Source organism: Bombina bombina, chromosome 10, assembly GCF_027579735.1.
Source record: "Bombina bombina isolate aBomBom1 chromosome 10, aBomBom1.pri, whole genome shotgun sequence".
NCBI lineage: Eukaryota > Metazoa > Chordata > Amphibia > Anura > Bombinatoridae > Bombina > Bombina bombina.
Window position 1 is genome coordinate 59,519,599 of NC_069508.1, and position 288,358 is coordinate 59,807,956.

General features: G+C 38.2%; 3 protein-coding genes across 4 annotated transcripts in view; all 3 read right to left on the minus strand.

Annotated features, from left to right (window-relative positions):
• Positions 1 to 24,461: 24,461 nt before the first annotated feature.
• LOC128640707 (DNA-dependent metalloprotease SPRTN-like) lies at positions 24,462 to 28,658 on the minus strand. The gene is made up of 4 exons (XM_053693134.1): positions 28,495 to 28,658; positions 26,139 to 26,238; positions 25,906 to 26,031; positions 24,462 to 24,680 (listed from the first exon to the last, which is right to left on the minus strand). The coding sequence occupies exons 1-4, from the start codon at positions 28,656 to 28,658 to the stop codon at positions 24,462 to 24,464; spliced, it is 609 nt and encodes a 202-aa protein (XP_053549109.1).
• A 78,233-nt stretch (positions 28,659 to 106,891) lies between these two features.
• LOC128641451 (P-selectin) lies at positions 106,892 to 226,578 on the minus strand. 2 transcript variants are annotated; one of them, XM_053694091.1, is made up of 13 exons: positions 226,499 to 226,578; positions 225,191 to 225,376; positions 223,892 to 224,077; positions 223,007 to 223,192; positions 222,582 to 222,767; positions 221,329 to 221,514; positions 208,826 to 209,011; positions 147,449 to 147,634; positions 139,232 to 139,417; positions 137,270 to 137,383; positions 127,574 to 127,601; positions 120,241 to 120,287; positions 106,892 to 107,172 (listed from the first exon to the last, which is right to left on the minus strand). In XM_053694091.1, the coding sequence occupies exons 1-12, from the start codon at positions 226,545 to 226,547 to the stop codon at positions 120,242 to 120,244; spliced, it is 1,725 nt and encodes a 574-aa protein (XP_053550066.1). In that variant the 5' UTR covers positions 226,548 to 226,578; the 3' UTR covers positions 106,892 to 107,172; position 120,241. The 2 variants fall into 2 exon arrangements, with proteins under 2 accessions (XP_053550066.1, XP_053550067.1); XM_053694092.1 differs by lacking the exon at positions 106,892 to 107,172 and adding an exon at positions 113,439 to 114,607.
• Positions 226,579 to 239,609: 13,031 nt separating this feature from the next.
• Positions 239,610 to 288,358, minus strand: part of LOC128640708 (P-selectin-like) — a 171,895-nt gene continuing 123,146 nt past the window's right edge. The window contains exons 4-10 of the mRNA XM_053693136.1: positions 261,676 to 261,783; positions 260,611 to 260,799; positions 243,072 to 243,257; positions 241,658 to 241,843; positions 240,845 to 241,030; positions 240,426 to 240,611; positions 239,610 to 239,812 (exon numbers count right to left, since the gene is read on the minus strand). Of these exons, the coding sequence (XP_053549111.1) occupies positions 239,610 to 239,812; positions 240,426 to 240,611; positions 240,845 to 241,030; positions 241,658 to 241,843; positions 243,072 to 243,257; positions 260,611 to 260,799; positions 261,676 to 261,783 (1,244 nt within the window). The remainder of the gene's footprint in view (positions 239,813 to 240,425; positions 240,612 to 240,844; positions 241,031 to 241,657; positions 241,844 to 243,071; positions 243,258 to 260,610; positions 260,800 to 261,675; positions 261,784 to 288,358) is intronic.

Below are 288,358 nucleotides of genomic sequence, written 5' to 3' on the forward strand. Positions count from 1 at the left end.
ACCAGAGTAATGGTGCAAGTAAAAAATAAACAAATTTTATTACAATCTTAATCGTGCACAGAAATACTTTTAAAACCAAATTTAAATAACACTCTGATCAGGCGTTTGACAATGTAGTATCAATAAAATCCCTAAAAACCTCAAAATAAAATTGCATAAATAAAATAACAATAAAACAACAATAAGACAATCACTATCACAAATGGTTAATTCGAGATAGAGAACAAAGATCCCATTGGAAACCAAGGAAGATCCACGTCAGCTGGAAGTTAGTGATATTTTAACCGGAGCTGTAACGAGATGAGATCCAAATGAACAGACAGGAAGAGAGCCAAAATTTAAGGTGTTCACTTATTACTTACACCGAAAATGCTCTATGAAGTCCCGGCTGTCTCTCTATAGCGGTCCTGGATTAGATCACTGCTGGATGGATCCCCGAAATGAAGGAAACCTCTTGTCTTTTACAATCCGTATCAGCACTCACGCCAGATAGACCAAACTGTGCTCTGGGTCTCTGTGCGGTCTCGGCGCTGGTAATTAGTTCCAGTCACCTGTGTGTTAGAAAAGTGGGCGGAGCAACGCGTTTCAGCCCGGTCTGGGCCTTTGTCAAGCTCCTGATAGATGGGAGGTCAGGTCTTTTATACCGTCACCCCTGCATATGATTGGTTAGGCATTAATTCAAAACAAACGGAATTGCGATACAGATACAAAATGATACATTTTTTCTATTGTTACTTTCTGCTCTTATTCATAATACATTTAAAGATGCACAATTTGCCCTTCAAATTTCAGCTTATTTGATGATCAATTTTAAATTCTTTTAAGATTAACAATCATTTTTATTTATAATGGATTCGTAGAGACATACAGAAAGGGGAAATTTATTTTTCACTTGCACCCCCTATATTATCCCGTCCAAAGCACATCCCGCAGGGAAAAAACAGGTTTTTTAAAAGTTATTTTAAAAAACAACTCTCTATGTCAATTATATTGTCCCAGTATCAATTTATATTGCTTAAGTAAAACCTAATAGAGAACCATACAGTAATCTAAACGGATATATTCAACAAATATAATTTTAAGTCCACAATATAAATAAAAAAGTTAAGATAGTTTACAAAACAAGCAAAACTAAAGGGAAAGGAACAAATAGGATTTATTCTCTAAGGAAACACCCTATATCGAAATCTAAGTTTAGGCCGTTCGGTTTAAGCGATTTTAGATCAAAAATCCATTTGGTCTCTTTTTTAAGTAATTCTGACTGTGCATTTCCCCCTCTCCAGTTCTTTTTCAACTTGTCTATACCCATATATGAAAAACACTTCATATCTCCCCCATTGCAGGTAATGAAGTGTTTTGGTATAGGGAGATCTTTGTTCCTATCTAAATCGTGATTTTCAATCGACCAGATATGTTCACGAATTCGGTCTCGTAGGGGTCTTTCTGATTCCCCTATATATTGCTTGCCACATTTACACTGTATTAGATAGATAACCGATTTGTCTGAGCACCTTATGGTGTTTCTAATTTTATAGGATTTTCCTGTGACAGTTGATTTGAATTCCTTTTCCTTTTTGGAGTGTTTACACGCCTTACAGTTTAGGCATGGAAAAAAACCTTCTAAGGTGTTACCTTTTAAATCCATTTGTTTTTCTTTATTCATAATCTTATGTCTATTTTTATTTTTATTTTCGGTTGGTGCTAGAATGGACTTTAGGTTTCGAGCCTTCTTATAAATAATTTGTGTTTTTTTAGGGAGTAGAGAGCCTATGAGCTCATCGTTCTTTAGTATTCCCCAATGTTTTTTTAGTATTTTTTCTATCAGAAATTTATTATTACTATAATTTGTGATAAATGGAATAAATAAGTTATCCTCTGCAGCTTGTTGAGTTCTTTTAGGGTTTTTTTTATTTTTAAATCCATTTTTATTTACCAAATCACATCTATTTACTTGTCTTATTTCTTGTCTTATTTCCTCTATCTTTTTATCATTATAGCCCCTATCTACAAATTTCTGTTTTAATTTTTCAGACTGACTGTCAAAATCGGTTATATTTGTACAATTTTTCTTTATACGTAGGAACTGTCCTTTAGGAATATTGTCAATCCATCTTGGATGGTGACAGCTCGTGTGGTGGATATAGCTATTTGCATCCACATTTTTAAAATGTGTTTTTGAATGTATTTGATTGTTCACAGGGAATAGTTCTAGATCTAAGAAATTCACACTTTTTTTGCTTTTTTCACAAGTAAAACGGAGATTCATCTCATTATTATTCATACTTTCAATAAACTCATTTAACCTAACTTCATCACCCCTCCAAATAATAAGGATGTCATCTATATAACGCTTGTAGGACACCAGGTTTGCTCCAAAGTTGGTATTGCTGAGAAAAAAATGTTCCCAAAAACCCATAACTTTTTTATTTATATTGTGGACTTAAAATTATATTTGTTGAATATATCCGTTTAGATTACTGTATGGTTCTCTATTAGGTTTTACTTAAGCAATATAAATTGATACTGGGACAATATAATTGACATAGAGAGTTGTTTTTTAAAATAACTTTTAAAAAACCTGTTTTTTCCCTGCGGGATGTGCTTTGGACGGGATAATATAGGGGGTGCAAGTGAAAAATAAATTTCCCCTTTCTGTATGTCTCTACGAATCCATTATAAATAAAAATGATTGTTAATCTTAAAAGAATTTAAAATTGATCATCAAATAAGCTGAAATTTGAAGGGCAAATTGTGCATCTTTAAATGTATTATGAATAAGAGCAGAAAGTAACAATAGAAAAAATGTATCATTTTGTATCTGTATCGCAATTCCGTTTGTTTTGAATTAATGCCTAACCAATCATATGCAGGGGTGACGGTATAAAAGACCTGACCTCCCATCTATCAGGAGCTTGACAAAGGCCCAGACCGGGCTGAAACGCGTTGCTCCGCCCACTTTTCTAACACACAGGTGACTGGAACTAATTACCAGCGCCGAGACCGCACAGAGACCCAGAGCACAGTTTGGTCTATCTGGCGTGAGTGCTGATACGGATTGTAAAAGACAAGAGGTTTCCTTCATTTCGGGGATCCATCCAGCAGTGATCTAATCCAGGACCGCTATAGAGAGACAGCCGGGACTTCATAGAGCATTTTCGGTGTAAGTAATAAGTGAACACCTTAAATTTTGGCTCTCTTCCTGTCTGTTCATTTGGATCTCATCTCGTTACAGCTCCGGTTAAAATATCACTAACTTCCAGCTGACGTGGATCTTCCTTGGTTTCCAATGGGATCTTTGTTCTCTATCTCGAATTAACCATTTGTGATAGTGATTGTCTTATTGTTGTTTTATTGTTATTTTATTTATGCAATTTTATTTTGAGGTTTTTAGGGATTTTATTGATACTACATTGTCAAACGCCTGATCAGAGTGTTATTTAAATTTGGTTTTAAAAGTATTTCTGTGCACGATTAAGATTGTAATAAAATTTGTTTATTTTTTACTTGCACCATTACTCTGGTTCATCCTTAAGCACATCCCTTAATCAATTACCCAGTTTTCACATATTTGTAAGGAATTATCATTTCCATCGTACTAAGGTAATTTATTGTTTATAGTATACAATAATTAGAACCTTTGCATTACCAATTTTAGCTACACGTTAGCGCCAGGGGTTATTATAGTAATATCCATATTACTATTGTATGATTGTATCCTGCTATGGACACCATGCCCGTCCAATGTGTTCAGTATAGTATACTCAGTCATGAATAGAGATGTTAACCAGTTTCAATGATTTCTTCAAGTTTTTAGCTGCCGCTCTAGGGTTCTTTTTAACCTCATTGAAACTGTGCAGTGTCCCCATTTGAGTCATCTTAGGTGGACGGCCACTTCTAGGGAGAGTAGCCACATTACTAAATTGTCTCAATTTATAGACAGCTTTATACAATGCAACAATTCTTGATTGCAGGTCTTTTGAGAGCTTTTTTTTGCATGGTTCACATCAAGAGATACATTTTGTGAAAACAATTTTATGCTATAAACTACTGGTAACATTTCTCCCAAATTCCAAATAAAAATAATGTCATTTAGAGCATTTATTTGCAGAAAATGGCAACTGGTCAAAATAACATGCAGTGTTTTCAGAACTCAAATAATGCAAAGAAAACAAGTTCATAATCATTTTTATACAATACAATACTACTATTTTAACTTAGCAAGTGTTCACAAATAAATATTTGGTGGAATAACCCTGATTTTCAACCACAGCTTTAATGCATCTTGGCATGCTCTCCATTGCTGTTGGGTGACTTTATGCCCCTCCTGGTGCAAAAATTGAAGCAGCTCACCTTTGTTTGATGACTTGTGACCATTTATCTTCCTCTTGATCACATTCCAGAGGTTTTTAATGGGGTTCAGTTCTGAAGATAGAGTGGTTGTTGTAAAAAAAAAAAAAGAAAACAATCTGTCTTCTAAAAAACTAAAGAAAAAAAAAAACAACAGTCTGACAAAACCCTGACCTCACCCACCTCCACTCCACTCCACCACCAAAATTCCACTCAGAGAAGCAGTGGACATGTCACTTTGCATGATAGAAAGTCATATGAGTTCTGCTATGTAAATAGCTATGCAAAATTAAAACATACATTAAAATATACTTATAGAGTGGTTGTTTTAAAAAATAAATAAATCACAAACTGTGACTAATCCCTGCCCTCAGTTAATAGGGTGTGCCCCAAAGACCAACAGCTGCTCTTACAACCGGAGCTCAAAATAACAGCAAGTGATCAAACACAGTCTGTTAAGATCATATTAAGGTCTCCCGGTACAACACAAATCAGTTCAGTGAGCCTCCACTAGCCCTATGCCCCCTTACCAAACTTCCGACACAGACAGTGATTCCTGTCTTCTTGCTGTGTCCGTGGTATCTCCGTGAGGCTGGCGTCACTGTGGAGCTGAAGCTGACTCCTCCTTGCGTCGGAGGTGTGTGTCCGATTTTCTTCCAATCACGGGTCAGCGTGGAAGATGTGCCTACGATCCTGCTCCAATCCCAACTGCAGGTTTTGATGGGTCTGGCAAATGCGCTGATATCAAGCAGGTTAATCAAACAAAAGTTTCACCAGACTCCGAAAGTAGAAATTAAAACATAGTCTTTATTGAATCATTTAAAATACAGTCCAATGGAGTACTGCAACAGTATAAGAGAAATCACACAAGCACACTGGCGTAGCACAGGTGGCTTACGCGTTTCGGCTTACAAAGCCATAGTCATAGCCTAATGTGCTAACATACACTCGAGTATAAAACAACCTAAAAGGATTGCGATTGGATAATAGTAAAAAACGCCCATCTGTGTGATTGCTTCTTATAGGTCAAATCCTAATTACATTAATTATATACACTATTTCGTAAGACAGCCGTCAAGAGATACAAACCAGGAATAGGGGAATGCATATATGTTATGGGGAAAGGGAAAGAGGTCCATAATATTATACGCTTCAATAGCAAATATAAGCTCATATCAAATATCATAATATTCTACATGCTGTATGTATACTAATACACTACAAATTGTCTTCAGAAATACCCTACTGGATGATAAATGAATAGTATAATAGGTGCATAAACAAATACAAGAACACCTAAACCTGGATTATTATAATATAGATATTCTCTTAGATTATGTGATTATTTACATTTTAGATGCATCATAACACAAATATATGGTGAAAGGAGAGAATTCATTGACTAGGGGTGGGAGAATATTTTGACTCCTTGCAAGCTCTAAGCGCCTATTTTTCCTATGATCTTAACTCATAGCATAAGACCTAAATTATCTTGGGACACTAGACTATGTTATGTCAGTGAACTAGATTAGATTAGAATGAAAGCTCCAAGCACCTATTTTACCTACGAACTTAACTATTGGCATAAGTCCCAAATTTTGATGGGACACTGGACTATATATGTCTGTAGACTAGATTAGTTTAGAATGGAGATGGCATACTGGAAATACATCCCGGATATGAAAACAGTGTTATACTAAATACATTACTCCCAATGGTTCATAATATCGTATCTAGAATTTAGACCTTTGGGTAGCCTGGTATCCAGAGTGAAAATCCAGTATGCCTCTCTTTTAGCAAGAAGGCGATCAATGTCTCCTCCTCTTTTGGGCCTCTGAACCTTTTCAATAGCGCACCATGAGAAAGTCTTAAGGCTACCTTGATGTTGAATACCAAAGTGTTGAACAATGGGTGTTGATGACCGTGTGGTTTTAAATGATGAGAAGTGTTCCCTTATCCTTGTATTAACGTTGCAAGAAGTGAGTCCTACATATTGTAGGCAACATTCAGTACATTCGATTAGATATATAACATATCTTGATGTGCAGTTCATACATGAGTGCATCTCAAAAGTCCTGTTGGTTACATTGCTTTTAAATAACTTAGTAATTTTGACATATTCACATGACTTACATCTCTGATGGCCACATTTAAACATCCCTAGATGTTTGAGCCAGGAACTACTCTCATTAGCTTTACTGGGTAGGAGAGTGGGAGATAATAGAGTACCTAAAGTGGGACTCCTTCTGTAGGTGCACCTGATGCCCTGTTTTACTGTATCAGTAAGCTTATCATCAGCATTAAGTACAGGAAAATGCTTGCGTATGATGTCACAGATATATGGATATTGGCTACTGTGACTTGTCACGAAAGTGACTCCCTCAAATTTCTTATGTTTATGGTCTGTTTGTTCCAATAGAGAGTTTCTTGATTTGTTTGTTACCGCTAATTTTGCTTTGTGTATGTCTTTGTGGGGATATTTCCTCTCATATAATCTCCTGTCTAGATCTTTTGATAATATTTTAAAATCTTCTGGATCTGAACAATTTCTTTTAAGTCTTGTATATTCTCCTTTCGCAATGGCTAGAGGGACATGCATAGGATGGCAGCTCCTGCCATGTAACACAGTGTTACCTGAAATGGGCTTACGGTACACAACAGTTTTGACATCCCCATTGGGTTGTCCTATAAGTGTAAGATCTAGATAATTAATCTGTACTGAATTGAATTCAAAAGTGAATTCTAATCCTACTTGATTGTTATTGAGAAAATCAACAAACTGAGAGATCTCTTCCTCTGTCCCGTTCCAAATGAACAGCAGATCGTCTATGTATCTTTTATACATTGTATCCCTGCCCTCACATACCTTTGTTTGATGACTTGTGACCATCAATCTTCCTCTTGAACAACTTTTTCATGTCTGAAGAGAGAGTGGTTGTTGTAAAAAGAAAATAAAAAAGTACAATCTGTCTTCTGAAAAATGAAAGAAAAAAAACCAGTGTGACAAAATCCACCTCCACTCCACTCTGCCACCAAAATTCCACTGTAAAGTAAAGAGTGATTTAAAATAAAAATAAAAGTAAAATACACTTTTACATAACAGGGTGGTTGTTTTTTTTTTAAAAAAGTCTACCTTCTAAACAACTAAACGCCTAGATTACGAGTTTTGCGTTAGGGTCAAAAAGCAGCGTTGGCCGGTCCTAACGCTGGTTTTTAACGCCCGCTGGTATTACGAGTTTCCATAATACCACAAAAATATCCATCTCCGCTGAAATCATTAACGTCAACCCAGACCCAGTAGTTAACATATACCGCGAACAAAAACATCCACGAATCACTAAAAAAACATTACACAAACTACACTTACACTCATACAAACACTACACTATATTTATTTTGAAGATTTCATATTTTATGGTCAAAATAGAACGGATCAAAGTTACGAGATCTCGGGTGTTTGAAAAAAAAGCCAGAGAAAACCATTTTCCATTGACTGACATAGACAGACGGGAACAGACACTCATATAGCTACATTTAACTACTAATATTATAACATACATACACTAATAGATACATACAAACAATATACAGCACATTACATACACAAATAAGATTTTTATTAGGAATTTAACACGATTTAGCTACTTTTTCACACAAGAACATGACGTCACTCACTTTACGCTCAAAACAAGTCTTGGATTTTATTTCTACACACATTTTTCTCCTCCATTGACTTCTATGGGGAAACGTGCTCGTGCACGCGACAGGCAGATTTACCTAACGCACGGAAAAAGCGTAGACAAAAAAACTCGTAATACCAGTGTTAAAATTGTGAAACTAACTCATTCTTTCTTGCGTTAGTCCCGCTATGACAAATAGATCAAGAATTTACTATTTTACTATGGAGTTATGGCTTTTACTTCTGTGAAATTCACTACAACATCAAATTGTTATAGAAATTTACATTACATCAACTACAAATCACCAGTACAATATCGGTTAGAAAAATTACGTAAGATTTAAACGGACTGAAAAATAATTTTATCATTTCATTATTCACAAACAGTAGACAATTGGAAACACGTCTCATTTACCTCTATTATAGCTTTTCATTTATTCAACTCATATGCTTGCATGAACAGCATATCTACATAGGCTTAACACATGATCATTAATGGATGCACATACATGACTTTTCTCATTCACTCATACATGTGCATTGATATTATGGCCAAAAAAACACATTCGATTCTCTCTATGAATCATGAAACATAAAATATGGATTTTACTGTCCCTTTAACATCACGATTCACTCAGAATATAACATTAGGAATTACGTACAATAAGAACATCATTAGAACAGATTACAGCTGTCACTTTTTGGGAAGTAACAACAACGCTATACTGCTTTATATAAGTCAGCATATGTGGGAGAGAATCACAATATATACGTAGATGTACATAACATGCATCACGCAACCACAAAGCACACATTTATATTTTAATCATCACACAATAACAATGTAGTAAAATACAACAACAGAATGAGGATTTGATAACTAGACAGGCAGGTTGCTAATATGATGACGTCATTAGAAGCTTCAACCATACACATTACAGCTTTAGGACTGTACCACCCCTTTCAGAAGTTTAGCACTCAATACTACAATACTACATATACGTAAACGAGAATTTGGAACATCATTATTATTGCGATTTTAATGGGACTCGTACAATATTGACATCTCGCAAATCACTTATATATACAATACTACAGATGTCAGCCGGAAGATCTTCATTATTATTGCGATTTTAATGGGACGCGTACAATATTGACATCTCGCCAATCACTTATATATACAATATTACAGATGTCAGCCGGAAGATCTTCATTATTATTGCGATTTTAATGGGACGCGTACAATATTGACATCTCGCAAATCACTTATATATACAATATTATAGATGTCAGCTGTTACTTTATCGTTTACAAACAATATTGCAGCAACATTGATTGATCTGATTCTATGCCATGTCTATGCACATTATACACAAGTATGCACTTTCATTCATGTTAGCGTGGACCTGTGCTTTTTACTATAAGATCGCGTTTATTAAGTATTTATTACGCATATGAACAAACATCACGAAGATGCACTGTATGTGTTTTATTTTACACTTTCACATTGCGATTCATTGGGGGAAAATAAAATTTCAGCAAACACCTAAAAAAACGCCCACTTTGAAAGCATTCGCGCCGCTCACATACAAACAAGTGTATACAATCAGCAATCATTACGAACTCACTACCATTGGACATATTGCACTATAAATCCCCCAAACAACATGGCCAAAGCGTGTGATCGACATTGTATCAAATCGCTTTTGTGTTTTTGCATACCTTGTTACTCCTTGTGTGTTTGCTCTGCTGTTTGGGTTTGTGCCTCTTAGCTTGGCAAATATGGATAATGCTCAGTTAGATGCTGCTGGTGCTGTTGCACGAGTAGTGGTCAATAGAATCAGGCGGCATCTCGGCATCTCCAAGAGAGACAAAGGGCTCGTTTGGTTAGAGGTCCTCGTGTTGAAAGGGTGAGGCCCACCTTGGATAACATGAGCGACTTCGAGGTTTTTGACAAGTATAGGCTCAATCGTGAACAGCTCATTGGCCTTTACGATGTTCTTAAACCTCATATGGAGCCACGTAGACGCATGTACTGCAATCCCTGGTATGACAAAGATGCTAAGTTGCATACACGTCCTGACCTCTGGGAGTTTTCAATCTGGAGAGGGGTACCTTCATGGGCTTGCTCAGGGTACCTTCTCTGTGGTTTTTTACAACTTTCTGGATGCCATGGTACGAGTCAGTAAGCATTACATAGGATTCCCTCAAAATGATGGTGATTGGAGGTGCCTGAAGAGGGAATTCTTTGCAATAGCTCGAATGCCCAATGTCTTGGGAGCAATAGATTGCACCCACATTGCCCTGCATGCTCCACAACATGACTTGCCCTTCCGAAATCACAAACATTTCCATAGTCTCAATGTGCAGTATGTTTGTGATGCACGGATGCGGATTATGCACGTGTGTGCAAATTTCGGCGGGGCTTGTCATGATGCCCGCATCCTCAGACAGTCGTCCCTGTGGCGGCAGTTTGAGGGTAGAGAGTTTCCCCCTGGGTGGCTTGTTGGTCAGTATTTGTGCACAACATAGTTAATTAGTTAGACAATTGCCCCTGTAGTCTTAAAAAACTGTTGTGTTTGTGTAATGTGCAAAATGTGCAGCTATAGGATGCGCTTTAACCATTTAATTGTCTTTCAGCAAATGTCTAGTTTTATGTCCAAACAGATATGTAGCATGTCTTAGCTTAAATGGTCAGATAGAGAATGCAATTTAACCGTCATTGTCTCTTTCCGCAAATGTCTCGTTTTATGTCCAAACAGATATGTAGCATGTCTTAGCTTAAATGGGCAGCTCTAGGATGCAATTTAACCATTTCTTTCTCTTTTATCAAAAGTCTGCTTTATGCGAAATACGCATATGTAGCATGTCTTAGCTTAAATGGTCAGATAGAGAATGCAATTTAACCATGTCATTGTCTCTTTCCGCAAATGTCTAGTTTTAGCTCCAAACAGATATGTAGCATGTCTTAGCTTAAATGGTCAGATAGAGAATGCAATTTAACCGTCATTGTCTCTTTCCGCAAATGTCTAGTTTTATGTCCAAACAGATATGTAGCATGTCTTAGCTTAAATGGGCAGCTCTAGGATGCAATTTAACCATTTCTTTCACTGTGAGCAAAAGTCTGCTTTATGCGAAATACGCATATGTAGCATGTCTTAGCTTTTATTGTGTGATTTATAGATGTTAAAATCATTAAATGTTTATGACGAGGATATGTAGTCAAAATTATACAGTTATAATTATACAATTACGTAAGATTTAAACGGACTGAAAAATAATTTTATCATTTCATTATTCACAAACAGTAGACAATTGGAAACACGTCTCATTTACCTCTATTATAGCTTTTCATTTATTCAACTCATATGCTTGCATGAACAGCATATCTACATAGGCTTAACACATGATCATTAATGGATGCACATACATGACCTTTCTCATTCACTCATACATGTGCATTGATATTATGGCCAAAAAAACACATTCGATTCTCTCTATGAATCATGAAACATAAAATATGGATTTTACTGTCCCTTTAACATCACGATTCACTCAGAATATAACATTAGGAATTACGTACAATAAGAACATCATTAGAACAGATTACAGCTGTCACTTTTTGGGAAGTAACAACAACGCTATACTGCTTTATATAAGTCAGCATATGTGGGAGAGAATCACAATATATACGTAGATGTACATAACATGCATCACGCAACCACAAAGCACACATTTATATTTTAATCATCACACAATAACAATGTAGTAAAATACAACAACAGAATGAGGATTTTATAACTAGACAGGCAGGTTGCTAATATGATGACGTCATTAGAAGCTTCAACCATACACATTACAGCTTTAGGACTGTACCACCCCTTTCAGAAGTTTAGCACTCAATACTACAATACTACATATACGTAAACGAGAATTTGGAACATCATTATTATTGCGATTTTAATGGGACTCGTACAATATTGACATCTCGCAAATCACTTATATATACAATACTACAGATGTCAGCCGGAAGATCTTCATTATTATTGCGATTTTAATGGGACGCGTACAATATTGACATCTCGCCAATCACTTATATATACAATATTACAGATGTCAGCCGGAAGATCTTCATTATTATTGCGATTTTAATGGGACGCGTACAATATTGACATCTCGCAAATCACTTATATATACAATATTATAGATGTCAGCTGTTACTTTATCGTTTACAAACAATATTGCAGCAACATTGATTGATCTGATTCTATGCCATGTCTATGCACATTATACACAAGTATGCACTTTCATTCATGTTAGCGTGGACCTGTGCTTTTTACTATAAGATCGCGTTTATTAAGTATTTATTACGCATATGAACAAACATCACGAAGATGCACTGTATGTGTTTTATTTTACACTTTCACATTGCGATTCATTGGGGGAAAATAAAATTTCAGCAAACACCTAAAAAAACGCCCACTTTGAAAGCATTCGCGCCGCTCACATACAAACAAGTGTATACAATCAGCAATGATTACGAACTCACTACCATTGGACATATTGCACTATAAATCCCCCAAACAACATGGCCAAAGCGTGTGATCGACATTGTATCAAATCGCTTTTGTGTTTTTGCATACCTTGTTACTCCTTGTGTGTTTGCTCTGCTGTTTGGGTTTGTGCCTCTTAGCTTGGCAAATATGGATAATGCTCAGTTAGATGCTGCTGGTGCTGTTGCACGAGTAGTGGTCAATAGAATCAGGCGGCATCTCGGCATCTCCAAGAGAGACAAAGGGCTCGTTTGGTTAGAGGTCCTCGTGTTGAAAGGGTGAGGCCCACCTTGGATAACATGAGCGACTTCGAGGTTTTTGACAAGTATAGGCTCAATCGTGAACAGCTCATTGGCCTTTACGATGTTCTTAAACCTCATATGGAGCCACGTAGACACATGTACTGCAATCCCTGGTATGACAAAGATGCTAAGTTGCATACACGTCCTGACCTCTGGGAGTTTTCAATCTGGAGAGGGGTACCTTCATGGGCTTGCTCAGGGTACCTTCTCTGTGGTTTTTTACAACTTTCTGGATGCCATGGTACGAGTCAGTAAGCATTACATAGGATTCCCTCAAAATGATGGTGATTGGAGGCGCCTGAAGAGGGAATTCTTTGCAATAGCTCGAATGCCCAATGTCTTGGGAGCAATAGATTGCACCCACATTGCCCTGCATGCTCCACAACATGACTTGCCCTTCCGAAATCACAAACATTTCCATAGTCTCAATGTGCAGTATGTTTGTGATGCACGGATGCGGATTATGCACGTGTGTGCAAATTTCGGCGGGGCTTGTCATGATGCCCGCATCCTCAGACAGTCGTCCCTGTGGCGGCAGTTTGAGGGTAGAGAGTTTCCCCCTGGGTGGCTTGTTGGTCAGTATTTGTGCACAACATAGTTAATTAGTTAGACAATTGCCACTGTAGTCTTAAAAAACTGTTGTGTTTGTGTAATGTGCAAAATGTGCAGCTATAGGATGCGCTTTAACCATTTAATTGTCTTTCAGCAAATGTCTAGTTTTATGTCCAAACAGATATGTAGCATGTCTTAGCTTAAATGGTCAGATAGAGAATGCAATTTAACCGTCATTGTCTCTTTCCGCAAATGTCTCGTTTTATGTCCAAACAGATATGTAGCATGTCTTAGCTTAAATGGGCAGCTCTAGGATGCAATTTAACCATTTCTTTCTCTTTTATCAAAAGTCTGCTTTATGCGAAATATGCATATGTAGCATGTCTTAGCTTAAATGGTCAGATAGAGAATGCAATTTAACCATGTCATTGTCTCTTTCCGCAAATGTCTAGTTTTAGCTCCAAACAGATATGTAGCATGTCTTAGCTTAAATGGTCAGATAGAGAATGCAATTTAACCGTCATTGTCTCTTTCCGCAAATGTCTAGTTTTATGTCCAAACAGATATGTAGCATGTCTTAGCTTAAATGGGCAGCTCTAGGATGCAATTTAACCATTTCTTTCACTTTGAGCAAAAGTCTGCTTTATGCGAAATATGCATATGTAGCATGTCTTAGCTTAAATGGTCAGATAGAGAATGCAATTTAACCATGTCATTGTCTCTTTCCGCAAATTTCTAGTTTTAGCGCCAAACAGATATGTAGCATGTCTTAGCTTAAATGGTCAGATAGAGAATGCAATTTAACCATGTCATTGTCTCTTTCCGCAAATGTCTAGTTTTAGCTACAAACAGATATGTAGCATGTCTTAGCTTAAATGTGCAGATAGAGAATGCGATTTAAACATATAATTCATTTTGTATTAAAATGTCTATTTTAGTGGATTTTCGTGTACACAAATGAATTGTATTTTAATATAATAATTAGAACGATATTTTTAATATTTGTCATTTTGTTATGTTCATTATTTATAGGTGATTCTGGTTACATGAGCCGGCCTTGGCTCATTACACTGTTACGTAACCCCACCGACAAGGCCCAGGAGCGCTATAATAGGGCGCACAAGCGGACTAGGGCTGTAGTGGAGAGGATGTTTGGGCTCCTCAAAATGAGACTAAGATGCCTGGGCAGGTATGGAGGAGCCCTCCAATACAGCCCTAGTAAGGTGGTGAAGATCTTTATAGCCTGCAGCGTCCTGCATAACATTGCACAGCGGGAATGGGATGCTGCAGGCCGTCCAGGTGCCCCAACACCTCCTCCAAGATGAGGAGGACGATCCTGTTCTAGAGGGGCCATTCCAGGACGAGGGGCTCAATGTCAGAGCAAACATCATCAACCGCCACTTCAGACGGTAAATACTAGAAGTTAGATAGGAGCATTGCGAATATGTGTGAATTCTAGGGAAATGAGAAGGAGAGAATTGTGCAAACATGTTAGGATTGTTCATAAAATGCTTATAACAAATTTTTTTATTATTAAAGGTGATGCTTCTGGTATTGGGTCCTGTAACGACTTCGCTACCTGGTTTTTAAAGACAACATCAGCTGGTAAGTATAAATAATGTATGGACTGTGGCTGGCGGGAATTTTGCACAAAATATGGCATACATTTTAAAAAGTAGTATTTAGTTTACACATTACTAGATATTTGGATACTCAGAAAGGGATCCTCTAGCAAGACTATATGCTTCAAAGTCATATTCAAAGTCACACATCAGAGGTTAGGTCTGCACAATGTATGACTCATCTTCACACTTGATTGATAGAACATAACACAAGATGCTACACATGCTTAGTAAGCTAGTGATATAAATAGTTTCAGAAATGGGGTGGGGGTGCAGAACTAATTCACACAATTCTATTAATTTGTTTTATTTTCACTTTTTTGGCCATTAGGGAGATGACTTCATCTAAAGACTGAAAGTGAAGAATTCAAGACTGAAAGTGAAGTATCCCAGAATGAAAGTTAAGAATCCCAGATTGAAAGTGATGAATACCAATGTGATCATGTCTGGCATTGTCTTTCAAATGTGCTGACCTTGAAAACCATACAAAGACACGTTCACATGGTAAGTGGCAACAATTTTATGGACTAAGGCTGTGGATGCATCCTATTGGAGACACTTATATTTTTTTTTTATAGATGGTATTTCACAATCCTCTATTTTGAAAATGATGAATAAGACACCTAATGAAGATAAACTGTTATTGAAGATAATGAATTGATAATGAATTGCCTTTCAAAGACCATACATCCAGGCACAATGCATGCTATTTAAGAAACACAGGAGGAAGAATGTTAAAAGAATTAGGAATATCTACATGTCCTATATTAGAATATGTTTATTTTAGATACATTACCCCTACTTTGTGCTAGAGAGGACTCAGATTCTGACCAATCAGACAAAGGGATACATTTTATAGTTGATATAGAGGTATATTATTTGAAGGGACATGAAATATTGCATTCAATTCTGTTCCTCATACAATATAAATATATTTTTACAATGCGATGAGCATTATTTTGTCTAATTTTAAAAGCTAATGTTTAATTCTAAGATTGATTAGACAATATAATGGTATTAATTTAAATTATGGATAGATATAGATTTCATGTATGAACCTGTTTTTAATATCAATAAAAAAAATACATGTTAGAGCATAGACACAAGATAGTTTAACAATTATTAGATTTAATGAATATTTTAAGACGTGTTCAGGAAATGACTAATGTGTTTAATATTTTTCTTCTTTATTTTTCAGTTTCATCTGTGACGAATTACCTTTTTTATTTTTTTCTCATACTATATATTTTTCTTTATTTTTAAAAAAAAAACATATTCTTAGAGACATATCTCTATCACAGTAAGATAAGAAGAAATATATGCATCTAATATTCTGACAAGTAAACAAACTATTACTACCATCTATTTGACAAGCACCTGCCTGATATCAAATATAATAATTTGGGTTAATTTATTGAATGAAAAATAGCAACACAGCTTATTCTGATAATGTTAAACTCAAGTATCTTCAAAATTTTAATTTGTAGTTAAATACATCTATCTATGCTTTTATTGTGTGATTTATAGATGTTAAAATCATTAAATGTTTATGACGAGGATATGTAGTCAAAATTATACAGTTATAATTATACAGTTACAGTTATAATTATACAATTTTGTTCATTTCACTTTTAAGAAATAAAATTGTTTAACTTACATTAAAGTGACAGTGTAGTTAAATGTTAGATTTACATTCTAATATCTGTAATCTTCCTTATGTATCCAAAAACATTATTACACTAAATATAGGTTATTCAGCTTTAATTATTTTTTAGGTAATATGTTTTAAATTATCTGTAAATGAAAAGTAAGTTAATTTCATATTTATACCAAGCTAGTTATTGTATGCCATATTGATTACTTTTCAGTTCTAGTGGAGTAATTTGAAGGGTCAGTTAACTATAGATATGATGTCCTGTATGGAAGCCTGCTCCAAATAAACAATTTATACTCACCGAAAGACCCAGCATTTCCTTTTCCTCATTAACTATAGATATATCAAAAGATAACTTCTAGCAATTATACTCCTTACCTGTTGGATAGATATCACATATCTATATGTATTTTCATTCCCCTTTAGTTTATTTCTACAATGTTAAATCCACATATTCCTAATGGTTTTGTCCTTAAAGGGACATTCAAAAAATATTTCATTTAGTGAATCAGAGATATTACAAATCTTTTGTAAAAAAAAAATTAAATCTACTTTTTTATCTAATTATATTCAGTCTTTAGATATCCTTTGTTAAAGAAATAACAATGCACATGGGTTAGACAATGACATAAGGCATCTATGTGCAACCAACAATCAGCAGCAACAGAGCCTATCTAGATATGTTTTTCAGGCAACAATATCAATTGGAAAAAACTAATGAGATAATCAAAATAAATATGACGTTGTTTTAACATTGTATTATCCATGTAAATCAGTAAAGAACATATAGCTTAATGTCCCTTAAAGGTAAAGCTGGATAAATACAGCCATAAGAAGATATTTAATTCACAGTGGGTCAAACAATACAGAAGGTAATACAAATATGCTTGATTCTCATGTTATACTAAGTTTCAGAAAGGGAGGTGCATCGGTTTATGATCAGCAACAGCAAAGCATTACTGGGAAATATCTACTTAATTGTGGGTGGCCAACAATGCATATTTACAATGTTTAGACAGATGTATTTAGATCAAGTTAAAGATTGCATATTAGCTCATGAAAGGGACGGTAATTAAAAAGCGTTTCTTTCTGGATTCATAAACAAAATATAATTTTAAACATTAACATTTAATTCTATCATCGATTTAAATTCATTCTTTTGATATTATTTCATTTACAACCATATCTAGATATGCTCAGTAGCTGAAGATTGGTGGATGCCCAGAGATGTCTTGTGTGATTGGCTCAACCATGTGCATTTCAAATTCTTCTGTTAAGGATATTTAAAGAATAATCTAAATTGATAGTTACATTTTAAAGTATAAAAATGTATTCTCTCTCCTGATCATTTTAAGAAAATATTTGTGTGTAATGTCCCTTTAAAAATAAAGACGCCATTGCCCCAATAACAGATGTGAGCAGTTCAGACAAATACAAGCTCAAGGTTTATTTACTAATAATAAACAAATGTGTAGTTTAACATTTATAAACAGATTATCCAAGTTCTGGACATTATAACCAGATATTAAGCATTTCAGAAATATCGCGTGGGAAACGTATCTTGCAACACGAGATTCGCTTCTTTCAAAATTAGATTCTAATGTCACACAATAGCACACAATCAATGTGCATTATAAATACATTTAATAGAGCAATGTCAATACTTCACAATAAATCACAAAATGTATTTAATAAACAATAAATACATACAATGTTAAATTTGTATTAATAGAACATATTTGTATTCAAGAACCTGATCGATATTAAACCTCGAAATGTGTAAAACATTTACTTATGTGACTGGATTATATTTAAAAAAAAATAAAAAAAATAATATTTAATGGATCATGTATATTACATCTGCGTCACACATATCCGCATAACTATCCCATGAGTTACAAATAAGTCTACATTAAAAATGTAGTAACAGCACCCCCAGGAGGTAGTTGTATGGAAGTTACTAAGATATGAAACATTAAGGAACAATCAATCAGAGTTCATCACACAAACATAACTTGAGTCATTATGGTCTCACAGACATGAAAACAAAATGTCTAAATTTTATCCAATCAGATGTACAGATACCATGTCCCAGGGTGCATGTCATGTTTACTTCACCATATAAAAGTCCATTACACGTTGCCATTTTTGTCAGTTCTCTAATGCCTGCTGGCTTATATATATATCTATATATTATATATATATTCTTTGCGTGACTAGCAGGCATGACGTCTCCCAGGTTCACCAAGGTGGATAGTGCTGCACTGGTCAACGCCGTTGAGGACGTCTATCCTCAGCTGTTTGGGAACAAGAAGAGGTCGACGAAGCAGAGCATTAAGAAGGCCCTCTGGGCGTCTATCACCAATGAGGTTAATTTGGTGTTGGGAGTCCAGAGGAGCCAGGATCAAATCATGCGGAGGTTCGGGGATATGAGGTTGTGTCTGCACAAAAAAGTCGATCTCATAAGGGAGTGAGTACAAGCCTGTCAGAGGGATGGCAAGAAAACTAAGCCCCAACGGAAACTCTACCTACTCCCTTATGAGGTGACTTTATGCGAGCTCCTCAATCTCTGGGTCCCCCACAGATTTCGATCATCTCGCTCCTCGGCTTCTTCTTCTTCCCTCCCAGCTGCTGGATCAGAAAGTCCTGACCCGGAGGCCAGTGCAACTGCTTCTCGGTCCGGTTGCCTGGGAGAAGAGGAGAGAGAATCTGAACCAGGTAAATATCCGACTTCATATAATATATTAATATTTTATTTTATTTTTAAGAAATGTGTATATAGTCATATATTCAACCTATATAGATCTCACAACACACGCTACATAGGATGTTTAGATATCTGAATTTAGATTTGTCACACTTGAAATAGGAATGATGTTTCTTGCGCTCTACAGAATATGCGTCACAGAGCGAAAATGGAATTGCGCATCCGTGAAATCCTTATCATCCGCCATTTCATACATTGACTATCGAATCATAACACAGTTCTAAATATTATTTGTTATTGTTCAATATTAACAAATATCCAATTGTAATCTCGTAATACACCCAATTGCAAATAGATATGAAGTCTTTAGAAATGATACTCATCACACTACTATATCCAAATCAATTCTGAATCACGGATGCGTAATTCCGCTTGGAATCATTGCGCAATGATCACGAAAGATAGAATTGTGCACACATGTGAACATGTGTTTTCTGTAACTGGCATCGCTTTAGACATGTTGGTCAAATCACGGATGTGTAATTCCGCTTGGAATCATTGCGCAATGATAACGAAAGATAGAATTGCGCACACACGTGAACATGTGTTTGCTGTAACTGGCATCGCTTTAGACATGTAAGTCAAATCACGGATGTGCAATTCCGCTTGGAATCATTGCGCAATGATCACAAAAGATAGAATTGCGCACACACATGAACATGTGTTTGCTGTAACTGGCATCGCTTTAGACATGTTGGTCAAATCATGGATGCGCAATTCCGCTTGGAATCATTGTGCAATGATCACTAAAGATAGAATTGCGCACACACATGAACATGTGTTTGCTGTAACTGGCATCGCTTTAGACATGTTGGTCAAATGTATACGTTAATTAGTATATATGGGAAGAATACAGTATCCTTATTTACAATCTTCTACATTATAAAAGCTATACTAGCAAGATCAAAAGAAACAATGAACTATCTCTATCAATTGTTGAGAATGCAAGAAGACACAAAATGAATTAAAGCTACAGTCAACAACATAAAAGATTGAAAATAAGAATACAGGATCTCTTTATTTAGACATTAATTGAGGAAACAATGAACTCTTGTGAATACAAATAGATTTGTACTTTGTCAATTAGAATTGAAAAATCAGATTGTTTGTGTCCATGACCTGATTTGTTAATATAGTTAATATAGCTGGCGGCGGTGTAGGGGAATTAGATTAGGGGTTAATGTGTTTAATATAGGCGGCGGCGGTGTAGGGGGATTAGATTAGGGGTTAATACATTTATTATAGGTGGCAGCTGTGTAGGGGGATTTAGATTAGAGGCAAAAGAGCTGATTACTTTGTGACAAAGCCCCGCCAAAAGCCCTTTTAAAGGCTGGTAAAAGAGTAGTTTTCTTTGGGGCATGCCCCGCAAAAAGCCCTTTTAAGGGCTGGCAAAAGAGCAGTTTACTTTGGGGTAATGCCACACAAAAAGCCCTTTTCAGGGCTATTTGTAGGGTTAGGCTTAGGTTTAGTGGTAGGGATAGTTTAGTATTTTAGGGGTTAAATAATTTAATATAGCTGGCGGCGGGGTAGGGGGATTAGATTAGGGGTTAATTAATTTAATATAGGTGGCGGCGGGGTAGGGGCATTAAATTAGGGGTTAATTAATTTAATATAAGTGGCGGCGGGGTAGGGGCATTAGATTAGGGGTTAATTAATTTAATATAGGTGGCGGCGGGGTAGGGGCATTAAATTAGGGGTTAATTAATTTAATATAGGTGGCGGCAGGGTAGGGGGATTACATTAGGGGTTAATAATTTTAAAATAGATGTCGGCGGGGTAGGAGCTCACTTTAGGGGGTAGGTAAGGTAGATGGCGGCGGTGTAAGGGGCTCACTTTAGGGGGTAGGTAAGGTAGATGGCGGCGGTGTAAGGGGCTCACTTTAGGGGGTAGTTTAATATAGTTGGCGACGGTGTAGGGGGATCACATTAGGGGGTAGTTAATGTAGGTGGCGGCGGGGTCCGGGAGCGGCGGTTTAGGGGTTAAATATTTAATTAGGGATTGCGGCGGGGGATCGCGGTTGACAGGTAGATAGACATTGCGCATGCGTTAGGTGTTAGGTTTTATTTAGAAGATCGCGGTTGACAGGTAGATAGACATTGCGCATGCGTTAGGTGTTAGGTTTATTTGGCAAGTAGTTTAGGGAGTTACGGGGCTCCAATAGACAGCGTAAGGCTTACTATGGCTGCTTTTTGTGGCGAGGTGAAAATGGAGTAAGATTTCTCAATTTTCACCACGTAAGTCCTTACGCTGTATATTGGATACCAAACTGCGCGGGTTTGGTATACCTGTCTATGGCCCAAAAAACTACGGGCGACGGCAGAAATATACGGGCGTAACTTCTAGGTTATGCCGTATATAGGATACCAAACCAGCGCAAAATTCAGCGTCGCCGGCATTTGCGGGCGACGCTGCATATCGGATCGGGCCCCAGATGCGTATAGGGGTTTTACCTAATAGAACGAAGTAGAGTACTATGCAGTAATTTAAGCGGAACGGAAACAAATTGGCTTATTATGGTTCCGCTTTTAGTGTTCCTAGTGTATCGCGCATGCGCTAATGGCCGTGAACGCGCTTTGCATTGAAGTAGGAGAGATGGGATATCACTGGCAGCTAGTTTGAAGAAGAAGCTCTATACGTCACGGTGGGGGGAGTTAAACAGCCATATTAGGACACCAATTTTGAAGTTATCGTAGACAATTCAACAGTGAAGGCAGGAAGTAAGAGAAAGGGGGCACGTTGCAGCTTGATCTTTATTTATAGTTTTTCAACATAGATTAATGTTGTGGGCAGTGTTGAATGTCCCTTTAAAATTCTATCTACAGGCTACTAAGGATTTTCGCCAGTCTTCTGCCCTGTTTGTTTGTTTCTCAGGTAAGCGTAAAGGTCAGAAGGCCACATCTACTTTTCTTTCCCTCTGGTTGAGAAGTATGATTCGTTTTGCATATGAGACTGCTGGACAGCAGCCTCCTCAGAGAATTACGGCTCATTCCACTAGGGCTCCTCTTCGTGGGCTTTCAAAAATGAAGCTTCTGTGGAACAGATTTGCAAAGCAGCAACGTGGTCCTCTCTGCATACTTTTTCCAAATTTTATACTTTTGCCTCGGCTGAGGCCTCTTTTGGGAGAAAGGTTTTTCAAGCGGTGGTGCCTTCTGTTTAGGTCTGCCTGTCTTGTTCTCCCTCCCTGTTCATTCCGTGTCTTCTAGCTTGGGTATTGGTTCTCACTAGTAATTGGAATGTTGTTGTGGACTCTCCATGTCTTAGGAAATAAAATAAAATTTATGCTTAACTGATAAATTTCTTTCTTTCCAGACATGGGGAGTCCACGACCCTACCCTTTTGATTAGACAGTATTTTTTGCTAAACACCAGGCACCTCTACACCTTGGTTTCCATTTCCCTTCGGCTGAATGACTGAGGGTTATAAGTTAGGGAAGTGACACTTAATTCAGCTCTGCTGGGGGGCTCTTTGCCACCTCCTGCTAGCCAGGAGTGAATATTCCACTAGTAATTGGAATGACGTTGTGGATTCTCCATGTCCGGAAAGAATAAAGTTTATCAGGTAAGCATACATTTTATTATTTATGTATATATACACATATTAACACATAAATATATATGTATATATTCATATACTATAAAAGGAAATAAGAAAACAAGGCGCCACTCCCCTAAGCGTAGTAAGTAAAATCACAAAGGGTATTTATTACAAATAACAATTAAAAACTCACAGATTACAACCTCAAACATTTGTGGGGTATGATTCAGGCACTGTTCAACTGTTTTATCTGTATTTTGGCCTGTGGTAGCCGTGGATTATCGTAAGGACATGATCCCCTTCAGTGAGCACAGGAAGTACTTTTTACATATCTTATGTACGACTGTGAACGAAGCAAACATTCCTGGAACTCTGCCACTGTTGTCCTTGGATATCGTTGAGAGACCTATACGGTTTCCCAGTGCCTGAATCATACCTCACAATTGTTTGAGGTTGTAATCTGTGAGTTTTTAATTGTTATTTGTAATAAATACCCTTTGTTATTTTAATTACTATGCTAAGAGGAGTGGTGCCTTGTTTTCTTATTTCCTTTTATAGTTATTACCCGGTCTCCAGTTCCATGACTTACAAGAGGCAGCAACTCCAATCACCTGCAGTTTGCTGTGCACAGAATTCAGCATATCCTTTTAGTGATTTAGTGAAAATATATAACTTAGACTTCAAACTAAATTTGCATAAACATTTTAATGAAATGAGTGACATAGGTTGTTGCTGCTGGATGTCTTGTATTTGGAGCAAAGGATAGAATGGATCGCCGTCAAGATGAAGATGACAAATTCCTGCTGATGTTTCTATCCACAGAGTTACCTATAAGAAGAAGCTGAATGTCATTATGTTTGTAGTTTTCTCAGTATTTATTCACACTCCTTTAGTTAAGTATTTCAGTGATGCTGTATCAAGGTAAAGTCAACTTGTTACTCTCATCGTACCTGTGTGTGTCCAAAATGACCTGAAGCTGTGCCCTGCAACCCCATGGTCTGTTAGGCAACTAGGGATTGTTGTTGGATCAGAGGATAGAAGGGATTGGTGTCATGATGATGATGACATCCCTTTAGATGTTGCTCACTTCTGATTGTCTGTAAAAGAAAGTTCAGTATAATTAAATTTTTTCCAAGTACTTTTATTCTCACTCATTTGGTTAGGTATTTCAATAATGAGGAGAAAAGGTAAAGTCAACCTGTTTCACTTGTACTGTTGTGCATGCAAAATGATCTTAAGCTGTATCCTGCAACAGCACTGTTTTATGGTATTTGTTACTTCATTATTTAACACTACAGGGTACAGCTACCATCATTTTTATCAGAGCGCCCATTGTTATAAAATAATACTAAAAAGATGCATTAAATGACAATGCATAACATATAAATAAACCTCTAGATAACAAATCCATCATTTAGAGATGGGACTACTCTACCTTTTTATGGCACAGATTATGGTTTAGATTTTCCTAGAAGGTCATCAAGGTCTGGCCTCTGCACCTTCTTAAACTTCCCTCCACAGTTGGTCTTGTGCTGGTCCCACCATGATGGTTTTGCACGAGAGTATGGGACACAGAAACCATAATAGGGCTTCTTGGTGTTGCAGGGTCCATCACACCGGTACCACTTGTTGTCATAAAACTCAACTTCCTTATGGAAGGTATGATAGGTCTGTAAACACATATAGACAACAAATTACATACAGTATGTATAATTTTATCTGCAAAAAGGAAGCAGAAGCATATAAATGTCTCACCAAATAATAATAATAATAATAATAATCTCAATCTATTACTATGGAACAGTGCATAATGTCACATACATAAGGGTCACAGATTCAAATGGATTGTAACAAAGGCCACAGTAATAGTACAAAGCTAAAATGATATTGCTAAAGCCTACCCTAGTGTATATTCCTGCTAAATATATTAGCTCCTTACTGACCAATTTGCAATACATCTCTAAGCAAAGATCCAAACCTGCCAACATTTCCTGGCTAGTGTCTGAGACAGTGAGTCTGGGGGCAGAGACAGAGCTATCCCTTGGACACCGTGTCAGTGGCTATGAATGGAGTCAGGGTATTAGGTGTATAGGTTGGGGCATGGTATAGGAGCTAAACTAGGCATAGCTGGGTGGATAAGGCCAACAGTGTTTTTCAACTCCAGTCCTCAAGTACCCATAACAGGACAGATTTTCATTATACCTTAAAGGGACACTAAACCCCAAAAAAATTATTTAATTATTTAGATAGAGAATACAATTTTAAAAAAAACTTTTTAGTTTACTTCTATTATCTAATCTGCTTAATTTTTTAGATATCATTTATTGAAGAAAGAACAATGCACATGGGTGAGCCAATCAGATGAGGCATCTATGTGCATCAGCCAATCAACAGCTACTGAGCCTATCTAGATATGCTTTTTGGCAAAGAATATCAAGAGAATGAAGCAATTAGATAATAGAAGTAAATTATAACATTTTTTAAAACTGCTTGCTCTTTCTAAATCATGAATTTAAAAAAATGGGTATCATGTCCCTTTAACTAGAGCACAGGTGACATAATCAGCTGATGGGTGAGAGAGCAGATTAGTAACCATGGCTACTGATCAGCTGATTATTTCACCTGTGCTCTAGATAAGGTATCATGAGAATCTGGCCTGTCAGCGGTACTTGAGGATTTGAGTTGAGAAGCACTGGATTAGGGCACAACAAAAAACTGATGTGATAACATTTCTGCAAAAATAAGAATATTGCAAAAAAAACTTGTAATTTAATTTTAAAAGCACAATTGTGTATTTTAAATGCACTTTTATTTACTTTTATTGTTAGATTTCTGTTCTATGCTTTATAAATATAACTTTCCTGAAAAACGAAATAAAAAAGCACATTCACTTACGGTAATGTGGAATCTGCAGGCGGTATTTATTCTCTGCATGTGGCTGCAGAACACTGGCCCATGCATGTCACTTTCCTTTATGTTATTTATACATAAATACGCATGAATCATTTCATGCAAAAGCGACTGTAAAATAGAAAATGGTGAATTATTAAACTTCATTTATATGAAGAAAAAAAACAGCATCAGCTGACAATAAATGATTTCACTTTTTTAATTAAATCATTTTTTACCTCAATAAGATCTTTCCTGCTCCTCCGTTTAAGCAAAGGTTTGCTTAAATTGATGGTGCATTTGCCAGATTTCCGTTGATAGCTACACAAACCAGCACACCTGAAATAAAAGATGATGGCATATAAAAATGTTAGAATTATTTTATAAGCTAAATTAGCAGAACTAAAAAAATAATTAGCCCCATCCCACAATTCAGGATATTAAAGAAAAGTATGAAAGTATCTATATACAGCAGATAATGAGGTCTACTATATGATATATCATATGATATACCAGGTGTGTTCTATTAGAGTATATAGAGATATGTGTTATAATTGGTCACCTATATACTGTACCATACAAACAAGTGAAGCCTATAGTTCTCTCCTTACTGTTGACGGCATATTTGTTTACCCCCCATAAAAGCCAAGTATAATTTCTGTACAATTTGCCTTGCATGGCTTTTGAGGAGGTTTTACATTTGAAGACTTTCCATTGGAAAACTCTGTGATAACAAATTATCATACTTATTCAAAGCATTATTATCAGTAGAACAGCCAATCAAAAGCCATAGGGGCATATGTATCATGCTCCGTATGGAGCTTGATGCCCCGTGTTTCTGGCGGTTATGAAGCAGCGGTCACAAAGACCGCTGCTCCATAACCTGTCCACCTGCTCTGAGCAGGCGGACAGACATCACCGGAAATCAACCCGATCGAGTACGATCGGGTTGATTGACACCCCCTGCTGGCGGCCTATTGGCCGTGAGTCTGCAGGGGGCGGCATTGCACCAGCAGCTCTTGTGAGCTGCTGGTGCAATGCTGAATACGGCGAGCGTATTGCTCGCCGTATTCAGCGAGGTCTGGGGGACCTGATCCGCACTGTTGGATCAGGTCCGCCAGACCTTCATAACTAGAGGCCATAGCATCTGCTCCACAAACAGAAGTAAAAACCTCTAAACCAGGCAGCTAGAGCGCAGTCGCCTTTCTGTCTATGGGGCAGGCGATGCGATATTAAATATTATGTTCTGGATGCTAATGCTGCCTTGGAAAACAAAAAGGCTTAAAGGCATTTAAAGGGACACTGAACCCAATTTTTTTCTTTCATGATTCAGATAGAGCATGCAATTTTAAGCAATGTTCTAATTTACTCCTATTATCAAATTTTCTTCATTCTCTTGGTATCTTTATTTGAAAAGCAAGAATGTAGATATAGATGCCGGCCCATTTTTGGTGAACAACCTGGGTTGTTCTTGCTGATTGGTGAATTAATTTAACCGACCAATAAACAAGCTCTGTCCAGACTTCTGAACCAAATAATAGCTTAGATGCCTTCTATTTCAAATAAAGATAGCAAGAGAACGAAAAAAATTGATAATAGGAGTAAATTAGAAAATTGCTTAAAATTGCATGCTCTATCTGAATTACAGAAGAAAAAATTTGGGTTCAGTGTCCCTTTAATCCTTATATTAAAGATTACATTCTACTGCTATTTTAGTTATGATAATAGTGCAAAATTCACAATATAAAGTATAGTGTAGTATTAATTGGGTATTTGTTACCTCTAGGAACTTAAACTTTTACCTTAACATATTTTTGGTGTGTGTGTAGATATATATATATATATATATATATATATATATATATATATATATATATATATAAAATACCGTCCTTTAATCACAGGATATACCCTCCCAAGGTCGTTTGCCTGGGTGCAGTGATGTTTTGAATATCTCCAGTACAAATAACAGCACTCTCAGGTCTTTCGTTAAATTGAGAGTGCTGTTATTTGTACTGGATATATACATATATACACACACACACACTATATACTTATATACGCACACACACACACACATATATATATATATAAACACACATACATAAATATATACTTATATACGCACACACACCAGACAATAAGCTCTATCTGCATGCCAAAATATAAAGTTTGCTGCAGCTGTTTTGCTTTAACTTAGGCTATTCGTTTCATTATATTAAAAAGTACATTTTCTTCTACACTAAAAAACTGCAAACTGATATAATAAGTGCTGTTATGTGGCTACCATATTTTTTGGCTGCAATTTAATGTTGACACTATTCCTTAAGATTATGGCTCAGATCTTGGCCATATTCTACCATCAATGATCCTTTAGATTAACATGATCACATTTGAAAATGTAGTTCCTCATGACAACAATCAGTATTATTTATTTATTGTATTATTTAACACAAAATGTGGTTGACATGAACTGATTAGTCTGTTTTCTAATAAGCCTAAAAGTATAAATCATGTATTACTTCCCCTTTGTAAGACCTTATTGTAAATCTATAATAAATACAAAGCCCTTCTCCCTCCATGTTCTCAACTTACATCACCATAAGAGGTTTGCTACTCCACTTGACTTTGACTCCACTCAACTGTCCCCAAAAGTACCACTGGTTCAGCAGATCAAACAATTTTAAGATGTCTGGGGATGGATCTGCTACTTCTTCATCAGAGATCTTCTTGCTGCCAGTTGAACTGGTGGCAGCCATGCCTGGATAGGCTCTCAAACTACTCACTCCACTCAGCAATAGAAATTGTCTTCTCAACACCTGAGAACACACGCCTCACTACTAACCCTCACCATTTGGCAGTTGGTGGCAAGAATTTATAGCCAGCATGGAATTGTGATGGCATTGCTTAGAACACTCCATTGTTATGGTTCATAGAGCAGCACTACATTGTCATGACAACAATATCAACACTCCATTTTCATTACTTAGACTTTAAATACATTTTTTGTAAATACTATCTCTGTTATAATGCTGTACACTTGTTTAAGAAATAAAATAAATTATTTAACACATCATCTAGCCATTAACAACTAGTCCTGAAATAGGTGCAGTAAATGCAGCAAGTATCCAATATTTTTATATCTAGGCCTGTTTCCACTGAGCTGCTGCCGGAAGCCATTACACTTATCACTGCTTTCAGAAGCCATTACGCTTTTCACCGCTGTCAGAAGCCATTACGCTTATTTACAGTTTCCGATGGCATATTTTCCATCATTCCGGCAGCCGGGGAAAACAAATATGCATCCTATAGTAAATAATAGAATTCAAAAAGTACAAATTTAAAACCGGTTTCCTTTGAACGCACAAAAAGGTAAAACACTGTCAGAAGCTGCAGATAAGGTCTCAAACATTATGGCATGCTCAACTAGGTGTAAAGGTGGGAAAATAAGCTTTCTGAGGCCAAGTTCCCATGGAGATATTAAAGTTTGCAAATAACGCAAGTGTTTAACATTATAAATGTATTGTTATATGTTACATTTATTGCTGGCCCGGGTATAGGACTAGTTGGAGTTATGTTCCTATTAGTGATGTCGTGAACCTAAAATTTTCAGTTCACAAACGGCAAACGCGAACTTCCTCAAATGTTCGCGAACGGGCGAACCGGGTGAACCGCCATAGACTTCAATAGGCAGGCGAATTTTAAAACCCACAGGGACTCTTTCTGGCCACAATAGTGATGGAAAAGTTGTTTCAAGGGGACTAACACCTGGACTGTGGCATGCCGGAGGGGGATCCATGGCAAAACTCCCATGGAAAATTACATAGTTGATGCAGAGTCTGGTTTTAATCCATAAAGGGCATAAATCACCTAACATTCCTAAATTGTTTGGAATAACGTGCTTTAAAACATCAGGTATGATGTTGTATCGATCAGGTAGTGTAAGGGTTACGCCCGCTTCACAGTGACAGACCAAACTCCCGGTGTAACGCACCGCAAACAACCACAAACAGTCCATTTGCACAACCGCAAACTCCCCATTTGCACAAGATTGGATACCAAGCTAGCCATGTCCCGTTCCTTGTCCTCACTGATGTCATTGAAGGTCTCTTCCTCCACCCAGCCACGTACAACACCAAGGGTCCCCGAAAGGTGACAACAAGCCCCCTGGGACGCCTGCTGTGTTTGGTCTTCCACCTCCTCAAAGCCACCTTCCTCCTCTGACTCCTCTTCTTCAGACTCCTCTCTCTGCGTTGCCTCTTTCTGCGTTATTATAAGGTGTGTTAAGTAGTACTATTCCTCAGTTTAATCCCTGTTATGTGCTTTTTTTTGGTTTGGTTTTTGAAGCCACAGTGCAGCACCAGAGGCCAGAAAAATTAGGCATGTACACATGCCTGAAAAATTAGGTATTGTTGCAGCCGCAAAATTGATGTTTGTTTCCCAGGCAGAAAGTGCCCTAAAACATTGCGGCTTGAACCCTAGTTGGTGGCGGATAAGTCACGCAAGTCATCCGACATTCAGAGATAAAATACAGCAGCATGTGGACCATTTTTAGCCCAAGACAGCTCATCTCATCAGGCCTTTTTTAGTCAAATGTATCGCCCACTGTCAGTCCCTTCGGGATCCATCCCTCATTCATCTTAATAAAGGTGAGGTAATCTAGACTTTTTTGACCTAGGCGACTTCTCTTCTCAGTGACAATACCTCCTGCTGCACTCAAGGTCCTTTCTGACAGGACACTTGAAGCGGGGCAAGCCAGAAGTTCTATCACAAATTGGGATAGCTCAGGCCACAGGTCAAGCCTGCACACCCAGTAGTCAAGGGGTTCATCGCTTCTCAGAGTGTCGATATCTGCAGTTAAGGCGAGGTAGTCTGCTACCTGTCGGTCGAGTCGTTCTCTGAGGGTGGACCCCGAAGGGCTGTGGCGATGCGTAGGGCTTAAAAAGCTCTGCATGTCCTCCATCAACAACACGTCTGTAAAGCGTCCTGTCCTTGCCGGCGTGGTCGTGGGAGGAGGAGGATTACTTTCATCTCTTCCCCTGTTAGATTCCCGTTGTGCTGTGAAATCATCCTTATACGCTGTGTAAAGCATACTTTTTAATTTATTTTGGAACTGCTGCATCCTTTCCGACTTGCGGGAATTCGGTAACATTTCAGGCACTTTATGCTTATACCGGGGGTCTAGTAGCGTGGACACCTAGTACAGGTCGTTCTCCTTCAGCCTTTTTATACGAGGGTCCCTCAACAGGCATAACAGCATGAAAGACCCCATTTGCACAAGGTTGGATGCCGAGCTACTCATGTCCCGTTCCTCGTCCTCAGTGATCTCACTGCAGGTATGTTCTTCCCCCCAGCCACGTACAACACCACGGGTACCAGATAGGTGACAACGTGCACCCTGGGATGCCTGTTGTGGTTGGTCTTCCCCCTCCTCCTCAAAGCCACATTCCTCCTCTGACTCCTCTTCCTCACAATTCTCTTCCAGCGTTGCTGATAAGGCTGTTTCTGGTGGTGATGGTGACCACAACTCTTCCTCTTCCTCTTCACGCTCATCTATGGCCTGATCCAGTACTCTTCGCAGGGCACGTTACAGGAAGAAAACAAGTGGTATGATGTTGCTGATGGTGCCTTCGGTGCGACTGACTAGGTTTGTCACCTCCTCAAAAGGAAGCATGAGCCTACAGGCATTGCGCATGAGCATCCAGTAATGTGGCAAAAAAATTCCCAGCTTCGCAGAGGCTGTCCTAGCACCCCGGTCATACAAATAGTCGTTAACGGATTTTTCTTGTTGGAGCAGGCGGTCGAACATTAGGAGTGTTGAATTCCAATGTGTCGGGCTGTCGCAAATCAAGCGCCTCACTGGCATGTTGTTTCGCCGCTGGATATGTGAAAAGTGTGCCATGGCCGTGTAGGAATGCCTGAAATGGCCACACACCTTCCTGGCCTGCTTCAGGACGTCCTGTAAGCTTGGGTACTTATGCACAAAGCATTGTACGATTAGATTACACACATGTGCCATGCACGGCACATGTGTCAACTTGCCCAAATTCAATGCCGCCACCCAATTTCTTCCGTTGTCACAAACCACTTTGCCGATCTCCAGTTGGTGCGGAGTCAGCCACTGATCCACCTGTGCATTCAGGGCGGACAGGAGTGCTGGTCCGGTGTGACTCTCTGCTTTCAGGCAAGTCAACCCCAAGACGGCGTGACACTGCCGTATCCGGGATGTGGAATAGTACCTGGGGAGCTGGGGGGGTGCCGTTGATGTGGAGCAAGACGCAGCAGCAGAAGAGGACTCAGCCGAGGAGGTTATGGAAGAGGATGGAGTAGGAGGAGTAGAGGAGGTGGCAGCAGGCCTGCCTGCAAGTCGTGGCTGTGTCACCAACTCCTTTGTAGAGCCATGCATTCCATGCTTGGCAGCCATCAGCAGGTTTACCCAATGCGCAGTGTAGGTGATATACCTGCCCTGACCATGCTTTGCAGACCAGGTATCAGTGGTCAGATGGACCCTTGCCCCAATACTGTGTGCCAGACATGCCATTACTTCCTTTTGCACAATCGAGTACAGGTTGGGGATTGCCTTTTGTGCCAAGAAATTTCAGCCGGGTACCTTCCACTGCGGTGTCCCAATAGCTACAAATTTTTGGAACACCTCAGACTCGACCAGCTTGTATGGTAAAAGCTGGCGGGCTAAGAGTTCAGACAAGCCAGCTGTCAGATGCCGGACAAGGGGGTGAATTTGTGACATTGGCTTCTTACGCTCAAACATGTCCTTGACAGACACCTGACTGTGGGCAGATGAGCAGGAACTGCTCAAGGTGAGAGACGGAGTGGCGGATGGTTGAGAGGGGGCAAGGGGGACAGCAGTGGTTGACGTGGCTGAAGATGCTGTACCAGGAGGAGGATGGCGGCTTTGAGTTTGTGTGCTGCTTGTACTCATGTGTTGATCCCATAGGCGTTTGTGATGTGCGATCATGTGCCTTCGCAAAGCAGTTGTACCTAGGTGGGTGTTGGACTTCCCACAACTCAGTTTCTTATGGCACAGGTTGCAAATGGCATCGCTGTTGTCAGAGGCAGACACACAAAAAAACGCCACACTGCTGAGCTCTGCAATGACGTCATTCTGGTGGTGGCAACAGCATGCGTTGATTGGCTTGCTGTCTGGCTGACCCCGGGTGCCGATGCATGCTGCCACTAGCTCCTTGCGACAACCTCCCCCTGCTTCCAACTCGTCTCCTCCTCCTCTCTGTCTCCCCATCTGAACTTTCCCCCTCTTCTTCTTCTCTTCTAGCGGGCACCCACGTGACATCCACGGACGCATCATCATCATCAACCGCTTCACTTGTATCTGACAACTCAGCAAAGGAAGCAGCAGTGGGTACAACATCATCATCACACCATACGTCCATGTGTGTAATGCTGCCTGACTGAGACATATCACTGTTATCTACATCCTCTGGCAATAATGGTTGTACATCACTATCACTCATTTCTTCCAACTGATGTGTAAATAACTCCTCTGACAGATCAAGTGAAGCGGCTGAGGTGCTAGTGTTGGTGGTGGCGGCAGGAGGGCGAGTGGTAACTTGAGAGGTGCCCGAAGCTAAGCTGGAGGTGGATGGTGCGTCAAGGTTCCGAGCGGAAGCTGTAGAAGATTGGGTGTCCTGTGTTAGCCAGTCAACTATGTCCTCAGAACTGTTCGAGTTCAGGGTACGTGGCCTCTGAACACTGGGCATTATTCTAGGGCCAAATGGAATCACAGCACCATGACCACGACGGCCCCTGCGGGGTGGCCTGCCTCTGCCTATCATTTTTTTTTGATTAGTGGTACTATGCGTGCAAGCTACTGTGACAATAGATATGAGTGGCACTGTGCACTGGCAGAAGTTGGCAGAGTAGACGCTGTAGGCCTGACACACACGCTTGCAGACAACTAACTGCTATTCAATCTATTACAGTCAAAATTGTATTTTTGTTTAAATATACACTACTGTTACACCAGATATGAGTTGCACTGGTGTCACACTGTGCCCTGGCAGGCCCTGAAACGCACACGCATGAAGGAAACTGACTGCTATTATTTCACAGTCAAAAAAGTGTTTTTTTTTTTAAATGTACACTACTGTTACACCAGATATGAGTTGCACTGGGGTGACACTGTGCCCTGGAAGGCACTGAAACGCACACGTGTGAAGGAAACTGACTGCTATTATTTCACAGTCAAAAAAGTGTTGTTTTTTTTTAAATGTACACTACTGTTACACCAGATATGAGTGGTGGCACTGGGGTGACACTGTGCCCTGGCAGGCACTGAAACGCACACGTGTGAAGGAAACTGACTGTTATTATTTCACAGTCAAAAACGTGTTGTTTTTTTAAATGTACACTACTGTTACACCAGATATGAGTGGTGGCACTGGGCAAGTGGGCACAGTATATGCTGTAAGCCTGACACACACGCTGGCAGGCAGGCAACTGCAATTAGATTACACAGGAAAAAAAAAAGCAGACTGATGTTTTAGCCCTAAAAAGGGCTTTTTGGGGTGCTGTCCTTACAGCAGAGATCAGATGAGTCCTTCAGGACTGTAGTGGACACTGAATACACTAGCCTAGCTATCGATTTCCCTATTAAATCAGCAGCAGCTACACTGTCCCTCCTCTCACTAAGAATGCAGCTTCCAAATGAATCTAAAATGGATGCTGTCCAGGAGGTGGGAGGGAGGGTCTGCTGCTGATTGGCTGGAATGTGTCTGCTGACTGTGAGGTACAGGGTCAAAGTTTACTCAATGATGACGAATAGGGGGCGGATCAAACATCGCATATGTTCGCCCGCCGCGGCGAACGCGAACATGCTATGTTCGCCGGGAACTACTCGCCGGCGAACTATTCGCGACATCACTAGTTCCTATTTAAATATCAATATGTATTTACATTTAAAAATATAATCAAGCACATATCTCCATAATTCCAACTAGACCTATGACTAAGACAGCAATCAATGTTACATATTTCAATAACTTTAAAAAAAGTAATACAGCAAAAAAAGTTTTCTTTCATGTAAGTGGCAAGGGTCCATGAGCTAGTGACGTATGGGATATACATTCCTACCAGGAGGGGAGCAAAGTTTGGAGACAACAAAGAAAGCGTGGTTGCGCCTGTGTCTATTAACCTTTAAATGAGATAATAGAAAAGTCTAAAAGTGGATTCTACAGTTCTAAAATATATTCGAACCTTAATATATAGTAGTATGAATAAATGTATTTTAAAACTTCATGAATGACTATGCAAAGATATGGTTAAATCAATATAATATTTATTCGATAAAATGTCCCTCAATTATATTAAAATATAAATACATGCATAAATAAATGAATCATATAAAGACTGGCCAGTCTAACAAAAACTCAATAATATAAATCTATCTAATTATTTTAAAAAATTAAAAATAAATTTTTATTTTTAAATATATCTTATTTTTAAAAAAAAGAGTCAGTATATTGCATCAGCAACCAACAGGGAACCATTCGAGCAATATCCAACACTGATTCAAAAATAAATATATTTATAAATTCATAAATACTGGATAAATAATATTCTCAAACTGATAACAATAAAAAATAATACACTATAGAAATATATAAAAACAATCCTTGAAAGGGTAGGCTATCTTTCGTAATTACTACTTTTTACAGATATGGGTATCTAGAACACTTTTGGTGCAATTAAATTAGTGATAAATGAATGGATCCATATGACTTTGAAATAAGGGAAGGCAAAGAGTTTTTCCAATCATTAAATTTCTTCAATGTGTTAAGTCTCACAAATATTCTTCAGCAGATACCGGTAAGTGCTATTTTTAAAGTCTATTTCTCTTGTTAAGTGTATCCAGTCCACGGATCATCCATTACTTATGGGATATTAACTCCTCCCCAACAGGAAGTGCAAGAGGATTCACCCAGCAGAGCTGCTATATAGCTCCTCCCCTAACTGCCATTACCAGTCATTCTCTTGCACCCAACGACTAGATAGGATGTGTGAGAGGACTATGGTGATTATATTTAGTTTTATACCTTCAATCAAAAGTTTGTTATTTTATAATAGCACCGGAGTGTGTTATTCCTTCTCTGGTAGAATTTGAAGAAGAATCTACCTGAGTTTTTACTATGATTTTAGCCGGCGTAGTTAAGATCATATTGCTGTTTCTCGGCCATCTGAGGAGAGGTAAACTTCAGATCAGGGGACAGCGGGCAGATTAATCTGCAAAGAGGTATGTAGCAGCTTATTATTTTCTGACAATGGAATTGATGAGAAAATTCTGCCATACCGATATAATGTAAACTCAGCCTTAAATGCAGTAGCAGCAGCTGGTATCAGGCTGTCATGTATGTATATTTTACACTTCAGTATTCTGGGGAATGGCACTTCACTGGAATTATACTGTGTGCATAAGACTTTAGCCTAATTTGCAGGGACTGGCAACAGGCTCTTTAATAACACTTAATTTATGTTAAACATTTTTTGCTGGCATGTAAAATCGTTTCATTTTCTGAGGTACTGGGTGAATAAAATGTTTTGGGCATTATTTTTTCCACTTGGCAGTTGTTTTATTTAATTTATGACAGTTTACTGATCTCTCTCACTGTTGTGTGTGAGGGGGAGGTCAAAAAATTCAGTCAGAAGCTCATTGTATTTCCTGCATGATCCGGTTCATCTCTACAGAACTCAGGGGTCTTCAAAACTTGTTTTGAGGGAGGTAATCATTCACAGCAGAGCTGTGAGATTGTAGTTGACTGTGATAAAAAACGTTTATTTCTGTAACTTTTTTTTTTTTTTTCTGCTATCAGGGTTAGTTATCCTTCGCTAATGGGAACAAGCCTTTGCTAAAATTGTGTTTTTTACAAAGATTTGATGCTATAACCTTTCAGTTTATTAACTTTCAACTGTCATAACTCTTTCTGTGCTTCTTATAGGCAGAGTACGTTTTCATATTATAGTAAATTACTTGAAAAGTATTTCCAAGTTGCTAGTTTATTTGCTAGTGTGTTAAACATGTCTGATTCAGAGGAAGACATCTGTGCTATATGTGCTAATGCCAAAGTGGAGCCCAATAGAAATTTATGTACTAACTGTATTGATGCTACTTTAAATAAAAGTCAATCTGTACAAATTGAACACATTTCACCAAACAACGAGGGGAGAGTTATGCCGACTAACTCGCCTCACGTGTCAGTACCTGCATCTCCCGCTCGGGGGGTGCGTGATATTGTGGCGCCGAGTACATCTGGGCGGCCATTACAAATCACATTACAGGATATGGCTACTGTTATGACTGAAGTTTTGGCTAAATTACCAGAACTAAGAGGTAAGCGTGATCACTCTGGGGTAAGCGTTTAGAACTCTGCTTTTCCAATTCAATTTGACGACGGAGCCTGGGGAAACCATCTGTCCTGGTATTAGAGTCACTGTTGTGACAGGTGACTGAATATTGTGAAAGACCAACCTGATTGCAGCTTGAGCTCATTTCTGACAGGCATGAAAAATACGCTTGAACAGACAAAGACACAGAGGACACATTGGAGCCTATGTGAATCCAGGATTATTTGTTTTTCTCCCATAAACAAAAGACAACAAGTAAGACTCCGTTAAAACAAAAAAACAACAAACTACATTGACTCTATTTTGATAAAATAGACTTTAAAAATAGCACTTACCGGTATCTGCTGAAGAATATTTGTGAGACTTAACACATTGAAGAAATTTAATGATTGGAAAAACTCTTTGCCTTCCCTTATTTCAAAGTCATATGGATCCATTCATTTATCACTAATTTAATTGCACCAAAAGTGTTCTAGATACCCATATCTGTAAAAAGTAGTAATTACGAAAGATAGCCTGCCCTTTCAAGGATTGTTTTTATATATTTCTATAGTGTATTATTTTTTATTGTTATCAGTTTGAGAATATTATTTATCCAGTATTTATGAATTTATAAATATATTTATTTTTGAATCAGTGTTGGATATTGCTCGAATGGTTCCCTGTTGGTTACTGATGCAATATACTGACTCTTTTTAAAAAAAATAAGATATATTTAAAAATAAAAATGTATTTTTAATTTTTTAAAATAATTAGATAGATTTATATTATTGAGTTTTTGTTAACCATATCTTTGCACAGTCATTCATGAAGTTTTAAAATACATTTATTCATACTACTATATATTAAGGTTCGAATATATTTTAGAACTGTAGAATCCACTTTTAGACTTTTCTATTATCTCATTTAAAGGTTAATAGACACAGGCGCAACCACGCTTTCTTTGTTGTCTCCATAATTTATCTATAACCATTTTCTCTAGGTTTTTTGGTTCAAGTTTGGTTGTATAGTGGAGTAACAGAGACACTATTAATAATATCTTCCATTTATCTCTGGGGAGCAAAGTTTCCCAAACCTCAAAATGCCTATAAATACATCTCCCACCATACTCATACCTTAGGTTTACAAACATTCACCTAGATTTAGAGTTTTGCGGCCAAAGGGGTGCGTTAGCTACGCGTCTTTTTTTTCTAGCACTGCTTCTAAACAACGCTGGTATTGAGAGTTCTCTGAAGGGCTGCGTTAGGCTCCAAAAAGTGAGCGTTGAGCCGAATTTACCGCCACTTCAACCCTCAATACCAGCGTTGCTTACGGTAGCTTACGGTAGCGGCTAGCTGGAAAAACGTGCTCGTGCATGATTCCCCCATAGGAAACAATGGGGCAGTTTGGGATGAAAAAAAAACCTAACACCTGCAAAAAAGCAGCGTTCAGCTCCTAACCCAGCCCCATTGTTTCCTATGGGGAAACAGTTTCTAAGTCTGCACCTAACACCCTAACATGAACCCCGAGTCTAAACACCCCTAACCTTACACTTATTAACCCCTAATCTGCCGCCCCCGCTATTGCTGACCCCTGCATTACACAATTAACCTCTAATCTGCCGCTCCGTACACCGCCGCAACCTACATTATACCTATGAACCCCTAATCTGCTGCCCCCAACATCGCCGACACCTACATAATATTTATTAACCCCTAATCTGCCCCCCCAACATCTGCCGACCGGACCTCGCCACCACTATAATAAATGTATTAACCCCTAAACCGCCACACTCCCGCCTCGCAAACCATATAATAAATAGTATTAACCCCTAATATGCTCTCCCTAACATCGCCGCCACCTAACCCCTAATTTGCTGACCGGACCTCGCCGCTACTATAATAAATGTATTAACCCCTAAAGCTAAGTCTAACCCTAACACCCCCCTAAATTAAATATAATTTTCATCTAATGAAATAAATTAACTCTTATTAACTAAAGTATTCCTATTTAAAGCTAAATACTTACCTGTAAAATAAACCCTAATATAGCTACAATATAACGAATAATTATATTGTAGCTATTTTAGGGTTTATTTTTATTTTACAGGCAACTTTGTATTTATTTTAACTAGGTACAATAGCTATTAAATAGTTATTAACTATTTAATATCTACCTAGTTAAAATAATTACCAAATTACCTGTAAAATAAATCCTAACCTAAGTTACAATTAAACCTAACACTACACTATCAATAAATAAATTAAATAAATTAACTACAAGTACCTACAATTACCTACAAATAAATAAACTAAACTAAATTACAAAATAAAACAAACACTAAATTACAAAAAATAAAAAAAGATTACAAGAATTTTAAGCTAATTACACCTACTCTAAGCCCCCTAATAAAATAACAAAGCCCCCAAAATAAAAAAAAAATTCCCTACCCTAATCTAAATTAAAAAGTTAACAGCTCTATTACCAGCCCTTAAAAGGGCTTTTTGCGGGGCATGCCCCAAAGTAATCAGCTCTTTTGCCTGTAAAAAAACACACAATACCACCCCCAACATTACAACCCACCACCCACATACCCCTACTCTAACCCAAACCCCCCTTAAATAAACCTAATACTACCCCCCTGAAGATCTCCCTACCTTGAGCAGTGTTCACCCAGCCAGGCACCGATGGACCAAAAGAGGACATCCGGAGCGGCAGAAGTCTTCATCCTATCCAGGCAGAAGAGGACATCCGGACCGGCAGATATCTTCATCCAAGCGGCATCTTCTATCTTCATCCATCCAGAGCGGAGCTGAGCCATCTTCTTCCAGCCGACGCGGATCCATCCTTCTTCCCCGACGCCTACTCAGATTCAGCCAATCAGATTGATCTCGCATTCTATTGGCTGATCGGAACAGCCAATAGAATGCAAGCTCAATCTGATTGGCTGATTGGATCAGCCAATCGGATTGAACTTGAATCTGATTGGCTGATTCAATCAGCCAATCAGATTTTTCCTACCTTAATTCTGATTGGCTGATAGAATCCTATCAGCCAATCGGAATTCGAGGGACGCCATCTTGGATGACGTCACTTAAAGGAACCTTCATTCGTCGGTAGTCGTCGGAAGGGTTTGGGTTAGAGTAGGGGTGGTGGTCGGTTGTAATGTTGGGGGGTGGTATTGTGTTTTTTTCTGGCCACAATAGTGATGGAAAAGTTGTTTCAAGGGTACTAACACCTGGACTGTGGCATGCTGGAGGGGGATCCATGGCAAAACTCCCATGGAAAATTACATAGTTGATGCAGAGTCTGCTTTTAACCCATAAAGGGCCTAAATCACCTAACATTAATAAATAGTTTTCAATAACGTGCTTTAAAACATCAGTTATGATGTAGTATCGATCAGGTAGTGTAAAGGTTACGCCCGCTTCACAGTGACAGACCAAACTCCCTGTGTAACGCACCCCAAACAACTGCAAACAGTCCATTTGCACAACCACGAGTTAGATAGATTTGATAGTTAGATACATACATTACATAGATCAATAGATGCAATATACATATGATAGATACAAATTACATAGATCAATAGATGCAATATACATTTGATGATAGATACGAATTACATCGATCAATATATGCAATTTATATTTGATAGATACGATTGATAGTTAGATAGATTTGATAGATAAAAAGATAGATTTGATAGATATATGATTTCCCTGACAGAGTATAACAATAAGACATATGGTCTGGGACTGGGACCCGTGGTGTGTTAAGTAGTATTATTCTTAGCAGTTTACTACCTGTTACTCCCCCTATTGGGGGAGGTCTATATGGGCTGCATTTTTAGAACAGGGAGATGGAAGAAGATGATTGGTCTGTCCTCCTACTTCAAATTTGGCATAAACACAAGTGGCTGTCTCAAATCAGTCCGGCCATGAGATAGATAGATTTGATAGATAGATATACATAGATTGATAGTTAGGTAGAATCGATAGAAGATAAATAGATCGATTTGATAGATATATAATTACCCTGATAAAGTATAATAATAAAACATGCGGTCTGGGAGCCATGGTAACTAGGTTGTGTTAAGTAGTACTATTCTTAGCACTTTAATCCCTGTAACTCCCCCTATCGGGGGAGGTCTATATGGCCTGCATGATCACCCTGACAAATTATAACAAAAAGACATGCGGTCTGGGACCCATGGTAACTAGGTTGTGTTAAGTAGTACTATTCTTAGCACTTTAATACCTGTTACTCCCCCTATCTGTGTAGGTCTATATGGCCTGCATGATTACCCTGAGAAAGTATAACAACAAGACATGCGGTCTGGGACCCATGGTAATTAGGTTGTGTTTAGTAGTACTATTCTTAGCACTTTAATCCCTGTAACTCCCCCTATTGGGGGAGGTCTATACGGCCTGCCTGATTACCCTGACCAAATATAACAACAAGACATGCGGTCTGGGACCCATGGTAACTAGGTTGTGTTAAGTAGTACTAGTCTTAGCACTTTAATCCCTTTTACTCCCCCTATCGGGGGAGGTCTATATGGTCTGCCTGATTACCCTGACCAAATATAACAAGACATGCGGTCTGGGACCCATGGTAACTAGGTTGTGTTAAGTTGTACTATTCTTAGCACTTTAATCCCTGTAACTCCCCCTATCGGGGAGGTCTATACGGCCTGCCTGATTACCCTGACCAAATATAACAACAAGACATGCGGTCTGGGACCCATGGTAACTAGGTTGTGTTAAGTAGTACTATTCTTAGCACTTTAATCCCTGTTACTCCCCCTATCGGGGGAGGTCTATATGGCCTGCATGATTACCCTGACAAAATATAATAATAAGACATGCTTTCTGTGACCCATGGTAACTAGGTTGTGTTTTAAGTAGTACTATTCTTAGCACTTTAATCCCTGTTACTCCCGCTATCGGGGGAGGTCTATATGGCCTGCCTGATTACCCTCACCAAATATAACAACAAGACATGCGGTCTGGGAACCATGGTAACTAGGTTGTGTTAAGTAGTACTAGTCTTAGCACTTTAATCCCTTTTACTCCCCCTATCGGGGGAGGTCTATATGGTCTGCCTGATTACCCTGACCAAATATAACAAGACATGCGGTCTGGGACCCATGGTAACTAGGTTGTGTTAAGTTGTACTATTCTTAGCACTTTAATCCCTGTAACTCCCCCTATCGGGGAGGTCTATACGGCCTGCCTGATTACCCTGACCAAATATAACAACAAGACATGCGGTCTGGGACCCATGGTAACTAGGTTGTGTTAAGTAGTACTATTCTTAGCACTTTAATCCCTGTTACTCCCCCTATCGGGGGAGGTCTATATGGCCTGCATGATTACCCTGACAAAATATAATAATAAGACATGCTTTCTGTGACCCATGGTAACTAGGTTGTGTTTTAAGTAGTACTATTCTTAGCACTTTAATCCCTGTTACTCCCGCTATCGGGGGAGGTCTATATGGCCTGCCTGATTACCCTCACCAAATATAACAACAAGACATGCGGTCTGGGAACCATGGTAACTAGGTTGTGTTTTAAGTAGTACTATTCTTAGCACTTTAATTCCTGTTACTCCCCCTATCGGGGGAGGTCTATATGGCCTGCCTGATTACCCTCACCAAATATAACAACAAGACATGCGGTCTGGGACCCATGGTAACTAGGTTGTGTTTATATTAGTACTATTCTTAGCACTTTAATCCCTTTTACTCCCCCTATCGGGGGAGGTCTTTATGGCCTGCCTGATTACCCTCACCAAAAATAACAACAAGACATGCGTTCTGAGACCCATGGTAAGGTTACTTCCTTTTGCACAATAGAGTACAGGTATGGCATCGATTTTAGGAACCCGGAGATAATTTTTAGGAACCAGGAGATGGAAAAAGATGCTTGGACACCCAGTACAGGTCGTTCTCCTTCAGCCTTTTTAGAAGAGGTTCCAGGACCCTCAACAGAAACAACAGCATGAAACACCACATATGCCATCCTTTTGCACAATAGAGTACAGGTATGGCATCCATTTTAGGAACCCAGAGATAATTTTTAGGAACCGGGAGATGGAAAAAGATGCTTGGACAACCAGTACACTTCATTCTCATTCAGCCTTTTTATAAAAGGGTCCCGGACCCTCAACAGAAACAACAGCAGGAAACACCACATATGCCATCCTTTTGAACAATAGAGTACAGGTATGGCATCCATTTTAGGAACCCGGAGATAATTTTTAGGAACTGGGAGATGGAAAAAGATGCTTGGACAACCAGTACACTTCATTCTCCTTCAGCCTTTTTATAAGAGGGTCCCGGACCCTCAACAGAAACAACAGCACGAAACACCACATATGCCATCCTTTTGAACAATCCAGTAAAGGTATGGCATCGATTTTAGGAACCCAGAGATAATTTTTAGGAACCGGGAGATGGAAAAAGATGCTTGGACACCCAGTACAGCTCGTTCTCCTTCAGCCTTTTTAGACGAGGGTCCAGGACCCTCAACAGAAACAACAGCAGGGAACACCATATATGCCATCCTTTTGAACAATAGAGTACAGGTATGGCATCGATTTTAGGAACCCGGAGATCATTTTTAGGAACCGGGAGACGGAAAAAGATGCTTGGACAACCAGTACACTTCGTTCTCCTTCAGCCTTTTTATAAGAGGGTCCCGGACCCTCAACACAAACAACAACAGGAAACACCACATATGCCATCCTTTTGACCAATCCAGTACAGGTATTGCATCGATTTTAGGAACCCGGAGATAATTTTTAGGAACCGGGAGATGGAAAAAAATGCTTGGACACCCAGTACAGGTCGTTCTCCTTCAGCCTTTTTATAAGAGGTTCCAGGACCCTCAACAGAAACAACAGCATGAAACACCACATATGCCATCCTTTTGCACAATAGAGTACAGGTATGGCATCCATTTTAGGAACCCGGAGATAATTTTTAGGAACCGGGAGATGGAAAAAGATGCTTGGACAACCAGTACACTTCGTTCTCCTTCAGCCTTTTTATAAAACGGTCCCGGACCCTCAACAGAAACAACAGCAGTAAACACCACATATGCCATCCTTTTGAACAATAGAGTACAGGTATGGCATCCATTTTAGGAACCCAGAGATAATTTTTAGGAACTGGGAGATGGAAAAAGATGCTTGGACAACCAGTACACTTCATTCTCCTTCAGCCTTTTTATAAGAGGGTCCCGGACCCTCAACAGAAACAACAGCAGGAAACACCACATATGCCATCCTTTTGAACAATCCAGTACAGGTATGGCATCGATTTTAGGAACCCAGAGATAATTTTTAGGAACCGGGAGATGGAAAAAGATGCTTGGACACCCAGTACACTTCGTTCTCCTTCAGCCTTTTAAGACGAGGGTCCAGGACTCTCAACAGAAACAACAGCAGGAAACACCACATATGCCATCCTTTTGAACAATAGAGTACAGGTATGGCATCAATTTTAGGAACCCGGAGATCATTTTTAGGAACTGGGAGATGGAAAAAGATGCTTGGACAACCAGTACACTTCGTTCTCCTTCAGCCTTTTTATAAGAGGGTCCCGGACCCTCAACACAAACAACAGCAGGAAACACCACATATGCCATCCTTTTGAACAATCCAGTACAGGTATCGCATCGATTTTAGGAACCCGGAGATAATTTTTAGGAACCGGGAGATGGAAAAAGATGCTTGGACACCCAGTACAGCTCGTTCTCCTTCAGCCTTTTTAGACAAGGGTCCAGGACCCTCAACAGAAACAACAGCAGGAAACACCACATATGCCATCCTTTTGAACAATCCAGTACAGGTATGGCATCGATTTTAGGAACCCAGAGATCATTTTTAGGAACCAGGAGATGGAAAAAGATGCTTGGACACCCAGTACAGCTCGTTCTCCTTCAGCCTTTTTAGACGAGGGTCCCGGACCCTCAACAGAAACAACAGCACGAAACACCACATATGCCATCCTTTTGAACAATCCAGTACAGGTATGGCATCGATTTTAGGAACCCGGAGATAATTTTTAGGAACCGGGAGATGGAAAAAGATGCTTGGACACCCAGTACAGCTCGTTCTCCTTCAGCCGTTTTAGACGAGGGTCCAGGACCCTCAATAGAAACAACAGCAGGAAACACCACATATGCCATCCTTTTGAAAAATCCAGTACAGGTATGGTATCGATTTTAGGAACCCGGAGATAATTTTTAGGAACCGGGAGATGGAAAAAGATGCTTGGACACCCAGTACAGCTCGTTCTCCTTCAGCCTTTTTAGACGAGGGTCCAGGACCCTCAACAGAAACAACAGCATGAAACACCACATATGCCATCCTTTTGAACAATAGAGTACAGGTATGGCATCCATTTTAGGAACCCGGAGATCACTTTTAGGAACTGGGAGATGGAAAAAGATGCTTGGACACCCAGTACAGCTCGTTCTCCTTCAGCCTTTTTAGACGAGGGTCCAGGACCCTCAACAGAAACAACAGCAGGAAACACCACATATGCCATCCTTTTGAACAATCCAGTACAGGTATGGCATCGATTTTAGGAACCCAGAGATAATTTTTAGGAACCGGGAGATGGAAAAAGATGCTTGGACACCCAGTACAGCTCGTTCTCCTTCAGCCTTTTTAGACGAGGGTCCAGGACCCTCAACAGAAACAACAGCATGAAACACCACATATGCCATCCTTTTGCACAATAGATTACAGATATGGCATTGATTTTAGGAACCCATAGATAATTTTTCGGAACCGTGAGATGGAAAAAGATGCTTGGTCGGTCCTCCTACTCCAAATTTGGGGCACTGCGCATGCAATCTACTGTGCCACCAGATATGAGTGGTGTGTTAATGACTGAGTATTATTCTTAACAGTTTCATCACTGTTATGTGACATTTTTTGGTTTGGGTTTTGTAGCCACAGTGCAGCACCAGAGGCCAGAAAAATTAGGCATGTACACATGCCTGAAAAATTAGGTATTGTTGCAGCCGCCAGAAAAATTGATGTTTGTAAAACAGTTAGAAAGTGCCCTAAAACCTTGCAGCTTGAACACTAGTTGTTGGTGGATAAGTCACGCAAGTCATCCTGCATTCTAAGAAAAGAAAAAAATTAGGTATTGTTGCAGCTGCTGCTGTAGCAGCGGCCAGAAAAATTGATGTTTGTTTCCCAGGCAGAAAGTGCCCTAAAACATTGCGGCTTGGACCCTAGTTGGTGGCGGATAAGTCACGCAAGTCATCCGACATTCAGAGATAAATTACAGCAGCATGTGGACCATTTTTAGCCCAAGACAGCTCATCTCATCAGGCCTTTTTTAGTCAAATGTATCGCCCACTGTCAGTCCCTTCGGGATCCATCCCTCATTCATCTTAATAAAGGTGAGGTAATCTAGACTTTTTTGACCTAGGCGACTTCTCTTCTCAGTGACAATACCTCCTGCTGCTCTCAAGGTCCTTTCTGACAGGACACTTGAAGCGGGGCAGGCCAGAAGTTCGATTGCAAATTGGGATAGCTCAGGCCACAGGTCAAGCCTGCACACCCAGTAGTCAAGGGGTCCATCGCTCCTCAGAGTGTCGAGATCTGCAGTTAATGCTAGGTAGTCTGCTACCTGTCGGTTGAGTCTTTCTCTGAGGCTGGATCCCGAAAGGCTCTGGCGATGCATAGGAGTTAAAAAGGTCTGCATGCCCTCCATCAACAACATGTCAGGAAAGCATCCTGTCCTTGCCGCCGTGGTCGTGGGAGGAGGAGGAGGATTACTTTCATCTCTTCCCCTGTTAGATTCCCCTTGTGCTGTGACATCACCCTTATACGCTGTGTAAAGCATAGTTTTTAATTTATTTTTTAACTGCTCCATCCTTTCCGACTTGTGGGAATTTGGTAACATTTCAGTCACTTTATGCTTATACCGGGGGTCTAGTAGCGTGGACACCCAGTACAGGTCGTTCTCCTTCAGCTTTTTTATACGAAGGTCCCTCAACAGGCACGACAGCATGAAAGACCCCATTTGCACAAGGTTGGATACCAAACTAATCATGTCCTGTTCCTCGTCCTCACTGATGTCACTGAAGGTATCTTTTTCCCCCCAGCCACGTACAACACCATGGGTACCAGATAGGTGACAACAAAGAGCACCCTGGGATGCCTGTTGTGCTTGGTCTTCCTCCTCCTCAAAGCCACATTCCTCCTCTGACTCCTCTTCCTCACAATCCTCTTCCTGCATTGCTTCAGGTCCAGCAAGCGATGCTGATAAGGCTGTTTCTGGTGGTGATGGACACCACAACTCTTCCTCTTCCTCTTCACGCTCATCTACGGCCTGATCCAGCACTCTTCGCAGAGCACGCTCCAGGAAGAAAACAAATGGTATGATGTCGCTGATGGTGCCTTCGGTGCGACTGACAAGGTTTGTCACCTCCTCAAAAGGATGCATGAGCCTACAGGCATCGCACATGAGCGTCCAGTAATTTGGCAAAAAAATCCCCAGCTCCCCAGAGGCTGTCCTAGCACCACGGTCATACAAATACTCATTAACAACTTTTTCTTGTTGGAGCAGGCGGTCGAACATTAGGAGTGTTGAATTCCAATGTGTCGGGCTGTCGCAAATCAAGCGCCTCACTGGCAGGTTGTTTAAATGCTGGATATCGGACAAGTGCGCCATGGCCGTGTAGGAATGCCTGAAATGGCCACACACCTTCCTGGCCTGCTTCAGGATGTCCTGTAAGCCTGGGTACTTATGCACAAAGCGTTGTACAATCAGATTACACACATGTGCCATGCACGGCACATGTGTCAACTTGCCCAATTTCAATGCTGCCACCAAATTACTTCCATTGTCAGAAACAACCTTGCCAATCTCCAGTTGGTGCGGAGTCAGCCACTGATCCACCTGTGCATTCAGGGCGGACAGGAGTGCTGGTGCGGTGTGACTCTTGGCTTTCAGGCAAGTCAACCCCAAGACGGCGTGACACTGCCGTATCCGGGATGTTGAATAGTACCTGGGGAGCTGGGGGGTTGCCGTTGATGTGGAGCAAGATGCAGCAGCAGAAGAGGACTCAGCCGAGGAAGAGGTTATGGAAGAGGATGGAGTAGGAGGAGTAGAGGAGGTAGCAGCAGGCCTGCCTGCAAGTCGTGGCTGTGTCACCAACTCCTCTGCAGAGCCACGCATTCCATGCTTGGCAGACATCAGCAGGTTTACCCAATGCGCAGTGTAAGTGATATACCTGCCCTGACCATGTTTTGCAGACCAGCTATCAGTGGTCATATGGACCCTTGCCCCAACGCTGTGTGCCAGACATGCCATTACTTCCTTTCGCACAATCGAGTACAGGTTTGGGATTGCCTTTTGTGAAAAGAAATTTCGGCCAGGTACCTTCCACTGCAGTGTCCCAATAGATACAAATTTTTTGAAAGCCTTAGACTCCACCAGCTTGTATGGTAAAAGCTGGCGGGCTAAGAGTTCAGACAAGCCAGCTGTCAGACGCTGGGCAAGGGGGTGACTTTGGGAAATTGGCTTCACACGCTCAAACATGTCCTTGACAGGCACCTGAATGTGGGCAGATGACCAGGAATTGCTCCGAAAGAGCATATTTGTAGGGTCTAAAGGAATCACAGCACCACGACCATGACGGCACCTGCGGGGTGGCCTGCCTCTGCATGTCATTTTTTTTTTTAAATGTGCACTTACAATACTATTAAACAAATTATGAGTGGTGGCACTGGGCAAGTGGGCACAGTATACGCTGTGAGCCTGACACAAAAAAACAGACTGATGTTTCAAAGTCAAAAATGTTTATTTTTTAAATATTAAAAGTACTGTGACTGGCACACACGCGGGGAGGAAGGCAACTGCAATTAGATTACACTAGCTGACTGATGCTTCACAGTAAAAAAAGTTTTTTTAAAAATATTTAAAATACTGTTATAACAAATATGATTGGTGGCACTCGTTGTCAGGTGGGCCTGGCACACACGCTGGCAGGCAGGCAACTGCAATTCAATTGCACTAGCAGACTGATGATTCACAGTCAAAAAAGTTTTTTTTTTTTAAATATTTAAAATACTGTTATAACAAATATGATTGGTCGCACTAGTTGGCAAGTGGGCCTGGCACACACGCTGGCAGGCAGGCAACTGCAATTCAATGGCACTAGCAGACTGATGATTCACAGTCAAAAGAGTTTTTATTGTAAATATTTACAATACTGTTACAACAAATATGATTGGTGACACTAGTTGGCAAGTGAGCCTGGCACACACACGGGGAGGAAGGCAACTGCAATTAGATTACACTAGCTGACTGATGCTTCACAGTAAAAAAAAGTTTTTTAAAAAATATTTAAAATACTGTTATAACAAATATGATTGGTGGCACTCGTTGGCAGGTGGGCCTGGCACACACGCTGGCAGGCAGGAAACTGCAATTCAATTGCACTAGCAGACTGATGATTCACAGTCAAAAAAGTTTTAATTTTAAATATTAACACTACTGTAAAAACAAATATGATTGGTGGCACTAGTTGGCAAGTGGGCCTGGCACACACGCTGGCAGGCAGGCAACTGCAATTCAATTGCACTAGCAGACTGATGATTCACAGTCAAAAAAGTTTTTATTGTAAATATTTACACTACTGTTATAACAAATATGATTGGTGGCACTAGTTGGCAAGTGGGCCTGGCACACACGCTGGGAGGAAGGCAACTGCAATTAGATTACACTAGCTGACTGATGCTTCACAGTCAAAAAAGTTTTTTTTTAAAATATTTAAAATACTGTTATAACAAATATGATTGGTGGCACTAGTTGGCAAGTGGGCCTGGCACACATGCTGGCAGGCAGGCAACTGCAATTCAATTGCACTAGCAGACTGATGATTCACAGTCAAAAAAGTTTTGATTTTAAATATTTTCAAAACTGTTATAACAAATATGATTGGTGGCACTAGTTGGCAAGGGGGCCTGGCACACACGCTGGGAGGAAGGCAACTGCAATTAGATTACACTAGATGACTAATGTTTCACAGTCAAAAAAGTTTTTATTTTAAATATTTACAATACTGTTATAACAAATATGATTGGTGGCAGTAGTTGGCAAGTGGGCCTGGCACACACGCTGGCAGGCAGGCAACTGCAATTCAATGGCACTAGCAGACTGATGATTCACAGTCAAAAAAGTTTTTATTGTAAATATTTACAATACTGTTACAACAAATATGATTGGTGGCACTAGTTGGCTAGTGGGCCTGGCACACACGCTGGCAGGCAGGCAACAGCAATTCAATTGCACTAGCAGACTGATGATTCACAGTCAAAAAAGTTTTGATTTTAAATATTTTCAAAACTGTTATAACAAATATGATTGGTGGCAATAGTTGGCAGCAAGTGGGCCTGGCACACACGCTGGCAGGCAGGCAACTTCAATTAGATTACACTAGCAGACTGATCTTTCACAGTCCAAATTTTTTTTTTTTTTAAATATTTACACTACTGTTATAACAAATATGATTGGTGGCACTAGTTGGCAAGTTGGCCTGGCACACACGCTGGGAGGAAGGCAACTGCAATTAGATTACACTAGATGACTGATGTTTCTCAGTCAAAAAAGTTTTTATTTTAAATATTTACAATACTGTTATAACAAATATGATTGGTGGCACTAGTTGGCAAGTGGGCCTGGCACACACGCTGGCAGGCAGGCAACTGCAATTCAATTGCACTAGCAGACTAATGATTCACAGTCAAAAAAGGTTTTATTTAAAATATTTACACTACTGTTATAACAAATATGATTCGTGGCACTAGTTGGAAAGTGGGCCTGGCTACAACGCTGGCAGACAGACAACTGCAATTAAATAACAATAGCAGACTGATGTAAAAGTTTTTTTTAAAAAAAGTTACACTAATGTTACAACAGATAGGAGTGATGGCACTCAGGATAGAAGTAGGCACAGTATGTGCTGGCAGCCTGACACACAGGCTGGCACTAGTGGCAGGCTGGCCTGGCAACTAAAATTAAATAACACTAGAAGACTGATGTAAAAGTTTTTTTTTACAAAATTCAAACTAATGTTACACCAGATAGGAGTGGTGGACTGGCACTGAGGATGAAAGTAGGCACAGTATATGCTGGCAGCCTGACACACAGGCTGGCACTAATGGCAGCCAAGCTGGCCTGGCAACTAAAATTAAATAACACTAGAAGAGGACTGATGTAAAAAATTTTTTTTTTTAAATTTACACTAATGTTACACCAGATATAAGTGGTGGAGAAAAGAGCTATTAATCACACTATATGATGTGGGCCTGACACACAGGCCTGATGGAAAATGAAATTAGATTACACTAGCAAAATGATTTAAAAGTTTTTTTTTTAAATTTACAATAATGTTAAGCAGATATGAGTAGTGGCTGGCACAGCAATTAACCACAGTATATGCTGTGTGAGACACAGGCCTGATAGAAAATGAAATTAGATTACACTAGCAAAATTATTTTAAAGTTTTTTTAAAAAAATTTACACTAATGATTGTTAAGCAGATATCAGTGGTGGCACAGAGCAATTAACCACAGTATATGCTGTGTGAACCTGAGACACAGGCCTGATAGAAAATGAAATTAGATTACACTAGCAAAATTATTTAAAAGTTTTTTTTTAAATTTACAATAATGTTAAGCAGATATGAGTGGTGGCTGGCACAGCAATTAACCACAGTATATGCTGTGTAAGCCTGACACACAGGCCTGATAGAAAATGAAATTAGATTACACTAGCAAAATGATTTAAAAGTTTTGTTGTTTAAATTTACACTAATGTTAAGCAGATATGAGTGGTGGCTAGCACAGAGCAATTAACCACAGTGTATGCTGTGTGAGCCTGAGACACAGGCCTGATAGAAAATGAAATTAGATTACACTAGCAAAATGATTTAAAAGGTTTTTTTAAAAAAATTACAATAATGTTAAGCAGATATGAGTGGTGGCTGCTGGCACAGCAATTAACCACAGTATATGCTGTGTAAGCCTGACACACAGGCCTGATAGAAAATGAAATTAGATTACACTAGCAAAATTATTTAAAAGTTTTGTTGTTTAAATTTACACTAATGTTAAGCAGATATCAGTGGTGGCACTAATCACAGTATATGCAGTGAGCCTCACACACAGGCTGAAAGCCAGGCAAATGCAAATAAAATTACAAATAAATAAAAAAAAAAAAAGACTGAAGTTCTAGCCCTAAAAAGGGCTTTTTGGGGTGCTGTCCTTACAGCAGAGATTAGATGAGTCCTTCAGGACTGTAGTGGACACTAAATACACTAGCCTAGCTATCTATTTCCCTATAATGTCAGCAGCAGCAACACTAAAGCTCCTCTCACTAAGAAAGCAAGATTGTAATGAATCTAAAATGGCTGCTGCCCAGGAGCTGGGAGGGTCTGTGAGGGAGTGTCTGCTGCTGATTGGCTCAAATGTGTACCTCGTCTCCCTAGTCAGCTTGGTTTTCCCCTGTGATGATGTCCTCTGTTTCCCAGACTGTGAAGCTCTACGCTGGCCACCACTGGGTCCAGTCACTTGTTCATCTTGAACAAAGTGGCGGGGTCCACCCACCGCTTCCTCCCGCCCTTCCTCCCGCCCTTCCTGTCCTGTTCCTCTCCCTCTCCCCCTCCCTCTCCTGACTAAGCTCCTGCCTGACCTCCTCTATAACCTCTTGTCTGAACTCATTCCTGAGGAACTCTAATAGTTCCGGGCTAATCTGACCCCTATCCCACCCCTCCCGACATACTCCAACAAAAAGTGAATGTGCCCAAATGAAAGGGGGACAAAATATATAACAAAAATAAAAAAGTGCTCAAAGTGTGAAAGGGATATAAATAAAAGAGGGTAAGGAGCATTTAACAAACAAAAATGTATAAGAAGACTAAAATGAGGATATGTAAACAAAATCTATGGGATGGGTATGGGTTTACAGGGAATGGGGTATGGGCTTAAAGGGAATGGGGTATGGGATTACAGGGAATGGGATTACAGGGAATGGGGTATGGAGTGTAGTATGAGAGGGGATGGGGTATGGAGTGTATGTATGTATTGAATGTGTTTGCGTGTAAATGTATTAAGTATTCAGAAAAACTACTCACACACTCACCCAAACCAACTCTCGCTCACTACCGCTCTCTCACTATCTCACACTACCACTAACTCACTATCTCACACTACCACTAACTAACTAACTCTCTGACACTACCACTAACTAACTCACTATCTCACATTACCACTAGCTCTCACACTAACACTAACTCACACTACCACTAACTAACTCACACTAACACACAACCCCACTAACTCTCACACTAACACTAACTCACACTACCACTAACTAACTCACACTAACACACACTACCACTAACTAACTCTCACAATAAAACTAACTCACTCTCTCACAATAACAGTAACTCACACTAACTCTCACAATAACGCACTAAATCTCTCTCCTCTCTAATCTCCAAAAACCCTCCAGCAACACAGTCAAAGAAGCCATGCTTGTGGTGTATGTAAATGTTTAATGATGTACCGGTTTGCCTTGTAAATTATGTTCAGGTGTGCTTTGTTGGTAATTAGTATGTGTGCAATGTGTATTAGTTGTGTGAATTTGCGCATGCTCATATTGAGTTAGTATTTGTGGAATGTGTATAATGCGATGATGTCATAGTGATCGTTTTGCATAACATTGTCCAAAAGTATTATGTGTAAATATAAATGTTAATTTGTGATTGTGTTGTATTTGTGAAGTGTTGTAAATGTTTGTTTGTACTGATATTCCGTAATGTTGAATGCGAATGTTTTGTTTGTGTATGAGTGTGCAATTGTTTTTTTCGTGTTGTTTTGTTCCTTGTTGCAGGATCGTAAGGTATATCTGTATTCCTCGTTTAGTGTAATTATTTTTTTTAATTATTTATTTCCGATTGTGAATGTGTAATGCGTCTGTGCTATGTTGTGTGATTGTTGTTAGTACATTTGCTGCGTTTTTTTGTTGTGCATTATGTGGTATACGTAATATGACAGAGCAGTGCGTATTTCTCGCGAGATCGAGTGTTAGTTGAAAAATGCGTGTTTCTTTGATTTCTCATTGATCTCTATGGAAGAATGTTTAATGCGGCCGTGATTACGCGTATAAAATAAACGCGGTAGTCGTGTTACCGCGACGCGTTAGGATGTTGTTTTTAGACTCGTAATACCTACGTTAAAAAAAGTGCGCTAAGGAAATAAAAGACGCGTAACTAACGCACCCCTTCTAATGCAAAACTCGTAATCTAGGCAAAATAAAATAAAAAAATAGTGTGACAAATCACTGCCCTCACCCGCCTCCACTCCACTCTGCCACCAAAAAAATACCACTCAGAGGAACAGTTGATATGTCACTTTGCATGAAAGAAAATCATATAAGTTCTGTAAAGTTAATAGCTATGTAAAATTAAAACAACCATTAAAATACACAACCATTAAAATACACTTTTCTTTCCAATGCCATGGAGAGTCCACAAATCCATTCAATTACTAGTGAGAATTCAACTCCTGGCTACCAGGTGGAGGCAAAGAACACCCCAGCAAAGCTTTAAGTATCCTCCCGCTACCCACAATCCCCAGTCATTCTTTGCCTGTGTAACATTGTAGGTGATGTGCGAAGAAGATGTCTGAAGAAATCACGTTGTTAATCCTTTAATGGGTACTTTTCCCTGCAAGCAAGGGTTGGGGTTATTCTGTGTCCATGTAATTCTCTTTGGTAAGAGTAATGGTGGCTTTTAGCAGTTGGATGATGGTGAGGTGGTCTTTACTTACCTTCCAAAATTTTTGCTACCTCTATTTAGAAAACCAGGGTTGGTTACTCTGTTTTTTCTTTATCTACAGGTCTATGTCAGTGAGGATTCTGTCACACCAGTTTGCTGTACCTGCCCTACAGCAGATCCATAGGTAAGTGCTTTTACCTTCTAGGTGAGAAGGATGCAGCACTTAGGAGTTCCTTATTTTAAAAAAAGGATACTTAGAGAACAAGCAACACAACCACTTAGATGGAAAGGATTGCAAACTGCACTGTAGATGGATAGTTAAAACGACAATTTATTAGTTACAGTTTAAAAATGAAAGCACACATCATAGTAATTACACCCAAGCACACAGGAGAGGCTGCTCTCCGACGCGTTTCCTGCTACAAAAAGCACTTCATCAGCGATAGCAGCTGATTCCCTGTACTGCCCTTTATACCGGTATATTTAATTTAACCCCTTCGGCACCTGAACACATTTCAATTTTCACAACAGTATGTGATGTGTTGTTGGCAGATAAATATCAATTTATTTTAAGTGTCAGAGGGGCCACATCACTACCGGACTAAAGGGCATATTTACATACTCTATTAAGAACAAAGGTAATAGAAATGAAAAAATAAAAACATTAATATACTATTCTAGATGTCTGATAAGGAGAAATATTTACATGATTCGATTAATGGGGTAAACTTAGTATATATATATTATTTGTGAGAAAGGATATATGTATATGTAGCGTTACCTAAGTACAATCTGATACAAGCTAATTTTTACTATTCATATGTATGGAACAGAGTGACAGAGTTTTTATATTTCTTATGATACATATGCAATATTATTTGTACAAATTTTTTGCATATATTAGATATTAGATATTATATGCCTTAATAATTTCATTTCAGGATTCATAATACTACATTTGGAGATAAGGGTAAAACATTTTGGGGACTTTCAACATAATTCAGATTAGATCTATATACAATTTAAGATCCCAAATTTTATTCATTCCCTTAGGACTACCAGTTTCTAATTTAAAGATCCAGAAAGCTTCCTTTTTGTTTAGTTTAGCTAATCTATCTCCCCCTGTATTGAGTTTGGGAATCCTATCTATTACTTGAAATTGAAAAAATGACAGAATCTGTTCTAACATGGTTTTAGTGTATGATTGGCCTACTCGATGTTTCGCAAAATGCTTGGCCACCAGCGTTTTTGGCTCCAAAGCTTCCAAAGACAAAAGATGTTCTCGTATACGATCCTTTATGGGTCTTATAGTTCTTCCTGTATACTGACAGCCACACATTTTGCAAGAAATCAAGTAGACCACATAGTCAGACTGACAAGTAAAATGTCTATAAATTCGAAATTCACTTTTAGTAATGTGAGACACAAAGAATTCACCTGGTTTCACATATTGACAAGACTTACAAGGTCTGACTCCACATATTAAAGTCCCATTCTTAGATCTAAGCCAGCTTTCTGTCCTAGGCATAGATAGTGTATCTGATTCTGAAAAATTCCTATTTACATATTGACTCAACGTCTTAGCCCTTCTAGAGACGAATTTAACACCATTGGTCGAAATATTAGTTAGTGTAGGTTCTTTCTCCAAAATCTGAAGATATCTTTTGACTATATTACATATCTTGTTATATTGTTGGCTATATTGTGTAGAGAATACAATAGTCTCCTCAGAGTTCTTAATTCTAGGTTTATATTTGTCCTGAAGTAGTTCATTCCTATCCATTAACCTTACATTCTCTTGTGTAGTTAGTAAAAGGTTCTTATTATAGCCTCTCTTTGCTAGACGTGCATTTAGGAGATTTGCATGTTTATCATAGTCCTTAATATCACTGCAGTTCCTGCGTAGCCTCATAAATTGGCCTTTGGGAATGGCCATTTTTAAGTGTTTGGGATGGTTAGACTCCGCTCTTAAAATGGTATTGCCAGCTATTTTCTTTCTGAATGCCTCCATTGCTACTGTTTTACCCTCTTCCTCTACTTGTATCGTTAGATCAAGAAAACTAATGCTTTCTTTACTCCAACTATAGGTAAATTTGAGATTCATGCTGTTATTATTCAATGATCTCACAAATTCATCAATTTGTGACACATTCCCCTGCCAGATTATCAACACGTCATCGATAAATCTATTGTAGAATTTAATGTTGTCCATAAAGTGATTAAGGTCACCAAATATTTTAAACAGTTCAAAGTAGCTAAGGTATATGTTAGCATATGAGGGGGCGAATTTCGCCCCCATAGCTGTGCCCCTATGCTGTAAATACATTTTGCCTTCAAAAACAATTAAGTAATTATGGGTTAGTAAATAGCCAACAACATCAACCAGGTAACTAATGAAGACCTTTTTCTTGATTCTGTTTTTTATTTCTGAATCTTTGTCTTCTTCCCTTCTTTTGTTCAGAAGAACCCTTGTTACTCGTATTCCAACTATAAACTATGTTTAGTTCATAGTCCTTGCAGTCACGTTGATACTTGCCAATCTTTCTATCCATGATTTCTTTATCCAATTTCTCCAATGTTTCATTGAATTGTTTGTCGAATGCTTCAAATCTTGTGTCTTGTTTGGTTAGTTCTATTTTCTCCTGTAGATTAGTTAGTTCCATAAGCACTGTTTCTCTTTCTCCTTTCTTTTTATTAAGTAGTTTACCCATAAGTATCAGTGAACATTTGGTGAGAGTCTCATTCCAATCTTCCATGAATGTTATATCCTCTCTCTCATTGGCTGGATACTTTTTCATTCTTAGTCCTCTTGGAACTTTGTTCTCATTGATATATAGTTGCAAAAATTCTATTTCCCACCAAAGTCGCAACTCTTTGATACTTAGTTTCTCCTTACTAGCAAATAGGTGTATAATATCATCCTGTGTGCTTTCTTGGGTGGCTGTGCTTTTAATCAGATTCTCCATCTTAGTGCGTCTCAGTGCAATATTGCCGTATGCCATTTTTATTTCTATTACCACCAATGTGTTGAAGTTACGTATTAGACAAAGTCTCTGGTGTTTATATTGAAATGTGAGGGAAATTAAATCCAATAGATCAGCATCAACATTCATACAAAGATTCCAAAATACACCATTGTCGGCAAAACGGTATTAGTCGCTAGATTCACTCTGAGTGATGTTAATGTGCAAGCGTATAGTGATTCTGTAAAATATGTATATGCTGTGTGCATAGAAGATAGGTGACTTTATATACTCACTTCCAACTCTTGATGCGTATCACAACCTGGTATACTCAATATAAGTGACGTCTCAGTTACAGAGCCTCAAGGTATAAGTGAAGATGTAGAGCATATGAACCAGCAGGTATTAATTCGCTATTACACCAAATCACAGGTACAGTCTATAGCAAAAAATTCCTTATCTTTTCATCACAAGGAACAAACAAGTTCTTCACAAAGTTTAGGCAGTTTACCCCCACACCGGACAATACCTTGTAACTTCAGACTATTCGTCCTGTCGGTCCTACTCACTGCAGGGAGGGGAAGCGTGATGCTAGCAAACTCTGTTACTCTCCTTGTGTTTGGAACGCTGTACGCACCTGATGTTCAGCTCAATTGATTGCACGTTACCAGCAGCACTTACACTTGCACTATCACCTCAGAGCCTAGGCTGAATGCACAATCCTTTCAGTACAGCGATTTCCCAACGCTGAAATAACGAGCAACACAACCACTTAGATGGAAAGGATTGCAAACTGCACTGTAGATGGATAGTTAAAACGACAATTTATTAGTTACAGTTTAAAAATGAAAGCACACATAATAGTAATTACACCCAAGCACACAGGAGAGGCTGCTCTCCGACGCGTTTCCTGCTACAAAAAGCACTTCATCAGGGATAAACACAGGTATATAGATCTAATCTGAATTATGTAGAATTATACTCTGTTGAAAGTCCCCAAAATTTTTTACCCTTATCTCCAAATTTAGTATTATGAAGCCTGAAATGAAATTATTAAGGCATATAATATCTAATATCTAATATATGCAAAAAATTAGTACAAATAATATTGCATATGTATCATAAGAAATATAAAAACTCTGTCACTCTGTTCCATACGCGCTGAATAGTAAAAAGTAGCTTGTATCAGATTGTACTTAGGTAACGCTACATATACATATATCCTTTCTCACAAATAATATATATATACTAAGTTTACCCCATTAATCGAATCATGTAAATATTTCTCCTTATCAGACATCTAGAATAGTATATTAATGTTTTTATTTTTTCATTTCTATTACCTTTGTTCTTAATAGAGTATGTAAATATGCCCTTTAGTCCGGTAGTGATGTGGCCCCTCTGACACTTAAAATAAATTGATATTTATCTGCCAACAACACATCACATACTGTTGTGAAAATTGAAATGTGTTCAGGTGCCGAAGGGGTTAAAGTAAATATACCGGTATAAAGGGCAGTACAGGGAATCAGCTGCTATCCCTGATGAAGTGCTTTTTGTAGCAGGAAACGCGTCGGAGAGCAGCCTCTCCTGTGTGCTTGGGTGTAATTACTATGATGTGTGCTTTCATTTTTAAACTGTAACTAATAAATTGTCATTTTAACTATCCATCTACAGTGCAGTTTGCAATCCTTTCCATCTAAGTGGTTGTATTGCTCGTTATTTCAGCGTTGGGAAATCGCTGTACTGAAAGGATTGTGCATTCAGCCTAGGCTCTGAGGTGATAGTGCAAGTGTAAGTGCTGCTGGTAACGTGCAATCAATTGAGCTGAACATCAGGTGCGTACAGCGTTCCAAACACAAGGAGAGTAACAGAGTTTGCTAGCATCACGCTTCCCCTCCCTGCAGTGAGTAGGACCGACAGGACGAATATGCTCTACATGCTCACTTATACCTTGAGGCTCTGTAACTGAGACGTCACTTATATTGAGTATACAAGGTTGTGATACGCATCAAGAGTTGGAAGTGAGTATATAAAGTCACCTATCTTCTATGCACACAGCATATACATATTTTACAGAATCACTATACGCTTGCACATTAACATCACTCAGAGTGAATCTAGCGACTAATACCGTTTTGCCGACAATGGTGTATTTTGGAATCTTTGTATGAATGTTGATGCTGATCTATTGGATTTAATTTCCCTCACATTTCAATATAAACACCAGAGACTTTTGTCTAATACGTAACTTCAACACATTGGTGGTAATAGAAATAAAAATGGCATACAGCAATATTGCACTGAGACGCACTAAGATGGAGAATCTGATTAAAAGCACAGCCACCCAAGAAAGCACACAGGATGATATTATACACCTATTTGCTAGTAAGGAGAAACTAAGTATCAAAGAGTTGCGACTTTGGTGGGAAATAGAATTTTTGCAACTATATATCAATGAGAACAAAGTTCCAAGAGGACTAAGAATGAAAAAGTATCCAGCCAATGAGAGAGAGGATATAACATTCATGGAAGATTGGAATGAGACTCTCACCAAATGTTCACTGATACTTATGGGTAAACTACTTAATAAAAAGAAAGGAGAAAGAGAAACAGTGCTTATGGAACTAACTAATCTACAGGAGAAAATAGAACTAACCAAACAAGACACAAGATTTGAAGCATTCGACAAACAATTCAATGAAACATTGGAGAAATTGGATAAAGAAATCATGGATAGAAAGATTGGCAAGTATCAACGTGACTGCAAGGACTATGAACTAAACATAGTTTATAGTTGGAATATGAGTAACAAGGGTTCTTCTGAACAAAAGAAGGGAAGAAGACAAAGATTCAGAAATAAAAAACAGAATCAAGAAAAAGGTAGAGTCACTTTCAGTGAAAGCAGCGTAAGCACAGAATGCTCCCTAAGTATGACTGGAGACCAATCATCTGCTTCAGAGTCGGAACAGGGAACAATCCCGGATGGATTAAACACAATGGATAATGATGAAATAACAACTACCATTCAACATCAAAGTAAGGGACTGGGAGCAAAACCAAAGGAGAACACAAAGCGAAAATCTTTTTCTGATTTGGTAAAACAGGACTCTACTACATTGGTGGGTAAAAATACAGGAGTTGATCCAAGTACATCTACACCAAGATACCCGAGCAGAGCCAACAGAGGGTCAAAAAACGGGAAGAATCAGAGGGGAAGAATGTGATAAATCTTTCAAGTATACCTCTGACAAATGAACAACAAAGAGTCTTAGCTAAAGGACTTGGGTTTGCACCCACCAATGACTTTGATCTGTTTGATGTGCTCCTGGATTTAAATAAATTCATGAGAAAAGTGACATTAAAAAAACATTTCTCTGAAATAAATATCAGTGAACAGACTCCCCTGTTAGATAATGATGTAGAAAGTTTGCATAGTAGTAACATCTTATCTAGTGATATTGAACATATGAATTTTGGAGAATTATGTGATCTAACTAGTTTAGCAACATTGCATAGAGAAAGTACCAGATGTGGAGAAATACAACATATTATCCCCAAAAGTAATATCAAATACACTAACAAACATTTCTACCCTTCACAGTCTAGAGGTGACAACATAGAATTATTCCATACTATTGTTGAACAGGAATTGACTAAACTCTATGACTGTGAAAGAGAGAAACATCAGAAAACAAGAAGATCTAATAACTTATCTGGAACAGAGTGGAGGGCATTACAAGACTTAAAACTAAATAAAAATCTGGTTATTACCAATTCAGATAAGGGTGGGTCCATAGTGGTCCAAGATAGGATCTCCTATGAGATGGAGGCACTTAACGAATTAAATGACAATGACACCTATAGACCACTTACGTTTAATCCCACTATAAAATTTGTTAAAGAATTACAGAGTATTCTAGAGGAGGGGATAAAATTGGGTATCCTAAATGAAAAAACTGCAGATGCATTGCTAGTAAAATTCCCTGTTATCTCCACCTTTAAACACTTACCAAAAATTCATAAGAATCCCTCTAAGCCACCAGGCAGACCTATCATTTCCACAATTGGTACGCTAGGTGAAAAATTAGGAGCATGGGCAGATGAATTTTTGCAGCCCATTGTAACCAACATGCCAGGCTATTTACGTGATACAAAACACTTACTCAGAAAACTAGAGGGCCTAAAATTAGACGATACATGTCTCTTTCTCACCATAGACGTAGTTTCATTATACTCCTGCATTCCACACAGCCAAGGCTTATTAGCCTTGGAAGAGACACTAAAGTTTTATACGAACTTTGATATCATCTTCATTAGTTACCTGGTTGATGTTGTTGGCTATTTACTAACCCATAATTACTTTGTTTTTGAAGGCAAAATGTATTTACAGCATAGGGGTACAGCTATGGGGGCGAAATTCACCCCCTCATATGCTAACATATACCTTAGCTACTTTGAACTGTTTAAAATATTTGGTGACCTTAATCACTTTAAGGACAACATTAAATTCTACACTAGATTTATCGATGACGTGTTGATAATCTGGCAGGGGAATGTGTCACAAATTGATGAATTTGTGAAATCATTGAATAATAACAGCATGAATCTCAAATTTACCTATAGTTGGAGTAAAGAAAGCATTAGTTTTCTTGATCTAACGATAAAAGTAGAGGAAGAGGGTAAAACAGTAGCAATGGAGGCATTCAGAAAGAAAATAGCTGGCAATACCATTTTAAGAGCGGAGTCTAACCATCCCAAACACTTAAAAATGGCCATTCCCAAAGGCCAATTTATGAGGCTACGCAGGAACTGCAGTGATATTAAGGACTATGATAAACATGCAAATCTCCTAAATGCACGTCTAGCAAAGAGAGGCTATAATAAGAACCTTTTACTAACTACACAAGAGAATGTAAGGTTAATGGATAGGAATGAACTACTTCAGGACAAATATAAACCTAGAATTAAGAACTCTGAGGAGACTATTGTATTCTCTACACAATATAGCCAACAATATAACAAGATATGTAATATAGTCAAAAGATATCTTCCGATTTTGGAGAAAGAACCTACACTAACTAATATTTCGACCAATGGTGTTAAATTCGTCTCTAGAAGGGCTAAAACGTTGAGTAAATATGTAAATAGGAATTTTTCAGAATCAGATACACTATCTATGCCTAGGACAGAAAGCTGGCTTAGATCTAAGAATGGGACTTTTAAATGTGGAGTCAGACCTTGTAAGTCTTGTCAATATGTGAAACCAGGTGAATTCTTTGTGTCTCACATTACTAAAAGTGAATTTTGAATTTATAGACATTTTACTTGTCAGTCTGACTATGTGGTCTACTTGATTTCTTGCAAAATGTGTGGCTGTCAGTATACAGGAAGAACTATAAGACCCATAAAGGATCGTATACGAGAACATCTTTTGTCTTTGGAAGCTTTGGAGCCAAAAACGCCGGTGGCCAAGCATTTTGCGAAACATCGAGTAGGCCAATCATACACTAAAACCATGTTAGAACAGATTCTGTCATTTTTTCAATTTCAAGTAATAGATAGGATTCCCAAACTCAATACAGGGGGAGATAGATTAGCTAAACTAAACAAAAAGGAAGCTTTCTGGATCTTTAAATTAGAAACTGGTAGTCCTAAGGGAATGAATAAAATTTGGGATCTTAAATTGTACACAGGTATATAGATCTAATCTGAATTATGTAGAATTATACTCTGTTGAAAGTCCCCAAAATTTTTTACCCTTATCTCCAAATTTAGTATTATGAAGCCTGAAATGAAATTATTAAGGCATATAATATCTAATATCTAATATATGCAAAAAATTAGTACAAATAATATTGCATATGTATCATAAGAAATATAAAAACTCTGTCACTCTGTTCCATACGCGCTGAATAGTAAAAAGTAGCTTGTATCAGATTGTACTTAGGTAACGCTACATATACATATATCCTTTCTCACAAATAATATATATATACTAAGTTTACCCCATTAATCGAATCATGTAAATATTTCTCCTTATCAGACATCTAGAATAGTATATTAATGTTTTTATTTTTTCATTTCTATTACCTTTGTTCTTAATAGAGTATGTAAATATGCCCTTTAGTCCGGTAGTGATGTGGCCCCTCTGACACTTAAAATAAATTGATATTTATCTGCCAACAACACATCACATACTGTTGTGAAAATTGAAATGTGTTCAGGTGCCGAAGGGGTTAAATTAAATATACCGGTATAAAGGGCAGTACAGGGAATCAGCTGCTATCCCTGATGAAGTGCTTTTTGTAGCAGGAAACGCGTCGGAGAGCAGCCTCTCCTGTGTGCTTGGGTGTAATTACTATGATGTGTGCTTTCATTTTTAAACTGTAACTAATAAATTGTCATTTTAACTATCCATCTACAGTGCAGTTTGCAATCCTTTCCATCTAAGTGGTTGTGTTGCTCGTTATTTCAGCGTTGGGAAATCGCTGTACTGAAAGGATTGTGCATTCAGCCTAGGCTCTGAGGTGATAGTGCAAGTGTAAGTGCTGCTGGTAATGTGCAATCAATTGAGCTGAACATCAGGTGCGTACAGCGTTCCAAACACAAGGAGAGTAACAGAGTTTGCTAGCATCACGCTTCCCCTCCCTGCAGTGAGTAGGACCGACAGGACGAATAGTCTGAAGTTACAAGGTATTGTCCGGTGTGGGGGTAAACTGCCTAAACTTTGTGAAGAACTTGTTTGTTCCTTGTGTTGAAAAGATAAGGAATTTTTTGCTATTGACTGTACCTGTGATTTGGTGTAATAGCGAATTAATACCTGCTGGTTCATATGCTCTACATGTTCACTTATCCCTTGAGGCTCTGTAACTGAGACGTCACTTATATTGAGTATACCAGGTTGTGATACGCATCAAGAGTTGGAAGTGAGTATATAAAGTCACCTATCTTCTATGCACACAGCATATACATATTTTACAGAATCACTATACGCTTGCACATTAACATCACTCAGAGTGAATCTAGCGACTAATACCGTTTTGCCGACAATGGTGTATTTTGGAATCTTTGTATGAATGTTGTTACTTAGAGAACAAGGTGGATCCTTATGGGACTGAATATCGGTTGGGGATTTATTGGGCAGCAGTTCAGGGCACTGTTCTGTCATATGTATGCAGCTTTCTAGGATCTTCAGTTTGAACCGGATTTATCTGCTGGTGTGGATTGGATTCCTGGTTACCGGTTGGGTGAGTCTCTCCAGCATGGCTGGGGTGTAGAGGTGCCGGTTATAATAATAGTTTATCTATGCTTAGAATTTTATTCTAATTTGTTATATTGTAATTAGAGTATAAGGGAAGTAAAGGACTATTTTATTAACTATGGAAGCTGATCCCAAGATTTCTCTGTTATTTGATAAATGGTTTTATTGTGCAGATGCCCAGGTTATACCTCATGTGCAATTTTGTTCCCCTTGCCTTAATAAGGTTTTATTATCTAACGATTCCTTACCTGAGCCTTCTTTTTCTCAGGATAATGCTGTTCAGGGGTTGTCTCAGCCTTCTGTCCCAGTCTTTGACAGATTCACATGCAGTGCCCTGCGGTTCCTCTCAGTCAGTCTCTGGGAGTGTTTGTTTGCCTAAAGATTTTGCTGCGCAGTTGACTTTTGCAGTTTATGCAGCCCTAAGTGCTTTACCTAGTTATGGTAAAAGGAAGAGAAAATCTATGAACATTTCTATGGGTTCTGATTCCCGCTAAGACTGCTTTGGTTAGTCTTTCTCAGTTATCTAGCGAAGATCATTCCTCTGCAGCTTCTGAGGGCAAGATCTCTTATTCAGAATCTCAAGTTCCTAGTACAATAGATTCTGAGGAGGCTAATTTTAGATTTAAACTGGAGCTTCGCCGCTTATTTTTTGAGGTTTTAGCTACTTTGGATGACTCTGAAACTGTTGCAGAGGCTCCTAAAAAGGCTAATAAACTGAATAGAGTTTTTGATGGAAAACCTAAATCTCTGGAGGTTTGTGCTGGTGCAGCCTCTTATTGCTGTGACTCTTTGTCTGATCTAATTTCAGAGGAGACTACTATAGAGGACATCTAGGATAGGATTAAGGCTCTAAAGATGGCTAATACTCTGTGATGCCAGTATGCAAGTTGTTAGGTTGGGAGCCAAGATTTCTAGTTTTGCAATACTTGCCCATAGAGCCCTTTGGTTAAAGTCTTAGTCTACGGATGTGACTTCTAAATCCAAGCTTCAGTCTCTACCTTTCAAGGGTAAGACTTTATTTGGTTCTGGTCTGGCAGAGATCATTTCCACGGTTACTGGTGAAAACTGAGTTTTTTTTACCACAGGATAAGAAGAATAGACCCAAGGGTCGTCAGACTTCTAATTTTCATTCCTTTCGTAACTTCAAGGGACAGCGATCTTCCTCGTCTTCTAAATCTGAGCAAGCCAAGACTTCTTAGAGAGCTAGCCAGCCCTGGAACAAGGGTAAGCAACCTAGAAAGCCTTCCGCTGAGGCTAAGTCAGCATGAAGGGGCTTCCCCCGATCCAGTTCTGGATCAGGTAGGGGGCAGGCTTTCCTTTTTTCAGCAGGCTTGGATTTGCAATGTGGATGTAGTCTCCCAAGGTTACAGCATAGGATTCAAGACTAGTCCCCCCAGTTGTCCCCAATTCCTATTATCAAGATTATCTGTAAACCAGGTAAAGAGAGAGGCCTTCTTAAAGTGCGTAAGGGATATGTCCTCTCTGGGAGTGATTATCCCAATTCCTCTAGCAGAACAGGGTCAGGGATTTTATTCAAATCTTTTTGTAGTTACCAAAAAGGAGGGAATTTTTGACCTATTCTAGACTTAAAGTGCCATAAAACAGGTTGAGATCTGTGCATATCCTAAACGGGCTAATTAATTTAAAATACTTTGCATAAAAACATTGCTTAAAAATTGCTGGCAAGTATTTTAAAATAATTTTCAAAAATAAGCAAAATGAATTACATAGCTAAACTGCCTGGAGCAGCTAACTCCACCCCTCTTATTAGTGTTTAGACACAGGCATTGTATTTCAGCTGAGTTCACAGCTTCTGCATGCTCCAGCAGATAATTCCTATTCACTTTTGCATTTTACGAAAAGAACAATAAACATAGATACAGCCATAATAGGAATTGTGTGGGGGGAGTTAGAGCTTTACAATTCAGAAACTTAAAAAAAGGGTTAATGGTGAGGCACTGCAGTATACATTTGCAGGTAAAGTAATTAAAGTACATATTATATTATTTTGTCTCTATCCCAACTTGGTTTATGTTTATGTTCAGTTTATGACCACCATAGACCTAAAGGATACATATCTTCATGTGCCTATCTACAGGGAACATTTCAAGCACCTGAGGTTCGCTATTTTGTATTAACATTTTCAATTTGTAGCCCTGCCTTTTGGCCTCGCCACTGCTCCTCGAATTGCTCCTTACTTGGACAATATCTTGGTCCAGGCGCCATCTTTTCAGTTAGCTAGATCCCATACAGATTCTCTGTTAGCTATTCTCCGCTCTCACGGTGAAAGGTGAATTTAGGGAAAAGTTCCTTGGTGCCAAGTACCAGGGTATGTTTTCTGGAGACAATCATAGACTCAGTATCTATGAAGATTTTTTTGACGGAGGTTAAAAAATTCAAGCTTCTGGAGGCCTGTTGTTCTCTTCAGTCCTCTGTTCATCCATCAGTGGCTGTATGCATGGAAGTACTTGGTCTCATGGTGGCATCCATGGACATTATTCAGTTTGCTCGCTTCCATCTGAGACCTCTACTGTTATCTATTCTCAATCAATGGAATGGAGACCACTTGGATATCTCTCAGAGGACAGTTTTAGACTCCCAGACAAGGATGTCTCTGTCTTGGTGGATCTCCCAGGACCATTTGTCTCAGGGCACTTGTTTCCTGAGACCTTCTTGGGGGATTGTGACCACGGATGCCAGCCTGTTAGACTGGGGAGCAGTTTGGGGACCCCTAAGAGCTCAGGGACTTTGAACTCAGGAGGCGTCTGTCCTCCCTATAAATGTCCTAGAATTTAGCGCAATTCTAAATGCTCAACTTGGCCTCAACTGAGTTTAGTCCAGTTTATCAGATTTCAATCGGACATCAACCACCAAGGAGGAACTCGGAGCTTGTTAGCTATGAAGGAGGTGACTCACATTCTTAATTGGGCAGAGTCTCACAATTGTCATCTCTCTGCCATTTATTTCCCAGGGGTGAACAACTGGGAAGTGGATTATCTGAGCAGGCAGACGTTTCATCCAGGGGAAGGGACTCTCCATCCGGAAGTTTTATCGATGTTAACCCTTAAGTGGGGAGTTCCGGAACTGGATCTGTTGGCATCTCGTCTAAACGCCAAGCTTCCAAGATACGGAGCAAGATCAAAAGATCCTCAAGCAGTTCTGGTAGATGCCCTGGCAGTGGGATTTCGGTCTAATTTATCTGTTTCCTCCGGTTGCCTACCTTCTTCGGGTGAGAGACTGTTACTCGCAAGATTTATTATAAGGTATGGCGTAAATATCTTCATTGGTGCAGATCTAGGGGTTTTCCTTGGAGTCAGGTGAAAATTCCCCATATGCTGTCCTTTCTTTCGGAGGGCCTGGAGAAGGGTTTACCAGTCAGTACCCTAAAGCATCAGATTTAAGCTCTGTCGATTCTTCTGTAGAAGTGTCTGGCAATTTTGCCAGGTGTTCAATCTTTTGTCCAGGCTTTAGTTAGAATCAGGCCTGTGTTTAGGTCAATTGCTCCTCCTTGGAGTCTTAATCTGGTTCTTAAAGTTCTGCAGCAGGCTCCATTTGAGCATATGCATTCTGTTGATATCAAGTTATTGTCCTGGAAGGTTTTTTTTCTGCTGGCAATTTCCTCTACCCGTAGAGTTTCAGAGCTTTTGACTCTACAGTCTGATTCTCCTTATCTTATTCTTCATGCGGATAAGGCGGTTCTCCGTACTAAATTAGGATTTCTAGCTAAGGTGGTTTCAGAACGCAATATTAACCAAGAAATTGTTCTTCCTTCATTTTGTCCTAATCCTTCCTCTAAGAAGAAGCGTTTATTGCACAATCTGGATGTTATGCATGCTTTAAGGTTCTATTTACAGGCTACAAAAGATTTTCGTCAATCTTCTGCTCTTTTTGTTGTCTTTTCAGGTAAATGGAGGGGTCAGAAGGCCACTTCTTCTACTCTCTCCTTCTGGTTGAGAAGTGTTATTCGATTGGCTTATGAGTCTCCAGAGAAATTTATGTCTCACTCCTGTTAGTATATGGCCGGGTTATAATACAATATATTTAAAAATTATTCTTTAAAATAAAACCCCAATAAAATGCATATACAAAACCATAAAATTAATATAAATTCCTAAGTTCTTTGTATTAGTTAGTTAGACACATCAAACTATACACGTTTAAACTATTATAATATGCTATGCAAAGATCATAAAATTTACCTTATTCACAATTGAATTTCATTAAAATACCACAATGAGGTACCAAGATATGAGCCACTAACATTCAGACAGTACAATCAGCTATATAGCCCAAAATAATTTTATACAACTCTAATTAAACACCAGAAGTTATATAGATTCTTACTGTAAACAGTCAGTTTAAGTGCCAATTTATCTAGGATGAATTAAATTCTTAATTATCTACAATTAAGACAAATTAAAAAATATATTTATGTGGCTGCAACTATAAATTATTTGGCAAATAAAAGACTAGTTTTAAACTACACAGGACTGTGAATATGAGTCTAAAATATAAAGTACCTTTTTTAAATCTGCTGAACTGCAATTTGTTATGGTTACCAAATACTTTTTATTTAAATATCAAAAAATAGAACAATCATACATCACCAGTTTGAGCCAATTTGTAGTTCAATCTTTTCCAAATATTTTCAGATCACCTCATTTGAAGAAAAGCTATTGCATAGATCAAGAGTTAGTCTCAGCTTTTTGTTTAAAGTTCATTGTTTCCCAAGTATGGCAGCCAGTTATCAACCAGACCAGTGTAAACAGACCAAAGCCTCAAGACTGTCTTCTCTTGCATTCAGCTTTTTCTGTATATAATCATCAGTAATCTGTTTTTGGTCATGCTCTACGGATGCTTGTCCCTCTCATTGGTCATCTGGGAAAGGTCTCCCTGTTTGGCTCTGTATGGATCCTAATAGTTAATATATTTGGCTGTCATACCATTCTAATCCCCTAAGGGGCAGCAGACAACCAGCAAATACAGTCTCACTATCAATCACTGCTACATTCCAAATATCTCCTTATATTGTTATTATTCAATACATTATAATTCCTAGCATTAACAAGTTACATGTTCAAATACACATGGGTCACACAGTATAATTTTTTCTGATCATTTTAAGACCACGTGAATATATTCCACTTATAATATACAATGTGCGTTTAAAACCATATTTTCTATGAAACAATTAAAAAAGGACTACAATATCTTCATCCTGGATTCAATTTCTTTCTTTAGCCATCCCCTCAACATCACATACATACTGTCAAGGTATTTGAAATATTATTAAATAACATATAGAAATATATTTAACTTTATTTAATAAATCTGTGGATGTGCACATGGTCTTGAGAACAAAGGATTATCTCTGGGAGATCTCACACACTCAATATGTTAAATTATGCAATTGTATAATTTAGCAAGGAACTAAAATTAACACAGTTTCAGGAACCTCTGTATGATTGCCTGGGAACCAATGTTAAATGACAGCACTTTGATACAATGAAACATTTGGTCTATCCAATTTCAGACCATCACTTAAAAGGATAAAATCTAAAATAGTTGGATAAGCATAGTACTTACAGGAAATGTGCTGTATTAAGACTTTTACAACTACTCGTGGATTGACCCCATGTGGAGCAATAAAGGCCTTGGGAAACAAAGACAAATGCTAAGGTGTGAACATACAGCACACAGTGAAGACACGTGGCTTACATTATGATTTCAAAGCAACTGTAGTTAGATTTCAAATAAAATATACTAGGGAAATAAATACAAGACATACAAATTTTGAAAGCATGAATAGCTTAGCCTCTGTGTGTTTAAGAACATGAATAGATGTTTATGGACCTGAAGAGAAGTGATCATTAACATTTATTTTTATTTCAGATCTACATAAACAGGATTTATGTATTCAGGAAGAAATACACAGAAATGTTACATACTACATCTGGGTGAATGCAGTATATCAGGAGTTTTAAATACTACCAATCTGGAGATATAAAAATAAGCTGTTATTTGCAAAGAAATGCCAGAATACTGATAAAATTATAATACATTTTAAGCTAATAATTAACAGTGTTAAATTATTTTAATATAATGCTAGATGATATTGATGTTTCATATCAAAACGATCAGGAAATTAATCTGATGCCGCTTCACCTATAATTGATATTGGTGCAAGACATTATGGCAGTTATTATACATTTTAAAGAAAGATGTTTTAATGTATAACTGTATTTCTTTGTCATGCTGCATTTATTTGTACTGTCTAATTATAATGCTGCCACCCGGTGTTGCCACGAGAGAACTACAGCCAGAAAGATTTTTGGCTGTTGGAAATGGGATATCCAGTTATCCAATAGAGGGACAAGGTTTCGAAGGGCCACCCATATTTCACACCTATGATTAGACTAATAAGTTGTATAAAGAAGGAAGGAGAGACACTGGTCTAAAAAGTTTTTGAACTGACTGAAACTGTTTTGCGTGGGACACAGTCAAACTATAAAAACAAAGTGGGCCATACCTCTCCTATTCCATTGCAATTACACTTATTTTATATGAGGTGTGAAAAATCTTGAAGTTGGATCTCATTTTGGTAACGTATATATATATAGAGTATAAGAAAAGGGCTGCTAATTACATGTGATATTTTAAAGTCACTGCAGTTGAAAGATACAGTTTTCTGGGTTTTGTAAGATAAGTCATATGCATAGCCTTTACAGTTAATAGATTTAAAGAGCAGATTATACTTTTAAATCTGTATCTGATTTGCTAGGTAAATCATCTGTGCAAGTTCTGATGTTGTAAGTTAATTCTGTATTAGGATAAATTGCAGTTAAATAGCAGAATATATATATTATCCTATTGTTTTATAAACACTGTTTAGAATTGTATTGCTTGGATGTTAAAAGTTTTTAGTCCCATTGTGTTAAATAAATAAAAGGCTGAATTGTGAAGGTATATCTTTCTGGGTTTTGTAAGAAGAATAGCATATCTTAAGAGTTGGTTTTAACGCATATAAATTTTGTTTCATTTCCTTTTATTGCGAATATACTTCAATATGTTTATGGATATTAACTAAATAAAAGAATTCAGATATTTATATTAATTGTATGGTCTAGTAGATGCATGGTTGATTAGGGTTTCAATTTTTAAGGAAAATTATTTTAAGATTGTGTTTATAACCCTGCCATAAACTTATATATTATTTGGATAGCACTACTAAGATTTTCATAAATATACTGACATAATAATTGGAGGCACTTTGCATGAGATTTAATAATATCCATCATAATTGATATAATATATTTGTAAGTAAATAGAAATTATTATAAAAGAGAAAAAAAAAATAAAAAAAAATCATATTTCGATATTAATATTTTGAAGATATAACTTTTTTGAAGGGTTGAAATATTAATTTTCATATTTCGAGATTGACATTAATATCTTGAAATATTATTAAAGATTAATTTTGAAAAATTAATAAAAATATTAATTTTTCATATTTCAAAATTAATCAAAAATATTGATTTTTCATATTTTCAAAGTTAATCAAAAATATTAATTTTTCATATTTCGGAATATTAATTTTTCATATTTCAAAATTAATAATATTTTTTTGAAATATAACATTTTTCCTTCTCTCTTTTTATTGGCAAAAATTGTATTAGCGTTTTAGTTTAACTAAGTACTAAACCAATATAATAATGTCTGTAGCCAGAAGTGACTCATTTAATTCTATACATAGCAATGAAATTGGTCCCATTACAATACCCATTACTAAAGGTCAGGTCCTTAAGAAAGATATCTTAAGTTACATTAAAGGGAAGTTAAATATTGCTGGTGAATTAAATGATTTTGTGGATATGCTTAAAACTAGGGCTAAAAATATTACCGTTAATAATAATATGTGGAATGAGGAGAATGAATTCTTCCAGGAATTATTAATGATTAATCAATGCAAAGATCCCAAAAAGCGAGAAGAACTAATACTAAAATCTTGGCCCCTTTTAATATGCATAATTGATGAAATGTCGTTTTGTGTCACAGACAAACGATTGCAAATACAGGAGCTAGAAAATAGTATTCGTTCCTCGCGCAGACGCGAAGAGGGTTTAAAAACAGCCAAAAATAAAATGGATGAATTTGCCCAAAACCTAGCCACCTTAGATAAGCACAATATGGACTTAATCGCGCAGATACAAGATTTAAATAAACAGCTTGCGCAAAGCCAGAGAGAATTAAGCGATTTAAAAAGGTCATATCGCCATAATGAAAACCCCTATATTAGCAGTGAGAATAATGCAGATAATGCTAACTCCTTTAGCGAACGCGTCAGGGACGAGGTACAAAAATATATAGAACAACATAGACAAATGACCCCTAACGGGTCAGAAGTAGATTTCCCAAATAGGCAGTCACCTCATGATGCAAATCCAGAGGATTGCTGTAGCGCAGCTGACGCGGGGGAGGGAAACTCTAACAGAGAAACCCAGAGTAAGTCTGATAAAGTCTATGATTCCCATAAAATAATCACCTTCGTACAACGCGCAGTACCTATATTCTCCAATAAGGGAACAACATCTGTAATTGATCATTTACAGGCTTTTGAAAATGCGTTAGCTATAATGAATGTTACAAGTGAGAAATTGAAAACTGAATTTCTGCCTTGGGTATTTGACAGTAAGCATCACAAATTCTTTGTTTCACTAAAGGATATGAATATTCATTCCTGGAATGGGGTAAAACAACAATGCAGAAAAGAATTCGGGCAATATCGCACTAAAACTGCAGCGAAAATAGCGGTATATGGTTTAAAGTGTCGTGCAAATCAGAGTCCAGTCGAATTCCTTTCTGTATTGAAAAATGCGTACAGTATGGCTGAAGATAATCCCAGATTTGATGGCTCAGAATTTGTAAATTTATTTTTTGAAGCATTGCCTACACCTATCAAAATCAACTTAGCTAGAGATTTTGATGAGGTCTGCTCATTGGAATGGCTGATCAAAGAGAGTACAAAGTTATACTCTATTCAGCAATCCAGTGAACAGGGGGTGAAAAAGGAGTCAAAACCCAAAATTGTAGCAGAAACTAGGGTGTCACCTAGCCCCCTCAATTTGGAATCTAAAAAGAGAACTTATGCAGAGGTGACCAGTCAAAACAGGCCATCTCCACAGAGGTTTAATTCTGCCCCTCCCCCTACGCAGGTTGAGGCGCAGGGAGACTATAACCAAAGTGGGGGACATAATCAGGTGAATAATTACTCACAAAGAGAATACCCACCAAATAATTGGTATCCGCGCAAGGGTAGATACAATAGACGGCGAAGATATTCTCAGGGTAACCAGACACCCCAGGTATATAATGCTCCCCAAAATACTAATGCTGAACAAGCTGAACCCCAGGGGCAACCACGCCAGAATAGAAATAACGGCCCTGATTCTGAGGGAACCCAATGGTCCAGGAATCAGTACAATGGGGCACCAGGAGATAGGCCCAGGGGTAGAGGTAACTTGTACAATCAGGTAGATATGCTGTTTACCCAGTTAAATCGGTTGAGCGAACAAATCGCTAATATGAGTCAAAAATCTACGGCTCAGCAACCGAACAATACTTTTTTAGGGGTACAGCCAGTGGTCAGCAGTGGACCACAGGCACAGTCATAAATACTGCAGTATCACCTGAAGGAGAGGGGAGAGATATACAAAATATAGTAATAAATATCAATGATACTAATCATGTTCTCTCCCCACAGACCGGAAACGGACGATTTAGCCGTGATGACAAACAACCTCATCCGGGAAAAACTAATAAACCTCTTCCCTTGCAGCTCTCTCCTAACCTTATCTCCACAGATGCAGTACAAAAGAATCCAGACGACCCTGTCATAGAGGAAACAGGTAGGTATGAAGGTTCCTCTGCATCGAATGACATGGCAAACTCAGGTAACACGTGGCGAAGCCCACAAATGTATGATAATGCCAATTTTATGTGTGAAATGGTAGAAACTGCAGGAAGATATTATGTATTAGTTGAGCTGCAAGATTCAGTCTCCAACCCTATCAGGGGATTAATTGACACTGAGTCACAGGCAACTATCTTATCCCACAGGTACTACACACAGCTAAATGAGCTAACACCCCACAAACCTAAAATAAGAGAATTTGACGGTTCTCTAATAGGTGTTGGGGGTGACTCCCTAAAAGTCTACGGTACTGCATGGTTAAAATTTAAATTGGGGAACAGGGTCATAAGACACCCTGTCATTATAGTGGATCTGCCAACTGATCGTTTAATTATTGGTAGTGATCTCCTGAAACGATTAAGCACCATAATTGATTGCATAAATAATGTAATTTGGTCACAAGTTAAACGGCCTATCAATTATGAAAAATCTGGTATATCTCGCACCCGACATAGCTGTCACGTGGTGGAAGAGAAACCAGATGCTGTGGAGATTCATTTCAGGAATAACTCTGTACCTGAAATCACTATTCTACAAATAGATGATCAGACTCCTTTTAGTGGCTCTGATGGTAATACTTTTAAAATTTCGCCCGGAAAGATAGCGAATATCTCCCTAGATGGCGATATATTAACCATATCACTCCACAAGGGGGATCCTAAAATCCCTAAAGGGGGAGACCATGCTCAATACCTCACAGGAATTGAGAGAGTTAAAGAGGATCTATTTATCCCTATACAAGTGCATGACCTTGGTAAAACCAAGTATGCTAAAATAAACTTAAAACAGGAAGCTAGCTATATAAGCGAAGGTTTATTAGCGCAAATAGCTGAACCTAAAGTGATTAAATATCTTTCTCCCCAAGACCACTGCGTCAACGGCCTGGATGACAGGTCTGAAAGCTATAACATCACAGCTAAGTGCTTATTATCTATCTCTATTGGTAATAAGTCAGTGAAGCACCTGTTTTTAATTTTAAATACTCCCAATAATCAAATATACATTGGCAATGATATCTTACATAGATATGCCATACAAATAGATTTGATTAATTCTTGCCTCTGGAGCAGGTTAAAGGGGGACCCTGAAGTATTTCAGGGTGAAAATGCAGCCCTGAAATCAAACCAGCAATTGCCATATGCTGTGAATATGCAGGTATCTAGCGATGTTATAATTCCTGCTGGGGCTGATAAATTTCTTTTACCCTTACAGGTAAAGAGAGGTCAGAAATTAAAAACTTCTGAAACACTGATTTGCCTCTCCCATAGAATACAAAATCTAGGTGTCACAGTGACTTACACTCCTATGGTGAATATTGGAACTGTTCCAATACATATTATTGTGCATAACATGACCCCACAGGATATAACATTATCCAAGGGAACTACCATAGGATATGCACTGGAATCAAGTTATTACACTTTTGGATTCCAGAATAATGTAATTGGGCTAATACCTGAAGGATACCTAACTGAAGAACAATTAATAGAACAATCCTTTGCATCTATGCCAGAGGGTCTATTTAATGTTCAGTCTATTTATCCCTTCAGCTCAGAGGAAGGCATCTGTAAAATTGAAGAAGCCTCTCTAGTGTTTGATCAGCCAATCAAACTGCAAGATTACCCCAATACCCAGAATCATGGGAGCAATGTAAATTATAATCAAGGGGATCTCACCTCTAGACTGGAAGAAGCCTATGAAATAGGACAGCCTGAAATATTTCCAGGATTTCAGCAAATAGTCGAAGAGCAAATATCCTTAGCTAATGGCTGTTCCAGCGATGACGAACGCCAACAGCTGCGAGAACTCCTAATGGAATACAAGGATATTTTCGCTAAGGATTCTTATGACTGTGGTACTACAGACTTGCACATTGCAAGAATACAAACAGATCCTAATGCGCCACCTGTATTTGTCAAACAATACAGACTTCCCTTAGCCTCATATGATTCTCTTGCAGAGATCATAAGGAATTTGGAAGAAAGAGGTATTATCAGACAGGTGCACAGCTCTTATAATAATCCTATTCTAGGTGTCCTTAAGCCCAATGGACAATGGCGTTTGTGTGCTGACTTAAGACAGCTAAACAAACGAGTATACATGTCTGGCTGGCCTGTACCATACATTGACCAGTGCCTAGCACAAATGCAAGGATCCAAAATATTCACTGCCATTGATTGTGCACAGGGATATTGGACCATAAAGGTACATGAAGAGGACCAATATAAGCTGGCATTCTCTTTTCAAAAGGTCCAATATGCATTCCAGAGACTTCCATTTGGATACATAAATTCTGGACATGAATTTGCTGTATTCATGCATAAGGCTATGCCTGACGCACTGGAAAGGGGGACCTTATCTTATGTTGATGATGTTTTAATCAAAAGCACAGACTTTGAAAAACACATCACAGAACTTAAACACGTCCTCAGCCAACTTAAAAGGGCAGGTGTCAAATTATCCCTGCAAAAAGCTCAATGGTGCCGCACTCGTGTAAACTTCTTGGGACATGAAGTTACCTCTGACGGATTAAATCCCCAGAAGAAAAAGGTGGAAGCTATAGTGAATTCTAAAAACCCAACTAACTTAAAGGAATTGAGATCATTCCTGGGTATGACAAATTATTCTCGCAAATTCATTGATAATTATGCGGAATTAGCTAAACCACTACTACTTCTTCTAAAGAAGGATGTGAAATGGCACTGGAGTGAGTCTCAAGAGACAGCCATCAGAGAGCTGAAGAGAAAACTCACTCAAGCACCTTGCTTAGCGTACCCTGAAGGTGGTAAACCTTTCTTCTTAGAGACGGGTTACACAGATGTAAGCATGAGTGCTGTGTTATACCAAAAGCATGATAATTTGAACAAAGCCATTGCTTATGCGAGCAAAAATCTATCCCCAGTAGAAATAAAATTTAGCGATTGCGAAAAAGCCCTCTTATCTACTGTATGGGCTCTACAAAATTTCTGCAGCTATATACAGGGCGAGAAAATTATTGTAGAAACGGCCCACCAGCCTTTGCTATATTTACAAAGTGAGAGAATAAGAGATGGGAATCTGTCTAATAGCCGCATAACAGCGTGGACTCTTTCCTTACAAGGCTGGCCCTTAGAAATTCGCTACAAACAGAATAAAAAGAATCCAGTCGCACAAGGGCTTGCTGAGCTCCACGACTGTACTGCTAGAGATCCTGGGGAAGAATTATCAGAAGATGATTTTCTGGAGGAACAATTGCTTTCCCCATATAAAATATACAATGAGGACCATTGTCAAACATTACCTTGGGTGTATGTTGATGGTTGTTCTTACCACGCCACTATTGATAGTGAGCGCAGATTAGTCGCTGGCATTGGTATAACTTGGACAAATGGAGTCTCAAATATATCTGTAGGTTTCAACATTGGACCAAGATCCAGTCAAGTTGCAGAACTAACTGCTGTTTTCAAAACCATTGAAATGGCTATTGAACATGGTATTCATGAATTTGTGATCATAACTGACTCAAATTATGTACGTGACAGTTTTGTTGAATACCTGCCAACTTGGAAAAGAAATGGCATGCAGAAAAGCAATAACAAACCAGTCAAGCATGGCAAGTTGTTCTGCGAGATTGATAATCTGGTGGTATCCAATGATTTAACCATACACTGGAAAAAGACCAAGGGTCATTCCAGAGTTCTAGGTCCTGATAAGGAAGGCAATGACCTTGCGGATTCATTAGCCAAACAAGGAGCCATAACTGGAGAACTCCTTAATATTGACCACTTAATGGGTGCAATTCAAGTAGAAGCCATTACCAGAAACCAGGCAAAACAACAGAGTGAGCCTAATTTGGTACAATGGAGTCAGGATTCTCCTAGTGAGGACCTGATCACTAGTCAAAAAGAAGACCCCATTGTAGGCATCTTCTATAAACACATAGAAGATCCTGAAAGCAACCCCATCTCAAAAGATGATTGCACTGGCAAAGAAGATCTTAGAATCTTAATAAAATCTAAATCACAATTCAAGTTACAGGATGGTTTGTTAATTAGAACCTCCAAAACTGCTTAAGATCAGCAAATATATGTGGTTTTCACACAATTATGTCTACGGACTACTTTCCCATACAGATTAATATTTCACATCTGTATATTTCTTCTTGACTGTATTTAAAATACCAATTATATGTGTACTTACTAGGTGCCTGAAATGAAAGAAATAATGTTGTTAAAAATGTTCATTTGAGTATTTCCTTATATTCATATAAAAACACAGCAGATTACACATTGTTATATAGTATTTAAATTATGGAGGCTGTATTTAAAAATGAACCCAAAAGTTACAATGCAACATGTGTTTTTGATGGTCAGCACAAATGTTGATTCAATACACAGCAGGGACAATTTAAACATAGGTGACACTTTAGTCATTTCTTTAGCTAACACTCTTCATTACTAATCTCATTAGACCTGAAAAGAAATACAGTTATTTCTCAGACATTGTGTCTGTATATCACTGCATGGGGTCATACATCTGATAATCTTTGTTTTTAGATGTCCTGTTAATCAGGAAAGAGAATCTCACCCAGTCAAAGCCATTTGGCAGAGAGGACTGCAATCTACATGGATAGATTACGAGTTGTGCATTAAGGTAAAAAAGCAGCGTTAACAGGTCCTAATGCTGCTTTTTCACTACCGCTGGTATTACGAGTCTTGCAGGTTTAGGGGAACCGCACACTTCTTTGGCCTTACCGCAAAACGACTTCGTAAACCCTTTTTTCTATGGGACTTCCATAGCGCCGGTATTACGAGTCTGTCCTGGGAGGCCAAAAAGTGAGCGGTACACCCTCTACCTCCAAGATTCCTAACGCATTCTAAAGTCAGTAGTTATGAGCTTTACACTACAACGCCGTAGCATAAAACTCATAACTAAAGTGCTAAAAAGTACACTAACACCCATAAACTACCTATTAACCCCTAAACCAAGGCCCTCCCGCATCGCAAACACTATAATAAAATTTTTAACCCCTAATCTGCCGCTCCGTACATCGCCACCACTATAATAAACATATTAATCCCTAGACCGCCGCACTCCTGCCTCGCACTAGTTAAATATTATTAACCCCTAATCTGCTGCCCCTAACATAGCCACCATCTAAATTATACTTATTAACCCCTAATCTGCCGTCCCCAACGTCGCCGCCACTATATTAAATTTATTAACTCCTAAACCTAAGTCTAACCCTAGCCCTAACCCTAACACCCCCTAATTTAAATATAATTAAAATACATCTAAATAAAATTACTATCATTAACTAAATTATTCCTATTTAAAACTAAATACTTACCTATAAAATAAACCCTAAGCTAGCTACAAAATAACTAATAATTACATTGTAGCTTAAGGTTTATTTTTATTTTACAGGCAAGTTTGTATTTTTTTTAACTAGGTAGAATAGTTACTAAATAGTTATTAACTATTTAATAACTACCTAGCTAAAATAAATACAAATTGACCTGTAAAATTAAACCTAACCTAAGTTACACTAACACCTAACACTACACTACAATTAAACTAAATTAAATACAATTAAATAAATTAAATTAGCCAAATCACAAAAAAACAAATTACAGATATTTAAACTAATTACACCTAATCTAAGAGACCTATCAAAATAAAAAAGCCCCCCCCCCCAAAATAAAAAAAAAAATAGCCTAAACTTAAAAGGGCCTTTTGCTGGGCATTGCCCCAAAATAATCAGCTCTTTTACCTGTAAAAATAAATACAAACACCCCCCCAACAGTAAAACCCACCACCCACACAACCAACCCCCCAAATAAAATACTAACTATAAAAACCTAAGCTCCCCATTGCCCTGAAAAGGGCATTTGGATGGGCATTGCCCTTAAAAGGGCATTTAGCTCTTTTGCAGGCCCAAAGCCCTAACCTAAAAAATAAACCCACCCAATAGACCCTTAAAAAAATCCTAACACTAACTCCCGAAGATTCACTTACTGGGAGAAGTCTTCATCCAAGCGGCAAGATGTTCTCAACAAAGCCGGCAGAAGTGGTCCTCCAGATGGGCAGAAGTATTCATCCAGACGGCATCTTCTATCTTCATCCTTCCGACACGGAGCAGCTCAATCTTCAAGACATCCGGCGTGGAGCATCCTCTTCAAACAATGTCTTCTTCTGAATAAATATCTCTTTAAGTGACGTCATCTAAGATGGTGTCCCTTAGATTCCGATTGGCTGATAGAATTCTATCAGCCAATCGGAATTAAGGTAGAAAAAATCCTATTGGCTGATTGGATCAGCCAATAGGATTGAGCTTGCATTCCATTGGCTGATTGGAACAGCCAATAGAATGCGAGCTCAATCCTATTGGCTGATTTGATTAGCCAATAGGATTGAAGTTCAATCCTATTGGCTGATCCAATCAGCCAATAGGATTTTTTCTACCTTAATTCCGAATGGCTGATAGAATTCTATCAACCAATCGGAATCTAAGGGATGCCATCTTGGATGACGTCACTTAAAGAGATATTCATTACGAAGAAGCCGTCGGAAGAAGAGGATGCTCCGCGTCGGATGTCTTGAAGATGGACCCGCTCCATGCCGGAAGGATGAAGATAGAAGATGCCGTCTGGATGAAGACTTCTGCCCATCTGGAGGACTACTTCTGCCCATCTGGAGGACCACTTCTGCCCATTTGGAGGACCACTTCTGCCGGCTTCGTTGAGGACATCTTGCCGCTTGGATGAAGACTTCTCCCGGTAAGTGAATCTTAAGGGGTTAGTGTTAGGATTTATTTAAGGGTGTATTGGGTGGGTTTATTTTTTAGGTTAGGGACTTTGGTCCACAATAGAGCTAAATGCCCTTTTAAGGGCAATGCAAATCCAAATGCCCTTTTCAGGGCAACGGGGAGCTTAGGTTATTTTAGTTAGCTTTTTATTTGGGGGGTTGTTTGTGTTAGTGGTGGGTTTTACTGTTGGGGAAGGTGTTTGTATTTTTTTTTACAGGTAAAAGAGCTGATTTCTTTAGGGCAATGTCCCTTTTAAGGGCTATTGATAGTTTAGTTTAGGCTAGGGTTTTTTTTTTTATTTTGTGTGGGCTTTTTTTATTTTGATAGGGCTCTTAGGTTAGGTGTAATTAGTTGAAATATCTGTAATTTGTTTTTTATTTTCTGTAATTTAGAGTTTTTTTTGTGTGTGATTTAGCTAATTTAATTTAATTTATTTAATTGTATTTAATGTAGGTAATTTATTTAATTGTAGTGTAATGATAGGTGTTAGTGTAACTTAGGTTAGGTGTTATTTTACAGGTAAATTTGTATTTATTTTAGCTATGCAGTTATTAAATAGTTAATGACTATTTAGTAACTATTCTACCTAGTTAAAATAAATACAAACTTGCCTGTAAAATAAAAATAAACCCTAAGCTAGATACAATGTAACTATTAGTTATATTGTAGCTATCCTAGGGTTTATTTTACAGGTAAGTATTCAGTTTTAAATAGGAAAAATGTAGTTAATGATAGTAATAATTATTTAGATTTATTTAAATTATATTTAAGTTAGGGGGTATCAGAGTTAGGGTTAGACTTAGGTTTAGGGGTTAATAAATTTAATATAGTGGCGGTGATGTTGGGGGTGGCAGATTAGGGGTTAATAAGTGTAAGTAGGTTGCGGCGACATTGGGGCGGCAGATTAGGGGTTAATAAATACAATGTAGGTGTCGGCGATGTTGGGGGCAGCAGATTAGGGGTAAATAAGCATAATGTAGGTGGCGGCGGTGTCCGGAGCGGCAGATTAGGGGTTAATAAGTGTAAGATTAGGGGTGTTTAGACTCGGGGTTTATGTTAGGGTGTTATGTGTAAACGTAAAATGTGTTTCCCCATAGGAATAAATGGGGCTGCATTACTGAGTTTTACGCTGCTTTTTGGCAGGTGTTAGACTTTTTCTCAGCCGGCTCTCCCCATTGATGTCTATGGGGAAATCGTGCACGAGCACGTACGACCAGCTCACCGCTGACTTAAGCAGCGCTGGTATTGGAGTGTGGTAAGAAGCACAATTTTGCTCAACGCTCATTTCTTGTCTTTTAACGCTGGGTTTGTAAAAACCCGTAATACCAGTGCTACAGGGAAATGAGCGGAAAAACTGCTTGTTAGCACCGCACAGCTTCTAACGCAAAACTCGTAATCTGGCTGACAGTAAATAGAAGTGATGCAAAAAGTCTCATATATAATTAATCCTGTGGTCCCATCATAAATCTATGTGTAGATAAATATACATACAAATATACAGTATATATATATATTATTTAATAATACTCAGATACCCCGACACTCCACTAGGGCTGTCACTTCCTTTTGGGCCTTTAAAAATGATGCTTCTATGAAACAGATTTGCAAGGCGGCCACTTGGCCATCATTGCATACTTTTCCAAAATGTTATGTTTTTGGCCTAAGCTGAGGCTTCTTTTGGGAAGAAAGTTTTTCAAGTGGTGGTGCCTTCTGTTTAGGGTTGCCTGTCTTGTGTATCCCTCCCTTCCATTCTGTGGACTCTAGCTTTGGTATTGGTTCCCACTAGTAATTGAATGGATTTGTGGACTCTCCAGGCTATTGGAAAGAAAACATACGGCCAAATTACAAGTTTTGCATTAGGTGCTGTGCGGTGCTAACGAGCAGTTTTTTCTCACCGCTCACTTACCTGCAGCGCTGGTATTACGGGTTTTTACAAACCCGGCGTTAAAAGGCAAGAAGTGAGCGTAGAGCAAAATTGTGCTCCTTACCGCACTCCAATACCAGCGCTGCTTAAGTCAGCGGCGAGCTGGTCCTACATGCTCGTGCACGATTTCCCCATAGACATCAATGGGGAGAGCCGACTGAGAAAAAGTCTAACACCTGCAAAAAAGCAGTGTAAAACTCAGTAACGCAGCCCCATTGATTCCTATGGGGAAACACATTTTATGTTTACACCTAACACCCTAACATGAACCCTGAGTCTAAACACCCCTAATCTTATTACACTTATTAACCCCTAATTTGCCGTCCCCGACATCGCCGACACCTGCATTATACTTATTAACCCCTAATCTGCTGCCCCCATCGCCGATACCTACATTATATTTATTAACCCCTAATCTGCCGCACCCAATGTCGCCGCAACCTACCTACACTTATTAACCTCTAATCTGCCGTCCCCAACATCGCTGCCACTATATTAAATTTATTAACCCCTAAACCTAAGTCTAACCCTAACCCTGACACCCTCTAACTTAAATATAATTTAAATAAATCTAAATAAATATTACTATCATTAACTAAATTATCCCTATTTAAAACTAAATACTTACCTATAAAATAAACCCTAAGTTAGCTGCAATATAACTAATAGGTACATTGTATCTAGATTAGGGTTTATTTTTATTTTACAGGCAAGTTTGTATTTATTTTAACTAGGTAGAATAGTTACTAAATAGTTATTAACTATTTAATAACAACCTAGCTAAAATAAATACAAATTTACCTGTAAAATAATACCTAACCTATGTTACAATAACACCTAACACTACACTATAATTAAATAAATTCCGTACATTAAATACAATTAAATAAATTAAATTAAATTCACTAAATCACAAAACCCCCCCACTAAATTAAAGAAAATAAAAAACAAATTACCGATCTTTAAAATAATTACACCTAATCTAATAGTCCTATCAAAATAAAAAAAGGGCCTTTTGCGGGGCATTGCCCCAAAGAAATCACCTCTTTTTACTGTAAAAAAAAATACAAACACCCCCCCAACAGTAAAACCCACCACCCACACAACCAACCCCCCAAATAAAATACTAACTAAAAAAAAAACCTAAGCTCCCCATTGCCCTTTTAAGGGCATTTGGATGGGCATTGCCCTTAAAAGGGCATTTAGCTCTATTACGGCCCAAAGTCCCTAACCTAAAAAATAAACCCACCCAATACACCCTTAAATAAATCCTAACACTAACCCCAGAAGATTCACTTACCGGGAGAAGTCTTCATCCAAGCGGCAAGATGTCCTCAGCGAAGCCGGGAGAAGTGGTCCTCCAGATGGGCAGAAGTGGTCCTCCAGACGGGCAGAAGTCTTCATCCAGATGGCATCTTCTATCTTCATCCTTCCGGCATGGAGCGGGTTCATCTTCAAGACATCCGACACGGAGCATCCTCTTCAAACGACGGCTTCTTTGTAATTAATATCTCTTTAAGTGACGTCATCTAAGATGGCGTCCCTTAGATTCCAATTGGCTGATAGAATTCTATCAGCCAATCGGAATTAAGGTCGAAAAAATCCTATTGGCTGATTGGATCAGCCAATAGGATTGAACTTCAATCCTATTGGCTGATCAAATCAGCCAGTAGGATTGAGCTCGCATTCTATTGGCTGTTCCAATCAGCCAATGGAATGTGAGCTCAATCCTATTGGCTGATCCAATCAGCCAATAGGATTTTTTCTACCTTAATTTCGATTGGCTGATAGAATTCTATCAGCCAATCGGAATCTAAGGGACGCCATCTTGGATGACGTCACTTAAAGAGATATTGATTACGAAGAAGCCACCGTTTGAAGAGTATGCTCCGCGTCGGATGTCTTGAAGATGGACCCGCTTTGCGCCGGAAGGATGAAGATAGAAGATGCCCTCTGGATGAAGACTTCTGCCCATCTGGAGGACCACTTCTGCCGGCTTCGTTGAGGACATCTTGACGCTTGGATGAAGACTTCTCCCGGTAAGTGAATCTTCAGGGTTAGTGTTAGAATTTATTTAAGGGTGTAGTGGGTGGGTTTATTTTTTAGGTTAGGGACTTTGGGCTGCAATAGAGCTAAATGCCCTTTTAAGGACAATGCCCATCCAAATGCCCTTTACAGTGCAATGGGGAGCTTAAGTTTTTTAGTTAGTATTTTATTTGGGGGGTTAGTTGTGTGGGTAGTGGGTTTTACTGTTGAGGGGGTGTTTGTATTTTTTTTTTTACAGGAAAAAGAGCTGATTTCTTTGGGGCAATGCCCCTCAAAAGGCCCTTTGAAGGGCTATTGATAGTTTAGTTTAGGCTAAGGTTTTTTTTTATTTGGGTGGGCTTTTTTTATTTTGATAGGGCTATTAGATTAGGTGTAATTAGTTTAAAGATCTGTAATTTGTTTTTTATTTTCTTTAATTTAGTGGGGGGTTTTCTTTTTTGATTTAGCTAATTTAATTTAATGTATTTAATTGTATTTAATGTAGGTAATTTATTTAATTGTAGTGTAGTGTTAGGTGTTATTGTAACATAGGTTAGATTTTATTTTACAGGTAAATTTGTATTTATTTTAGCTAGGTAGTTATTAAATAGTTAACAACTATTTAGTAACTATTCTACCTAGTTAAAATAAATACAAAATTGCCTGTAAAATAAAAATAAACCCTAAGCTAGCTACAATGTAACTATTAGTTATATTGTAGCTAGCTTAGGGTTTATTTTATAGGTAAGTATTTAGTTTTAAATAGGAATAATTTAGTTAATGATAGTAATTTTTATTTAGATTTATTTAAATTAAATTTAAGTTAGGGGTGTTAGGGTTAGACTTAGGTTTAGGGGTTAATAACTTTAATATAATGGCGGCGACGTTGGGGGTGGCAGATTAGGGGTTAAGAAGTGTAGGTAGGTTGCAGCGACATTCGGGGTGGCAGATTAGGGGTTAATAAATATAATGTTTGTGTCAGTGATGTTGGGGGCAGCAGATTAGGGGTTCATAAGTATAATGTAGGTGGCGGCGGTATCCGGAGCGGCAGATTAGGGGTTAATAATATAATGTAGGTGTCGGCAATGTCGGGGGCGGCAGATTAGGGGTTAATAAGTGTAAGATTAGGGGTGTTTAGACTCAGGGTTCATGTTAGGGTGTTAGTTGTAGACATACATGTATTTTCCCCATAGGAATCAATGGGGCTGTGTTAGGAGCTGGACGCTGCTTTTTTGCAGGTGTTAGGATTTTTTTCAGCCGGCTCTCCCCCATTGATTCCTATGGGAAAATCGTGCACAAGCACGTTCAGCCAGCTCACCACTAACGTAAGCAGCGCTGGTATTGAGGTGAGATGTGGAGCAAAATTTTGCTCTACGATCACTTTTTTGCGGTTAACGCCGGGTTTGGAAAAACCCGTAATACCAGCGCTGTCTGTAAGTGAGCGGTGAGCATAAACTGCTCGTTAGCACCGCACAGCTTCTAACGCCAAACTCGTAATCTAGCCGTTAGGGTTTATTTTATAGGTATTTAGTTTTAAATAATTTAGTTAATGATAGTAATTTTATTTATATTTATTTAAATTATATTTAAGTTAGGGGGTGTTAGGGTTAGGGTTAGAGTTAGGTTTAGGGGTTTATAAATTCAATTTAGTGGCAGCGATGTTGGGGGCAGCAGATTAGGGGTTAATAAGTATAATGTAGGTGGCGGCGATGTTAGGGGCGGCAGATTAGGGGTTAATAATATTTCATTAGTGTTTGCGAGGCGGGAGTGCGGCGGTTTAGGGGTAATATGTTTATTCTAATGGTGGCGATGTCCGGAGCGGCAGATTAGTGGTTAAAAATTGTATTATAGTGTTTGCAATGTGGGAGGGCCTCGGTTTAGGGGTTAATAGGTAGTTTATGGGTGCTAGTGCACTTTTTAGCACTTTAGTTATGAGTTTTATGCTACAGCGCTGTAGTGTAAAACTCATAACTACTGACTTTAGAATGCGTTACGGATCTTGTCGGTAGAAGCTCTGCCGCTAACTTTTTGGCCTCCCAACTTTTTGGCCCTCCCATCAGCACTATGGAGGTCCCATAGAAAAAGGGTTTACAAAGTTTACGTAAGTCGTTTTGCGGTTAGGCCAAAAAAGTTTGCAGTGCCCCTAAACCTGCAAGACTCGTAATAGCAGCGGTAGTGAAAAAGCAGTGTTAGGACCTGTTCCAGCAAGGTGTTGAATTCCCACTAGTAATTGAATGGATTTGTGGACTCTCCATGCCAGGAAAGAAAAGAATTTATCAGGTAAGTTTAAATTATGTTTTACATATGTTTTAACCACTTTGGATCATGCTTATGTGTTGCGTGTGCAGTTTGCTGTTGGATACTTTCTTTTCTATAACAACAGAGTGTTTTTTTCTTAAAAAAATCAGAAACTACAGTCTAACCTCTTTTTTGTGATTTCTCAAATTTAAAGAAATGAGGCCCTCACCTTTTTGTTCTCCTATCCTATAATTGTCAGCCACCTGGCCTTGTGGGTAATTGCCACTTCATCCCTGCCTCAGTACTTCTATTGGCCTTTGTGTGTGTGACGGCAGGGATACCACTTCTCCTGGCACCGCTTTCTATGGTCCATTGAGTCTAATGCATGGCCTCTGGTCTATGTATGGCCTCTGGTCTATTAGCTTTGCTTGCCCCTGGACCTCTGGCCCCCAATGCTCCCAGCGTCCTACATCTAGTCTTCAGAAGTACGGGCCCCAGCACAGGCGTCACTTTGCACAGGAAGTGATTACAGCTTAAAAGCTAACAGTGAGAATCAGAAACACTGTAATAAAGTGTATAGCTTCAGAATCCCACTGTGAGCTTATCGAGATGTATCTTAGCTTCTTCCAGGGGTGAAACTACAGGGGGTGCAGAGGTCGCAATTGCAACTGGGCCGACATGGGCTTTATTTTTTTTTTACAATAAAAAACGTTGACCTGCCACTGCCTGCACTGATATCATGTGAGTGTGACATGATGCTTCACTAGTGTCTCTGACTACAGGGGTTAGTGTTTTTGCTTTACCCATTGGTGTTTATGTGTGTGAGTGTGCATGTGTACGTATGTATGTGACTGTGTGTGTATTTATGCATGTATGTGTGTGTGTATGTTTGTGTAACCAGCAAATTACAGACCTTGTTACTACAGCATGGGGGGGGGGTGAGGGGTAAACAGTGTCAGTCTATACAGTACCACTATATACAGTACGGGGGGGCTGGACCATGTCACAGACTACTGTGGTCACTTTATAAAGTACTGGGGTGGGTAGGGTCAGGCCAGCCATCTCAAAGGCAGATTACAGACTGTGTCACTAACTCACTATATACAGTACTGGTGGGTTAAACAGTGTCATTATATACAGTAATAGGGGGTCAGACCATCTCACAGACTGTGGGCACAGGGTACCTTCTTTTGCAGACGTAATCTGATTCACATTTTTTTTCTGTGTTAAATGTAAAAAAAAAAAAAAGATATGTATCAAATTCACTTTTTTGGGGTGGGTGCCTTCTTAGATTCTTGCACGTGGGTCCTGTGGCACTGGTTTCTAGTTACCCCTCTGGCTTTTTCCACAGGTTGAGTTTTAGGCCAAGGATTGGCCTTTGCTTATAATTTGTTCTTTAATATTTTTTTCTTCTTATAAAACCAAGGTCCAAGAAAAGCCTTGTGTACTGTGAAAGGGCTCTTTTGCACCAATGCACTTGAGCTGATATTTTTTTTGCAATTTATATATAGCTCTAATCATCATTGAAATAATATTTAAGTATGTATTGGTGAAGTGCTGGGTATTAGAGAATAAAAGCTATACCTAATACAGCACCTTCATTATATCTAAATTATTCAGCTTGTTTATTGTTGTCATGGTAACTAGTTTATTGTTTAAGGGTTTTGTAAGGGAAAAGGAAATGGAGAGTTTGGCTATAGCTTCCTGTCTTTTTACCTCAGAGACGGGAAATAAAGCAACTTCTTTTCTATTGGCTGTTCAGCTAAATGAGATTCACGTTATCTGGCTGAATAAAGTTATTGTTTCTACTGGTAAGCTTGTATCATAAGTTATTTGCTGGTAGCTGACTTTGTCAGAACCATGGATGAAAGGGCCCCATAATATTGCTTGTTTCAGTGCTTTCTAGATAGAGTTGGTAGAGGCAGATTGTCTTGTTACACCAGATGCCATGTTGTAAAACCTACATTTAGAACTAAAGAAGAGAAAATTTAAATTTTCAGTGTAAGAGGAACAGTAATGTGGTTTTTGAGAGTTAATATTTCAGGGCTGACACGTCACCTGTTTATTTTGATGAACAAACAAACAGCCATATTAAGGCAACTTATTCCTTGGACCCAATTTTACAGCTTGCAGAAAGAGTTGAATTTAAGAAGATGTGAGTATATTCAATTGATATTAAATGCATACCTTACAGATCAATTCAAATGCAGAAGTATTAACAAATAATAAAGAATTCCCCCTGTCTAGCCTGTTCCCACTTACTACTGTTGTACCTAAGGTTAATGTCAAACGACCACTGTAACTGGTGATAGAGGGGAGTGAGAGAACTACCCAGCTATAGAAAATCCAGAAAAGTATAACAAAAAGTGATTTGGAACCTACTGCCCACCACATCTCTGCTATATGGAACAGTGGTCTATAACAGGCAGTAATGAGTTTAAGGTTTTTTTTTGGAAGGGGGGTCCAGGCTAGGAAGCATAGAGTGAAATCATCATACCATCCCTTGCAGGGACAAATCTCACTCAATTTTCTAAACAAAGGTGCTTAACCTGGCAGTCCTGTGAGTTCTGACTCCCATAGTATGTAACAAAGTTCTCTGTAATAAAGAATCTCACAGGGGAGAGTGAACTTAACAGGAAACACCTGTAAATTATCACAATTTTTATTCTGAAGCAAATATGAATCAAGTTACAGACCTGTCTGTCTATCAGTGTAATACGTGCATTGCATATTTTGAAAGCAAGCATGCCATTTTTTTATTTGGCAAGAAAGCCAAAATGCTTAGAATGTTTTATGAGACCTGTAAGAGAACATTGGACATGACTAAGGTACCCTCCTGTTCAACCAACTTGACAAGGCTACAGAACATTTATTTGTATTAGAAAAATAAAGTACTCATTGATTTTTATATTGTCTGGTAACATCTCATTTGTACATTGAATTTAATTGTTTACTTTAATTACAATTGTATTTCTTTGTACTATGAATACAATTAGACTGCATATTTTACATAATGAAATGTAAGGAACATTAATTTTGTTAGATACATAGCTCTCAGAGTAAAAATGTTGCTTTCCAGATTCCTTTTAAGGACCTCATGGCACTGATGGATCTTTCTAGATGCCAAATGTCTGCAAATCCTCAACTGTACACATGTACGCAAATGACACGTTAATCTATGTAAGCAAATCAGATCTATCGCAGCTTGAGGCGGTGCTCCAAGACCAGTTCACAGAGGTAGAAAAGTGGATCTCAAAAAACAAACTCTTCCTAAACACTGACAAAACTGTCACAATGATCTTTGGAATGGGACCTAAATTACACAAACTACAAAATTCCCATCTACGCATCAAAATAATATCAAATTGCACACTGACTCAAATACTTGGGTATGTTGTTAGACCCAATCTATCTTTTGGCCTCCACATAGAAAAACTTGCATCTAAACTCTATCCAAAACTAGGTGCCCTGTACAGAAACAAATCCTGCCTCAGCCCTACAGTAAAGGAAAAGATTGTACAGCAAATGCTGATGCCAATCATTGATTATGGGGGTGTAGTATATGCACCTGCACTGCAATCTCACCTTAATAAACGTAATACATTGTATAACTCGTTCTGCCGCTTTGTGGTACAATGTAACTACAGGACCCACCATTGTGACATGCTAAAAGAACTAAACTGGCTGTTGCTGGAATCCAGATGCACCCACCATCTTTCCAGCCTTGTGTTAAAGAGCTTTTCTGGGAAGCTCCCACCCTACCTGAGCAGAATGCTCTCCCCGGCTGTTCCCACCTCCTATAACCTCTGATCCAGTACGAGCACATTATTTAGTTTGCCTCAATACAAAAAGAAAGCAGCTTGATCCTCCTTTTCCTACAGAGCGCCACAATTATGGAATAACCCCTGCACACTTTCAAACCTTCCCCAAGCCTAAAATCCTTTAAGAGATCCCTCTCATATCTCAAAACAGAATGCACCTGTCATTGTTGATTATATATTTCATGCCTGTTCTATGTTAAATTTTGCATATATTATGTATTAATATTCGGCCAGATGACGAGTTTTGCGTTAGGAGCTGTGCGGTGCTAACGTGCAGTTTTTTATCACCGCTCAATTTTCTACAGCGCTGGTATTACGGGTTTTTACAAACCTGGCGTTAAAAGGCAAGAAGTGAGCATAGAGCAAAATTTTGCTCCAATACCAGTGCTGCTTAAGTGAGCGGTGAGCTGGTTGTACGTGCTCGTGCACGATTTCCCCATAGACATCAATGGGGAGAGCCGGCTGAGAAAAAGTCTAACACCTGCAAAAAAGCAGCGTTAAACTCAGTAACACAGCCCCATTGATTCCCATGGGGAAACTAAAGTTATGTTTACACCTAACACCCTAACATGAACCCCGAGTCTAAACACCCCTAATTGTACACTTATTAACCCCTAATCTGCTGCCCCCGACATTGCTGCCACCTACATTATATTTATTAACCCCTACTCTGCCGCTCCGGACATCGCCGCCACCTACATTATATTTATTAACCCCTAATCTGCTGCCCCCAACATTGCCGACACCTACATTATATTTATTAACCCCTATTCTGCCGCCCCCAATGTCGCTGCAACCTACCTACACTTATTAACCCCTAATCTGCCGCCCCTAATGTCGCAGCCACTATATTAAATGTATTAACCCCTAAACCTAAGTCTAACCCTAACCCTAACACCCCCTAATTGAAATATAATTAAAATAAATCTAAATAAAATTTCTATCATTAACTAAATTATTCCTATTTAAAACTAAATACTTACCTATAAAATAAACCCTAAGCTGGCTACAATATAACTAATAGTTACATTGTAGCTAGTTTAGGATTTATTTTTATTTTACAGGCAAGTTTGTATTTATTGTAGCTAGGTAGAATAGTTACTAAATAGTTATTAACTATTTAATAACTACCTAGCTAAAATAAATACAAATTGACCTGTAAAATAAAACCTAAGTTACACTAACACCTAACACTACACTACAATTAAATAAATTAACTAAATTAAATACCATTAAATAAATTAACTAAATTAAATACAATTAAATAAATTAAATTAGCTAAATCACAAAAAAAACTAAACACTAAATTACAGAAAATAAAAATCAAATTACAAGATCTTTAATCTAATTACACCTAATCTAATAGCCCTATCAAAATAAAAAAGCCCCCACAAAATAAAAATAACCCCTAGCCTAAACTAAACTACCAATAGCCCTGAAAAGGGCCTTTTGCGGGGCATTGCCCCAAAGTAATCAGCTCTTTTACCTGAAAAAAAATACAAACAACCCCCCAACAGTAAAACTGACCACCCACACAACCGACCCCCCAAATAAAATACTAACTAAAAAAACCTAAGCTCCCCAATGTCCTGAAAAGGGCATTTGGATGGGCATTGCTCTTAAAAGGGCATTTAGCTCTTTTGCAGGACCAAACCCTAATCTAAAAATAAACCTACTCAATACACCCTTAAAAAATCCTAACACTAACCTCCGAAGATTCACTTACCGGGAGAAGTCTTCATCCAAGCGGCAAGATGTCCTCAACGAAGCCGGCAGAAGTGGTACTCCAGACGGGCAGAAGTGGTCCTCCAGATGTGCAGAAGTCTTTATCCAGACAGCATCTTCTATCTTCATCCTTCCGACGCGGAGCGGCTCCATCTTCAAGACATCCGGCACGGAGCATCCTCTTCAAATGACGTCTTCTTCCGAATGAATATCTCTTTAAGTGACGTCATCTAAGATGGCATCCCTTAGGTTCCGATTGGCTGATAGAATTCTATCAGCCAATCGGAATTAAGGTAGAAAAAATCCTATTGGCTAATTGGATCAGCCAATAGGATTGAACTTCAATCCTATTGGCTGATCCAATCAGTCAATAGGATTGAGCTTGCATTCTATTGGCTGATTGGAACAGCCAATAGAATGCCAGCTCAATCCTATTGGCTGATTGCCTCAGCCAATAGGATTTTTTCTACCTTAATTCCGATTGACTGATAGAATTCTCTCAGCCAATCAGAATCTAAGGGACGCCAACTTGGATGACGTCACTTAAAGAGATATTCATAAGGAAGAAGACGTCGTTTGAAGAGGATGCTCGGCGCCGGTTGTCTTGAAGATGGAGCCGCTCTGCGTCGGAAGGATGAAGATTGAAGATGCCGTCTGGATGAAACTTCTGCCCGTCTGGAGGACCACTTCTGCCCGTCTGGAGGACCACTTCTGCCGGCTTAGTTGAGGACATCTTGCCGCTTGGACGAAGACTTCTCCCGGTAAGTGAATCTTCGGGGGTTAGTGTTAGGATTTTTTTAAGGGTGTATTAGGTGGGTTTATTTTTAGATTAGGGTTTGGGCCTGCAAAAGGGCTAAATGCCCAGGTAAAAGAGCTGATTACTTTGGGGCAATGCCCCGCAAAAGGCCATTTTAAGGGCTATTGATAGTTTAGTTTAGGCTAGGGTTTTTTTTTTGGGGGGGGGGGCTTTTTTTATTTTGATAGGGCTATTAGATTAGGTGTAATTAGTTTAAAGATCTGTAATTTGTTTTTTATTTTGTGTAATTTAGTGTTTTTTTGTGATTTAGCTAATTTAATTTAATTTATTTAATTGTATTTAATTTAGTTAATTTATTTTATTGTAGTGTAGTGTTAGGTGTTAATGTAACTTAGGTTAGGTTTTATTTTACAGGTCAATTTGTATTTATTTTAGCTATGTAGTTATTAAATAGTTAATAACTATTTAATAACTATTCTACCTAGTTAAAATAAATACAAACTTGCATGTAAAATAAAAATAAACCCTAAGCTAGCTACAAAGTAGTTAGCTTAGGGTTTATTTTATAGGTAAGTATTTAGTTTTAAATAGGAATAATTTAGTTAATTATAGTAATTTTCTTTAGATTTATTTAAATTATATTTAAATTAGGGGATGTTAGGGTTAGGTTTAGACTAAGATTTAGGGGTTAATACATTTAATATAGTGGCAGCGACGTTGGGGACGGCAGATTAGGGGTTAATAAGTATAATGTAGGTGGTGGCAATGTTAGAGACGGCAGAATAGGGGTTAATAATATTTAACTAGTGTTTGTGAGGCAGGAGTGCGGCGGTTTAGGGGTTAAAAATTTTATTATAGTGTTTGCGATGCGGGAGGGCCTCGGTTTAGGGGTTAATAGATAGTTTATGGGTGTTAGTGTACTTTTTAGCACTTTAGTTATGAGTTTTTTGCTACGGCGTTGTAGTGTAAAACTCATAACTACTGACTTTAGAATGCGTTACGGATCTTGTCGGTAGAGGCTGTTCAGCTCACTTTTTGGCCTCCCAGGACAGATTCGTAATAACAGCACTATGGAAGTCCCATAGAAAAAAGGGTTTACGAAGTTTACGTAAGTCGTTTTGCGGTAAGGCCAAAGAAGTGTGCGGTGCCCCTAAACCTGCAAGACTTGTAATAGCAGTGGTAGTGAAAAAGCAGCGTTAGGACCTGTTAACGCTTCTTTTTCAATTTAACGCAAAACTCGTAATCTAGCCGATTGTTTTTGTATTTTATTGCACCCTATTGTATCAATACAATGTTTTATGGACCCAGGACATACTTGAAAACTAGAGAAATCTCAATGTATCCTTCCTGGTATAATATTTTATAAATAAATAAAATCTCACCTGAGTGAGACCTCTAGAGAATTGGGTCACTTTGTACTTATGTGATTTGTGTATAATATAATTTGATGAATGCCTACATTCCGTTCACAAAAATATATATGCTTTGTGTGTAGATGTTCCTCTGTTAGTAGAGTTAAAAAAAGAGCCCTTTGGGATTACTAAGATTTCTGCATTGACAATCTTAAAATGTGATCTGATCTATATCTAAGTCATCAATTACAAACAAACAGAATCTGAACTAATACACATGAACATTTTTACTTTCAAATTTGTATTGAATACACTGTGTAAGAATTCACAGTGCAAGCTACAAATATTAAAGGGACAGTCAAGTCAAAAAATAACTTTCATGATTCAAAGAGCGCATGTAATTTTAAACAACTTTCCAATTTACTTTACTCACCAAATTTGCTTTGTTCTCTTGGTATTATTAGTTGAAAGTTAAACCTAGGAGATTCATATGCTAATTTCATAGATCTTGATCTTGACCACTACAGGGCGTTTGTTCATGTGTTTCATATATATAACATTGAGGTCATGCATGTGAATTTACCAAGGAGTGAGCACTGATTGGCTAAAATGCAAGCCTGTCAAAAGAACTGAAATAAGAGGGCAATCTGCAGATGCTTAGATACAAGGTAATTACAGAGATAAAACTTGTATTATTAGAACTGTGTTGGTTATGCAAAACTGTGGAATGGGTAATTAAGGGATTATCTATTTTTGATAACAACAAAAAGTCTGGTGTTGACTGTCCCTTTAAGTGAACCTCTGTGTTAAAGCTATTTGGAGAGCAAAAAAGATGAATCCAGAACGGCTCACTCAAAAAAACATACTTTATTAGTAAAATATGTACCAGTGTGGGCTATTCAACATACAATGCAGTAAAGTTAAAATCACAGAGCAAAACGAGTAGCACACATCCCGGCTAGGACGCATTTCGGGTTTCCCCGTACTCACAGTTACCTGGGCCTGTGCTGATTGGTTCTATTTCAGTGCACTAGTTTTCAGATTCAATTGGGATGTATCAAGGTTTTCCTTACCTGTGATTCAAATGCTGAGCTGAGGTCTTTGTTTCTAAGGAGGTTGTGTATGAACTTTCACTGCTTGTGCCGTAGCTCATTTGTTGTTTGTAAAAGCTATTTGGAGTCAGGTATTTCAATTTATGTGATGAGATAGGAAGTGTGGTTTGCACAGTTCGCCTGCCCTTTAAATGTATGCACACAAAGCCTAGTTACTGACAAATCTGCTTTGATTTTAACAACTTTCACTGGACTTTAGAAGATACATTATAGAGATGCACAAAGCTAAAAAAAGTTACAAAGCATTGCTAAAGACCTAGGTGTTCATCAGTCCACAGTAAAACAAATTGTCTACAAATTGAGAAAATCCAGGACTGTTGCTACTCTCCCTAAGAGTTGGCATCTTGTTAAGATCATTCTAAGAGCACAACAGTCAATCTTGAAAGAGATGAGAAAGAACTTAAGTGTTACAGCAAAAGACCTTCAGAAAACTCTACAAGCTGTGAAACTCTTTAGTCATGTGTCCACTAACAGAAAAACACTGAAGCGCAGTCCCAAAAAAACAAAACAAAAAGGCAGCACATCTCAAGTTTGCCCAGGAACACATGAATGTTCTACACTTCTGGTAAAATGTGCTGTGGACAGATGAGATAAAAGTTCAACTTTTTGGCAAAAATGTACAATGCTATGTGAGGAGGGAAAAGGGCACTGTACACCAAACCCAAAATCTCATTCGATGGGGCCCATTTATCAAGCTCCGAATGGAGCTTGTGGGCCAGTGTTTCTGGCGAGTCTTCAGACCGCTGCTCCATAACCCTGTCCGCCTGCTCTGATGAGGCGGACAGGAATCACCGGAAATCAACCCGATTGAGTACGATCGGGTTGATTCACACCTCCCTGCTGGCGGCCGATTGGCCACGAGTCAGCAGGGGGCGGCATTGCAAAAGCAGCTCTTGTGAGCTGGTGGTGCAATGTTAAATGCGGAGAGCGTATTGCTCTCCGCATTCAGCAAGGTCTTGCGGACCTGATCCACACTGTTGGATCAGGTCCGCAAGACCTTTAATAAATAGGCCCCCAACTGTGAAGTATGGTAAAGAGAGCATCCTAGTTTTGGGCTGCTTGGTTGCCTCAGGGCCTGGGCACCTTTTAGTCATTGAGGAAACAAGTGTATCAAGACATTTTACAGGATAATGTCAGGGCAGCAGTCCATGACCTTAAGCGTCAGAGAGTTTGGGTGATGCTACAAGACAATGAACCAAAGCATACAAGTAAATCAACTAAAGAATGGCTGAAAAAGAAGAAGATTTGTGTGTTTAGAATGGCCAAGTCAGATTCCGGAACTAAACCCAATTGTGATACTGTGGCATGACCTAAAATGGGCTGTGCAATCAAGGCAGCAACCCATATATACTGATAAACTGAAAAAGATTTGTATGGAAAAAATAACCAAAAGTCATCCTCAGCATTGTGCAAGTCTTAAAAGCAGGTTCAGGAATAGTTTGGTGGAAGTTGTTGCTGCCAAGGAGGATCTATAAGTGCTGAAATTCAACGGTTCACTTACTTTTACCAGCCTGCACTGTGATTGATCAATGAGTGTCTTCAATTAAAATGAAAAAGTACAACTGTTTGTGTGTTACTATTTTATAATAATTATTTCATAATGCGTGTGTCTATAATTGTGACTAATATGAAGATCAGACCAATAATATGAGCAAAAATGCACCACCTTTTGCATTTTCTTTTGTATTTCATTTGATTTTGATTAAAAAAGGTACAAATGTCAATACTAATGGTCCTTTGTAAAGGAGGTTAACAAATCTGTTATCAAAAGTCAGACACAATGTTTTATATATATATATATATATATATATTTTTTTTTTTTTTTTGTAAAGAGCAATATTTTTGTTTGTTATTTGGGGGAAAAAAACTTTTATATGCCTTTTATTTGGTGTGCAACAATACTAAAATAGATTTAATACGTGATACATAAGAATGATATTAGGGGGCCGATTTATCTAAGTGTCAACTGATAATGCGCTTAAATTCCGCGTCATATTCGACGCAAATCTGATCCGCCGTAGTTAACAAAGTGTCAACATCGTCAAATGTTGCAATGTTTGACGTAATATACGCTTCCGCGAGATCAATCCGATGCAGATTGATGCTTGCATCATTCCAGATGTTTTGAATTCACATTCGACTCTATTTGATCCTCTTCCAAATTAATTAAACATTCAACAGGTACGCTCGCTTCTATTCCGCCACAGCATACCTATAGTTTAAACTGCCACCCTTGAGGCTGCGAATGCCATAGAAATCAATGGGAGTCGGAAAACACAGAAAGGTTATGCTCAATGCTACAAGAGAATGATGCATATTACATAATAAAAATACTTATGGATTATGGATTATGTTACATCTTTGTCTCTCATTACAAAGCAAGGGGACAATATTGCTTCAAATTTGGTGCACTAGTAGATATAGGGATAAAAATGAAATAAATACATAACATAATATAGTTAACTTCCTTTGGTTAAATCTATTTGCACTATGTTTCACGCATGTCCCACTCTCCACTTTGCATCACATTTGATGCAACACTTTTCACACCAAATTTGATGCAAACTCATAAACAACCCACAAACTAGTGAAGTTTTCCACCACTTTTGATTGGGATATGCATAATCACATGATTTATTTACATCAGTAAATCTGATTGAAATATACTTTTTATACTACCACTAACAAATCAAATTGCTTGATACTTGTGTCATTGATCACTCATCAGAACTTGTAAGTGCCATTTGTTACATTGTGTATTATACTTTGAAAATATGTATATGTTAAATTAGTATTAAAGTTAAACATTGATGGTGACATTAGGACACACAGTGTAATATTTTAAAAATCGAATGATGTTTGATTCCATATAATCTTTAACTGATAGCTCAAAGGGATAGTCTACCTAACATTAAACTGTCATGAATCTGATACAGCAGAAATTAAAATCACCTCTTTACTGTCATGCTATTTTCAGTGTTCTTCTTCCTTCTCTTGAATTTCATTTTCATTAAGAAAAGGCATGTAATATGCCAGCCCATTGTATAACACCTGTGTAGGGGTGGTATTTAAAACTAGACTGCAATCAGGAGGGGTTACACAGGTGCAGAGAGAAAACTGGCCCAGCTCTTAAAATATCCATTGATTGCACATAAATACATATGACACCCAGATTACGTTATGTTCGCAATTATTCTTGCTCAGAATAATAATATATTTACACTATATACATATAGTGGTATAAATAAACACAGAGATATGAAAGACAACAATGTTTAGAACAAGAAAAGGAATTTAGGGATATGTAAATATGTTTGCAAAAGATTTCTGACATAACACACACATATATATATATATATATATATATATATATATATATATATATATATATATGTATGTGCAAAGCTATATGTACAAATTCTAGCATTAATAATCATTTTAAAAAAGAAAAAAACATGAGATAGGCATTTCATGATTTTTAGAAATACAAATACACATTAATTTATGTGAAAATATCATATATTAGTTTTTTTATAACAAATACATAGAAAATAACTTTCATCGTTCTGTACTTGACGCGCTTGTTTTTGACAGAGTTTTTATTAAATAAGGGAGTCATATGTAGATTCACGGCAGCGATGTCTGGTGAGCGTATTGATGCAAGAGAATGCACAGAGATTGAGGCTTTGATAAATCGGCCCCTAAAACACTTTAAGTCTCAAATAAAATATTACAGATTTATTATTCAATTACAAAATTTATGCTAAAAGCAATAAAATTATATTACAATGTATCTAAAATGTTGCGGCCATATTTTAGGTTAAAGGGACAGTCAACACCAGAATTGTTGTTGTTTAAAAATAAAGATAATACATTTTTTAACCCATTCCCCAGTTTTGCATAACCAATACTGTAATATTAATACACTTTTTACTTCTGTGATTACCTTGTATCTAAGCCTCTGCAAACTGCCCCCTTATTTCAGTTCTTTTGACAGACTAGCATTTTAGCCAATCAATGCTCAATCCTAGGTAACTTCACGTGCATGAGCTCAATGTTATCTATATGAAACGCATGAACTAATGCCCTCTAGTGGTCAAAATGCATTCAGATTTGATTCAGATTAGAGGCAGTCTTTAAGGTCTAAGAAATTAGCATATGAACCTCCTAGGTTAAGCTTTCAACTAAGAATACCAAGAGAACAAAGCAAAACTGGTGATAAAAGTAAATTGGAAAGTTGTTTATAATTACATGCCCTATCTGAATCATAAAAGTTTTTTTTGGATTTGATTGTCCCTTTAATGGAAGAAATTTAAATCATAACATATCTTGGGTTATGATTTAAGTTCTTCAATTAATGGTATCAAGTTATCACAGATATAAATTACATATTTGATACAGAAGACATTGGCCATATCACAGTACCCTAGTAAGAACATTATTATTGGTTACTTATAGTCATGTGGCCAAAAAAATGGCAGACATTTTTTGATACATAATATTAATAAAAGAGAGCGGGCGCTCTTGTAATAGAATTTTAGTTGTTTTAGCATAAATTATTTTCTAATCAAATAATAAATCTGTAATATTTTATTTGAGATAATAGTGTTTAAGCTAGTTTTTAGTGCTCACTTTTAGCATTTTATATTTATCAGGGAACAGGATAAAGGTATTTTGGCATTTAACCTATTTAGAGCAAATATTATTTCTTTTTATTAAATGTTTAACAAAGATAGAAATAACTTAAATTGTCATAAGTAAGACATTCCAACTTGACATAAACACACATAAAAATCACTCCACTACTACTTCTTAACTCAGCGACCACCTCTGAGGTGGTGGACAGCAATCAGCCCGATCAGATACAATAGGGATTATTGACACCCCCTGGATTGGCCGCAAATGTGCAGTGGGCGGCTTTGCACAAGCATTTCACTAGAAATACTTGTGCAATGATAAATACTGACATTTATCGATGTGGGGCGGACATGATGCGCTACAGCAGATTATGTCCTCCCACACTGTCATGAATCGGCCCAAATCTATTTAAAAAAAATGAAAGCATGAGACTGGGTCTCTTCAGCTTTTTTTATTTTTCTGTTTTAGGAATCAAGCTTATACCAATTAACAATCCATTTCTGTCCCATAATTTCCCCCTGTTTTTTTCTAGATTGGCAATTTTAATGAAAAATCATTATACCTCTAAAAAATGTTGGCATCTTAATGATATCATTTATTTAGATTTTGATTGTGCACAGTGGGTTTCATAATATATTTGTTTGTTTTGTTACACATCCCTCAAATATGCATGTGCACTGTATGGCTGAGTACTACTGTATACTGTGTGCATGTGCACTGTATGACTGAGTACTACTGTATGCTGTCTGCATGTGCACTATATGGCTGAGTACTACTGTATGCTGTCTGCATGTGCACTGTATGGCAGAGTACTACTGTGTGCTGTCTACATGTGCACTGTATGCAGAGTACTACTGTGTGCTGTCTACATGTGCACTGTATGGCAGAGTACTACTGTATGCTGTCTGCATGTGCACTGTATGGCTTAGTACTACTTTATACTGTGTGCATGTGCACTGTATGGCTGAGTAATACTGTATGCTGTCTGCATGTGCACTGTATGGACGAGTACTACTGTATACTGTGTGCATGTGCACTGTATGACTGATTACTACTGTTTGCTGTCTGCATGTACACTGTATGGATGATTACTACTATTAAATTATGCTAGCTAACTAACACCTAGATTACAAGTTTTGCGCTATAGAGGGTGCGAAACGAACGCAACAAAAGTTGCATTATTTCACCCTCCAAAGCGCTGCCATTACGAGTTTCTAAAAATCTGCCTTGTGCGTGCGATATGGTAGCGATGAGCTCCATACCGCACAAAATCCAAGGGCTGCTTTGACGTGCTTGTGCACACTTTCCCCATAGACATCAATGGGGAGGTGTTAGAGAAAAAAAACTAACACCTGAAGCGCGGAATGGCGATCCCCATTGATGTCTATGGGGAAAAAAAAGTTACGTTTAAACCTACCACCCTAACATAAACCCCAAGTCTAAACACCCCTAATCTGCTGCCCCCGACATCGCCACACCTAAATAAAGTTATTAACCCCTAATCTGCCGCTCCCGACATTGTTACCACTAACAAAAGCTATTAACTCCTATTCCGCCGCTCCCCGACATCGCCGCCACTATAATAAAGTTATTAACCCCTATTCCCCCGCACCCCAACATCGTCAACACTATAATAAAGCTATTAACCCCTATTCCGACGCTCCCCAACACCACCGCCACTAAATAAAGTTATTAACCCATAAACCTCTGGCCTCCCACATCACCGCCACTAAATAAACCTATTAATCACTAAACCACCTGCCCCCCACATCTAAACTAAATTAAACTATTAACCCCTAAACCAATCACCCCCAAACTTTATATTAAAATTACAATATCCCTGTCTTAAAATAAATAAATAAAAACCTGTGAAATTTAAAAAAAACTAAGTTTAAACTAACAATTAACCTAACATAACTATTATACTAAAATTAAAATAACTACAACTTAAATAAACTAAATTACACATTAAAAAACCTAACACTACTAAAAAATGTAAATTTAAAATTACCAAAAATACTAAATTACAAAAAATAAAAAGACACTAAATTACCAAAAATAACACACACTAAATTACAAAAAATAACAAACAAAATTATCCAAAATAAAAACAATTACACCTAATCTAATAGCCTTTTTAAAATTAAAAATCCTAGCCTACAATGAAACTACCAATAGCCCTTAAAAGAGCCTTTTGAAGGCATTGCCCTAAAGAAATCAGCTCTTTTACCTGAAAAAAAAATACAAAGACCCCACAACAGTAAAACCCACCACCCAACAAACCCCCCAAAATAAGAAACCTAACTCTAACAAAAACCTAAGCTACCCATTGCACTGAAAAGGGCATTTGTATGGGGATTGCTCTTAAAAGGGCATTTAGCTCTTTTGCATTGCCCTTAAAAAGGCATTTAGCTCTTTTAAAAAGCCCAAACCCTAATCTATAAAAAAAAAACACCCCAAAAAAGTTAAAATAAACCTAACACTAACCCCCGACAATCCACTTACAGTTTCTGAAGTCCAGACATCCAGGGGGCGAGAAGTCTTCATCCAGGTGGCGAGGTCTTCTATCTTCATCCCGGCGGCGTCTTCTATCTTCATTCCGGCGGCGCAGAGCGGGTCCATCCTTCAAGACATCCAGCGCGGAGCGTCCTATTCATAAGATCACCGCTGTACACTGAATCTTTAATGCAAGGGAGCCTTTTCAAAATGGCGTCCTTTCATTCCTATTGGCTGATTTGATTTTTGAAATTCAAATCAGCCAATAGAATGTCAGTAGCTCTTATCCTATTGGCTGATTTGAACAGCCAATAGGATTTCAGTAGCTCTCATCCTATTGGCTGATTTGAATTTCAAAAATCAAATCAGCCAATAGGAATGCAAGGGACGCCATTTTTAAAAGGCTCCCTTGCATTGAAGTTTCAGTGTACGGCGGCAAACGTATGAAGAGGACGCTCCGCGCCGGATGTCTTGAAGGATGGACCCGCTCTGCGCCGCCGGGATGAAAATAGAAGACGCCGCCGGGATGAAGATAGAAGATGCTGCTTGGATGAAGATAGAAAACACCGCCTGGATAAATGAAGACCTCGCCGGCTGGATGAAGACTTCTCGCCACCTGGACCACCTAGATGTCCAGACCTCAGAAACTGTAAGTGGATCGTCGGGGTTAGTGTTAGTTTTTTTTTTAGTTTTTTTGGGTGTTTTTTTTTTTTAGATTAGGGTTTTGGCTCTTTTTTAAAAGAGCTAAATGCCCTTTTAAGGGCAATGCGAAAGAGCTAAATGCCCATTTAAGGGCAATGCCCATACAAATGCCCTTTTCAGGGCAATGGGTAGCTTAGGTTTTTGTTAGAGTTAGGTTTTTTATTTTGGGGGGTTGGTTGGGTGGTGGGTTTTACTGTTGTGGGGTCTTTGTATTTTTTTCAGGTAAAAGAGCTGATTTATTTAGGGCAATGCCCTACAAAAGGCCATTTTAAGGGCTATTGATAGTTTATTGTAGGCTAGGGTTTTTTTTATTTTGGGAGGCTTTTTTATTTTTATAGGGCTATTAGAATAGGTGTAATTGTTTTTATTTTGGATAATTTTGTTTGTTATTTTTTGTAATATAGTGTTTGTTATTTTTTGTAATTTAGTATTTTTTATTTTTTTGTAATTTTAGATTTAAATTTTTTAGTAGTGTTAGTATTTTTTAATGTGTAATTTAGTTTATTTAATTGGTAGTTTTTTTAATTTTAGTATAATAGTTGTTAGGTTAATTGTTAGTTTAAACAGGTTTTTTTAACTTCACAGGTAGGTTTTTATTTATTTTAAGATAGGGATATTGTAATTTTAATTTAAAGTTAGGGGGTTGTTAGGTTTAGGGGTTAATAGTTTAATTACTTTTTTTGCGATGTGGGGGGGCTAGCGGTTTAGGGGTTATTAGGTTTATTTAGTGGCTGTGATGTGGGAGGCCAGAGGTTTAGGGGTTAATAACTTTATTTAGTGGTGGCGATGTCAGGAGCGGCAGATTGGGGGTTAATAACTTTAATATAGTGTTTGCGATGCGGGAGGGCCTCGGTTTAGGGGTTAATAGGTAGTTTATGGTTGTTAGTATTCTTTGTAACATTTTAGTTATAAATTTGGTGTAACAGTTTTGTTGCGCAAAACTCATAACTACTTGTCTCAGATAGCGGAACGGATCGTGTCGGTATAGGCTGAAATGCAAGCATTTTAGCCTCACCGCACAACCTGTAATACCGGGTTTATGGAAATCCAAAGCAAAAACGTTATTTTTTGGAGTGCGGGATTGAAGTTGCGTTAGAGGCTAAAATGCTTGCAGTACAGCTATGTCAACAAAACTCGTAATGGCTGCATTACATTTTTTACGCTGAAATGGCCATTTTTTTCAGCGTTAAAATTGTAATGCAAAACTCGTAATCTAGGTGAGAATTAATTAATTAATAAAACCTAAATAAAAGTTATGTTAATAAAAAAAAATACACATTGTCATTTTATTTAATTGAATATTTATTTTATTATATAATATTTAAGCGCTGCCCAGGTGCAGATCGTGTAAAAAAATTTTTTGCTCACAACAGTAGCTGGTCCGCACAGCTGTAAAAAAATTAGAGGGAACATTGGTCACAACATTATGATTCAACATCTGAAAGTATCATGGTTTTGAATTTAAAGTGTCAGTAAACTTTAAAAATAATGTTATATAATTCTGCACATAGTGCAGAATTATATAAGATTATATTAGCCAAACATTTATAAAACGTAATTTCCCCTATTAATTTAAAAAAAAAACGCTGTTTCACAGACCAGCTCTCTGCTCTCTGTTGAGCGGGTCTGTTATATTTACTCAGCGCATCGGGACAGGAGCGAGCTGCACTTAGTCTTATGGCGCGGTCAGGCCGGGCTGTGACTATACAGCTGGCCCGATGCGCTGAGTAAATATAACAGACCCGCTCAGCAGAGAGCAGAGAGCGGGTCTGTGAAACAGCGTTTTTTTTTAAAAAAAATTAATAGGGGAAATTATTTTTTATAAATGTTTGGCTAATATAATGTTATATAATTCTGCACTATGTGCAGAATTATATAACATTATTTTTAAGGTTTACTGTCCCTTTAAGCTTATTGACTGAAAATTGTTTTTGGACGAATGATCCAAAAAAAATTTTTTTTTATTATTCTGAGTTTTTTGTTGTCAGTGGAAAAACAAATGGGACTCTCAATGATTAGTTAAATTGCCACTTGTTGTTCATTTGCAAAGGAAAACTAAGAATAATGAAAAAATATTAATTTTGATCATTCATCTAAACATTAAGAAACATTTTACCGAATAGCACCATACAGATATAGACCAGTATCTAGAAAATAATTCATTTTCAAAATATGTAAAGTGTTATAGCATTTGGTTAAAAAGCTCTAATAGAGTTAGAGACATCTAATCATTCTGTAATTATTTTTCTTCTGTACTCAGGAACTGCATATATATACTTCTAGTTGCTACAGCCAGCTGAATAAATCATTTCAAATTATTTTCCTGAAAAAGAATTAAAAAAAACATTAGGAAATATGCAGCTAAAGAAAATGTCTATACTATAGTAAATGTAAATATTTATACATTATCATGAATTTCTTTATAACTTAATTGTTATCTTTATAATGTATTAGTAAATTGCTGCCATATCCCTTATCAATGAATTTATAATTTAAGGGATACTAAACTCAAATTTTTTCTTTCATGATTCGATAGAGAATGCAATTTTAAGCAAGTATTTTACTCCTATTATCAATTTCTCTTAGTTCTCTTGGTATCTTTGTTTTAAAAGCAGTAATGAAAGGTTAGGAGCCGCCCCATTTTAGGTTCAGCACCTGGGTACAGTTTGCTGATTGGTGGCTAAATGTAGCGACCAATCAGCAAGCGCTATCCAGTGTACTGAACCAAAAATAAGCTGGCTCCTAAGCTTTCATTCCTTCTTTTTCAAATAAAGATACCAAGAGAATGAAGAAAAAATGATAATAGGAGTAAATTAGAAAGTTGCTTAAAATTGCATGCTCTATCTGAATCATAAGAGAAAAAATGTGGGTATATAATACAGTTCACTTATTTATAGTATTACTGAATCCAGACCTAGATGTAAGATTGTACTATTTAGACTTATACACCATACCATCTAGAACTTTAAGGTTGAATAAGAAAAAAGTTTTAGGGGTTATATTATCTGAGATTGGAGAAAGATTGGTGGATAGAACAAGTTAGAAGAAACAGCTATAAAGTTTATTATAGTGGGATATTATAGTGATGAGGAACATTTAGGAGGGTAGGTTGAGACCTTCTCGGTATAGGTGAGTTTTCAAAGACAGCATAAAATTGGGTGGGCAAAATTCTGAATGAGGTTAGAAAGGGAGCTGGTAATAAGGGGGGTGAAACGGCTTGGGATGATGAGAATGGAAATATATTTGGGAATGAATCTGTTGGAAGCTTTGTAAGCTAATGTATAATGAATTTAATTTGGCATCTCATGGGGATATATTTTATGGAATGACAAAGGTCTAGATTACAAGTGGCGTGCTATAAGCAATATCACTGGACAGCTCTAACATTAGTGCACAACTTGATATTATAAGTCCAAAGTAAATCACATTTACAAGAGAAGGGTTAGCACGACAGATATTTCACTGAACATTGTGACTGCTCTAAATAGTGCTCATATTACAAGCTGAAAGTTGTAGGTTGCGCTAGAGAGAAAGCCAAAACTGCACTAGAATATTTAGCTCAACTTGAGATCTGAAGTAAAGTGTAAGGGTTGAAAATGTTTTTTTTTCACAAAACACATTAAAAAAATATTAAAATAAAGTATTGTACTCATATATACACTTTTTTTAATTGAGCCCTTCCCTGTCAAATATATTGAAATATGATTTTTTTAAACATAACCTGTTCCTGCACCCTGGTTGCTGTTGTGAAGTTTGTGAGAGTGCGGATCCCAGTATATTTATATAGCTTTATAGTTCAAAGTAGGCATGCACTCTCTGGATGGTTTTACAAATGTGCTTTATTGTGCACTAGAAAAACATGCAGTGATGTTTCGGGGATCTCACCCCTTCATCAGACAAGTAACAGTGAGCAATCAAACATTAAATAAGGTGTAAAAGTCTCTCTTTTACAAAGCACTTTTGTAAATCTATCCAGAGAGTGCATGCCTGCTTTGTACTATTATATTTTTGCCTGCACCCTGGTGGCTGACTTGAAGGTGAGAGTGCGCATTCCAGGACTTTACATATAGCTTTATAGGTATATACAGTATATTTAAAAAAAATAATAATAATTTATTTATATAAAAAAATATATTCTAAAAGAAAAATAATATTTTCTTCTAGTTGAAAACATAGGAATTTAAAGTATTTTTAATCCCCCTTCGGCTTTAGCGCAGTTGATCTAGCGCAGAGTTAGCATGCAAGCAATAATTCATACATTTATGGGGAGAGGGAGTTTGCACAGCTGCTGTTTTGTCCTGGTGCTGGGGAAGCACAAACTAGGTCTCACGATAGTACTGAAAAAGGTAAACTGACGCACGTAAATACAGTAGAATAATTACATTGTTTATTATGAACCCAAACTAAGCAGTTATTACAGTACAGTAGAAGAAAGCAGTGATTAAACTATAAACGCATTACTGATCTTTGGGTTTTGGATAGGGCATTAATAGCATGCAACGGCACTGAGAGTCATCATTCAGTGGAACACAGGCCCGACAGCAGATTCCACAGATACTGTATGAAACTTCTCTCTAACTTGTTACCCAGAAAGTCTCCCACCATCCTTAGCAATTCAAATAATTAAACAGTTGGAGTAGGAGGTGTGTATAACGTTATGTTAATAATATTATTTCACTTTGAAAGCATTTTAGCAAAATAACGGCTAGATTTGGAGTTTGGCGGTAGCCATGAAAACCAGCGTTAGAGGCTCCTAACGCTGGTTTTAGGCTACCGCCGGTATTTGGAGTCAGTCAAAAAAGGGTCTAACGCTCACTTTTCAGCCGCGACTTTTCCATACCGCAGATCCCCTTACGTCAATTGCGTATCCTATCTTTTCAATGGGATCTTCCTAACTCCGGTATTTAGAGTCGTGTCTGAAGTGAGCGTTAGAAATCTAACGACCAAACTCCAGACGCAGAAAAAAACCAGTAGTAAAGAGCTTTCTGGGCTAACGCCGTTTCATAAAGCTCTTAACTACTGTGCTCTAAAGTACACTAACACCCATAAACTACCTATGTACCCCTAAACCGAGGTCCCCCCACATCGCCGCCACTCGATTAAATTTTTTTAACCCCTAATCTGCCGACCGCCACCTACGTTATCCTTATGTACCCCTAATCTTCTGCCCCTAACACCGCCGACCCCTGTATTATATTTATTAACCCCTAACCTGCCCCCCTCAACGTCGCCTCCACCTGCCTACACTTATTAACCCCTAATCTGCCGACCGCAAAGAGCCGCCACCTACATTATAGCTATGTACCCCTAATCTGCTGCTCCTAACACCGCCGACCCCTGTATTATATTTATTAACCCCTAACCTGCCCCCCTCAACGTCGCCTCCACCTGCCTACACTTATTAACCCCTAATCTGCCGACCGCAAAGAGCCGCCACCTACATTATAGCTATGTACCCCTAATCTGCTGCTCCTAACACCGCCGACCCCTGTATTATATTTATTAACCCCTAACCTGCCCCCCTCAACGTTGCCTCCACCTGCCTACACTTATTAACCCCTAATCTGCTGACCGCAAAGAGCCGCCACCTACATTATAGCTATGTACCCCTAATCTGCTGCCCCTAACACCGCCGACCCCTATATTATATTTATTAACCCCTAATCTGCCCCCCTCAACGTTGCCTCCACCTACCTACACTTATTAACCCCTAATCTGCCGACCGAATCTCGCCGCTATTCTAATAAATGGATTAACCCCTAAAGCTAAGTCTAACCCTAACACTAACACCCCCCTAAATTAAATATAATTTAAATCTAACGAAATTAATTAACTCTTATTAAATAAATTATTCCTATTTAAAGCTAAATACTTACCTGTAAAATAAATCCTAATATAGCTACAATATAAATTATAATTATATTGTAGCTAGTTTAGGATTAATATTTATTTTACAGGCAACTTTGTATTTATTTTAACCAGGTACAATAGCTATTAAATAGTTAAGAACTATTTAATAGCTAAAATAGTTAAAATAATTACAAATTTACCTGTAAAATAAATCCTAACCTAAGTTACAATTAAACCTAACACTACACTATCAATAAATGAATTAAATACAATATCTACAAATAAATACAATGAAATAAACTAACTAAAGTACAAAAAATAAAAAAGAACTAAGTTACAAAACATAAAAAAATATTTACAAACATCAGAAAAATATTACAACAATTTTAAACTAATTACACCTACTCTAAGCCCCCTAATAAAATAACAAAGACCCCCAAAATAAAAAAAATGCCCTACCCTATTCTAAATTACTAAAGTTCAAAGCTCTTTTACCTTACCAGCCCTGAACAGGGCCCTTTGCGGGGCATGCCCCAAAGAATTCAGCTCTTTTGCCTGTAAAAAAAACACATACAATACCCCCCCCAACATTACAACCCACCACCCACATACCCCTAATCTAACCCAAACCCCCCTTAAATAAACCTAACACTAAGCCCCTGAAGATCTTCCTACCTTGTCTTCACCTCACCGGGTATCACCGATCCGTCCTGGCTCCGATATCTTCATCCAACCCAAGAGGGGGCTAGACATCCATCATCCGACGGCTGAAGAAGTCCAGAAGAGGCTCCAAAGTCTTCATCCTATCCGGGAAGAAGAGTAGATCCGGACCGGCAACCATCTTCTTCCAAGCGGCAACTTCTATCTTCATCCGATGAGGACCGGCTCCATCTTGAAGACCTCCACTGCGGACCCATCTTCTTCCGACGATGACTTCCCGACGAATGACGGTTCCTTTAAGGGACGTAATCCAAGATGGCGTCCCTCGAATTCCGATTGGCTGATAGGATTCTATCAGCCAATCGGAATTAAGGTAGGAAAATTCTGATTGGCTGATGGAATCAGCCAATCAGAATCAAGTTCAATCCGATTGGCCGATCCGATCAGCCAATCAGATTGAGCTCGCATTCTATTGGCTGATCGGAACAGCCAATAGAATGCGAGCTCAATCTGATTGGCTGATCGGATCAGCCAATCGGATTGAACTTGATTCTGATTGGCTGATTCCATCAGCCAATCAGAATTTTCCTACCTTAATTCTGATTGGCTGATAGAATCCTATCAGCCAATCGGAATTCGAGGGACGCCATCTTGGATGACGTCCCTTAAAGGAACCGTCATTCATCGGGAAGTCGTCGTCGGAAGAAGATGGGTCCGCGGTGGAGGTCTTCAAGATGGAGCCGGTCCTCATCGGATGAAGATAGAAGATGCCGCTTGGAAGAAGATGGTTGCCGGTCCGGATCTACTCTTCTTCCCGGATAGGATGAAGACTTTGGAGCCTCTTCTGGACTTCTTCAGCCGTCGGATGATGGATGTCTAGCCCCCTCTTGGGTTGGATGAAGATATCGGAGCCAGGACGGATCGGTGATACCCGGTGAGGTGAAGACAAGGTAGGAAGATCTTCAGGGGCTTAGTGTTAGGTTTATTTAAGGGGGGTTTGGGTTAGATTAGGGGTATGTGGGTGGTGAGTTGTAATGTTGGGGGGGGGGTATTGTATGTGTTTTTTTACAGGCAAAAGAGCTGAATTTCTTGGGGCATGCCCCTCAAAGGGCCCTGTTCAGGGCTGGTAAGGTAAAAGAGCTTTGAACTTTAGTAATTTAGAATAGGGTAGGGCATTTTTTTATTTTGGGGGTCTTTGTTATTTTATTAGGGGGCTTAGAGTAGGTGTAATTAGTTTAAAATTGTTGTAATTTTTTCTAATGTTTGTAAATATTTTTTTATTTTTTGTAACTTAGTTCTTTTTTATTTTTTGTACTTTAGTTAGTTTATTTCATTGTAGTTATTTGTAGGAATTGTATTTAATTTATTTATTGATAGTGTAGTGTTAGGTTTAATTGTAGATAATTGTAGGTATTTTATTTAATTAATTTAATGATAGTATAGTGTTAGGTTTAATTGTAAGTTAGGTTAGGATTTATTTTACAGGTAATTTTGTTATTATTTTAACTAGGTAACTATTAAATAGTTCTTAACTATTTAATAGCTATTGTACCTGGTTAAAATAATTACAAAGTTGCCTGTAAAATAAATATTAATCCTAAAATAGCTACAATGTAATTATTCGTTATATTGTAGCTATATTAGGGTTTATTTTACAGGTAAGTATTTAGCTTTAAATAGGAATAAGTTATTTAATAAGAGTTAATTAATTTTGTTAGATTTAAATTATATTTAACTTAGGGGGGTGTTAGTGTTAGGGTTAGACTTAGCTTTAGGGGTTAATACATTTATTAGAATAGCGGTGAGCTCCGGTCGGCAGATTAGGGGTTAATGTTTGAAGTTAGGTGTCGGCGATGTTAGTGAGGGCAGATTAGGGGTTAATACTATTTATTATAGGGTTAGTGAGGCGGATTAGGGGTTAATAACTTTATTATGATAGCGATGCGGTCCGCTCAGCAGATTAGGGGTTAATAAGTGTAGGTAGCTGGCGGCGACGTTGTTGGGGGCAGATTAGGGGTTAATAAATATAATATAGGGGTCGGCGATGTTAGGGCAGCAGATTAGGGGTACATAGGGATAATGTAAGTAGCGGCGGTTTACGGAGCGGCAGATTAGGGGTTAATAATAATATGCAGGGGTCAGCGATAGCGGGGGCGGCAGATTAGGGGTTAATAAGTGTAAGGTTAGGGGTGTTTAGACTCGGGGTACATGTTAGGGTGTTAGGTGCAGACGTAGGAAGTGTTTCCCCATAGACAACAATGGGGCTGCGTTAGGAGCTGAACGCAGCTTTTTTGCAGGTGTTAGGTTTTTTTTCAGCTCAAACAGCCCCATTGTTTTCTATGGGGGAATCGTGCACGAGCACGTTTTTGAGGCTGGCCGCGTCCGTAAGCAACTCTGGTATCGAGAGTTGCAGTGGCGTTAAATATGCCTGTACGCTCCCTTTTTGGAGCCTAACGCAGCCATTCTGTGGACTCTCAATACCAGAGTTATTTTAAAGGTGCGGCCAGAAAAAAGCCAGCTTTAGCTATGCGGGTCGTTACCGACAAAACTCTAAATCTAGCCGTTAGTTTCTCATAACAAGCAAAAATTCTCATGTTAGCCTAGCACTATCTGACTCTTGGAATGTTACACCCCCTCTTCGCAGATAACAGCATCTGCTATGAAAAAAGAAGGCAGAGTGAAATACAAGTGTAAATTATTTCTTAAAGGCATTTATGTATTCTAAAAGCAAAGTTTTAAAAACAACTGCTAATACATTAACTGATTAATTATTTGTGCATGTAATCATGAAAGTTTTCAATCCCTTACACTCCACCTGTTGATCACAGATCATTACTTTCACTTAGATGTAACATTGGCCCTTCCACCTGTAAGCCCAATATCCACATACCAATATACCCCACGAGGGAGTAAGCAATACTTCATTTTTACTAGATGTGTCAGATTCACATAGAAGAATTAGCTCCAGTCCCTTTAAAAGTTCAGTTTGATGAGTGTGTTCAATGAGTCTGTGTGGTTCTGCATCAGCAGCACATGTAATGTTCATCAGTGAATTAGAGCAATCAGAGTCCCCAATTGGTACATTTCTTACAGTTCTGTTACATTGGACATAAAACAGTCCCTCTCTGGGCCAAAAAAAGTCTAGTAGGCCCTGCAGCAGTAGCTGTGACATTCAGGTCCAGGGTAGCTTTCAAATCTGGACAACATTTGAGCATACATGTTGGTATTGGTCCATGCATCTTGCTGCACTGAAAATTAAGAAACAGCAATTATTCAGTTTTGTAATATTGGTTTGGGTACACATTCTGCTGAAAACAACATTTGAGGAGTTCTATCAACATTTCTGCACTTAGAGTCATTTATTTTCTGGGACCACCTGTAGGCTCTACAGCACACACACACCTTCTCATGACTTGTCTCTAAACCCTTATAGTCCACTGCCATTGGTCCATTCTTGTTTGTCAGTCTGTCAGTTAGTGTTTTATAGGGAGAACTCCCTCCCCCCCCCCACATGTTAGAGGCTTAGAATTAAACAATAGTAATGCCTGAGTGAGAACCTTATACTACCCCTCACAGTATGACTAGGGGTCAGTTTGTGGATCTGATTTTTCAGCAGCCCATTGCACCTTTCAACCAATACAATAGCATGGGTGTAATGTGGTATATGTAACGTCCAAATCACTTTGCATAAATGTACACTTCTTCTCATTGAGTCACTTCCAGAACTAAAACGATGGCTTTCAGTTAAGCATATTGACTGGAAACTCCTTTACCCATCTCCTGGGCTACAAGGTCTTTACTTGAATTGTAGGCTGCAGCTGTCCTATATCTGCCATTATGTAACACAACAGCTGATCTATCTGTAAACCAGGTCCTTTTTCTGCTGTTCTTTATTCAGGTCCTCAAATTTAGGGCCTTTTTTTTTTTACTGAAGAGGGCTCAAGAGTCACTGCAGATATTGTTGGGCTTTCTTGTACTATACGTTCAAAGGTGACTTGTCCAGCCATCTGTTGAGATGCTTGCTTTAGATATCCAGCTGTCACTCCTCTCTCCTGCAAATACCATTTCCACTTCAGAAGGGTTGATTGTTGGGCCATTGCTTTGTGGGTTATCAGTCCATTGTCTCTTACCCAGCCTCCAATAGGTAATTCAGTTTCAGAGTGACTTTACTTGTGCCAGTTAATCAAGCAGTACATGCAGCTAATAGGTGCTTCTCCAGTGGTGTGTAACTTGCTGAAATCCGGTTAACTGCTTGGACCAAAATTCAATCCACATCATCCTTTCCCAGCAGGATGCCTTTGCTCTTAGTACAGGCCTCATGATATCAAATTGTAGGTTCAGGTAACCTCCAACAGCAAAGGATGGTCTTTCTGTAGGGGCACTAGTTATCTATTCTGTTTAATAGCTTTATATGCTGCTTGAAAAGTCCCAGATGTGAAATAAAATATCTTCAAAAGCCCATTGCTCCCACAAAGGATGTGGCTTCTGTAGCATTATTAGGAGTAGGGATTGCAGTTACAGTCTCTGATTTTCTCTTGGAAGAGTTTGTGAGTAGGCCCAAGAACCATCTGGTTTCTTTACGGGCTAGACAGGCATATTAAATGAGAAAACAAAAGTAACCGGCGAATCTCCATGCATTTAAAAGGATTTATTTGGATAAAATCAAGACAAATAAAATCAGTAGACGACTCCAGCGTAATGTTGTCTTACACATTTTCGCCTTACACTCGCCTTAGTCATAGACATGTTGAGTATGCAGCTGCCAGCACTTTAATAGCCCGTACAGCTGCACCTCAATCACAAACACGATGTGAGTCTTAAAGTAACAATGCCCTATACAAATAGACTGAGAGAATATGAACATTGAATACAACCTAACGTACTGTTACATAGTGTGCTTCATAATATTGTATCAATACCTTGGTACCACTAAAGATAAAAAGACCATTTTGTTAATTTCACACACAGGTTGCGCAATATGCACTATTTTTATGTGTCAGAGATCGGGTAGAAAACCTTACACGTTAATCCTTACATGATTGGAAAAAGGGGACAAAGTCTGAATATTTAACTTAGTTTCAAAAATAGACATTTTTGGAATTTTAAGCTTAGGCTTAGGGGAAAGAAGAGCTCATGTGACCATTCCTAATGTATTTAGTGTCCAGTTTGTGATTCAAGAGTGATTCTAGATAATATTGGTATTAATAGATATCTACTTATTATATCTACTTATTATGCAGAGAAATGATCAACCTTAATCAACATCCCACACCAATAATTATTTATAGTGGGACCAAAAGTTTAAATGGGTGGACACTGGTTGTTTATCCTGAACCTATTCAATTGGTTTCACTGCTCTTTTTGCAGCTTTCACTGTCTGCCCTCCCAGCCCTTCAACATTAACAAGTGATTCACCCTTGTGTATTTGTGGGTCTCCTGGAAGAATTATCACTTCAACTCCTGTGTCCACAAGTGCTAGCATTTCTTGGAGTCTGCTCTGATTACCCTACTATTTAATCATAATCATATGTATATCATTGGTGGGGGTTCTAGGGACTGGCCAGCATGTAAATCTAATGGAGGGGAAACGACCCACCCTCCTGCATCAGTCTGCTCCTGCCCTTGGACACTTTTTCAAGCTCATCCCAGGGATAGAGTGAGGGTGGGGCTGTGGGCACTAGTGTAGACGATTCTTCAGTTTCTTCTCTCTGATCCTCACTGTCTGCTTTGTGTGCCTTTTGTGTGTCTGCATCTCCCTCTGTGAATTTCTTGTGCGGCTTAAGAGCTTTCCATTTTTTTTTTAAAAACTCAGCTGTCATTTTTTATCTATTTCCTCCCTAACAACCCCAACTTTGATCAGATCTGTCTCTGTGTCCATGTGCATGATTAATTTCTATCACGTTGATGTTTTCTTTGTCTTTGACTCACTGGTCATGCTTGCCACTCATCAATGTCATCGTAAGTAAACTCAACAAAATCATCAGCAAGTTTAGCTGCATGCATGAAAGGTCTCATCTTATATTTATGTTTTTTACTCTTTATTTGTTTCTTAGATTCCACAGCCCTAAAGCTAAAGGTCTTAGGGATCGGAGCTTCCCCCACTCCCCCTGCCCCTGCATATGGCATGATTTTTGTGTCTTAGTTAACGCACTTTGCATGCACGTCAACAGCTAACTGTTTTTCTTTGCATGCAATTTACAGACACACAGTCTGTAAAAACAACCAGAAACAACCAACCAACCTCTGTGTATGTATTTTTTTAGAATCATACACTGTGAAATCCAAATGATTCACCATTTCTCCTAACGACTGCCCTACGTCTGGATCCATTGGTGCTCTTCCAATGCTATGCCAGACCCAGGGACTAACAAGTAGCCAACTAGGAAGGGCAGGCTCTCTCTTGCACTAACTGCTTTTTTCCAACCACTCTAGACTAGGCATATTGCAAACAACAGCAATCCACCAAACAACCAATTAGTTTTGAAAGGCTTCCAGTTTTTCAGTACTAACCCCACTTCTGGTACCAAATGTTTTGCCCTGGCGATGGAGAAGTGCACACTAGGTCTCACGATAGTACTGAAAAAGGGAAATTGATGTTCGAGAATGCAGTAGAATAAAAACAGTGTTTATTATTAACTAATTGTAATAACATACTAAGCAGTGATTACAGTACAGTAGAACAAATCAGTGATTAAACAAGTGTAACTTATTTCTTAAAGGAAATACTCTTAAAAGCCGATATGTGTTCTAAAATAAAAGTTTTAATATAAACTGCTAATATATTAACTGTTTGATTAATTATTTATGCATGGAATCATGAAAAATGTCCAATCCCTTACAGTTGTGATATCCAAAGTTCTGAAGTTTGCACACCTGAATCTTTCGATAGCAAACCAACTTTTTACTTTCAACTTTTAACACTCACGCTAATCCAGCCACGCTAATTTTTTTACTTGAGAGAAGCGGGAAAAATAATAGTGCTCCACTTGTAATCTGGGCCAAATGTTGAGTTTGTCTGGTGTATGGGAAGGCCATTAAAATTTCTGCTGCATCAGTCAAAGGGAGTCAAGATAAATTAGTGAATTAATGTTTTGGTGGGGAAAGAGTGAAGTCAGGAGATGCTACGTAAATGAGTAAAAGGTTTTGGATGTAAATATGGGTGGTGAAACAAAAATACAGAATCAAATGTGACTACAAGGACCTGGGTAGAAGTAATGATTACATCTTCCCTACAAGTGAAATTTCAAGTGTGGAATATGCAGTGCGATATGACATTCATAAATGTGATGTTCAGGAAGAAACTACTGTCCGACAGTTGAAGCCCTGGTTGACTGAGGAGGATGTGCAATTTGGTTTCTTAAAGAGTTTATATTCTCACTTAGGGTCCATCACTATCCTTTACAAAAGCTTACTAAATTATTTATCAACAAAATACCCATAGATTTTAATGGTATTTTATTGTTGAAAAATTATTAGATTGACTTTTCTAAAGGAAATATCAGTTGTCCCCTAATGTCAATTTGAAACCTATAAGGGAAAAGAAAGTAGAAATATAAACTTTGTGATTTAGATTGAGCAAACCATTTTTATAAATGTTCCAGTTCTATAAATAAATGTATTTCTTTCCCTTTGCATCCTTTGTTGATGTTTAGCTACTTTGGCTGGCTCATGAGAATGCACATGACGTGAGAACTATGTGAATACAAATAATGCTACAATTACTGACGCCAACATATGTATACACTCTTAGGGGTCAATTTATTATTGTGCGGACGGACATGATACGATGTAGCGTATCATGTCCGCCGCACATCGATAAATGCCGACAGCATACGTTGTCGGCATTTATCATTGCACCAGCAGTTCAGATTTGCCGCTAGCAGGGGGTCTCAATCAACCTGATCTTATTTGATTGGGGTGATCTCTGTCTGCCACCTCAGAGCAGGCAGACAGGTTATAAAGCAGCGGCCTGAAGGCTCGCCAGAAACACGGGGCATCAAGCTCCGTACGGAGCTTGATAAATTGACCCCTTGAGCTTCACTAGGTATGTTTACATGGGGCACAATGGTAGAATACCTAATCAAGAGATCTACTTGTTTAAATAGACCCCAAGTTGAGACCACATTATATTTGATTGCTTTTACTGTCGTTGTAGTTCACTGGCTCATCCTTGTACCGTAAGTTATTATGGGTTTTGTTTTGACAAAGACGAAATTCCCTATGCTCAAGCAGTTTTAGAGCATCATGTCCTTTTATCTTGTGGTGTAGTACCTTGTTATACAATATATATATATATATAAAAATAATAAATTGATTGTGAGACTGCATTGTGTGGCTGTTTAGGGACCCAGGTTTTTTTGGAAGAAACCTTGACGAGGTACCTGGGCTTTTCCCATTTGGCCAGATGCGGTAACTAATTCTTCCATTGCTGCTTTTTATCTTAGTTGAGAGCTTGTGAGTGAGTGCTGGACTTTTTCTGTGTGTTATATTAATGTATTTTTCTGTAATTTTCCCTGTTTGGGCCTTGCACCCAGGCCTGTCTGGGGTTAACTGCCTGCGACTCTGGTGACAGTGCAGCTTCCTGAGAGTGCTGGTTTGCACCCAGGGCTGTGCATGTTGCAGGGTCATAGGATGTGTACCCGGTCCGGCCTGAGAGTGCTGACCCCACCCGTGTTTTGTATATAAAAAAATATATATATATATTAAAAATACATTGCCATCTGCACTGTGCGATTTTATTACCAAAAAGCCAATATATTTCCCAAAGTAAATACAATTATATATTCATATATCTAAAATGTTTTAACAAATTGAAAAACTCCACGTCAGTCTTCTCTACCTTCAGTATCAGTTTTTTGAACATCATTTAGTAGATACAAACCTTAGAAGTTTTCAAAGGCTGGGTTTTCAAACGTGTTAACAGGGTTTCTAAAGGGAAACAAAATAAGCTATTAGATGTCTGTTGATGTAATTCTCTAGAACAATTAGTAATATCTATACTATAAAGGCGTTTGTAACGTGTCCGTCGCCGTCATCAGTTGTGTGCGCAGCAGACATTCTTTTGGCTGCGTGCGCAACTGAAGACAGCTCCAGCACTCTCAGCTGTTACAGCCGAGAGCCGAAGCTCCAGGTATCTGCCGCATATGGAGCCGGAGCTCGATCTGTGCTCCACCTCCATATGAGGGCAGATGCATGATCGTTACAGACGGTGACACTGTGTGTGTCACCGTCTGTAACGATCTTCTGCTGGTGCCGGCGGGAGGTGTGGGTGGGAGGCGGGTGGGAGGCTCAGCAGCAGAGGGGGGAGGGAGTGGGAGGGCCCTACGCTACAGACGTTAAAGGAACAGGGAGGGATGGGGCAGCTACACTACAGAAAAGGGGGTGTGGGAACAAAAACAAATGAAAACAAAAAAGAATAAAAAAACACAATTTATGCTTACCTGATAAATTTATTTCTCTTGTGGTGTATCCAGTCCACGGCTCATCCATTACTTGTGGGATATTCTCATTCCCAACAGGAAGTTGCAAGAGGACACCCACAGCAGAGCTGTAATATAGCTCCTCCCCTAACTGTCATAGCCAGTCATTCGACCGAAAACAAGCCGAGAAAAGAGGAACCATAGGGTGCAGTGGTTACTGTAGTTTAAATTTAAAAATTACCTGCCTTAAAATGACAGGGCGGGCCGTGGACTGGATACACCACAAGAGAAATAAATTTATCAGGTAAGCATAAATTGTGTTTTCTCTTGTAAGGTGTATCCAGTCCACGGATCATCCATTACTTGTGGGATACCAATACCAAAGCTAAAGTACACGGATGATGGGAGGGACAAGGCAGGTACTTAAATGGAAGGAACCACTGCCTGTAAAACCTTTCTCCCAAATACAGCCTCCGAAGAAGCAAAAGTATCAAATTTGTAAAATTTTGAAAAAGTATGAAGCGAAGACCAAGTCGCAGCCTTGCAAATCTGTTCAACAGAAGCCTTGTTTTTAAAGGCCCAGGTGGAAGCCACAGCTCTAGTGGAATGAGCTGTAATCCTTTCAGGAGGCTGCTGTCCAGCAGTCTCATAGGCTAAGAAGATTATGCTTCTTAGCCAAAAAGAAAGAGAGGTTGCCGAAGCCTTTTGACCTCTCCTCCGTCCAGAGTAGACAACAAACAAAGCAGATGTTTGACGAAAATCTTTAGTAGCTTGTAAGTAAAACTTTAAAGCACGGACCACGTCCAGATTGTGTAATAGACGTTCCTTCTTCGAAGAAGGATTAGGACACAAGGATGGAACAACAATCTCTTGATTGATATTCTTGTTAGATACCACCTTAGGTAAGAACCCAGGTTTGGTACGCAGGACTACCTTATCCGTATGAAAAATCAGATAAGGAGAATCACATTATAAGGCAGTTAGCTCAGAAACTCTACGAGCCGAGGAAATAGCTACCAAAAAAAAAAAGAACTTTCCAAGATAAAAGTTTGATATCTATGGAATGAAGAGGTTCAAACGGAACTCCTTGAAGAACCTTAAGAACCAAATTTAAGCTCCATGGTGGAGCAACAGGTTTAAACACAGGCTTGATTCTAACTAAAGCCTGACAAAATGCCTGAACGTCTGGAACATCTGCCAGACGCTTGTGCAAAAGAATAGACAGAGCAGAAATCTGTCCCTTTAAGGAACTAGCTGACAATCCTTTTTCCAAACCTTCTTGGAGAAAAGATAATATCCTGGGAATCCCGACCTTACTCCATGAGTAAGCCTTGGATTCACACCAATAAAGATATTTACGCCATATCTTATGTTAAATTTTCCTGGTGACAGGCTTTCGTGCCTGTATTAAGGTATCAATAACTGACTCAGAGAAGCCACGCTTTGATAAAATCAAGCGTTCAATCTCCAGGCAGTCAGCCTCAGAGCAATTAGATTTGGATGGTTGAAAGGACCCTGAAGTAGAAGGTCCTGTCTCAGAGGCAGAGACCATGGTGGAAAGGATGACATGTCCACTAGATCTGCATACCAGGTCCTGCGTGGCCACGCAGGTGCTATCAGAATCACAGATGCTCTCTCCTGCTTGATCTTGGCAATCAGTCGAGGGAGCAGAGGAAACGGTGGAAACACATAAGCCAGGTTGAAAGACCAGGGCGCTGCTAGAGCATCTATAAGTGTCGCCTTGGGATCCCTGGACCTGGATCCGTAACATGGAAGCTTGGCGTTCTGGCGAGACGCCATGAGATCCAGTTCTGGTTTGCCCCAACGATGAATCAGTTGTGCAAAAACCTCCGGATGGAGTTCCCACTCTCCCGGATAAAAAGTCTGACGACTTAGAAAATCCGCCTCCCAGTTCTCTATACCTGGGATATGGATAGCTGATAGGTGGCAAGAGTGAATCTCTGCCCAGCGAATTATTTTTGAAACTTCTAACATCGCTAGGGAACTTCTTGTTCCCCCTTGATGGTTGATGTGAGCTACAGTCGTGATGTTGTCCGACTGAAATCTGATGTACCTCAGAGTTGCTAACTGAGGCCAAGCCTGAAGAGCATTGAATATCGCTCTTAGTTCCAGAATATTTATTGGAAGGAGAGACTCCTCCTGAGTCCACGATCCCTGAGCCTTCAGGGAATTCCAGATTGCAGCCCAACCTAGAAGGCTGGCATCTGTTGTTACAATTGTCCAATCTGGCCTGCGAAAGGTCATACCTTTGGACAGATGGACCCGAGATAGCCACCAGAGAAGAGAATCCCTGGTCTCTTGGTCCAGATTCAGTTGAGGGGACAAATCTGTGTAATCCCCGTTCCACTGACTGAGCATGCATAGTTGCAGCGGTCTGAGATGTAAGCGTGCAAACGGCACTATGTCCATTGCCGCTACCATTAAGCCGATTACTTCCATACACTGAGCCACCGAAGGGCGTGGAATGGAATGAAGAACCCGGCAGGAATTTAGAAGCTTTGATAACCTGGACTCCGTCAGGTAAATTTTAATTTCTACAGAATCTATCAGAGTCCCTAGAAAGGAAACTCTTGTGAGTGGGGATAGAGAACTCTTTTCCTCGTTCACTTTCCACCCATGCGACCTCAGAAATGCCAGTACTACGTCCTATGAGACATGGCAATTTGGAAGTTTGAAGCCTGTATCAGGATGTCGTCTAAATAAGGGGCTACTGCTATGCCCCGCGGCCTTAAGACCGCCAGAAGCGACCCTAGAACCTTTGTAAAGATTCTTGGGGCTGTAGCTAATCCAAAGGGAAGAGCTACAAACTGGTAATGCCTGTCTAGAAAGGCAAACCTGAGAAACCGATGATGATCTTTGTGTATCGGAATGTGAAGATAAGCATCCTTTAGATCCACTGTAGTCATATATTGACCCTCCTGGATCATTAGTAGGATGGTACGAATAGTTTCCATCTTGAATGATGGAACTTTGAGGAATTTGTTTAAGATCTTTAGATCCAAAATTGGTCTGAAGGTTCCCTCTTTTTTGGGAACCACAAACAGATTTGAGTAAAAACCCTGTCCCTGTTCCTCCTTTGGAACTGGATGGATCACTCCCATAACTAGGAGGTCTCGTACACAGTGTAAGAATGCCTCTCTCTTTATCTGGTTTGCAGATAATTGTGAAAGGTGAAATCTCCCTTTTTGGGGGGGAAGCTTTTAAGTCCAGGAGATATCCCTGGGATATAATTTCCAACGCCCAGGGATCCTGAACATCTCTTGCCCATGCCTGGGGGAAGAGTGAAAGTCTGCCCCCTACTAGATCCGTTACCGGATAGGGGGCCATTCCTTCATGCTGTCTTAGAGGCAGCAGCAGGCTTTTTGGCCTGCTTACCTTTTTTCCAGGTCTGGATTGGTCTCCAGACCGTCTTGGATTGAGCAAAAGTTCCCTCTTGTTTAGCATTAGAGGACGTTGATGCCGCACCTGCCTTGAAGTTTCGAAAAGCACGAAAATTAGACTGTTTGGCCCTAGATTTGGACCTGTCCTGAGGAAGGGCATGACCTTTTCCTCCAGTGATATCAGCAATAATCTCCTTCAAACCAGGCCCGAATATGGTCTGCCCCTTGAAGGGAATGTTAAGTAGGTTAGATTTTGAAGTCACGTCAGCTGACCATGATCTAAGCCATAGCGCTCTGCGCGCCTGTATAGCAAAACCAGAATTCTTAGCCGTTAGTTTAGTCAAATGAACAATGGCATCAGAATAAAAGAATTGGCTAGCTTAAGTGCTCTAAGTTTGCCAAGTATGTCATCCAATGGAGTCGCTACCTGTAAAGCCTCTTCCAGAGACTCAAACCAGTACGCCGCAGCAGCAGTGACAGGGGCAATGCATGCAAGGGGCTGTAGGATAAAACCTTGTTGAATAAATATTTTCTTAAGGTAACCTCTAATTTTTTATCCATTGGATCTAAAAAAAAAAAAAAAAAGCACAACTGTCCTGGACAGGGATAGTAGAACGCTTTACTAGAGTAGAAACTGCTCCCTCCACCTTAGGGACTGTCTGCCATAAGTCCCGTGTGGTGGTGTCTATTGGAAACATTTTTCTAAAAATAGGAGGGGAAGAGAACGGCACACCTGGTCCATCCCATTCTTTATTAATAATTTCTGTAAACCTTTTAGGTATTTGGAAAAACATCAGTACACACCGGCACTGCATAGTATTTATCCAGTCTACACAATTTCTCTGGCACTGCAATGGTATCACAGTCATTCAGAGCAGCTAAAACCTCCCTAAGCAACACGCGGAGGTGTTCAAGCTTAAATTTAAATGCAGAAATATTAGAATCAGGTATCTTTCCTGAGTCATTAACATCACCCACTGACTGAAGCTCTCTTTCCTCAGCTTCTGCATATTGTGAGGCAGTATCAGACATGGTTCTTAAAGCGTCAGTATGCTCTGCATTTTGTCTCACCCCAGAGCTATCTCGCTTACCTCTAAGTTCAAGTAGTCTGGCTAATACCGCTGACAGTGTATTATCCATGACTGCCGCCATGTCTTGTAAAGTAAACGCTATGGGCGCCCTAGATGTACTTGGCGCCATTTGAGCGTGAGTCCCTTAAGTGGGAGTCAAAGGGTCTGACACGTGGGGAAAGTTAGACGGCATAACTTCCCCCTCGTCAGATTCCTCTGGTGATAATTTTTTTAAAGACAGAAAATGATCTTTATTGTATAAAATGAAATCAGTACATTTGGTACACATTCTAAGAGGGGGTTCCACCATGGCTTTTAAACATAATAAACAAGGAGTTTCTTCTATGTCAGACATGTTTATACAGACTAGCAATGAGACTAGCAAGCTTGGAAAACACTTTAAATCAAGTTAACAAGCAAATATAAAAAACGGTACTGTGCCTTTAAGAGAAACAAATTTTGTCAGAATTTGAAAAACAGTGAAAAATGCAGTAAATCAAACGAAATTTTTACAGTGTGTATAAAAGGCTAACAGAGCATTGCACCCACTTGCAAATGGATGATTAACCCCTTAGTTCAAAAAACGGATCAAAAAAACGAAATAGACGTTTTTTAACAGTCACAACCAACTGCCACAGCAAGCTGTGGCCCTACCTTCCCCAATAAACGACTTTGGAAAGCCTTTGGGCCCTTTAGAGATGTCCTATAGCATTCAGAGGGCCTTTGAGGGAAGCTGGATGTCACAGTTTGTAATTTTAAGTGCACCAACTGTAACTTTTATACTACAACAGTGGAAAGCCTCAGGTTTCTAGTCAAAATTTAAGCCAGCCATGTGGAAAAAACTAGGCCCCAATAAAGTTTTATCACCAAAGCATATATAAAAATGATTAAACATGCCAGCAAACGTTTTATATTGCAATATCATAAGGGTATTACCTTTGGGAGTAAGCATGATACCAGTCGTTATTAAATCACTGTATTCAGGCTTAACTTACATTAATCCGGTATCAGCAGCATTTTCTAATGTTTTCCATCTCTAGAAAAAATTATAACTGCACATACCTGATAGCAGAATAAACTGCACGCCATTCTCTCGCTGAAGTTACCTCATCTGTGTAATCCCCTCAGACATATGTGAGAATAGCAATGGATCTTAGTTACAACCTGCTAAGATCATAGAAACCTCAGGCAGATTCTTCTTCTATTTACTGCCTGAGATAAAATAGCACAACTCCGGTACTATTTAAAAATAACAAACTTTTGATTGAAGAAAATAAACTAGCTATATTTAACCACTCTCTCCTACAACGTCCTAGCTTGTTGAGAGTTGCAAGAGAATGACTGGCTATGACAGTTAGGGGAGGAGCTATATTACAGCTCTGCTGTGGGTGTCCTCTTGCAACTTCCTGTTGGGAATGAGAATATCCCACAAGTAATGGATGATCCGTGGACTGGATACACCTTACAAGAGAAAAGGGGGTTATAGGTACTGGCAGACAGCTGCCAGTACTTAAGATGGTGGCAATAGTTAGAGGGTGGGTTAGAGAGCTGTTTGATGGGGGATCAGGGACACAGGGATAGGGACAGAGGGATAGGGACAGAGGGATAGGGACAGAAGTATAGGGAGAGGGACAAAGGGTTAGGGACAGAAGTATAGGGATAGGGACAGAGGGACAGGAACAGAAGGATAGGGACAGGGATAGAGGAACAGGTATAATGTGATAGGGAAAGAGAGATAGAGACAGGGACAGAGGAATAGGACAGAAGGACAGGGACATAGGGACAGAGGGATAGGGACAGGGATAGAGATACAGGGATAGGGACAGAGGGATAAGGATAGAGGAACAGTGGGATAGGGGGATAGGGACAGAAGGATAGGGACAGGGATAGAGGGACAGAGATAGAGGGATAGGGACAGAGGGATAGGGACAGAGGGATAGGGACAGAGGGACAGGAACAGAGGGACAGGAACAGAGGGACAGGAACAGAAGGACAGGAACAAAGGGACAGGAACAGAGGGACAGGAACAGAGGGACAGGAACAAAGTGACAGGAGCAGAGGGACAGGAACAGAAGGACAGGAACAAAGGGACAGGAACAGAGGGATAGGAACAGAGTGATAGGGATAAAGGGATAGATGGATATGTATATTTCTTTCATTAAACATTTTGGCCGTGTACGCGGGCTTTATCACTAGTAAGCAAATAAAGAAAAAGCCATACTCAACCAAGAAGAGTTGTACAATTATTTTTTATCAAGCAACTAGGCTTTTCGGTTACTAGAAGCACTCATTTTAATTTTATAGTAACAAAAACGTGTCCTTACTTGGAAGAGCTCAAGAGGCCAGTATCTCCTATTGACAAAGAAGAAAGAGTTTAAGTTAAAACATCATGAAATAGGCAAAGAGGCAGGCTCATGTTACATATTACAAGTATTGATTAAATGATTAAAGGGACAGTAAATGTCTTGTAATTACAAGATTTGTCTGCAGTCAGGCAATTATCACAACTGGTGGCCTGACTGTAGAATTTAAATTTTATTGATTATTTCACCTGTGCTCTAGTTAAGATATAAAGAATACCTGGCCTGTTAAGGGTCCTAAGGAATGGAGTTGAGAAATACTGGTCAAGACTAGTGTTGGCAAACCTTGGGACCCCAGATGTTTTGAAACTACACTTCCCATGATGCTTAGGCACTCTGCAGTTTAGTTGAGCATTATTTGAAATGTAGTTCCGAAACATCAGGGGTGGTGCCAAGGTAACCATCATCTAGACTGTTTGATAAACAGTTTAAAACACTAATCAAGCAGCTGTATGTACTGTTAAAGGATGATATAAATCCTCCATTAATAATTTTTGGATGGAATAGAGGTTATATTGCAGCTCACTTTTTAGCATCTGATGTTTTATAATGGACCATCATTCTCTGATAAGCTCTGAAAATGGAGCTTAACATAATGGTTGTAATGGAGAACAACTTAAAGGGACATTAAAGTCATAATTAGACATTCATGATTAAGACATAGCATTAAGTTTTAAACAACTTTCAAATTTACTACTATTATTTAATTTGCTTCCTTTTCTTGTTATCCTTTGCTGAAAGGTTTATCTAGGTAAGCTCAGGAGCAGCAAAGAACCTAGGTTCTAGCTGCTTATTGGTGTCTGCATATATATACCGATTGTCATTGGCTCATCCATGTGTTCTGTTAGAAACCAGTAGTGCATTGCTGCTCCTTCAACAAATGATACCAAGAGAATGAAACAAATTAGATTATAGAAGTAAACCGGAAAGTTGTTTAAAATTGTATGTTCTACGTAAATCATGAAAGAACATTTTTGGGTTTCATGTCCCTTTAAATAACTTATCAGCCATAAATGTCTATAGTTTAAAGACAGACGCACAAACAAACATTAATTAAACAAACCACACATCTAATAAACACTACACACACACACCTTATAAGCACTACGCATTTCACAAACACTATACACACTAGGGATGGGCGAATGTTTCTAAAAATTAGAAATTTAAAACGAATTTTGATACATTCGTTCGTTCGAATCGAATTTCGAATGTTTATATAACATTCTAACATTCTATTTTCAAATTTTCATTTTCGAATTTTTATTCATTTGAATAATAGAATGTTTAGCTATGTATTCATTCAATTTCAAAATGTAATATTGGAATTCGAATGTGACATTCGAATTCGAATGTGACATTCAAATTTGAAATAGTATTTCTAGTCTACAACTGTGTTTTTTTTTTTGTTTTTTTTTTTGTTTTTTGTTTTTTGTTTTTTGAATTGTTTATTGAAAAAGATAAATTAAACCAACAATGTAGGAGACGCAGCTCCAATACAGTACAAATCAAATACATCTCTATTTCCTTTGTTACATGACAGAGATTAACTTAGCGATAAACAATTGGCAATTGAATTTAAATTCCATTTCATCCAATTTAAACAGAAAGACAAGAAGAACGTAAAGTTACAAAAAAATAATAAACAAGGGAAAGCATCCTTCCTTGGTTACATACTTCTTGAAGATAGGTCCTCTTCTCCTGAATCTAAATTAAGACTCAACTAAATGCATACATAATTCTGCTCGGGCTGACCGAAATAGTCCCTAAACCGCTAAATACTGCTATATTCTAAATGTTAATCGTTAATTTTGCTAGTAAGGATTCTACTAGGAACATTCCGGGAGCCAACTACAAGCTCCTGGTACCTATAACAGGAAATTAAATCTACTATTAACTTCTTATCTACCACTTCCTCCTGGATTTAAGCCATTACGGAGTTCCTATAGTTCCTTCTTTGATAAATCAAACAACCCTACTAGAGATCAGGCGCACAGCAAGGCAAGGCAGAAGGGGGGAGGGCCGAGCGAGAAAGGGAGAGAAGGGGAAGGAAAAAAAAAAAAAAAAAAGAGGGGGGGGGGGAGCTTTCCTATCTTTTTCTTTCCTTCCTCTCCTTTTGATAAAATTTAACCAGGACACACCTCCCCAACATCCCCGTCTTTCCTCTAGTGTTTACCCAACCATAATCTAGGGAGCAAGCCACGTTCTATTTGGCTTTGTAGCCAGGGTGAGGCTTTATACTGCAACACCGCCTGTTCCTGCAACTCCTCAGGAAGTGAAATAATGTATGATTTCCATTTACTAAAAAATCTAGAAACTTGTTTGGGATTGGTAGATCTTGAGTTGTATTGCTCCAGAACCATTTGGTACTGGACTTCTTTCAAAAAATCGGTAAATTTAAGTGATTTATGATTCCTCCAGTTTCTTAGAATTAAATTTCGTGCTGTCAAGATACATACATTAATAAATCTGTTATTTGGGAGAGCTGTCGTATATTTACATAAGAACACTATCTGTTGTAGCGTAACTTTAACACTTGTCCCCATAATCTTAGAGACCCAGAAATTGATCTTCTGCCAGAATTGGGATATTTTGGGGCAGGACCAAAAACAGTGAACATAATCTGTGCGTTCCTTACTACACTTAGGACAGTTCCCTTTTTCAGGACTCCATTTAACAAGTCTAGCTGGAGTGAGATATGCCCTATTAACTAGTTTCATATGAGATTCTTTCCAAGCATGCATATGTGTTGCCCTAGCTACCAGTGACATACTCTGTGTTATAGTCTCGTTCTCTAATCTCAGATTTTCTTTTGCCCATTTTGTGGATATATCTACAAGATTGTTTTGGCCCCATGCTCTCATAATAGCAGTATATGGCTGAGAGATAGTGCTCACCCCCTCGCGATAATAAGTAATTATATGTTTCAGATCTTTATTATCTATCCCCACCCCTGTCTCTAATCTCAGTTTCTCCACCCAGTGCCTAATTTGCAAATAGGCGAAAAAACTGGACCTCGGAAGATGGAACTGGTTAACAATATTCTCGAACGAGTGGAGTCTCAACTGGTTACCATCACATAACTGAATTACATAGTTCACCCCACATTTGGCCCATAGCTCAAATACCGAGGGCTTACATGCTATTGGGAAATTCGGATTACCAATTAAAGGTAGAAATTCTGATTTCCTAAAATCCACTCGAAGTTCCTTACATATTTTCTGCCAAGCTTGTACAACACACTTAAAAGTGACCAACTGGCCTACTTGATCTGGTAATTTACTTGCCGTGTGGTGGAGGATTGCCTTCAAACTAAACGGTTTTATCAGAATAGACTCGATCTCATAAAACGAGATTTGATTCTTCTCGGTGATCCAATCCAAAGCAAATTTTGCTACTGCAACATAGTTATAAAATTTAAAATTGGGGCAGGCCATGCCTCCAAAAGCTTTAGGAAGAGTTAGCTTGAATAGTGAAATCCGTGGTTTCTTACCTTGCCAGATAAACTGGTTGAACGCCCTATTAAAGGTATCTAAGTCTTTTTTATACAGCAGAAGCGGGAGGTTCTGCAGAAAATATAACAGTTTGGGAAAGAGCACTACCTTGATTAACATAATACGAGCAGTTAGGGACAGAGGAAAATGCCCCCAATTCTGCAATTTCAGAATCAGGCCCTTGATACAGGGTTTAAAATTGAGTTCATACCATCTGTTAGGGTCCTTACTTAATGTAATTCCTAGATAAGTGATCTGGGTGGATTCTATAAATGGGTGGGTACAGGGGCCTATAGGTTTACGTATCCACATAATCTCTGATTTTCCGTAGTTAATTTTGTAACCTGAAAACGAGCTGAACAGGTTGCATAGTTCCAATAACCGAGGGATAGATGTCCTTGCATTACTCAGAAAAAGCAGGAGATCGTCTGCAAACAGAGAAAGAACCAACTTATGACCTCCCAGCTGGATACCTTGCATTTCTTTCCTCAAAAGAATTGCAAGTGGTTCGAGGGATAAGTTGAAAAGGAATGGGGATAGTGGACACCCCTGACGGGTACCCCGCCCCAGGATAATATTCTCAGTTAATTCTCCATTCACAATGATTGAAGAAATTGGCTTCTTGTATAATTGTGAAATAAAGCATTGAAAGGAGCCAGTTATACCAAATTTCCCTAGCGCTGTTAACAGGTGGTCCCAGACGATAGAATCGAACGCCTTTTCGGCGTCGATTGTAAGTATCGCGAGGTCCGGTTTAGGGCCAACCCTTTGTCTTTCTACCTTGTTCCAAAAAAAATCAAGAACCAATTGTATTTTCCTAAGATTTTTAACGGGGTTCCTGCCCATCATAAAACCCGTCTGGTCTGGATGTATGAGCTCTCCTAAGGGAGTTTTCAATCTACTCGCCAAGATATATGTAAGGATCTTATAGTCCTGGTTCAAGAGTGAAATAGGCCTGTATGACGAGGTTAGCTCTGGGTCTTTACCCTTTTTGGGGATCAAGACTATATTAGAAGCCGCGAATAAGGGGGATTGGGGTTTATTCCTGATAAAATAGTCGTTAAATAAGTTAACTAACACCGACGGAGTCTGATCAGAGAGGAGTTTATAAAACTCTGCTGGTAGAGCGTCTGGCCCAGGAGCTTTCCCTAGCTTGAGCTTCTGAATGGCTTTCACGATTTCTTCAACAGAAAAGGGCTTATTCAACTCTTGAAGGTCCTCTTTATTAATTTGTGGGAGGGTTAAACCTTGCCAGAACTGTTGTTTCAAGAGGGGATTAATCTGCTTCTCTGCATATAGTTCTTGGTATGACTGGAAAAAGGCTGCTCTAATTGCTGAGGGATCAGTTACTCTGGTATTTCTAGATTTAATTGCTGAGATATAATTTTTTTGCTGTCTTATTTTAACAATCCTAGCTAGGTATTTAGCTGAGACACCATGCACCCCAGCATACAGGGCCTTAAGCTTTAAATCCTCTGATACAGAATGCTGTTTCAAAAAGAGATCATACACAGCTTTACTGTCTTTATATTTAAGCCATTGCTCAGGTGAAGGAGCGGTAAGATATCTCCTATAGTTGTTACTTAGGGTGTTAGCTAATTGCTCCTCTCTTTTCCTCCATATTGCCCTTATTCTTACTACATACGCCTTAATCTCCCCTCTAAAGACGGCTTTCGCAGTTTCCCAAAGAATCTCTGGCCTATCTAAATAGTCTTGATTCTCAACCATATATTGGTACCATCTTTTCTGAATCCATTTTTTAAAATGTGGGTTATTATAGAGATATTGAGGAAAAAAGAACTTATTTATTGAGATTGGTTTCTCACTTAGTCCTAGCTCTAATGAAATGATAGCGTGGTCAGAGATCAAGATATCCTGGATATCAGCCCGCATTTTTATTTTAACCATATGTTTAATGGTTAAAAAGAAATCAATCCTTGAGAAAGAAGCATGTGCCCTAGAGGCGCATGTATACTCCCGCCGATCCGGGTTCTGTAGCCGCCAGATATCTTGTAATACCAGACTCTTAGTAAATCTTTGAAGGACATCTACTCCCCTCGTTTTCCTTGATAGATTTGCTGTCTTTGATCTATCTAGAACCTGAGAGAAAACCAGATTGAAATCACCGACAACTATCAAATTTTTCCCTGTGTGCAGGAACAGTTTCAACCTTAGATCTTCCCAGAAACTTTTATCCATCCTATTAGGACCATACACATTACAAAAAACAAAAGTGGAACCATTAACTTCCATCTCGATAATTTGGTACCTCCCATTTGTATCATTTTCTACAGTTATGATTTTGTAATCAAGTTGCTTACGTATTAGAATTGCTAGACCTCTCTTAGATTTATCATATGGGGTGAACACTACCTCCCCCACCCACTTGCATTTTAGTTTGATAGCCTCCTTAGGTCTGAGATGGGTCTCCTGGATAAACACTATATCAGGTTTTTGATAACCGAGGTGTCTAATAGCTAACTTCCTTTTACGTGGAGATGAAATCCCTCCAATATTCCAGGATAATAGTTTCAACTTAACCATTTAGACTACTGGGGGTGGGAGAGGAAAAAAAAAAAAAAAAAAAAAAAAAAAAAAAAAAAGGGGGGAACTCTCCTCCCCTATCACACTCGACCCCCACTCCCCCCCCCTGAATTCTCCGAAGACAAAATCCTGCTCAGGTAGTAAACTAACTTACGCATAATTACCTCTGTCACCTGGAGAACCGCCATTTAATACCCTTTTGGGGTTCATTCTCTAATCAAAAAGTACCTGAATTACAGGCCTATACTCTTACAATATGTCTTAATCTCTTCCAGCTTTGTAAAACTGCGAGATTCTCCATCTTTCTCTAAAATCACTTTAGCAGGGTACACTAATCTTGCCTTTAAATTGGCCTTAATCAGTTGGGAGCAAAATGGAGCCATTTCTCTACGCTTATTCTGAGTCTCCACCGAAAAATCCTGAAATAGTAAGATTTTGTTGGGTCCTATCATAATATTATTATTCTTGCGGTACAATCTGAGGATATGGAATTTGTCTTGATAATTTAAAAATTTAATAATAACTACTCTGGGTCTTGGCTGTCCCTCTAGATTCCTTCTGGGTTGTCCTAGTCTATGAGCTCTCTCAATTGGTAACCTTACATTATCTATGTTACTGCCTACAAGTTTTGGGAGCTGTGTGGCTGCAAAATTTATCAAATCATGGTACTCCGCAGTTTCCGGGAGCCCCACCACCCTCAGATTATTGCGCCTTGCTCTGTCCTCTAATTCCTCGATTTTAGCTTGTAATACAGGAAGTTTAATATCATGTGTTTTAACCAACTGATCTTGTGTTGCTAATCTATCTTCTGCGTCTGATACTCTGGATTCTACTTCATTAATACGAATTGCAAACTGTTTAATTTCATTCGTAGCCATAACTATTTCTGACTTTAAGGCTTCAAACTGTGGCATAACTAGTTCTGAGATCTGTTGGATTAGTAGAGAGTTATCAGGACCACTTGCCCCTGCATCATTCTGATTGAATATCTCAGAGCTACTCTCATTTGGTTTAGCTTTTTTATCTTTTGATTTAGGTGGCATGCTAGGTGAGGTAGTTTTAGTATGTGAAATGAATCTTTCCATGAATTAAGTGAATAAGTGAACAAAATTAAACCGGGCCCCAGTGCTAAGAATAAGTTACTTCGGGGTGTTTTCAAACTTTAGGTCCCTTTAAGTAAGATATAGGCCTAAATCCAATAGGATAGACACTGAAACAAGTGAGTGAGTGCTACACAACCTGAAACAAAATTATCAGGCTAATCTTATTAAGGTCAGTCTTGAACTATATGCTAAATCAAGGGGTCCTATTCCTTCCCTTGTTCTATCTCCCTTCTCTCCTTTCCTATTCTAAGTGAGATTAAACGAGATTGTGGGTACCAAACAAGCAAAACAAATACAGTGATATAAACACTAGTCTATAATTACAAGTAGTGTAATAAAAAAAAGACAAACAGTGACTCAAATTTCAACACCTTCTGGGAGCGCAGCAATAAGGCCCCTTAGAGGGTGTGAATAAAGAAAAACAGGTGAAAATAAGCATACCACCTCACAAAATAATGTTGATCTCAGTTTCCTAATTCCACGCAAAAGTAGCAGACTTGGTTATTCTGCCTAGAAATTCTTAGTCTCTGTATGGTAAAAAACAATATGCAGTGTAATACAGTAGAACATTTAACTCAAAGCAGATTATATCAACCTTTTAACCAGACTTTTTTTTTTTTTTTTCAACACTTTTTCATAATTGGGTTTTGTTATATTGCCCAGGTCTGATTTTTCCAGATTGTACAGACCCTAAGGCCAACTTCTAGGGAACTTGTCTCTCAGATATATAATACCTTACAAAAACATTAGACCCACAAACTCAGTTATATGATCAGGCCAACCCAATTGAGGGTGGGAGATAGTCTCTTGTTATGTTAAGCAGTCCCTTGTTCGAAAGGAAGCCTTTTTGTTCTGACCAAGTTTTTTTAAATCAAGGGAACTTTTCTCCAATATGTCCAGGTGGTGTGTAATTCCCCAGGGCCAATTATAGAACAGTCCCAGTTGTTCAAAAGAATAGGGGGATATTATTTCCACTCACACCTAAACCTTTATATTTAGGAGAAGGAAAGTTTATTGTTAAGGTGTGAGGAGTTTTTTTTTTTTTTTTTTTTTTTGTCCTTAGCTTTTTGCCTGGGATAGGGCCTCTTTTACCTCGCTATATCCAGCTTAAACACAGTTTTTGAGGGAGGTATTTTAGGAAGTCTGGTGTATGTTGCACAGTAATACACAACGTATCCAAGCTCACATAAATGTACATGTATTAGAGGATCTTACCAGACCTTAGCGGCAGCTATCTTCCCCATAATACCGGCTCTGCTTGAGGCATTTACCTCTCTTCCACTACTGCCAGTGAGTCCCAGCCTTCCTGGTTCAAGCGGTGGTTACAGTGCTACACGGCTCCTTAATGCGGGACTTCCTACAGCAGAGTGCCGTCTTACCGACTGAGCTCCAGCGTCCTCTCTCTGCCAAGCCCGCCCGTGATCCTCAGCTGCTTCCGACTCACGCTCTGGCCAAAACACGCCTCCAGAAGACGTCACCGTCTGGGGTAACTTGCCGTCCTACCGGACCAAGACCTTTCTGGAGGGGTAGATATACAGCTGAAGTAGGTAGGGAGGCCGCCGATCTCAAACACCTCCAAGATCTCCGCCTCGAGTACAGCAACACTATCTCCCCTCCTTTTCCTGGCGGTAGACCTGAGCAGTTTCCACGGGATTCTTAAAATGTTATCTGTCCCATAGCAGGGTAGAGCTGTATAGGAACGCCACCTGGCGTCACGACTCAGCACCTGAGTCAGTCTGCTGTTAGGGACCGGCTTCTGTAGAAAGTATCCAGACCAGGTAGCTTCTCTCTGGCCAAGGATAAGCACAGGTGGGGGGTGATCGATAATGCCCTTCACGGTAGAGCAAGATGCTAGCGTGCAGGTAGCTGCTAACTCCTCCCCTTCCGGTCTCCTCTCTACAACTGTGTTTAATAAATGTAATATTCAAATTCGAATGCTACCTTCGAATTCGAATGTCACATTCGATTTTGAAATAGTATTTCTAGTCTAATACTGTGTTTTAAATGTGATATTCGATTTGAATGTGATATTCGATTCGAATTTGACATTCAAATTCGAAATAGTATTTCCAGTCTAATACTGTGTTTTATAAATGTAATATTCGAATTCGAATGTGACATTCGAAATAGTGTTTCTAGTCTACAATTGTGTTTTATAAATGTAATATTCAAATTCAAATGTGACATTTGAATGTAACATTCTAATTCGAATGTGACATTCGAATCCAAATGTGTCATTCGAATTTGAATGTGACATTCGAAAACTGTAAACAACATTCGAAAATCGAATTTTTAAGAATATTCGTTCTTATCAACATTCTATTATATAAATCGAATTTCTACAATAACATTCGTTCTAACATTCGAATTCGGATATAAACACATTTGCCCATCCCTAATACACACACCACATATATACAGGTTTGCAAACATCTCTTTATAATAGACATTGGGTGGTTAAAAATATTACTTTAAATAACAGATATTAAAAAAACTAAATATTCCATAGTTTTTCTTACTTTTCCTATTAAAGTGCTTGACTAGAAATGTAATGATGGTTCCAGCTAGAAGGATTGTAGCAAGTGACCCTCCAGTGTACCACAGCAGTTGTTTACCGAATGAGAATGCAAGAGCTGCAGGAAATAAAATAATAATAATAATAATAATAATAATAATAATAATAATAAAATAGATAAATAGTCAGTGCTCAGAATATTTTAGAATATGGTCATTAAAGGGATAGTAAAGTCCAAATTAAACTTTCATGATTCAGATAGGGCTTGCAATTTTAAACGGTTATATTAATATACTTTTTACCTCTATAATTTACTTTTATCATCAAATTTGCTTTGTTCACTTGGTATTATTTGTTGAAAGTTAAACCTAGGTAGGCTCATATGCTAATTTCTAAGCCCTTGAAGGCCTCCTCTTATCTGAATGCATTTGGCAGTTTTTCACAGCTACAGGGCGTTAGTTCATGTGTTCCATATACATAATGTGCTCATAGTTATTTAAGAGTCAGCACTAATTTCCTGAAATGCAAGTCTGTCAATAGATCTGAGATAAGGAGGCAGTCAGCAGAAGCTTAGATACAAGGTAATTACAGAGGTAAAAAGTATATTTCTATAACAGTGTTGGATGTGCAACACTAGGGAATGGATAATAAAGGGATTATCTTTCTTTTTAAATAACATTTTTGGTGTTTACTGTCCCTTTAACGAAACAAAAGTGACTCCATTAACAGAACTGAAGCATTTATTGCTTAATACAATTCTGATTTCTAAATTAATATAGTAACTGCCCTTAAAACATTCAAATTGAATCTTGCACTGCTGGTTTAGTAGCAGTGGTGGTTTTAGATCTTAAAGGGACATGAAACACAAAATTTTTCTTTCATGATTTAATTCAGCAAATCTACTACTGGGAACTAACTGAAAGTACCAGGTAAGCCAATGAAAAGAGCCATAGATGTGCAGCAACCAATCAGCAGATAGCTCCCAGCAGTGCTTTGTTGCTCCTCTGTCTACCTAGGTATGCTTTTTAACAATGGATACCAAGAGAACGATGACAATTAGATAACAGTGGTAAATTGGAAAGTTGTTACAAATTGCATGTTTTACCTGAATCATGAAAGGAAAAAAAAGGGTTTATGTCCCTTTAACTGTTCAAAGCACAGCTCATACATATCTTATACTTTGTATACTTTGCATGTTGCCTTTTGAAAGAGATGACACCCATCTTTTATATAAGGGGTCAGATGCCATGGTGGTATCAGGTGATCACTATAGAAACCATGATCAGCTGAAACAACTTTATGCATAAGGGACAAAATCATGGAGGGATACCCACCTGCCCCCCCCCCCCCCTCCACACACACACACACACACACACATATAAAACCCTTTATTTGAACAAGGCAATCCACCTTTTTAAAAAGAGTACTCCTGTATATTTACATCCATCAGGTGATTAAAACAGAAATGTTAAATACCTCCTAGCACTAGTCCTAATCTGGGAGTCTGACCATTGTACAGAAGTCCATATTATGCCCCCACCACAGAAACATATCATAATACTGCTCAATTGTAATAGGATGTCCTACCATTCATAGCTGCCATCTGATTGATACAACCATAAGCACCCACTTGAGTCAGCCTTGATGAGCCATTGTTTTTAAAAATGTACAGCATGAAACTCTCTCCTGTTGCACATGGTGCCACTGATATCATTTTTTTCTGGACATATTTAGCATTTTGCATAACTACCACACATAAATATGTCTATGGACGCTCGTTATTGTTACTGAACTGGGGATTTCTTGCAGCAAAGAAAAACCATCCACATCATCTTCAAACTATGACAATTCTTAAGATTAGAAGGAATCCTATTTCCTTGATGCGTATTTTAGCAAGGTTGGAATTTGGAGAATTGGTAACTGAAATAACTCAGTGTATGGTGAACATCTGGATAAGATCACTTACCTTTACACTCAGGAGCTTTGTCAGACCAGAGACCCGAAGACAAGCAGTACACATGTCTTGTTCCATTTAATGTGAAACCTTCTGCGCACTGATACTCACACTCAGACCCATAGCTGTAATTCCCATTTGGATGAGAACAGTTCATAAGTCTTGGATGAGAACTTGGAAGGGAACTGCATGTGATCACTGAAAAAAATAATTAAAAAAATCTTTCTATAATAATTCTTAAAGTTTGTATCAAGTTTGACTTGTCCCAGATTTTAGAAATGCTTAAAACTCAGCTATAGATGGTTTTGGCACTCTTGTCTATGGTATTCCAACCTATAAAAAGTGAGTGCATTTGTAATCGTTAAGCTACCTGAATAAGAATGACATTATATTTGAAACATGATTTTCTTAGAAAGGACTTGGCAAAGACACAGAAACTATTAAAAAACAGGTATTTCTAAGATTTTTGTGTTTGTGGGTGTATGTGCACATATATACCTTTATACAGTATGTTTGTATACCTATGTGCCTTAGTGAACAATAAATAGCAGCTTGCTCCGAGTGTCAGTGCAGGTTAAGACATCCCCAATATCAAAATTTGAAGAAGGTAATGTCCACAGCACTGAATTGTGATTTTCTCTTTATTAATTATACAGACACCAAGCAACATTTCGTGGTATTTCACCCTTATTCATGCTTGCAAATATATGTAACAGTCATCTTTTTAAACCCTCAAATTCATGCCAATCGCAAATACATGTTACTCTATTGCCATCTAGTGGTCAAATTACTTCATTACACTTAATACAAAATGATTAACTGACGTATCATTTTGCTTATTTATTTTCATTATTCATGTTGCAATATAAATAACAATGTTTAGAGTCACAGGACAACATCAGAAAGTCTTAATATTTCTCTACAGTACATATGCTCCTAGTTATCTCATAAATCTACAACATTGAAAATTACTAAATAAATAAATTACTAAAAAAATACTGACCAATAATACTCCCTATTAAGGCCCTTAGATATCATCGAGTCTAGCTCATGGATCCAATACATTTCTTTTTGTTTCAATAATCGCTGCCTATCAGCCCCATTACTCTGGGGTTGGACACTATCTATCACTTGCCATCTTAGGGCTAGTTTCCATTGAGGTAGTAAAGTTTGGAAACTGGTGGTAAAGTAAAGTCTATGGAGAATTGTTATGTTAAAACCAGTTTCCAAACTTTACCAACTCAATTGAAACTAGCCCTTATTTGGCTAATCTGATGTCCACATTTCAAGAAATTGTTAGAGACTGGTGCTTCCTGGTTTTAGAACAATGTTGACTCATCTTGTCCCTTACCATGTGGGTGGTCTCGCCTACATAGATAAGAGAACAGGAACATTTGATTAAGTACACAACATATGATGATTCACATGTGTATAATTTATTGATTCTATACTTTTTACCACTCCGAGGATGAAAGAAAAAGTTCCCTTTAATCATTGAGCTGCAACTCATGCAATCTAGGAATGGGTAGCAACCCAAATGTTTCTGAGTTAGATATGTTTGTTTCTCTTTATTTCTTGTTCCAACATCTGTAATTGTTAATTGATCTCACAAATTTTTACTCTCTTGTAAGCCATTAGGGGGGGATTTTGAAATATTTCAGTATTTCTATTACACTCCTGTAGTATATGCCAGTGCTTACTTCATTTGTGCCACTTTTTCAAACCAGGAAGCACCAGTCTCTAACAATTTCTTGAAATGTGGACATCAGTTTAGCAAACTAAGATGGCAAGTGATAGATAATGTCCAACCCCAGAGGAATGGGGCTAATAGGCAGGGGCTATTGAAACAAAAATAAATGTATTGGATCCATGAGCTAGACTCCATGATATCTAAGGGCTTTAATAGGGAGTATTATTGGTCTGTATTTTTTTTTGTTGGTGTGTGAGAGTGTATGCATGTGTGTGTGTGTGCACATGTATATACACCTTTATGCAGTATGTGTGCATACCTATGTATGAGAATGTATGTATGTGCTTGTCTGTATGTATGTATGTGTATGCATGTATGTATGTATGTGTTTGAATATACTATATATACTGTCCTTAATACAGTATGTGTGCCTACCTATGTGTCTAAGTGTATGCATGTGTGTGTATAGGTGTGTGTGTGTGTATATATATATATATATATATATATATATATAGATAGATAGATAGATAGATAGATAGATAGATAGATAGATGATAGATAGATACAAATAGTACCCGCTCTAAAAAGGATATTAAGGTAATTAGTAATGGAACACCTGACTTACAAAATATTGGCAGATGAACCAGTGCACGGAACCCATAAGGCCATAAAAAGAGGGTTATGTGTATACCTTTATAAACCCTATTGGTAGATGTGTACTTATATATGCTCTATAGGTTGACCGTAGATGATGATGTTTCTATAATGTGTAAATATATAAGGGTAATATGATTTTCCTTATAAATTGATTTTCTATTACAATTTTAATTTTAGTTAATATTGAACATTTTGTTTCAAATTCAAATTCCCACTCTCCAATTAATTGTTTATATACATATGGACATAGGAATATAACATTTAACTCTTAATTTTTATGTTTGTGAATATGCACTATGAATATGTGTGAGAGTAATCCTTTGCAGTATATTTCACCGGAATCAAATTATGAGAAGACTATTTAAGTTGCCTATATGCAACCAATAGTATGACGCTTGAAAAAGCCCAATACTAATTACCAAGGGTGAAACGCGCGTTGCGTGAAGGTCACGCCTCTATGAAGCTAGAGGCGTGGGACGCAAACCTGGGATGATATCGGCCTGTTTGTTTGTGCAGGTGAATTACAGTGGAGTATACAGTTTATCGGAGAAGGAGACGGAGGGGCAGCTCTGACTACTTTAACCGCATCACCGTTAAGAGGAATACTAACCTGGTCTGGTGAGCTGTAGGCTATAAGCCTTGAAAAACCCGGTCTCTTATGCATTTGTGTATGGACGCTGTGCTGACTTCTCTCTGTCCGCTTTTGCACTTAGGATTTCCAGTGCTTTTTCGCCTGTGCCTTTCACTTTTTGTATATACTACATCAAGTTGCTTAAAAGTCTGTGTGCTTAACATTCATCTTTGCTACAACAAGTCGCTTTGATACTTTGCTGATACTTTGCTTATAAGTGACTGTGTGCTTAAATATTCCATCTTTGCTACGAGTCGCTTTGATATTTTGCGGATACTTTGCTTATAAGTGACTGTGTGCTTAAGCATTTCATCCGTGCTTTGCTATGGGACTTTTTTGCATATGTTAAATGCATGAGCATATTGAGGATCTCACATATGCTTTCAAAATGATTATGCTTTACGTTAATATAAGCGTGTGATCATATTTATTGTGATAAGATTTTTATTATTATTATCACTGTTCTGTTTGAATTCCTGTGTATTTTGATTATAGTATAGACTTAGTGATATTGATTGTACTATTAGTATATACCAGTATATTTCGTTATATATGGCCATATTTTCCCTAGTTTTTAGGATTATTCACAACTATTGCTTAGTTTGGTTATTTATCCTATACATGTGTGATATTTATAGAGGAGGTTATTATCCAATAAATGCCCTTCTCTGATCTGATCTGGTGGCTTCCTGTGTTTATTTATACACCCATTTAATGTAGTGATTTGGGTTTTCTATTTAGTTTGTGCTGGATTAACCCATCTTTTTGTTTTCTTACTTGTACTATATATATATATATATATATATATATATATATATATATATATATATATATATATATACAGTATGTGTGTGTGTGTATATATATATATATATATATATATATATATATATATATGTCTGTCTGTGTGTGCATGTGTATATATGTGTGTGTATATATGTATGTATTGGTGTGTGTGTATGCATTTATGTGTGAGCATATATGCATGTGTGTGTGTGTATGAAAGAACTAAACTGGCTGAAAAGAACTAAACTAGCTGTCGCTGGAATCCAGACGCTCCCTCCATCTTTCCTGCCTTGTGTTTAAGAGCCTTTCTGGGAAGCTCCCACCCTACCTGAGCAGAATGCTCTCCCCAGCTATTCCCACCTCCTATAACCTCCGATCCCGTACCAGCACATTATTTAGCTTGCCTCAATACAAAAAGAAAGCAGCTCGATCCTCCTTTTCCTACAGAGCACCACAATTATGGAATGACCTCCCTCACACTTTAAAAACTTCCCCAAGCCTAATATCCTTTAAGAGATCCCTCTCTACATATCTCAAAACAGAATGTGCCTGTCATGGTTGATTAAATATATCCTACCAGTTCTATGTTAAATGTTTGCATATATTGTGTATTATTATTGTTTTTGTATTTTATTGTACACTATTGTATTCAATGCAATGTTTTGTGGTCCCAGGATATACTTGAAAACGAGAGAAATCTCAGTGTATCCTTCCTGGTAAAATATTTTATAAATAAATAAATAAATATGTGAGAATATGCATGTTTGTATATATATATATATATATATATATATATATAAATATATATATAAATATATATATAAATATATATATATATACTATATATATATATATATATATATATATATATATATATATATATATATATATATATATATATATATATATATATATATATATATATATGTGTGTGTGTGTGTCTGTATGTATGTGTGAGCATATATACACCTTTACACAGTATGTGTGTGTGTGTCTGTATGTATGTGTGAGCATATATACACCTTTACACAGTATGTGTGTGTGTGTCTGTATGTATGTGTGAGCATATATACACCTTTACACAGTATGTGTGCGTGAGTGTGTTGGAGGAGGGTTGTGGGGGATTCCTCAGACCTACATGTGAACAAAAGTAAATTAACTAACTACTGAGGATAGAAACGTAATGTGTCTCAATGCATTTTTTTATCTTTTAAACAGTAATATCAATTGTGAGCAATTAAAAATGGCATATAATTTTGTGCAATTTCATAATTAATATTTTGTAAAAGTCAAATTCATTCCAAACATACATGAAAATTCTGAAAACCATATTTCATTTGTGTACAAATTTCACAGGTGTGCTATAAGCTCCATTTTGTTCAACATTTTTATTAAACCAGGTAGTGATTGTGCTTATTGACTTGCGCACAAAAATATTTTAATAAAGTGCACAAAAGCCACAATGGGTTTCTAAGAAATCAAGTCTAATAAAATAGAAAGTGCACAGGCTCAGCCCATGCTGCGTGCATCAGCACCTGAATGGACTGTAAAAGACAAAAGAGCAAAGAAACTAAAGACTCTACAGAACCAGGAGGCTTTTCGGCCTCGTTCTCCACCACTGTGAACTCACTCTATACAAAGCCTAATTTGAACTTTATCTTTGGGTGCAAGTTTATATTTCTGCCAAAAGAGTGATACCTAAGTGCACCACAGATAAGAAAGGATACCATATTAGTTTTCAGCTATGTTGGCAAAGTTGTATGTTTATAATGTGTTAATGATATTACGGAGAGGGACTGGCATTTCCAGCTCTCTGTTTTGCTCCCTGTTGCTCTTCTCCCCTCCCTAAGTTAGCCCACACCAGGGTTCCACAGAGGTGGACTATTTCCACCACATACCTTCACCACTAACCCACCCGTCCACTACCACTGACCCACCCATTTCCTCTTTCCCGTCCTCACTCCTTCCCTGTATTCACCTAATTACCCAGAAGATTTACTCATATTAGATTTCTTATAACTCTCCATGGTTGCGCTTAGATTCCTGACACACAATGTGAGAGGCCTAAACTCTCCTTTTTAAGCGAAGCCTACTAACTTGCTCTCTAAATTTCCACAATCCTGACATGGTGTTCCTACAAGAAACCCACTGACAGGTAGATGATCCACATAGACTTTACTCTAAAAACTACACAACATTTGAGTATGCTTCCTTCACCAAGAAAGCAAAAGGAACCGCTATCCTAATACATAAAAGACTAGTTTTTGAACAAATCTCTCTCTCTCCCCCCTCTCTTTTGCTCTCCCCTCTCTTTTGCTCTCTCTTCTCTCTCGTTTGCTCTTTACCCCCTCTTTTGCTCTCTCTTCCCTCTCTTTTGCTCTTCACCCTCTCTTTTGTTCTCTCTCCCCTCTCTTTTGCTCTCCCTCCTTTCTTTTGATCTGTCTCTCTCGCACATGTGTGACCACGACCCGTCACACCCGGCCACGCCGGTCACGCCCACCGTTGTCACAAAGCGGACAGCAGATCAGGTAGAATCTAAGGCCATCAATGTTTGGCCTTTTATATTATAGGATGTTTAAATGGTGTGCATTTTCTTGTATAATGCATATTAATTTAAGTATTGTATAGATTTTAAACATCTTTTTTGCATGTTCTTTTTATTATTTTAAACATTAATATATCATTTAAAATATATTATTATGTTGTTAAAAATGTATAGTTTTGCATAACTGCATATGTTTAACTTTGCACAGTTAAATAAATGCCATTATGTAAAAATTAAAATTGACTTTGATAACATAATAATATATTTTAAATGATATATTAATGCTTAAAATAATAAAAGAACATGCAAAAAAGATGTTTAAAATATATACAATATTTAAAATAATATGCATTATACAGGAAAATGCATATTATATAAACATTGTACATAAACGTAATTCTATTAACCCTTTACACGCTTTCAACCCCACGCAACCTGACCCCACTACACTACTAAACCCTAATCTTCCATAACCTATTAACCTAACCATACCCTAACCTATTAACCCCTAAACTGCCACAATCTCCACTACAAGAAACCTTCTAACGTATTAACCTCTAAACCACCAATACACCCCATCGCAAACTACCCCTACACTACTTAACTCCCTAACAGCCAATCCCCCAGACCCCTAACCTAACACTCCCTAAAGCGATTACAGCTCTTTTTTTATTACAAAAATAAAATCTCTATCCTAAAAATAAATCCCACCCTAAACAATCCTTACACTAAATCCCAAAGTTTCTACTCACCCAAGTTGAATATGGCTCATACGTGATGAGTTCCGGCGCCCCTGTTCCTCTTCATCCATGGCGGCAGTCTTCAACTATCTTCATCCATAGCAGCACCCCGATTGGACTGTCCCCTTCCAGCTGGTCTTCATCAATCTTGCATCAGATGCTTATTTGATTCTTCTGCTCTTCTGTCCAATGTCCTGTTCATGCGGTCACCAGTGTGTGGCTGTGACCACTTGAAGAGGACATCGTACAGAAGATCAGAAGAAGTGAAGAACCATGAAATGAAAGATGGATGAAGACCAGGTGGAAGAGGACAGCCCCAGCTGAGTGCCACCATGGATGAAGACCGCGGCCATGAATAAAGAGGAGCACCACCGGATGCCTTAATTGTAGAAGCCAGATTCAAGTTGGGTGAGTAGAAACTTTGGGATATTGTGTTTGGACTTTTTGGGTGGTCTTTATTTTTAGGATAGGGATTTTAGTTTTGTAATCAAAAAAGAGCTGTAACCTCTGTGTTAGGTTAGGGGTCTGGGGGATCGGCTGTTAGGGAGCCAGATTCAAGTTGAGTGAGTATATTTTTGAGTGGGCTTTTTTTTAGGATAGGGGTTTTTTTCTTTTCTTTTTTTTAACATACGCTTTTTTATAGAATTGCTAAATGCCAACATACAATGTCAACATTTAACTTTGCACAAACATTTCTGGCAAAATGCTTGTGCAATGCCTTCCTGTGCTCCCTGGCGGCCAATCGGCCTCTAGCAGGGGCCATCAATCATCCCGAACATATCGGATCGGAATGATTTCAGTCTTATGACCGCTGCTTCTTAACTTCCGTTTCAGACGGACCTGAACCAATGGGGCGCCGAAAAAACAGCATCCACTGTTTAATAAATGGAGCCCATATAATCAAATCTAAATATCTTTCACCATTCTAACCCTACTGTCTAATTACACCCTAAACCATTTAACCTGCATATACAATATTTTATTATTTCATATAAGTTTTATAAGATGGCCAAAGTGTAGATAAGTGAATCCAGCACAAAACATGAGCTGAAACTCTCCTGCTTTATGACTTTTGCAATCAATCACTTAACACCTTCTGCAGGTTTACAACTTCTGCCTTCTATTTGCAGGTGACTTTATTAATGAGCCATTAAAGCTGATCTCCCTATGCTAATATTACCTTCACAGTTAGGTTTTGGAGCTGTCCAGGTTCCGGAGTCCATACACATAATTTGACTTGTCCCAACCAATCTAAATCCTTCTTCACAGTAATAGTTGCAAGTTGAGTTGAAGCTGAAATAACCAATTGGGTGTATGCAGGAGATGTATCCTTGACTGAGATCATATAAAGCTTCGCACTGGACAGCTAAAATCACATAGACAAAACCAAAACATATTAACGCAAAAATGTAATTAACATACAATTTATACAGTATATGGAACAAAGACATCTCAGAATATTAAAAGATGATGGTCTAAAATACAAATTATTTAGGGTACAACTCTGTTTGTAGCAATGTTACAATATATTATGCCAGATTAACTGTGATGTGCTAAATATTATTTTTCCTCATGTGCAAATTCTGCAAAAGTAAACTTTTAAAGCAGGCAGGTTAGCTCTTATATTACAAGTTGAAAGTAAATTTCGCAAGAGTGAACCTCGATGCGAGCTAACATTTGGACCGTGTTAAATTCTTTTCCTCCTAGACTTCAATGGAGCACGGTTTAAAATAAATAAATATCTGCATATTATTTATCTTTTTTTATTCTCTGCCACTATCGCTAATCCTGAAGGTACATTGATGACTACACATATTAATGGGAGACAAAAGAATGCAACAAAGGAAATATGAGACAACACTGGAATTTTATGTAGCTACGGTAATTCTCACTCGCTAACCCAACACCACAGTAGACCTACACCGCTAAACCCAATGGTATTTATAAATATTTTACAATCCAATGTTCTTCACATAGAAGGAATGTTCTTTTATTATTTTTTAAATATATTTATTTATATATATATATATATATATATATATATATATATATATATATATATATATATATATGTATGCATATAAAAATATACTGTATATGATTCATTTTTTGTTAGATACATTTTTGTGTACATTTAGCCTTGCAAGAACTATTAAAATATCTACTTTTGAGTTAATTTTTTCCTTCACTAGATGGTAGCAGCGTCCCCAGAGCTACTCTCTTTACCAAAATCTTATGATTGTATCTGACAAGGTTTGCCAATGTCCAGATGAATTACAATCAATGATGGATGGAATAGCAAATGATTTTAGCATTATATATTTTTAAAGAGTGCGTGGTATTAGGTATACTATGTCCATGATTAAGGCCATGGGAGTCAAATCTTGTAAGACAGACTAATTCTACCTGTCATGGAAGTGTTTTTTTAATATGTTTATATTGTATTCTATTGTTCATAAAGGTGCTGGTGCTGTTTGTGTCTAGCATGTACAAGGTGCTGATCTTTTCAAGCTATAGGGGCATATTTAACAAATGCCGGGTGGACATGATTCGCTGCAGCATAACTTTGAAAAAACAACAAAGACAGGACTCTATCAAGCATATTAAAACTGTACAGTTAGATCTACAAACATTTCAGACAGATAAAGAGTTTCCCTCATATGACAAAAAATTTGAGGATAATATGACCAAATTTACAAAAGAATTATGGGAGTTTAAAAAACAAAAAATGTCAAGGGATAAAAGGGATTACAAATTTAATAAAGTGTATCGGTGGCAAAGTGCAGGGAGGAATCCACATCATGTAAATCAGTTTAACAAAAATAAGGCAGATACACAGCCAAAGCAAAATGCAAAAAAAGTACATTTAGCTGAAACTGATTATGACGTGGACACCTCAGACCATGATTCTAATGAGGATCTTATAGAGACTACAGGGATGTCAGCATTAGATGTACCCCTGCAGGTAGAAGATACTGTGTCAAAAAACGAATGGCGCACAGGCGCAAAGGCGAAAAGAAAAAAAACAAGAAGGGGCAGTAGGGGGAGAGGAAAAAACAAAGGCAGGAAAACACGCACACAGACAAGGAAATATGTATAAGAAATGTAGTTAATATTTCAAAATATGACTTAACAGAAATTGAAAATGAAGTCCTTAGCCTGGGGCTTGGTTTTGCCCCCACTGCTCATTTCGATCTGTTCGGCACCATCCATGATGTTAACAAATTTGTTAGAAAATTGACCCTCAAACAACACTTCTCTGGGTCCATGGATGGTGCTGAACAGATTGAGAGCACTGAGTTACCAAAAAAGAATTTGGAAAAAGATGTATTAACATTCAATGAACAGTGCCTGGTTTTGGACATGACAATGATGATTGACGCTAACTCAGACATAGAGACCGAAGATACAGTATTAACTTTTAGACCTAGTATGCAGAAAAGTATCTTTTATCCCATAAACAGTAGAAGTAAAAGTATAGATATATTTCAACGCACAGTGGAACAAAAATTAATAAATTTGTCTGAAAGTTTGACCACTAAAAAAATGTCTAAAAGCAAATATTTTCATAATCTTACATCTCTACAAAAAGGGGCTCTGAATAATTTAAAATGTAATCATGACATAGTGATTAAAGAATCAGATAAGGGCGGTAATGTAGTGGTCATGGATCGTGGGTACTACATCTCAGAGGCCCTAAGACAATTAAATGACCTAGAGGTCTACACCAAACTCACTTTCAATCCTACACAAAAATTTAGAGCAAAATTGGAGGATATCTTACAACTAGGTAAACAGGCAGGTGCCGTCAAAGAAACATATTTTGATATTTTACTTCCATCCACCCCCCTCACGCCTATTTTCTATTTCGTACCTAAACTATATAAAGACAGCATAAATCCCCCCGGCAGACCCATCATATCGGGGGTGGGTTCCCTTCTGGAACCATTATCTGAACTAGTGGATTGCTACCTGCAGCCATTGGTAGGGACACTAATGAGTTACATCAGGGATTCTACCCAGGTCTTAAATAAGGCCAATCAATTTGAGTGGCAGGAATCATATAGTTTTCTTACTATTGATGTTATATCATTGTATACCTCCATTCCACACCACCTGGGTCTAGCAGCGGTATCTTATTTTTTGAATATTTTTTCTAATTACAGTAAAGATATTATTTATTTTTTACTTACAGCAATAGAATTTTTACTTCAACACAATTTTTTTTTATCTTTGAGGGGGATTGCTATCTCCAGAGACGTGGCACGGCTATGGGGGCAAAATTTGTCCCCTCCTATGCCAACCTGTTCATGGGTTGGTGGGAGGCCTGCCATGTCTATGGAGATGGCAATCCCTTCAAACAACATTTTGTTTATTATGGAAGATACATTGATGACCTGTTGGTGGTGTGGAATGGAGATGAAACAACTATAGAAAAATTCTTAACAAACATAAACTGTAATGACATGAATTTAAAATTCACAGCAGAATATAACAAAACCTCCATAAAATTTTTGGACTTGGAACTAGTGGTGGATCCAAGTTCAAATAAAATAAACACTACTGTATATAGAAAACCAACAGGAGGAAACACGATTCTAAATTATAGATCGTGTCACCCTGGGCATGTTAAGAAGGCGATCCCAAAAGCTCAGTTCCTGAGAACTAGACAAATATGCTCAAATGAGATAAACTATGAAACTCAATGTAAAATCTTGGAAAACAGGTTATTAGATAGGGGGTATCCAGAATCCTTATTAAAAAACACAAAGGAAGAAGTGGATAAGATACCTAGGGATAATCTGTTAAAATATAAAAACAAATATGGAGGTAAACACAAAGAGAGAGCAAAGAATAAGGTAGTCTTCAGTACCCCTTATAGCCCTGAGTTCAATAAAATCTGAAATATCATAAAGGAAAGCTTACCCATTCTAGCTGTGGACTCAGGCCTAGAAGACATTTCAAGGGAGGGCTGTAAATTTGTGTCAAGAAAAGGTCTAACTATTGGAAATATGGTAGCCCCGTCTGATTTACCCTTTGTACATAAAAAAACTTGGTTGCCAAATAGATTGGGGGTTTTTAAATGCAAAGCACAAAGGTGCAAAACATGTAATTATGTAAAAGAAGGCACAAAGTTTAAGTCCACAGTAACAGGTCGAGAATATGACATCAAGTTTCAATTAAACTGTAAATCCACATATGTAATTTACCTTTTAACCTGTAGGGGGTGCCAGATTCAATATGTTGGTAGAACCCAACGCTGTGTCAAAGACAGGGCTTTGGAGCATATAAGAGACATTGAGGACGCAGATAGGGATACCCCTGTCTCAAGACATTTTAAAACCATGCACCAGGGTGATGCCTCTCTGCTCCATATACAGGCAATTGATTTTGTACCGAAAAACAAAAGAGGGGGAGACAGAGAATATAAACTCAATTTCAAAGAAGCAAAATGGATCTTTGAATTAAAAACTAGCCATCCTAAAGGCATTAATAAGGAGAGTGATGTAAACTTATTCATTTAATTAAGTGATAAAACAACTAAAAATAATACCTGTAGGAAATAAGTCTCTGCAAAAAAGTTTTTCAAAAAAAGTTTTTCATTTATGACAACATTGTATTTGACATGCTTATGTATAGAGTATATAGGATTTTATACTGCTAAGTTATGCAATGGAAATGGATTCTGTAACTGACATTGCCTTTCTACCATTCTGTGTATTGTTTATTGTTTATTAATTTAGATAGGTAAGGGTTAACTTATGTGTTGTTTTTAATGGACTACGGCCCCTTTAAATAGAGGCTGAAAGTGCAGCTTTCAGACAGCAGTGAACAAGCGTGTAGGCACACGCGAAACATGTCTGCAGTCTGTCAAGCTGTAGCCTTTACCTTGCTATAATGGAGCCTTGTCTCTAACCTGTTTTTATTAGTACCCAATAAAGATCCTGCTTTTTTACATATTGACCGGTTCTTACTTTCTTCCAACTTTGAATGTGGATCTAGAGGATTTGCCCATTCCTGAAGAGCTTGTCCCTGTTAGCCCAGATCTACTTTTCTTTACACTTGGTCTCAGGATACGCCGGAAGCGGAGGCGTTAGGATCAAGGGCTCCAGGAAGCACTACCGGACCGAGGACATGTGCCTACGCTGAAGCGAATGCAGCCTGAAAGCACGGATCCCTAGAGGTGGTAAGCGCCAACCTTCTTTACTTTTTCTTTCGCTGCAGCATACCCTGTCAGTATTTAACATTGCACAAGTATTGTTTGTGCAATGCCACCCCCTGAAAATTCTCGGCCAATCCGCCGCTAGTAGGGGGTGTCAATCATCCCGATCGTATCTGATCGGGATGATTGCAGTCCGCCACAGGAGCAGCAGTCTTATGAGCCGGAAACTTTGTGGGTAGAAAGCAGCATCCACTGCTTATATCTACCCTATTGACTCTATGCACCATGCATAGGCCCCAACATAGGGTGCAATATTACAAATGGAGCGCTTTTTATCACTCTTGCTCGCTCGTTAACTGAGCTAGAAGTAAGATTTCTGCGCATGTCAGGTAGCGCGTGTATTACAAGTTGAACGCGCCAAAAGCCTAACTTTGAATATAGTGATCAAATTAACGTATTCCCCCGTTAACTTCAATGGAGAGCGAAAAGTGCAAAAAATAAATAAATCACCCAACAAGTTGCGCAAACAAACATAGAATATATTATATGTATTCTTAAATTCATATACATATATATATATATATATATATATATATACACACACACACACACACATATATACATATTTAGACATGTGTATGTATCTCTATGTTAAAGCCCTTTGCATGCATTACTTTTTTTCTGAGACGTCATATCTTTGAGCCCTTATAACTTTTTATTGATTTATTAGATAGTGTTATTATGATTGTAGTTTTATTTTTAAATATAATTTTGATGTGTTTTGTGCAACTTTTTCATTTTGTAACAGTTAAATTCAATTGCGCTCATGCGAACACGTTTACTTTCAATCTGTAATATGTGTGCTACTTCCAACGTGCGCAAAGACTCGAGATAAACCCCTTTTTGCTTGAGCACAACAGCTCTCCACTCATAATCTAGACCATAGTCTGTAACGCTTTAACCCCTTCATTATTAGCGGATTGAAGTTTTTTTTTCTCCTTTTTCTAAACTTTTTTTATAATTGTTATTTCTCAATTAAGATTTGAAACAAAAAAATATTATAAATGGTAAAAGTCTGTTTTGTTCCATATCATACAAAACAATTTGAAAAAAAAGTAATCTCACTGAATTCTCACTGTTTCTTTGAATATTCCAGTTCTAATCATATCTAGGTATTGATCATTTTAGAAGCAATACTGACAGAAAGAGCACAGCTTAAGCAATACAAAATATAGAATACGAGTTCATTCATCACAATCAGATTTAAAACTTAGAATTCATTCTTTCCTCAAAGATAAATTAAAAATGTTTATTCTTGGCATATTATTAAATACATAGTAGTAAGTAGAAAGAAAAAAAAGTAACAATTAAAGGTACAGTAAAGTCAAAATTAAACTTCCATGGTTTAGATAGAGCATTCAATTATAAGCAACTCTCCAATTGACTTATTTTATCTATTTAGCTTTGTTCTCCTGGTATCCTTCCTTGAAAAGCATACCTAGATCGGCTCAGTAACAGTGTATTACTGGGACCTAGCTGCTGATTGGTGGCTGCACATATATGCTTTTTCTACTTGACTCTGCATATGTGTGCAGCTAGCTCCCAGTAGTGCTTTGCTGCTCCAACGACAAAGGATACCAAGGCCCATATTTATCAAGCTTCGTACGGAGCTTGAAGGGCCGTGTTTCTGGCGAGTCTTCAGACTCGCCAGAAACAGAAGTTATGAAGCAGCGGTCTAAAGACCGCTGCTCCATAACCCTGTCTAACTGCTCTGAGCAGGCGGACAGGAATCGCCAGAAATCAACCCGATCGAATACGATCGGGTTGATTGACACCTCCCTGTTGACGGCCGATTGGCCGTGAGTCAGCAGGGGGCGGCGTTGCACCAGCAGCTCTTGTGAGCTGCTGGTGCAATGTTAAATGCGGAGAGCGTATTGCTCTCCGCATTTAGCGAGGTCTTGCGGACCTGATCCGCAGTGTCGGATCAGGCCCGCAAGCCCTTTGATAAATTGGGGCCCAAGACACTGAAGTAAATGTGATAAACTAAAAAAAAAAACATCCTTTAGTCATTAGAGGTCAACTATGCCATAGATTCAATTTAAGAGATCACGTTCTCCTTATTCCAGGTTACTGGTTAATTTGTTTCTGCGTGTAGCGGTAGGTATAAAGTAAAAACATAGGTAAATATGATCCTATAGAACACAATCATGTACAGGGCCATCACAGCCCACAAACATGCAAGATGTCACAGGCCTGAGCAAACAAGGGGGTAGATTTAACAAGCAGCAGATGTTGCTATCTACCCCCGTAGTTTCCGGCTCACTGGAAACAGAAGTTAAGAAGTAACGGTCGTAAGACCGCTGCTCCTTAACTTCTCAGCCACCTTTTAGGTGACGGACTGCAATCATGATTGACCCCCCTGCTAGTGACTAATTGGCCACGAATGTGCAGGGGGCAGCATTGTACAACAAGGTAGAAACGGCCACTCCAAACTCTCCGTCGGACACTCCTCTCTGGCTCAGAATAGTGACGTCAGACGCCACAAGCAAGGGCAAAAGGGAACACGCATATGGGCAGAGGTGCAATGCTGGGTGTAAAGAAGAAACCAACTGCTAATCTATGATCATCATAGTTTATGATGAAGCGCCACTAGAGGGCGCGAAACATGTCAGACGATTTTTCCATTTTTTGTATGCCTGCCTGGATTGAGGAATAAAAGTATTTTGCTTTCAATATTACTGCTGTGCTGCTGGATTATTTACTTTTTGTATGGGCAGCATTGTACGGAAATCAACCCGATCGAGTATGATCGGGTTGATTGACATCCCCCTGCTGGCGGCCCATTGGCCGTTAGTCTGCAGGGGGCAGCATTGCACCAGCAGCTTTTGTGAGCTACTGGTGCAATGCTGAATACGGCAAGCATATTGCTCGCCGTATTCAGCGAGGTCTGCCGGACCTGATCCGCACTGTCGGATCAGGTCCGCCAGACTTTCTTAAATAGGGGTCCATGTCTACTAAACACAGACGTACCAAACATGTTTAATTTTTTTCTTAATCCCATTGTCTACCACAACCTACAAGCATTAATATTATTATTGCTATTGGTTATTTGTAGAGCGCCAGCAGATTCCGAAGTGCTATAAACAAAGGCGGAGTACAACAAAACAATTATAGCGATCAAATGGGTAGAGGGCCCTGCCAAGAGTCGCACTGTTGTAGTCAGCTCTTAAGAAGGTGATCTACAAACAGCTGGGCTCTTAGGCCTACATGCTAAAGGGGTTCAGGGGATAGCAATGGACAAGAGGAACTGGTATAAAGTAAGGTTAGTGTAGGTTGTATGCATCCCTGAACAGTAGAGTCTTTAGGGAGTGCTTAAAGCTTTCAAAACTAGGGGAGAGTCTTGTGGAGCGAGGCAAAGAGTTCCACAAGATGGGAGCCAGTCTGGAGAAGTCCTGTAAATGGGACTGTGATGAGGTAACAAGAGAGGAGGAGAGTAGGAGGTCATGAGCAGAGCGAAGGGGACGGGAGGTAGAGTATCTGGAAACAAGGTCTGAGATATAGGGAGGAGCAGTGCAGTTGAGGGCTTTGTATGTCAGAGTGAGAATTTTGTGTTTGATCCTAGAGGAAAGAGGAAGCCAGTGAAGGGATTGGCAGAGAGGTGCAGCAGATGAAGAGTGACGTGTAAGGAAGATGAGTCTGGCAGAGGCATTCATTATGGATTGTAAAGTAGCTAGGGGGCAGCTGGGGAGACCAGAGAGGAAGTTGCAGTAATCGAGGCGGGAAAGGATGAGAGATTTTTTGTATAAAATAACTAAAGAGGGCTGTTCTTTAGCAAGCTTAAACTAACCCACATATGCATTTAAATCCCACAACAGGTATTGACTCATGACTACAAGGGATGGGTGATTATTTTGCAACATTCGGAAAATGAAAAGAATTTTAACACATTTGTTAGTTTGTTTTGAATTTTGAATGTTTGTACAAACTTTTTAACATTCATTTCATGTAATAGTATTTCTAATGCTATCTTTAATAATTTGATTCAAATTATGCACTATTCAAATTTTAAAAATTGTAATCAATATATTTGTAATAGTATTTCTAATGCTTTAATTTGGAATAGAAACATTCAAATTGATATTTGCATCTATTGCGTATCAATTTACTAAATATGCTCCCACATGAACTATTGAACTTCTGAATAGTATTTGTTAAATCAAATGTTACATTCAAAATTTTGAATGTGGATATCCAATCTAATTATGAACATTTGAAAAGAAAGTAACATTCAAAATCCAGAATTAACATTTGATTACTGAATTTTAATGGATTTTCATTCTTATCAACATTCGATTGTCTAAAATGAATGTCCACAAGACTATTCGTTCTACCAAACGAATTACACTTTCAGCTCATTCGCCCATCCCTAATGGCTACCTCAACCCACTCGTTCGCATTATGACATAGGCCTGCAAAAGAATGGCGTTTTATAAAAGTACTAAACGTCATCCTTTAGTAATCAGGGCTAAACTGTCACACAGACCCAATTTAACTCAATAAAAGTACACATTTTCTAAACACACACACCTTAAATAACAAAGCAATCTACAAAAGATGTAAATAAAATTGAGAATTTTCATAATGGCAGGAGAGCACCTGGGGTGTCTACAAGATTGGGAGAGCACCTTGGAGTAGTGTGTTAAGGTGGTAATAACCCTTGGGTTGTTCACAAGTGTTGAAGAGTACCTGGCACTATGTGTAACATTTGGAAAGTACTTTGTGAGTGTGCATAAGAGTTGGAAAGTGTCTGAATTTGTGTGCAAGAGTGGAAGTAGCTGCTGTATTTGTGTGCACAATGGTTGGTGCCTTGTAGTGTGCATAACAGTGGGTGAGAGCATTTGGGGTTATGAATGGATGGGAGAGCATTCTTGAGTGCAAGGGTGTGCAAAAGTGAGAAGAATGCTCATGTAAGAGTGGGAAGAGCACTTGGGCATGTGTGCATAAGAATGAGTAGTTTATTGTGCAGCTGTTGGTGTGTTTTTTATGGGTTGCTTAGTTATAGTTTTGAGTCATTTTTGGTGCAATAATCACAGTTGTGTATTTTTTGCATGGTGTTTCTTTGCATTATAATTTTTGCAGTGATTGTGTCTATGGAGTGTTTTTTTTCCTGCCATCAGTGTTATTTATTGAGAAGATCTGCAGCCATCCTGATTATTGGATACTGCTCCATAGGTGTGCTTCATTGTGCTCTGCTGCTGAATCAGGATCCTTGACCTCTGCTTAGTTTTGACCTTCCTTCTGCCCAACATAATTCTTTTTTCCAAATTATTATGGACCCAGCTGAAAGAGCAAGAGCAGTATCCCAGCAAGGTCAAACATTGGATGTACATGGTATTCACCTCCAGGACCTAGATGCAAAAATAGTCCATCTTAATGACATGTTGTGGCATTTATGCAAGTTGTCTGCCAAGAACTCCTAGAACTCCTGTGTTTATTGAATATTTATCTCTCCCTACACCATCTCAGTCTGGTTCTGATTCTTCTCCCAAGTTGCCACGAGTGGAGAAGTTTAACAGAAATTAAAAAAATTGCTACAGCTTCCCGAACCAATACAAGCTAAATTTCAGAAATGAGCCATCACATTTTCTATGTCCACAAATCTGACTAAATCCCAGACTACAGTTTAGACCCATCCTGAAGTGTAAAGTTATGGGTATAACACTCCAAACTGTATTTGAGAAATGTGGGAGGTCTGCTGTTGCTGATGCATCTCTTCTAAATTTACATCAAGGTTCCAGATAATGTGTATGCTATCGACTTCTGCAATCTAATGGCTGAACAGATTGGAACAAAGGTGCTTTTAAAGCAGCATTCAATTAAAGTCTGAAAAAAAAAGCTGAAAGATTATTTAATATATATTAATATCCCTGATTCACTTGATTACTTCATAAAACTCTGTGTTCTTCTGGGTACTTGACATCAGGAATCACAACTTGAATAAGATAGAAGTTGGAAACCAGTAAAGCCTGGTTCCACTCTGGTACATAATCAGACCCCTAAAACAACTCATTTGTCCAAAGAGCCTTTGGTGGTTGGCTCCCTACGACTTTCTCCAGCTGAATGTATTTTCTTTTTTTTTCTTTTTTATTACAAAAATAATATAACTTAATACAAAAGGTAAGTATATGTTTACATACACACAAAATTATAACAAGGTACATGTTACAATATAGAGTTATTATTCAATTGAATTAGCTCAATATAAAATCTTCTGAAACAAAAAAAAGAGCAAACAAAAACAACCTTAAAGAGTAGTATTCCCTTTAAATAATTTTGAAGTATCTAATAAGTTATTTAGAGCTCTAATAAGCCAGATAATATGACAGTGAAAAAAAATGAAGAAAAGAAAGAAAAACCATGAAGAGAGAAAAAAAGGGGGGGAGGGGGAAGGAAAACACCTCCTCTCGTTCTCTTACCTCCACCTCAGCCTCATCATTTGAAAGACTTGTTCTCTTTTAGATTTTAAATATGAATATTCTTCAAGTTCTAGTAATTCAATGATTCTGGAAAATATTGTTTCTTTGTCGGGAGCATATGTTTTCTTTCAGTTACTCGCTAATGTGGGTTTAATACCATTTAATATATATGTTGTAAGTTTAGCCCTGATTTTACAAATGCCCTTAATGTAGGGTGACCTTATTGCCGCTTTAAAAAGGTACACATATGAAAAATACATATGTCAGGGTTCTTATACAAAACATTTCTTTAAACAGCCCTGAAAACAGCCCTGACATGTATTTTTCATATTTGTCCCTTTTTAAAGCGGCAATATGGTCACCCTACCTTAATGGGTTAATTTAACAGAGCAGTGTATATATCTAATTGGAAATCATCTTTTCCAATAATCTGTTTGATACATCAGGAAATTATTCCCCATGAATCTTTAATAATGGGACATTCACACCAAATATGTTTCAATGTCCCTATCATGCCACACTTTCTCCAATATTGATTGGATGTGTTTGGATATATATGGTGTAGCTTGGCCGGTGTGAGGTACCACCTGCACCTGGTAAGAACTTTATAGTTAAGTTATTAAATATTAGATGAAGTAGATGAGCCAGCTATGTTGGTAAATATATGGAGCCAGTCTGTATCTAATAAGTTTTCCTCAATCTCATTTTCCTATTTGTGTATGTATGTATGTAAAGTTTTAAAAGTCCTCTCTGGTGTAGTGGGAATTCTATAACTAAAGGAAATAGTGACTTTCATGTGGGTCTCTGAATGACATATTTTTTCAAAGGGAGTAAAATGTCTAGTTAAGTCTACCCTTTTGGGGTGTTGCTCTAAAAAATTGTGTAATTGTAAATATTTTAACATTTAGAATAGGTTCCCTGCGCCAGGTCTTTAAGGTTCTTTTGTGGTTTGAGCTTTCCCTGGTCTATGAAGTCAACCAAGGGATAAGACCCCCCTGAAATTCAGCATTAATAGGGATCAGAAGTAATGGGGAAGGGGTAGTTGAAATATTAGGGTATGCTGAAACGATCCTATCCCATTGTTTAAATGTATGGGAAATCATAGGGATTTTTTTTTATATTTAAGGGTCTACCTTCCACTGGTATCCAGATGAGTTTATTTATTGGTTGTTGGGCTATTAAGTTAGTTTCTAAGGATATCCAAGCTTTATTATTACAATTAATATGCCAGTCTAGAATTATTTGTAATGTTACTGCCCAATAATAATTCTCCTAAGCCTCCCTTTTTTTAGGGATGTGTACAGTAGAAGCCTTAATCCTGGGTTTAACCTGATTCCAGTTAAAATAATTAATTATTTTCTGAAGATTAAGATAGAAGGTATTTAGAATATTATTGGGTACTGTTAGAAATATTTATAAAATACGTGGAAGAATATTCATCTTTATAGCGTGTATATGACCCAGCTATTATAATGGTTTTGGTTTCCATAAATTAAGATGTTGTTGAAGATTGGAAAATAGTTTAGAATAATTTTCAGTAAATAGTTGTGTATTGTCTGCTGACAGATAGACCCCCAGATATTTTAAGAAAGATTCCTTCCATGTATATGGGCTACATATTTTACATTCCTGGTATTCCTGTGGGGAGATTGAAATACCAATAGCTTCAGATTTACTATTATTAATGTGAAAATTTGAATATTTCCCAAAATCTTGGAAAATCATCTCTAGGTTGTTAATTGACCTGGCTGGGTCCGTCAAAGTTAATAAAACATTGTCTGCGTATAATGATATCTTGAATTCTTGTTTCCCTATTGTTAATCCTTTAATATTTATGTTGGAACTTATTCTTGCTGCTAAGAACTCCATTGAAATAACAAAAAGTAAAGGGGACAGGGGGCAGCCTTGCTGCGTGCCATTGGTAATGTTAAATGGATCTGAGATCATCCCGTTAACTTTTACTTTTGCGGATGGATATGTGTAAAAATAAGATATATGTTGGATAATTCTGTTCCCCAAACCAAATTTTTTAAGCGTTAATTGTAAAAATAACCTGTTAAGCCGTTCAAATGCCTTCTCTGCATCTATTAAAAGCATTACTAGGAGGGATCTTTTCAATTTTAACATATTTTATTATATGTAGGACATTGCTAGTATTATCTCTCACTTCTCGACTTGGAACAAATCATACTTGATCGGTGTTAATAATATTAGGTAGGACTTTATTTATTCTATTAGAAATTAGTTTAGCATATATTTTTATATCGTTATTTAAGAGCAAGATAGGCCTAAAATGTGCTGGTTTATTAAGATCTTTACCTGGTTTGGGTAAAACTATAATCCTAGCTTCTAGCATCTCTTTTATAAAGGAAGATTCTGAGTTAAGAGAATTAAATAGAATAAGAAGTTTAAGGGCAATAATATCTGAAAATGTCTTATAATAGTTTGAGCTGAACCCATCCGGGCCTGGGCTTTTACCTAAAGATAGGTTTTTGATAGTCTGTGTAATCTTTTGTAAAGAAAACGGATCATCTAATTTTTTGAGATTCAGAAATAGTAGGTGCCACTGTATCATTAATATATGTAGTTTTCTCTTTGGAGACTTATTTTGTAGGTTTAGATTATATAACTGTTGATAATAATGTTTTTAATTCATTAGCGATATCCTGGCTCCCTACTATATGATTGCCTTGTTCAACTATTAATTTTGGAATATATGTTTGTAATGATCTTTTTTTTAATGCTCTTGCTAATAATTTATCTGATTTATTGCCACTATTAAAGAATAAATTTTTAAGAAGCAATGCTCGGCGTTGGGCTCCTTTGTTTAAAAGTTGTTAAGATTTTCCAGAGCCTCCCTGAGAGAGTAATTTTTTTGTTTATTATAAGGGTCTCTCTTATGAGCAGCTTCTGCATTTTGGAGGGACTTCATATGGTCTGCGTAAAGTTCTCTCGTTCTTTTGTTAATTCTCGCCTTATGTTTAATAAAGTCTCCTCGTATAACCTGTTTGTGGGCTTCCCATCATATACTGGGTGATGTATCTTAACAGAGATTGATTGTAAAATATGTTTCCAGTGAGTTGTGAATAGATTGTTTAACTTGTATATCATTTAAAAGGCTATTGTCTAATTGCCATTGATAAGGTATTATTGGTATATTGGGCCATTTCATACACATGGATATTAATAAGTAGTCTGACCATGATATGTTGTGAATTTTAGTATCTTGAACTAAGGAATAGCTATTTTGATCTAAAAAGAAATAATCAATACACGAGTATGATTGTTAAGGTGCTAAGTAAAAAGTAAAATCTTTCATAGACGGGTTTAAGGACCTCCAGAAATCTATCAAAGATAGGGAAAGGAGATTAGTTCTCACTGATTTAATTATGTGTTAAGAAATGTTACTTTTTGATTTGGAGCAGTCCATCATTGGTTCTAGGGGGAGATTAAAATCTCCACCTATTATTAATATTCCTTTAAGTAGATATAATATTTGATTGGTAATTTTCTTGAAAAATTGCTTTTGTCCGGTATTAGGGGCATATACATTCACTAAAGTGACAGGTCTATTATGTAGTACCCCGAACAAACAGATAAATCTACCTTCTGTATCCTTTTCTATTGAATAAGTTAGAAAGGTATGTCCCTATGTATTAGTATACAAACTCCATTACGCTTTAATGCATTAGTGCTCTGATAAATAGAGAGATAAGATCCATTTGTAAATTTGTCTTGGACAAAAACTATATCTTCTCCACACGGGGATGAGGAAAAAGATGAGGAAAACTATATCTTCCCCACACGGGGACGAGGACGCAACACAAACAGCAATCCAAGGAATTGGAGACATCAACCCCGAGCCCCAAGTCCCTTCTCCCAACTGCGGAGCAATCATTAAGAGTTATTAACCTGTCTAAATTAAAGTTATTTAAAGAACACATTGCGGTACTATCAAAAGGTCTCTCTTTCTGCCCTTCTACAGATATAGATAAATATGAAACTGTTAAAGACATACAACTTTTCATTAGAAAACTATATCTCAAGAAACAATTTGCAGAACCTACAATAGAGTGGGGTTGGAACGAAGAAGAACTTGAATCTATCAAAGATTCGGATAGTTTATTAGGTGACTCAGATCGTATAGAACATGGCAAATGGAGGGATCTAGTGCATATTAAATCCACATATGTTCCAAAGAAAATACACTGTCCTCAAATAGAAGTATTTAATCAGATGGTCTGTAAAGAAATTTCAGCTTTACATTCTCTACCAACAACCTCCAACCTAACGTATAAAGAACGACAAGCACTAAAAGAGATGAACACATGGGATGAGGTGGTGATCAGAAACGCAGATAAGGGTGGTAATATTGTAATTTGTCCTCTGGAAATGTACTTGAAGGAAGCTAATAAACAACTTACAGGCAAGAATTGCTATTTGAGACTTCCAAATAATCCTACTGCAGGATATCTTAAAATTTACAATCACATGATAAATGAAGCCAATAAAAACCACATCCTTACTGCAAAAGAAATGAAATTTCTACAAAGAGATCATCCAATTACGCCAACATTCTACCTCATCCCGAAAGTGCAAAAAAACGAACAAACACCCCGGGTAGACCAATAGTCTCAGGAATCGGATGCCTAACTGAACAGGCTAGCAAATATCTAGACTTTAGACTGAGAAGATTTGTTCAAGAACTCCCATCTTATGTACAAGATACAATGGAAGTTCTCCAGAGACTTAATGATGTGCACACTAATACAGACACCTGGTTAGTAACAACTGATGTGGAGTCTTTATATACCTCAATCAATCATTCGGATGGAATAAATGCTGTACAATATTTCCTTGATCAAAAATCGGAAGAAGATAAACAACATGATGATTTCATAATCAAACTCCTTAAATTCATCCTCCAATACAATTACTTTATCTTTGATAACAAATACTACCTCCAAACCTGGGGGACAGCCATGGGGACAGGATGTGCGCCCACGTATGCTAACCCCTTTCTTGGCTGGTGGGAGGCTGAACAAGTATTCACAGAAAACAATACAAATTATACAGTGAAAATCCCTATGTGCCCTATGTGACTCCGGTACATAGACGATATCTTCTTTATCTGGGAAGGCTCCTATGAAGAACTACAGGAATTCATCACATTATTAAATAATAATGAGGTTAATATTAAATTAACCCATGAAGCAGACCAACGCCAAATTAACTTCTTAGATCTAACAATATCAAGAGATATCGAAGGAAATATCAAGACATATCTCTTCAGAAAGGTAACAGCAACCAATAGCGTACTCCACAATAGCAGTGCACATGCATCAAATACCATAAAAAGTCTATCAACCGGGGAATTCTTGAGAATTAGAAGAAACTGCTCGGACTTGAAAACCTTTCAAATCATAGCTCAAGAATTGGAAAACAGATTGTTGGAAAGAGGGTATAGCAAAAGAACCATCAGGAAAGCTAAATATAGAGCACAAGAAACCAACAGACAAGAACTACTAAAGAAAAAATTCAGACCAACCAGTTATGTTACAAGACTAATAACTACATACAATTCTCAAAGTAAAATTGTAAATGAAATTCTTAGTAAACATTGGCACATTTTGATGTCTGATCCAACCTTGAAAGACATTATTGGAACAAGACCCTCCATCTTATACAAACGAACCCGTAACATCAAAGATATGATCACAAATAGTCACCTACAGAGACATAAGACAAAAACAGCATTAGCTCCAGGATCACATAAATGTGGCAACTGCAGCACTTGTAAATATATTACAAAATCTGACCACATAATAGATCGATTTAAAACCAGACACACCATTAAAAATTACATCAGCTGCCAAACGGAGGGCGTCATATACGCACTAAAATGTAAATGTGAGAAACTCTATGTGGGAATGACGAAACAAAAACTACGGGTAAGAGTGATGGAACACTTACGTAACATAAGAAATGCTGAGAAAGATAAAGAAGAGGAAAAAACCCTAACAAGTATTGCCCATCATGTCTTACAGTACCACAAAGCAAATGCTGAAGAATTATGTTGCCAAGGAGTAGAGAAAGTAAATGTAGGCATCAGAGGAGGAAATCTGGAAACAATACTATTAAAAAGGGAAACTACTTGTTGAATTCTGCTCAACCATTCGGAATGAATGAAAACAACAACTTCTATGTACATTTATAAATCTGATTTTCATGTTAAAATTAGCCAAGAACAATTGTCGAAAGTAGTAGTTAATACAGAACATATAAACAAGATAGTAATAGCAGTTACACATCTTGAAGGATCAAATTAGAAGAACACCACTATCTCCCCAACTCACATGTGGAGTATATAACACTCACTAATAATGTAATGTCTAGTAGCAACACCTAAATTTGGTTTCAACACTAGGTGTTCAGAGTTCTTTCTCCCCTTAGTGGAGTCTCACATTCACACAACAACTCATGTACATAACCATAAAAATAAAAATAAGTATAAAAATAAAATAAAAAAACAAACAAAATATAAAAAAACAAACAAATAATTTTTATCACTCAAATTTCCTTCTTTACCCCATCACACAATCACTTATAAGAAATGTTTATTCTTTAATTATTCAAATGTGACACAACTTACCTTCACTATCTATATGATGTCATGAGGATGACATAAATTATCTATTTTATTTATTTACTATACATTTTCACCATCACTAATGTTTTCAATGAAATCTACTAACGAGATTTCCTTTCTGAATATATGGACCACATCTAGAAACAATTCTCTCTTTTCACAACTACTCATATCTCAACACAATACAAGTCCAAATCCACCTTTCACCACAACCTAGAGTTGTAATAACTACCCCAATTCACTCAAATTTCCCTCACTTGTCAATTAGAGCATCTATAATACATTGACCGCTCTTTTCTTATATCACAACACAACAGATACTAATCTATACATATACATTGGGATAATATAACCATATCCAAAACACAACATATGTACCAAATACCCAATAACTTTAACTTAACAATACACACAATAAATTTTATTACAACATTGGGGCCAAAATACATTAAAGAATAATAATGAAGATTGTCAAAATCATTATTATATATAAAAAACAACTGCAAAGATTTTACACAATAGGACATCTTGATAACATAGGTTACATGTTGTCGTATAATTCATAATAAAAAATTAGGGTGTTATCAAGAATTAATATTATATATCTTAAGTCATATTTCAGGCAATAATTGACATTGAAACAGTTAACAATATCAGTAGAAAATCCAAATTATGTATAACGTGGAATGAATTCCATATAACCATCATGAATACATTCTATTACAGCAGAATTCACATCTGACCAAAATAGCACATGAGATGCATATTAACTACACTGATACTTTTCCTCCGCCTTCAACTATCTCACTCAGCACTTAATAACTATCCGAGAATCTGTATAGAATACTCGAAAAACCTTATACATTGGATAATTTCCTTACTGTTAATGATGTCAAACAGTACGTATTGATATTCAGCGATTGGCGCACCTATCTATGATTGACAAACAAGCTATCCAATCAAAATTGAGATATTATTGGGACTGGGCTCTTCATCTGTACTTATTCCCAAACAACCGGCGGCTCGCCGCCTTTGAGAAAGCCCTATACGGGCGAAACGCGTCAGGGGGTTGTAGAGCTAAGGGGAGCTCTATTTATTTTAAATTTTACTTTAGAACTATAGACTTACACAAGTGGCGAGATATTTATCTGTTTATAAATATAGAAATCTAATCTGTGTCAGCATGTTTACGTAATAACTTATCGCAGCAATCCTTTACTGAGCAAGCAGTAATAATCATATGCAGCCTGCTACTAGAATACAAAGTGTGAATGTGGACCGTATTAAGTGGCAATAATAGTATAATTTTTGGAAATATTAACAGTGACGGTCATCGTACCATAAGTAACAATTACATGAAAGTTGTTTTGCCTTTTTATTTAAATACAGTGTGAATGTGGATCGCATTTGGCGATAACAATAGTATTAGTATCAGCGTACATATACAAATAGCTGATCTAGCTACTCAATTGGCGCATGACATACATGAAATATACCTAGTGTAAGTTTACGGTTACTATCACGACTGTATATCATAGTTTCAAAACCGCAGCTAATAGCAGTTATTGCTACACAAATAGTAATGATTACAAGCAGTTTTGTTACCTTATTATACTGTGTGAATGTGAATCTTACCAAGTGTCAGCCTATAATTACAAACAGCCGATCTAGTTACCAAACTGATGCGAGATATATCAAGTAAAACCCAAACAGCTTTACTGTTACTACTCTAACTAAATCTAAAGAATTATAGCATATAATAATCAGTGCTGTGCAAAGAGCAAAAAGTACAAGCAATAATAGAGAGCGTTAATGTGGACCGCACCAAGCAGCAATACTAAAGTAAATCACGGACCATCAGAAAAATATCACCAATAATTATCGCTGTACAAGCAAATACATTTACAAGCAATTTTGTTAAACAAACACACAGTGTGAATGTGGACCTCAACCAGCGGCAACAATAATCTTAAATATCAGCACATGAACTCAAATAGCTGATCTAGCTATCTAACTGACACATGAGAGATATTAAGTGAACTTGAAGAACCTTTACCACTACTGACATTGTTACATATGGTACTGATATAGATTTTGTAGCAATGTTAAAAGATTGAGTTATTATTTTACAAGATCCAGCTATCGCAATACCAATTAAAAACAAAATTATAGTGGTCTGAAAACACATGATTTCCGTAATATGATCATAAAATACTTGGTCATTTAAACTCAAATCTTTATTTACATTCTGTAGGTTCACATATACGCTCAGTCTATGAGAGCGTGTATGCCAATAACGAATAAACCATTTGCTGAGTACAATATTAAATCCAGCTATAACAAGTGTATTTCCTTCTAGCATCCGATACTTTACGTTCACACTAGTGTACCTAACAATCTCCAATATATAGGGGGACATAAGCATTGTTGAAGTGTAAACATATTAATATCCTAAATAAGTTTTATGTTTATACTAATTACAACATAGCAATCCTGCTACAATATTCACATGAGCATTGTCAAAGTGTAAACACATTAATATCCTATATAAGTATTATGTTTATACAAAAAAACAACATAGCAATCCAGCTATAATATTTACACCAGCAATTTAGAAGATAGTGGGTAGCAGACTACCACTGAAACCTTTAACATATACTAGAAGTGGATAATCGGTTATTCACAGCTTGTAATAATTACGTGAACACACGACTTTATTTATCCTAGTGCAGAAAACATAGTTTTCACATTTAAGTAAGGATATTGATCTTATATTTCTACTAATTTAAATATAGAAAAGCTTGCCGCTGTGGTGCCACTGTATTTGTGTATTTGTGTTTTGGTTATATCTTCTTTCTCCTTGGCAAAACTATGTAAAGCTATGTTACGTTTCTGTGGCATTCAGTCCTTTTACATTTCAGATACGAAATGTATCGTTCTTATTTCTATCTTAATCCTTTTACTGGGAATAAAAGCCTACTGGTTGGGCTCGAAAGTAACACAATAATGAATATAAAATAAATAAGAGGAGCCCTTGTACATTGGTATAACAAAAGGTAAAGGGAAGAGAGAATGAGAAGGAGGAGGGGGGGGGAATGGGGGGGGGGGTAAGAACATAAAGAACGGAATGTTGATTACACATCCGAGAATAAAGAGTAAGAAAATAAGAATTAGGTAGTCAGGGAAATTAAACCGAAATTACTACTCTCCTCCTACGGCAACTGTATATAGATAATAAGTAGATACATTAATAAATGAGATAAACCTGCAAATGCAATCTATGTCCAATTTATATATAATTAACAATATTAGAAAGGTTTGTTATGTATTCTCCTCTTATGATGGCACTAACTATAATACTCCTGTATATCTGTAGGATAGCCATTAAACCTCCGTAAATTATCTTTATTCATCTTATAAATACATTAACAAATAAAGAAGTATTGTGAAAATATCCCGATTAGCTTAAATCTTATTTGAAATCATATTCTAATACATAGTATATCTTTTTTTTTTTTTTTAAATAATTTTTTTATTGAAGTTAAAGCATATATCATCACAACAAGAACTCGCCCTAAGGCCAAAGTTACAACAAAGAAAATACATTGTTTATATAGAAGGTATTATTAAGTAAGCAATATGCATATATATTTCAAATCTGGATATGAAAATAGACAATATCCTAGGTGAGATGAAATAGAACTTCATTTTATATTATCAGCGTATGAGCTCCACAATCTAATAATATTTTACCTAAGACCAACATATCAGCTTGTGGAGATTTAACATGAGTATCAGCCACTTTTGGGCCGAGCTATATAGGGGGGAGGGGGATATTCAGCGGGTAAGCACCGCTATGCGTATAGGGAATGGAGGTGGGGGTGGGGGGGGGGAGCCATGTATAAATGTGAGTAGCTTAGGGTGTCTGGAGTGAACTTAGAAGTGCCTGATCGTAAAGAACTTATGTTATTGGAGTTTAAGTATTGTCAATGTACCTTATAATATATATGAAACTAAGTGGGGAGGCTACTAAAGTCTCCTGTAGTTGCATATAGGTTACAGCGTAGACGGTTTGCAGAAGGGTTGTTGTAAGTTGCAGAATTCATGTGTCTATATGAGATGGAGCAGATGCTTTATTGTCTGGGCTAGTAGCTATTGTCTTGGGTATAAATATCTAGTTATTGGCATATGTCAAGACTTATGTGGTGTCGTATAGCAAACAATCCATCTAACTTAGTACATTTGAGAACTATTTTAAGCATATCTAAGACTTAGAAAACATGGGGAAACCATGAAAAAACAGACAGTATATAGCATAAGAATTGTATATCAATTAGTCAACATGAACAGATACTTGTAGGTCTAAGAATAGAATTAAGTCTATATAACACCATACAAAGAATAGAGCATACTTAAACATAAAGCTAGGTTTAGAAGCAAGTGTAATATCAGAGACAGGTCCTATAGCAAGTTAACAATTGTAGCATCATCATAATCATGGTATATAGAGCAGCAAACATGCATCTCTCTGAGACTTACACTATAGGCGGTTACCCTGTGCTTGAACATTAAAAACATAAGAGTATGTGACAGTTAAGGGATTACATGACACATGACTCATATACTATATCATATCGGTAAATAACAGAGAACATTGATACGAATCATATGGATGGGATTGCCATTGATGTAAAACAGCGGTATAACCACCAGAAACTGTTGATGAGTAACATTAGCTAGAGGAATAGTTTGAACATCAAGTCTAATACAAAAGTAAGGTGCCCTGATTAGGGAGACATAGGCCTCAGGACAATAGCTGGATAGTAAATAAACATAATTAATGCAATAGCAGGTAGACATTTAGCTAAAGAATGAGCCCGTGAGATCAAACAGAGAATTTAACATCATTAGACATATTGGGTACTGGATGTTCAATTATTAATATATAAGGCAAATAACGGGGATTTACCCTGTAGCATCTCTGAAAGTTGTATACCTAATTAAAACATACAATATGAGCAAACCTGCAGGGGACATCTCTTGTTGAGTGGATTTATAGGGAAATGTTTCATGCAAGTAATTTTAGTTTTAGCAAATAAAACCTCTGCCTATAAGTATATACCAGTTTAGATAATATAGTGGGGCTACAGCCTATGATAAACTAAATAAATATTAACTATATCATATAGTTCTTCAGTGGGGTATAAACCCTAGCCATTAACTTTCATAACCTATATATATATAGCAGGGGCCAGCATTAATAGATAAATAACCCAGGTATAAGTAGATGGTGAGAGTCTTTATGTTCAGAGGCCCTGACGGGAGATAGTGTCTTAAGTGGCAAGTAAACAGTGAAGCATAACGTGTAGGAGTTGTCTGGGGGAGCATGTTTGATAGATCAACATAATACAAAAATAATGCAGCTATACAGGTATTAATCTGTATCCAGCTCCGTATATATAATCAGCAAACCTGAATATTACCTACATAGGCTCACAGAAAATCTACACTACTCTGTACCTTTACTTAAAAAAAGGAGCAAACAGCAATATCCGAAAAAAACTTTGGTTATGTCTAAAAGGACTATTAACCTTTTCTATTCTGAGATAGCTAGTCACAGGAAGCATAGCACAATGAGGAGTAGGTATACGTGTGATCATGCTATTTAAATAGTTAAAGGTAGTATCCGACAGTGGTGCTATCAGTATATATTATATATTACAAAACTTTAATATTCAGTAACACCCTGATGCAGTTTGTGCTCTAATACCAGCTAACTAGAACTGTAGCTGGGTGTCCTTGTGGGGTAATACAGAGAGCTAGAGTGCTAGAGTATCAGTGGGTAGTAGCTCAAGACCCTCTAAACATCAGGCTCAGAGCCGTCATTAGAGTCATTTGTAGTAACTGCTGGGCTACCCAATCCCACGTCTATAACAGGCTGTGGATATCCGCACAAGCCTAGCAAATGGCACAAATTGAGCTAGATGGCTGTGGGTGAATCTGCAAAGCGTCCGGATGGAAGGCCTTTTGTGAGCACTGAACCCATAGGCTGCGGTGTGTCATCCGACTCCTGCTCTCTTTGTGGTGTGGGGTTAGCGGCAATTTCACCCATTGCATCTACAATCACGGCTCCGGTGCTGCTATCATAGGGAATTGTGACAGGGCTCGTGCTAGAGGAGGATGCCGTACCGGTATGTAGAGCATCTATCAGATCCGCCTGGTATTCGTCCAGCCGATCAAATAGCGCTCTCAGGAGATAGATCTCCAACTCCATGGTTTGAGGGTTCACTTGTAGCTGGCACTGATTGCACAGTATAGGTGTCGCCACTGTTGTAGAATTCGATGTGGGTGCCAGAAGTAATATACAGCACAGACTCAAGCCAAGATGGCGATTCGCGCCATATGAGTGCAATCTTAAAGCGGTGTTAATGACCCCCTTAGCTGTCTACTGTGCTGCTGCATTAAATCTTTTTAAAGCGATCAAAATCATCACAATGCTATGCATACACAGCGATGGAAGTGTCATAAAAACTCACATAAAGAGTGGTTGGGTCTGTTGGGTGCTTTCTAGATGTTATAGTCCGGGGTGTAATAGATGTTTGCAGCGTGTACTCCAATTTAGATGCTTATCTTTATCTTAAGCTGCGTTTGCTGTGAGTCTGTACTTCTGTTTTTAGGCAGTTTAGAGTAACTTTGATCAGAATAGTACCTAATTAAATTATTTAGTAGAGGAGCTCCTGTAATGTGCGTCTTCTCCCTTCTGCAGTTGGCTCCGCCCCCCCCTACATAGTATATCTTTAATACTCTAAAGAATGGTAATATTTGACATTTAATAACGTATAATGGTCCTAGACTTCTTTATATTATTTATTTCTCCTTTCTGGTCTTCCACTCCTATCACTCCATTCTCTTTTCTCGTTATTCATTTAAACTTCATGATTAGATTTTTATACTTTTACTAAAATTTAATTCCCAGTTAAAGTTGTGAAAATATGTAGTCTATTTGCCCTATACAATTATTTAATCATTTCTAAAACTGTCAAAATATACTTATGGAGGCCAATTTAACAAATGTCTATCGGACCTGATCCGACAGTGCGGGTCAGGTCCGACAGACATCGCTGAATACGGAGAGCAATACGCTCTCTGTATTCAGCATTGCACCAACAGCTCACAAGAGTTGCTGGTGCAACAACGCCCCCTGCAGACTCGCGGCCAATCGGCCGCCAGCAGGGGGGTGTCAATCAACCCGATCGTACTCGATCGGGTTGAATTGTGGCGATTCCTGTCTGCCTCATCAGAGCAGGCGGACAGGTTATGGAGCAGCGAACTTTAGACCGCTGCTTTATAACTGCTGTTTCTGGCGAGTCTGAAAACCAAGTATATTAACTTAGATTTAGTAGTAAAAAAAACAAAAACCTCGCAACATCACGTGATAATAATGACCAAACTTAATATACATACAAATATATCGTAAAAGTGCATTGTTATTCTAAAATGATGATTTTTAACATTCATGTGCATCACGTACTAAATATAATAAAACGTCACCTCACATGTGTTCTTTCCTTTTAAAATATCAATCTACTTATTTTAGGCAACCAAATATTAACTTAGATTTATTTGCAAAAAAAAACAACACATCATATACTAAAAATGACCAAACTTCATATACATACAATTATATCCTAAAAGTGCATTGTTGTTCTAAAGGAAACAAAAATTCTCTTTTTTCCCCTTTTTTAACATTCATATACATCATATAATAAAAAATAATTAAACGTGATCTTAAATGTGCTCTTTCCTTTTTAAATATCAATCTATTTATTTTAGGCAACCAAATATTAACTTAGATTTAGTTGCAAAAAAACCCCCCAAAAAAACCCTCGCAACATCATGTGGTAATAATGACCAAACTTCATATAGTACATACAAATTGATCGTAAAAGTGCATTGTTATTCTAAAATGATGATTTTTAACATTCATGTGCTAAATATAATAAAACGTGACCTCAAATGTGTTGTTTCCTTTTAAAATATCAATCTACTTATTTTAGGCAACCAAATATTAACTTAGATTTAGTTGCGAAAAACAACAAAAAACAACCACAACATCAAGTGATAATAATGACCAAACTTCATATACATACAAATATCCTAAAGATGCATTGTTCTATATTTAAGATGTTTAACATTCTTGTGCATAGGGAGGGAAGAGGTAAGGGAACCTCAGTAAGGCTGGTGGTTAAAGTAAGCACTCATTCCTGTAAAGCGTGAGTAGAATGTAAGTTAAAAAGCAAAACTTTAATAAGTAAATTAAAAATACCGGCCTAAATACCACAGTGTACCAAAATTATTTAAAACTAAGTCTCAATTGTCCCCCTGTTTCCTGGCCGATAGCAGCTCCCTCGGCTTCAGGTGACAGGGACAAATGGACTAGAAAGTTAAAAAACAACAACCACAAATGTGCAGCTAAGTGCAAAATAATAAGCAGCAAACTAGTTTCGGCTGTGCTATCAGCCTTTCTCAATGCTATGGACCATTGTATGGTACACTGTGGTATATAGGCCGGTATTTTTAATTTACTTATTAAAGTTTCGCTTTTTAACTTACATTCTACTCACGCTTAACAGGAATGAGTGCTTACTTTAACCACCAGCCTTACTGAGGTTCCCTTACCTCTTCCCTCCCTATATATATATTTTGGTGGCAAGCACCGGAACAGTCACCAGTTCCTTATATTCCTGTATTTACTTAACTAGTGCCAGTACTCTTACTCCTCTTCTATTATATGTAACATTCTTGTGCATCATATACTAAAAGTAATAAAACGTGACCTCAAATGTGCTCTTTCCTTTTAAAATGTCAATCTGCTTATTTTAGACAACCAAATATTAACTTAGATTTAGTTGCAAAAAAAAAAAAAGGGGAAAACCAAAAAAAGGGGAATCTCATTAACGTTATACAACTTTTATGCATTCTACAGGTACTATCTTTTAGCTGCATGTTTTATTTTGGTTTTAATAACCCTTTTGCCATAGTTTGTGCAACGAGCCTGATCAGATATTTAAGGTAACAGCTGCTTCCTTATGTATTAAAACATTATCATGTTGCTTTTGTCTTTTGTAAGGAACTTTAGACCATTGTTGGCTTTGCGACCCGCATAGGATCATTTTCTGTTGGACAGGGTCTGCAACAGCTTTTTCTTGGTGATTCAGTGATGGCAATGAGGGGGGGGGGGGTGATCTCTAAAGGTGCACAAAAAGTGTCAATGTCTTCCAGAGTGCGTAGAGCGGCAGACTTCCCATTTGATGTAGCTTTAAGATCAAAGGGAAAACCCCATCTGTAGGGGATATTCATTTGGCGAAGGTGTAGAATAAGAAATCTAAGTTCTTTTGTTTTTGCAAAGTCCTTGGGCATAAGTCTGTGAAAATCTGTAAAGCCTGGTCGGTCTTCAAATATGATATTTTGTTGTTTTCTTGCCACTTGTAATATGAGTTCTTTATCTTTATAATGTACAAATTTGATAATTACATCCCTAGGGGGGTCTCCATTTTGTGTCTGGGTCTTATCGCTCTATGACAGCACTCCAAGGTCTTTGAAGAATAAGTTTCAACATGGCAAAGAATTGAAGGAGATAATGAGCATATTTTCTATGTCTGTGTCTATATTGTGAAAACAAGGGTCAAGTAATTAAAGAGTGTCCTTTTAAACAAGCAAATTGCACAACCATTACAATGGTGCCAAATATTTACATTAAACAGTAACTAAACAACTCAATGAAAAGCATCAGCCCCAATTCCTGGCTGCTAGTCGGAGAGGTCCCCTAGCTTTTTGCAGTCGGTAGTGGAACTACAGTTGAGCGATAAGGACAAAATATGGTTTGTCAGCAACAATAAGGCACAAATTCAGGATCCAGGAGAATAGTCAAAGACAGGAAGAGGTTTAAGCACAATCTGGCACAAAGTACAGAATTAATAGACAGGAGAGTAGTCAGGAATCAGGCAAAAAGTCACAATGAAGAGAAAAAGGGGGTGTACTAAGGCACTACTATTGTGGTGATACAGGAATTTAATTAACTCTTAATAAACCAGCGTAGTATTGTCGCTGGGTTATATAGTAATGAGAAAAGTGGGGTGCTATGTACTTTAATTTAGAACTAGAACAAATCAGTATTCTACTGACAAAAATTGTACATCTGATCAGCACTCACATTCCTGTAATAGGATTTGGATGGATATTGACTTGGATGAGACTCCTCGGTGGAGTTCAGAGATAGATTATTAAAATTTAACTTTTATTTGAAGTTATTAAAATATATTACACACATACAAAGACAAAAACTTTTAAAATTATCGTCTGCTGTTTTAGATCATTTCCTTTATTAAGTAAATCCTCAATAGGACTAGATGGGTAACAAGTGATTTGTGGACTCTAGTGATAGACTTCTCTATGGCTTAGTAATTCTTGAATCAAATATTTAATGCTTTTCTAAGGTGTAAGTAAATTGTATAGTAGTGTAGTTCTTCTGTTACTCAGATTATGATAGTCTAATATAATGCTAGCGTTAGAGCAAGGTCAGTGTTGCTACCATTAACCCTTTATTCTAACCAGGATGCAGGGAACGTCAGAGAAAATACTGACAATACTGGTATAAATGTATTAGCGGATTTACTGTTAGCCTCAATATCCACTTAGGAATCTTGTGAGTCTATAGAATATAATTAATTTATATTGTAACTCGATAATATTTGGCTTTCAATAAAAGGCAGACACTGGGAGAATAATATGAAACTTTGTTTCGGCTGTCACTGATCATATAGATGAAACAAAATGTTGCATTGGGAGTTATAGTGTGGCTGTGTTTGTTTACATGGTATCACATCTCATTTATAAGTTCTTCAGAATCAGTGTGTCTCAATTTACTTTGCGGTTTAAAGCTAAACACTAGTGCTTATATAATTATCCTTGGCTTCCTCCTAAATTTAATGACTATAGCGTTTTTATTATTGCAAGTATATCTGTGTGCACGGGTTTTAGCTGTGCATTAACTCATTGTGTACCATACGATCGCTAAATGTTTTAATCCTTTATTATTCCAGTTAAGGCAAATATTTCCAGTTATAGGTTATCAATTTTTACCTTCATATTCCATTTGATAGTTATATTATCAGTCTACACCTTAAGTCTGTCAGTTGTAAATAGATATTCTCTACAGTGATTTACCGGCCTATACCTCGTTTCTATTTGTGGTCATTAGATAGTCTCTATACTGTTTTACCGGCCTATACCTTTGAGGACTGACCTGTTTCTCTCACAGGTTTATGTATTGATAGAAGTAATACTAGGTTTATATGGTGGTTTACCGGCCTATACCTTGGGTAATTCTGATAAAAATAATAATAATAACAGGGCTGGTTTAGCCTTTATGAGGGTATCACATCTAATTTCGAGCACACAAGTTACCGGCCTATACCTAGATTTGGAGATCGAAATTTTATACTGTGCATAGACAGGTTGTGCAGACTATTTTTCTAAGGTTCTTACCGGCCTATACCAAGTGAGCAATAATAATATAGCAATATTCCTAATTTAGCAGGTTACCAATTAATACCGATGAAAAGTTGCCGCTAAATACCACAACTTGTTTACCTATTAGTAAAGTGCATATGAATACGGAGAGTGTGGGGATGGCAGTACGCCATAATGATTTTAAATTGTTAGACAACCCCTACACCTCCATTATTTTCAAACAGCAGACGGGCTAAAATTTACAAAACAACACCTTCCCCTAACATGTTTCACCAGTAACCTGGCTTTGTCAAAGAAACAAGGTATAGGCCGGTAAATCACTGTAGAGAATATCTATTTACAACTGACAGACTTAAGGTGTAGACCAATAATATAACTATCAAATGGAATATGAAGGTAAAAATTGATAACCTATAACTGGAAATATTTGCCTTAACTGGAATAATAAAGGATTAAAACATTTAGCGATCGTATGGTACACAATGAGTTAATGCACAGCTAAAACCTGTGCACACAGATATACTTGCAATAATAAAAACGCTATAGTCATTAAATTTAGGAGGAAGCCAAGGATAATTATATAAGCACCAAGGGAATAACCCAATAGGGGGCGCTATTGAGAATGATATACGTTATATATGTGAACCCATGTGACCATATATAAATGTTTCAATACATCAATCAGCAGATTAATAATATAGCAAAAAAAAACAAACAATATTAATGTGTATATACACTGCTAGATACCGGAATCCTAGATCAAAGATGGAGGACAAATACAAAAAGTCCAAAATAGTCCAATATGATTCAGGTATCTGTCTTCTATGGAACTAAAGGCAGCACTCAATCTTCACCCTCCAAAGGTTAACTAATCTAGAATCTAACACAAGGAAAGAGGCGCCGTATGTGTGAATCTGAAACAGCTGACATCAGATATAGAACAAGTGCAGGGTACTCCCAATATGGAAAGGCACTCCAATGTGCCTATAGGAGCAGGCTGGTATTCACAGCAAACCAGCTAGCTGAACCGGCAATCCAGGATATCCTAAGGTAGGAGTCTCTATGTCTTAGCAGACTGTATTTACTGGGTCCAGCAATATGGGAGCAGGAGCTAGGTGCAAACAAAGGCACACCACTGTGTGAATCTGTGAGGGTACAATAGTAAATTTGCAATCTGTGCAGGGTACTCACATTCTGTGGTGGCACTCAATTGTACCAATAGAAACAGGCTGGCTTTCTCAGCAGACCAGCTGGCTGTATGGGATGTGAAGCAGGAAACTCCGCAACATTTAGGATCAACAGGTAGCTCAGAAGATGAAATGATCAGTAGCAATGAGGATATATGGTTAAAAATGGATTTAATAATATTAAAAGCAATTAAAAATACATATATCACTCATGCACTATAAGTAAGTGACATGCAACGCGTTTCTCGGTTTCAACCGTTTCATCAGGCATGTGTTCTTGATCTAAACAAACATCTTATAAAGACCTGAGCTACCTGTACTACCCCACCCTTCATACCAAAAAGACCAATCACAAAAGCCCTTTGTTTAATTGCCCATTAGTTGATGCACCTGCACACTTCTCATCCCCTACCCTAATAGGCTTAATAAACTTGTATCAGTATTATACTCCAATGGGAGGGAAGAGATAACTAAATGTTTTTTGATATGTACCCCAATTCAAGACAATAATACAATCTATATATATTTATTATTATTATAGATACACACCAAGTATAGTGTGCATGGCCATAGATCAATACCTCATTTTAATCTAATGATAGCCTCATTCTATTAGAAAATAAAATGTTCATACCTGTCTGCTTGTGTTTAATGTAATGCACAGCTGAAAAGTTTATAATAAGATGTGCTCAATACCTAATTTCTCTATTCAGTCTTCTATGTTTCACTGTGGATCCTCTTAACATTTTTCCACAATATTCGCCTAATTCACACAATGTAGCATTAAACAGAAAACCGCCACATGGATCATGTAAGGTAAACAATCCTCCATGATTATCCGGCGTCTGACGTATACGCCGATGGTAGGCTGATTAGCATCAAAAATGCTAGCCGCTGCACACCCCTACTCGAGTGTGTAAACAAATCTTCAGACTCGCGACAGTGGGCAAAGGCACTCTGATGATGCCCCCGAAACCCACAGCATGCTGCAACAATTGTCAGCACCACCTCTAGTACCGATCAGTGTCATCAGCTAGAAACTGCTCCCGCATAGAGACCGAAAAAGGGGAAACTTCTCCCGTCTCAGGTCTGTCAATGACAGGACCCGCCTCCTCACTACGTCACGGAGCTGTCAACCCAAACTTCCATAGACACTCCCGTGAATGGATACAATCATGGAACATCGTTCCTATGGCTAGAAATCTCTAATACCGGCAGCTAGTCCTGCTAATCAAATTATATGACAATAGTACTACCAGGTATCTAGTGGGTAGCGGTTACTAGTGTGGCAAAAATCGCCAGTAAGGGAACAGCCACTATATAAACCTACCAGTGAATATCTGCCTAATAAGCCTAATCTGGGGCATACCACTTAACGCTTCCCTCAACTCATACCCCAGTGCGTGGGCCCAGATCCATATACGGGACAACATGACCCTCTACATGACCAGAACCACCAAAACTGTGCCGCCACAGAATGTGAGTACCCTGCACAGATTGCAAATTTACTATTGTACCCTCACAGATTCACACAGTGGTGTGCCTTTGTTTGCACCTAGCTCCTGCTCCCATATTGCTGGACCCAGTAAATACAGTCTGCTAAGACATAGAGACTCCTACCTTAGGATATCCTGGATTGCCGGTTCAGCTAGCTGGTTTGCTGTGAATACCAGCCTGCTCCTATAGGCACATTGGAGTGCCTTTCCATATTTGGAGTACCCTGCACTTGTTCTATATCTGATGTCAGCTGTTTCAGATTCACACATACGGCGCCTCTTTCCTTGTGTTTAATTATATAAGCACTAGTGTTTAGCTTTAAACCGCAAAGTAAATTGAGACACACTGATTCTGAAGAACTTGAACTTATAAATGATATGTGATACCATGTAAACAAACACAGCCACACTATAACTCCCAATGCAACATTTTGTTTCATCTATATGATCAGTGACAGCCGAAACAAAGTTTCATATTATTCTCCCAGTGTCTGCCTTTTATTGAAAGCCAAATATTATCGAGTTACAATATAAATTAATTATATTCTAAAGACTCACAAGATTCCTAAGTGGATATTGAGGCTAACAGTAAATCCGCTAATACATTTATACCAGTATTGTCAGTATTTTCTCTGACGTTCCCTGCATCCTGGTTAACTTGACTACCCGAACTATACACAGAATGTCATTTTCTAACGAAAGGGTGAATGTACATTACAATACTGACCTCTAGTGGGGAATAATAAAATAAGTCCTATTGATTGAGAAAATTAATAAAACTGTCTGTAACATTAGACTAATAAGGTATACCTTCTTACGATAAAAGACACAAGAGCCAAAAATCCATTATTAGCGGCCCACTGGCAAATTGTACTTACCATGGTAAACTAAGGATCAGTATGTCATATTATGAATAGTGACATCTTCTCAGATAAATTGTCTAACCCTATGAGAATAAAGGGTTAATGGTAGCAACACTGACCTTGCTCTAACGCTAGCATTATATTAGACTATCATAATCTGAGTAACAGAAGAACCACACTACTATACAATTTACTTACACCTTAGAAAAGCATTAAATATTTGATTCAAGAATTACTAAGCCATAGAGAAGTCTATCACTAGAGTCCACAAATCACTTGTTACCCATCTAGTCCTATTGAGGATTTACTTAATAAAGGAAATTATCTAAAACAGCAGACGATCATTTTAAAAGTTTTGTATTTGTATGTGTGTAATATATTTTAATAACTTCAAATAAAAGTTACATTTTAATAATCTATCTCTGAACTCCGCCGAGGAGTCTCATCCAAGTCAATATCCATCCAAATCCTATTACAGGAATGTGAGTGCTGATCAGATGTACAATTTTTGTCAGTAGAATACTGATTTGTTCTAGTTCAAAAAGTCACAATGAAAATCCAACAGTAAACACAGGAACATTACACCCAGGGAATTAATCCAAATAAACAGGCTCAGATTACAGGACGTTCAGTGTATTTATGGACTGGAGTTAATTGCATATTTGCTGCAATTAACAAGCAGGTGGAGCCAGATAGATCCCAAAAAGAAAAAGTACTGATATGAGAAATAATTGAAGTAATAGCTGAACCCTACCTGTGGCTGAATCACAAGAACCCAGGAACATTCATTAACTGGATTGCCCCTACAGTGGACAAGGTATTTTATAACTCAACCCTGCCTATTAGAATCAAGGATTTTAGACTCATGCTGTCCATCAATGAGAAGAGGAGATGATGGTCAATGTGCCCTGGAATAATAATTGAATAAGACCTTCATGGGCAGAGAGATATGAAAGACCGGATGTATCTGAAGAGAGGAGGGCAGTTTCAACCAATAAGGTCCTATTTGAGAAAGTACATCTGTAAGGACCAATGAATCGAGGTCCCAACTTGTCTCAGTCTAATCTTCCTAGTAGACAACCATACTCTGTCTCCTACAGCACACAGAGGTATATAGCATCGATGTCTATTAGCAAAAGTATTTTTTTTGCCTTCATTCTTCCTTAAAAGGAATCTTCCTCCAATGTAGCAGTAAGTCTTTCACACATGTATCTGCTACTGGTACTCCAGATGAAGGTTGCGGTAAGGGCAAATAATGTGGATGGTAGCCTAGAACTGCATAGAATAGGGTAGTATGAAGGGTACTATGCCTGGCATATGATGGCAAATTTTGCCAAAGGTCAAATATTTGACCAATTAGAATGTAACAAGTTGGCATAGTGAAGAAGATAGATCTCAAGGATCTGGTTCGAACACGCTGTTTGCCAGTTAGTCTGTGGGTGATGTGAAGTAGAGAGAGAGACACACAGTGATCCCCAGCTTCTTGCAAAAGGCTCTCCAAAATTAGGATATGAACTGGGAACCATGGTCTGACACAATACTGGTAGGTATCCAATGATGTCCTACAATATAAGATAGGAAGAGAGAAGACAGTGCTTTAGTCCTGGAAATGGTATGAAGTGAGACATTTTAGAAAAACAATCCACTAATGCCCATATTACACTCATACCATCAGATTTAGGTAGGTAGGTAAAATCCATAGTAAGATGCGTCCAAGGCTGACAGGGCATATAAAGAGGTTGGAGCAATCATGGAGGTAATGTGCATGGTACTTTATTAGCAGCACAAATTGGGCATGCAGCTACATAACCTGCAACATTTTTTTTCATACCAGGTAACCAAACATGACATTCCAAGGTCTTTTGAGTGACAGTGTCTATCATCTGCCCAAAGAAGTACTGCTTTCTTTAGTCTAGGGGCTACGAACAGACAGCCTGTAATAGAGCAGTGGAGATCTGTGCCACAATTTTGTGTGGTGTCATTTTTTTAATGATCAGTAGGGTGATCAAGGTCAGAGGATATAAACTGATGGGAGAGAGCATCATATTTTTTTCTTATGTCCTGGAACAAATGACAGAATGAAATTGAAATGGGAAAAGAAAAGGCTCACCGGGCCAGAAGTGAATTCAGACATCTGGCAGTCTGAAGATATAAGTTTTTGTGGTATTATAAAAGGCTTAAAGATGCCTCCATTCAGACAGTGCCAGTTGTATTGCCAGTAGTTCTGGGCTACCTAAGTCATAGTTGATTTCGGTAGGAGAAAACGTCTTAGAAAAAAATGCCAATGGGTGAATTTTGCCTAATTTAGGTTGCCTTTGAGATAGCACAGCACCAGCCCCCATTTCAGAGGCATCAACTTCAACAATATAGTGAAAGTCTGGGTTAGGATGCTGATGAATAGGGGCCATGCTAAACATTTATCTCAGTTGCTGGAAAATTGATAAAGTTTTGGAGGATCATACTTTACAGTTTACCCCCTTCTTGGTCATAGCCGTCAGGGGCACAGCAATAGTGGCAAACTCTTGAATGAACTGCCTTTAATAATTGGAAAAGCCCAGAAAAACACAATTTATGCTTACCTGATAAATTTATTTCTCTTGTGGTGTATCCAGTCCACGGATCATCCATTACTTGTGGGATATTCTCATTCCCAACAGGAAGTTGCAAGAGGACACCCACAGCAGAGCTGTAATATAGCTCCTCCCCTAACTGTCATAGCCAGTCATTCGACCGAAAACAAGCCGAGAAAGGAGGAACCATAGGGTGCAGTGGTTACTGTAGTTTAAATTTAAAAATTACCTGCCTTAAAATGACAGGGTGGGCCGTGGACTGGATACACCACAAGAGAAATAAATTTATCAGGTAAGCATAAATTGTGTTTTCTCTTGTAAGGTGTATCCAGTCCACGGATCATCCATTACTTGTGGGATACAATACCAAAGCTAAAGTACACGGATGAAGGGAGGGACAAGGCAGGAACTTAAATGGAAGGAACCACTGCCCGTAAAACCTTTCTCCTAAATATAGCCTCCGAAGAAGCAAAAGTATCAAATTTGTAAAATTTTGAAAAAATATGAAGCGAAGACCAAGTCATCGCCTTGCAAATCTGATCAAAAGAAGCCTCATTTTTAAAGGCCCAAGTGGAAGCCACAGCTCTAGTGGAATGAGCTGTAATCCTTTCAGGAGGTTGCTGTCCAGCAGTCTCATAGGCTAAGCGGATTAAGCTTCTTAGTCAAAAAGAAAAAGAGGTTGCCGAAGCCTTTTGACCTCTCCTCTGTCCAGAGTAGACAACAAACAAAGCAGAAGTTTGACGAAAATCTTTAGTAGCTTGTAAGTAAAACTTTAAAGCACGGACCACGTCCAAATTGTGTAACTCAAGGATGGAACAACAATCTCTTGATTGATATAATTGTTAGATACCACCTTAGGTAAGAACCCAGGTTTGGTACGCAGGTCTACCTTATCCGTATGAAAAATCAGATAAGGAGAATCACATTGTAAGGCAGATAGGTCAGAGACTCTACGAGCCGAGGAAATAGCTACCAAAAAAAAGAACTTTCCAAGATAAAAGCTTGATATCTATGGAATGAAGAGGTTCAAACGGAACTCCTTGAAGAACCTTAAGAACCAAGTTTAAGCTCCATGGTGGAGCAACAGGTTTAAACACAGGCTTGATTCTAACTAAAGCCTGACAAAATGCCTGAACGTCTGGAACATCTGCCAGACGCTTAACTAGCTGACAATCCTTTTTCCAAACCTTCTTGGAGAAAAGATAATATCCTAGCAATCCTGACCATACTCCATGAATAACCCTTGGATTCACACCAATAAAGATATCTACGCTATACCTTATGGTAAATTTTCCTGGTGACAGGCTTTCGTGCCTGTCTTAAGGTATGAATAACTGACTCGGAGAAGCCACGCTTTGATAAAATCAAGCGTTCAATCTCTAGGCAGTCAGCCTCAGAGAAATTAGATTTGGATGGTTGAAAGGACCCTGAAGTAGAAGGTCCTGTTTCAGAGGCAGAGACCATGGTGGAAAGGATGACATGTCCACTAGATCTGCATACCAGGTCCTGCGTGGCCACGCAGGTGCTATCAGAATCACTGATGCTCTCTCCTGCTTGATCTTGGCAATCAGTCGAGGGAGCAGAGGAAACGGTGGAAACACATAAGCCAGGTTGAAAGACCAGGGCGCTGCTAGAGCATCTATCAGTGTCGCCTTGGGATCCCTGGACCTGGATCCGTAACACGGAAGCTTGGCGTTCTGGCGAGATGCCATGAGATCCAATTCTGGTTTGCCCCAACGATGAATCAGTTGTGCAAATGCCTCCGGATGGAGTTCCCAGTCTCCCGGATGAAAAGTCTGACGACTTAGAAAATCCGCCTCCCAGTGCTCTACACCTGGGATATGGATAGCTGATAGGTGACAAGAGTGAATCTCTGCCCAGCGAATTATTTTTGAAACTTCTAACATCTCTAGGGAACTTCTCGTTCCCCCTTGATGGTTGATGTAAGCTACAGTCGTGATGTTGTCCGACTGAAATCTGATGAACCTCAGAGTTGCTAACTGAGGCCAAGCCTGAAGAGCCTTGAATATCGCTCTTAGTTCCAGAATATTTAATGGAAGCAGAGACTCCTCCTGAGTCCACGATCCCTGAGCCTTCAGGGAGTTCCAGACTGCACCCCAACCTAGAAGGCTGGCATCTGTCGTAACAATTGTCCAATCTGGCCTGCGAAAGGTCATACCTTTGGACAGATGGACCCGAGATAGCCACCAGAGAAGAGAATCCCTGGTCTCTTGGTCCAGATTCAGTTGAGGGGACAAATCTGTGTAATCCCCGCTCCACTGACTGAGCATGCATAGTTGCAGCGGTCTGAGATGTAAGCGTGCAAACGGCACTATGTCCATTGCTGCTACCATTAAGCCGATTACTTCCATACACTGAACCACCGAAGGGCGCGGAATGGAATGAAGAACCCGGCAGGAATTTAGAAGCTTTGATAACCTGGACTCTGTCAGGTGAATTTTCATTTCTACAGAATCTATCAGAGTCCCTAGAAAGGAAACTCTTGTGAGTGGGGATAGAGAACTCTTTTCCTCGTTCACTTTCCACCCATGCGACCACAGAAATGCCAGTACTACGTCCTTATGAGACTTGGCAATTTGGAAGTTTGACGCCTGTATCAGGATGTTGTCTAAATAAGGGGCTACTGCTATGCCCCGCGGCCTTAGGACCGCCATAAGTGACCCTAGAACCTTTGTAAAGATTCTTGGGGCTGTAGCTAATCGCAAAAAAGAGCTACAACTGGTAATGCCTGTCTTAATAGGCAAACCTGAGAAACCGATGAAGATCTTTGTGTATCGGAATGTGAAGATAAGCATCCTTTAGATCCACTGTAGTCATATATTGACCCTCCTGGATCAGTGGTAGGATGGTACGAATAGTTTCCATCTTTAACGACGGAACTTTGAGGAATTTGTTTAAGATCTTTAGATCCAAAATTGGTCTGAAGGTTCCCTCTTTTTTGGGAACCACAAACAGATTTGAGTAAAAACCCTGTCCCTGTTCCTCCTTTGGAACTGGATGGATAACTCCCATAACTAGGAGGACTCGTACACAGTGTAAGAATGCCTCTCTCTTTATCTGGTGTGCAGATAATTGTGATAGGTGAAATCTCCCTTTTTGGGGGGGAAGCTTTGAAGTCCAGAAGATATCCCTGGGATATAATTTCCAACGCCCAGGGATCCTGAACATCTCTTGCCCACGCCTGGGCAAAGAGTGAAAGTCTGCCCCCTACTAGATCCGTTCCCGGATAGGGGGCCATTCCTTCATGCTGTCTTAGAGACAGCAGCAGGCTTTTTTACCTGCTTACCTTTTTTCCATGTCTGGTTTGGTCTCCAGACCGTCTTGGATTGAGCAAAAGTTCCCTCTTGTTTATTATTAGAGGAAGTTGATGCCGCACCTGCCTTGAAGTTTTGAAAGGCACGAAAATTAGACTGTTTGGCCCTAGATTTGGACCTGTCCTGAGGAAGGGCATGACCTTTTCCTCCAGTGATATCAGCAATAATCTCCTTCAACCAGGCCCGAATAGGGTCTGCCCCTTGAAGGGAATGTTAAGTAGCTTAGATTTTGAAGTCACGTCAGCTGACCATGATCTAAGCCATAGCGCTCTGCGCGCCTGTATAGCAAAGCCAGAATTCTTAGCCGTTAGTTTAGTCAAATGAACAATGGCATCAGAATAAAAGAATTGGCTAGCTTAAGTGCTCTAAGTTTGCCAAGTATGTCATCCAATGGAGTCGCTACCTGTAAAGCCTCTTCCAGAGACTCAAACCAGTACGCCGCAGCAGCAGTGACAGGGGCAATGCATGCAAGGGGCTGTAGGATAAAACCTTGTTGAATAAATATTTTCTTAAGGTAACCTCTAATTTTTTATCCATTGGATCTAAAAAAAAAAAAACACAACTGTCCTCGACAGGGATAGTAGTCCGCTTTACTAGAGTAGAAACTGCTCCCTGTCTGCCATAAGTCCCATGTGGTGGCGTCTATTGGAAAACATTTTTCTAAAAATAGGAGGGGAAGAGAACGGCACACCTGGTCTATCCCATTCCTTATTAATAATTTCTGTAAACCTTTTAGGTATTTGGAAAAACATCAGTACACACCGGCACTGCAAAGTATTTATCCAGTCTACACAATTTCTCTGGCACTGCAATGGTATCACAGTCATTCAGAGCAGCTAAAACCTCCCTAAGCAACACGCGGAGGTGTTCAAGCTTAAATTTAAATGTAGAAATATTAGAATCAGGTATCTTTCCTGAGTCATTAACATCACCCACTGACTGAAGCTCTCTTTCCTCAGCTTCTGCATATTGTGAGGCAGTATCAGACATGGTTCTTAAAGCGTCAGTATGCTTTGCATTTTGTCTCACCCCAGAGCTATCTCGCTTACCTCTAAGTTCAGGTAGTCTGGCTAATACCGCTGACAGTGTATTATCCATGACTGTCGCCATGTCTTGTAAAGTAAACGCTATGGGTGCCCTAGATGTACTTAGCGCCATTTGAGCGTGAGTCCCTTAAGCGGGAGTCAAAGGGTCTGACACGTGGGGAAAGTTAGTCGGCATAACTTCCCCCTCGTCAGATTCCTCTGGTGATACATTTTTTAAAGACAGAAAATGATCTTTATTGCATAAAATGAAATCAGTACATTTGGTACACATTCTAAGAGGGGGTTCCACCATGGCTTTTAAACATAATTAACAAGGAGTTTCTTCTATGTCAGACATATTTATACAGACTAGCAATGAGACTAGCAAGCTTGGAAAACACTTTAAATCAAGTTAACAAGCAAATATAAAAAACGGTACTGTGCCTTTAAGAGAAACAAAGTTTGTCAGAATTTGAAAAACAGTGAAAAAATGCAGTAAATCAAACGAAATTTTTACAGTGTGTATAATAGGCTAACAGACCATTGCACCCACTTGCAAATGGATGATTAACCCCTTAGTTCAAAAAACGGATCAAAAAAACGAAATAGACGTTTTTTAACAGTCACAACCAACTGCCACAGCAAGCTGTGGCCCTACCTTCCCCAATAAACGACTTTGGAAAGCCTTTGGGCCCTTTAGAGATGTCCTATAGCATTCAGAAGGCCTTTGAGGGAAGCTGGATGTCACAGTTTGTAATTTTAACTGCACCAACTGTAACTTTTATACTGCAACAGTGGAAATTGTTTCTAGTCAAAATTTAAGCCAGCCATGTGGAAAAAACTAGGCCCCAATAAAGTTTTATCACCAAAGCATATATAAAAATGATTAAACATGCCAGCAAACGTTTTATATTGTAAATATCATAAGGGTATTACCCCTGGGAGTAAGCATGATACCAGTCGTTATTAAATCACTGTATTCAGGCTTAACTTACATTAATCCGGTATCAGCAGCATTTTCTAGTGTTTTCCATCTCTAGAAAAAATTATAACTGCACATACCTGATAGCAGAATAAACTGCACGCCATTCTCTCGCTGAAGTTACCTCATCTGTGTAATCCCCTCAGACATATGTGAGAATAGCAATGGATCTTAGTTACAACCTGCTAAAATCATAGAAACCTCAGGCAGATTCTTCTTCTATTTACTGCCTGAGATAAAATAGCACAACTCCGGTACTATTTAAAAATAACAAAATTTTGATTGAAGAAAATAAACTAGCTATATTTAACCACTCTCTCCTACAATGTCCTAGCTTGTTGAGAGTTGCAAGAGAATGACTGGCTATGACAGTTAGGGGAGGAGCTATATTACAGCTCTGCTGTGGGTGTCCTCTTGCAACTTCCTGTTGGGAATGAGAATATCCCACAAGTAATGGATGATCCGTGGACTGGATACACCTTACAAGAGAAACCCCAGTTATTGCAACCAGGGATACCCAAGTATGACTGCCTTGAATTAAGTATCGATAAGGGCTAGAACAATATATTCCACATGGAGTGCACCAATTTGAAGAGTGACTGGTGAGTCACAAATTCCACAATGCCTTTTTTTCCAAAGTCTTATCACACAGGTCTTGGCTTGGAGATGAAAGGAATGTTGTGCTTCTTGTATTTGATTGGGATTGTATTGTATTCGATTGTATTTGATTGGGTTGATTTCAGTCTGCGGCCTCTGAGCAGGCGGACAGGTTATGGAGCAGTGGTCTTTAGACCGCTGCTTCATATCTTCTGTTTCAGGAGCTTGATAAATCAGCCCCCATTTAACTATAGAGAATGGATCCAGCAGTGGCAGATGCACATAAGAGATAAACTTCCTATTACGTCTTATGTACCCTAGAATGAATAAATTAATAAACACACAACAACGGGTTTTGGGTTAAAGACCGGTCACGGTCATGTTTATTATGTGAAATAAACCTCTTAATTTGCGGCTATATAAATATGCCAATCTAGGCAACTCAATGATAATAACAAAGAACTGTATACAGTTCTTAAAAACTGGTGGTGGCAATGAACTAGCTAGTTTAACCCCTATTGACAGATGGCCAGGGCCCTACACGTTGTCTGTAGCCAGGTACGTATTGCGCACGCCCAATTGGCAGAGAAAGAAAGCTGTAATTGGTAGAGCTATTTGGTCTACGATTCATAGAGGGGAGTAACCCCTAGGTCGGCACCTAGCGGGCATTGCCTCCCCCATCCTAGGGCATCACTCTTCTCTCTCCCTGCCCGCTCTCTGGGCCCTGACCGACCGCCAGCTAGTGCATAACAACCAGCCTATTAAGGCGACCTCCTCAAACGAGTCATAAAAAAACGCCTGAAACAGGTGGAAGGCTAAAATTAAAACATGGGATTAGAGGGGTAGTTCACATAAACCTACCCATGCCAGGGTGAACCCTAACCATTACCACTACGAGCCGCCACCTCTTCTTCCAGGGACGGGCGGGCGGGGAAAGCTCCCTTGAAGTCTGGAACTAGGAACAAAGAAGGCCAGATCCACTGCAGCCAGGACCTATAAATGTAAGCAGAAACACCCACCCCCACACTTGCAACAATGTAACTGACCTAGTACCCTCCAGACTTCAACTCAGTTATCCCTTAATTTTGTTACAGGCCCACTAGAGTGCCCTCTACTTCCAGCACAGTTGATCTCCAGAAGTGATTGCTAAGAACCTGCAGTTGTATTTTTCCCTTTTGCACTACAATGCAATTATAAATGGTCCAGTTAGAATGTTTAGCATAAAGAACATAGTAGATGAGGTTGAAAAAAGACCGAAGTCCATCAAGTTCAACCTACACAAATCTAAAATATATACAAAAGCTTAAATAATCCCACTAAAAGGTGACCCATTTAATACTAGCAATCATATCCATGAATTTTGTTTATAGACAGAAATGTACCCAAATAATTTTTAAATGTATCTAGGGTATTGGCATTCACTACCTCCTTCGGTAATGAGTTCCACAATTTTATTGCTCTTCTAGTGAAAAAACGTTTCCGTTGCAGGAGATTAAATCTCCTTTCCTCCAACCTTAAATTGTGACCTCTGGTCACAAACAATTTTCTTGGAATAAACAGCGCTTCTGCCATCTCTGTATATGGGCCTTGAATATATTTATATAAAGTAATCATGTCACCTCTTAAGCGCCTTTTTTCTAAAGAAAACAGACCCAGTTTGGCTAGCCTCTCCTCATAGGTTAAATTCTCCAATCTCCTTATTAGCTTTGTGGCCCTTCTCTGAACTTTTTCTAGTTCTGCAATATCTTTTTCTCTTGCAAGATGTATCGAGTCCACGGATTCATCCAATACTTGTGGGATATTCTCCTTCCCAACAGGAAGTGGCAAAGAGAGCACCCACAGCAGAGCTGTCTATATAGCTCCTCCCCTAACTCCACCCCCCATTCATTCTCTTTGCCGGCTCTAAGCAACAAGGAAGGGTAAAGTAATTGTGGTGACAAAATATTAGTTTTATTTTCTTCAAGCAAGAGTTTGTTATTTTAAATGGTACCGGTGTGTACTATTTACTCTCAAGCAGAAAAGAGATGAAGATTTCTGCCTAGAGGATGATGATCTTAGCATTTGTAACTAAGATCCATTGCTGTTCCCACAGAGGCTGAGGACTACAGGAAACTTCAGTTGAGGAACGGTTTTGCAGGCTATGCTGCACTGAGGTATGTTCAGTCATTATTTTCTAGAAAGACTGTGATATTTCCAGAAAAGGGCTGACATTATCCCCATGAGGGGAAGGGTAAGCTGTAATCAAACATTTTGGTAGTATTTCAAGCTTACATAAGGGCTAAGTTACTCTGCTGGTTGACACATATATATAGAGCAAACGTTTTTTGGAGAAATTGGATTAAACGTTTTGGGACTTTTTATTGAGAGGGTTCATTTGGCTTATTTTTGGGATTTACATCCCACATGGCTGTTTTTATCACTTGAGGTGTCATTTTAAGGCCCAACAGACATCGTGTAAGAGGTGGGTGGGGCCTAATTTTGCGCCTTAGATGCACAGTTTTTATTCATTCTGGACAGCAAGCTGCAACACTGGAGGGTCCTGATGTGGTTTTGGGGCCAAAACAAAGCTTTATTACCTCAAATTCAACCCATAAGGGCAGGTAGGCGTCACAGCAGAGCTGTGGCAAGGTACTGACTGTATTTATTCCGTTTTTTTTTACTCTTGTCAATCCGGTTTTGATATTAAGGGGTTAATTTCATTTCTTACTGGTGGTGCAACCTTACTAAGGCTTACTACATATACTGTAAAAAATTTGTTGGATTTGGTGCATTTTTAAGCAGTTTTGCAGAACGTGTACATGTTTTTCTCTTAAAGGCACAGTACCGTTTTTTTTTAAATTGTTGTTTTACATTGAATAAAGTGTTTTCCAAGCTTGCTTGTCTCATTACTAGCCTGTTAAACATGTCTGACATCAAGGAAACTCCTTGTTCAATATGTTTAGAAGCCATTATGGAACCCCCTCTTAGAATGTGTCCCACTTGTACTGATATGTCTATAAATTTTAAAGAGCATATTGTAGCACTTAAAAATGTAGCATTAGAGGATTCTCAGACTGAAAGAAATGAGGTTATGCCATCTAGTTCTCCCCAAGTGTCACAAACAGTTACGCCCACACAAGCGACGCCAAGTACTTCTAGTGCATCTAATTCATTTACCTTACAAGACATGGCAGCAGTTATGAATTCTACCCTCACAGAGGTTTTATCTAAACTGCCTGGGTTGCAAGGGAAGCTTGATAGCTCTGGGTTAAGAACAAATGCTGAGCTTTCTGACGCTTTAGTAGCCGTATCCGATATACCCTCACAATGTTCTGAAGTAGGGGTACGGGATTTGCTATCTGAGGGAGAGATTTCTGATTCAGGAAAGACGCTCCCTCAGACAGACTCTGATATGACGGCCTTTAAATTCAAGCTAGAACACCTCCGCTTGTTGCTCAGGGAGGTATTGGCGACTCTGGACGATTGTGACCCTATTGTGGTTCCAGAGAAGTTGTGTAAAATGGACAAATACCTAGAGGTTCCTGTTTACACTGATGTTTTTCCAGTCCCTAAGAGGATTGCGGATATTGTTTCTAAGGAGTGGGATAGACCAGGTATACCGTTCGCTCCCCCTCCTACTTTTAAGAAAATGTTTCCCATATCTGACACCATGCGGGACTCGTGGCAGACGGTCCCTAAGGTAGAGGGAGCTATTTCTACACTAGCTAAGCGTACAACTATACCTATTGAAGACAGTTGTGCTTTCAAAGATCCTATGGATAAAAAATTAGAGGGTCTCCTAAAGAAAATTTTTGTTCATCAAGGTTTTCTTCTCCAACCTATTGCATGCATTGTTCCTGTAACTACTGCAGCTGCTTTTTGGTTTGAGGCTCTAGAGGAGGCTCTCCAGGGGGAGACCCCATTAAATGATATTCTGGATAGAATTAAGGCTCTCAAGCTGGCTAATTCTTTCATTACTGATGCCGCTTTTCAATTGGCTAAATTAGCAGCAAAAAAATCAGGTTTTGCCATTTTAGCGCATAGAGCGTTATGGCTTAAGTCCTGGTCAGCTGATGTGTCATCAAAATCAAAGCTTTTGACCATCCCTTTCAAAGGTAAGACCCTCTTCGGGCCTGAACTGAGGGAAATTATTTCAGACATCACTGGAGGGAAGGGCCATACCCTCCCTCAGGATAAAACAAATAAAATCAAGACCAAACAAAATAATTTTCGTTCCTTTCGGAACTTCAAGAGTGGTCCCGCTTCAGCTTCCCCTGCTGCAAAGCAAGAGGGGAATTTTGCTCAATCCAAGTCAGCCTGGAGACCAAACCAGGCTGGGAACAAGGGTAAACAGGCCAAGAAGCCTGCAGCTGCCTCCAAGACAGCATGAAGGGGTAGCCCCCAATCCGGGACCGGATCTAGTAGGGGGCAGACTCTCTCTCTTCGCTCAGGCTTGGGCAAGATATGTTCACGATTCCTGGGCTTTCGAAATTGTTTCCCAGGGATATCTTCTGGACTTCAAAGATTCCCCCCCCAAGGGGGAGATTTCACATTTCTCAATTGTTTGCAAACAAGACAGAAAGAGAGGAGTTCTTACACTGTGTAGACGACCTACATACCATGGGAGTGATTCAGCCGGTTCCAAGAGCGGAACAGGGGCAAGGGTTTTACTCCAACCTGTTTGTGGTTTCCAAAAAAGAAGGAACTTTCAGACCAATTTGGATCTCAAGATCCTAAACAAATTCCTCAGAGTCCCGTCTTTCAAGATGTAGATTATTCAGACTATTCTGCCACTGATCCAGGAGGGTCAATATATGACCACTGTGGACTTAAAGGATGCGTATCTGCTCATCCCTATCCACAGAGATCATCACCGATTCCTCAGGTTCGCCTTTTTGGACAGACATTACCAGTTCGTGGACCTTCCCTTTGGGTTGGCCACGGCAGTAGCGCCTTATCTAGACGACATCTTAATCCAAGCGTCAACTTTCCAACTAGCCAAGTCTCACACGGACATCGTGTTGGCTTTTCTAAGGTTTCATGGGTGGAAGGTGAACATAAAAAAGAGTTCTCTCTTCCCTCTCACAAAGGTTTCCTTCCTAGGAACTCTGATAGACTCGGTAGAAATGAAAATATTTCTAACGGAGGTCAGGAAATTAAAACTCGTAAACACCTGCCGAGCTCTTCATTCGATTCTGCGGCCGTCAGTGGCTCAGTGTATGGAGGTAATCGGACTTATGGTAGCGGCAATGGACATAGTTGCATTTGCTCGCTTACACCTCAGACCACTGCAACTATGCATGCTCAAACAGTGGAATGGGGATTATGCAGATTTATCTCCTCAGATAGATCTGGATCAGGAGACCAGAGATTCTCTTCTCTGGTGGTTATCACAGGTTCACCTGTCTCTAGGAATGTGTTTCCGTAGACCAGAGTGGATCATAGTTATGACAGATGCCAGCCTGCTGGGCTGGGGTGCAGTCTGGAACTCCCTGAAAGCTCAGGGATAATGGTCTCAGGAGGAGACTCTCCTCCCGATAAACATTCTGGAACTGAGAGCGATATTCATTGCGCTTCAGGCGTGGCCTCAATTGGCTGCGGCCAAATTCATCAGATTTCAGTCGGACAACATCACGACTGTAGCTTATATCAATCATCAAGGGGGAACAAGGAAATCTCTTGCGATGATAGAGGTTTCCAAAATAATTTGATGGGCAGAGACTCACTCTTGCCATCTGTCAGCAATCCATATCCCAGGAGTATAGAACTGGGAGGCGGATTTCCTAAGTCGACAGACTTTTCATCCGGGGGAGTGGGAACTCCATCCGGAGGTGTTTGCCCAACTGATTCGGCTATGGGCACACCAGAATTAGATCTGATGGCGTCTCGTCAGAACGCCAAACTTCCTTGTTACGGGTCCAGGTCAAGGGATCCCCAGGCAGTGCTGATAGATGCTCTAGCAATGCCCTGGTCCTTCAACCTGGCCTATGTGTTTCCACCATTCCCTCTCCTTCCTCGTCTGATTGTCAGAATCAAGCAGGAGAGAGCTTCGGTGATTCTGATAGCACCTGCGTGGCCACGCAGGACTTGGTATGCAGACCTGTTGGACATGTCATCCGTCCCACCATGGACTCTGCCGCTGAGGCAGGACCTTCTGAAGCAAGGTCCATTTAAGCATCCAAACCTACGTTCTCTGCGTCTGACTGCTTGGAGATTGAACGCTTGATTTTAGCAAAGCGTGGTTTCTCTGTATCGGTCATTGATACCTTGATTCAGGCTCGAAAGCCTGTCACCAGAAAAATCTATCATAAGATATGGCGTAAATATCTTTACTGGTGTGATTCCAAGGGTTACTCATGGAGTAAGATCAGGATTCCTAGGCTATTAGCTTTTCTCCAAGAAGGATTGGAGAAAGGATTATCAGCTAGTTCCTTAAAGGGACAAATATCTGCTTTGTCTATCCTTTTACACAAGCGTCTGGCAGATGTTCCAGACGTTTAGGTGTTTTGTCAGGCTTTAGTTAGAATCAAGCCTGTGTTTAAACCTGTTGCTCTGCCATGTAGTTTAAATTTGGTTCTTAAAGTTCTTCAAGGGGTTCCGTTTGAACCTATGCATTCCATAGATATTAAGCTTTTATCTTGGAAAGTTCTGTTTTTGGTAGCTATCTCTACGGCTCAAAGAGTTTCTGAGTTATCTGCTTTACAGTGTGACTCCCCTTATCTTGTTTTCCATGCGGATAAGGTGGTTTTGCGTACCAAACCTGGGTTTCTTCCTAAGGTTGCTTCTAACAGGAATATCAATCAGGAAATTGTTGTTCCTTCTCTGTGTCCTAATCCTTCTTCCAAGAAGGAACGTCTGTTGCACAACCTAGATGTGGTTCATGCTTTAAAGTTCTACTTACAAGCAACTAAAGATTTCCGTCAAACATCTTCATTGCTTGTTGTCTATTCTGGAAAGCGGAGAGGTCAAAAGGCTACGGCAACCTCTCTTTCTTTTTTGCTGAAAAGCATCATCTGTTTAGCTTACAAGACTGCTGGCCAGCAGCCTCCTGAAAGAATTATTGCTCACTCTACTAGAGTGGTGGCTTCCACATGGGCTTTTAAAAATGAGGCTTCTGAGAAAATGAGATTTGTAAGGCGGCGACTTGGTCTTCGCTTCATACTTTTTCCAAATTTTCCAAATTTGATACTTTTGCTTCTTCGGAGGCTATTTTTGGGAGAAAGGTTCTACAAGCAGTGGTGCCTTCTGTTTAGGTACCTGTCTTGTCCCTCCCTTCCTCCGTGTCTTAAAGCTTTGGTATTGGTATCCACAAGTATTGGATGAATCCGTGGACTCGATACATCTTGCAAGAGAAAACAGAATTTATGCTTACCTTATAAATTTCTGTCTCTTGCGATGTATCGAGTCCACGGCCTGCCCTGTCTATTTAAGACAGGTAGTATATTTTATAAAAAACTTCAGTCACCTCTGCACCCTATAGTTTCTCCTTTTTGAATGACTGGGGGTGGAGTTAGGCGAGGAGCTATATAGACAGCTCTGCTGTGGGTGCTCTCTTTGCCACTTCCTGTTGGGAAGCAGAATATCCTACAAGTATTGGATGAATCCATGGACTCAATACATTGCAAGAGAAAGAAATTTATCAGGTAAGCATAAATTTTGTTTTTTGCGATCGGTCCCCAGAACTGCACTCCATACTCAAGGTGAGATCTTACCAGGGCTTTATATAGTGACAGAATTATGCTTTCCTCCCTTGAGTCAATTCCTCTTTTAATACATGCTAGTATCTTATTAGCCTTTGAAGCTGCTGCCTTGCATTGTGCACCCATCTTTAGCTTGTTATCTATTACTACCCCCAAATCCATTTCCTCCTGTGTTTGGCTAAGTCTTGTCCCATTTAAATAATACGTTGCCTGCTTATTTTTACTTCCAAAATGTAGAACCTTGCATTTTCCCGTATTAAATCTCATTTTCCATTTACCTGCCCATACTTCTAATTTTTGCAGGTCCCTTTGTAACAAAAGTTCATCCTGCTCTGACCTAATGACCTTACTTAACTTAGTATCATCTGCAAAAATAGAGATGTCGCTATTTAATCCGAGCTCCAAGTCATTTATAAAAATATTAAAACGAATAGGGCCCAGCACTGATCCCTGGGGTACTCCACTGATTACCTTTGTCCAATCTGAGTATGATCCATTTACTACTACTCGTTGCTCCCTATTTTTTATCCAGTTATTTATCCATAAACTAACATTTTCAGCTATTCCCAGTCCCTTAATTTTGTGCATTAATCTCTCATGTGGCACCGTATATAACGGCTTTGCAAAATCTAAGTATATCACATCAACTGATTCCCCTTTATCTATATTTTTACTTACTTCCTCATAGAATCTAATTAGATTAGTTTGACATGATCTATTTCTCATAAAACCATGCTGATTAGAACTCATAATCTTGTTTACACGAATATGCTCATCAATATAATCCCTTATAATGCCTTCAAATATCTTCCCCACTATTTATGTCAGACTAACTGGTCTATAGCTTTCTGGATCATCCCTACTTCCCTTTTTGAAGAGTGGCCCCACATCATCTTTACGCCAATCCCTGGGTACCATGCCTGAGGATAATGAGTCTTGAAAAATTAAGAGTAGAGGTTTGTCTATAACAGTGCTAAGTTCCCTTAACACCCTTGGGTCTATTCCATCTGGGTCTGGAGTTTTATTTATCTTAATATTATCCAATTTGTTCCTGATATCCTCTATACATAACCCAATTAATGGTATGGGCTGGCATGTTCTATTTTGTTCCAAAGTATCATCCAATGGTTCCTCTCTTGTGTATACTGAAGAAAAAAACTGGTTTAGTATCTCAGCCTTCTCCCTGTCACTGTTAATCATGCTACCCTCCCCGCATTTTAATGTGTTAGGAAAGAACACAATGGAAAGAGGCGCCAATGGTGCAGATCAATGGTGAATCTTATATGCTGCTGATGCAGGATGAACACAGGGTACTCACTTGTATAAAAGGCAATCAATTATGCCCATAGAGACGGGCTGGATTTCTACAGCAGTCCAGCTAGCTGATACAGAGGCAGCTCTCTAACGACATCCAATGTAAGGCAATCTGTTAGAAAAAGACAATAGATAGAGGCGCCAATGGTGCAGATCAATGGTGGATCTTAAAAACTTCTGACAAGAGATGAACACAGGGTACTCATATGTATAAAAGGCAATCAATTATGCCTATAGAGACAAGCTGGATTTCTACAGCAGTCCAGCTAGCTGATCCAAGGTAGCTCCAAAATACAGGGGGTCATCAAACCCAAACTGTATATCAACAGGGTATAAGGGCAGGATACTGGGGTTAGGGATTCTCACCCTAAAAGTAGCGTAGCAATAGACCATACACAGCACATAGAGTAGGTAAAGTTAAAAACAAATTTATTAAAAAAGTTATAAAAATATACCACTCATATTAGTGCCAATAAAAGTTATGGCTAGTGGAGAAACAGTGCAACGCGTTTCTCAGTTAGACTGTTTCCTCAGGCATGTTTCTCATCTGTTATTTACATCCTTATATAGGGCTATGCTACTTGCATTTTAATGTACCTATATTGTCTTTCTTAGATTTTTTTGTAAATTAACTGAATTTTTTTATTACCAGTGACACAGCAAAACTATATGTTTAACCCATGCAAAGGTATTAAACATATAGGGCCAGATTATAAGTGGTGCACTCATTTTTTTTAGCTTGTGCACAAACTTCGCTAGAAGTAAGCATTTAACGCCGGCAGGCTAGCGAGCGTATAACAAGTTGAAAGTAAAAAGTTTGCACGCGAGCAAAACCTGATGCATGCTAACATCTGGTCTTGGAATATTGCAACCATATTAACATTTTCTCACCATAGACTTCAATGGAGTGCGCTGTTTAAAAGAAAACTAGCGCTTGAAACTTTCAAAACTAGGGGAGAGTCTTGTGGAGCAAGACAGAGAGTTCCACAAAATAGGTGCCAATCTGGAGAAGTCCTGAAGATGGGAATATGAGGAGGTAACAAGAGAGGAGGAGAGCAGGAGGTCGTGAGCAGAGTGAAGGGGAGGGGGGGAGCAGTGCAATGGTATATCAGTGCCACAATTTTGTGTATAATTTTGTGGCCAGAGGAAGCCAGTAAAGGGATTGGCAGAGAGATGCAGAAGATGTAGAGCAACGTGTATGGATTGTAAAGGAGCTAGACAGCAGCTAGGGAGTCTAGAGAGGATTGAGTTTCAGTAGACAAGGCGGGAAGGATAAGAGAGTGGATTAAAATCTTATTTGTGTCTTGTGTAAGGAAATGTCGAATTTTAGAGATAATTTTAAGGTGGAAGTGACAGTAATTGCCAAAGACTAAGCGCTATATTTATGAAGCAGCAGATGCTGCTTATTCCGCCGAAAATATAAGTTAAGAAGCAGCGGTCTTAAGACCGCTACTCCTTAAATTGTCTGCCACCTCTGAGGTAGGATCGGGGTGATTGACACCACCTGCTAGTGACCGATTGGCCGCAAATGTGAAGGGGGCAGCATTGCACATGCATTTCACTAGAAATTCAGGCAATTTCTGTGAAGAAAATCACAAAACAAGGACGCCTCCTTGTGTAACACTGGTATGACACAGTAATGTAACACACGTATTAACTCATACTCACAAGTGTGGCAGCACTCAATTGTGCTTAGTGTAGCAGACTGGGAACTCTGTATCCCAGCTCACTGATCCTTGCTCAAGCTTGTTCAAGCTCTCAGTGAAGTATAACAACATAGGTTTTAATAAAATACAAATAAAAACAAAGGGTATAACATTAACCCAATGTGTATAAAAAAACAGATAACAACGCGTTTCTCAGCTCTCCTAGCTGTTTCCTCTGGCTTCCTTGAGCTTGAGCTTTTATTACCCCAGAAGTGACTGGGAGGACAATACCTGCACAAAGGATCAGTGAGCTGGGATACAGAGTTCCCAGTCTTCTACAATAAGCACAATTGGATGCTGTCACACTTGTGAGTATGAGTCAATAAGTGTGTTACATTACTGTGTCACACCAGTGTTACACAAGGCGGAGTCCTTGTTTCATGATTTTCTTCACAGAAATTGCCTGAAGTTCGAAGTTTTGTATTACTACAAGGAGCAGCCTGATTCGGAGGAGTTCTTTCTACAGGACAAACACTTATTTTGATTGAACTCTTGGATGATCCATACGGACTGTTACATTTTACAAATAAGATACATTTTTGTTTTGTCTCCTATAGGTCATACTAATTGGATTTAACAGTATTATCAGATAATTCATCTTTTATTGGTAACATCTTTTTAAACACATTAGGTGAATTTCTATTATATATATTTTTACCACTAAAGGTTAACTTTGCGCCCCCTAAGGATGAGACAAGTCATTGTTTTCAACAGAATAGGAACATTTCACTAGAAGTGCTTGTGCAATGATAAATGCCGACAGTGTATGCTGTCTGCATTTAGTGATGTTGGGAGGACATGTCTGCTACAGCGGATCATGTCCGTCCAACATTTGTTGAATCGGCTCCTTAATGTGGGGAGTGAAAGAAAGATCTGAGAAAAATCTGACCCCAAGAAATCGGCATGTTGGGCTGGGGTAATAATGGAGTTATCAACAGTTATAGAAAAATGGGGGGTGGAGACTTTGGAAGAAGGGAAAAATAAGGAGCTCCGTTTTGGAGAGATTTAGCTTAAGGTAGTGAAAGAAAATCCAGGATGAGATATGAGAAAGACAGTTAGTAGTAACTAAGATCAATTTAGTGATAGAAATCCTGTTTAAGAAGTTGAAATTACTGTAACTTACAATCAGGCCAGACTGAAGATTCAGACTGGCCCTGGAAATTTTTGAAGTCAGTACCCAAACCCCGGCCCAGCCTTCACCCCCCTACCTTGCATGACAATGTGGTCCTTTATTCTAAGGGGCCACTTATCTGCCCTACTCCCTTGGCAGGTGTGGAGCAGCCTTGAATAAATGCACTATGCATGCACACAAGGCTCTGTGACCTCCCTGCCCAAAGGATATGGTCCTCGATGTGGTCCTCTGGCCAGTATCCCGGTTGGCCAATCCGACATTTCTTACAATCACAAAAATGTGAATAATAAATAACAAGAAACATTGTAAGAAAGTATTGCTAGATGTAATTTTTAGATGTTATGTGTTTTTTGTTTTTGTTTTGTTTCCTACAAATCTTGTTAGCTGTACGAAATATCACATACTGTATATGTCTGTTAATACAAATACATATGTTAATTTAAAACCCAACCACTACTGACAGACTATACTATATTGTTGGAAATAGGTTTAATTAAAAAGACATGAAACCTTCATTTTTTCCTTCATTATTCAGATAGACCATAACACTTTTCTATTTCTTTATATGATCACATTTGCTTTATATTCTTGATATCCTTTGTTTAAGGAGCAGCAATGCACTACTGGGAGCTAGCTGACCACATTAGGTATAACAATGACAAGAGGCTTATATGTGCAGCCACCAATCAGCATTTACAGTATCTCTCAGTAGTGCAGTGCTGCTCCATACCCTATCTAGGTATGATTTTCAACAAAGAATACCAAGAGAATGAAGCAAATTAGATAATAGTAGACACTTTAAATTTGATTTTACTTTTCCTTTAATGACCATTTATTCATACATCTAAAATATGTCTATTTCAGAATGTATTGCATATCCAATATTTTTTTAATATGAAAATGTCATATTGGGAGCCAAAAAATATACAGCTAGATTTGGAGTTTGGCGGCCAAGGGGGTGCGTTAGCTACGCGGGCTTTTTTCTGGCCGCACCATAAAAATAACTCTGGTATCGAGAGTCCAAAAAAATGCTGCGTTAGGCTCCAAAATAGGAGCGTAGAGCATTTTTACCGCAAATGCAACTCTCGATACCAGAGTTGCTTACGGACGCGGCCAGCCTCAAAAACGTGCTCGTGCACGATTCCCCCATAGGAAACAATGGGGCAGTTTGAGCTGAATAAAAACCTAACACCTGCAAAAAAGCAGCGTTCAGCTCCTAACGCAGCCCCATTGTTTGCTATGGGGAAACACATCCTACGTCTGCACCTAACACCCTAACATGTACCCCGAGTCTAAACACCCCTAACCTTACAGTTATTAACCCCTAATCTGCCGCCCCAGCTATCTCTGACCCCTGCATTATATTATTAACCCCTAATCTGCCGCTCCGTAAACCGCCGCTACTTACATTATCCCTATGTACCCCTAATCTGCTGCCCCTAACACCGCCGACCCCTATATTATATTTATTAACCCCTAATCTGCCCCCCTCAACGTCGCCTCCACCTGCCTACACTGATTAACCCCTAATCTGCCGAGCGGACCGCACCGCTACTATAATAAATGTATTAACCCCTAATCCGCCTCACTAACCCTATAATAAATAGTATTAACCCCTAATCTGCCCTCCCTAACATCGCCAACACCTAACTTCAATTATTAACCCCTAATCTGCCGACCGGAGCTCACCGCTACTATAATAAATGGATTAACCCCTAAAGCTAAGTCTAACCCTAACACTAACACCCCCCTAAATTAAATATAATTTAAATCTAACGAAATTAATTAACTCTTATTAAATAAATTATTCCTATTTAAAGCTAAATACTTACCTGTAAAATAAATCCTAATATAGCTACAATATAAATTATAATTACATTGTAGCTATTTTAGGATTAATATTTATTTTACAGGCAACTTTGTAATTATTTTAACCAGGTACAATAGCTATTAAATAGTTAAGAACTATTTAATAGTTACCTAGTTAAAATAATAACAAAATTACCTGTAAAATAAATCCTAACCTAAGTTACAATTAAACCTAACACTACAGTATCAATAAATTAATTAAATAAAATACCTACAATTACCTACAATAGAACCTAACACTACACTATCAATAAATAAATTAAATACAATTCCTACAAATAACTACAATGAAATAAACTAACTAAAGTACAAAAAATAAAAAAGAACTAAGTTACAAAAAATAAAAAAATATTTACAAACATAAGAAATATATTACAACAATTTTAAACTAATTACACCTACTCTAAGCCCCCTAATAAAATAACAAAGACCCCCAAAATAAAAAAAATGCCCTACCCTATTCTAAATTAATAAAGTTAAAAGCTCTTTTACCTTACCAGCCCTGAACAGGGCCCTTTGCGGGGCATGCCCCAAGAAATTCAGCTCTTTTGCCTGTAAAAAAAAACATACAATACCCCCCCCCAACATTACAACCCACCACCCACATACCCCTAATCTAACCCAAACCCCCCTTAAATAAACCTAACACTAAGCCCCTGAAGATCTTCCTACCTTGTCTTCACCTCACCAGGTATCACCGATCCGTCCTGGCTCCAAAATCTTCATCCAACCCAAGCGGGGGTTGGCGATCCATCATCCGGTGCTGAAGAGGTCCAGAAGAGGCTCCAAAGTCTTCCTCCTATCCGGCAAGAAGAGGACATCCGGACCGGCAAACATCTTCATCCAAGCGGCATCTTCTATCTTCTTCCATCCGGTGCGGAGCGGGTCCATCTTGAAGCAGCCGACGCGGATCCATCCTCTTCTTCCGGCGTCTCCCGACGAATGACGGTTCCTTTAAGGGACGTCATCCAAGATGGCGTCCCTCGAATTCTGATTGGCTGATAGGATTCTATCAGCCAATCGGAATTAAGGTAGGAATATTCTGATTGGCTGATGGAATCAGCCAATCAGAATCAAGTTCAATCCGATTGGCTGATCCAATCAGCCAATCAGATTGAGCTCGCATTCTATTGGCTGATCGGAACAGCCAATAGAATGCGAGCTCAATCTGATTGGCTGATTGGATCAGCCAATCGGATTGCACTTGATTCTGATTGGCTGATTCCATCAGCCAATCAGAATATTCCTACCTTAATTCCGATTGGCTGATAGAATCCTATCAGCCAATCGGAATTCGAGGGACGCCATCTTGGATGACGTCCCTTAAAGGAACCGTCATTCGTCGGGAGACGCCGGAAGAAGAGGATGGATCCGCGTCGGCTGCTTCAAGATGGACCCGCTCCGCACCGGATGGAAGAAGATAGAAGATGCCGCTTGGATGAAGATGTTTGCCGGTCTGGATGTCCTCTTCTTGCCGGATAGGAGGAAGACTTTGGAGCCTCTTCTGGACCTCTTCAGCACCGGATGCCAGGACGGATCGGTGATACCTGGTGAGGTGAAGACAAGGTAGGAAGATCTTCAGGGGCTTAGTGTTAGGTTTATTTAAGGGGGGTTTGGGTTAGATTAGGGGTATGTGGGTGGTGGGTTGTAATGTTGGGGGGGAGTATTGTATGTTTTTTTTTACAGGCAAAAGAGCTGAATTTCTTGGGGCATGCCCCGCAAAGGGCCCTGTTCAGGGCTGGTAAGGTAAAAGAGCTTTGAAATGTAGTAATTTAGAATAGGGTAGGGCATTTTTTATTTTGGGGGTCTTTGTTATTTTATTAGGGGGCTTAGAGTAGGTGTAATTAGTTTAAAATTGTTGTAATATTTTTCGGATGTTTGTAAATATTTTTTTATTTTTTGTAACTTAGTTCTTTTTTATTTTTTGTACTTTAGTTAGTTTATTTCATTGTAGTTATTTGTAGGAATTGTATTTAATTTATTTATTGATAGTGTAGTGTTAGGTTTTATTGTAGGTAATTGTAGGTATTTTATTTAATTAATTTATTGATAGTGTAGTGTTAGGTTTAATTAGAACTTAGGTTAGGATTTATTTTACAGGTAATTTTGTTATTATTTTAACTAGGTAACTATTAAATATTCTTAACTATTTAATAGCTATTGTACCTGGTTTAAATAAATACAAAGTTGCCTGTAAAATAAATATTAATCCTAAAATAGCTATAATATAATTATAATTTATATTGTAGCTATATTAGGATTTCTTTTACAGGTAAGTATTTAGCTTTAAATAGGAATAATTTATTTAATAAGAGTTAATTAATTTCGTTAGATTTAAATTATATTTAATTTAGGGGGGAGTTAGTGTTAGGGTTAGACTTAGCTTTAGGGGTTAATCCATTTATTATAGTAGCGGTGAGCTCCGGTCGGCAGATTAGGGGTTAATAATTGAAGTTAGGTGTCGGCGATGTTAGGGAGGGCAGATTAGGGGTTAATACTATTTATGATAGGGTTAGTGAGGCGGATTAGGGGTTAATACATTTATTATAGTAGCAGTGCGGTCCGCTCGGCAGGTTAGGGGTTAATCAGTGTAGGCAGGTGGAGGCGACGTTGTGGGGGGCAGGTTAGGGGTTAATAAATATAATACAGGGGTCGGCGGGGTTAGGGGCAGCAGATTAGGGGTACATAGGGATAATTTAGCTGGCGGCGCTTTGCGGTCGGCAGATTAGGGGTTAAAAAAAAATTTGAGTGGCGGCGATGTGGGGGGACCTCAGTTTAGGGGTACATAGGTAGTTTATGGGTGTTAGTGTACTTTAGGGTACAGTAGTTAAGAGCTTTATGAACCGGCGTTAGCCCAGAAAGCTCTTAACTCCTGCTTTTTTTCTGCGGCTGGAGTTTTGTCGTTAGAGCTCTAACGCTCACTTCAGAAACGACTCTAAATACCGGAGTTAGGAAGATCCCATTGAAAAGATAGGATACGCAATTGACGTAAGGGGATCTGCGGTATGGAAAAGTTGCGGCTGAAAAGTGAGCGTTAGACCCTATTTTCAGTGACTCCAAATACCGGCGGTAGCCTAAAACCAGCGTTAGGAGCCTCTAACGCTGGTTTTCACGGCTACCGCCAAACTCTAAATCTAGGCCATAGTTTATTCAGCACATGAATATCCATGTTTCATTTTTAAATACTATCTTTTAAATTGAATAAATACATTTTTTTGTGTATAAATGTACCTTTAAAAAAAGAAAGCTCCAATTATTTATGTCTGAATGAGAATTTAAGCCCTTAAAAAAAAAGTTTAATTTAATAGAATAAACAAAACAGAGGCTATATATATATATATAAAATAAGTAGCTCCTTCAGATGCGGTTATGAGTAAATGAAATTGCGCTATTATTCTAAAGAAGTACAAAAACACTGAGATGCCTCATATAGGGAAGTGGTTGTTACCACAATGACACCAGTATTGAAGTAGGGTTTGTCACCTATACATCGAGGAACTGTATTTGTATTAACTCGCCTCTGACTTGTTTTTATACAAGTGCAACAAATATTGAATAATGTGCTCTTTTTTATTACCTTTGTATGAAAATGAATACACATCTATTTAATACATAGAGGTAGATTTATTAAATGTCGGACGGAAATGATCCGCTGTAGCGGATTAGGGGTAAATAGGTTTATTTATTAGTTGCGATGTGGGGGGCTGGCGGTTTAGGGGTTAATAGGTTTATTTAGTGTCAGCGATGTCGGGAGCGGCAGATTAGGGGTTTAAATTTATTTAGTATCAGCGATGTCGTGGGCTGTGGATTAGGGTGTTTAGACTAGAGGTTTCTGTTAGGGTGCTAGGTTTTAATGTAGTTTTCTTTTTCCCATAGATATCAATGGGGTTGCATTACGGTGATTTGCAATTCCGCAATCGCAGGTGTTAGTTTTTTTTAAACTTTTTCTCCCCATTGATGTCTATGGGGGAAAGCGCGCACAAGCACATAAACTCAGCCCTTGGCTTTTGTGCGGTATGGAGCTTATCGCACCATAATGCACAGCACAAGGAGGTTTTCTAGTAACTTGTAAAGGCAGCGCTATGGAAAGTGCGATACCGCTCATTTTATTGCGTTCTTTATACACCTGGTATTAGTGCAAGACTCGTAGTCTTGCTGTAAGTGAGTGCTGCCAGTTAGATCTGCTGAATCACTTAGAGAGCTATGAAACCCCTTTTTTTTAATGATTCAGGTAGAGCATACACTTTTACATTCTAATTTATTTCTATTATCTAATTTGTTACATTCTCTTTGTATCCTTTGTTGAAAAGTATACATAGGTAGGCTCAGAAGCTGCTAATTGGTGGCTACACATATTTGCCTCTTGTCATTGGCTTACAGCTAGCTCCAAGTAATGCATTACTGCTCCTTCAACAAAGGATACCAAGAAAATGGAGGAAATTCGTTTACATTGGAAAGTTGTTTAAAATTGAATTTTGAAAGAAAAATGTTGAATTTCATGTCCCTTTAAGTGTTTCAGCACTTAAGGGACTTGCACTGTGCTATGTCACAACTCTTTGCTTTCTGGGTCCCTTCGGTGCCAGACTGCCTGCGCACCTGGTACTGGGGAGAGGTGCTGACACCAGGTAGCATCACTTGTTCACTAAAGTTACTAGCAATCAAAATACCTGTGCAGTTGTAAAGGTTATATCCATGTGATCAGTTTTATAATAGAGCAATGTGACAGACCACTGATACTGTTGTTTATTAGCCAACTGAAATTCTTATAACACTTGTTAAATAGAATCCCTTCAGAATAATTTGCTAATGTGATTCTTTACATTATAAAACCCTATTATGCTTTAAATTAATTTAATATTATATTGCTATTTATTTTGTATTATTCTTTATTAACTGGCATGTGTATCTATTCAATCTCTGTTTATTATGTTGCAATATCCAGAGGCTATTTTTTTGTGATAATTTGGTGATTGAGACATGGGCCCCTATTTATCAAAGGTCTTGCAGACCTGATCCGACAGTGTGGATCAGGTCCGCAAGACCTCGCTAAATGTGGAGAGCAATACGCTCTCCGCATTTAACATTGCAACAGCAGCTCACAAGAGCTGCTGGTGCAACGCCGCCCCCTGCTGACTCGCAGCCAATCGGCCTCCAGCAGGGAGGTGTCAATCAACCCGATCGTACTCGATCGGGTTGATTTCCGGCGATTCCTGTCCGCCTGCTCAGAGCTGGCGGACTGGGTTATGGAGCAGCGGTCTTTAGACCGCTGCTTCATAACTTGCGTTTCTGTCGAGTCTTCAGACTCGCCAGAAACACGGGCCCACAAGCTCCGTACGGAGATTGTAAAATTGGCCCCATGATATCTAAGGGACACAGGAGTCTAAATTAAACTTTCGTGGTTCAGAGAGAACATGTTATTTTGAGAGACTTTGCAGATTGCTTATGTTATCAAATTTACTTTGTTCTTGTGATATCCTTTGTTAAATAAAACAATCCTACAGTATGTAGGCTCTGGAAGAGCACTGTACTATTGGGAGCTAGCTGATGATTAGTGGCAAAACATTCTTGCCTTTTGTCATTGTCACTAGATTTATTCAGTTAGGTCCCAGTTGTTCATTGCTCCTCTGCACTTTACCTAACCGGGATTAAACCCATAGGGGCCTATTTATCAAGCTCCGTATGGAGCTTGATGCCCCTGTTTACGTGCAAGCCTACAGGCTCGCCGGAAACAGACGTTATGAAGCAGCAGTCTAAAGGTTGTTGATTGACACCCTCTGCTAGTGTCCGATTGGCCGCGAATCTGCAGGAGGCGGCATTGCACCAGCAGTTCACAAGAATTGCTAGTGCAATGATAAATTTATCGATGTGCGGCGGACATGATACGCTACTTTGTATCATGTCCGATCGCACTATGAATAATCTACCCCATAGGGGTCAATTAAATTAAACCATTTTCTTTTTACAAGAGTAATAAAGTGTTACCTGCACATTTAGGGACTCGATCAGTCCACTCTTCTGATGCCTGGCACAGCAATGAGTCAGATCCATTTAATACAAATCCATCTGCACAAGTGAAGCTGCAATTGGAGCTATACCGGAATTCTCCAAACACATGAGAACAATTCATCCACCCATTAGAGGGGTCTTGAAATGCTCCACAGGTGACAGCTTTAATCAGAGGAAAGAGCAAAAAGCATTTAAAACAGAAGATACTAAAATAAATATCAATATATTGTATATGTGAATATAATGTATTCTTTATCTTTTTATCAATTGCGTAGAATAATTAAATGGCAAAAAATAATGTGGCAATGCCAGAGTTAGGTTCTCCCTACAAAGTAAAAACACAAGGAAATTCTATGTTTAAAGTGAATTTAAAATTAAAATCTGCCTTCCTACTCCAAATGCTACATGCAAAGAACAACTAATACAAATGCATTTTCTTGCTAAATACAGTAAGTACCTAATTATGTACTGCTGTAAGCTATTTTCATTACAGCAATGACCCTACTGTCTTTTCTATACCTTTATAATTGATTCTTTACATTTCAAAATGGTTGTTTGTTTATTTCAACCTCCTATACTGTGTGTGTGTGTGGGGGGGGGGGGGATTAAGTTCCCTAGCCATCCATCCAATTAAACCTTTCTTTAAATTATGTCATCAAAGAGCACAGCCAATCAGAAGCCTACCATCCATCTTAGGCCTAGATTACAAGTTATGTGTCTGCTTTCCAGGTCTGTCCCCCACAGCATCTCTAGAACATACGCTCTGAATTTCTCCTATATTAGTCAAGAGCATCTATCTTTCCATTACCAGGACCCTGGGATCAAAGTTTAGGGTATCCTTATTTTATTCTCAATATAGCAAATTAGATGACCTTGATGCATTGGATCAAGTATATTGGATACGTGTGCCCTTGTTATCCTAGTAAAAATATGTTCATCGGGACATAAACCCCACATGTTTTCTTTCGGGATTCAGATAGAGCATACCATTTTAATAAAGTTTCCTATTCATTTCTGTTATCAAATTTAGTTTGGTCATGGTATTCTTTGTTAAACAGATACCTAAGTAGCGTTCACATGTCTGGAGCAGGAAATACTGCTGCCATCTAGTGCTCTTGCCAGTGTATAACATTCTTACAAAACTGCTCCCATATAGTGCTGCAGACACGTGCATGATCCTGAGCTTACTTTGCTTTTTAACAAATTATATGAAGAGAACAAAGAAAATTTGATAATAAAGTACGTTAGAGAGTTGTTTAACATGTAATTCTCTATCTGAATAATCCTGTCCCTATAAGGTTACCTTCTGTATAAACAGTTCATTAAAAATACACTTTTGTTTTGAAAGACAGAATTATGTTGATCCATAATGAGTATGACTATAGCCCCCTTTATTGTAAAGCAGCTTCAGGGGCAATCTGGTGAGAAAAGCAAAGAGTCCCCCAGACAAACAACCAATACTTCTTACCATGTCTTGTTTGTCTAGGTTTACTGACAAGCCCTGCTCTCATGCAATTGGTTTTATTTATTGTACCATATTGGCAACTTCATTTCCATAGCTGCTTGCGTGAAGCTGAATAAATTTAGCATATCATTATCATAAATTAGTTTAGTCATTTGCATTCTTGTAGGGTCTTTCGAACATTTATGATTCTTTAAAGGGACATTTCAGACAGAATTAAAGGGACACTGAACCCAATTTTTTTCTATTGTGATTCAGATAGAGCATGCAATTTTAAGCAACTATCTAATTTACTCCTATTATCAAATTCTTTTCATTCTCTTGGTATCTTTATTTGAAATGCAAGAATGTAAGTTTAGATGCTGTCCATTTTTGGTGAACACACTGTGTTGTTCTTGCTGATTGGTGGGTAAATTCCATGGTTCTGAACCAAAAAAATAGCTTAGATGCCTTCTTTTTCAAATAAAGAAAGCAAGAGAACAAAGAAAAAATGATAATAGGAGTAAATTAGAAAGTTGTTTAAAATTGCATGCTCTATCTGAATAACGATAGAAAAAATTTGGGTTCAGTGTCCCTTTAAGTTGTGCATTGGAGCCTTTCAAAGATCAGTACAAGCATTTTTTGCAATACACTTATCAAAAATGCTTCATGTAAAAACCTATAACTGTTTCAATAAAAGCTGTTCCAATGCACCTCATCTGGACGCTATCCAGATATGTTCTGTGCACCAGTTTTTTTTGTTTAAAAAAACCAACAATGGCTAGTATCGCATCTGCAATTACTTCATTTATATGACACAAGCCAACTTCAGCAACCAGAGTAAACATGATTTTTAAAATGCTAGTGCACGGAACATATGTAGATATGCTTCAAGTGCCTGTTCATAACAAAAGCTCTCAGTATTGGTGTTTATTAGAAAAAAAATTTATAATACAGGTATCCTGCAAAAGCTTCTATACAAATCTGAAATGCACTAAAGCACATTTAAATGTTGTCTGTAAAGTCCTTTTATGGGGTAATTTGCAGTTGGTCATTAAAAGGAATCCCTTATCATATATCTGAAGAAACAAAATATATGGATGTGATTACTATTACTATTTGTTAGGAATTATTGTTAGCGTGACCAGCGCCATCTTGTTCTTGGCTGCCATTTTGTCTTTGGCATCCATCTTGTCTCAATAACTTTTATTATAGTGTTTATTATGTAGTGAGAAATATGCTGATGTTAGGGAGACTTGCATAGTTAGAATAGCCCTGAGAATGACCCTGACGATGTGCTTGGATGCATTGTTATCTCTACAAGATGTCAAACGGCCTTGATTTGTGCTGGGCTATGAGGCCCAGAGTTACTGTTATCTGAAGTTAGGTATTTCTGTAGAAATGACTCCCTAACACTCCTTTTCTTCCAATTATATTTTAAATGAGTTTCTTTGTTCTTGCAGAAATACTATGTAAGATGATGTAGTTATGAATACTTCACTTGTTAACCCCATATGCTGTAACTGTTGGCTATAAGACGTGCCTTTCAACTTGCAATAAACAGAATAGCTTTTGGAATCATAGCTGCGTGGTCTGAAATCTATTCTCATGGATATCCTGAACAAATAATGTATTAATTTCCAGTTGGTACAGTGTGCCCGATGCCCAGTTCTGAACTGACACCCCCCCCCCCCCTGAAAACAATGCCTAACACTATTATTATTATTATTCGGCTAGATTACGAGTTTTGCGGTATGAGTGAAAAAGCAGCGTTAAGGCTCATAACGTTGCTTTTTCACTACCGCTGGTATTACAAGTCTTGCAGGTTTAGGGGCACTTTTAGGGGCAGTTTGCATAAAGTCTTTTTTCAATGAGACTTCCATAGCGCCGATATTACAAGCTTTTTCTTGGAGGCCAAAAAGTGAGCAGTACAGCCTATCTCGCAAGATTCGTAACGCAATCTAAAGTCAGTAGTTATGAGTTTTACGTTACAGAGCTGTAGCATAAAACTCATAACTAAAGTGTTAAAAAGTACACTAACACCCATAAACTACCTATTAACCCCTAAACCGAGGCCCTCCCGCAAACACTAAAATAAATAATTAACCCCTAATCTGCCACCCCCGACATCGCCGCCACTAGAATAAACATATTAACCCCTAAACCGCCGTACTCCCGCCTCGCAAACACTAGTTAAATGTTATTAACCCCTAATCTGCTGTCCCTAACATCTCCGCAACCTACATTACAGTTATTAATCCCTAATCTGCCGCACCCAACGTCGCCGCCACTCTACTAAAGTTATTAACCCCTAAACCTAAGTCTAACCCTAGCCCTAACATCCGCTAACTTAAATATAATTAAAATAAATCTAAATAAAAATTACTATCGTTACCTAAATAATTCCTATTTAAAACTAAATACTTACCTGTAAAATAAATCCTAAGCTAGCTACAATATAAATAATAGTTACATTGTAGCTAGTTTAGGGTTTATTTTTATTTTACAGGCAAGTTTGCATTTATTTTAACTAGGTAGAATAGTTAGTAAATAGTTATTAACTATTTACTAACTACCTAGCTAAAATAAATACAAATTTACCTTTAAAATAAAACCTAACCTGAGTTACACTAACAGCAAACCTTATACTACAATTAAATAAATTACCTAAATTAAATACAATTAACTAAATTACAAAAACAAACAAACACTAAAATACACAAAATAAAAAAAGAAATTATCAGATATTTAAAATAATTACACCTAATCTAATAGCTCTATCAAAATAAAAAAAAGCCCCCCCAAAATAAAAAAACCTGTAGCCTACAATAAACTACCAATAGCCCTTAAAAGGGCCTTTTGAGGGGCATTGCCCCAAAGAAATCAGCTCTTTTACCTGTAAAAAAAATACAAACACCCCCCAAACAGTAAAACCCACCACCCACACAACCAAACCCCCCAAATAAAAACCTAACTAAAAAACCTAAGCTCCCCATTGCCCTGAAAAGGGCATTTGGATGGGCATTGCCCTTAAAAGGGCATTTAGCTCTTTTCTTAATTGCCCAAACCCTAATCTAAAACTAAAACCCACCCAATAAACCCTTAAAAAAGCCTAACACTAACCCCTGAAAATCAACTTACAGTTTAGAAGACCCGACATCCATCCTCAATGAAGCCGGGAGAAGTCCTCAGCGAAGCGGCAAGAAGTCCTCAACGAAGCCGGGAGAAGTCTTCATCCAAGCCGGCAGAAGTGGTCCTCCAGCCGGGCAGAAGTCTTCATCCAGACGGCATCTTCTATCTTCATCCATCTGGCGCGGAGCGGGTCCATCTTCAAGACATCCGGCACAGAGCATCCTCTTCAATCGAAGTCTTCTTCCCAAATGAAGGTTCCTTTAAGTGACGTCATCCATGATGGCGTCCCTTGAATTCCAATTGGCTGATAGAATTCTATCAGCCAATCGGAATTAAAGGTGAAAAAATCCTATTGGCTGATGCAATTAGCCATAGCCAATAGGATTGAGCTTCAATCCTATTGGCTGATCCAATCAGCCAATAGGATTGAGCTTGTATTCTATTGGCTGTTCCAATCAGCCAATAGGATTGAAGCTCAATCCTATTGTCTGATTGCATCAGCCAATAGGATTTTTTCAACTTTAACCCCTTAACTATGCATGTCGTACAGGGTACGTCGCACACAACCTGGTCTTAAAAGACCAGCGACGTACCCTGTACGACATTAGGGGTTTAAAGCGGCTGGAAGCGGTCCTGCTCACTTCCAGCCGCTTTCCGGTTATTGCAGAATGCGTCGATATCGAGGCATCCTGCAATAACACCCCTGGGCCATCCGATGCAGAGAGAGCCACTCTGTGGCCCTCTCTGCACCGGACATCGATGGCCGGTATCGTTGGTGGGTGGGAGCCGACTTGGGAGGCGGGTGGGCGGCCATCGATGGGCCGGGTAATGTAGAGGGGGGCGGGTTCGGGGGCGTGGCCGATGGGGGCACGCACGGGCGGGCGCGTGCACGGGGCGGGAGCGGGTGGGAACCGCTACACTACAGAAAAGTTTTGTTTCTATAAGTGGGAGAAAGGGGTATTTCTCCTGTTAAGTGTAGTCAGTCCACGGGTCATCCATTACTTATGGGATTATAACTCCTCCCTAACAGGAAGTGCAAGAGGATCACCCAAGTAGAGCTGCTATATAGCTCCTCCCCTCTACGTCATACCCAGTCATTCTCTTGCACCTAACTAATAGATAGGACGTGTGAGAGGACTGTGGTTGTTAAACTTAGTTTTTATTCTTCAATCAAAAGTTTGTTATTTTAAACAGCACCGGAGTGTGTTGTTTTTTCTCAGGCAGCATTAGAAGAAGAATCTACCTGAGTTTGTGTATGATCTTAGCGGACGTAACTAAGATCCATTTGCTGTTCTCGCCCATTCTGAGGAGCGCGGTAACTTCAGAACAGGGGACAGCGGGCAGGGTTCACCTGCAAGGAGGTATGTTGCAGTATATTATTTTCTAAGGAATGGAATTGACTGAGAAAATACTGCTAATACCGATGTAATGTAAGTGCAGCCTTAAATGCAGTAGTAGCAACTGGTATCAGGCTGATATGTACGTATGTTTACACTGAAGTATTTCTGGGGAATGGCACTTCACTAAGAAAATACTGTATACATATAACTTATAGCCTATTCTGCAGTGAAAGCGACTAGCAACAGGCTTTTTCATAACATTTCATAATTTTATATTTAAAACGTTTACTGGCATGTTAATCGTTTTTTCTCTGAGGTACTTGGTGAAAAATTTTATGGGCATTATTGAGAACCTCCGTTTATTATTAGGGGAGGTATTAGCGGCTCTGAATGATTGTAACACGGTTGCAATCCCAGAGAAATTATGTAGGCTGGATAGATACTATGCGGTACCGGTGTGTACTGACGTTTTTCCTATACCTAAGAGGCTTACAGAGATTATTACCAAGGAGTGGGATAGGCCCGGTGTACCCTTTTCCCCCCCTCCTATATTTAGAAAAATGTTTCCAATAGACGCCACCACACGGGACTTATGGCAGACGGTCCCTAAGGTGGAGGGGGCAGTTTCTACTCTGGCTAAGCGCACCACTATCCCGGTGGAGGATAGCTGTGCTTTTTCAGATCCAATGGATAAAAAGTTAGAGGGTTACCTTAATAAAATGTTTACTCAACAAGGTTTTATATTACAACCCCTCGCATGCATTGCGCCTGTCACGGCTGCGGCTGCATTCTGGTTTGAGTCTCTAGAAGAGACCATTAGCTCAGTTCCATTGGATGAAATTATAGACAAGCTTAGAGTCCTTAAGCTAGCTAATTCATTTATTTCTGATGCCGTAGTACACTTAACTAACAGTCACAGTCTTCCTTTTTCTCCCTGCATGATCCAGGACGTCTCTACAGAGCTCAGGGGTCTCCAAAACTAGTTTTGAGGGAGGTAATCACTCACAGCAGACCTGTGAGACTGTGCTTTGACTGTGATAAAAACGTTTATATTTTTAATTGTTATCCGTTTTTAGGTATTAATGGGAGTGATCCACCCGGTTCCTCGGTCGGAACACGGACAAGGGTTTTACTCAAATCTGTTTGTGGTTCCCAAGAAAGAAGGAACCTTCAGACCAATCTTGGATTTAAAGATCCTAAACAAATTCCTAAGAGTTCCATCGTTCAAAATGGAAACTATTCGGACAATCTTACCCATGATCCAAAAGGGTCAGTACATGACCACAGTGGATTTAAAGGATGCCTACCTTCACATACCGATTCACAAAGATCATTACCGGTACCTAAGGTTTGCCTTCCTAGACAGGCATTACCAGTTTGTAGCTCTTCCCTTCGGGTTAGCTACTGCTCCAAGAATCTACAAAGGTTCTGGGTTCTCTTTTGGCGGTACTAAGGCCGCGAGGAATATCGGTAGCTCCGTACCTAGACGACATTCTGATACAAGCGTCAAGTTTCCAAACTGCCAAGTCTCATACAGAGTTAGTACTGGCATTTCTAAGGTCACATGGGTGGAAAGTGAACGAAGAAAAGAGTTCTCTATTGCCACTCACAAGAGTTCCCTTCTTAGGGACTCTTATAGATTCTGTAGAAATGAAAATTTACCTGACAGAGGACAGGTTAACAAAACTCCTAAATGCTTGCCGTGTCCTTCATTCCATTCCACACCCGTCAGTGGCTCAATGCATGGAGGTAATCGGCTTAATGGTAGCGGCAATGGACATAGTACCCTTTGCACGCCTGCATCTCAGACCACTGCAATTGTGCATGCTAAGTCAGTGGAATGGGGATTACTCAGATTTGTCCCCTATGCTGAATCTGGATCAAGAGACCAGAAATTCTCTTCCATGGTGGCTCTCTCGGCCACATCTGTCCAAGGGGATGCCCTTCAGCAGACCAGATTGGTTGATTGTAACAACAGACGCCAGCCTGCTAGGTTGGGGCGCTGTCTGGAATTCCCTGAAGACTCAGGGATCATGGACTCAGGAGGAGAGTCTCCTTCCCATAAACATTCTGGAATTAAGAGCAGTTTTCAATGCCCTTCTGGCTTGGCCTCAGTTAGCAACTCTGAGGTTCATCAGGTTTCAGTCGGACAACATCACGACTGTGGCTTACATCAACCATCAGGGAGGGACAAGGAGTTCCCTAGCGATGATGGAAGTCTCAAAGATAATTCACTGGGCAGAGTCTCACTCTTGCCACCTATCAGCGATCCACATCCCAGGCGTGGAGAACTGGGAGGCGGATTTTCTAAGTCGCCAGACTTTTCATCCGGGGGAGTGGGAACTTCATCCGGAGGTCTTTGCCCAAATACTTCGGCGTTGGGGCAAACCAGATCTGGATCTCATGGCGTCTCGCCAGAACGCCAAGCTTCCTTGTTACGGGTCCAGGTCCAGGGACCCGGGAGCGGTTCTGATAGATGCTCTGACAGCACCTTGGGCCTTCAACATGGCATATGTGTTTCCACCCTTCCCGATGCTTCCTCGATTGATTGCCAGGATCAAACAGGAGAGAGCATCGGTGATTCTAATAGCGCCTGCGTGGCCACGCAGGACCTGGTATGCAGATCTAGTGGACATGTCATCCTGTCCACCTTGGTCTCTGCCTCTGAGACAGGACCTTCTGATTCAGGGTCCTTTCAAACATCAAAATCTAATTTCTCTGAGGCTGACTGCATGGAGATTGAACGCTTGATTTTATCAAAGCGTGGATTTTCGGAGTCAGTAATTGATACCTTAATACAGGCGAGGAAACCTGTTACCAGGAAAATTTACCATAATATATGGCGTAAATATTTGCATTGGTGCGAATCCAAGAGTTACTCATGGAGTAAGGTTAGGATTCCTAGGATATTGTCTTTTCTACAAGAAGGATTAGAAAAGGGTTTATCCGCTAGTTCGTTAAAGGGACAGATCTCAGCTCTGTCCATCCTTTTGCACAAACGTCTGTCAGAAGTTCCAGACGTTCAGGCTTTTTGTCAGGCTTTGGCCAGGATTAAGCCTGTGTTTAAAACTGTTGCTCCGCCATGGAGCTTAAACTTAGTTCTTAACGTTTTACAGGGTGTTCCGTTTGAACCCCTTCATTCCATTGATATCAAGCTGTTATCTTGGAAAGTTCTGTTTTTAATGGCTATTTCCTCTGCTCGAAGAGTCTCTGAGTTATCGGCCTTACATTGTGATTCTCCTTATCTGATTTTCCATTCAGACAAGGTAGTTCTGCGTACTAAACCTGGGAGAAAGGGGTATTTTAATATTTTTAAAAACAATTGAAGGTATCTAGGAGGGGGTGGGGGTTGGTCTTTGGTGGTGGGGGGAGCTACACTACAGAAAATGGGAACATTTTTAAAAAAACTACAATTTTATTCTAAACTGGGTACTGGCAGACAGCTGCCAGTACCCAAGATGGCGCCCATTAAGGCAGAGGGGGAGGGTTAGAGAGCTGTTTGGTGGGGGATCAGTCAGGTTGGGGGCTAAGGGGGGGTCCTACACATCAGCATATGTAAATATGCTTTTTTTAAAAAAAAGTACTAAAGATGGCGGGGACAATTGTGGGGTGGGGGAGGGAAGAGAGCTGTTTGGGAGGGATCAGGGGGTCTGATGTTTCAGGTGGGAGGCTGAGCTCTACTCTAAAGCTAAAATTAACCCTGCAAGCTCCCTACAAGCTACATAATTAACCCTTCACTGCTAGCCATAATACACGTGTGATGCGCAGCGGCATTTAGCTGCCTTCTAAGTACCAAAAAGCAACGCCAAAGACATATATGTCTGCTATTTCTGAACAAAGGGGAACCCAGAGAAGCATTTACAACCATTTGTGCCATAATTGCACAAGCTGTTTTTAAATGAATTCAGTGAGAAACCTAAAATTGTGAAAAATTTAAAAAATTTTTTAATTTGATTGCATTTGGCGGTGTAATGGTGGCATGAAATATACCAAAATGGGCCTAGATCAATACTTGGGGTTGTCTACTACACGTGTGGTGCACAGTGGCATTTAGCGGCCTTCTAATTACCAAAAAGCAACGCCAAAGCCATATATGTCTGCTATTTCTGAACAAAGGGGATCCCAGAGAAAAATTTACCACCATTTATGCCATAATTGCACAAGCTGTTTGTAAATAATTTCAGTGAGAAACTAAAAGTTTGTGAAAAAAATTGTGAAAAAGTGAACTATTTTTTGTATTTGATCGCAATGGCGGTGAAATGGTGGCATGAAATATACCAAAATAGGCCTAGATCAATACTTTGGGATGTCTACTAAAAAAAAATATATACATGTCAATGGATATTCAGGGATTCCTGAAAGATATTAGTGTTCTAATGTAACTAGCGCTAATTTTGAAAAAAAAATGGTTTGGAAATAGCAAAGTGCTACTTGTATTTATGGCCCTATAACTTGCAAAAAAGAAAAGAACATGTAAACATTGGGTATTTCTAAACTCAGGACAAAATTTAGAAACTATTTAGCATGGGTGTTTTTTGGTGGTTGTAGATGTGTAACAGATTTTGGGGTCAAAGTTAGAAAAAGTGTGTTTTTTTCCATTTTTTTCTCATATTTTATAATTTTTTTTATAGTAAATTATAAGATATGATGAAAATAATGGTATCTCTAGAAAGTCCATTTAATGTCGAGAAAAACTGTATATAATATGTGGGGGTACAGTAAATAAGTAAGAGGAAAATTACAGCTAAACACAAACACCGCAAAAATTTAAAAATAGCCTTGGTCCCAAACGGACAGAAAATGGAAAAGTGCTGTGGTCATTAAGGGGTTAATTCCGATTGGCTGATAGAATTCTATCAGCCAATCGGAATTCAAGGGATGCCATCTTGGATGACGGATATCTCGAAGATGGACCCGCTCCGTGCCGGATGAATGAAGATAGAAGATGCCGTCTGGATGAAGACTTCTGCCCATCTGGAGGACCACTTCTGCCGGCTTGGATGAAGACTTCTGGCTTCGTTGAGGACTTATTGCCGCTTTGCTGAGGACTTCTCCCGGCTTCGTTGAGGATGGATGTTGGGTCTTCAAAACTGTAAGTGGATCTTCAGGGGTTAGTGTTAGGTTTTTTTAAGGGTTTATTGGGTGGGTTTTAGTTTTAGATTAGGGTTTGGGCTGAAAAAGAGCTAAATGCCCTTTTAAGGGCAATGCCCATACAAATGCCCTTTTCAGGGCAATGGTTAGCTTAGGTTTTTTTAGTTAGGTTTTTATTTGAGGGGTTGGTTGTGTGGGTGGTTAGTTTTACTGTTGGGGGTGTTTGTATTTTTTTTACAGGTAAAAGAGCTGATTTCTTTGTGGCAATGCCCTATAAAAGGCCCTTTTAAGGGCTATTGGTAGTTTATTGTAGGCTACGGGGTTTTTTATTTTGGGGGGGCTTTTTTATTTTGATAGGGCTATTAGATTAGGTGTAATTAGTTTAAATATCTGATAATTTCTTTTTTTATTTTGTGTAATTTAGTGGGGGTTTTTTTTGTAATTTAGTTAATTGCATTTAATAAATGTAATTTATTTAATTGTAGTGTAAGGTTAGGTGTTAGTGTAACTCAGGTTAGGTTTTATTTTACAGGTAAATTTGTATTTATTTTAACTAGGTAGCTAGTAAATAGTTAATAACTATTTACTAACTATTTTACCTAGTTAAAATAAATACAAACTTGCCTGTAAAATAAAAATAAACCCTAAGCTAGATTCAATGTAACTATTAGTTATATTGTAGCTAGCTTAGGGTTTATTTTATAGGTAAGTATTTAGTTTTAAATAGGAATTATTTAGTTAATGATAGTAATTTTTATTTAGATTTATTTTAATTATATTTAAGTTAGAGGGTGTTAGGGTTAAACTTAGGTTTAGGGGTTAATAAATGTATGTTGGGGGCGGCAGATTAGGGGTTAATAAATGTAGGTAGGTGGCGGCGATGTTAGGGTGGCAGATTAGGGGTTAATAATATTTAACTAGTGTTTGCGATGCGGGAGTGCGGCGGTTTAGGGGTTAATATGTTTATTATAGTGGCGGCAACGTTGGGGGCGGCAGATTAGGGGTTAAGAAGTGTAGGTAGGTTGCGGCGACATTGGGGGCGGGAGATTAGGGGTTACGAAATATAATGTAGGTGTCGGTGATGTTAGGGGCAGCAGATTAGGGGTTAATAAGTGTACTGTAGGTTGCTGCGATTTCCGGAGCGGCAGATTAGGGGTTAATAAGTATAATATAGGTGTTGGCAATGTTGGGGGCGGCAGATTAGGGGTTAATAAGTGTAAGATTAGGGGTGTAGAGTCTGGGTTCATGTTAGGGTGTTAGGTGTAAACATAAATACCAGTGCTGTAGGAAGGTGAGCGGTGACAATAACTTGCAAGTTAGTACCGAGCAGCTCTTACCGCAAAACTCGTAATCTATCCGATTGTTAAGTATATTTACAAAAGCACTCACATACACAAGCACATACACACTTATTGACGCTAAACTCTTCGATTATTATTTAATATTTAAACTGAAATCTCCCAGAATGAATATACCTTGGCAGATTGGCTCAGGAGCTGTCCACTGCCCAGAAGAATCGCATTCAATTTCTTTGGAGCCATTTAGCATGAAGCCAGGTAAACAACTAATATTGCACATGGACATAAAACTTGATGGCTTTAAAGGATGAGAACAATTCATCGTCGCATGCCCAGGAGGCGCCAGAGCTCGGCATGGCACAGCTGAAACAACAGAAAAGACATTTTAGCCACATGGGTTAAATCACAGGGCAGTGATACAATACCACTTTGTAGTGCTACACATTTATCACTTAAGTAATTTCATAATGTGAATAATATTACAAAACAAAAATATGTTAAATATAAATAAAATATCTTAATCAAGTGTGAATTTTGGCCAACAAAGGGGGTTGCCTCTGGCATCAATGCATAGTTGTGCAACAATCTTTGAAGTAAAGCTCTATATCAATTCTATGTTTTTTTAATTAGTTTAATTAAATTAGTTTTATTTAATAATTGTATAACCAATCAATCATCTCTTGTTTTCATTAAAGGGAACTAATGACAATGAAATGATCATTTAAATCGATAAATTGTATATATATATATATATATATATATATAAAAACTTTACAATATACTTTCAATATTTATTTTTGTCCCCTTTTCCTGAAAATTCATTCTGATAATCATGGGCTTTATAATCCACACAGTCATTGGCTTCACACTCTAGTGACTTATTTATAACTGCTTCTAATTGTGCAAAGCTGAGAAGTTAACTTAAGTTACAACATGGCAGCTCCCACTGCTTAATAGACACTAACACTTTACACATTTTTTTGTTAATATTTAAACAACTAACTAGCATTTATTTAGGGTTTAATGTCCCTTTAAAAATGCATTTTGTTCTTAGCAGACAGAATTATGTCTATGTATAACTATGAGCCCCATTTTAGAAGCTGCATAAGCAAATTCTGAGCCTTTTCGGTGCCAAAGGTTAAGCACCATCATTTATATGACTGATGCTTCTTAATGTGTTTGCAAATACTGAGGTTGTGGACATCAGACAACCTGGACTTGTTCTTCTGGGATGACTGACAAGACCTTCTCTCTTGCGATTGATTGCAGTAGAGCAAAGTGCAAAGAGGGTTGCATCAGTGATTGTGATCTTAAATTCCAGCACCTGATCCTGCTCTGGATGCCCAAAAGACATGAGAGCAGATTTTGTTGATGAGAACCTTGTCAGCATGCTGAATAACTAAATAAATGATGGTCTATATGTTGATTACCTTCACATGTAGGGACTTGATTTGTCCAAACTTCAGATGCCTGGCACATGACTGAATCTGATCCTTTCAGTAAAAATCCTCCAGAACAAGAGAAATTACAGGTAGAATTGTAATGGAATTCCCCATGAACATGGGTACAATTCATCCATCCAAAGGTAGGATCTTGCAGAGTCACACAGGAGACAGCTAGATTAAAACACAAGAAAGCAATGATTATTATTATTATTATGTATATTTAAAGGAACACACACACACACACAGATATATAGACCTCCTTGAAAATGTGATTATTATTATTATTATTATTATTATTAAGTATATCTAAAGGATCACTCTCACACATACAGTACATATGTACTGAAACTAAACTCTAAAAAAATCTCGTTATATTTAGAGTTACAGTATATGTTACATAATGACCATACATTGGCAGATTGGTTCCGGAGCTGTCCACTGCCCAGAAGAATCACACTCAATTACTTTGGAGCCATTTAGCATGAAGCCAGGTAAACAACTAAAATTGCACATGGACATAAAACTTGATGGCTTTAAAGGATGAGAACAATTCATTATTGCATGTCCAGGAGGTGCGAGAGCTCGGCATGGCACAGCTGAAACAACAGAAAAGACATTTTAGCCACATGGGTTAAATCACAGGACAATGATACAATACCACTTTGTAGTGCTACACATTTATAATTTAAGTAATTTCATAAAGTGATAACTATTATTTAGCAAAAAACATGTTAAATATAAATAAAATATCTTAATCAAGTGGATATTTTGGCATAGGCCAACACAGGCTGGTGTCTCTGGCATCAGGGTATATGGCAATTGTTGAAGTAAAACTCTCTATCAATCTTATGTTCTTTAAGTGTTTAATTTTTTTAATTGTATAACCAATCAAGGATCTCTTGTTTTAATTAAAAATGCATTTTTTTCTTAAAGGGCAGAATTATGTATATTCATAATGAAGTATGACTATGGCCCCCCATTTATGAAGCTGTGAAAGCAACTTCAGGGTCTTTTGAGTGGCAGATGTCAAGGTTGTATGACAAATTCTTCTTAATGTATCTGCCACCAGAGGTTTGTGGGCATCAGACAACCTGTACTTGTTGGTCTGTGATGACTGACAACCCTTACTCTTGTGCAATTGGTTTCGTGCAAACAAGGGGGTTGCACAAGCGATTGCGTCCTAATTTCCAAAAGCAGATAATACTCTGCATACACCAAAGACGTGAGGACAGGTCCCCTCTATGAAAACCTTGTCAGCATGAGGAATAATAAATGGGGGCCTATATGTTGATTACCTTCACAAGTAGGGACTTGATTTGTCCAATCTCCAGACACCTGGCACAAAACTGAATCTGATCCTTTCAGTAAAAGTCCTTCAGAACAATAGAAATTACAGGTAGAATTATACAGAAATTTCCCATGCACATGGGTACAATTCATCCATCCATAAGTAGGATCTTGCAGAGTCAAACAGGAGACAGCTAGAACGAAACACAAAAAAAGCAATGATTTATTGAAATCATAATCTGTATCTCTTTTATTCACATGACTGGTAAGTGTTGTCAGGATTATGAGACAGACTTGTGAATGACTGTTTGTAAAATCTAATCCTGCCATATTAACCCTAAACCAAAAGTAAGTTGACATTAAGCAAGTCTAACTTTTTAGAAGATTAATTAAAATTATTTCTAAGTTGGGAACAAAAATGTAAAAACCATAAATTATTTCTCTTAAAAAAAAAAAAAATATATATATATATATATATATATATATATATATATATTACAAATATTTTTGCCAGAAATAAAAGGTACACAGAATACACAGAATACTCAACAAAAATGCAAAATAGCGTGTTGCACATAATACTGTTTTTAAATATTTTGAGATTTTTTTTATGCAAAAGGTCCTCTCTTTCCATAATCCTGGTTTAGTTTTGTAGAGCAATCCATGAAGGGGCCAAGCGACAATAAGCTTCAGCTGTGCAGCAGCATTTTAGACAGCATGACTGCTCAGAACAGAAAACAATGGCTAGTATTGCATTGGCAGTTTTAAAATTTTACATGATACAAGCGAACTTCAGCTACAAGTGCAATACTGCAGACATGTTGTTTAAAATGCTTGCACACCGAACATATGTAGATATTCTTCAAGTGCCTGTTCGTAGCAAAAGCTCTCAGTAATGGTATTTATTAGAAAGATTTTTGATAATGTAGTTGTACTGTAAAAGTTGTTCTAATCAAAACTGAAATGCTCTAATGCAAATTTACATTTTGGCAGTAAAGTCCTTCAGTGCATCTGAAACAATGTAGGTGACTTATTTGCATTTGGTTATCTAAAATGAATAACTAATTTGTTTGTCACACGCTAATTATCATACTTACCTATATCTTAAGGAACAAAACATATGGAACTCCTTAAAAATATGGTTATTATTATACTTAAGTATATTAGAGGAACCCACACACACACAATTTGAGAATATGAATATTAATACTAAGTATATTTAGAGTAACACACGCATATTTGTATTGACACTTTACTCTTCAAATATCACCTTATATTTAGAATTAAATGTCACAAAATGAATATACCTTGACAGATTGGTTCAGGAGCTGTCCACTGCCCAGAAGAATCACACTCAATTACTTTGGAGCCATTTAGCATGAAGCCAGGTAAACAAATAAAATTACACATAGACATAAAACTTGTTGGCCTTAAAGGATGAGAACAATTCATTGTCGCATGCCCAGGAGGCGCCAGAGCTCGGCATGGCACAGCTGAAACATCAGAAAAGACATTTTAGTCACATGGGTGACATCACAGTGCAGTGATACAATACCACTTTGTAGTTCTACACATTTATCATTTAAGTAATTTCATAATGTAAATAATATTACAATACAAAAATATGTTAAATATAAACAAAATATCTGAATCAAGTGGATATTTTGGCCTAGGCTAACAAACAACTGTGCCTATAGCATCAAGGTATAGTTGTGCAGAAAACTTTGAAGTAAAGTTCCATATGAATCCTATGTTCTTTAAATGTTGTATTTATTAATTATATAACCAATCAGTGATCTTTTGTTTTCATTAAAAATTCATTTTTTTCTTAAAGGACATAATTATGTTTATCCATAATGAAGCCCCCAATTATGAAGCTGTGTAAGCCGCTTCAGTGCCATTTCAATGCCAGAAGTTGTATGACCAATATGCTTCTTAATCTGTCTGTAACCTTAGCAGTTGTGGACATCAGACAACTTGGACTTGTTCTTCCGAGATGACTGACAAGCCCTTCTCTCTTGCGACTGGTTGCGGTAGAGCAAGGAGGGTTGCACAAGTGATTCCTATTTTAAAGGGACTGTCTACACTGTTTAATACAATAGATAATATCTTTATTATCCATTCCCCAGTTTTACATAACCAACATGGTTATATTAATATACATTTTACCTCTGTGGTTACCTTGTATCTAAGCATCTTCTGACAGCTACCTGATCACATGACATTTTATTTATTATCTATTGATTTGCATTTTAGCCAATTAGTGCAGTGTCCATAAGCCAAGGGCGTGATCACAATGTTAACAGCACTCCCCTGTTGTGAAAATCAAATAAAAAAGCATGTGATAAGACGGGGCCTTCAAGGGCTTAGAAATTATCATATGAGCCTACCTAGGTTTAGCTTTTAACTAAGAATACCAAGAGAACAAAGCACATTTGATGATAAAAGTTTAAATTGGAAAGTTGTTTAAAATGACATGCCCTATCTGAATCATGCCCTATCTGAATCCAGCCACCAATCCTACTCTGGATACCCCAAAGGTGTGGGGATAGGTCCCCTCTTTGAAAACCTTGTCAGCATGCAGAATAATAAATAGGGGCCTATTTGTTGATTACCTTCACATGTAGGGACTTGATCTGTCCAATCTCCAGATGCCTGGCACATGACTGAATCTGATCCTTTAAGTAAAAATCCTTCAGAACAAGAGAAATTACAGGAAGAATAATACTGGAATTGCCCATGAACATGGGTACAATTCATCCATCCATAGGTAGGATCTTGCAGAGTCAAACAGGAGACAGCTAGAACAAAACACAAAGAAGCAGAGATTTATTGAAACCATAATCTGTATCTCTTATAGTCACAGGACTGGTAAGTGTTGTTAAGACTATGGGGCAGATTTAGTATATGTCAAGCAGACATGTCCGCTCGACATCGTTAAATGCCGACCTATCATTCCACAAGCATTTCAAGTGAAGATATAATAAATATCTGGCCTGAGTAAGGGTCCTGAGGACTGGGTTTGGGAAACACTGAGATAGAGGGGCCAATTTATTATAGTGCGAGCGGACATGATACGATGTAGCGGATCATGTCTGCACATCGATAAATGCCGACACCAATCGGCTGCTAGCAGCAGGGCCGGATTGGGAATAAAAAACAGCCCTGGAAAAATTGAAGACCAGCCCTACCTATATTCAGTCCATACGTTTGCAGAATGATATATATATATATATATATAGATATATATATATAGAGAGAGAGAGAGAGAGATAGATATATAGATATATATATATACAACACACACAGCATACGCACACTACACAGCATTCACTTGTATGCAGACACACAAAACATGAACATTTTACTACATACACATTTATTTAATACAGAAGGGACAAATAACTACTATCCTACAGCTTTAATCTAGATGGGGCTGTTTTTGTTTCAGGCATTGAATAAGCTGTGCTTAGCATTGTGTGTGCCTGAAAATAGAATAAATAAACTAGGTATGTCAGCCCAGTGTCACTGACCTTTGAGTGCTGAGTTCCGGGGAGAACAAAACTTCCACAGACTGCAGATGTGTTCCTTCCCTGCGTGGCCATTCAAGCAGCCAATACAAGGAGCAGGGGGGAGCAGGGGGGGAGGGCAGCGTTAGCTGCTGTAAATCTGTCAAAAAAATAAACTGAACTAGTGCGGCAGCTCCTCAGTCCTGCTAATTAACCGGCTGAGGCAGTGAATACAATACATAAAACTGTCTGCTGCACTAGTTCCTCACTGGCTTACCTTCTATTCTCTCTGCAAGCAGGGCAAGTAACACAACTTACAGCTCTCACATAAATTCCCCCAGCTCACAGCTCTGAGAGATGAATCAGGGTTTCCTAGTGATGGGTGGCAAGCGCTGCACATCCTCAGACTCTCACTGTGACATTCTGAAGTTCAGACTGAAGATCGCACCACCTAAACTTGCAACGGCGCGCCAAAAACTTGAATGAAGCCACATGATGACACTCACTGGTCATGTGGTGCACTATGCTATTGGGCACAAGTTAGTCACAAGGATACTCAGTATTATTGGCTCTTTCCAATCCAATTCCTGCCCCAATACGAAAAACATGAATGGCTGTGGGCAGGGAGAGAGACAGAGTAGAGAGTCCCCATGATGCAAGATGCCAGTCTTTTGGAGCGGGGGTGGCCACTGGCCGCACATCTTATGCCAGCTAACTAGCTAAGCAGCTGCCTGCTTCTCTGTGCTCAAAAAGCAGCCGCGGCCACTCCGCTCCCTCACCTGCTCTCTAGTCCAACAGTGTGTTCTAAATGAGCGGCCCTCTGTGTATTCTGCAGGCAGCTCAAAAAGCAGGTCATTGATACCTGCCTTGGCCACTGCGCTCCCTCATACTGTGCTGCGGTGCGGCCTGTGCTGTGCTCACTGCTTTCTCTTTACACACTATGTGCATCTGCCGGCCCACCAGCTGCCGGCCCACTGGGATTTTTCCCGGTATCCCGGCGGCCCAATCCGGCCCTGGCTAGCAGGGGGTGTCAATCAGCCCGATCGTATAGGATCGGGCAGATTGATGTCTGCAGCCTCAGAGCAGGTGGACAAGTTATGGAGACCGCTGCTTCATAACTGCTGTTTCCGGCGAGCCTGAGGGCTTGCACGGAAACAGAGGCATCAAGCTCCATTCGGAGCTTGATAATTCGGCCCCAGAGTATGTAATTTTTTTTTTTTAAATTCATTTTTATTATATATATTTCAACATATATATGCAATTACATAATTTTCAAGAAAAAGGAAATGAGAAAAAGAACATCAAAAAATAAATTTAAACAATTCCTCAGCTTTCCAGACCTAAGTAGCCTAAATAATAATTATACTCTATTAAGTTTTATAACTCAGGGTTCCTGTTAAATTATTTTGTTCACTTTTTCCATAATATCTCAATTCCATACACCTACTGGTGATAATAATAGTACCAACAAAATAAAACAAACAAACACACAATCAAACAAACACAACGACAATAACAACAACAACAACAACGACAAAAGAAAAAAAAAAAAAAAAAAAGGAAAGGGGGGGGGGGGAAAGGTTTTGCTTCATACCCTCCTCCTCTCTCCCCCTCACCTCACATCGCCGGACCTTGTGCAGTTACCATATCCCTAATAAGACCATCTCTGTATTCTGAAAGGGGAAAATAATATAATCGATCTCTGTTGTAGGGAGAGATTTAATAAATGGCGCCCATTTATCAAAGAATTTTCTAATATCTGTTTCGTTATTGATATTCGTATCGCGTTGCTCTATGATACATTGTTTTTTAAGATAATTTTTAACTTCAATTACCGTGGGTATTTCTTTCGTCTTCCATTTTTTAAATATTAAATATCTGGCTGCTAGGATAGAAACTTTAATTATCTTTTTATTCATTTGTTGTTCTGCTAGATTGTCACAGCAGAATATGACTAAAATTGCCGAAAGTTCAAAAGGGGAAATCTTAAGGGAGGTATTAAACCAATATTCCAGTTTACACCAAAATTGTCTAATCAGGGGACATTTAAACATCATGTGTATAATATCTGCGGCCTCTAGGGAGCATTTAGGACATTTATAGAAATTAGGGTTCTGGAGTTTATGACCTTTTTCTGGTGTAAAATGACCGCTGCTTCATAACTGCTGTTTCCGGCGAGCCTGAGGGCTTGCACGGAAACAGAGGCATCAAGCTCCATTCGGAGCTTGATAATTCGGCCCCAGAGTATGTAATTTTTTTTTTTTTTAATTCATTTTTATTATATATATTTCAACATATATATGCAATTACATAATTTTCAAGAAAAAGGAAATGAGAAAAAGAACATCAAAAAATAAATTTAAACAATTCCTCAGCTTTCCAGACCTAAGTAGCCTAAATAATAATTATACTCTATTAAGTCTTATAACTCAGGGTTCCTGTTAAATTATTTTGTTCACTTTTTCCATAATATCTCAATTCCATACACCTACTGGTGATAATAATAGTACCAACAAAATAAAACAAACAAACACACAATCAAACAAACACAACGACAATAACAACAACAACAACAACGACAAAAGAAAAAAAAAAAAAAGGAAAGGGGGGGGGGGAAGGTTTTGCTTCATACCCTCCTCCTCTCTCCCCCTCACCTCACATCACCGGACCTTGTGCAGTTACCATATCCCTAATAAGACCATCTCTGTATTCTGAAAGGGGAAAATAATATAATCGATCTCTGTTGTAGGGAGAGATTTAATAAATGGCGCCCATTTATCAAAGAATTTTCTAATATCTGTTTCGTTATTGATATTCGTATCGCGTTGCTCTATGATACATTGTTTTTTAAGATAATTTTTAACTTCAATTACCGTGGGTATTTCTTTCGTCTTCCATTTTTTAAATATTAAATATCTGGCTGCTAGGATAGAAACTTTAATTATCTTTTTATTCATTTGTTGTTCTGCTAGATTGTCACAGCAGAATATGACTAAAATTGCCGAAAGTTCAAAAGGGGAAATCTTAAGGGAGGTATTAAACCAATATTCCAGTTTACACCAAAATTGTCTAATCAGGGGACATTTAAACATCATGTGTATAATATCTGCGGCCTCTAGGGAGCATTTAGGACATTTATAGAAATTAGGGTTCTGGAGTTTATGACCTTTTTCTGGTGTAAAATGAAATCCATGCAGCAATTTAAGATGTGATTCTCTCCATGTTGTTGAAAGAGTGGTCTGTGCCACCATGTGAATGGATTTTTGAATAAATTTACAATTTATATACTCTTGTTCCAAGATTAGTCTCCAGTCTTGGGCCACTTTCTCCAGAGTGCGTTTCCCTTCTTCAGCTCCTAATAAATAGTAACAATATGAAATGGACATGCGACCATTTTTAACTAGTGTTAACCAATCCTCTATTTCGCCGAGTTCCCAGTTCCATTCCCCCTCCCTCATTAGTCCAGACACAAAATGCCTCACTTGCAAAAATGCAAAGAACTCCTTATTGGAGAGGTTGAAGTTGTTCTTAAGTTCTTCAAATGTTTTGAAGCACTTGTTGTCCTTATCGACAAATTGTATTATCGTTTTTAGTCCTATTAATTGCCAGTTTTTAAAAACTGCCGAGTCAATACCAGCTTGAAATACAGGGTTCCCTCTTAAGGGGAGATATTTGGAGACCTTACAATTGAAGGACAAGAGTTTCCCTATCTTCCACCAGGCCTTTAATGGATTAATAATTGCTTTAATTTTCTTAATTCTAGGTGGCATATCTTTAAACGCACAATGAAGTAAAGCACAAGGGAGATATGGGTCGCATATATTCTCTTCTAATGCATTGTTTAAAACATAATTATTGCCTGAAATCCAGTCAGCAGCTATACGTGCTAAAAAAGCAAGATTATAAAGCCGCAAATTAGGTAATGCAAATCCTGTAAATAACTTGGCATGTGTTAATTTACTCAGGGATATCCTGGGTTTCCTTTTCTGCCATATAAAACTTCTAAGCCAGCTATTAAGACTTCGGATGTCCCTGTCATATAATATTGATGCTGTATTCTGTAGTATGTACAGTAGTTTAGGAAGGAGGACCATCTTGAACAGGGCTATCCGTCCTGATATAGAGAGGGGTAAGTTTTCCCATGATCTAAGTTTGTCCTTAAATACTGTTAGTATTGGGGGGATATTAAGATTGTAAAGGTCATGTGGATTTGTGGGTATTACTATACCTAAGTACTTAAATGAATCTTTGACTATTTTAAAAGGACTATTCAGAAATGAGTCTTTATTCTTTCGAAGCCAGAAAATCTCAGATTTAGAGACATTTGTTTTGTATCCAGAAAATGAACCAAATTGGTTAATAATTTGTAAGAGCTTGGGAATATTAATCTGAGAATTTGATAAATAAGCAAGGATGTCATCTGCATATAGTGCCAGTTTCATCTCCTGTCTGCCAATCAGAATACCTTCCAGCTGTGATCTGATCCTTATGGCCAATGGCTCGATAGCTAGGTTAAAAAGGAGGGGGGAGAGGGGGCATCCCTGCCTAGTTCCTCTGTTGAGCACAATTTGAGAGGAAACAATATTATTGACAATTATGCTAGTAGATGGAAGACTGTATAAATTTTGTATAAATTTAAGAAAATTACCTTTAAACCCAAACTGATCCAGCGAGGTAAAAAGATGATCATGTTGTATTGAATCAAACGCCTTTTCTGCGTCGATTGCCACAATGGCTAGATCTGGGATGTAATCCCCATCCTCTCTCTCCCTCCCTTCAGTATTGAAAAAATATTCCGAAACCAATAAAACCTCTCTAATTTTAGCTGAAGAGTTTCGTGAATTCAAAAAACCTGCTTGATCTTTATGTATGATATCAGTTAAGATCCCCTGCAACCTTTTGGCCAAGATAGACATAAAGATCTTATAGTCTACATTTAATAGGGCAATCGGTCTATATGACTCCCTATATACTGGATCTTTTCCGCCTTTAAGAATAAGAGTAGTGAAAGATGCTGAGAAGGCTTTCGGTACCAATTCTCCTTTAATGTACATAGCATTATATGCCTGCTTAAGATGGGGAGCAATCTCCGATGTCAAAATCTTATAGAACTCACTTGGTAAACCATCCGGCCCTGAGGCCTTATTTGTAGCTAGTTCAAGAACCACTTTCTCTACTTCCTCGACCCTGATCGGGGCATTAAGAGTTTCCAATACTTCTGCGGAGAGCTTAGGGCAAATTATTTTGCTCCAAAAATCCTCAGCTTGTATTGAGTCAGATTTTCTAAGTGAGTATATCTCTTGGTAATATCTAGCCATTTCTTCATGTATATCTGAGCTCTTTGTAAGGAGCTTCCCATCTGCAACAAGTTTTTCAATAAGTGGTGACTTTCTATCATTCCTGACCAAATTTGCAAGTAATTTTCCAGATTTATTTCCATATCTATACAGTTTAGATTGTAATTTCAAATCAGACTGGGTTTCTCTGTATATTGCAAATGTGTCTTTCTCATTTTTTGCCCGAATATAGCTTGCCCAGTTAGCTGGATTTTTAGTCAGAAGTAAGCGATTATATGAATTGATCAAAGCATTATTTAGTTCTTTTTCTCTAGCTCTTAGCTTTTTGCTGATCATTGCACTATATGAGATCATTTCACCTCTAATGACTGCTTTAGCCGCTTCCCAGAGAATTAATGGGCGTTCCCAATATTCCCTGTTACATTGAATATATTCCTCAAATTTAATCCTCAAGTGAGCTTTAAATTTCATATCTGTTGCCAAGAAGGAGGGGAAATGAAACCGTACAGAGCCCGGCTGGGAAACTGCAAATTGAAAATTTAGAGAAATTGGCCCGTGGTCCGAGAGAAAAATCGGTAATATCTTTGCGTTTACTTTAGCTGTACATAGCCTTTCATCAATCAAAAAAAGGTCAATTCTGGACATAGTCTTGTGTGCTTTGGATAAACAAGTATATTCCTGGACATCAGGATTCTGAATCCTCCATATGTCTCTGACATCTAAATTTTGTTTAATTTTCGTCAATAATTTAAATTCTAAATTATCTTTTTTGTTCTTCTTATGGTCCCTGTTTTCTCTCATTCTGTCCAAAGGGCAATGGGGGGCCATGTTAAAGTCCCCTCCAAGGATTAAATATCCTTCCTTGAAGGAAAGGATTTTGGCCTGTAACTGATTCCAGAATTCTGGATCTATAATATTCGGTGCGTATATATTACAAAATGAAAAAGTAACCTTTTCAATTTTTATCTTTAGCAGTAGATATCTCCCTTCTGGATCAGTCAAGACTTGTAAAACTTCTGCCTTTAGCCTTTTCCCCATCAATATAGCCACCCCCCTCTTCCTACCAGGACCGGGTGAGGCATATACTTCCTTAACCCATCCCTTTTTAAGCTTTAGGACTTCCACCTGGGTTAGATGGGTCTCCTGTAAGAGAACAATATCGGAATCAAGTCGCCTTGCATGGGTTGAAATTGCTATTCTTTTGATGGGGGTGGAGATTCCCCCTACATTCCAGGAAATTACTTTCAGATTTGTAACTAAGCCACACATTTATCTAAGGAGGGGGGGAAGAGAGAGGGAGAGAGAGAGAGGAAGAAGGAAGGAAAGGGAGAAAAAAAAAAAAAAAAAAGGGGAGAAAAGGAATTGAACGGGTAAATACTGTCCATTCATTGAACTCTAACTTTTAGCGTTATAACCTTAAAAAAAAATTCCTATTTTTCCTGCGTATTTAGTTGTTGCAATAATTTTTCTGCCTCTTGTGGGTTATCAAAGAAGTGAGCCTCTCCTTTCACAAGAATTTTTAATTTAGTAGGATAGATTATTGAGGCTTGAAAGCCTTGCTGAATAAATTTTGAACAAATTGGGGCTAGATTTCTTCTTTTAATGGATGTTTCCATTGAGTAATCTTGGAATAGCAGGATTTTTTTTTCTTTAAAAATAATTGGCTGATTTTTGCGAAAATGTTGAAGTAGTGTAACCTTGTCTTGGAAATTAAGCAGTTTCGCTATTATGGGTCTGGGTCTATTATCTCCCTGTCTATTTGTTGTTTGTCTCCCTAGTCTGTGTATTCTCTCGACTACTATCAGTGGATAATTGGGAGGAATCTTAAGAAGCTGAGTTAAAATCTCAGGAATAAGTGTATTTAAGTCTTCTAGAGGCCCCCCCTCAGGGACCCCTATAATGCGGATATTATTGCGCCTGGCGCGGTTTTCCAAGTCCTCCATTTTATTTTGCATTTTAGCTATAATTACATTATTTGCTTCAAGGTTGGACCCCTGTGCTGAGATAAGATCCTCCAGATCAGATATTCTCTGTTCGGCCTCATCTAGTCTGTTGGAGAATAATTTTATCTCGTGTCTAAGTAGATTAATATCTTGCTTAATCTCAGATCTTAGTACATCAAATTTTGGGGTTAGTGCCTCAGATATGCTAGCCACTAGGGCCTGTACATTAGTTAATTCATTTATGGGCAAGATAGGAGCTGCAGGTGCAGTTATTTCTGCGGAAACTTCAGCAGCGGCTTTTGTCCTCTTATCTCTATGTTTAGATGTCATGACTGGTGAAGGAGTCCGGGAATGGGAGTGAAGGAATTTATCCATGTGCTAGGAAAAATTTGTGAGGGTATTACTACTAATTTATTTATCCCGTGTATTGTGGTTTATAGCTGTATCGGTAAAAATGTGGAAAGAAAGGATTAAGAACCAGTGTCTCATTGACCATAAAGTGAGAGTGCTATAGCCCTGGGGTAGAGAAAGAAAACGTTAGCCCAGGGTAAAATTGTGATTCAGTTCATCGAGGAAAAAGAAGGGGGGGGGGAAAGATTAACAATAGAGTGAACTCTTGTTTTTTTTGTTTTTGTTTTTTTTTCTTAAGGAAAAAAGATCCTTACGAAAAGTGTATGGGAGTCACTAGGCCAGCCATGACATTTGTCTATAGAAGGATAGAAGATTATAGAGGCAGTCACAACAATTTTCTAAAGTCCGCCAGCCGATAAATTCGACACAAAATGTTATAATAAAATATATGATTACACTGACCAGACAGAAATGGATTCACCCAATCACGCTAAAGTTAAAGGAACCCTGAGTTTTACTCTTCTCCGCACCTATCTTTCAGTTTTTTTAAAAAAAAATTATACCTTTTGGTTTGGAGAAGAGGTTAAAGCCTTCCAAGAGTTCAGAATTTAATTGTATAGGTTTCCCTTTAATTCAGGGTTTGCCATTAAGACTTCTGGTATCTTCCATTTTAACAAATCCATTCAGTAAAGCAAGGGTCATTTCCCCTATTATAAATTCTGATCTGGTGAGACCTAGATAATGTATTGAGCCTTTACCTTAGCTCATTACCTTTACATACTTGTATAAGTGTGAATCTTTAAGCAGACAATGGAAATACCACAAAAATGTAGTTTAACAGAGAAACAGAAATCCCTCTCATATAGGATTTTCAAAGCAGGCAAGTATAATAATTAGATACATTGAGGCCTTCAGCTACTGCAAATAGACAAGCCTTCTAGACAAGAACAGTCTTATACTTTGCGGGCCCTGCTCTAGAGAGCCCAGTTTTATTTATTGAGCTATCTATTTGTACTTCGAATAAGTAAGCCTTTAAATAGAGAGTATTCTAGCTTTCAAAAAACATTTTCTGTAAACCCAGATGTAATAACCCTCATATTTCTTGCTAAGCAAACTAGCATATAAACCATATATAACTAACTTAGCTTACTTAATTAGCCTCTGCTTATTATTTTAACTGAGGTAACAAAAATTCACTTGAATAGTATTAAATGAGTTTTGTATCAGCATTCAGCTCATAGAACACACAAGAGAAAAGAAAAAAAAAAACAAGCGCAATACCGCATATACAATAAAGAATAACCAATTTTGTGCTTGTGCTTGCTACAATTATGTCCATTCTAAATTAGTGAGTGCCACTTTATATCTTTTTCTTCACTCTCTGCATTTCCACAGAATGTCCAATTTAAGAGATAGAGATGTTGGTAATAGTATCAAGCAGAAATTTTAGACTTTCTTCCCCTAGGTCTTTCAAAGGTGTAGAATATATATAAAATTAGCAAAGTGTCAGCAGTTTTCCAACAAGGTATGCACAGAGAAATGTATTCTTTAAGTGGTTTTAGAGGCCCACTTCCAGGCCAGTTAGCCCCAATCTATTAGCTCTGTATTTCTTCGCTACGTGTCCCTTTAAAGAGTTATTAATGTGCCAAAAGAGTTTGTAAGAAAAGCAGTACTTTGCAACTTAACTTACCCCCTCCTATGCCGTCTAACTGCCCGCCGAATTCTTCTCCGGCGTCCAGGGTTTGATGCAGCAATTCACTCCCCGAGGTGGCCACCCGTACCTCCTGCTTCCAGATCCGATGGAGGATTCAAACTTCGTCTCCCCTCACGCAGCACCGGTGGGAGGGGAGAGAAGGGAACAGTTTGCAGGAGCGCGAAAAGCGAAATCCCTCCGCCAGCTCCAACACAGAGCAAGTCCAGTCCACCTCCCGCGCAGCACCGGTGGGGGAGGGGTAAGGCGGGCGCACGTCGGCAGGGTAAGTCTCGCTATAGGTAAGAGTGCTGGGAGGCTCACCTTACAGGGTTGAAGAATACTATGTTCTTTAGGCTTGAAATTTAGCCGCTCTGATGCGGCGGGCAGTGACAGCAAGGAGAAGGGGATATCAAGTTTGGCAGTCGGGCACTTGTTAGAGAGTAAAGATAAATAGCTAAGAGAGCTAGATGGCTTGAGGCAGGAATACCGCTTGTTAGCAGCGCACCTGTATACCCAGGTAGAGGATTTTGGGCCGCCAAAAGTGAGTTTGGGTAGCAATATTTAGCATATACCAGAGGGATGACAGTCCCCTGGCCCGGTTCCAGCTTGATCTTTGCTAATTGCCCTGAAAGAAGCAGCCTCAAGACTTGAGGCAGGGCGCGAAAGTTTCACCGCCAGTAGCTGTTGGGCTGGAGCAGTGAGCTCAGGTTGGCTTGCCTTGCTCCTCCTCCACCGGAACCTCAAAGCATGTCTAGAGCATGCAATTTTTCTAGGGCATGTCCCAGAGTATGTAATTTTAAATAACTTTCCCATTTACTTCTATTATCAAATTTGTTTTGTTCTCTTGGTATCCTTTATTAAAGAGTAAACTTAGGTGGGCTCATAGGACTCCAGGAGAGTGCACGTGTCTTTAGCAGTCTGTGTCAGCAGTATTTGTAACTTTTTATAACATTTTTAAAAACAACTACTTACATAGACTGCTAAAGACACGTGCACTCTCCTGAAGTCCTATGAGCCCACCTAGGTTTACTCTTCAACAAATAATACCTAGAGAACAAAGAAAAATTGATAATAGAAGTAAATTGGAAAGTTGTTTAAAATTGTATGCTCTATCTAGACCATGAAAGTTTAATTTTGACTTTACTGTCCCTTTAAGTAATTTGCATTTCTGTCTTTTAAAATTTTAAGCCCCTTTAGATTAAAGGGTAATTCCAGACAAAATTAAATTGCACATTGGAACATTTAAAATTTAAATACAAGCATTTTTGCATCAATTTACATGATACAAGCCAACAACAGCTACAAGAGTAGACATTAGGGTTGGGCGAATGTGTTTGTATTCATATTCAAATGTTATTTTAGAAATTCGATTTACATAATAAAATGTTGATAAGAACGAATAATCTTAAAAATTCTATTATCGAATGTTATTTAAAGTTTTCAAATGTCACTTTCGAATTTGAATTCGAATGTGACATTTGAATATTACATTTATAAAACACAGTATAAGACTAGAAATAATATTTTGAATTCGAATGTTACATTCGAATTCAAATCTCACATTCAAATTCGGATTTTACATTTATAAAACACAGTATTAGACTAGAAATAATATTTTGAATTCGAATGTTACATTCAAATTCAAATCTCACATTCGAATTTGGATATTACATTTATAAAACCCAGTATTAGACTAGAAATACTATATTGAATTTGAATGTTACATTCGAATTCGGAAGTCACATTCAAATTCAAATATTACATTTAAAAAAACAGTATTAGACTAGAAATACTATTTGAATTAGAATGTCACATTCAAATTCAAATATTACATTTATAAAACACAGTATTAGACTAGAAATACTATTTTGAATTTGAATGTGACATTTAAATTTGAATGTAGCATTCGAATAAGAATATTACATTTATTAAACACAGTTGTAGACTAGAAATACTATTTTGAATTTGAATGTGACATTCGAATTCGAATGTCACATTCAAATTAGAATATTACATTTCGAAAATGAATAAATACCTAGGTAAACATTCTACTATTCGAAGAAAATTTTTTTGAATTTTATTGAAAAATTCAAAAACAAAAATTCGAAAATAGAATGTTCGAATGTTATATAAACATTCTAAATTCGATTTGAACGAACAACGTTTTAAATTTCGAATTTTTAGAAACATTTGCTCTTCCCTAGTAGACATGCAGTTTAAAATGCTGGTGCACAGAACATATGCTTCAATTGCCTGTTCATCGTAAAATATATCAATAATGGTGATTACTTTTTCTATTATTTTAGTTATTATTAAAGGGACAATCTAATCAAAATTAAACTTTCATGATTCAGATAGGGCATGCAATTTTAAACAACTTTCCAATTTACTTGTATAATTAAATTTGCTAAATCTAGTAAGGCTCATACGATATTTTCTAACCTCTTGAATGCCATCTATTATCTCAGTGCATTTTGACAGTTTTTCACAGCTAGACAGCTCTAGTTTTTGTGTGCCACATAGATAACATTGTGCTCACTTACATGATATTATTTATGAGTCAGCATTGATTGGCAAAAATGCAAGTCTGTCACAAAAACTGAGATAAGGGGCAGTCTGCAGAGGCTTAGATAAAAAAAAAGTATATTAAAAGTATATTAATTATAACAATGTTGAATATGTAAAACTGGGTAATGGGTAACAAAAGGATTATCTATATTTTTAAACAAAAAAACATTTTCAAGTACACTGTCCCTTTAAGTACATTTACAGGAGCACACATAAGCGGGCATACACACACATATACACACATACATATAAATAAATATAAATAAATATATATATATATATATATATATATATATATATATATATATATATATATATATATATATACATCCTAAACTCTTAAATTATTATGTTAGAATTATATGTCACAAAATGACCATACATTGGCAGATTGGTTCCGGAGATGTCCACTGCCCAGAAGAATCACACTCAATTTCTTTGGAGCCATTTAGCATGAAGCCAGGTAAACAAATAAAATTACACACGGACATAAAACTTGATGGCTTTAAAGGATGAGAACAATTCATCGTTGCATGTCTAGGAGGTGCGAGAGCTCGGCATGGCACAGCTGAAACAACAGAAAAGACATTTTACCCACATGGGTTAAATCACAGGGCAGTGATACAATACCACTTTGTAGTGCTTCACATTTATCATTTAAATAATTTCATAATGCTATAAATATTACAGAACAAAAATATCTTCCATATAAATAGGCCAACAAGGTCAGTGCTTCTGGCATCAGGGTATAAGTGTGCACCAAAATTTGAAGTGAAGCTCTATGTCAATTCTATATTCTTTAAATGTTTTGTTTATTAATTGTTAAACTAATCAATGATCTTTTGTTTTCATTAAAAATGCATTTTTGTCTTAAAGGGCAGAATTATGTTTATCCCTAGTGAAGTATGACTTTGGCCTCCATTTATGAAGCTTTTTAAGCAGCTTCTGAACCAATTCAGTGCTAAAAATTAAAAAGTCCCGTTTGTATGACCGATGCTTCTTAACGTGTCTCTAATCTCAGAGGTTGCGGATGTCAGAACACCCAGTTCTGTTCATCCGGGATTACTGACAAGCTCTGCTCTTGTGCACTAGGCCCTCAATGTCTGATGTCAGGTTCTTTCTATAAAAACCTTTTCAGCATGCTGAATAACTAAATAAATGATGGTCTATATGTTGATTACCTTCACATGTAGGGACTTGATTTGTCCAACCTCCAGACGCCTGGCACATGACTGAATCTGATCCTTTCAGTAAAAATCCTTCAGAACAAAAGAAATTACAGGTAGAATTGTAATGAAATTTCCCATGAACATGGGTACAATTCATCCATCCATAGGTAGGATCTTGCAAAGTCGAACAGGAGATAGCTAGATTGGAACACAAGAAAGCAACGATTATTATTATAATAATTATTATTATTATATATATTTAGAGGAACACACACACACACATACAGATATATAGACCTCCTTGAAAATTTGATTATCATTATTAAGTATATTTAAAGGATCACACTCACACATACAGTACATATGTACTGAGACTAAACTCTAAAAAAACCCCGTTATATTTAGAGTTATATGTCACAGAATGACCATACATTGGCAGATTGGTTCCGGAGCTGTCCATTGCCCAGAAGGATCACACTCAATTACTTTGGAGCCATTTAGCATGAAGCCAGGTATACAACTAAAATTACACATGGACATAAAACTTGATGGCTTTAAAGGATGAGAACAATTCATCATTGCATGTCCAGGAGGTGTGAGAGCTCGGCATGGCACAGCTGAAACAACAGAAAAGACATTGTAGCCACATGGGTTAAATCACAGGGCAGTGAAACAATACCACTCTGTAGTGCTACACATTTATCACTTAAGTAATTTCATAATGCTATTAATATTACAGAACAAAAATATGTTCCATATAAATAGGCCAACAAGCTCGGTGCTTCTGGCATCAGGGTATAGTTGTGCACCAAAATTTGAAGTGAAGCTCTATGCCAATCCTATATTCTTTAAATGTTTTGTTTATTAATTGTTTAACTAATCAATGATCTTTTGTTTTCATTAAAAATGCATTTTTGTCTTAATGGGCAGATTTGTGTTTATCCCTAGTGAAGTATGACTTTAGCCTCCATTTATGAAGCTTTTTAAGCAGCTTCTGAACCAATTCAGTGCTAAAAATTAAAAAGCCCCGTTTGTATGACCGATGCTTCTTAACGTGTCTCTAATGTCAGAGGTTGCGGATGTCAGAACACCCAGATTTGAACACCCAGATTTGTTCATCCGGGATTACTGACAAGTCCTGCTCTTGTGCACTAGGCCCTCAATGTCTGATGTCAGGTCCTTTCTATAAAAACCTTTTCAGCATGCTGAATAAATAAATAAATGATGGTCTATATGTTGATTACCTTCACATGTAGGGACTTGATTTGTCCAACCTCCAAACGCCTGGCACATGACTGAATCTGATCCTTTCAGTAAAAATCCTCCAGAACAAAAGAAATTACAGGTAGAATTATACTGAAATTCTCCATGTACATGGGTACAATTCATCCATCCATACTTTGGATCATTTAGAGTCAAGCAGGAGACTGCTGTAACCAAACACAAGGAAGAATTGATTTAGTGAAACCATAATCTGGATCTCTTATATGCACAACTGGTTAAATTGGTAAGGATTATGAGACAAGCTAATTTATAAACAACTGTTTATAAAAATATATACTGTCATATTGACTCTGGGCAAAAGTGAGTTGACAATAAGTAAGTCATACTTTTTCTTTGTCATGAGCAAACATGTAAAAAGCTGAAAATCTTTTTTTTTTAAAAAAGAATTAGATATTACAAAATGTTTGCCGGAAATAAAAGATAGAGCTCCACTTGTAATCTAGCTCAATATATATATATATATATATATATATATATATATATATATATATATATATATATATATATATATATATATATAGCATACGCTGCCAGCATTTACTATTGCACAAGCATTACCACTAGAAATGCTTGTGCAATGCCGCCTCCTGCAGATTCGCGGCCAATCTGCCGCTAGCAGAGGGGTATCAATCAACCCAATTGTATGCGATTGGGCGGATTGCTGTCCACCGCCTTAGAGGTAGCGGACAAGTTAAGAAGCTGCGGTCTTAAAACCGCTGCTTCTTAACTCTTGTTTCCACCCGGAAACAGGTGTACACGACCCCATTCAGGCCATGATAAATCGGCTCCGAAGGCTCCTCCTTTTATAACATGTCATCAGCTCATGTGACCACTTTACGGCAGCTTTACCAGATCCCAATCTTTTATTTTGGTAATAAATAATAAGTGAACCGCACGAAATTTGATTCCGAACCCGGGACAGCCGAGTTTCTGGGATATTGTATTTCATTTGCGGGCATCAGGAAACCACTATTTCAATACGGAAGACTCCCTGAACTTCCATGAGAGTTGGGATGTCTGTGTATATATATATCTTATGAATCACTGCACTAACCCTAGCTAAGCTTATATGTATGAACAGCGATGCTTTGGCATAAAGGGAATCTGCTGAAAAGCAGACTTGAAGTAAAAAAGTGTGTCATTGTGAACCTCATTTACATATCTTACCCAGAATCCTTTGCTGCATTGGAAACAATGTAATTCAGAGGTTTTCTGTGGGAAAAACAAGCCTTCTGGTCTGTCTAGATTTGTTAATGAACTACACAATGAGTTATTTTCTCTCTCTATATATATATATTTATATATACAGTATATACCATACACTTTTAAATTATTATGTTGTATTCTGACTAATGTCTCAAGGAATGAACATACCTTGGCAGATTGGCTCAGGAGCTGTCCACTGCCCAGAAGAATCACACTCAATTACTTTGGAGCCATTTAGCATGAAGCCAGGTAAACAACTAAAATTACACATGGACATAAAACTTGATGGCTTTAAAGGATGAGAACAATTCATCGTCGCATGTCCAGGAGGCGCCAGAGCTCGGCATGGAAGAGCTGAAACAACAGAAAATACATGTTAGCCACATGAGTGAAATTAAAGATAGTGTCCCCACCTTGGCCACGTCTTCCTGAACAGTTAGGAGTTACACATGTTGCAGGGTGAGCAGGGGGTAGCATAAATAGTGCTGCCCAGTGACATAATGCATGTTCCTCCCTTTATACCCTGGAGAATGTGTAACTAATAACTATCCAGGTAGACATGGCTGAGGGGGCAGCTCTACAGCAGTGATACAATACCAGTGTGCAGTGTTACACATTTACCATTTAATTAATTTCATAATATGATAAATATTACAAAACAAAAATATGTTACATATAAATAAAATATTTTTAATCAAGCAGGAATTTTGGCTTAGACCAACAAGGCCAGTGCCTTGGCATCATGGTAAAGTTATGCACCAGACCTTGAAGGGAAGACCTACGTTAGTCCCATGTTCTTTACATTTTATATTTGTTCATTTTATAACCAATCAATACTCTCTTTTTGTCTAAAGGGGATGCATGACCCCTTCGTTCATACCCGACATCCAGTTGCGAGAAATATATGAAGTAAATACTAGCAAAAACTAGCAGATTTCCCAATGCCTAGGGCAGCAATAAAAGCTAAAGAACCCACTAATCTTAATAATTTTTGCATGCACAATTAATGTAGAATTTCTGTTTATTAGCTACATATAGCCTCCGTTTAGTCCTGCTGCCCATCTTTACAGGGCTGTGTATAAAATGCCTGGGCCCTCCCAAACAATGCTCACAACATAACATCTAACTAAAACCCTACCCTATGCAAGCAAGACCACAGACTATCCAGAAGCAGACCTCAGTACTACCCAGCAAGCCTACACACACAACATACGCACCACACACAACATACACACACACCTCATACACACAGCATATACATACACACACCCCACACAAACACGCACATATACACATACATGCACACGAAGACTCACACATGCACACTTAGACACATGCATGCACAAGCACACATACGCGCGTATACACACATGTACATGCTGACACACACATGTACAAACACACAAACATACATTCACACACATATACTCACACGTACACACATGTGCGCACACACACACACACACACACGCATGAACACATGTGCATGCACAAACATACACACACATGCACGCACACGCTCATTGTTAGATCTTATAAACAATTTAATGGCCATTTATAAAATATATCATTAACTATCTAAACTCTAAAGCAGGACCGAGCATTTTCTGAAATGGTGAATATCCCCCCCCCCCTTCAGATGTTCCATATTAAAGGGACAGTCAAGTCCAAAAGGGAATGTCATTTTAAACAACTTTCCAATTTACCTTTATCACCAATTTTGCTTTGTTCTCTTGGTATTCTTAGTTAAAAGCTAAACTTAGGAGGTTCATATGCTAATATCTTAGACCTTGAAGACTGCCTCTAATCTGAATGCATTTTGACCACTAGAGGGCATTAGTTCATGTGTTTCATATAGATAACATTGAGCTCATGCACGTGAAGTTACCTAGGAGTGAGCACTGATTGGCTAAAATGCAAGTCTGTCAAAAGAACTGAAATAAGGGGGCAGTTTGCAGTGACATGGATACAAGGTAATCACAGAGGTAAAAAGTCTATTAATATAACTGTGTTTGTTATGCATAACTGGTGAATGGGTAATAAAGGGATTATCTTTCTTTTTAAACAACAAAAATTCTGGTGTTGACTGTCCATTTAAATGAAATTCAGAATTAACTATAAGTAAATGTGTTTCTGTCCGTGGGCATGTTCTGTTATTTCTGTTGTTTTTTATGACAATGTTCATTTCTCTCTACTTGTTCTGAGTTTCACTTCCCATAAGTACAATTGCTCTGAACTCTATTGTGGTCAGTGCTCTCTGAATTTGCTCATTCTTGATATGCATTTAACTTTCTTTATTTCCTTTTTTTCCAGACATACTTTCACTTCTATATGTTTCCCTGTCTAATACACTGATTTACAGTTATGTGCCTTTCTTTATTTTCCTCCTTGTGTTGACTCATTGGGCTAGATTACAAGTGAGAGGGCAATAATTAACAAGCCATTAAAAGTGACTGGTTATTGCTATTGCGAGGTCGCGGTAGCAATTAGCACTCCGAAAATTAACCATAGATCTCTAGTTAATTTTCTAAATAGTGGGCAGTTTTTAATTTTAAAAAAATGTAGCTTTTTTTTTAAATTAAAAACAACTGCACTAGGCAATAAGAACTGTGTGTTCCCAGTAAAAATGTATGTATATGCTTATATGTATATATATACTGTATATACAGTATATATATATATATATATATATACATATATATATATATATATATATATATATATATATACTGTATACGGTATATACATTTTTGTAAATATTTTATTATATCTTTTCATATAACAACACTGAAGAAATGACCCTTTGCTACAATGTAAAGCAGTGAGTGTACAGCCTATATAACAGTGTAAATTTGCTGTCCCCTCAGAATAACTCAACACACAGCCATTAATGTCTAAAACTTTGGCAACAAAAGTGAGTACACCCCTAAATGTCCAAATTGGGCCCAATGAGCTATTTTCCCTCCCTGGTGTCATGTGACTCATTAGTGTTACAAGGTCTCAGGTGTGAATGGGGAGCAGGTGTGTTAAATTTGGTATTATCACTCTCACAATCTCTCATACTGGTCACTGGCAGTTCAACATAGCACCTTTTGGCAAAGAACTCTCTGAGGATCTGAAAAAAAGAATTGTTGCTCTACATAAAGATGGCCTAGGCTATATGAAGATTCCCAAGACAGTGAAACTAAGCTGCAGCATGGTGGGCAAGACCATACAGCGGTTTCACAGGACAGGTTCCTCTCAGAACAGGCCTCGCTATGGTTGACCAAAGAAGTTGAGTGCACGTGCTCAGCGTGATATCCAGAGGTTGTCTTTGGGAAATAGATGTATGAGTGCTGCCAGCATTGCTGCTGAGGTTGAGGGGGTGGGGGGTCAGCCTGTCAGTTCTCAGACCATACGCCGCACACTTTATCAAAGTGGTCTGCATGGCTGTCATCCCAGAAGGAAGCCTCTTCTAAAGATGATACATAAGAAAGCCTGCAAATAGTTTGCTAAAGACAAGCAGACTAAGGACATGGATTATTGGAACCATGTTCTGTGGTCTGATGAGACCAAGATAAACTTATTTGGTTCAGATGGTGTCAAGCGTGTGTGGCGGCAAACAGGTGAGAAGTACAAAGACAGGTGTGTCTTGCCTACAGTCAAGCATGGTGATGGGAGTGTCATGGTCTTGGCCTGCATGAGTGCTGCCGGAACTAGGAAGCTACAGTTCATTGAGGGAACCATGAATTCCTACATGTACTGTGACATGCTGAACCAGAGCATGATCCCCTTCCTTCAGAGACTGGGCCGCACAGACATGATAACGAACCTAAACACACCTCCAAGAGAACCACTGCCTTGCTAAAGAAGCTGAGGGTAAAGGTGATAGACTGGCCAAGCATGTCTCCAGACCTAAACCCTATTGAGCATCTGTGGGGCATCCTCAAACGGAAGTTGGGGGAGCGCAAGGTCTCTAACATCCACCAACTCCGTGATATTGTCATGGTGGTGTGGAAGAGGACTTCAGTGGCAACTTGTGAAGCTCTGGTGAACTCCATGCCCAAGAGGGTTAAGGCAGTGCTGGAAAATAATGGTGGCCACATAAAATATTGACACTTTGGGCCAAATTTGGACATTTCCACTTAGGGGTGTACTCACAGTTTAGACATTAATGGCTCTTTGTTGAGCTATTTTGAGGGGACAGCAAAGAATTCCTCAATTAATTCCTCAGTGAAAAAAATATATATAGCAGAATAAAAAATCCATCAAATTGTGTATGGTGTTTGGTATCCGGACTTAACCAAGGTTCCTAAATAATTCCTGATAACTTAAAAGTGAAAAACAATAACATAGCGCAATAAAGTTTAAATAAACATAAAATAATTGAAATGAAGCTCACCATAAGATGTCAATGCGTTTCTACCCTTTTTTTCACTGAGGAATTAATTGAGGAATTCTTTCTGCAATCAGTGTCACATCTTTTATGTATCACTAAACTTTGTTTGGATTAACACATTTTTGGATTAACACATTTATTCTTGGACCTTTTTTCATCACATTCTTTTTATTTTATTTTTTACACCATTTTTTACCTTATTTTGTTGATCACGTGTTCTAACAATTTTTCAATATTTTTTTCTTTTTCTTTTTTACATTTTTCCACTTTTTCACTCTCACAGGATTATCCACTTGATGAACTCTTCCATATAACTTTGGACCTTTTATGTGATCAAAATATTACCACACCATATGGTCATTTATTATTGCAACGCCCTATGTGCATTACCACTAGTATCTGACTTAACAATTTTACTGTATTCTTTTATTATATTTTATTTGTCACTACATTGTATATACCCTCACATGGATCCATGATGTTTTAATTGATATATTGTTATTCTGCACATTTTATCCACTTTAATATTGTAATATTAAATTTCAACTTTTGCCTAGACATTAACTTAGGCGCTCCTTAGCAGAAAAAAAATCTACTACTCATTTGAAGTTCAAACTAAAAGTACTATTACATTGTATTTTTATTATGCATTTGTTGAATTTGCAAATCTTCTGTAATTACTGGTCATTTAATACTATGACCTCTTTCATTATCTTATATCTGCAACATTACTTTTACTATTTATACTGTGATCCTTGTATAAATGTCTCTGCTATTCTGGGATTTCATTTTCTGTTAGAAGACCATTTCTTAGGGGGTTTGGGTGGAGAAAAAGCAGATTTACTAGTGCTTTTCAAATGATGGTTGTTATAAAATGTATAAGCACTCCATGAACCTCTATCATGTCTAAATCATATGACATTAAACAGTATATTACTTGTGTATATACATCAGTATGTGATCTATCTATTCATCTTTTATTATACAACTTGCATTATACAGGCAGAAACAAAATAATGTTGAGGTTAGGCACATAAGAACATTTCAGGAACATTAAGAACCTTGAGAGAAGAGCATCAACGTCCAAACACTTTAAATTATGTGGCATTAAAGGGACAGCAAAGACAAAATTAATGTTTCATGATTCAGATAGAGCATGCAATTTTAAACAATTTTCCAATTGACTTCTATTATCTATTTTGCTTTGTTCACTTGGTATCCTTTGTTGAAAACAATACCTAGGTAGGCTCAGCAGCAGCAATACACTACTGGGAGCTAGCTGCTGATTGGTTGCTGCACATATAGGCCTCTTGGCATTGGCTCACCTGATGTGCTCAGCTTACTACCAGTAGTGCATTTTTGCACCTTCAACAAAGGATACCAAGAAAATGAAAAATATTGACAATAGAAGTAAATTGAAAAACTTTTTAAAATTGTATGTTCTGTCTGAATCATGAAAGAAACAAAACTAGGTTTTATGTCCTTTTGAATAATTTCTTATTATGGCACTCAACTAAAGGGACAGCAAATGCAAATTATTTTAGATCTTATGTAGTTAGTATTTACATTTAAGTATGTACTGCCTCTTTAAACCTTTTGATGTCAGTCTTGTAAGGTTCCCGGATTGCCCACAATTTAAGCCAGCAGCATTTTCCTTATTATATTCTGCTGGGGGACGTATAGCTAACTAGAAGATACTGCCCTCCCCAAAATGGAATTCTTCTTATATACTATTTGTGTACTAATGTTTTTTTAATTTTTGAAAGTAAAATCTGTTTAGATGTATAAAGGTAGTGTCTGTTTTTTCTTAAAGGGACACTGTACCCAATTTTTTTATTTCGTGATTCAGATAAAGCATAAAACTTTAAGCAACTTTCTAATTTACTCCTATTATCAATTTTTCTTCGTTCTCTTGCTATCATTATTTGAAAAAGAAGGCATCTAAGCTTTTTTCTTCGTTCAGAACTCTGGACAGCACTTTTTAATTGGTGGATGAATTTATCCACCAATCAGCAAAGACAACCCAGGTTGTTCACCAAAAATGGACCGGCATCTAAACTTACATTTTTTGCATTTCAAATAAAGATACCAAGAGAATAAAGAACATTTGATAATAGGAGTAAATTACAAAGTTGCTTAAAATTGTATGCTCTATCTGAATCACGAAAGAAAAAATTTAGGTACAGTGTCCCTTTAAATGAATTTCTAAAAAGGACTTGGCACTCCATAAATTCATTGAGCACTTTGCATTAAACATGTGCACCGAGAAACAAATAATTTTGGACCAATTATTTGCCATGAAAAAATACTGTATATACATATATTGTTTCATTTTGTCCAATATGAGAGGGTCATTCATAATTTGTTACTGAAAATCCATTTAACTGCTATTCCCTATGGGAAACAACATAGGTTTTAACCTCATACAGAATACAAGTACACATTGGTTAGCTAAACAGTCCAATATGATAATCACATAAAAGATCAGTAGATCATATGTAATAAAGTAAGCATAAAAGTCATACCCTACTATGTGTATAGTGTGAATGTAAAAAAATCTTCTAGTTGCAAATGTTTTATTATTTTATCCACTAGTTTCACTGCTTGCAGAGCTGCCAAATCACACTACTACACAGTGTGACATACTATTTTGAGTCTCTTCTCCAGATCTCACTACAAATACCCATTTTCACAGTAAAAAAAGGGAGTTAGAAATGTAACTGTGTTCTGTTGTGTTATCACCACATATCAGAATCTTAAGTTTGGGTCTATTGAATATAAATGCAGTGTTTATTATATACAAATCTTAATATTCAAGCATTAGGGGTGTGCATTTAGATGTTTTGGTAGCGTCCAAATACGAAAGTAGGCAGCCGTTTGTGCCCTTTGGCTCATTTCGGAGCCGCATTTATTCTGTCACTAAGCACCGCCACTATACTAAAATGTTTAACCCCTATTCCACCGCTCCCAGACCCCACCGCAACTCTAATAAAGTTATTAACCCCTATTCTGCCGCTCCCGGACCCCGCCGCCACCTACATAATGTTATTTACCTTTATCCCGCCACTCCCGGAGCCCACCGCCACTCTTATAAAGTTATTAACCGCTATTCCACCGCTCCCGGAGCCCACCGCCACCTACATTATGTTATTAACCCCTAATCTGCCGCTCCCGGAGCCCACCGCAACTAAATAAAGTTATTAACCCCTAAACCGCCAGTCCCCCACATCGCTATAAACTAAATTAACCTATTAACCCCTAAACCTAACAACCCGCTAACTTTATATTAAATATTAACTCATCCCTATATTATAATAAATTTAAACTTACCTTTAAATTACATTACACTATATTAAATTAATAATTAATCTACCCTAACTATTATACTAAAATTACATTAAACTATATTAAATTAATAATTAATCTACACTAACTTTTATACTAAATTACATTAAACTACAATTTAAATTAACTATATTATATATTTAAACACCTAACCCTACTCAAATAATTAAAACCTACACTAAACAAATTACAACAAAGCTACAAAAAATAAAAAATAAATTATCAAAGATTTAAACTAATTACACCTAATCTAAAGGCCCTATGAAAATAAAAAAGCCCCCCCAAAATAAAAAAAAAACCCTAGTCTACAATAAACTACAAATAGCCCTTAAAAGGGCCTTTTGCGGGCATTGCCCCAAAGAAATCAGCTCTTTTACCTGTAAATAAAAAATACAAACAACCTCCCAACAGTAAAACCCACCACCCACACAACCAAACCCCCAAATAAAAACCTAATCTAAAAAAAACTGAAAAGGGCATTTGGATGGGCATTGCCCTTAAAAGGGCATTTAGCTCTATTGCTGCCAAAAGCCCTAACCTACAAATAAAACCCACCCAATACACCCTTAAAAAATCCTAACACTAACCCCAGAAGATTCACTTACAGTTTTGAAGATTCGACATCCATCCTCCAAGAAGCCGGCAGAAGTCTTCATCCAAGCGGCCGAAGTCTTCCTCCAAGCCCGCAGAAGTCTTCACCCAGACAGCATCTTCTATCTTCATCCATCCGGCGCGGAGCGGCTCCACCTTCAAGACATCCGAGGCAGAGCATCCTCTTGAATCGATGGCTTCTTGATGAATGAAGGTTCCTTTAAATGACGTCATCCAAGATGGCGTCCCTTAGATTCCGATTGGCTGATAGAATTCTATCAGCCAATCAGAATTAAGGTTAAAAAAATCCTATTGGCTGTTACAATGAGCCAATAGGATTGAACTTCAATCCTATTGGATGATCCAATCAGCCAATAGGATTGAGCTCGAATTCTATTGGCTGTTCCAATCAGCCAATAGAATGCCAGCTCAATCCTATTGGCTGATTGCAACAGCCAATAGGATTTTTTCAACCTTAATTCCAATTGGCTGATATAATTCTATCAGCTAATCGGAATCTAAGAGACGCCATCTTGGATGACGTCATTTAAAGGAACCTTCATTCCGAAGAAGCCGTTGATTGAAGAGGATGCTCCGCATCGGATGTCTTGAAGATGGAGCCGCTCCGCGCCGGATTGATGAAGATAGAAGATGCCGTCTGGGTGAAGACTTCTGCGGGCTTGGATGAAGACTTCGGCCGATTGGATGAAGACTTCGGCCTGCTTCTTGGAGGATGGATGTCAGATCTTCAAAACTGTAAGTGAATCTTCGGGGGTTAATGTTAGTATTTTTTAAGGGTGTATTGGGTAGGTTTTATTTTTAGGTTAGGGCTTTGGGCAGCAATAGAGCTAAATGCCCTTTTCAGGGAAATGGGGAGCTTAGTTTTTGTTAGATTAGGTTTTTATTTGGAGGGTTGGTTGTGTGGGTGGTGGGTTTTACTGTTGGGGGGGGTGTTTGTATTTTTTTATTTACAGGTAAAATAGCTGATTTCTTTGAGGCAATGCCCCGCAAAAGGCCCTTTTAAGGGCTATTTGTAGTTTATTGTAGGCTAGGAATTTTTTTTATTTTGGGGGGGGCTTTTTATTTTCATAGGGCCCTTAGATTAGGTGTAATAAGTTTAAATGTTTGATAATTTTTTAAATTTTTGCAACTTGGTGTTTAATTTTTTGTGTAACTTAGTGTTTGTTATTTTTTGTAACTTAGTAATTTTTTAGTGTAGATTTTAATTATTTGAGTAGGCATAGGTGTTTAAATATATAATATAGTTAATTTAAATTGTAGTTTAATGTAATTTAGTATAAAAGTTAGGGTAGATTAATTATTAATTTAATATAGTTTAATGTAATTTTAGTATAAAAGTTAGGATAGATGAATTAATAGTTTAATATAGTTTAATTTAAGTTTAAATTTATTATAAGATAGGGATGAGTTAATATTTAATATAAAGTTAGCAGGTTGTTAGGTTTAGGGGTTAATAGCTTTATTTATTTTATGGCGATGTGGGGGGCTGGCAGTTTAGGGGTTAATAGGTTTAGTAAGTGCTAGTGATTTGGGAGGCCAGGGGTTTAGGGGTTAATACATTTATTTAGTTGCGGTGGGGTCCGGGAGCGGTTAATAACTTTATGTAGGTGTCGGCGGTGTTGGGGCGGCAGATTAGCAGTTAATAAGTATTATGTAGGTGGCGGCGATGTCGGGGCAGCAGATTAGGAGTGTTTAGACTCGGGGTACATGTTAGGAATCAATGGGATATTGGGCAGCAGCGAGCATGAGCTTTCGCTGCTTTCGTACTCCCATTGATTCCTATGGCATCCGCCGCCTCCAGGGTGGCATATTGAAAACCAGGTACGCTGGCCCGGAATAGTGGCAAGCGTACCTGCTAGGTATTTGTTAACTTGCAAAAGTAGTCAGATAGTGCCAAATTTGCATTCAGAACATCTGTAGTGACGTAAGCATCGATCTGTGTCAGACTGAAACCGGTGGATCGTATGTTACGTCACAAATTTCAACTTTTGCCGGTCTGTAGGCTTTGATAAATAAGGCGAATCAAGCTCTCCACAATTGCGCTGCGGAATTGCAGCGTATTTGCGGTTGACGGCTTGATAAATAGGCCCCCTAAAATCTGGTTTTGTACAGAACTTAGTGTGTTGCACTTTCGCAAAAATAAATAAAAAGATCTGAACGCCACAAACGGTCGTCTACTTCTGCATTCAGAAGGTTCGGTAGCCCCTTTCAAGCATCAAATGAAAATGTAATATTGAGCAATGTGTATACTTTTTTATTACAATTTTTTTAAAGAATATATGCTGTAAAATATAGTACTTTAACACAATTTTTTATTTTGCTTTCAAGCTAATTTTTCAATTCCAAACTGCTTTCTATGTTGCAATAAAGGTTTCAGCACTTTGTGATATCATCAGATTATGCAAATAGTGCACACTATAGAATATTTTTAAAGTTAGGACGTTGCTGCTTGAAGAGTTTTTTTCACAGTCCAGGCCCATATGCTTCCTAACGAAGTAATTGGGCTTCCTGTGGTGCAAGCTGCTTATTTCCTCCCGGTCTAAAGGATACATCCAAGATTTGAAGGCACTTTAATTCCAAAAATAAAAGAAATGCTTTAAATACTTGTATTAAAAAAGGTTAAAAGATTAAAAAAACATGTTGAGCAAAAGACTTCATTTAAAGGGACATTAAACACTTTGAGATATTAATCTAAAATATTTAATTGTATGTAGTAAAAAAACTTTGCAATATACTTTCATTATTTATTTTGTTCCCTTTTCCTGTAATTTAATTCTGAATATTGTGGGCTTCCTAAATTCCTGTTAAAAGTGGAAGTGCAGACACAACTGTATTTCACACAGTCATTGGTTGCACGCTTAGAAGCAGCCATTTATAACTGTCTCTATTGCCCATAGCAAAAGTTAAAATATGGCACCCACTGCATTATTGACATTAGAATGTTACCCTTATTTCTTCAATATTAAAAAAACTAATGTAATTTTAAAATACATGCATATATTATTCTCAGGCTAATATTTGCTCTGACACATCATTCTTTTAATGTTTTATTTAGGCCTAGATTATGAGTAGAGCGCTATTGTTAGCGTGAGGAGCGTAAAAGCGATCATGAGATTGCAGTGTTTTTTACGCTCAAGTGGTGCACTGTTAAAATTACAGCGAATTAGTTTGCGCAAAATCACGGTAATTTATGCTCCGCATATTTTCTATGGGTAGCGATGAGTGGTAATATAAGCTTGTATTATAAGTTGAAAGTAAATACGATTATGCAAACGCATTTGCATTTACCGCTCAAAGTAAAGAGGTGCCTGGAGGAAACAGTTGTACTAAACTACATTTTGAACCCTTAAAATTGCCACCCCCCATCACAAACTACCTCTTTAATCTATTAACCCCTAAATTGCCACAACCCCCTCCGCAAAGTAAGCTTCTACACTGTTAACCCCTAAACCGCCAGCCCACCCCATTGCAAAATCTCCATTACACTATAAACCCCTAAAGCACAAGCCCCCAATGCAAATTTGCATACTAACATCTAAACCCCTAACACCCCCTAAGTTAACCCAAGATAGACTAAACCTACTTTTACCAAAAATCCTAACTACCTTTAAAAATATTAAAGGACCAGTCAACACAGTAGATTTGCATAATCAACAAATGTAAGATAACAAGACAATGATATAGCACTTAGTCTGAACTTCAAATGAGTAGTAGATTTATTTTCTGACAATTTTAAAAGTTATGTCTTTTTCAACTCCCCTATACCATGTGACAGCCATCAGCCAATCATAAATGCATACACATACCATGTGACAGCCATCAGTCATTCACAAATGCATACAAACTTATTCTTGCACATGCTCAGTAGGAGCTGGTGACTCAAACAGTTTAAATATAAAAAGACTGTGCACATTTAGTTAATGGAAGTAAATTGGAAAGTTGTTTAAAATTGCATGTTCTATCTGAATAATGAAAGGTTAATTTTGATTGAGTGTCCCTTTAACTTACCTGAGAAAGTACAAAAAAAAATGATGGGGACGGAGCCAGCTAGCGAAGTGGATGGTCGCACAGTAACAGAGCTCCCGGCCAAAACTTCAATATTAAGGATTTATCCACCTTTCTTTTATACTTAAGATTTTCAGAAATGATATCCTGTTCTTAACTTTACACCTAGGAAGAACCCGGGAGCTCACAACAGTACGGCATTACTTATGCCCATAATATGTCTGACCCACTCGCATAAAAACTACTGACAGCTGGGAAAATAGCATCGCCAAGCCCAAAAACTCCACTATGCTCCTGTGACCCAGAGAATAACCAGATCGCCATCGTGAGTAACCTAGACATCAGACACTGAATAGCTACCAGTGTCACGACCGGAATACAAAGTGTGAAGCGCCATCTTGGACCGCATGGTTGCACCTATACTAATTTAACAGTATGCACATACAAGCATTCTATGTAGCTGTTGTGGATCTGATCGCAGATTTTGAGAGGAGGACATGCAATTGCCTGGACAATCCATGTGAGACTACACAGATAGAAGATATAACTGCTGAAGAACCTCTTTTGAAGCTTGAGGAGAGCCCACAGAATGCAGCCCCAATCACTCCGCTCATATATGAAGCACCCATGCGGCGACCAGGAGGGTCAGAAATAGCTCTGAAAGGAAGTGTGCGAGCTGCCGAGTTCACTGCGTCGGATGAGCAGCATGACTACTTTAGGAAACACAGATTGAAACACGGAGCTGCAGACTACCCCACGGCCTCAGCGGCCTTACCTCACACTCTCATGAAAGCTCCCGGTCTCAAGTCCCTCCAACTGTTAGACTCTGTTCCCGCACTAATGCCTAGCACCACCAACAGCAATGAGACTCCCTCTGATTCGCTTGCACTTATCAAGGAACAAGAGCAGTATATTCCATGGGGTCAGCGGACTGGTATTGGTTAATCTGAACATAACATCCGAGATACCTGGTCACTGAGACTCCTTTACAATATTCTTTATGGCAATGTTTCCCATACTTGGACCAGACTGTCTTGAGTACCCCATACGATAAGTGTCCATATTATTAAAAATTGTGTTTCCTAGTATATACACATTTGGCCTCAGCGATCAACAACAGCATTCTCCCCTTATGTATAAAATGTTTATTAACAGGTTTTCTAGAGATTATAGGTGGCACGTTGTTTATTGTTACTTGCTCTAAGCCTCACACATAGAGACCCTTTATTACTATTGTTGGACTATTGATAGATGTATACATGTACCAAGCAGGTCGGGAAAGGTTCTCATGATGGCCTGCTGTCACAGTAAGAATGCTGGCAATAGATGGCTTTTTAGTCCCCATATTTTTCCATAGCCCTTACCATGTTTTTCACATTATGTATAGCGTTTGAAGTAAAACTAACTCAAAGTCATGAAATAATAACCTCACTTTATAGACTGGATGAAGCCTATTCAAGTTAATGTATTCTTATTCCAGAACCAACGATCGCTGAGTATACTGTATCTTGCTGATGTTTCCTAATTTTCAAATGTTATTCATATTAATACTTTTAAAATTTTGAAAGTCACTTTTTACATGTTTCCATCTCCCTGTACTATGGGTTTTCATCAATCAATTATTTGCAGGCCTCTAGGCACAACAACGCCCATGAGATATAATTAGGGTTACTTAAACCATGCCATATTAATAACTTAGCCATACTGCTACATCACGTTCCTATAACCTACAACATAGGGCTATGAATCTCATATTTATGCATGCATATTTTGTTATCCTATAACAACATACACAGAAAGATAACCATTGTTGTGCTCATGTGGATGCTCCTGTCCTGCCTGTTTGAGGACCTTGTTTGTAAAAGTTCTTATATGATATACTACCCGGTAGACCCAGGTATCATTACGATATATATATATATTTTGGAACTAAAGGCTGGGTTTAGGATCTAAATTGATGTTAAACTTATTATAGCATTTATCTTTCTATAAGTGCTGGGGCTTCTGTTCTTATTTAATTACTAACTACCGTGTGGTATACTAGACAATATTTATCATGACCCATCTGCGGAGTAATCTCTGTCACAGTTCTGGATCTGTTATTAATATAAATACTATTTTTAATATAATCTGATTATATCAGGGGTATAGTTATTTCTATTCTTTAATTAGCCTAGGGAAGTCATGTGTAACTATCACACACTTTTACAACATACTTTTGGATGGCAGGACCTGTCAGCGGCCGAGGCAGAGTTCTGTACGTCATTCCATTTCTTAGTGTTTAGAATATATTATACTGGCCCCCCAAATATCTGACTACCATTTGCCCTCTTTTTTATTTAAAATGTCTGCGCTTAACCATTTGCCATTTGCTCCCCAGTTACTTCTCCGAATTGTATATAGCTTAACGTCCGCTACACACTTTCATAGACCCAGTACTTGGTTACTAATGTTGGTTATTTATGTGCACTCGATGTGAGATATAACTATGCTATACATCCAGTGGGCTATATGTTCTAATGAAGGTATGCATGTCTGTACTACCCTATAATGCTGAAGCAAGCCCACTCAGTACACTGAACGCCTGGCACCTGTTATATATATGTATCTGTCCTTCTTTTCATTCACAACAAACCTCTAAGTCCTTAAAGATACTTACTTCATTGATATTACTTTATTACCACCTCCCCCCCCCCCCGTCACCACCATAATGTGCCTCCTTTTCTAGGAGTACTAACTACGCGGCTTGTCTTGCTTATGCCGCATTTCACTCATAGCTCTCCAACAACAACCCTCAGTGTACCGCACCCTAACTAGCTTGTTTGTGAATATATCTTTCAATATAATATTACGACAATCACTTCCCCACAGATAAATTGTCTTGAATGACAACTTGGAGGGATTAGGCCTGGTTAACGCCTGTATGCTTTTCTTCTGTTATAGTCCCTAACAGAGAGTGGATAGAAACTTAATTTGCAAAACCTGAGGTCATAATAGAGAGATCCAAGAGTGGCCTCTCTTTTTTTTTCTTTCACCTTCCTTTACTCCCAGCTATTTCACTTATGTTCGGTCCCTAGTGGACCTCCAGTGTTCATTTGAGAAGGTTCCCCTTTATATAGGCATTACAAACTAACTCTATTGTACTGTTTAAGTTTTTTGATTTTGTAACATGTTATATGTACGTCATTTTCGCTATTTACCTATGCTGTTTGTATGCCTATTTTGAGTACCTCAATAAAAATTTATATAAAAAAAAAAAAAAAAAAATGATGCTTACCTGATAAATGTATTTATTTATGGATATGGTGAGTCCACGACGTCATCAATTACTGTTAGGAAAATCACTCCTGCCCAGCAGGAGGAGGCAAAGAGCACCGCAGTTAAACTGTTAAGTATCACTTCCCTTCCAACAAACCCCCGTCATTCGACCAAAGATAATGGAGAAAAAGGACTAACATAAAGGTGTAGAGGTGCCTGAAGTTTAGTCAAAAAACAACTGTCTAAAAATAAAGGGCGGGGTCAAGGACTCACCATATCCGGAAATAAATACATTTATAAGGTAAGCATTAATTATGTTTTCTTTCCTAAGATATGGTGAGTCCACAACATCATCAATTACTGTTGGGAACCAATACCCAAGCTAGAGGACACTGATGACAAGGGAGGGACAAGACAGGCAGACCTAAACAGAAGGCACCACCGCTTGAATAACTTTTCCTCCAAAATTGATAACATTTGGAAAAAGTATGCAAAGGAGACCAAGTTGCAGCCTTGCAAACCGATCCACTACAGCAAACAATGTGACCACAATATCAAATCAGCATGTATAAAACACATTTCTCTTTCTTGCATTTTCTATCATGCATATCCAAAAGCAGCACTTTAGCTTACTTGAGCAAACAGCCCCAATAAAAGCCCAAATAGTGCCTCCAAGAATATAATAACAACCACAAAGGATTAAATGTCTCATTTAACCCCTAAATCTCTCTCTCACACCAGTGCCTGCACCCTGCCCTTAAATAATCCAGCCCAGTGGATTAAAATAAAATGTCCCAAATATACTGCAGTATAACATAATGTGCCAGCCTCCTAGACCCAGAAGACGAAAGGCACTTACCTGCATCTAGCCGTCCGACAGGAGGACAGCCTACACAGCGTGAGAGGACACCACTCCTCACAGAGACCTGTAGAAAAAAGAAAGAACAGAGTAAACCTACTCTGGCTTTCTATACCCTGGGCAGCAATTATGTTAGGAAAACACAGCAAGGCCCACCTCACAAGTTCCTAACTGCTTTAAAGCCACCACTGCCCTACTTAAGAGACTAACATGGAGTACGGCTAGACCGAATCTTGAAAGGAATGATCAGAGTAAACCTACTCCGGCTTTCAAACTAGTTAAAATCTTACTTGAAGTAAAAGAAATCCATTTTTCTTCAGACACAACAAAACTTCACCTCCTCCATGCACCAAGGCAAAGAGAATGACTAGGGTTTGTGGGAAGGGAAGTGATACTTAACAGTTTAACTGTGGTGCTCTTTGCCTCCTCCTGCTTGCCAGGAGTGATATTCCCAACATTATTTGATGACGTTGTGGACTCACCATATCTTAGGAAAGAAATCTTACTTTACCTTTTTAATAAAACAAACTACCATTTATATTAAAAAAAAATTACGCAAAATAACATTACAGTAAAAAAAAAAAAACTAAAACAAAAAACCCACACTTTTGTACGGCATTGCCCAAAAGTGAACCAGCTCTTTTTCTTAAAACAAAAAATCTAACACTAAACCCCAGCATGGTACTCACCAAAGATGATGGCGGTGCTCCATCTTCATCTCAGGGGTGGTCCTTCTTCCTCCTGGCGGCGGACCATCTTCATATCTTCATCCTGACGTCGGCGGCGGTTTTCTTCCATCTTCAACATGGAGGTCCTTTTCCCCAGCTGCACATTGAATTTTGAAAGTGAGGTACCCTTTTATATAGGGGTACCCTTGCATTCCTATTGGCTGATTTTCATGTTCAAATTCAAATCAGCCAATAGAATAAAAGCTTTTTCTTTTGGCTGATTTGAATTTGAACATGAAAATCAATCAATAGGAATGCAAGGGTAACCTTATATAAAAGGGTACCTTACATTCAAAATTCAGCATGCGTCTGGTGACAGCATGAAGAGGACCTCCGTGATGAAGATCTGAAGAGGGATGAAGACCGCTGCCGCCGGGAGTAAGATAAGAAGATGGACCGCTGCCAGGATGAAGAAGGACCACCGTCGGGATGCCTGTTTACTGTAGCTTTAAAAACTAACTGCAAACCCTAGCGGTATTCAGGGGATCAAGTAACCGGCTGAGACACTAATTATATTCTTACCTTCACATTGTGGGAAGTCACCAGTCCAGTTGCCATGTTCTGAGCAGTGCAAGCTGCTAGACCCTCTTAGTTTAAATCCCTCTCTGCACTGGAAATGGCAAGCAGATGTGAAGGCAGGGTGACCAAAAGGGTGAGTGCAGTTCATAGAAGAGTCTTCAGGTATTTGCTCAATCTCAGCACATTTTATAACTAAACAACAAAAGAACATAATACATTTAACATAACATTTATTTATTCCAGCAAGTTTTATATATTTGTATGAATTTTATTAAAGGAGATAATACCCATAAAATAAATAAAATCCAGAAATACAAGAAACAAAAAGTGGAGGGCACTATACATCTAAATATAATCACCACATTTATTCATAGACAATGCAAAATAGATATAAGTACATTTAAAAGTAAGGGACGTCTCTTCTGGTCTAAGTGAAGCAGGTGGCTATACAATCATTGCACTCTTTCATGCCCTGAGTGGCGATAGTGAACTTTGGATTTTAATTGTGACTTGATTTTTTTTCCCTAAAATCTAAAGGGGGTATTAGATAAAATGTTATAGGCATTTTGGGAGATGTCCCTTACTTTTAAATGTACTTATATGTATTTTGCATTGTCTATGAATAAATGTGGTGATTATATTTAGCTGTATAGCGCCCTCCACTTTTTGTTTCTTGACACATTTTAGCACAGGTGGCCGTAATCATAGATGTTGTGTTTGTTGTATGACAAACAGCTGCAGGACACATCCTTTTTAAATAGGATGACCTCTATCTATCTCATCCATGGGAGGTTGATATCTGTTGTTGCTGTCTGTTGTTTACATAGCTTTTTTTCATACAGAGAATACTACAATGTTCATATTTTTGGAATAGGTGGAGGTTTCAATTGGCAAAACCAGCTATTTCAAATGACAAAATAAAAGAAGAGTAGGTATTTGTAAACCATTTACTACACTCCAACATGTAAAATTGATAACTGTAGAAAAAAAAATTGATAGTACAAGGTCCCTTTAAATATTCATATAATTTCTAAATATTATAGATTACATAGAAAAACTGTTACAAACCATGTTCACACTCTGCACCATAGTAGCCAGGATGACAGTTACAGGTATAGTTGCCGATCGTCTCCATACACTCGCCGCGTTGGCTGCAGGATGATGCTTGGCAGTTGGCTACAAATTCAAATCAATAATATTAAATATCAAATGTCAACTTTAGTCTAAATTTAAGCACATTTAAAAAAAAAAAATATTTAGGTTAAAGAAATACAAAAATGTAAAGCTCTTTCTTAAACTTTAATGATCTAGATAGAACATGCATTTTAAAATAACTTTCAAATTTACTTCTAGTGTATAGTTTGCTTAGTTTTTTTTGGTATTCTTTGTTTAAAAGAATACATAGGTAGGTCCAATAGCTAGTTGCTGATTGGTGGCTGCACATGTATGCGTCTTGTCATTGGTTCACCTGATGTGTTCAGCCAGATCCCATTGTTGCTTCTTCAACAAAGGATATCACAGGAATGAAGCAAAGTTTTGTATTGGAAAGTTGTTTAAAATTGTATGCTCTATCTAAATCATGCAATTTGGGGTTTATTTCCCTTTAAACAGATATATGTGGTTTATTACAATATATCATTTAATAATTATCTGCATGTTAATAACTGCTAATGACCCATTTTCATTATTTATTGGCAATACTATTTTTATTATTGTTCTGGTGGAAAAATGGCCTATACTTTAGCATGTGCCTGTTCTGTTTTTCGTATCACAATCTAAATTCTTGAGGACAAAAAAACAATATTGCGATCTACCCCTAAGTGTTTGACTTAGGCAAATAGGTTAAACACATACACCTAGATATAGAGTTCTGCGGCCAAAGGGGTGCGTTAGCAACGCGTGCTTTTTCCCCCCCGCACCTTTTAAACAACGCTGGTATTAAGAGTTCTCATAAGGGCTGCGTTAGGCTCCAAAAAGGGAGCGTACAGGCATATTTACCACCACTGCAACTCTCAATACCAGCGGTGCTTACGGACGCGTCCAGCTTCAAAAACGTGCTCGTGCACGATTCCCCCAGAGGAAACAATGGGGCAGTTTGAGCTGAAAAAAAACTTAACACCTGCAAAAAAGCAGCATTAAGCTCCTAACGCAGCCCCATTGTTTCCTATGGGGAAACACTCTCTAAGTCTGCACCTAACACCCTAACATGTACCCCGAGTCTAAACACCCCTAACCTTACACTTATTAACCCCTAATCTGCCGCCCCCGCTATCGCTGACTCCTGCATATTATTTTTAACCCCTAATCTGCCGCTCCGTACACCGCCACCAAAATACGTTATCACTATGTACCCCTAATCTGCTGCCCCTAACACCGCCGACCCCTATATTATATTTATTAACCCCTAATCTGCCGCCCCCAATGTCGCCGCCACCTACCTACAATTATTAACCCCTAATCTGCCGACCGGACCTCGCCGCTACTATAATAAATGTATTAACCCCTAATCCGCCTCACTCCCGCCTCGCAAACCCTATAATAAATAGTATTAACCCCTAATCTGCCCTCCCTAACATCGCCGACACCTAACTTCAAGTATTAACCCCTAATCTGCCGACCGGACCTCGCCGCTACTCCAATAAAAGTATTAACCCCTAAAGCTAAGTCTAACCCTAACCCTAACACCCCCCTAAGTTAAATATAATTTAAATCTAATGAAATAAAATAAATCTTATTAAATAAATTATTCCTATTTAAATCTAAATACTTTCCTGTAAAATAAACCCTAATATAGCTACAATATAAATAATAATTATATTGTAGCTATTTTAGGATTAATATTTATTTTACAGGCAACTTTGTATTTATTTTAACCAGGTACAATAGCTATTAAATAGTTAATAACTATTTAATAGTTACCTAGTTAAAATAATTACAAAATTACCTGTAAAATAAATCCTAACCTAAGTTACAATTAAACCTAACACTACACTATCAATAAATTAATTAAATAAACTAACTACAATTATCTACAATTAAATCAACTAAACTAAATTACAAAAAAAAACAAACACTAAATTACAAAAAAATAAAAAAAGATTACAAGAATTTTAAACTAATTACACCTACTCTAAGCCCCCTAAAAAATAACAAAGCCCCCCAAAATAAAAAAAATGCCCTACCCTATTCTAAAATAAAAATGTTCAAGCTCTTTTACCTTACCAGCCCTTAAAAGGGCCTTTTGCGTGGCATGCCCCAAAGAATTCTGCTCTTTTGCCTGTAAAAAAACATACAATACCCCCCCAACATTACAACCCACCACCCACATACCCCTAATCTAACCCAAACCCCCCTTAAAAAACCTAACACTAAGCCCCTGAAGATCTTCCTACCTTGTCTTCACCACGCCGGGTATCACTGATCCGTCCAGAAGAGGGTCCGAAGTCTTCCTCCTATCCGGCAAGAAGAGGTCCAGAAGAGGCTCTCAAGTCTTCATCCTATCCGGCAAGAAGAGGAGATCCGGACCGGCAAACATCTTCATCCAAGCGGCATCTTCTATCTTCTTCCATCCGGCACGGAGCGAGACCATCTTGAAGCAGCCGACGCGGATCCATCCTCTTCTAACGACGTCCTAAGTCCGAATGAAGGTTCCTTTAAATGACGTCATCCAAGATGGCGTCCCTCGAATTCCGATTGGCTGATAGGATTCTATCAGCCAAACGGAATTAAGGTAGGAAAAATCTGATTGGCTGATTTAAGGTGAGTGCAGGCAAAAGGGGTGAGAACCTTTTATTATTATTATACAGCATCAAATTGCCTACTTCACGCAAACAAAAGCGGTTACAAGTTAGCAGCTTCAAGTACCTTGCTTAACCTGCCATAGCCAGCAATAACTTCACATGCTGTATAGTATTACACCTAGGCTCTAACAGGCCACATTATTTCTGGGACTCACTCTATTCATATTTCACTGCCATACTACAGCCCTCACAGGTTTCTATTTAACTGATGATCACAGAGCCATGTTCCAGAATAATAAAGGCAAGAAGGGTGGCTCCAGCTCCCGATAATTCCTGCACAACAACTTAGGGGAAGAGCTCCCGCCAGGTACTTGCGGCCTCACCTTTGTGGTACCCCGAGCACTGTGGTAAGAAGCAGTCATATTTCTATACAGACAACTAAGCCGACATTTAAGTTATATAAGCGCAGCAGCTTATATCAACAAAGCAATACGCAACTTAATTGACACATTAAATATCCAGTATGACGCTCTCATACAAAAGCTTAGGTCTGACCCCAGCCCATTCCAGAACGGATGCGATGAACATTGTAAACAGTCGAATGGCACTCTACCTTTTCCTGATCCTCCAACCTCTCCCTACAGTGCTGACCAGCTCACAGGAAATAATACCAATAATAATCAGTATGGAAAGAAAGAACATCCTCAGTTTGCTATGGAGGAATCCTGGCCGAATACTGAAGTACACCTTATTCTAGACTCCCAATGCCAAATTGACTCCCTTTGTGGAGTAGAATTTGTACTTCTTTTACCTACTCTATCTGCTAGAGTAGATTCTCCCCCGCAATCAGACTACGGTCTGAGAAACACAGAACCTCATAAGGTTAATCAGCAATGGACTCTCCTCCATTATTTGTTTGGACTTGAGCGGCTACAAAGGAGAGGTGGGGGTTAACTGCAAAGATCCTGCAACTTTCACAATACGGAGTACCTAGTTACCTACTTACTTTTTTTTTTTTTTTTTTATTAATAATTTTTATTGAGGTATTCAGAACATACAAAAACACAATCAAATATTAATCATGGCAACACGCCTATAGACATAGAGCCAGACACATACATACAATATATAGGCATGTCTTAGAAACCTTTAACAACAATAGATTCTCATCAAGAGAATATGCACAGAGCCATGTGTAGTACCTCATTTTATGTATAAACATGGTAGCTTGGACAAGTAAAAAATAGCTGAATGAGTGTGGATTCTGAGACCTGGTTTTTGTAGGAAGGTTTTGAACAGGAGCATGTAGGTCCTTGGGAGTCCACATCATTTAACTTCAGATATTATAGAAAAAACAACCCTCTAAAATATAAAAAGGGCACATACCCCATTAAAGGGATAAGTGGTGAAGACTACAGTGAGAGGGTGTTAAGTTTAGTTTCTCCATATACCCTTTAGGGTACTATAGGCTTGTGTGAAGCCTCAAATTGCAAGAGAAAACTGAGTAAAATACTAAAACCTGCAAGCAAGTGTGTAAAAAATATAACCTCACTGGTTTCAACAAACATATAGATCTGTCACAGTACAAAAATGTATGCTGGTCATACAGTTATCATACATAATGCTATAGAGATTAGCACAACTACAAACAGGTAAAAAATATATGTAAGAGGTAAGCTTGGGGGGGGGGCAGAAACAGAGTGAGGTATGAAATCTCTTGGGAAGACCTCTAAATTGCTATGTGCCTGTGTAGCATATATATGGATGATGCCTCTCCTAAACAAATAGCATTCCCTGTATAACAGAGACTAATTTTTAGGACCCACATCTATCCTATGTCTAAGAATGCTGTATTTTATATTGTCCCAACAGAATGGATATAATACACATATTAAAGATTTAGCCTGCAGACCTGAAGAGAACATTTTACATCTATGAGTTGTAGCATAGGTAACCTCTAAGGACTCAAGAGGCAGAGCGCTAAGATAATGTGGGTTATTTCTTTAGAACTGAGAAGCACAATATAATAGCGTTTAGCATGTCACATAACCCAACTGGCACCAGGGTATTGCTCCACGCTACAGCCATACGACTGGGATGAGTATTAAGCGGTGCTATGCAAGTATATTAAACAATCCCATATGCAGCAAATGAACAGTATTAGCAGACCTAATGAGCTGTCTTGGCCGCCGACAGCCCACCCTTTGTACAAATGTATTTGCCTCCCTGCTAACGATAATAATACAATGTCCCACATCTCAGTCCCCGGGGTACAACCAGATGCAGTAACCGGGTAAACTCCGCCAATACAGGCTTCATTATGAAATATTTCACCCAGTCCGACAGTCTTAAGGGGTACTGTTATGCCCGGGCTTACCGTCCATAGTCTAACCAACCCCCACTCTCACCGCCGTTAATACATAGAGGGCCTCAAAGCCCCGAGAGTTCCTTCGCACAGGGCTCACCAAGTCAAAGTGGGAAACAGTCGCAGAGTTCTGTACAGATCTAGCTTCCACGGGGTCAATGTCTCTGTTAGGAGGGCCAGCAAGTGGCAGGAGAGGGCCTTGCATCCGTCGCCTCCAATTTCTATCCGGCTGAGCGATCTCAGCATAGTAAGCAGGAGCTGGTCTCCCGGCCCCCGAGGCCGTAATCCGTGCTCCGGTAGTGGGCGTTAGTCTCTGCGTCGGATTCTTCTCCAAATCTCGGCTAGGAGAGCCAATTTGAAACACCTCCCGCAACACTATTGCTAGCTTCTCCTCCATCTCATTGGGCTCCACACTTAAGGGCTTGAAGGCTAATGTCAGATCTTCGTGTCGCCATTTATCCCCACGCTGCGCAGCAGGTGGGCTTGCAATTCTGTCAATCCTCTCGCATATCATCTTGCCACGTTCTTCTAATAGCATCTGTATAACGACAAGTAGCTCTTCCATGTTGGAAGAGTTTAGAGAATTGCTCATATCCTCTTTTTACCTGGTTTCCCAGGGGGGGTGCCGAGAACCCTCTCTGTTAGAGCTGCCAGGATTCTCAACAGTCCGGCCTGACCAACTTGCTATATAAAAGTTAAAAATATGAATATCATCCGCTTCAGTAAAGTTTCTTCTACATAGTGTTATAAAATGTAGCAGTGGATGGTACAGAAAAATGTAGATTACATGGCAGAATGTAAATTGCTGAGCAGAGTCTTCAGTTTAGCGACCATCTTGGGCCATAGCCCGGACACGCCCCCACCTACCTACTTACTTTTTAATATTTCACAATACCCTACCGGAGATATCACTAGTAATGCTAAACGCTGTTTTTTTAGTTTTTGTGTTTGTTTTTAACAAGCTTGAATATGTCTTACTCAATACCTATAGATGCCTAGATTGCACACTAAGGAATAGACATGTTCTTACTTAATATGCTAGTTACTGGTTTTCCCCTTATAACAGAGATCTAAATGTCTTTTAACACCCAATTATGGGCCTCTTCTATCCCCCTAACAATATTTTGAATACCTAAAGTGAAATGGTGTCTGCTCTTGAAAACTTAGATATTATCTCACACCTTTTGTTGCAAGAATACTCATCTAGAAGGGAGCTACCTATATATTTAAAATAACCAGAGAACTTCTTTTCTTATTATTATATCCTTTCCTTGGGGCTGCTTACTATTTCTGCTGGCCGGAAACAAATAGTGGAGTGTAGACCCTAGTTTTCAGACTAAGGGGAGACTATGATGCAGCCACGTCCAAGCTAAGTATGTTAACACACTTTCATATTTAGCATACTGTTATAGAGAGTTCGTATTATTATTGTTTATTAGTGTCAGTGCCATACCATAGGATTCAAGAATGCTATCAGAAATTACTAGCGCCTCTTAACTATACACCATGTCTATTTTCTGGGCTGACAATGGTCTCTTTCTAATAAAAAAGGAGTTTAACATCATAACTTACCACAATACTCTAGTTCACCTCTTTACTACCAGGCACTTACAATATACACGTAAAACCCATACAACATTTATTACTGTATATTATATATCTTCATAGTCCAAAAGTGACCGATCATACCCTTGGACATGCATTGAACATTACCATGGCTATGGCCGGGGTTGTCGGACTCAGGTGATCATACCCCTATATGTGGCCAAAGCTTTACCACCCTATAAGATCCCCAACACTTATGCTTCCTAGTGCCTTGGATTAAACACAATACTTCCACTGAAGTTAGCTGGCGACTTAGACACCTGTACAGTTTGTACCTCTGTTATAAAATGCTTAGTCACAGACACATAGAAGATGTAACTTCTCTATAGCTTAACACTTAGGTTCATATGTCAGAGACACTTGCTATGTTTTGGTTTATAAAGTTTTAGGTCTCAGACCCATATTATATACTGTTCCATTTTATATTGCTCTATAAGTTAAGATACTATATGCATGTAGTGATATCTCTTACAACTAGCCGGCACTCACTTGATGTGAATGGGGGAGCGTACACATATAATACTCATTACTAGGTATACATTCATGCCTTAAGCAACTAACTACTACACTCCAGTTTCAGAACAACTACACTGTTTTATGTGTATCTCTCTTGAATATCTGTTGAGCTCCTACTCATTTTTACAGCTTTAAATCTGCCATAAAGTATATACAGCTAAATCTGCCCCTTTCCTAATCTCTTGTGTATTATATACTATTTTAGAGGCCCACAAGTGGCCATCTTTTCCACTAACCCCCCCCCCCCCCCCCGTACTAAGTTTAATAGATTGGCCCAAGATAGTATTGGAGGGTTTTCTCAATAAATACACATGTAATTTGCATTTCATCTTGGGTAACTATAGACAGACTATACCACATCTACCATAATTTCCTTTATATTTGACTTAAAGGTAATTTGTATTTCTGTCCAACTATTTTGTTAACAGATTGGTTGTTTAGGGCTCACATTTTGGTTTATTCCGCCATATTGTACTTAAAGGCTATTTTTAACTGTGTATTCTGCTCATTCGAGATGTGGTTATTGTTATTGCTGTATATGCATCATAGAAGTTATTATGGCTATTGAAGGCATTTCTGTGTTAAGAATATTCTACAACACACTTTGGAGACGTTTCTAGACTAGCAAACTGGAATAGATATTTAAAACTGTATTTTTTATATACGGCTATACAACTTGTGGCTCTTTTAGGCTTGCTGTATTGATTCTCTGTTAAAGTAACATTGTCTGTTTAAGTATAATAGCTAACCAAGCTATTTTATAAATTATTTGCTTTGCAAGGGTTGCATTTTTATTTTAAAAAAAGGAAATAACTAAATAACTTTATTTCTAGCATTCAATTTTTTTTTTGTTTTTCTGTCTGTGTGGGTAATTAGGGGTGGGAATATTTTCACCTGTTTGGGCCTTGCAAGCCTATAAATTTAGCACATTTACTCTGTGAGCTTGCTCTTTTAGGCTTGCTGTATTGATTCTCTGTTAAAGTAACATTGTCTGTTTAAGTATAATAGTTAGCTAACCAAGGTAGTTAGGCAAACAAGGTTTTGGGGTAACCAAGGGGAAATATATTTATTTTATACTTTTAAGTTAAACCTTTTATTAAGAATGTGTGAGAATCTCATTCAGTGTACAGCTTGCAACATGTTTGCATCACTGGAGCAGCCGCTTCTGGGATTATATGTTTGTGGCAAGTGCGAGCATATTGTCTCTTTAGAAACTCGTATTGGGGATCTGGAGGAACGAATTGCAACACTACATGAAATTCAGACACTTGAAAGGGAAATGGATAGGACTGAGCTGGTTGTTAATGGTTCCAGCAGTGGGAATGGGGAGGATTCAGATGAGGAGACTCCAGGATGTAGCTGGGTCACAGTTAGAGGGCGAAGTAAGCGGAAGAGACAGGCCAGTTCTGAGCTGGTACACCCCAATAGATTTGCAAGATTAAGTGAAGATGTTGGGGATATCAGTTCAGGGGTGGCAGTGTCAGAGAGGGCCGTGTTGCCTAGTATAGTGAACAGTCCTTTAGCTGTGGAAGAGGAGCATACTATGGTGGGCAGTCCTTCAGTCATGAAAGAGGGGCATACAAGTCAGGGCCAGAGGCAGATGTTGGTGGTAGGAGACTCTATTATAAGGAAGGTTGATAGGGTAATTTGTCATCCAGACCCTTTACATAGAACAGTTTGCTGTCTTCCAGGGGCTCGTGTTAGGCATATTGTGGAGCGTATTGATAGATTGTTAGAGGGATGCAGGTCTGATCCTGCAGTCATGGTGCATATTGGTACTAATGAAGAAATCAGTGGGAGATGGAGAGTCCTAAAAAATGACTTCAGGGAGTTAGGTAGCAAGCTTAAAGCAAGGACCTCCAAAGTAATATTTTCTGAGATATTACCAGTGCCGTGTGTTAACTCAGTAAGGCAGAAGGAGCTAAGGTCTGTTAATTCATGGCTAAAAACATGGTGTAAAAATGAGGGGTTTGACTTTTTAGAACACTGGGCTGATTTTTCACTAGGGTACAAATTGTACAGTAAGGATGGATTGCACCTGAATGACATGGGTGCAGGTGTGTTGGGGGAAAGGATGGTAGCACGTTTAGAGAACCTTTTAAACTAGGCAAAGGGGGGGAGGGTCAATTAGAACAAAATAGAACAGAGAGATCAGTGTCTGAATATGTCACTCCCTTAATATCTCAAGGAAGGGATGACTTAAGAAATGTCACATTAGAAAGTATAGAGGAAAGTACACCAAGTAGCAGCAGAAAGCACATGAAAATTAAATGTATGACAACAAATGCAAGAAGCATGACAGGTAAAATGGGGGAGCTGACGCTCTTAGTTGCAGAAGAGGACTATGATGTTATCAGTATAACTGAAACTTGGTGGGATGATTCACATGACTGGGCAGTTAACTTAGAGGGGTATACATTATTTAGGAGGGACAGGAATAATAAAAGGGGTGGAGGAATCTGCATGTATATTAAACCTGACCTTAAACCTACAATAAGGGAAGATATTTATTATACAAGTGACAATGTAGAGACCCTGTGGGTTGAAATAAAGAGTGGGGGGAAAAATCCTAAAAAAATATTACTAGGAACATGCTACAAGCCTCCCAACATTAGTGACCCGGAGGAAACTCAACTACTTATCCAAATAGGTAAGGCTGCTAATAACAGTGCTGTAATTATGGGAGATTTTAACTACCCTGATATAAACTGGGCCAATGAAACTAGTAATTCAGCTAAGGGGGATAGATTTTTAAATGTTCTCAGGGATAACTTCTTGTCACAATTAATAGAGGAGCCAACTAGGAGTAAAGCTATATTGGATTTAGTGCTATCAAACAATACAGATATAATATCAAACATAGAAGTTAAAGAACATTTGGGTAACAGTGATCATAACATGGTCACATTTGAAATCTCTTTTCATATGCAGTGTTTTAAAGGCTTAACTAAGACTTTTAATTTCAAGAAAGCAAAATTCAACGATTTAAGGAAATCATTAAATAATATAAATTGGGACAATGTATTTTCTAATAAAAATACAGAGGATAAATGGATAATATTTAAAAATTTGTTAAATAAATATACATATCAATACATACCATATGGTTATAAAAATAAAAATAAAAAAACTAAGCCGTTATGGCTAAATAAAAATGTGTTAAAAGAAATTAGGAAAAAACGTAGGGCATTTAAATTATTAAAAGAAAATAGTACAGACTCAGCATACAATATTTATAAGGAATGTAACAAAGCATGCAAAAAAGCAATCAAATTAGCCAAAATTGAAAATGAAAAATTAATTGCCAAGGATTCTAAGTCTAACCCTAAAAGGTTCTTTAAGTACATAAATAGCAAAAAGTCTAAGAAGGATAATATAGGTACATTAAAATGTGTGGAGGGTAGCATGATAAATAATGACAGGGAGAAGGCTGAGGTACTAAACCAGTTTTTTTCTTCAGTATACACAAGAGAGGAACCATTGAATGATACTTTGGAACAGAATAGAACATGCCAGTCCATACCACTAACTGGGTTTTGTTTAGAGGATATCAGGAAAAAACTAAAAAATATTAAGGTAAATAAAACTCCAGGCCCAGATGGAATACACCCAAGGGTGTTAAGTGAACTTAGCACTGTTATAGACAAACCTTTACTCTTAATTTTTCAAGACTCATTATCCTCAGGCATGGTACCCCAGGATTGGCGTAAAGCTGATGTGGTGCCACTCTTCAAAAAGGGAAGCAGGGATGATCCAGGAAGCTATAGACCAGTTAGTCTGACATCAATAGTGGGGAAGATATTTGAAGGGATTATAAGGGATTATATTGATGAGCATATTCGTGTAAACAAGATTATGAGTTCTAATCAGCATGGCTTTAGGAGAAATAGATCATGTCAAACTAATCTAATTAGATTCTACGAGGAAGTAAGTAAAAATATAGATAAAGGGGAATCAGTTGATGTGATATACTTAGATTTTGCAAAGGCATTTGATACAGTGCCACATGAGAGATTAATGCACAAAATTAAGGGACTGGGAATAGCTGAAAATGTTAGCTCATGGATAAATAACTGGATAAAAGATAGGGAGCAACGAGTAGCAGTAAATGGATCATACTCAGATTGGACAAAGGTAATCAGTGGCGTCCCCCAGGGATCAGTACTGGGCCCTGTTCTTTTTAATATTTTTATAAATGACTTGGAGCAAGGATTAAATAGCGACATCTCTATTTTTGCAGATGATACTAAGTTAAGTAAGGTCATTAGGTCAGAGCAGGATGAACTCTCTTTGCAAAGGGATTTGCTAAAATTAGAACTATGGGCAAGTGAATGGAAAATGAGATTTAATACGGAAAAATGTAAGGTTCTACATTTTGGAAGTAAAAATAAGCAGGCTATGTATTTTTTAAATGGGACAAGACTTAGCCAAACACAGGAGGAAAGGGATTTGGGAGTAGTAATAGATAACAAGCTAAAGATGAGTGCACAATGCAGGGCAGCGGCTTCAAAGGCTAATAAGATACTAGCATGTATTAAAAGAGGCATTGATTCAAGGGAGGAAAGCATAATTCTGTCATTATATAAAGCCCTGGTAAGACCTCACCTTGAGTTTGGAGTGCAGTTCTGGGGACCGATTGCTAAAAAAGATATTGCAGAACTAGAAAAAGTTCAGAGAAGGGCCACAAAGCTAATAAGGGGATTGGAGAAATTAACCTATGAGGAGAGGCTAGCCAAACTGGGTCTGTTCTCTTTAGAAAAAAGGCGCTTGAGAGGTGACATGATTACTTTATATAAATATATTCAAGGCCCATATACAGAGATGGCAGAAGCTCTTTTTATTCCAAGAAAATTGTTTCTGACAAGAGGTCATAATTTAAGGTTGGAGGAAAGGAGATTTAATCTCCTGCAACGGAAACGTTTTTTCACTGTAAGAGCAATAAAATTGTGGAACTCATTACCAAAGGAGGCAGTGAATGCCAATACCATAGATACATTTAAAAATAGTCTGGATAAATTTCTGTATATAAACAAAATTCATGGATATGATTGCTAGTATTAAATGGGTCACATTTTAATGGGGTTATTTAAGCTTAACTGGAGCTTTTTGTAAGTATTTTAGATTTGTATAGGTTGAACTCGATGGACTTCAGTCTTTTTTCAACCTTATCTACTATGTTACTATGTTACTATGTTACTATGTTACATTTTACAAAAACCTCAATACAACAGTTTGAGAATCTAGACCCCTTATATACCCCTGGTAAAAACCTTATTAAAAAATTCTACTCTTTTACCATACCCCTGCACTTACCCCTATATCCCTGCCGCATACCCTCTACTCATTTCCCCATCATAATTTTCCTTATGGTAACCCTGGAAGGCTCCGCCCCTCTCTCCCCCCCTAACTCAGAGCGGCTCTTGTCCGCTGAGACCCAACAGAATTTTCAATAAGACTAAAATTCTCCACTAGTTTTTTCTAAACATAAGGGCCCTCACAAGGCCAGCTAATTAGTCATTCATGATAACTACTTAAAAATATAAAATGGAGGTTCCAGGTATCTATATTTTAACAATCAGCTTACTTTTTGCCTATATATTTGTAAATACAGTTGCAAAGAAAGGAGATCTGTTGACTCAGAGATGGTTGCTGGAAAAACTTGTTTTATTGTAGTAATCCAAACAAGTCAAAGTAAATCAAAGTACATAGGGTCACAGTAAGGAACGCCTGACGCATTTTGCGCATGCGTAGATGCGCTTCTTCGGAGGCTAATTAGAATTAGGCCAAGACAGCTTTTTAAACCTTAGAGCCACCAATCCTAGGGTGTCTTGAAAAATGGCCAATAGGTGCGGCACTTCCAAGCAGCGGTGTAAATTATCTTCAATAAGAGAATGTGTTATTGAGTCACTGCTGTTAAGAGGGGTCAAATCTTAATACAAATTTCACTGTGAACAACTCAACTGTATTAAATAAAAGGTAACAAATAAATTAATGAATAATATTCACTTGGTAAACAAATAAAACATATAAAACTTATGAACAGTTGATATGAAAAACTTAACATCCTAAAATGACACAGATACGACTGATAGTTGCTTAAAAATAAACAAAAAAACCCAATAATTAAGGGATGTCCGTATCCAGCAGAGTTAATATCTATACATCATGAAGCGGATACATTACACCCAATATGAGTCTCTAGTTGCCTCTCATATTGGGTGTAATGTATCCCCTTCATGATGTATAGATATTAACTCTGCTGGATACGGACATCCCTTAATTATTGGGATTTTTTGTTTATTTTTAAGCAACTATCAGTTGTATCTGTGTCATTTTAGGATGTTAAGTTTTTCATATCAACTGTTCATAAGTTTTATATGTTTTATTTGTTTACCAAGTGAATATTATTCATTAATTTATTTGTTACCTTTTATTTAACCCCTTAATGACCGGACCATTTTTCAATTTTCTTACCCTTAATGACAATGGCTATTTTTACATTTCTGCAGTGTTTGTGTTTAGCTGTACTCATTTACTGTACCCACACATATTATATACCGTTTTTCTCGCCATTAAATGGACTTTCTAAAGATACCATTATTTTCATCATGTCTTATAATTTACTACAAAAAAAATAATAAAATATGAGGAAAAAATGGAAAAAAACACACTTTTTCTAACTTTGACCCCCGAAATCTGTTACACATCTACAATCACCAAAAAACACCCATGCTAAATAGTTTCTAAATATTGTCCTGAGTTTAGAAATACCCAATGTTTACATGTTTTTTGCTTTTTTTGCAAGTTATAGGGCCATAAATACAAGTAGCACTTCGCTATTTCCAAACCACTTTTTTTCAAAATTAGCGCTAGTTACATTGGAACCCTGATATCTGTCAGGAATACCTGAATATCCCTTGACATGTATATATTTTTTGTTAGAAGACAACCCAAAGTATTGATCTAGGCACATTTTGGTATATTTTATGCCACCATTTCACCGCCAAATGCGAGCAAATAAAAAAAAAACTTTACATTTTTCACAATTTTAGGTTTCTCACTGAAATTATTTACAAACAGCTTGTGCTATTATGGCACAAATTGTTGTAAAAGCTTCTTTGGGATCCCCTTTGTTCAGAAATAGCAGACTTATATGGCTTTGGCATTGATTTTCGGTAATTAGAAGGCCGCTAAATGCTGCTGCGCACCACACGTAAATTATGCCCAGCAGTGAAGGGGTTAATTAGGTAGGTTGTAGGGAGCTTGCAGGGTTAATTTTAGCTTTAGGGTAGAGATCAGCCTCCCACCTGATACATCCCACCCCCTGATCCCTCCCAAACAGCTCTCTTCCCTCCCCCACCCCACAAATGTCCCCGCCATCTTAAGTACTGGCAGAAAGTCTGCCAGTACTAAATAAAAGGAGTTTTTTTTTTTTTTATAAAAAAAATAAAATATTTTAGCTGTGATGGACTCCTGCCTTAGCCCCAACCTCCATGATCCCCCCCCCCCAGCTCTCTAACCCTCTCCCCTATCTAATTTCGGCCATCTTGGGTACTGGCAGCTGTGTTTTTTGTTCTTTTGTTTTTTTTTATGTTTTCTGTAGTGTAGCAGCCCCCCACAATACCCCTATCCCCCTCCCCTTCCCAGATCCTTTTATATTATTTGATTAAAACATCTTTCCCCCCCCTCTTCCCTCCTCATTGGTGTCAGTGTCAGTGCCAGGTAATGCGCGCGCACGCGCGCACATGCACGCGCACGCGCGCCCCCCGCACGCTCCCGGCACCCGGCGTGCACATTGCACTTCTAGGAACCGGATGCCGGGTAGCGATGGGCCGCCCACCCGCCTCCCTGTTACGCTCCCACCCACCAACGAACCGGCACCATCGCTACCGGTGCAGAGAGGGCCACAGAGTGGCTCTCTCTGCATCGGAGTCTTCTAAAAAGGTATTGCAGGATGCCTCCATATGGAGGCATCACTGCAATACCCTGAGAGCTGTTGGAAGCGATTGCGATCGCTTCCAGCACTCTCTTAGACAACTGGCGTACCAGGTACGTCCATTGTCATTAACTACTTGTTAATGCATGACGTACCTGGTACGTCAGTTGTCATTAAGGGGTTAATACAGTTGAGTTGTTCACAGTGAAATTTGTATTAAGATGTGACCCCTCTTAACAGCAGTGACTCAATAACACATTCTCTTATTGAAGATAATTTACACCACTGCTTGGAAGTGCCGCACCTATTGGCCATTTTTCAAGCCACCCTAGGATTGGTGGCTCTAAGGTTTAAAAAGCTGTCTTGGTCTAATTCTAATTAGCCTCCGAAGAAGCGCATCTACGCATGCGCGAAACTCGTCAGGCGTTCCTTACTGTGACCCTATGTACTTTGATTTACTTTGACTTGTTTGGATTACTACAATAAAACAAGTTTTTCCAGCAACCATCTCTGAGTCAACAGATCTCCTTTCTTTGCAACTGTATTTACACGGCAGTGGGATATACCGCATATTGATCTGTTGCCCTCTCAGCCGAAACCCACGTTGATTTCCGGGTTTGTTCCGCCACACTTCCCACAGTGCACCTAGCGACGTCACGGGTTGTACACGAGACATACCACATTACCAGAGCCGGATCTCCAAGCACGCCAAGAAGGACCCACACGCTGCACCCCCACGGAAGGGTTTCAACACCAGTCCGAGGAGAAATACAGCAGTGCGCCCAGGCACCCCACCAAGATTTGTGGAGGGTAAGAGTCTCCGGACATTTCTACAGTGACTGCACATGTTAGCCTCTGCACTCTACACCCGTGACATCTAGGTTGGAGCGGCATGCACAGTTAATAAGATTGAAAAAGTAAACCTGGAATAGACGTTAGTGATTTATTTGTACTGCATATTGACCGTAGTCCCTTACAGCACGGACTTTATTGGGACTGATTCCCCAGATGCATCAGGGTGCTATATTTATACTGTTTATAACACCCTTTGGGAATACATTTTCTGAACACTTTTCTTGCTTTTTGAAATTGTGTATATATTTGTAATATGTATTATGAAAATGCTGTCATATATACTACAACATTTATTGTCTGTTTTTCTTCTTATGCGCAAAACTTCAATAAAAATATTTTAAAAAAATAAATAAATACTGGACATTCAAGTGTCCTGTGTTCTTGTATAGATTTTACTGGACAGCTTGCTAAAATACTGGACAGTCCAGTTAAATACTGGGCACCTGGCAACCCAAAATAATACTGTAGTGTTAAACTTTGCCATACTGTAATGTTACATAGTTTTTGCAATATAATCAGCACATAGCAGTTAGTTTTAGCCTTCCTTCAAATTAGGAAACATTTAACAGAAAATGCACTCTGCACTAGATCAGAAAGGTAAAAATGGATTTAGTTATCGAGCAGCAATGTATACACGTAGGGCAATGGCTTTAATTTGATATCTCACTCCTATTACCCTGATGTAACATAAGTAATATGTGATGTTACCCATAATGCAAAGGATAATATTATTATGATTATCGGTTATTTGTAGAGCGCCAACAGATTCCACAGCGCTTACGCACATGTTATGATTTATGCAGTGATGTGCGGTGACTTCAGAGGCTGGTGAGGCAGTGTCTAGGAATCGGATACGCCTTCATTCTTTAGATATCCTTTGTTGAAGAAATAGCAATTGCACATGGGCGAGCCAATATCTATATGCAGCCACCATTCAGTATCTACTGAGCATATTTAGATATGAATTTCAACAAAGGATATCTGATTTCCTTCATTCTTTTGATATCCTTTGTTGAAAAGCATATCTAAATATGCTCAGTAGCTAATGAGCATATTTAGATATGATTTTCAACAAAGGATAGCGGATTTTCTTCATTCTTTTGATATCCTTTGTTGAAAAGCATATATAAATATGCTTAGTAGCTACTGAGCATATTTAGATATGAATTTCAACAAAGGATATCAAAAGAATGAAGAAAACCAGATATCCTTTGTTGAAATTCATATCTAAATATGCTCAGTAGCTACTGAGCATATTTAGATATGCTTTTCAACAAAGGATATAAAAAGAATGAAGACAACCAGATATCCTTTGCTGAAAATCATATCTAAATATGCTCAGTAGCCACTGAGCATATTTAGATATGCTTTTCAACAAAGGATATCAAAAGAATGAAGAAAACCAGATATCCTTTGTTGAAATTCATATCTAAATATGCTCAGTAGCTTCTGAGCATATTTAGATATGCTTTTCAACAAAGGATATTTAAAGAATGAAAAAAAAAATCAGATATTAGATGTAAATTGGAAAGTTATTTAAAATTGCATGCTCTTTCTCAATCATGAAAGAAAACATATTACAATTGTTTTTAGCCTGGCCCAATGGTGTTTTGGGCACAGAAATTGATGCCAACACTGGCATAGGTAACACAATTCTTATTTTTGAATAAGTAAAAGATATTTTCAAAGGGTTAATAACCATTGGGCCACTGATTTCAATATAAATATATACAGGTTAGATCTCCCTCCATGACATGCAATTGTTTTTAGCCTGGCCCAATGGTGTTTTGGGCACAGAAATTGATGCCAACCCTGGCATAGGTGACATAATTCTTATTTTTGAATAAGTAACAGATATTTTCAAAGGGTTAATAACCATTGGGCAAGGCTAAAAACAATAGCATGGCATGGAGGGGGATCTACCCTGTAGATATTCATAGTGAAATCAGTGGCCCAATGGTTATTAACCCTTTGAAAATATCTGTTACTTATTCAAAATTGAGAATTATGTCACCTATGCCAGGGTTGGCATCAATTTATGTGCCCAAAACACCATTGGGCCAGGCTAAAAACAATTGCATGGCATGGAGGGGGATCTACCCTGTATATATTCATAGTGAAAATCAGTGGCCCAATGGTTATTAACCCTTTGAAAATATATGTTATTTATTCAAAATAGTAATATTTGTAGTGGTGCCAACGTATGCCCTTTTTTCAAGTTTGTATATCTAATTGTTATATAAAGAGATTCCACCTCTGTGTACATTATATGAATCATATTATTATTTTAATAAAACCTATGTTTTTATTTTAAAAGTAGAGGTTACCAAAGCGCCAAATAAAAGGCTGGGTCTGAGCCAATAATAGTTAAAATCACAATTAGTATAAAAAGTGCATTTATTCATACAGATTCACAAATAAAAACAAGTAAAAACAGGTAACAAACAATTAAAATTAAAATTATGTAAAACTGCGCAAAAAAGACCGAATTGAAATGCTAGCCTTGATCAGTGGCTAGTAAAAACACTAGAAAAGCCTGGTTTCCCAATACACAATATTCCAAATAATATCTGGATACCATATAACCACTTAGAGAGTGGACTAATAAAGGTGGGACATGTTTGATGTCCTAAGATACGTCTATGGGGTGTAGCAGGATATTGCTTACAAAATTAAGTAAGGTCAGATTTATCTTGCTAATTGACGTGGCGTGTGTGACATACAATAAATGTCGTTTAAGGTAGTAACCTGTGTGAGCAAAACTTGAAGTTTGGACAGTCTATCTGTACAATTCCTAAAAAGGTAATCTAGGTGTAAGTAGATTGATTCTGCTAGTTACAGCAGCGTATAAGATGTGTATTGTGTGAGATATATTCTCACGGTTTATCTGACTTTTTTTAAAAATCAGAATGTGGGTAAATGTTGTCCAAGAGAGTGATGATGAAAGATATTCGTGAGTGATACAACTTTGTGCGTGATGGATACAGACTATAAATACAAATATTAATAACACACTGGATGATTAAAAATAGCGTGAAACATCAAAGCAAATTCGGCGTGAAACAACAAAACAAAATCACAATTTCCTAGTGATTAATGTGAGCAACGTTAAACTATAACGAATGGCGTGAAATATTAACGTAAAACGACAGAAAACAAATAAACACTGTGAACACTGTGAAACACCTTAATAGTGGTCAAAAATGAAAATGAAAAAAAAATGAAAAAAAAAAAAAATGAAAAAAGAAAAAAACAATTCAAAAATGTCAGGGTCCCTAAAACTTTAGAGCAAACCAGATGATTCAAAAAAACAGTGGCCACTGTGAAAAAAGAAGAAACAATAAAGTGAACAGTCAATCCAACAAACAGATAAGTGATTTTAAAACCCTCTGCTAGTATAAGCGTTCCTGTAATGAACAGTCAATCCATCAAACAGATAAGTGATTTTAAAACCTTCTGCTAGTATTAGCGTTCCTGTAATGATTCTGCAGCCGAAGCCGGATTGGGGTTAGAAACCGGAAGTCCTAGTCCTCTCTAGTTTCGGCGATACCTAAAAAATAAACATACAATAGTGCAGATAGTTTTCTTAATCATGTAACAATTGAAATAGAACTCACCAGTCGACGCGTTTCGGTCTGTGCTAGACCTTTATCAAGACTGGTATCATGTATTTACAGAGCCCTTTTATAGCTGTTTGTTGAATGTGAACCGGAAGTGTTTGTTTAGTACTTCCGTTTTGCGAGTCTATTCTTATTCAATAAAAAGTTTGCTTTTAATCTATGAGAATCCTTATTTAGTTCTCACAGTTATCTTAGTACCCTCATGTATATACATGTTGATCTAAGTAATGGCTAAATATATATAACAACCTTATGTTTACCAATAAGAAATTTAATAGCCTCGATCTCCTCATGACTTAATGGTAGTATTTAGAGACTCCATAATAAGAACATATCCCTAAAAATCCTTTGTCCGAGTTATTCTGGAAATAGAAATTATAAACTGTAAATACTACTAGCTGACAATTGAGTATTTATAGAGACGAAAACAGCATATATAGTTGTAAATATAGATGTAATTTCTAAATGATTTTTGAATAATTTTTTATACAATTATTTTTTATATAATCTTTTATATATATCTTTTCAAAGATAACCAGAAGGCTCTTAAACGATTCTACCTCTCTGTGCTAATTAAAACTAGCCTCCAATTAGAACTAGCCTTTGAATGAAAGACTCCAAATCAACGAGAAGAATACCTCCCTAAACACCAGTACCCTATGAAGAAAAGATTCTAAACTAATAAGAAGAAAACTGTCACATAAATCCCTCCATTCATTTATCGGTTAGGTAATTAAAATATATACTTACAAGCTCCTAAAGAATTTGAACCAGTAAGGAGAAGACCATACTACAACTCTCTCTCTTTCATAACCGCTATACATAGATAGACATTTGAATAAATTGATTTCTTTAAATTTATTTTTAAATTTTATTTCATTTTTTGTCACACATTTAAAACAATCCCTCCATCTTTGTATACATTAAGTATTTTTTATATGACAAGAGAATGGGCGAACTGAAATCGCAATGATTAAACAGATTTAATATGTTTACAAAAGACCAAGCAAATGGCATAAAAGGCGGGGTCTGAGTAGCGTATTTGCATTGAATATAATTAACACTATCCCTCCATCTGAATGAATGAGACCGGAAGTGGTTGAACTGGAATTCCGGAAGTGATCTACACACGGACACTCCGACTTCAGCTATAAAGAATTCTTTTCATAACAATCGGTACTATAAGCCAGTACTAAGATAACTGTGAGAACTAAATAAGGATTCTCATAGATTAAAAGCAAACTTTTTATTGAATAAGAATAGACTCGCAAAACGGAAGTACTAAACAAACACTTCCGGTTCACATTCAACAAACAGCTATAAAAGGGCTCTGTAAATACATGATACCAGTCTTGATAAAGGTCTAGCACAGACCGAAACGCGTCGACTGGTGAGTTCTATTTCAATTGTTACATGATTAAGAAAACTATCTGCACTATTGTATGTTTATTTTTTAGGTATCGCCGAAACTAGAGAGGACTAGGACTTCCGGTTTCTAACCCCAATCCGGCTTCGGCTGCAGAATCATTACAGGAACGCTAATACTAGCAGAAGGTTTTAAAATCACTTATCTGTTTGATGGATTGACTGTTCATTACAGGAACGCTTATACTAGCAGAGGGTTTTAAAATCACTTATCTGTTTGTTGGATTGACTGTTCACTTTATTGTTTCTTCTTTTTTCACAGTGGCCACTGTTTTTTTGAATCATCTGGTTTGCTCTAAAGTTTTAGGGACCCTGACATTTTTGAATTGTTTTTTTCTTTTTTCATTTTTTTTTTTCATTTTCATTTTTGACCACTATTAAGGTGTTTCACAGTGTTCACAGTGTTTATTTGTTTTCTGTCGTTTTACGTTAATATTTCACGCCATTCGTTATAGTTTAACGTTGCTCACATTAATCACTAGGAAATTGTGATTTTGTTTTGTTGTTTCACGCCGAATTTGCTTTGATGTTTCACGCTATTTTTAATCATCCAGTGTGTTATTAATATTTGTATTTATAGTCTGTATCCATCACGCACAAAGTTGTATCACTCACGAATATCTTTCATCATCACTCTCTTGGACAACATTTACCCACATTCTGATTTTTAAAAAAAGTCAGATAAACCGTGAGAATATATCTCACACAATACACATCTTATACGCTGCTGTAACTAGCAGAATCAATCTACTTACACCTAGATTACCTTTTTAGGAATTGTACAGATAGACTGTCCAAACTTCAAGTTTTGCTCACACAGGTTACTACCTTAAACGACATTTATTGTATGTCACACACGCCACGTCAATTAGCAAGATAAATCTGACCTTACTTAATTTTGTAAGCAATATCCTGCTACACCCCATAGACGTATCTTAGGACATCAAACATGTCCCACCTTTATTAGTCCACTCTCTAAGTGGTTATATGGTATCCAGATATTATTTGGAATATTGTGTATTGGGAAACCAGGCTTTTCTAGTGTTTTTACTAGCCACTGATCAAGGCTAGCATTTCAATTCGGTCTTTTTTGCGCAGTTTTACATAATTTTAATTTTAATTGTTTGTTACCTGTTTTTACTTGTTTTTATTTGTGAATCTGTATGAATAAATGCACTTTTTATACTAATTGTGATTTTAACTATTATTGGCTCAGACCCAGCCTTTTATTTGGCGCTTTGGTAACCTCTACTTTTATCCAAATTGTATATTGACTACTAGGAGTCAAATTTCCAAAGCCAAGGTCTTATTTAGGTAGGCGCTCAGTGTACCCCATTGCATACTGTATCATTTCACTCCTAGTCACACTAAGCTGCCAACCTTTCACCTCTCTTATAATTTGAACGCACCTAATTGTTACTATCATGGAAGGCTTACGCAATATAAGGGAAGATATTAACTTAAGAATAATAAAAAATAAAACAAATCTTAATATTAGCACAGAAGAGGAGGATACTATTGATGTTCAGTTGATATTCAGAGAATTGGAGAAATTACTGATCACAGAAGTAAAATACAAGGCAGAAATATCTTTTCTGCAGAAATGTCTAGAATTGGACATTGTACCCAAAGGTCTTTTGGTGCATAAAGAATGCGCGTTTCCTCTTTCAGATAGTATTGCTGAAAAATGGAGACAGGTGCTAATTGAAACTTCCAAAAAATTAATAGAACTAATCATTGAATACAGATCATTGTTAACATCAAACATAGATCTAGAAATAAAGGAAGATGAGGAAATTATCCTTAATCTAGAGAATTCAGAGCCGGAATGTAAGGATATAATAGAAAGGAAGGAAAATTTAATTAAGAAAGTTAGCAAAATTAAAGAGGATGTGATACAAAAGAAAACTAAAAAATTGATGAAAGAGCTTAATAATAAAGAAGAAGAAAGTAATCAAATAATAGAGGATAAAAGTATAACAATAGGGAATATGAATCAAGAAGAAACTGATATTGAACAGACTACTGACCCCATTTCAAATAGGAGCATTGTAATTGATGAAGGTTCAGATCAGAGAGAAGTTACCTTCGAAAGGTTTCAAAATAAGCGACATTTGAACAGAAATCCACATACTGATAATAGACATAGAGAATATGACTCAAGGTACCCATACAAACACCACCCCCATGCAAATAGATACAACACGTATGGGGACAAACGGGGTTTCTATGGAAGGCAACACTTCAATCAGAGATGGGACAGGGGACAGCAATATGATGGGAGGAATAGAGATAATTATTATAATAATTGGCAATCAGAAAGGAGAAATAGAGGAGATTATTCCAACTATTGGAACAGAGAGAGGAGATATGAAGAGCACAGGGGAAGATCTGACTATCATGGGCCAGTATATGATACAAGAAGAAGGCATGATGACTTCGGATATGGAGGTTATCGACAACAGCCAGAAAGAGGATATTACCAAGAAGAAAATAGATACCACTATGAATTGACTCCGATTAAAAGGAGAAACTTTCAGGATTCATCGAGGAATCGAAATAGAGTCTATGAAAACTACGGAGAAGGGATGAATCCATATGAAACTCCAGGAGAATATAGGAGAAATACTAAACAAAAGGACGAAAGGGAGGAAAGGAAGGAGAAAGAATCTAAAAAGGTTGAAGAAGGAAAAGACTGTAAAAAAGGAAGAGAAATGGACATAAGAACACCAAGCTCAGCCACACCAACGGCAATGCAGTCAAGTACCTCTAGGGCTACGTCTGGACCTTTTTTAGGGTTGGATCATCAACATCAGAAAGGAAGAGAGAAAATCCAACATGTAACAAAGACAAAAGGAAAACACATAGAGGCTGCAGAGGGGGTGTAAAGACAAAAAAAGCCAAAAAAATCGAGACGGACACCGAGGAAAAGGAAGTGACAAATGGCATATTTAATTTAAGCTTGTACGAACTGAATAAGGATGAAAAGACAATTTTGAATCTTGGACTTTCATTTGCTCCATCTAGGAGTTTAAATAAATTTGATACTTTTGTGAATACGAAAGAATTTATTAGGAAGTTAACCCTGAAGAGATTCTTCCGTAAAGCTGACTTAGAAAATACTGGAGAGAATCCAAGAAGGAATGTTAATCCGGACCCAATAGAAGAGTATATACACACCGAACTAAAACCAAGATCACGCTTCTATCCTATAAGCAGTAAAGGAACAGCTATAGAAGCTTTCGAAAACTGTGGTGTGCAAGGAGATTAAGGAGATACAATCGAATAAATTAAGAAATAAAAAGCAAAACTTATCAAGAAATCAACGTGAGACCATCAAAAAGCTCGAAAATAATGCGAGCTTAACAATCAAGCCCGCGGACAAAGGAGGCGGGATCGTTGTGATGAACAGGGATAATTATGAGGCTGAAAACAAACGGATTCTGAGCGACACCAGTACATATGAAGAACTGAAAGGAAATCCAACGGATGTATACGCCAAAGAACTCATAGAGCTGTTGAAAGAAGCAAATGAAGAGGGCATACTCAATGACAAAGAATTCAACTACCTAAATGTAAAGTATCCAGTTATACCGATACGATATCACTTACCAAAGATCCATAAATCGTTGACCAAACCCCCCGGAAGACCAATTATCTCTGGAATAGGATCTCTGAGTAGCAATTTATCAGAGTACGTGGACAAACATCTACAAAAAGTAGTCAGAACACTACCCTCGTACCTGAGGGACTCAACACAGGTTCTGAACGTTATAGAAGATCTACCCTGGAAAGAGGGTTATATACTGGCATCATGTGACGTGGTATCATTGTACACAAGTATCCCACATGAGGAGGGTATTGATGCAGTTAAATTCTTTTTAGATAAGGAACCTGATATGAGACCTAAAACAAAGTGAGTTTATACTGGACAGTATCCAGTACATCCTGACGCATAATTTTTTTAACAACGGGGGAAAATTCTATCGTCAAACTTGTGGAACAGCCATGGGGACCAGGTTCGCGCCTAGTTATGCAAATCTCTACATGGGAAAATGGGAGAAAATATTCTGGGACTCCTGTCCAGCTAGCGCGGACCTGGTCCTCTATCGGCGATATATAGATGATATAATTATAATATGGAAGGGTACTTTGGAAGATCTGATGTTCACGATTGATGTCATGAACCAAAATACAATGAATCTCAAGTTTACATTCAAATGGAGCTACACCGCGCTGACATTCTTAGATTTAAGAATCGAAGTGAAAAAAGGGAGATTGGAAACTTCTACGCATTTTAAAAGCGTAGATAGTAACAATTATGTCCACAGAGAAAGCTGTCACCACATTAAATGGAAGAACAACATTCCAAAGGGGCAATTGTTACGAATGAAAAAGAACTGCTCCAACCCCTCAAAATGGGAAGAACAAGCCTCAATAATCAAAGAAAAATTCATAGAGAGGGGATATGATAAGGAAATGCTGGACCAGAAGCTAAATGAAGTAAGAAGAACAGAAAGAAAAGAACTGACTAAATATAAAGATAAAACCAAAAAGAACTTTATGGAGGATGACTACAACATAGCAATGATAACCGAATACAGTGATAATAAACAGATTATAGAAAACATCTTTCGGAAACATTGGTCATTATTAAGAGATGATGACATAATAGGAGACAAATTGCCAGAATACCCAAGATTCATATACAAAAAAACAAAAAATCTGAAAACCAGACTGGCACCCAGCCTCCAAAAGAAAAAGAAGGGAGGAATACAGGATATACATGGGGAGATGATAAAAGGGTTCTTTCCCTGCCACACATGCAAAGCGTGTAAATGCGGTACTAAAACAACCAAATTTATCTCCCATAACACTAAAGAGGAATTCAGAATAAAAGATATGATACGCTGTCAAGACAAGGGGATAATCTACTTGTTACAATGTCCGTGCGGACTCCAGTACGACAAACGTCAAGAGTTCTCAGAGAGAGAATTCGTGAACATCTGTTGATGATAGAAAAATTGAACATGGACACACCGCTTTATCAACACTTTACAACTAAACACCATGGAAATACCAAAGCATTGAAATATATAGGAATACAAAAAGTTGTAAAAAACTGGAGGGGTGGTAACTTTGAGAAACTGCTCCTGACCAATGAATCCAAATGGATATTCCAAATCGACTGCCTATATCCAAGAGGTCTTAATAATAAAGAAGACCTCTCACACTTACTGAATTCCTAGGCAAGAAGATGAATAGTGTAAACAGAACAGAGGCCTGTGTATAGAAAGTTTAAAGTGTTGCGGTTAACAAACATCAATTACTGTTATGAAGGACATATAGAAGACTCGTTTTTTGACTCCGGTCATAAATCTCTGAATTTCCTCCTCCCTGAATTTCTTCCTCCCCATATACCGAAGCCAGCGAGAATAACTCCTAAAGATACTCAAGATCCAGTTTATATATAAAAAACTAGAACATACCTCTCTCTATTACAAGTTAAATATAGTTTCATATGATGTTTTAATTCACCGAGTCCCAGCATACTACTATATTGGGGCAGGACAACTCCTGTTGATGGCAGGCTGAAGGAACTGTCCTATACGACCCCTATGGAAGGCCGAATAGGACTTCCTATAGCTTATTCAGCGTTAGCGAAACCTACCCAAATCTATGTAGAATT

Bases quoted from the DNA above. Each gene is read 5' to 3' on its own strand.
- LOC128640707 (XM_053693134.1), bottom strand. From the start codon at position 28,658: ATGGCTGCCACCAGTTCAACTGGCAGCAAGAAGATCTCTGATGAAGAA. The intron at 26,239-28,494 runs GTAAGTTGAGAA...CTTTTATTTCAG, and splicing joins AGCAAACCTCTTATGGTGAT to GTGTGCTGGTTTGTGTAGCT. The intron at 26,032-26,138 runs GTAAAAAATGAT...TCTATTTTACAG, and splicing joins GCAGGAAAGATCTTATTGAG to TCGCTTTTGCATGAAATGAT.
- LOC128641451 (XM_053694091.1), bottom strand. From the start codon at position 226,547: ATGTGCCAGGCATCTGGAGATTGGACAGATCAAGTCCCTACATGTGAA. The intron at 225,377-226,498 runs GTAATCAACAAA...CTGATGTTTCAG, and splicing joins TCAAGTCCCTACATGTGAAG to CTGTGCCATGCCGAGCTCTG. The intron at 127,602-137,269 runs GTAAGAAAAACT...CTTTGTCAATAG, and splicing joins CAAGCACTTTAATAGGAAAA to GAGATACTGGCCTCTTGAGC.